Source organism: Micropterus salmoides, unplaced genomic scaffold (genome assembly GCF_014851395.1).
Source record: "Micropterus salmoides isolate LMB-PRFRI ecotype aquatic unplaced genomic scaffold, ASM1485139v1 Ms_hic_scaffold_2, whole genome shotgun sequence".
Lineage (NCBI taxonomy): Eukaryota > Metazoa > Chordata > Actinopteri > Centrarchiformes > Centrarchidae > Micropterus > Micropterus salmoides.
The window spans coordinates 17423172-17711529 of NW_024041150.1; the positions used below are offsets into that span (position 1 = coordinate 17423172).

General features: G+C 41.2%; 5 protein-coding genes, 1 long non-coding RNA gene and 1 pseudogene across 7 annotated transcripts in view; 2 read left to right on the plus strand and 5 right to left on the minus strand.

The window, feature by feature from the left end:
* LOC119912871 overlaps positions 1 to 539 on the minus strand; it is a 1145-nt gene extending 606 nt beyond the window's left edge. Inside the window, exon 1 of the long non-coding RNA XR_005446287.1 lies at positions 1 to 539. This exon is cut by the window's left edge and continues 22 nt beyond it. This is a non-coding gene — a long non-coding RNA (uncharacterized LOC119912871).
* An 11706-nt stretch (positions 540 to 12245) lies between these two features.
* nlgn2a (neuroligin 2a) lies at positions 12246 to 206793 on the plus strand. Of its 2 annotated transcripts, XM_038732099.1 has the most exons (9): positions 12246 to 13476; positions 81245 to 82152; positions 112249 to 112302; positions 137444 to 137593; positions 194562 to 194747; positions 198614 to 198879; positions 200062 to 200215; positions 201124 to 201490; positions 201703 to 206793. In XM_038732099.1, exons 2-9 carry the CDS (start codon positions 81645 to 81647, stop codon positions 202535 to 202537), a joined length of 2520 nt encoding a protein of 839 aa, XP_038588027.1. In that variant the 5' UTR covers positions 12246 to 13476; positions 81245 to 81644; the 3' UTR covers positions 202538 to 206793. The 2 variants fall into 2 exon arrangements, with proteins under 2 accessions (XP_038588027.1, XP_038588029.1); XM_038732101.1 differs by lacking the exon at positions 112249 to 112302.
* A 1966-nt stretch (positions 206794 to 208759) lies between these two features.
* LOC119912873 (interferon-induced very large GTPase 1-like) lies at positions 208760 to 235944 on the minus strand. The gene is given in 7 exon segments (XM_038732102.1): positions 208760 to 211162; positions 211164 to 214003; positions 234456 to 234716; positions 234951 to 235214; positions 235309 to 235390; positions 235533 to 235610; positions 235808 to 235944. Coding segments are annotated over 6 exon segments (5316 nt in total). The 5' UTR covers positions 235575 to 235610; positions 235808 to 235944; the 3' UTR covers positions 208760 to 209335.
* Positions 235945 to 243489: 7545 nt separating this feature from the next.
* LOC119912874 lies at positions 243490 to 244242 on the minus strand (annotated as a pseudogene).
* Positions 244243 to 245064: 822 nt separating this feature from the next.
* Positions 245065 to 248167, minus strand: LOC119911901 (up-regulator of cell proliferation-like). The gene is given in 4 exon segments (XM_038730881.1): positions 245065 to 245330; positions 245332 to 245513; positions 245515 to 247510; positions 247512 to 248167. Coding segments are annotated over 4 exon segments (3084 nt in total). The 3' UTR covers positions 245065 to 245080.
* A 21231-nt stretch (positions 248168 to 269398) lies between these two features.
* On the plus strand, positions 269399 to 278405 carry LOC119912875. The gene is made up of 13 exons (XM_038732103.1): positions 269399 to 269591; positions 270318 to 270350; positions 270485 to 270504; positions 270641 to 270771; positions 270920 to 271052; positions 271419 to 271585; positions 272122 to 272275; positions 272382 to 272468; positions 272691 to 272861; positions 274960 to 275022; positions 275217 to 275276; positions 275651 to 275719; positions 277965 to 278405. Exons 1-13 carry the CDS (start codon positions 269464 to 269466, stop codon positions 278144 to 278146), a joined length of 1398 nt encoding a protein of 465 aa, XP_038588031.1. The 5' UTR covers positions 269399 to 269463; the 3' UTR covers positions 278147 to 278405.
* A 2397-nt stretch (positions 278406 to 280802) lies between these two features.
* LOC119912876 overlaps positions 280803 to 288358 on the minus strand; it is an 8022-nt gene continuing 466 nt past the window's right edge. Inside the window, exons 1-15 of the mRNA XM_038732104.1 lie at positions 287670 to 288358; positions 287399 to 287504; positions 286913 to 287130; positions 286162 to 286293; positions 285422 to 285589; positions 285178 to 285314; positions 284789 to 284900; positions 283231 to 283411; positions 283010 to 283099; positions 282803 to 282880; positions 282545 to 282605; positions 282194 to 282232; positions 281928 to 282115; positions 281622 to 281806; positions 280803 to 281473 (exon numbers count right to left, since the gene is read on the minus strand). The exon at positions 287670 to 288358 is cut by the window's right edge and continues 466 nt beyond it. Coding sequence (XP_038588032.1) covers positions 281087 to 281473; positions 281622 to 281806; positions 281928 to 282115; positions 282194 to 282232; positions 282545 to 282605; positions 282803 to 282880; positions 283010 to 283099; positions 283231 to 283411; positions 284789 to 284900; positions 285178 to 285314; positions 285422 to 285589; positions 286162 to 286293; positions 286913 to 287130; positions 287399 to 287504; positions 287670 to 288095 — 2508 coding nt within the window. The 5' untranslated portion in view covers positions 288096 to 288358 and the 3' untranslated portion in view covers positions 280803 to 281086. The remainder of the gene's footprint in view (positions 281474 to 281621; positions 281807 to 281927; positions 282116 to 282193; positions 282233 to 282544; positions 282606 to 282802; positions 282881 to 283009; positions 283100 to 283230; positions 283412 to 284788; positions 284901 to 285177; positions 285315 to 285421; positions 285590 to 286161; positions 286294 to 286912; positions 287131 to 287398; positions 287505 to 287669) is intronic.

Consider the following 288358-nt stretch of genomic DNA (forward strand, 5'->3'; position numbering starts at 1 on the left):
TCTTCTTCAAAGAAAGAGGAGGGCCTCGTTTCTTGGACTTCCTCAAAAATGTGTGGGTGTCCATGTTTAAGAGAGTTATTTCAAGTTGAAAGTTTTGAATAAACAGGTTTGTTGAACACAGTGAAAAAGTGAACAACTGTGTCTTTTCAGAGGGTTTAGCTAAACTTTTGGGTACCAAATGAGGGAGAATCCACAAACTCACCTCAAATTCATATTGCACGGAATGTAGAACTATGTGACATCAACACCATCATAATGTTGAAGGTTCCGCCACAGAACACAGCAAAGCAAAGCTTGGAACTAATATGCAAATGAGGGAATCAACAACCAAAATTAGTTTAGTGTTAGCTTTCATTATGTACCTTGTATTTTCATCACAAATGCATCTCTCACAGGAATTTAAGAGTCTACATCTTTCATACCTCTAACAGTCAAGTGCCTGCTGATTACAGACAAATTTTATATTACCATTTAGAAATCTTTCCTGGAATATATTTATATTTGCGATTCTGCAGAGAGTTTCTGCAGAGATATTGTTGATAACTGCCAAACAAACATTCCCCTCCCCTCACAGCTCCTAACTTTGGGGCTAACCTCCTTCACTCTTTATTCAACAGTTGGCAGCAACACACGGGAGCTCGTCTTTAGTCCACTGCAGTCAAGCCAGCCTCCACTTGACTTGACTGCAGTTTTAGTCTTTAGAAGCTGCAGTCTTGATTCATCCGGCCTCTGTAACTTCTACTGAATATTTACTGCTGAACAAGCCTTATTTCTCTCTATTCACTGGGACACCCGTGTACGTTACACACATGCTCCGTCTATTCCTCCTCTACCGCACACACACTGACCGCTACGGCAAAGCTAACACAGCTAACCAGCTGGGATCATCACAAACATGACAACAGACAGACCAAATTGTAATATACTGAACCTGTGTTTATGTGGAATAGCAAAGCATCGGTTTTCATTCCTTTCTAATCTCGTAGATTTATCCAGCATTTAAACCCCTCACAGATGTTAACACAGGTCTTCCCCTCGCCTGATCATATAACTTGTCTCACAATTCCTCAGACCTTTCCCTCTGTGGCTGTTTCTCAGTCATCCTCACAGCTAGAGTCCCCTAAGAAGTCCAGCATGTTCGAATGTACCGCTGTTTGTTTACTTTCTCTCTCCGACTGCTTCGAGCGCTCCGAGCAGCTTTGTTTGTGCTGCAGTATCGGAGGCTGCAGTTTCAGGACCGCAATCCTAGGACCGGAACTGCATTTCTAGGACCCTTGTTTACTATGATACTGCCAGCTAGCTAGCTAGCTATGTTACTATTGACAGCCCCCCCGAAGCCAGTTACCCTACCACAACCATCACCGAGTGTGTGTCTAAACTTAAGTTATTTAGTTATTTACTTTAGTAATTTTAGTTTTTTAAGATTTCACTAGAAAAGATGGATATAGAGCCACAGACAGAGGAGGGACGTTGGAATTTATTGGGAGATGGACTAATGCGTTCATCACTTGATGAGATGACAATGACAAAATTGAAGAATAATGCCAGCCTTATCTTTTAATCAAATCACATGTATTTTTCAACAGTTCTGCATTACCGCAATGTAACATGTACAAACTTAATATTAACTGTTTGATTACACAACTCAAGTAATTTTAACACCCTTTGGAAATGATCAGAAACCAATGGCCATAACCTTCGCTTGAAATTCTTTGACATACATTTCAAGTTATAGAGGTGGCAAAACATACTAGTATGGTTGTTCTAGCAGTAAAATTTAGTTAACTTTAGTTTTAGTTTAGTTTAGTTTTAGGTATATGTCTCTCGGTTAGTCCATCACTAGAATGATTTTCACTACATGTGACAATAAAGTATACCTTACCTTACCTTGTGTGTGTGTGTGTGAGAGAGAGAGACACACACACTTGTGCCCTCTCTCTCCTTATGTGTATTTGTGCATCAACATTGAAATATCTATAAATATATATTTAAGAAATCTATTTTATAGCATTATTTGATATTATTCTTAGCAGCAGTAGTATATGTTGTTGCTTTAAAATAACATATATTGTGTTCAATGGAAAATAGTTGATTTTTTTTTACCCAGACATTTAAAATATCACATTTTGGAGCTATAATCGCAATACTGTGATACCGTGATACCATAAAAGGGAAAATAAGTATTGCATGTGAACTATGGGGCTGCCATTGAATCATGTTGATTTTGACTGGTGGCTGAGATTGCCAGTCCTTGATTGTGAACAGATAACATCCTGTTGTTGAATTTTTCCTCTCCCTCGGTCCTTGCCGTATTCTACCCATTGCTCCATCGACCTGGTCTATATTTGTGTAGGAGTCAGAAAGTGAGATACAGAGAGGTGGAGAGGGAGCGGATTTGCTAGTGAGCATCTTAATCAAAGCTGTCACGCACCATGTATACCAGTCACATTGTGGCTTCATTCTAGGGGCTGCTGCGACTCAGGTCATCCATCTCATTCTCTTTAACTTGCTTATTCCTGCTTTCTTCTGGCTGAGATCAGTCTGTTTTCTCACCTCTAATGAGTCCCCTTCTGAATGCTTGTTTTTCTACAACAATGCCTGAATTTCCATGGCATAGCGCTGATGGACATGAAAAGCTGGAAGCTAAATTCAAGGCTGGGAGCAGGGAGGGATGAATGTTTTTGTCTATTAGTACAGCATTATGAGACTTTTAATGTTCCAACAAGACGACAAATGTTGGCTACAAAATGTGATCAGCATCCCTTCCAGCCTGAATTCCATCAGAGGAGATAATTAGCAGAGGAGTGCGGCTTAGCTTTTCTGAGGGTTTTTGGAGACATCTGATGCAAAAGGAAAAGAGCAGGTTATTGGAAGTTAAGCCATGTTGTCCAGTGCCCTGGTAGACAACCAGTGTTAGCGGTGAAAAATGTAGATGGCAGTATCTGGGCTTTTACAGGCTACAACGAAGGTTTCTGTTTTTTTCAGAAAGAAAAGAGAGCAAAGAAGAAAGAAGAGAAGAAATCATTTGCAGTAGCTTCACAGCAGGTTTTTGTTATAATTCCGGGTTCATTATGAGCTTGTAGAGAAGCTGGACATGAGAAGGAGAAACTTGAACCAAAGAGGAGATGTGTTTTATTTGTACTTTCTCATCGAAAAGTGTTGGGGAAACATTGTCACAGTGGAATGTCTTCATTCATCTATGAATCAGCTCCATAGGCTCTTGTCAAGCAGCGTAATGGAGGCTAAAATAATATTATGGAGGCTTTCTTTTTTACATTTCCAGTATGGTCCCATCATGTGCAAGAACCATCCACCGAAACCAACGCTCTGCTATACCTCCATTCATCCACGGTGGTTGATTTTAATAGTTGTATGCACCATGTTTTACTCTGGAGGAATGCTTTTTATTTTTTTCTTAATTTTCATTTTCTAAACACTCACCTTAAAATGAGTGCACCCACAGTCTGCCTTAACTATAGTTAATCTGTATGCAGCTTTCACAGTAAGGCGGGTTTTTTTTACTGCTGTTATCTATAATTGCAGAAAAGACATAATTACCTTTTGTCAAGTTTGGCTCAGACGACAGACAAATACACTTGCACTTATTTTTGAGGACACAAGGGTGGGAGTTTTGCAAATATTTTATTAAAACAGAAAATGTGTTATTCTAGGTTACTACAAATACCTGGGGACAAAGGTACTGACAATTGTGACATACTGTGGAAGTATGTTGCTACAGTATTATGGGGTCATTTGTACATTTTGTCAATCTTTTTAACTTTATTTTGTAGAGTTTGCTTACAGCACATGTAAAAGCTTTTTGCCATTGAACCACTATTACTTGGTGCGCTTAATAAAGACAGCAACCTATTTAAATTTGCCCACTTAAATTACACAGTCTCCTTTCCCCTTGTAAACTGATTTAAAGGGTCAGTTCAGCCACATTACACTACATTATGTGCTTCGAGTGGTATCAAAAAGATAGCTTTGGTTGAATTTCCTCAGGTTTTGAGATATCTCTCTCTGAGAATTATGCCTCCACCCCAGTACTCCAGCACTCCAAGTCACCGTGCTCCCACAAACATTAAGCTGAAAACATGACTCTGACATATTCATATTATCACATATAATAAAGTTATTATTATAAACACATTAGCAAACAGATGCCTAGTTGTACAACCAGCAGACACAGAGAGACATTATCATTCATCTGGTATTGTGTTTCTGGCCTCCTATGAGAATATAAGTCCAGAATATAGTCCTTTTAGCTCTGGTTTGAAGAAATATGTGACACAGATGTTCACCAGCTGGACAGTAACTTTGTCTATCTGCTGTTTGGTGCAGTGCAGTTAGTGTACATGTGTTTATCAGAGTTTTTTCACTGAAAACCAGCTGCCTACTGCTAGAAATATGTTTTATTTACTTCTTTTGGGGGGAAAACAAAGAACATGAGAGCTGTTAGATGAACAAACACAAGTTGCAGGCCTTAAAACAAAAACAGTTAACTGAAAGAGGCTAAGGACTGCTGAGTTGGGTGATCATTTTCTGTAGATTTGTTGCAACAAAACAAAATCTTTTACATAGTCATTTGATCCATTAATGAAATAAAACAATTTTATGTAGCTTTAATCTTTTCATTTTACATCTTTTTCACTTTGGTCAATCATGCCCCCCCCCCCCGGAATAACCTTTTTAATGAACTAGCTACTGCTCCATCCCTCTATGTCCATTGCAAATCCACAAAGTAATCTGTCAGCCATTATGCTCTGCTGTGCAAATTGTATGTAGTATTATCTTCAGTACTATCTATTTGTTTAATTCTTATCCTGATCCTCCTCTCTGCTGCTGCAAGAAGCCCAGTTTCCCCATGGGGACCATTAAGGTTTCATCTAATCACCTAATCTAATAATGCTGAAAAGTTCAAGTGTTCTACAAATTGCAAGCAAACTATTGCTTTAAGCTGAACGTCATCCATCCGGAACAATGATGTTGCTCGTGATAGAGTCGTCGAGATGTCTGTCATTTGGATACTCTTCCCAGAGGAGCCACTTTCTGCTTTCATTATGTTGATTTAGCCCTGCTCCTTATGCCGTCTCTCCATTTCCGAATGCTTTGCTCACAAGGCAGCAAGCTGCATCGAAAACAAAAGAAATATGAGCAGTGGATGAATTAAATATATCGAAAACAATTACAGTCAGCAAAATGTCAGGCCAGGATAAGCCTGCCAAATAACCTGCAAAACAATGTCTTGTTCTGCTTATTATTCATAATGAAGTGTGTATGTGGACACAGAAACATACAAGTAGGCGGGATAAATTAACCCACACACGCTAGTGTTTGTACTGGTGCTGTGTGTTAGACACTGATAAAACATATGGATGTTTCCGGTTTACTCTGGTTTTATTTTAATAGTTTTGGTTATCCTTTCTTTCCGCAGTGTTGGGCAAGTTACTTGTAAACAATTACTCTGAATTACTCACCTATTATTAAATATTTACATTCCTTTACTCATCATTAATAACAAAAGTACTTACATCACTTGTTAAATTACTTTTAATACTCAAGCCAGCTTCATCGAATGAGCCTCAACATCCACACATTACATACACTGCATTTAACACGTGTATAAAATGAGACATTGTGGTTTAACTGACTAACTAGGCAGCCTACAGTTTGGAGGAATTAACTCACCAACAACAAATAGCTTAGCTTCTGTGACAGCACTCAAAACACAAAACATCCACCAATGTGTCCCTGAGCAAGACACTCAACCCCTAGTTTCTCCAGAGGTGTGCGGCCTCTGACATGTATAGCAACTGTAAGTCACTTTGGATAAAAGCTAAATGTAATGTACTCACATTTCTCCTTTTTAAGTAGAGGCTAACCACTCCTAGCTCCAGCCATAACAACAAGCTAACATGTTCCAAATGAGTGTGTCTGCTGGAAAAAGTAATTCCAACGCTGTCTCTTGGTCAGCCGGTCCTCACAAGAAAAACAGCCATATAGGTTGATTATGCAGCAACTTATTACATCTCATATTTGTGTTTATTGTTAGGTCACGACCTCTAGCAGCCGCATGACAATAGCAAAGGAAGAAATCAGGTGAGGACATATAGGTAGGTAGGTAGATACATTAATGTGACACAATATAACAGGTTATAGAGTGAAATTGAGTTTTGTAACTCCCTTCTGCTACATAGCAGACAATACAAATTAATAAAGAAACAATTATAAAAATGGTAAACAGAAATCATCACTGGAGCAGTGCTGAGGATGAATGAGAGTTTAAGAGTCTTATAGCTTGGGGGGGAAAAGCTGCTCTGCAGTCTGGTGGTGCGGCAGCTGAAATTTCTATATCTCTTCCCAGAAGGGAGCAGGGTGAACAGGCTGTGGCTGGATGGGTACTGTCCTTTAGTATCCTTTGAGCTCTGCGTAGGCACCTCACCTCAAAGATATCACATATAAAGAGCGACAAAGTCCCTGTTAGGAGGTGGTTGGGTTGGATGGATGAAGAGTTTGAGCCCCATGAGAAAGAAAGTCAAAGTTGACTTATTTAAAGTTTTAAGTTAAATAACTCTAAGTCTTGTGTTCCAACTGTCATATATTTTGTTTTGGGAGAACTGACAATCAACCTATTTTGTTGTTTAGGTATGAGGACGTGTGTCTATTGGCTATGTGCTAAGATCTGGGAAACTGGTGGCATTGCTAAAAAGAAGAAAACACGAGTAGACCAACATGATTATAAAATCAGTTTTAAACAATCTTCCAGTTTAGCCAAACTTAAATGGAAGAAAGGTCAAATGTAAAATTATTACACAAACTGTCACATGTAAATATCCATCACAGTTTCATCCTGGTTCAAATTTGATCTATTGTATTTACTGTAGTTTTCCTTGTACACAGTTTTCCTGTGGAAAGAGCAGTTTCTACAACCATCAAACATCAAATAAAGTGTTTTTGATAATAAAACTGTTTGTTCATTACTTGTCTGAATTTGCCATCGTCCATCAACCCTAAAAGAAACACATTTCCTCTTTATGTGAGTTTACTATCTCCTTACCAATACATGATTACTGAGCTCCTCTCTCAGCAGGGTCCCACACATACACACTCACACTGTGTCACACCGCACAGACACAGGCACAAGTACAGACACGGCATATGAAGCTACTAATGTTAATAATGACTACATGCGCTTATGTGATCACAAGGCCGTAAACCTAGAGTTTCTGGGGCAGAGGAAGTAATAAAAAAATGCAAAGTCACACAGGTCTCATCCTCTCTTTCTTTATACCTCACTGTGGCAGCCGGCATCAATGGGACATTTGGCGCTGCAATTAGCACCGGCCTATTCGTGGATGTGGAGACTTCCACCAGTGCTCAGATGGGTACAATTAAAAAGCAGATGCCACTCTAGCTAATGGGGTGTGTATGTGTATGTGTGTGTGGACGGGGGCTGCTTGGTAATATAGACAGGAAAACAGGAGGTGGCATACGATGGGAACCAATGCAAGTGGAGCTACGTTAGCACTAATCTAGTAGGCTCCCTGCTGCTACAGATCAGATAAGAAGGATGCTATCCCCGACCCCAAGGGGCTGGAGGCTTGCTGAGGAGCGGAGATATATACAAAAACAGGGAGGGAGGAAGGTGGAAGAGGGGATGGAAACTGGGAGTCCACAAGGAGAGATTTGCTGAAAGATGAGCTGGAGGTGGATGAGGTAGAGGGTGAGCATGGTGTACAGTTGAAGTATTGGTTTCACAATTTGAAAAAGCATCTTTTTTATTAACCACTTTAACTTTCACAGCTTTAATTTCTTAAATCTTAATTGATTGTTTAGTCACTTGTGAGCTGTGTAATAAGCTGACAAAACAGCACTGACATATAGTTGACATGTCAAATGTGTTGGACAAACACGTACCTTTTGCACCTGTCCACCTAATGAATGTATGTCAAATATTAATGTTCCTTTTAGCTCTGTTTTGGTCGCCATTGACCGTCTCTTTTGCACCAGCTAGCTGCTAACTGTCTGCTCTTTGCTGCTGGGCAGGTAGCATACAGTCGGTCGGAGCTTTTTGGCTGACAGTGACAACACTGGCCTGTTGCTGTAAATGACTTTAATTCGAGTGATGAAAGTGAACCAAAACAGTAAAGGTGTGGGTCGCAAAATAAAAACAATGGGCTAAAATAGCTAACATATTCTGTAGAGCTAAGGGGACTGCAGATTTATGTGCAAATCCATCACTACAACAGAACATGTTAGTCATTTGACCTGTTTTTAGTATGAAAATATGGATGAGTGTGGCTTCAGAGTGGATACATGTGAAAATGGAAGAAAACAGCTTTTTGAATGTCTGCCCGTCAGCAATGTTAAGACCTACTTTCTGTGACATCTAACTTTCTGTTTTGATGCTTATTGCCCAGGAAATAATGCTAGCCTTGGTTAACAAGTAGCATTAAAATACCTTTATCTTCAGAAACAGTGTTGGACAGACAAGGAAAAAGCTTTAGCCTGCTGATAATAAGGGCCGGATTTACAAACATCCCGAATAAAGAGCACTAAATTGTGTGTGCATTCTAAAACATTGCACTTGCAATTTTATTACCTGTTAAGGGTTATAAACTAAGAATTATTGCGTAGATGACAACAGGTGCAAACACAGTGGCGGTGGCAGTATTTAAATGAGGGTTTTGCGTGTTTTAATGGTTTCCGACATGGAAAGTTGGGAGGGAAAGCAGCCAATGCGTAAAAACCTTGGTTTGTCTCATTCAGTGCGACCTGAGTATGTGGAAATCGTATGTACCTGCCCATCCTGCCTAAGATAGCGCTAAGTACTTGGGACAGCACACCTTGGGAAACCCCCAGCAGAAACAGATACAGAATGCTGGAATGACCCTGAAGCAGATCGTGCCAGCAGATCGTGCTTCATCCAGTCCTTCATCCAACAATCACCAACCGTCCTCAGCATGTTTCCTTTCAAACGTATTAAATACATGCTATAAAAGAAATTGCTTTTAGGCTTGTTAGATCACATTGCGTGGAGTAAATAAATGTATTTGCATGTTACCCCCCCATTACTTTGCACAATAAAATTGAAATGCCCCAAATTGCATATTCATTAAGGCAAAAGTAGTAAATGAACAACAGGTGCTATCTTGTACTTTTGAAAGACGTCATTCTGCGTGCACACTGTTATTACATTTGGACACGTTTTTACTCACACAAACCTTTAGTAAATCTGGCCCCAAGGGGGTTATGCCATTGTCTAGAGGGTAGTATTCTATCGTTCAGTTATTTGCTATTAAAACAAAAGATATCATTCTGAATGCTCCCCACATATTTTGCGTAATGTTCCCTTTCTGACGCCTATGTTTGCTGCTAAATGCCATTAGCATTCCATTGAACTACACAATGGTTATGCTATCATTCTGTCTCATGCCTGACTCATACAACACATTCTCTGTAACTGGTTTACCCCACAAAATAAACAATGTTGCAATAAATAACATTGTGCTCAAACATTGATCCAACCTTACAGCGATAAGTGAGCATGTGAGAAACTTATGCCAGGAGGTAAAGAGCGGGAATGGAGGTGGGAGTAAGCTTGGAAGAGCACCAGTTACCGCCCCGGAGGGCGGATGCCTCGTGGTGGGCAGGAAGGTAGAAAGAGAGATGAGAGAAAGAGAAGGGAGAATAAATGTGAAGCTACAAGGAAGTCAAGAAAGATTACCAGTGATGAAGTAAAGAAGGGTAAATCAGTTTAAGGACTTCAGACAGGGCGTCATGTGTAAGAGGTTTAAAGGTGTGAGGGTGTGAACATAGAGGACAAGACAAGGGCACAGAGGGGAGCAGGATAAGGGTGAGATTTTGAGCTTCCAGTGTCATACTGCATGAGTGTGAAGCGGTTAAACGATAATAACTGCAGCAGGAGCAAGAGGAGAATCAGCACATTTCATTTAAAGTGTATAAGTGCCATGCAGTTCCTCTACCTCTCCTGGCAGTCTAGCATCCAACTGTGCTAAAACCCAGTCTCTTTCCCCCAAAAGACCTTTGTGAATTAAAAGCTGGCATCGGCTAGCTGGCTAGTTGTTTTTCAGCAATTTGGATTGACATCTTGGCCGTCCTTTTCTCCCTCTGAGGAGTAATAGTCTGTAATTATGCATATAATGTGTACATGTGCACAGGTGAGTGTGCACTATACTGCCTTCCTTGGAATTAGCCGTAAACAAACAAATAATTGTTTCTCTTTGATATTCTGTTTCAATTGCCGTGACAGTGCGGGCTCTCACAGTCTCCAAACACAGAAAGAATTTGTGGGCACGCTCAATAGGTCAGGTTGCAGCAAAAGTAAATTAGGCGAGGAGAGAAAATGGGCTTTCTGCATACTCAGGGTGCCTTAGACAGAAAGGTTAATGGCTTTATGAGATTGCAATGACATGTTATTGCAAACACCTCTGAGCAAACAAATTATTCGATTGTAATATTGCAGGCTGGAGGAGTTGTTGCAGCCTGTTATTAATGGAATTTTAAATCCACAGGCATGTGTACATGTGTGATATGCGTATGCATTATGTAATTCTTAACACGAATCTTCCCCTGTGGGTGTTGTGCTACAACTGTTAAATTTTCAGAGCTGTTCTCCTTTGAAAGTTGAGGCATAGAAAAAGAGAGCCCGAGGTCTGTCTGTAGGGGCCTATGACCCCGGAGGCCACATCATTGGGCCTTTTGGCTGGTTGCTTATGCGTAGAATTGCGCCACTCAAGCACAACCCACTATAATGGTGTTCTGGAGGCATAAAAACATTCATGAACATTGCAGAGGAATTCTCCATAGACCAGCAGCTCCCCCTGGGGCTCCACAGTTGCAAACTGACCTCTAACAACATATATCACAACTGTGTGTAGGAATGGATAGTGTGTGTTCTTCTGTGTTAAGGTAGAGCAAAAGGGAGGTCATGAGACATGTGTTTGCAACTGCAGATCAGTGTAGTCCAACAGTAGTCCATCAGTGACAAACCACAAGAAGTTAAAACAGAGGTGAGTGTGTGTGTGTGTGTGTGTGTGTGTGTGTGTGTATCATGGTGTGTGGCCTCAGCTGTCAGGTCTCCCTGGTGGGTCATTACCTCTGATGCTTGGCTAGGGTCTATCAAGTGTTAGACATCAACATCACCCCTGTACACGAAGACACACAAACACGCGCATGCACGCACACGCGCACACACACACACACACACACACACACACAGGCCCTCTACCTCCTCACCTTGGCCTGATGGGATATCACTGGGGGAATGTACATCCAACACCAAAGACAATTTGTCTTGATAGCCAAGATCGTAGCACCATGGCAATGTCTCTCTTCCTCTCTCCCTGCCTCATCTGTGTCCCTCAGGTAGCTGGATGTGTCCAAAGGTGAAAAGCACGACTGGCTGACATGATGTTTTGGCTGATTTATGACAGGATGGCTTCCCACATGAATGTGGAAGCAGCCTGTTTCCCTGCCTGTGGTTTATACGAGGAAGTGAGATAGTAGCACGAAAACAAGAGAAAAGTTTCATTTTCATTTCATTTTTATCCTATGAGCTGGGAATTCCTGGCAGGCGCCAGCCTGCCAACTGTGGATACATGGCTCTGCAGTGGGAGAGCGACTGAGGCAGATGTTTGGCTGTGTTATGACCCTGGTAATAAGACAGACATGTGGCTGTCCTGCATCCAGAGGAGCAGGTGCTGCCACCACACAGCCATTACCATCTGCACTGATGAGATCAGGGACTCAGCCATGCTGGATGTTAGATGGTTATTATCCCTTAAAGTAAAACATCGAATTAATAAATGTGCAAGCTGGTGAAGTCAGCAACCAACCCCCCACAAATATCAGTATCACATTCCTAAAGGGACTTGTAGTGATGGTTAGTGTGTGCGTATCCTAATCTTACTGTATGTTATATAATTTTTATCTTCTGTGGTATCAGTGTAAAATTCACTTAATACCCTATTTGGCACAGAAAGTACTGCTATGATGTTTATCCCTCAATGATTAACATGGTTAGCCTGCCATTAACCATTCAGAATTACATGTTCTCTGTGGTGAAAGGGTAAACTTTATATGATGAATGAAGAGATGGAGGGGAAAAACTGAGTTGAGGATCATAGAGGGATGCTTAAAGTGGTTGGGTGAATAGTGAAGGGATAGTGGAAAAGGAAAGATGCAGGGTGGGGGTGGGGGTTGAGGTGAAAAAAAAGGGCTAGTATCCCTTTAACGTCCTCTGACGTCATGCTGATGCAGATCTGCCCCGCTGGATGCGAGCGGAGGAGAGGAGGAGAGGGATGCCGAAAAAATGAAACTCCTCAGCACAAATTTTTCACATCCCTCTGCAGGAGTAGATGGACACCAACCTTAGGACGCCCTCTGTACAGTGGAGCGGTTTAACAGCCTCTGTTTCCACGACTGAGTGAACGTGAGCATGCTGTCCTCGCGACAGAAACTGAGGTAAACGCGACACATTTTTTTAGCAGAAAAAGCGACCATATTGAGGTCAGAGGAAAGCGTTGCCAAGACGACCAGCTTGCTAGGGAGGACACTGCAGCGCGCGCGTCACACGCCGGGAGCGAGCGTGCGTGCTTGCGAGGGTGCGCACGTGCGCGCGTACGCCACAGCTAGCCGAGGCGGTCACGGCGTCCACACAGCGGCAACGGCGGCAGCATCTTCTCACAAGACGAGCACCAGACGACCGCGCAGTCCACGTCCTCCCGTTACCTTTTTAGACGAGCTAAAAGCGAGCCGACGCTTGCACCGGGACTCGAGTCGGTGCTCGGCGGTGTCGGAGTGCTCCTCGAGGGGATTTATTGAGGATTTATCGACAAGGTCCCAGAAAAAAAACGCTCAAAAACTGAGTTGCTGCGACCACTGGGCAACACAGGTGACACTTCCCCGGCTGTCAAAACCACCGAAAGCCCGCCGACACGTCCGGGGAATTTTGGAGTTATTTTGTCGTATTAAGAAGGCCTCGATAAAAAAACGTACATTGTTGATTCGTGAGGCAAACTGGACTGTCAGCCGAGAAATTAATAAATATATTGCCGCGCTGGAGGAGAAGGAGAGCGTGCCGAGCCCGCCTGCCCGGATGGGGAATCATACAAGGCTATCTTGCTGTAGGTGGTGTGTAATGCAGTAGAGCGGTTGTATTTTTGGTATTCAGCCTCCACTGTCGTTGTCTCCAGTCATGAAGTCCCACCTGTCGGCCCGGTTAGGTTGAACGAGTTAGTGCTGTGGTGGGGCATTTTTGAAGGTTTTTTTGTATTGGTATATTTGTTAAATTTATTTTTAACAAGCACTTTTTTGTCTGCTTGACACTTACCACTGCTGGAGGAAGGTTAGCGAAGAGGACAAGGAGGAGAAAGAAGAAATCTCAGGAAAAAAAAATACATCACTGGGAATCTGGCCCCCCACCAGCACCCTTGGATCACAGATTAACAGGTAGGATGAGGTTTACATGGAGATGAGTCTTAACCGGAGAAATCTGAGAAACACACTAAAATCTGTCGTTTCAATTGATCATTTCCCCCAATTTGCATTCAATTTGCATTCTTAATGTGTGTGTGTGTGTGTTTTCTTTTTTTGGGGGGAGGGGGGGGTTGACACCTAAATTAAAAAATGCTATTAAGAAAGGAAGATCAGAATCAGAAAACTGGGGCTAAAATGAGGGACCTTTCTTTGCAAATGAGTTTTTAAAGCCTTTATGACATGTCATTAAAAAGATATTTTTGGAATATGAATAAATATACATGTTGTATGTATGGATCAATTGCCCACTGATCAAAGGCATTTGGAGTTGTCCAAAACATGTCTGGAATGAATGACAGGTTGTTGAGCAGTTTTGTGGCCAATCTGTTAAATTTTGCAGCATGTTTTTGTATGTCACATGTCACATGTATGTGATGTGCTGTGTGGCGATGTCAGACCTGTTGTGACTGAGTCGAGCTTCGTGCAGAGGTGCTGCTCCTTCACAACAGAGAAGATGTATCCTCTGGACCATTAATGAGGACTCAGACTCAGAGATCCTCTGGTGGAACGAGAGAGAAACAGAGGCTGCTATTCAGTCCGGCTGAGATCATTTCACTGTCCTGGTAACATGCAGAATTTGGAGCTTATTAATCAAAGTGCTTCGCTGAGGTTGCATCAATGCTGGATCAGTCATTGTGCATATGGCGATCATTGTGCATTTCTTTAATTGGGTATTGTCTGGAATAAGAGGGGAATTAATAGGAGTGGAATGGGCATTTTGCAGATGACTGAAATGATGCACACACAAAGGCCCCCATTCAACAGTTAAATCATCCTTCAACTGAATATGAGCATATTTACATGGGGTCTTTATACTCAAAGGACCCAGGAAACGCCAGGACCATGAGAACATATTACCCTAAATGCTCTCCTCCACATGCACACACACACACACACACACACACACACACACACACACACACACATACACACACAAGTAGATGCACACACACAGCACGAAGAATGGGGTGCATTTATATGCTGTGGCTGATGTTGTGGGGTATTCGGATCGGCAGGGCCTGCTAGATGATAGAATTCAGCAGGGACAAGTAGACCTCTGTTCTTATCTGCAGCGACAAGAAGGGGTAGGCAGCTCTGCTCGGCTCAGCTCGGCTTCTTTCCCTGGTTTAGGCAGCTAGCCTGACCATATAGCAGATAGGGACATCTCTGCGGGGAGAAAGCGTTTTAATGGAGGTATGGGGAGGGGAACTAAATGTGCGACTGTCCTTGTGCTAAATAGATGTTGTCACAGAGGAATAGTTATTTATCTCGATGGCGGCTGGCTGGGAACTTTGAAGACCTGTGGAGATGTTTAAGAGGGATAAAGATGGCACGCTAATGCAGTGTGTAGAATGATTGCAGGCGTTGGAGTGTGTGGAGAGAGAAATATGTACACACAGAATGGGAGAAAAGAATCGAATAGAGGGGGAGACGTCGTAGAGCATTTCTGCAGCAGTGCAAGATAGACTTGTCAGGGAGGCCTTCACAGACTTTATGTGTGTGAGAATCATGTATGTATTTTTTGTATCTCTGTATATGTCCCAACCAAATGCATGCAAGACCCTGTCAACACACTGCACAGCGCCACCCATTCCCTGGCAAGGTGTGGCAAAGCTGGAGGCAGATGGGGCCGAAGCGATCAAAGCGCATTCTCGGGTAGATTGATGGCTCCTCCTGTGTGTTGCTAAGCAGTCAGATACAGGCCAGTGTTGTGACAGGGTGGGATGAAATAGCCATCACAATCCCACTGTCACAGTCCTCAGAATCCCTACCTGTGCGTCTACTGCTGCTAATATTATCCCTCGCTATTTATTTTTACTGGAGATAAATCAGTGACAGTAGACGAGTCATTGCGATGTTTTCTCACTGTGGAGATGACAGCAGTTGCTGCTAATATTAGGTGAGAGATGTCATCTGTGCAACAAATCGTCAGCATTATGGCAGCTGACATGTTGACTGGAGATCTGGAGACCCGACTGATGAATGCTGGTGAAATTGAATGTTTGTTTAGCAAAGTCGAAAATGAATTAGTAAAGCCAAAGCTGGCTGAACACGCAAGTCCTCAGGGAGGCGCTGTTGTTAACGTCTCCCTTCTGTTGTGGGAAGCTGAGGAAGGCAAACAACGTGAGTGTGAAGGTGGAGAAATGTATTTGTATTTGCTGGCATCGTTTTATTTCCCCAACAGCGAGAATTTCTCTTCTCCTTTTCAGCCAACTCGAAGGTCCCAAACTGTGCAGTTAGTGGTTGTTGTAATAGACAGGATATTAAATAATTGTGGGAACCTGTTTGCACCTTTGAAGAATCTGTCTACAAAAGGTAACTGAAAGCAATGTGTTTTACAGACACATACTTAATGAACACCTTATTTATGGAGGTAACACAGAAATCTGTCTTCTTGGGTCTACTCGGGCTACGAGTGGATGTTCAATATTTCGGCAGATTCTATAAAAACACACAAACCTTGTTTTTTTTCTGCTTTTCTAGTAGAAAATACAGCCGATTAAATGCAATAGCCCTACAATGTATGCTCTTTTTATACAGGAAGGCTTGGTAATTGACAACAAGCTGTGCACAATAGGAATATGAGTCTCCCTCTTCCCTGAGCACTTGTCTGCCCATATAATGACCCAGTCTTTTACATGTGTTCCTTGTCATGTACTACTCTTCACCCATTACATGAATTCATCTTTTGAACTGCTTCCCTCCTCTGTGAAGGACAGTAGGCTTTTGAAATACCATATATGCTCTGCATGACTTTTTTTATCGCCTTCATTCCTGCATTCATTTGTTTCTCTTCTCCATCCACATGTGGCCGACTCATTTATTTGATTCCAAGGGAGCCCGTCTTGTTGGGTTTTTTTTGTGAAGAGTGTGTGTCGTTGCTATGGCAGCATCTTTTTGGAAGGGGAAGAGCCCCGCAGAGGCTTTAAACCTGAAGCTTTTTGTTTCATTTTCCCTGGGTTTTGCGTGTGTGCTCCAGCACGTGCCCGTGTATATAAAGGGTGCAGGACTGATCAAAAAACCACTGATATCACCATATCGACTGCTGCAATGTCCAAATTGCTGGAGGCTGCATTTTTTTCTTTATGATAAAGCCCAGTAAACAGTGTTCTATGGTGCTGTGCAGAATCCCGACATGAAATCGTTACGACCAAACACTTGATTACATTCAAAATGAGCTAGCCTAAGCATTAGCATGTCTTCCTTGCGCCAGTATTTTGCAGCTGGGGGAAAAAAAGCATAGTGCATAAGTTGACTGTCTGTTTTTTTGTAATATGATGCATGTGATGTGTGTGGTGGTGAATGCTATTGTTCTCTGGCAATTTTCTATTTATAGTTATTGGAAGAATAAAGGTAATAGATTATATTATGTTTTTGAGGATAGTTCTCTGAGACAAGTACCTCCAACTTTCCACCTCAGCCTGTCAGTGTGTCCGTTTTGTTGTGATTCTCTTAGAGTGCTGGTCTCCCACAGTCCCTCCACAGTGGCCCATCTCTTTCCTTTGCCTGAGCCTGTTGAATAAGATCTTTGCTCTCTGGGGTGCAAGATGGAGAAGAGGGGTTAGAGCCATTACTTGCCATTCTTCCTCTCTCTCTTAGCCTCAGTCTTCCTCTATTTTCTGCAGCCTATTGCTGTATTTTCTACTATTTTATTTGTCTTATTGTTTCTGTCTCCCATGTCTTTCCCCCACACACCCACTCCAAACATTTCTTCCTCGGTCTCCTTTGTCTGTATTCAAACGCCCATATTGTCAACCTGAGATGAGCAGCACTGTAGTGTCCCCAGTGGGCTCATTAAGGTTAAATCAAGGTCAAACCCTCTCTGCCACATTTCGATGGAACAAAACCCGATGTTCGCTTCCCGAGTCTCCATCCAGCAGCAGCAGCAGCAGCAACCTTCACATGGGCTCCCCTCCCATCTCCTGCTAGAACTAGACTGACCACCGGCCAGGATCAATGAACATTTACTCCTCTTTTCTTCAAAGAGATAAAATCCAAAGGCCGTCACAGAGACAGCAAGAAACCACACAGAACACCCATCGGCCAGCTCCGTACTGGTAGCTGCCCTCTCATGTTTGACAGTGCAGGACGTTGGATCCAGCTCCACATTCCCTCTGACAGTTGAAAACCTGAACAGATTAAAACCACTGTTGAGTGATTTTTCAACACATAATTCCATTCCTAATAGAGGTGCAAGGCTACAATGGGATTTCATGCTTCTGTGTTGCAGAGTCAGGCCCTGAATAGAAAGCACGATACAGATTTGATCGAATCAACAGCACCGGAGTCAGCAACAGCCGAGATTAAATACATCCTGCTTTCTGGCCAATCAGATTGACTGACAGTTGGAATACTTGCTGCTGTGAGCAGTGCAGCTCATCCCTCTGGCAAACTGAGTGACTTCCCTGTATTTCTCTGGTGCATCCATGGGAATTCTACCTGCGTGCATCAGTGTTGTCCTTAATAACCCTCTGCAATCCTTTTCATAGTCCAGGGATTTTATACACAAATCTCACAGCAACATAACTTTGGAGATTACTGTGTTTATGAAAAATACTGTTTTCTGTCTGTTTACTGTCTTTCACACACACAGCACTGTAGTGCATATTTGTCTCACAAGCACACACAGCTTATTGCTATCGATGGGGACGTGGATAAATTGAGTGAGTTATGGTATTGACAGCATCTCAAGGTCAGGAGTAGCCACATCCTCACGAGGACTCCACAGTAAACCCTCAGCATCGCAAACAAGCTCCGGGTCAATGGGTCCTGGAGACAGGCAGGTAGGGAGGCCGCTATTTCTGCCACTTTACCCCAGACACATACAGAGCGAGGAGGAGAGAATGTGCTCTGAAAGTCAAGTGACCGCGGATGTCACATGAAATGGAAAAGAGCGGAGGTAGCAAGCTGAAGAGCAAACAGGAGGGTGATTCAGAAAAGCAAGCAGTGAACGAGCACACTGTACAACCGGGAGAGAGAAATGGAGAGGAATGCCACAACATTACACCACCATCTCTATTTTGCACTCCTAACATCTGCTATATGCTACCTCTTCCCTGTTGTTGCACACACATTAGTATGGGCTGACACTCCACCACACATATTAGTATGAGCTGTCAGCCGAAGCCCTAACAACTAGCTAGAGAAAGACCAGTTGAATGGTAATGCTGGCAAAGGAAGCAGCAGCAGCAGTGGCTGTGTTGGCCAACGTGCTTTAGTGTTATCACTGTGGCTGCACTGTATAATTATGAGGGTTGTTATAAAACACACATATTTCCCTCTTCTGCTGGCACACACACAGTCCAACAAAATGAGCCTCCGTGGCAGCAAAGCCAGTGGCTGTCCCGTAGTACAAGCTAGGGTATTATCCATTTGATGTCCATCTGTTGACATAAGTGACGGTGGGTCATGGTAGCTGAGGCATGGCCAGAGAGGCTGGCTAATGGAAACACTTGAGGATGCAGAGATACCAGTCACTCCTGTCGATCTCCCAGGGGTTTCTGCTGCTGTTAAGAGTGCTGCCTGGAGGAGCTCTGAATGAGCGGTTTTCAGCGACATAGTCACTACTTCCTTACTGCCAAGACATTTATTGTTCAGCAGTGGACGTCACCTCTTCAACCTTACTTTGAAGAATTGTGCCTCAACCCCTCCACGTCTAAACAAATGGAGCGTTTCAAGTACTTCCATGTGCCGTCTAGCTCCAGATGAAGCATTGTTAGTCTGCTGGGCTCTAGCTGTTGCGATGGTGTACGCTAATGAAAAGAATAAGCCTGTTCTTACATAGTAAATTAGGATGTCTCCTCCTTGACAAGCCCGTGCTAGATTCTGGCTGAATTTGTGTGTATGTGCTGGTTGGAAAACGAAAGCAGAGGCGCGACAGTGATGAATGAGCACCAGAATGGCAGCGTTACACTTTCGCGCTCGATAATTCCAAGCAGGCAATGATCGTCGCCGTTATTGTCACAATCAGCAAAGAAAACACTAACCCTCAGGATGAACGGGGACACACGTGTGCACATGAAAACACATACACAACAATGAAAGGTTCTGTCTTTGTTGCACACATTAAAGAGCAAAGACTGCAAAACCTTTGGCATGCCTTTCTCCTTTGATTTGTTTTAACCAAAGGCGCTTCCTTTTGTTTTCTCTTAATATTTAAGGATGCGGCAAGTGGATCCTCCATCCTTCATCGAAAACAATGCATGTTGGTTGAATCATTCATCTATAGCTCACACTGTCTCTCAAGGCTGAAGAAATTCCTTTGTTGACAAATGGTTGAAGGAAAGAAGGGCTAAATTCCAATCTGTGTGCATCACTACCGGGCCAAACACCCTGCACGAGCAGATTTTTGTGGACTGTACTTGCACAGATAGCAGCTCATAACACCAGGAACATAAATGTCAGTGTTCTGACTCGTACCCAACTTTATTGAGTGCATTTATCTGCCACCCTCGGGCTACAGTATCTTGGAGAAAATTACTCATCTTCCCCCGTGCAGTGCCCTTCATACGTCCCCTCTAAATGTCTGGAATCCACCAAAGGTGTAAGAAAGAGGGGGAAATGTGTAAAGGACAAGGAAATATAATAAGTACGGGAAATGTAGATTATAAAGGTAAACAAGACAGAAATGTATAGATGGCATGTAAAGAGGGGAACAGCTCACCATTAGATAGAAGAAAGATAGCGTCTTGTCACCTTAATTAGCCAGGGTAAATGAGTGAAACCTTGCTCACATGCTAACGCTAACAGCTAACGAGAACGAGAGGTGAGATTGCTATGCTGGGATCTATGTATTGCTTTTAGATGGCGGAATGTGTGGGGGTTGGGGGTGTTTCTGCAAAGACAAAGACCTGGGAGGAACGCAGCCAGAGTTCCCCTGGTGCCTACATGAAACGATTTGGGTTTAAACTCCAGGGACTTGGAAATAAGGAGAGGAATGGGAGAAGGGAGCTGTGATTTAGAAGGCTGCAAGTCAGCAGGATTTCCTGGCCCTGTTTTTTCTCTCTCTCTCTCTCTCTTTCTCTCTCGCTCTCCTTTTGTGGGGAATAAACACATCTCACTGGACGAGCTCTATCCCTCTCGCAGGAGAACGTGTTTCACATTCTGGAAGACAGTACAGCTGCAAGGGAGTGTGTTGTGTAAGTACAGTTGATTTGTATGTGTGTGCGTGGCATGTGGATTCCTCCCTTTGAGATTTTGTTGACAAGTAAATATCTGAATTGATTTTCCAAAGGTCTCTGTATGGCTGACCCATGGATTGCGTTCTTGACATCTTATTTTGCAAGACTTTGACAAATCTGAAAAGGTAGAGTCGTATCGATTCAAGTCGGTGAGCCGATATTTCATAATCCTCACCAACATAAAGAAATTCCTATCAGGGAATTATTGGATGCTCCCAATCAATTTAGTTAAACACACAAGGGAATTTGACTTCCACAGTCGGCTCCACATCCTCCAAATCTTCAGTTGTAAAAATCTGTCTACATTTCCTCTTGTCACTCTCCTAACCTCTACCCATTTGCCCTTCCATCCCTCCCCCTTTCTTCTTTACCACTGGCTACTCAGGCCACCCCCTGCCCTCTCCGTTTTCTCCTCTCTCCACTTAATTAACCCATTGATCAGGATGCTCATAAATTAGTCTCCTGCAGAGACCCTCATAGAGCACCCTTCCTGTCTCTCACACCCCTCACCCAGAGCTCTTCTTTCATTGTTACAATCAATGTCCCTGGGCCGTCCTAAACCCCACTTGTGTCATCATCTGAAGCCAAATGCATTTTTCAAAAATTGTACTTGATTCAGCTGCACATACATTTACAACGATGTAGCGAAAGCTGGGGAGCGTGGAAAGAGGAATTAAGGCAAGTGGGGAGCAGGGAGTTGGGCGGAGGTCAATGCTGCTCTGGTACAATCCCTCAATTCATTAGGCTCACATAGCTCAACCTTTTCATGGCACCTCCCTTGTGTCTATAAATGTTTTCCCCTTCCTTCCGTCTCTCTCTCTCTTGCGCTCTGTTCGACTTGTTCTCCAGAGCAGGGTACCGGATGCCTGCTCAGAAATTTGACCAATTAGGGGGATTTTAGATGTCATTATGGAGGAAGGCCCCTCTTACACCACCTCCTTAACATCCTCTTGCCTATTTCTTTAATTTCTGTCCTGCTTCTTTACTCTCCTTCCTGTTTGCATTGCTTGTACCCCCTTAACAAGTTCTTTACAACAACCACTTTCTCTTTTCCATTTAGTCCAGTCATTCCTTTTATTATCACCTTACCTTCCTTCCATGTTTTCCCCGAATCTCCTGACTGTCATCCTTTCGGCAGCCCTTTCTGCACTTAAATCCTCTTCACCTTTGCCCTCTTTTATGTCTGTAATGTTTTATCCGTGCCTTGCCAGCACCCTTTCCCCCCCTGTCTACTTTTCAGCCTTATCTAACAGAGTGTTCAGGGGTGCAGAATGGACCTGAACCAGGTATATATGTTATCTATGGTCCGGTTCAGGGTTGGGCGATGGTTTTATTTAAAGGCTTGGCTCACTGGTACAGGATTCATTCATATCGCGAGCTAGTCTCCAGCTAGGGCTACCCAGGGACAGGAATTTTAACTGAGCCAGAAGCCATGCGGAAGACATGTAAATGTAGAATGCTTTGGCAAACTGCAGGGGGAATGCATACAGATGCGCACATGAGGTAGCACCAGGGTGGCACAGAGGAAATACACTTACCCACCACCATAGGCACTGGGTTTGCTCCTCAGCTGTGGTGCTTCCAGCTACCCTGGGTGCTTCCTTAACACTTTTGTCAGGTACAGATTCGGAGGGAATGCCGTTATGGATCATATCTTTGTTGCACTATAGTAGCAGCTCCACAAGTGCCTGTGTGGAGTGGCACGGGACCTTATATTCTCAACCTTCGGGCACATTACGGCTGTTTTGTTGAAGCTCTTCATTTGCATTTTCCGTGTGGAAAACAACCTGGTCCCTTCCTAGGCCAACAGAGGGCATAAGAAATGACAAGGCCAGCTGTGCGTTGGCCATTATAGATGTGTACAGAGGGATGGAAAAAAAGAAGCTCTCACATAGCTATATTTTTTTTGTGGCTTCGCTCTTACTACACGACAGTTTTGCTGTGTTTGATATTCCTTGTAACCTTGGCCAAAGGTATCTTTGTTCATTCTGAAAGGATAACTGTTTCAATAGTTGTAAAAACGTACAGGAGCTAGCGCCATCCCTTGGCCTTCTGCCAAATACATATATATAATAAAAAGCAAATACAGTGAAGATTCAAAGGCACAGAATGCCTGCAGGGCAAAGAACTGAGCATGCCCAGGGGTGTGGTGAATGGATTCCTTTCTGCTCATGTGGTGACCTACTGTTGCTAAGGCTTGAGGGAAAATATCCTGAAGAAGAATGTTATTTCCAAGTGTGACTTGAGAGATTCAACGCTTGGGGTCTGCCATGGGGTTATCTGTGTATCTGTCTTTCTATATAGCCATCTTTTTTTGTGTGTAATGGGTACTTTTTTGTTGTAGAGGCAGGAGCAAAATGTGTGTGTGCATGTGATTTTTGAGCATATTATGAGAATGGAGCACAGCAGTGGCTTTTATCACCTACTGTTAAAATCAGGGGGAGTTTGAGAGCCTGAAGTTCTGTGGAGATGACTTGTCCTCTTTGTTGTCTGACCACAATGTGTTGTACACTGCAGGACTGCTGACTCCTGTATGCCTACGCAGCTTTTGTGACTTTACCTATCACACACACACACACACAAACACACACACACACAAGCACGCAGGGACACGCACATGCAGGTTTACTATCCTCGGGCATATTTCACTATAGCTGTCACTGCAGTGTAAGAGTAAATATGTTTTAGGGAATAATCTGATCTGCCAAGTGCCCTCTCTAGCTCACGAGTCTTTTCTGTACAACAGTTATAATGCTATTACATTTACTCTTGTTACAGACAGACTTCAAGGTCAGTCACGTCAGACAGGGATTTAGAGTCAGAGCTGAGCAGAGAACAAGTTAAATGTTGTGGTTTTACGCATTACAGTAAAATGCTTCACAAGAGTTCTAGAAGTCAAGGTTAGTGATAACACTTTCACACGGGGCTGGGAGGTGGTGCAGTATTAAACAGACACACCTGAACTTTATTCCTGGAGTGACAAAGTCTACAGAGATTTGCATACCTGTCAGCCCTTCAGTCAGCATGTTTATATGCATTATGTTAGTCGGTATGAAAAATCTTATTTACAGTTATTACGTATTGGGACATTGTAAATAAGCTTCATCCTATTTACATCCAGCATTTTCATCACCTGTGTAATCTCCAAACAGTATTCAACATATTTACCAATGCATAACTCTGTAGACTTACGGATTCTAGGGCTTTAATGCGTACTCCTCCCAAACCATTTACTACACAACCTTTATATGAAGCAAAAAAAATAAAAAATTTATTTAGAGATGCACTGATCGATTAGCCGATTGTTTGTAGCTCAATTGGCATGATTGCCACTGGTGCATTTGGATTTTAAGTACAACAAAGCTCTGTCTGGTAGCCCTACCTGGATTACTTTTTTTAAAAGATGTGTTTGAGTGAAAGAGAAGGTCCTGTAACTTGGTGCAGTTTTAAAGAAAAGGTAAAATGTAATTAATAGTCAGTGTTTTATTATGCACATAAAGTTGAATAGCCAAAGCTTATGCAGGTGCATATGGGAATCCTAATAAAGAAAGAAAGACATTTCCATTAAACAAAAGTTACAAAAATGTTGATGTATGCTGTCAATTATAGTTCTTATAAAGAAAGAAAATTGGAATTGGCCAAAATTAAAATGGCAGGTCAGACCTGTAAAAAAAATTGGAAATCAGAATCAGAAAATTGCAATCAGTGCATCTCTAGTTTAACACAGTTTAATTACAGTGTATGTCTTTGCTTGTCCAAATAGTAGTACTAGTGTGAGATCCAGCCAGAAAGCACAGCAGGGTGTTGTCTTTTAGTTGAACACTTCTGGTCCGCCCGTAAATGAGGAGGAGAATTAAGATGCTCCCTTACCCAAGAAGTAATGGATCAGATAGGAAGCATGTTGAATAGGGATGTTAACTTAATGACGAACTACTCTTGAACATTTTGATTGATGAGAATATATTAAATGACAAGGCATTAAGTTGGAACAACATTGTTTATGCATCACTTGAAAACGTAAAACAAAAATGATGGAAAGATACAGTTTCTGTGAAGAAAACATACTGAACAGTGACCTGAAAAACCCCGTTCATATTGAACACTGCTCATATTGAACACTGCTAGAAGATGTATATAAAGAGCTTAGCTCAAATAAGACCTTGTTTCAGACTTCATTGTACTTCACATTTCTTTAAAAACCTTTTCCACCTACTGTACCTTAATCCCCACCATTATTCTCAACCTGTAAGCAGTAAAGTGGTGGTAAATTATCACTTGCAGTCAGTCATCATCATAAAGCTGAAAGTACCCGGCATCAGACCAGGGTGAAGAGCTTTTGTCATTGCAGCATCATATCTCTGTAGTTCCCTTTCCCCCAAACACATTTGAGAAACAAAGTCTTTGAAACAACATAGTTACAGTAGCATTTGATACTTATTTTACCATTGTTCATTTAGTTGTATTTATGTGTGAATTGTATTTATATTCATTGGCTTTGAAGGTTCTGAGTCAAATTCACGGCATTTCAGCCAAAACGGTAGTTCTAGGGTATAGGCGGATTTAGCCTCCACTGCCTCCTTGCTTCCAGGGACACACTAAATCGGAACCAACACCCAGTCTATCATGTTATCTCCAACTGATGCATGATGGGCACAGACCCTGGCACAAAACAGGAATCATCATTCACTTGGCCGTCTGTGTCTGTGATGGAATGGCTGCCGTGGTGCAGGATTGTTGTCGGCTCTTTGCATCCCATTATGGATGACAAGAAAAGCACCATCCACATATAAACAGGCTCTCTGCAGTGAGAAATATGTGAAAGCATCTTGAAGAGATAAAGGCAAAAGAGAAATAAATAAAAGGACTCATAGATTTGTAATTTGAATGGGTAGGGTTTGCATTTGTGTACATGCATGTTTGTGTACACTCTGTAACTCCCGTTATACGCACATACCAAGCAAATAGTCCATGGCTTAGAATTACAATTGCACACTGCTGCATGCAGAATAACATTGTTTTGAATGTTATACCTCAGATTTGTGAAGTGATCCACTGTTTGGCATCAAGTGTTTGACCATAAAGAAATCGTTTAAACCCACAAATAACCATGTGGTTTCTTCAGCTTTCACTCAGGGGCAAATATCAGCCTTTAAACTTGAAAGAAATAATGATTTGACGTTTATGGTGATTATTATCAATATCAAATTTGTTATTGTGATAACATTTTTAGCCATATTTCCCAGCCCTACTTTCTTTAAATATTACATAATCAAATTATCATACACACACAAGCGTGTACATACACACGTGCATACCACACAGATATCACATACATGATCTCTTCTCAGTGGCTTATAAGTTATAGAGAAGTGCTACACGCATTTATTGCTTTGTGGAATAAATGTCACATCTGTGGCTGGCTTGCTGATCTCTTGCATGAGGCACACTGACAAGTTCACAGGCTTTCCGCCTGGGTACCTTTGCCGTCAAGGAGAATATTAGTTTTCTTCTGAAAGGTCGCCCTAAGTACCCTGTTCTATCAAAACACATAAATCAGGGCTTCTACCTATGTGAGGTGAAGTGTGATAATACAGCTCCATATGTTACTTTAACTCTCTATCTTATGGTCTCTCCCTCTATGCAGTATATTTATGTAACACAGATAAGTATACTTATAAATCCCATCAATAATCAGAATAATCCACACAGATTAAAATGATTCTGGAAACATCCGCTAATGAAAAACGGTAACCTGTTCTGCTGAAATGGTAATGTGTGACTGTCCTCACTGCTTTCCTCGGGAGCAAAGGTAGAAGTAGCATAACATTATTATAGCACCTGAAAACTTCAGCTGCGGTTAGCTTCCCATCATCTACTGCCAGTAAAAGCTGGCTTCTTTTATCCTTGATCTTTCCCTTACCTTAAACAAGACTCGTTGTTGCCTAAACTTAACCAAACCTTAACCATATCAGTTGATAGGTCAAGACATGGTTTGGGCCAGTTAGTATATTTCTTTTTAGTATATTACTTATTACTGGATGATAAAAGTAATTTTTTACGTTACTCGTTATGTTACAATATTACTTTCACTTCCACCCCCACTGGCAGTTTCAGCAGATGCAGACGAAAATGTTCTTTGCATCTTAGAAAGAACATCTTTCCCCCCCTCGTTCTCTCCATTCTTCCTTTAGTTTTTTGGCTAGATTTTTAGCTAACAGCTGACTTCAACAACATATGTTCCGGTGCCGCTGACCTGCCGCGCAGTCGCGCATTGACGTCAAGGATGGTGCGTTCTAGTAATGCAGTAACGCAGCGTTACTTGGATTAGTAACTGTAATAATATTACTATTTTGGAAATACCGTTACACTACCAGTTACTGGGAAAAGTAATATTATTACAGTAACCCAACGCAGTGCCCACTGGTCAAGACATGCAGCAACATCAAAAACTTGGCGTTACCAAGAACTGTTTCGTGACAACTCAAATATCTTGATGGCAGAAAGGCTCACAACACTGTACGCAGTACTGACTCACGCTGACATTCAAAAATACACGCACACACAGGCTCAGGCTCTCCCCTAACTTCCCATTTCTCCTCCTCTTCCTCCATGCTAGCTGCTCGTTTCTGTGTGGTCTCCGCTTGCAGTTACGTAAGGCCAAAAAAGCAGGTGTTGCTGAGAGATTGTGTTTTTCAAGCTATTTCTGGGCACAGGTGGACACGGACAGTCAAAGCAACACATCAACGCTCCCCAGACAATCCTGCCATTCGGGAGCCCAGACGTTCCAGCTCTGGCAGGAATCGACCTGTGTGTGTGTGTGTGTGTGTGAACTAGCATATATAGTTGCATTAGTGTTCCTTGCACTAAGCACTGACATTGCACAAAAAAAACGAAAGTGCAAGGCAAAATACTATAGCTGTATCTACACAATATCACAAATACATTTATCTTGCACTTAAAGACTGTTGTGACACTAGTTTAATACCCTCAGGCTGGATATGTACCTTTTGCAGTATATACATTTTGCTCCATCCTGCCACACGACATGTATGCGTCTGAACTGCTGTGCAGGGAAGATAAACATCCTATAGACTACATGTTTATCTGCAGGTAAATGCTGCACAGGAACATTCTCTCTGATAGCAACACTCTGCCGATAAGAAACAAAATGGGATCTGGAGCCTTGACTATGAGACATCCGGTCAGTATAGGCGTATATGTGTGTCGTTCTGGTGCGTGAATGATTTGTGATGTGGAGATTAGAGCCCTATTTCAATGGTAGCGTTGGCTTTTAGAGAGTGACGTGTAGCCTGACTGATGCTGCAGCTCTGATGTAAAGGATTATCCCATTACTGAGACCTGGGCATTAGCGCTCAGTCATTCACCTCAGGGAATGACAGACGGACACGTGAGATACGCAGGGGAGGGGGGAGGATGGGTGCCTGAGTGAGGAAGAAATGGAGGAGAAAAGTGAAAGTGATGGAAAGGGGAATGAGAGGGAGATAGGAGGGTGGGGGAATAGAAGAAAGGGTTGAAAGAGCAGGGATGAGTGAGAGGCTGTGCTTTGCTGCATGGATAGGAGTAGAATCGGGCAAGAAGCAGCAGCAGCAAGAGAAACCAAGACATTACAAGGGAGTGCGGTGGGGGGAGGCTGGAACACTAGATAAAAGCTGATGATGAAGATTTGATAGTGTGGCTGTGAAAGAGATAGAGAGTGCATTAGGGAACAAAACCATGAATGATGCATCAAAGAAAGGACTGTTTGAGTTATTGGAGCTGGGGCTGGGAGTGGGGTGGAGGGGGTCGCTTGAAAAGAGAATTTTTATAAAAAGGGAAAATAAAGGCGATTGGCAACAAAAGAGAAACGGAGGATTACTGTGTATGGCAGTAAGACGAAGAAAAGACGGAATGGAGGGGGAAATATGTGAGATTAGAGGCACCACAGAGGAGTTACTCCCGGTCCAGTGTGACAGGGAGAGAAAAAAGGGGAATAAGGGAGCGATGAATGAAGCTGATGTGTATATGAGCCGAGCTGGAGGGGGAATGCAAGAAAGTAGAGAATCTGGCTACAGAGAGAGAGAGAGAGGGAGGTCACTGATGATTACAGAGGACAGGTCATTATTCGTTCAACCTCTTTTCCCTGTGGATTGATCCAGTGATCTGGCTCGGAAACACACACAGGGGCAATGTATGTTGAACCTGCATTGATTTGATTGGGGTCCTGTCTGATCCTGCGTTGGCTTGTTGTTCTTACACACAGCACCGGGGTTTACAGCCTGACTCCAGCATTGCCCTTGAGTGTGTCCATATTGCAGACATGACCTCCTATCAGCCATACTGAAACTATAAATTTAGGGCCCTTATTTTGTAAAACTGTCAAATAGAAGACCTTAGCCAACGGTCAAACAAACAAACGATTACTGATATGTTTTATAGGGGTCACTTTCAGCATGGCCTGGTCGCTCCTATGAAACCCCTTGTTAACTATCTCCAGAAGCTGTTTTTCATTGAAACGTGGCATAAAACCGTTGTTACGGATGTTTAAATATAGTCAGGGACATAGGACAGGTAGCAGTCAATGGTTATGTGCTGTTATTACCATAATAATCACTCAGAACAACCATTAAGAATTAGGGCTGCAACTTACAATTATTTTCATTGCCGATGAACCCATTTCCTCTAGTTGTCAGGTCCATAAAACTGTGAAACATGTCGATCAGTGTTTCCCAAAGCCCAAGGTGATGCTTGTTTTGTCCACAACCCAAATATATTACGTTTACTGTGATAGAGGAGTAAAGAAAAATTTGACTTTTCTTTCCTAAAAAATTACTCAAACCGTTTAGTCGATTATTCAAATAGTTGGCAATCAGTTCATCAGTTCATTGTTGCATCCCATCATTTCAACTTGCCGATATCATGGCTATCTTTAGGATTTAAAGAAAAATCTGTTCTCTCTCACTTGCAATATTGTTTTTATAAAGATACTTTGTTGCCTGGACCCTTTGTGAGAACATCTCAATCTGTGGTAGCATATGACAAGGAGTAAGATAGGATGTGTTGGTACAAGCTGTTTGGCAAATGGCTTTAAAGGTTAGAAATGCACACTGAAGCTAAGTTTGTTGTTCAGACTTGGATTTGAGTGGGTTGTGCCTCTGTCAGATATAGCCAGCAGGTAAACTGCACAGCTTGCTATTGCTTTTTAGCAACACAAACTGGGAGGGATGAAACAACATCTATTTCTCTGGTGATATCTTTAGAAATGAAAGTAGTAGAAGCTGGCACCAAAACATGAGTGAGCTGAACATTCAGAGAGCACAGAGACAATTCAAGTCAAATACTTAATGGCAGCGACTGATACATTAATTTAATAAAGAGGCAATAAACATGAAAGAAGCTGTGATTAAATATATATGCAGTGAAATAGATTGTATCATTATACTCAGTGTGACTTTGATCATTGTGCTTTCTCTTAAATTTTTAGAGATTACATAAAAGCACTTTCTAAACATGTTATTTTGCAGCACTTTGGGCTTTAGATCTAGATTTTGCTTTATGGGTTTGGCTCAGATTTAAATTGTTAAATGTTACTGGTAATTATTCCCAAAAAGTACTGTGAATGAATTCATAGTGTAAATCCTGTGCCTTTTTCTGAAACATCTTAGTCAAGAATTATGAATGTGAGCAATGTAAAAGCCAGTGTATCTTTACTCTGAACTCTGATGTCATTATAATATACAACATTATGCTTCTCCAGACTATTTATAGAAAATAGAGGATTAACTTTGTGGAACTTTTTCCCCCTCATAGGTTGTAATAGATCTGGTCTTATTGGAGCAGTAGACTTGTGAAACATAACACCTAATTTCTGCTGACCAGGCAAGGGTGACGGCGTTTCAACACTGGAGAATTTGAAAAGATTTGAAAATTGGGGGGCAGAGCTTCTGAGGGAGCACTAAATGGAGGGTGTGTATATATTTGGCAGTTGAGTTCCAATATCAACAATCCTGCAAAATCACTTACTCTCCTTTAATTGCAGAAAAACCACACAATAACATTGTCATATGTCAATCTGCACAGCGCATTACCATTGTACTCTTGGTTTTTCATGTAATAACCGTACACTACACTGTGCCAGCAGACGTTGTATACTGTCAGGTCAAAGGGTCAAAGAGAACAGATGTCGGCCTAGTGATAATACTGCACGTTGAACCCTATAAGAGCAGTATCAGCTTTAACATGAAAACACTCGTCATCTTTTAGTCTGCCAAGGAGGATGCTGTTATGTGCCTCCTATTCGCCACTGCTGATTTTCTGGAAAAATGACAGAGCTTAATTTGTCTCTAAATTATCTCCCCCAGTCTGAACACGTCAGCCAGTTGAGAGTTTTTTACCCACAGAGGCAGCGAGAGGGAAAGGGCCAGGCTGGTCGATAGGGAGCTGGTGATGCCATCGGCCAATGGGGTTCATGCAATTAGAGTCATTGCTCGTGCCAATCAGTGCATCAATTAGGCCATCTAAGGGACCACATAGTGGGCCGTCTTTAGGGGGCTGCTGGGTACAAAACAAACAGATTGTGCCAGGGTGAGATTGACTGCAAAGTGATAAAAGGGAAGATGTTAAAGAGAGGTGTGTGATGGAGCGATGAACACAAAAGCGCTATGAAATATCGGGATGCACACGGCCATTTCAACACCCGATACTCAGCTAGGTGCTGTCTAATTTTGTAACTGGAGTTATATTTTGTCAGTTCGACAAGGGCTTTTGGATGACAGTGTTGTGAAACAGCAGGTTGTACATACTGTGGTTTTTGAACATCAAATCTGTAAGCACAGTGTAGCTGTTATTTGAGCAGTCTGATGCTGCTTAGCATCACAGCTTGATTGCCATGCACTGTAATCTGGGAAATTAGACACTGCAGTATGGTCCTGTAAATTAGGGAGGGCATAAGCAAACTTGGTGTGAATTTCTCTCATTCCTCACCTTAAAAATAGCTATAACTGGCTGATGAATTGGCACACACAAAAATTAAATACGTTCATCATGCTCCATCTCATCAGATGGGCCTGCTTCTTCACTACACTTTTATTATCACTGATATTAATTGTCCTGTTTCTTTACGAGTTGCAAGGCTCTTTGTGGCTCTGCTCTATTAAAGTAATTGGCCAGTGTGCTTTTTTCAAAGTGATTTTTGGATGAGCCCACTGCAGAGGGTCATCGTCACTGCGGCGCCTGGGAGACCAAATGCTGGTCGCTCCCACAATAACCTCACAATCGATCACAGAGCTTGGCGACAGAGAGAACCGTGTAGGAGGCAGAAACACACAAAAATTTTAACCGAGGACACAAGACAGCAAAGCGCACACTATGCCTTCGTGGCTTAGTCTTGGCAGTATCCATGCGCATGGGTATGTTTGACTTTGAAAAAAGCTCGCGTCTGATTAAAAATGGGCTGCATAAAACAGATGTCTCCAAACTGTGGTGTGGTGACTGAAGTGCTCTCATGGTGGCCCAAATGGAACTAGTCATGCCAGTCTTCATTAACTGAAGCAGAGCTCTGTGGCGCTCAGCTCTGGCAACAGACACACAGGGAGGTGCTGGGACGCCCCCGAAGGGTGCGTGACACAGGACACACATTTCCAAGCACATCTACTAAACATACACAGTTTTTACAAATCCTAATGTGGATGGTGGAAGGGATGCAAGCGTAGATATATTTATAACATGAATATACCTGTAAAAAAGTTAAATATACCTGCACAAAGACCAGCGCAAATACTGCACCTCCCAAAATACACACAGACACACACTCTTACCTCTTAGCTTGCTCTCCACACCAAACCTGTCAGCCCACAAGTAGTTGAGAAAAGAGTTAGAGAGGCCTGGAGTCAAGATGGTTGATTAGGAAGTAGCAGGCGTTTACCTCCTTGTGTAAAGATGATAATGACAACTCTAGCAGTCCCTCGGCCACAGCGGACCTTGTTGAGGACCTGTGAAGAGGATCTGTGAAGAGGATCTGGAGTGGCCGGTGGGCAGAGGTTCGGCTCTTCAGGTTGAAGGGCGCTCAGCGATACCAGTGGTGAATTTATTGTTAAAAAGCTCTGGGAGGTCCAGGGTCGTCCTGGGAATATTGAATATGGAGAGGGAGTGGATTCTGATGACAATCTGATAAGGACAGTAAAATACTAGTAGGTGTTCTACTACGCACTGTATTTGTTACTGAAAGCTTCTACACAACCGTACCAAGTAACTTAATCCAAACCAAGTCAAGTGCAGTCAAACTAACGAAAATTTGCAGATTATTTAGTCTTATATTGGTATCTTTGAGCAGGTGTGTCATGTCGATTAAACAAAAATGCTGGTTTAAGAGTGGTTATATCTATAAGTTGACTAAGAAGAAACCGTATAGCAGTGACAATCAGGCAGTGAGACATCCAGACTTACATTTTTCTGTCGCCATTTTGCTTATTTGCACCTACAAAACTCTGATCGGCCTGGTGGTTAAATAAAATAAAGTACACTATATATAATATTTATATATTGTTTTCAGAATTTAATTCCGGCCGAGAAGCGGATCTATAATTGTGTTAAGATACAGCCAAATCTCAGACTCTTGTATCGGTATTCTGATTGGCATCTATTATTGATCTTCTGTCATTTTGTCAAACATGGACTTCAATTAGCCACTTTCCTTCAAAAATACATACTGTGCTGTTAATCCTTGTGTAAGAATAGCTGCCACTTTTTTCAAAGGATAGATACCTCAGTACAGAATGCCACACCGCTCCTTCATGCCTCTCCTCTCTTGTGGCAGGCAGCATTTTCCTCCCACTCTCTTAGATTGCCAGCACTCTTTCTCCCCCATGGCTCCCATTTCTCCTGACTCTGCATCTCCCGGCCAGATATTACCAATAGTCTGTGTGTCAGAGCACAGTGTGGCAGCGAGATAAGCAGATATTAGCCGGCCTTGCCATCAGCAGAACGGTTCCGGGGGGTGGGGGGTTGGGGGGGGGGGGGGTTGCGAGGCTTGGCTGGGCATCAGTAGGCATTGAAGGGCAGACGCTGGGAAGGACAGCTGAGACCTGCTTCTGCCAACAAAGGTTCGGGAGGAAATTGATTACATGTCATTGTGGGGCTACAGTAATCTGATTTCAGAAAACCAATATCTGTAATCACACATGTGCAAAAGTAATCAGACTAGAAAGAAGAATATTAGCTTAAAACAAGTAGAGGATTTGTGATTGTCGTTGGACTTGTACGCTTCAGATATAATTGATTTCCACTTATAATTGAGTTGGTGCCAACATCTGTCATAAGTGAGTCAAGACATGGTTGTTAAGTTTAATGGTTTGTTAGATAATTCTTTTTTTGTGGTGTACATGCAAGGAACAGATGTTTGAGTTTTTAGGTTAGTAAAATTTAAAGTCTGACCGAGGCTGGATTTTTTAGGCGGACACCACTATTAAAAATATCTGCTACAACATTTTTTGCCAATATACTTTTTATAACAACAGATAACATAAACATTTTTGATCACTTTATGAAGTTGATATGGTTGACGTGTAAGTAAACAAGCTCTTCCGAAATAACATTGTCATTCATTTGGAGTTGTGTTTATGGCCACCTGACGAATGCAAGTCCAATATTCACTCTCTTTGATCTCCACCAACTGTTGAGGGGAATATCTGGCTGTTTAGTTGCTAAATGCTCCGTGCTATGCTACATTCACCAGCTAGCCACTAACTTTGTCTGCCGTTGTGCTGGGCAGGTGGTGGAGGATGGGTTTTTCAGGTCTTTTTCACCAACAACAGCCTGCCTGCTGTGTCGGGAAACAAGGTTAATAAGAGTGTTGAGAATGAACAGTAAAGTTGCTGGCAGTAAAAATTAGCTGAAAGATGCTAACACACTGAAGAGCTGAGAGGAACTGCAGAGTTAGGTGATATTTATTTGTGGGTTTGTCACTATGAATGAGCACTGTCACAATATACATTCCATTGTTATTATAAAAATATTGATTATTGCAGAATTGTGTACAAGATATACACCGAGGGGAACATTTCAAAGCTTGGCTCTCTGGCCAAACTGCTTCTAAACTACTGCAAACAACTCTTTTTGTACTGCTATTTCTACATTATATAGTTTGCAGATACCATTAAATCTGTATGGTTTTGTTATTCATTATATATTTTATATTATCATTCTGATGCATCAGCCCCGCTTTTATCTGGAATGCTTGTTTATTTATGTGCATGGAATATTGATGGATAGGGTGTTTTATACTGAGATTTGCAGACCCTTACCAACTGTTTATTCAAATTAGAAGTTAATCAGAATAAAAACTACTTGCCAGAGTACGATATGCATGTAAACACGCTCATTACTCTTCCTAAAGTCAGCACTGGTGGATGAAATAGACTCAGAGCTGTGGTCAGCTGGCAGGGAGCCACTCTGAGTGGCACCGTGTTGCTCTGCAGTTCCTTCCCCACTCTTCCCCTCCATCTCTGCCTGTCCTCAGTCACCTCTCTTTCTCACCCACTTCTCCCCCCCCCCCTCTGTGTTTTGCGAGTGGTATGTTGGAACCAAATATTCTCAAATGCAGAGGGCTGATTATTGACTCATCAGCAGTGTTGGGGTAGTTTGTGGATTACACATTAGTTACTTTTTTTAAAAGTAATTCCTTACTTTACTAGATTACTCACTGCTGAAATTAACTAGTTACACTACTAGTTCCATTACCTTTGGATTACTGCGCAACATCACCTGTGATGCACAATAACAATGTAAAGTTACACCTCATATATGCCCAGATCAACACAAATCCTTATTATAATGAGGACATACACAGGGTTGCTCTTTTATTCTCTTTAATACTACAAAGATGACAACAAAGTTGTGAACATCCGGCCAACATTTGTCAAGAGAAGAACAAGGCTAAAATACAGTACAATAATGCTTAGAACTTTAGTTGGACATATCATTGGAAACATTCATTTTTTAAATAATGAATTTCATTACAATAAAACATAACTTAAAATAGGTTGTCCTTCCAACCATTTAACCAAATATTAATTTGTTGAAAATAATATCAATTTAAAAAATAAGACATTGGCCCTCATCAAAATATCAGATGATGCTGAGATGTCAAAGGTAAAACAATGAGAGGGAAGAATTTTCAAGTTGTGTGGTGCTGTGGAGACCCCCCAACTGCAGTAGTGCATGGATCATGCGTAATATTCATCCAGCCAAAGGGAACGATTACAAACCGCTCATAGCGTGTTGGTTGTACTAGCGGCACAGCCCGTACCGGAGAGGGAGTGGGGCGATGGAGCGTACAGGGCCATACAGGGACCGCTGCGGACGGTCGGTGATCGTTCCCTCTGGCTGGATGAAGTCCATTCCATGATGATAGAGAAATATAGAGATTAATGTCAATAAAGCAAGCTGTCAATATTTTAGAAACCCCCCAAAATATCACAAATCATGCTTTTAGGGGAGCTCTTATTAAGGGGAGCTAAGCTAAGTTACTAGTTGTGTTATTAGTAACTGTAATGTGATTACTGAAGTTATCAACAGTAATCTGATTACAGTAATGTGTTACTTTGTAAAGCGCTCCCCCCAACACTGCTCGTCAGCACACACACACATAAATGCAGACCATAAAGTTAAATTGACAGATTGACTCCCAGATATGCACACATCAAATATGAACGCATACGTGCACAGTGAGGTACAAACAGAAATACACAGTTATAACAGATACACACACCATTGTGACACAAGTAGAGAAAGCTGCACAAAGACCCCTGTCTCACACACACGCACGCACGCACGCACGCACGCACACACACACGCACGCACACACACGTTTAATTTAAATCACCACTGCACCCGCGTACGTCCCAACACTCCACTTTTAATAGACCTCTGCCTCTTTATGGCTTTCTGCCTCCTAAACCCATCAATCCTCTCCTCTCTGTCTCTCTCTCTCTCTCTCTCTCTCTCTCTCTGTCATATCTGATTGGAGCTGTGACGCAGGCGCCCTCTCTCATCCAGCCTCTGTCTTAGCCCGCTTTATCTCGCATTCTGACCGGCCGCAATCATTTTGGCTTTTTTGTTTCACTCCCAGTTCAGTGCTTCCCCCCTTGTTCTTTGTGGTGTCTTTCCCCTCTCCCCACCACTTGGTATCCACCAGCACTCCCTCTGTTTTCCCTTTTTTTTTTACTCTACTGCTAAGAAGGCTAGAGCCAATGCAGCAGTGCATGTGGAGAGGGATTAGATAAAAAGAGAGAGAAGGGGAGAGAGATGAGTGGAAAGTGAGTCAGAGAAAGAGACCAAGGACAGCAAACAGAAGGAGACGGATCGACTCAGAGGCTGTAAATGAGTGTTGGGGAGGCAAGGATGGATTGATTGAACAAGGACAGATGCTGCACGACTCATGGACCAATAAAGATGTTGACTTGTATCAGAATCAGGTTTATTGCCAAGTAGGTTTTTACAAACACAAAATTTGCCATGGTATTTTGGTGCACAACAGTAAGAGATAAAAATAATAAAAATCTAAAGTAAAAAAGTACTGCAAAAGTCAATAAAAATATGAACAAAATAATATAAAAAATAACCAAAGGAATACTATAAAGAATATGTACAGAAATGCTAATCATCAAAACAGATGTGGAGACTTAATTTAACGTGGGGAGAATAAGAGTCTATGTCAGCTGGGGTCCTAGGCCTTGTTGATGAGGCCAACTGCATTCTGGAAGAAACTGTTCTTTTGATATGAGGTTTTAGTCATGATGGACTGCAGACTTCTCCCGGAGGGAAGTGTCTCAAGACGTTTGTGTCCAGTGGGGGCACAGTCTTCCCTGCTCGCTTAAAGGTCCTGGAAGCGTACAGGTCGTGGAGGGATGGAAGATTACAGCCACCTTCTCAGCGGAGCGAATGATTCACTGCAGTCAGCCCTTGTCCTTGGCATTTGCAGCAGCGCACTGGATTGAGGATGGAGTAGGATGATGATGGAGGAGGTGAGGTGGAGAACTTACTAGGAAGGTCCAGGAAGCAGAAGGACTCCACAGTGTTGGCAAGTTACACACCTATAACTCACCCTGGTGCCTGATGTTATAGCAGTCCTTCCACAAGCTGAAGTATGGCGTCCCAGCCTCTGTGTTCTCATCCAGACTGTTTGTAACAGTCACATATACTCACAACAGGTTTACAGAGCTTTAATTTTTGCCTGGATATGGGGTCAGGTGGACCATAACATGGTCAGAGTGACCCACTGCAGAGCGGGGTACGGCATAATAGGCGTTGTTGATTGAAGTGTTACAATGATCCAAAATATTCTCATCTCTGGAGGGGCATTTATTAAACGTTCTGTATTAGGGGATTTCATGGCTGAGATTACATTTGTTACCGTCACTAAAGAGAATAACTAAGGGGTCTGGATTTCTGGTTGGCAAACATGCACTGTGCATTCAGCACGTTGGTCTGCGGTGGAATGTAAAAACCACTGGTGGAAGAAGTAAAAGTACAGATACCACATGAAAAATGTTACTCAAGTAAAAGTAAAAGTCATCAAGTATAAACCTACTAAACCTAGTATAAGTAAAAAAGTACTACACATCAAAATCTATTGATTTTACAAAAAGCAATCTTCCTTTTTAAATTCACTCAAGACAGGTTTGAATACAGCATTATAAGTTACAGTGAATCACAATAAGGAAAACTGAGTCGCAAGAGGATCATGTTAAGATGAGACAAGGAGGCGGAAACCAAAAATAAGTGAAACACTTCTCAATTCACAATCTCACCAAAAATCCACACTTTAACTTCAGCACCTCTCATAAAGTGCAGCTCACAGTCCCAAACAGAGCAAACTTGGCTTCAGTTTTCAGATGTTTATATTGAAAAACTCCAGTTACCAACTACGTGACCAGTCACACCTGACACCACAATGCTCTCACAACAATCCTCCCTCTGTACGAAGCCTGAGCTGGTTTGAACAGACCTCTGCGCACTAACACAGCCCTCATGAAGTCTGATAAGACTGGGGGACAATCTGCTGGGTTATTTGGTGGAGCAGGCAACGTCAGCTTAACGGAGTAAAGTGATATTGCAGCAAAGTTACTAAAACAACACTACATCAGCGCTGGAGTAACACCTTCACAACATAAAACCTCCAAAGTGTGGCAGCATTTCACTCTTCACTCAGCAAAACAGGTTGTTGCTGAACTGAAACACTGGAGCATCTGAAGAAGAGGCACGTAATGTTGTTAATCTGTGGATGATGAAGACTCGTCTCGGTAAGCTAGCCCATTAGCCCAGAGTTGTATCTAAAGTAAGACTAAACTGTCTCGTTTTAAAGGGATGTATGAGGAGTGCCCTCACATCCTGTCTGGACTGGTCCCACAGATGTTTCTCACTCGAATGCGAGTTTAATTTCTTGCACTAGCTTATGAACGCATTTCCATGCGCAACCCAGTCATCTTTCTGAGCTGCAGTTAAACACTGTGGCCCATCTACGTTTATCAAATCTAATAAATTGTTCACTCAACATTAATCAGTCATAGTCTGGCATGCAACCAAGACACAGACCAATAGCTGCGCTGCTCAGCTGGTTAGCAGGACAGACAGACAGCGAGACTCACTGCAGCTTCACATTAGGCTACGTGTGATCTAGAGAGGAGAGAACACAAGTTTACCTGACTGCTGTTCCCGCAGTTCACTGTCATTGAGTTTTTCTCTTCTCGTACCTCAAAGGATAGTCCCTCTTCACCCTCTCATCAAAGTTGTAAACACTCGCTTTCACCTTTGACAGGAAAGTGAGGCGGAGCCATCCAGCTCTGACTGTCACTGCGTGTGCCGCTGTCGCATCAGCTGGCTGAAGTTGATTCGCGCAGAGTCGGCTTTACCAGTCAATGCTGCTCCACTCAGGTGCGCTGCATATGCTACTAATACCAATGGAACGAGGTCTCGTGCAGAATGTAACGGAATAAAAAAGTCGATATTTGGCTTTGTAATGTAGCAAAGTCAAAGTAAAAAGCTGCAACAACTAAAAATATTCAAGTAAAGTACAGATGCCGAAAAAAACTACTTTAGTACAGTTATGAAGTATTTGTACTTCGTTACTTTCCATCACTGGTAAACACCTATCAGAATGAAGGACGAGGGAGTAGAAAGGTTCCAGATCAGGAAGACAGTGATGTAGAATCACATCGTTACACCACCCCACTGTTGATAGATAGAGAGATAGATAGATACCTTCACCTTTTGTGTCGCAGTCCACTCTGAAAAGTTTGAAGCCTGCAAGCTGCAGTACAGAGTCCAGTATCTATCCACATGGCCACCTTTTTGTGAATTTCATCCAGTTTGTTGCACAGTTTTCACACGTTGGAGTGAAACAATACCTGTAACGGTGTGCAAAGTCTGTGCTAGCAGAAATGCACTTCTCTGGTGAAAGAACTAGAGTCACAGTCACAGTTGCATTGCACAATAATCTGTCACTTAATGATATAAATTACACATTAAGTAAATAATGTTATGTGATTGTTGACCTGTTTAAAAAGGGATTCTTCATTAAGGGGCCGTAATGAAGTTTGACAGTTCTCAGGTACAGAGGAGTGCAGTTTCTCACCCCATTGGACAGAGCCGAAATTAGCTGTGAGCAAATAAACAGGGTAAATGAGAGGGAAATGGATGATGTGGTGGTGCTACAGAGAGACAGTATTGGCTGGCTCAGGTGTCGCGGGTGGCAGGGGTCCCGGGTTAGGAAGCAGCAGGGCTTGACCAATACATCTGCACACCTGCACCCTGCCTCCACCACCTCGCTCCTCTGAACAACTCCCAAAGCAGTAATCACACTCCCTCACACAGCTCCTCGATAACAATTACACTCTCCATCAGCCCTCTCTCTCCTTGTTTTGTCTTCTATAAAATCAGCAACTTGTAAACCCTCACCTCCTCCATTTCTTCTTCTGTCTATCTCTCTCAGCCACACAGTCGTCCCCCTCCCCCACACATATAGCCCATTACCTCCACAAAGAGATGCAACAAATGGAGAAACCATTATTTATTTTCATAGTTTCCATTTTCCAAGTTAGCAAATAAATAATGCTTTTAATATATGAATATTGAACTTGAACTAATCCACCACCCCCACCAGTGAAGTCATACACTCTTGTCCTGAATAGGGCTGAGTGAAGTTTAATATGTTTGATGATTAAATCATTAATCAACAATGTGAGACAGTTTTGATGTATGAGGCATGGTTGAATATGAGAGGACCATTTTTTTCTTTCTTTTCCTACTAAATTAATCATGACTACTGTCCTGCTCTGACCCCAGTACAAGCCCACTGTCACTGAACACTATCCTGTTTATAGCATACTTTATTGAGCTGGAAAAGAAAATGGGTCTCACAGGGTTCCTGTTGGACTGCACAACTGTTACAAAGTGTCAGGGACTTGCGTACCAGACAGCTTTGGGAGTAGACAGTATCACAAGTTTTCCATGTTTCAGATCAGTCCATTTAGAAGCATTACCTGTTGTGTTCAGACTTCCCCAGATCCTTTCCATAAAAAACTCAACAACGTTTGGATGGATTGCCATGAAATTACACAAACATTCACGCTTCCCAAAAGATGAACCGTATTGACTTCGGTAATCCTTTGACTTTTCCTGTACGGCAACCATAAGATGGACATTTTAGTTATTAAGTGAAATGTCTCAACAGCTGTTGGTTAGATTGCCATGGCATTTGGTAGAGACATTCATGTTCCCCACAACTTCCATCTAGCGCCATCATCAGGTAAATTTTTTTTTAATGTTAAACTAGCTGATGAACATGATACCTCTTGCTAAACATCGCAATTTAACATTGTCATTTTGAACATCTGAGCATGCTAGTAGGGTTGGGTATCGAGAACCGGTTCCAAGTTGGAATCTGTACCAAATTTCCAAGAACCGAGAATTCGTTAAGACACGTGCATTTCGATTTTAGTCACGCTTCCGATTGAACTGCAGTGAGCATTTTACAGACCGAAAAACTTGCTCTTATCTGGCAGGACCTGCAGCTCTTCTGTTTGCATTCCTGGACCATGGCTCCAAAGGTTGGCTTAGCTTCACTATAAAACGACACAGCAAAATGCAACACCTCCAGTAAGGATATTTTGTGCAAGGGAGGAAGCAACTCCAATATGACGAAACATTTCCTTCAACACGGCGTGAATCCGAAAGAATGCGCAGTGTTCAGTGTGTTGCGGTCTTCCAGTTACAATGACGCCCCAGATAAAGCTAACGCTAACAGCAGCAACATCTCTCGCTCAGGTACAAAATCGATAACATTTAAATGTTACCCAATACTTCATGCTGGCAGTAGTATTAGAGTAAAAACTCTCTATGCCTCAGTACAGCCTCACAGAGCCACTCTTAGTCTTCTTTGACTAACACTTAAATATAATGCAGCATGTATTGAATATTGCCATGCTCAAAGACATTTTGATGTTCTGTTGGTGGACACTACACCATTTTAGGAAATTAACTTATGAACCCAGCCTACAGCCTCCATTAGACCAAGAGCGGCTGTGAATACGTGGCTTTGGCAGGTTGGTGTAGAGGGAATACAATTTCAAGTACTGTATTACAAAACCTGTCCATCAAGCTAAATCACTCCATCTCTCTCTCTGAGAGGCTCTGACACACACATGCACACACAAGCACACACAGACACAAACACATGGGGGTGAACTGCAAGGCCTCAGTAATACCTGTGTGCACAGGGGTGTTTCATCAGTGATAGGAGCCCTTCTTGGAATAATAAAGGGATGGACAGAGGTGAAGAGGAGAGGAAGAGGAGGGCAGGAGAGGAGGAGGGGACTATATAAACTAAAAATAGCACCGAATCGCCAGCCTTTCTCAAAACAGGCTTTTGCAAAGTCACATTTGCCCCAAGCAAAAGATTTGAAGTCTCCTGGAATAATAGATTCACCATGCGCTGTTTTCTTTCTCAACATGGCTTTCTCCCTATCTACAAAGAGCTGCAGTAAAGGAGGAAAGAATTATTTGGTCCATTTAGACAAAAACATTTCTCCTCTAAGTTTAATTGAAACTCCAAGATCTGAGAATACTTTCTGTCATATTGGCAGCATGATTTTGACAGTAATTATGCTCTGTGAGCATTTCACAAAGATTTTGTAGTACTGTATCTGTTTCCCACTTAATGTCATCCAAAAACCTTCAGCTACACAACAACAGACTCTCTTTAGGTGACTGTTTCCCTGCTTGTTACATTTCCAAATTTGATTAAAACAGACTTGCACAGTGACGCTGAAGCTAGCTAGGAAGGGTTATTTCAAAGTTTTTTACACACACCGAACGTTACTTTGCTTAACGATAAACTGTATTATACAATGACATCTATCGATAGATCTTTCGATCTATCTATATCAGTGTTGATATTTAAATAGATAGGACAATCTTAGAAAAATAACACTCATTCTTGTATTTACCCCTGTAGGGAAATTGTCTCGCTGCCCCACTCTGTCCACAGTGAGGATGGAGGTCAGACTTAAGCTGCAGAAAAAGCAACCTGGAGCTAGTAGGGATACAGTGTATTGCTCAAGGACAATCCGCTATGCTTGCTGATATGGGTCTTGAAAGGTTAAGGAACATCCTGCTGGCTAAATAATTGATAACAGAAATTTTAAATGAGGATTTGAAAGCAGGGGAGGTTATCTAAGTCCCTAGCACTTGCATCCGTACTGTGTGGATCTTCTGTATGTTACCATCACTGAAAATACCTGGTGAAGTTTGCCACAGAAAGCAATTTCATGCTAACATGCTAAACTAAGATGGTGACAAAGGTATTACACCCGCTAAACATCAGCATGTTAGCATGCTGACTTTAGAATATAGCTTTAAGCATCACATAACTGCTCGAGAGTCGCAGACATTTTACTAACTGTTAAAGTATATTAGAGTCAATGTTGCTACTAGGGATGAAACAATTACCGATTTAACGGTAAACCATGGTAAAATTCCCGACGGTTATTACTACTGTACACATTTTAAATACCATGATAACCGGGTACGGTTAACCGCGCTGTTATAATCTCATGGCAAACACTGTCCAGCATCTCCCAGAAGCAGGCGCGCATGTTCAGAATGCAACGTGGGTTTGTTTGGGTCGATGGCAACACGATTTTTCAGTCACTCTGAAGTCCGGTCATATTTTAGTTTTTATTAGAGCGTCGAGGGAAACTCGATTGAAGAAAATAACCTTATAGTGAACACAGGGTGAGTTAATTTGTAGGTTTGGTTTGTCTCTCTGACTTGCTAAGAGCATGTAAACTGAAGCTCTCAGTGTTGCTGCTCTTGTTAAAACGCTACATGTTGTTCTGCTGCGTCGTGTGTCGGCTGAGTCTATTCGTCCACTGCACAACCAGCATCATCTAGAAACGCTACAGACTCCTCTGTATTTATGTCAGTTTTTGGGCTCATTGCAGTTACTGTCTCTGTCTTCTAAAGACTAATTTGTTTTCATGTAATTGTCCACCTATACCTATATAATATAAAATATAAAGTCTTGATAATGCACACTGATGATTTTCATGTTTACAAAAGGTATTTGCTGTTATTTTATTTTTTATGCAAACAAGATGGCAAATATATTTGTAGTTTTCAATATAAAACTTGTTGAAATGGTTTCAGTGTGTGTATCAGTACATTTTAATCTTTTTCGACACATTTTTACAATACCGTGATAATACTGATAACCGTGATAATTTTGGTCATAATCGTGATATGACATTTTCATACCGTTTCATCCCTGGTTGCTACCATAACAATACAATATAAATGCAATTCCAAAGATATACTTATAATGTTGACAAGCAAAGACACAAGTGAGAAGTAAGGATCTATCAATCCATTCAGGAGCTGGATATGCATATGGATGGATGAGCATTTTTAATGCGGAGCCACATAGTACCTATAACTCTTGTCCCTGTTGGGTGAGCATGTGTCGCCTGGCAAAATAATCTGATTGGGCATTCTGTCAGGAAGCGGGGGAAACCTTTTGGGACCACAGAGGAACAGCCATGCCACGATTCTGTCTAGATAGACGCTCTGACCTGGGCCATAGGTCACTACTGCTGATGCAGTACCATACAGATGAAACCGTGCTGGCAGATTTGGGCTAGTGTGCAGCCTGGACACACACAGACAAGGTGGTTTAAAAGATGCTTGAGGTTATTGTATTAATTATAATAAACCCTTGCTGTAACCTTAATTTAACCCTAATTAAGAAACATTTAAACTATTTATTACTCAAGTCAAATTGGGGTCACAAAGTCTAAAATGAAGCACAAAGTTTCTCACTATGACAGAAACGCCTAAAAACATACACACACACACACATACCCCTGTATACAAACATTGGCATAATTACCTGCTTAACTCATGCCCAATAAACAAACACACACTGTTTCTGTCCCTTGACTCCAATCCCCCTCAATCCCCAATGCAGCCAGCGAGTCCGTGCTTGGGTAACAAAAGCAAAATCAAAGTGTTGTGTGAAATATGGCTGGGATTCATTATTAGGTGAAGGCTTTGTTTTCCCTGGCACGAAGGCAGACTGGGGGATTTAAGCCTCCCTATTGAAAAGCATAAAGATTAGCAAGGAGGGAAGCAGCCGCCACTGCTGCACGCTGCTTTTCAAGTTTGTATCATGGTCGACTCTGAGCCGGCCATGTATGGAGAGGAATGGATAAACATTTGATAGTGTTCTCCATGGTTCCTGGTGAGTGGAGAAACAGTGAGAAGGAAAAACAAAACACGGTTAAGTACAGAGCAGTGTTCGACTGCTGTGTGTGCTAAATCTTTCAACCATTTTTTGGACTGAAGATAGTCAAGAAAAATCGATCCAAGGCGAATTACAATAAAGAAAATTTTTCGGAACAACGCTGCCATTCTGTTTAATTTGCTGTCATGTCTGTTGCTTTTAATTCAGACAAATATAAAGGGAAAAATAATAGACTCCCCCATTATTGTCATTCTCCTCCAAGTTCACTGCACATGATTGGTCAGCTGGAGATGAAAGGGAATTACTCGTGCATGCTAATGTGAATGAAAAAGGGTTTTTAAGACATCGGCCTCTCTATTTTTACACACTATAGCTCTGCGTATATGGGGGAGAGCAAAAAGGAACTCCTAGCTCAAGGGCATACAACTAGAGACATGTTGAACACGCACTTAGACATGCTAGGTGCTAGCATGCTAGCACGTGTGCATGAACACACATATACACACATGCACTCAGGATGGCTTTTGTGGGGGCAAGGCTGTGCTGTCATCTTTTATTCAGGGCACCGCTATACGTATGTCTATTTTCAACTCGGCATCACTCTGTTTAGATGAGCTGCTCTCTACCAACGGGATTTATGAGAATGGGATAATTTCAGGAAAATGTTCTCCTTCACTGCCCCTTTCACTCTCGTAAACACACACACACACACACACACACACACACACACACACTTACTGTACACACGTACACACATTCTGTGTAAATTACACATCATTGCAGCTGCTCTGCATATTCATTGAGGTGCTTTATGCCAAAGCTGTGGCAGCATTTCACATCTAACAGCAGGGTGACACATTTATTTAAATACTGCTCTTCCATAGTGCACTACACTCTGCTTTCTGCCCAATCAGTTTACTATATATAGACATGCAATGAGCATTTAATGTCATTTGGGAGGCACTCTTAAAGGTAAAGAGAAGTGAGTGCAAAGGGAGATTGGAGCAGGTTTCCTGCCAGAACGAGAGACCACAAGGTCACAAGTGGCAGCTACCAAGGGGAGCCGAGATGGAGGGATGAGGAAGGAGGAACGGGGAAGTGGGAGGGAAATAGAGGTGAGGAGGTTTTGGGGAAGAAGCCACAGCTCCTGTGGTGGCCTCAATGACTCAGCCGTGGAAGCCTGAATAATTAGAGCCATGCTCTGGGTCCCTGCCATCATTAGATTGGTGCACATATTAAATATTCAATGAGACATTTTGGGCAGACGTGTATGGGAACAGGCGAAAGGGCAACGTTGCTGGAGTACGTGCAATGTGCCGACAAAGATATATGAACATGTGCATGTCTGTGCACGCCTGTCTGCTGAGTTGCGTGTGTGTTTACATGCACATCTATTCAAGGCTGGCACGTGAGTGGCTTCTGCTTACATAGGTAGATACTGGGGTGAGGCTACTGTGGCTAGTTTGACCCTGGTAGTCAAGGACATCAGTACACTTAACAGAGATTGTGAAGTCTGTGTAATCTAATGACAGTTGCCACCAAAACTTTTAATTGCATATTTGTTTGGACAACATATACAAATGAACGATGACTTACAGAACTGTTGAATTAGACCTGAACAAAAACATGCAGTATAGCAAGGAAATTGGCATTGTGAGGATCTCACTTGCTTTAAGTGAAAAAACACAACTAATCAATTGCCTCCTGGCAGCACAAGCTACAGGCCTTCTGAAAACTGTTCAAATCACACAGCACATTTGTTGAGGTGTAAGAAAAGCAAGAAAAAGTCAACATCATTATGCATCATGTGTTTGGTTGTTATCGTGTGAGAAGGACTTGTTTAACAATGTTTGGTGCTTATCAAGGGCACTGTGTGTAGGTGTATCTGCGTGGGGCCATTATTTGTATTAGCGTTGGTTCTTTCGGTTTACTCTGTTAAAAAAGAACAGAACAAACACACACCTACACTCACACAGATGCAGGTACAGAGAGGGCAGATGGGCTTACTCAGGCACCTGCCCAGTTGCCCTGTTTATAAGAAACTGCCTATTAGTTTACATAACCAACAATATGACTGTTTTTCTAGGTCATGTCATGTTTTCTCACAGACAGACCTGTCAGTACAGCCAGACCAGATGCTGAATGGACTCAGATCACTGGTAGAGCGGAGCCACTTCAGAACCATAGCCGCAATAAATGTGCAGATCCCTGACAGGACTGCTGGTGTGAGGTTTTCTCTTGGCCGCTCTCCCCCCCCCCCCCTTATTATTTAATGCCTGGTGCACATCGTAACTGATTTTAAAAATGTGGGATACTCCAGACACAACAACAGAAGTAACCAGATATGAATCATAAGAATAGACGCACCAGATGATTCAGTCAAGATGCAGGACCACACACTTGGCGTTTATTCTAAATGATTACAGTGCTGGTTTCAGGGATCAAGACTTCAGACTAGGGATGGGGATCTAAAAGGGCCGAGTCCAAAACTTATCAACACCCGAAAATCAATAAGGTCCGAGCTTATCAATACTGCTATCGAGACGAGCGGGTCCTATAATGTACCGTTATGTCTTGAGCTTCAAATATGATTTAATTTGAAACACAATGGATAAGAAAACTTATGTGTCCAATGGGTACTGTTTATCATCAGGCTGCGCTCTGTCGGCTCCTACACACACACACACACACACAAAGCGCCCAGCCGAACGACAGGCTGCACCATTGCGGTGGAGACGGTGAAGTTAAGTTCGCTGCAAATAAAACTACTCGAGTTGCAGACAGCTAAGCTCGTTACTGTAAGTACGTGCAATAAAATCTTCCCAAGTAAAAAGACAATTCAATATCAATACACCTGTCTACAAGGTAAATCATCTTTGTCCTCAGTTTGTATGCGATTTACAAGCACAGCTAACGTTAGCTTGGCAGCAAGCTACATGTTAAAAACAAGCTAAATAGAAAGCTTTCTGTCTGGAGTAAAGTCTTCAAATTTGGCACACCGTCACTAAATGATAGTAAAGTATCGATAGTAGTATTGATAAAGAGTCGGATCGACAAGCAGTCTCAATAAGGGTATCAATATCAATAAAAATTAACGATCCCCATCCCTACTTCAGACAAACAATCATGGAAACATGTCGTCGTCAGCTGGTTACACTTGTGTGTGCTATGTTCTGCTCAGAAAAACAAAAAGAGAGAGAGAGAAAAAAAGAGAATAAAACTATTGATGATCTCGTGGCTGAGAAGAGCGAACCAGCATGTTTCTACATTTTTAGCGCGATCAAGAACACGTACGCGTTGGTGACGCTTCCTGGTCCACTTGCTCTCATTGTCATTATGATATAGCTGTTTACAGTTTAGAATGTTACTAACGGTCATTTGTCTGGCAATTTCAACTGACACGCTTTATCTTCCATTCTTTGACAGAGCTGTACTGTTTCTAAGACTAACCTACTATATATTTATCACTTTGCACTTAAAAAGTCTCTTATGTGTAAAACGAGAGCTGCAGAGTGGAATATTTGGTGCATGAGTTATTTGTTTGCCATAAACTTGGTAATTGCTGATTTCACTTGTCATTTCATCTTATGTGTGTGTTGGTTTGCACTCATTGTAAAAATGAATGTTCTATTAAGATTAAATATTTAAATCATCCTAAATTATTTATGCATTTCCTCTTCTAGTTTTTTTAAACAATGTTATTTTTTAAAGATATTAGTGGGAGGATTTTGCAGTTGTATTCACTAAGTCAAGGGTACGGTCCAGAGAAAATAGGTATAATGTTGGTGATGGTTTTGCTTTTTAAAAAAAGTGAAGCTTCAGCGCTCTTCACCACCTCTATAATTTGCGTACAGTTCATAACCTTCCATTTTGAGGTTGAATAATGTAATTGTTTTCAATTTAGAAAATTAAAATCTTTTTGGGGGCAGATTTTTACCTCAAAGAACCTGCCCATCTGGTAGTTGGTGCACATTTGTAAAGGTTAGATCCTCCCTTTTCCTTTTTTTAAATGGAATTTAGTGACATTTTGTTTGTGTATCCATCTTTTTTTAAGACCTGATTGTGAATGCCAGCAGTGAAACGAGAGTATCTCCCATACAGTGGCCTCAGACATGTAGGTGTGTGTAGAATAAGCATACTAATAAAGGGGAGAACACGATCCACAGTATTTCCTCCATCAATCCTCTTTGGAACAACACGTCTGCTGCTTGTGGCTGATGTATTGTCACTGTACATTGTGCGGCAGAGCTCCATTTGTCTCCATCATCACATTCCTCTGTTATCATTCCAGCTCAGTTACTTTTGGGAATGTTACCAAGCATAACAAATGAATAAAAGACGGCATATTCATTACACAAATAAAAATGTGAGACGTACGCATGCCAAAAGCCTCTTTTTACAAATGGCCCTTTGGCTGTGTTTAAAGAGACCAATGGTGCAGTTAGCTGAGGAATAATCACAAGCATCAATACTGGTATAAAGACTAACAGCCAATGGACATCAACAAACAAATGTAGCAGTGCACTAATTGGGCAGCTATACTATTGAAAACTGTTTACTACTCAAGAGTGAAATACTTAAGTCTAAATGTAAAGCTAAAGGAACACAACATAAAATGCGCTCTGTGCCAAACTGCATTCAAATGATCTAATAACACTGCTGTAGCCCACCTGCACAACGTTACGCACTCTGAGTTCCAGTCTCCACTGTCTCCTCCTCCCCAGTCAATAGTCCCAAACCCGATTGATGGCTGTTTATTGCATGCTTCTTTATGGCCCAAGGCGTGAGTGAGTGAGTTTGCCGCTCCACAGGGAGAGAGAAAACAGTACAAGATTACACGCCAGTGTTCCACTCCTGGGCCAGACTCTGTCGCAGCTCACCTCAATCTAATAAACACATGTCTTTATTGATCTAGTCCGCGCTGTGCCATGTTTTTTTCATTTGCACTTCACTCTTCTCCCACTGTCTATATGCGCAGTGTTCCCTTGGTACCCTATTTGATCTAAATGCTATGAAAAGAACATGGAGGTAAAAAACACTCAAAACATGGCGTGTTTTGTCATTTGATGTGTGTGTATGTGTGATACGAATGTTCAGGAACACGGTTAAATATCTGTGTGTGCATGTGTATTTGTGTGTGGACGCATCATCATGATCAGAGCCAATCATACATGGCACGGCTCAAGTGGGCTGGAGGCTTGGGTTTGGTAATTGCTACGGGCTGCAGCCTTTTTCCGTCATACTCAAATTGTTTTAATGGACTTGATGTTGAGTCTAATCAAAATGTATGAATTTATGTTTTTCATGTTTCAACTAAAAAAGCCTCAGAGAACTGAGCAGCAGTATTATGCTTTATCTGCGGCCGTTTGTGTAGCTGCTAGTTTAATAATGACAGGCGGAGGGAGAGCAGGAGCAGCAATTTTGAGCAACATTATTTTGTGTTATTTATGATTTAAATAATTTACCTGTGTCTATTTGATTTATAATTCCTACAGTAGAGTGTAATACACAGAGATATTCACTTGAGGTGTGTTGTTAAAATAGCCCATAAAGCTTAATTCCGGGGATAACATGCATTTTGCTTTGTTTATCCTTTAATGGATAATTGATCATTAATGTGACACTGACTAAAGGCTTGAGACTATTCATCAAGATGGTTGCAATGGTTACAACAACACTACAAACTCCACGTTTTGTCTCCTTAGGGGGAGAAATGGGTTTGAGCAGTGTGTGTGTTCTCAGACACACTGACCAGGTGCTGTTGAAGCGATTGCGATCAGTGTTTGGGCTCCATGCGTGTGTGCTGAACCGCAACGACAGGGAAATAGAAGAGGAAGAAAGGGACGGAGAGGGGGAAATAGGGAAAGGTGGAGGTGCATGTCATGGGGGTTGACAGAGGAGTAGAGAGTGATGAAAGCGGTCACCGAGAGATTTAAGGCTACAACTCACGACAAGGTGCAAAGAGGGTAGTAGGACGCTAAGCACCGAGGAGTTAGAGGGGATGAGACACTGAGAGGAGACACAGAGAGGAGATATAGTAACATCTGAAAAACATATAGCTCCAGTCTTTCATTTCTCCTTTTTTGTTCTTTCCTGATTTGCAGTATATGCAGTACACATTACGCACAGACACAGAAAAACACATACTTCACATGGCGGGCTGAATAAAATTATGTGATACCATTTTAATAGAAACCCAAAATTCATACAGAAATCACAATTAAGATAAGGGTACACTTGCACAAACTCACACGCGCACTTGCATTTACCCAACCATATCTCTTCCACATGACTACACACACTTTTAACAATCCACCCACTTCACAGTTCCCTTCTTGTTTGCCCTCGTCCAATTTAACAGTTTCCTTCTCTCTCTCTCTCTATCTGTGTGTGTGCCGAGTCAGCAGGCCCTGTCATCCAGTCAGACAGCGTGGGGGTGGGGTTGTCGGATGGCAGGATCTGGCTCCACGACACTGACCAAAGTTACACACGTACTTCACGCACCTCCTCTCACATCTCGCCTCGACACGTCATGAAACACACATGTGCTCCAGCTCCACACGGGTTATCTCAGACAACAGACACGTTGTTTACAGTAAATACAATTCTTCCTTTGGATCCTATATGACCCAGAGGTGACATTTACACCAATTAGCCTCCCTATCAGGTTGATTTAGATCAGCACTAAGTGGTTAGAGATAAGAGGCATGGTGCTGTCGCAGAAGCCTGTCTCCTGCAGATGAGCCATATTCTCCTGAGCCGTGACCGCAGCAGTCATCTTAAACAGCCCCGTCACTGCAGCCATTACACACCTCGTTGGATTAAAAGTAAGCGGGGAATCATGTGGCGGCCAATGGTGTGATAAAGGATGGGGGGAAAGGATGTGCGTGAGCGTGTGTGTACGTCACCCCATGCCTGTGAATTTTTTACGGATGTTAATCCACGTACTGTGTGTTGGCTCACTAAGAACATGAAATGAAAGTCACTGAATCCTGAAATGATTTTCAAAGTGTTTTTCTTCAAAAGAAATAAAAACAATCAGTGAATTGGGCTGGATAAACATCGATTTTTTTCTGCTGCCAATCAGAATACAAACAATAAATTATCTCTTGTTGCTAGTGGATCACTCAAATATATGAGAGGTGGTCAAAAGTCTTTAAATGAATACAAAGGAGATGAAATGAACAACAACAACTGGCATTTAAGGACAAAATAATGGACACAATGAATGTTGCAATAACTCTAATAATGTAAAAATTATTTGCTTACGTATAATTGCTGTCTAGGGAAAACCATGTATCTCCCAATTTGGACAGAGAATCTTGCTTCTTAAGGAAAACAAACAATGTAAAAACAATTTTGATTATCAGAAAAATGTATTGTGACAAAGCTAAACACGGCAGTTTATCCTGGCTTCTGAAAAGGTTACGTTAGGGAGAGACATTTTACAGGAAAGAATCCAAGATGGTATTCAAACAATCACATGGACAAAAATTAAAGACGTGCTCATCCCTATACCACAATCTAACAAATAAAAAAGTATCTTTTAAAGTATTTTAGATCTCATACTGTGCCATATTTTGGTAAACGCTAACTAAATGTATATCTTCATCCAGAGTTACCGCACTAAACCGTTGCTGTTTCACACTTCATATCTCTTTCCTGCCTCTTTTCCTGTATACTTTCTAGTAAAGGCAGAAATGCCACATGAATAGTGAAGAAGAGCAGATAATCTGTGTGTTGGTGCATGACAGAGAGAGAGAGAGAGAGAGAGAGAGAGAGAGGCTTGCAGCGTTAGAACAGGTAACAGCCTAGTTGTTGATGCTGATGTGGTCTCAGTATGCATTTCGACGAGGTTATATAACCCATCATGCTGCGTAGCTGCGTGGCGGTGTTGCTGCTATTTATAGAAACGCTTTGATGGAAAAAAAAAACTGTGACACACAGACACAAAAACATCAACCTGGGCGTGTATGTGCAAACTCATTTGAAAGCTGCACAAGCAACTTAAAGTACCTTTTTATTAATATTTAATATAATATATCTCTGTATCTCATACACGCTCATCCACACAAACATATCCAATACGCTACAATTGCGAACCATGGATGAAGAGGCTATATTATATTATCAGGCTGCAGCAAGTAAACCGATAATTATTGATGTGTCCTGATCAGTCACCCTGTCCATGCTGTCCCCTCTCCTGTCTGTGTTTGCCCGCCTCTCTTCATCTGGATGAGTGAATCTTTCAGTTTGGCTGTAGCCTTCCCCATCTCTCTTTAGCACACGTATACCTGAATGTGGGTGCACGCTCCTACACACACACACACACACACACACACACACACACACACACGTAGACAGAATACACACAGCCACTCTCTGTTTCTTTTGTTCATTTAAATACCAAGGAGTCCAGACAAAAAACCATTACAGGGCGCAATGTGGCGTGACGGCTTTTTGATCAGCTGGAGAGAGAAATAAGGGGAGAAATGTTCGGGGCATTACCGCTCATTTTCTCTAGGTGCTCTGATAACATTTAACCAGCTGATTGCTTTGTTTAGAGTCCCACCTGCCACTGCAGCCCGGAAATGTAAAGCAGAGCAAAGGCTCTGCCTGCAGTTTGAATACTTATAGCTGAATTTAAATTTTTCTTAGGCATACGTCGGTTGCAAACATTGACAAATATGGACGCAGCTGTGTTCTGTGTGACTATAATGATATGGATTAATGGGCAACTAGTAGCTGCAATATTTTCTGATTTTACAATTCATAACATTTTTGCACTGCTAGCAGCCTTTCTGCGAGACAGAAAGTGAGGTGATTTATAGACATGGAAGCAGCTTGGCTGGAGGGATGACAATGTTGGTTGGTTGGTCCGCCACTGGTCCAGGCTGAAATATCTCAACATCGATTGGATAGATTGCCGTTCAGTTTTGGACAGGGAGTCCCCAGAGGATGAATCCTGCTGACTTTGATAATCCCCTGACATTTCCTTTTGCGCCTTTGGTTGACATTTGTGGTTTTAAGTGAAATGCCTCAACAACCATTGGATGGTTTGCCATGTAATTAGGTACAGGTATTCTTGCGCCCCTAAGGATGAATTGTAATCACATTGGTGATCCCTTAACTTTTCATATAGCTCCATCATCAGGTAATCTTTTTTAATTCCTGCCCTGCTTTGGTTTATGACCAAATACCTGCTAAACTAATGGTATTCCCACTAACCTCAGCTGTACTTTGTTTTCAGTGCTAATTAACAAATGTTAACTAACACTCTAAACTAAGATGGTGAACATGGCAACCATTGTGTTGCAAAGTGGGAGGAGTTATTCCAAGCACCCCTGATTCCATAAGTAAAAAAGTCCCATTCATTTCTCCCATAGACAGTTTGTTAGTTGATTCACTCAGAGCACTTCTACAGCTTGGCTTGAAACTATCTCTGGTTGACAAGAACTTGATATTCTGTCACGTGTGCAGCTAACTGGCGGTGGGAGCTAAAGGTTATGCTATTGAGAAAACTGAAAATTTGTATTTATAATCTGCAGCTTAAATCAGTTCACTTTAATGTTTGGGTCAGCTTTGATTGAGTTCAGCAACTATGGTGGTGCACTGAGTTAACAACAAAGAAGCATTTTGAATTTGCTACCGCTTTGATTTGCGCCTCCATGGCAACAGTGGCTGTGGCTCATGGGTGTTGGACCATTTAGGATTGTCTGTCATGCCAAAATAACAAATAAAACACGATATCCTAGAAACAAAGCTGAAAAGTTCGGTCCGAATGCAAACCTATATGATGATGTGTTTCTGTGTTAAGCAACACTGAGGATACCGGTGTATAAATCGACTCTTGGTCTTGTTTGCTTACCATCTAAAATATGTCTGTAGCAAAAAAATTACCAGAACCTTTTTGATTCAAATCACCTGCATTCAGGTGCCTCAGTGGCTTTCCTGTAGAAACAGCACCCACAGTACACCAAAAGACTGCAGCAGAGAGCCACTAACCCAGAGCCCGCTGCTGTGTTAGTCTTTCATGGTCATGTGAGCCACATGCTGTGTTATTTTCCCTTCATATCCACCATATGCTGCATTAGCTCCCTGCTGTTTAAGATCTGTGTGTTAGCGTCAGCATGCTACGAACTTAACGGTGCTCCCTAAAGGTAGGCTACAGTGACGCCACAACTGCAGCATCCACCCTCCGTACGCCACAAAATCCCATACATACATCCCTTACCCATATAGGAAACAATCAAAAGCTCAATATAGAAATGGCCTTTTATGAGAGCCTATAAAAGTTCAGTCTCCGTGCTTGCAAGTAGCTGTCAGAAACTCCTGATACCGCACAAACAAAAACCACAAATAGATAAATCTTGATAAGGTTGTCTCTTTAACAGCCGGTCATGTTATGGAGGACTAGATAACGTGGTGAGCAGGCACCTTTGGGAAAATGTAAACGCTTTTTTGATTAAATGCTCAGCATTTTGGTGTCAAACACTCATTTTATAGAAAGGGAAGCTAATTACCAAATGCATCTACAGTTTTAGATGTTCTTGTGTTTGCCAATATGAGCGCGGCACATTAAACTGAATAGTAAAAGCTGTAAATTTACAATTATTTTACTATCAGATTCCTGCCACCCTCGTTTTGATCTGAATGATTAAAAAGGGTGAGAGACATCGAGCGCGAGAGATAGACAGTGATACAAAGAGAGAGAGAGAGAGAGAGAGAGAGAGAGAGTAAGGAGCAGGCATTGACAGCTGCCCAAACCGAGCTGCCTCTCAAGATATCAGAGCAACTGCAGCACCTCGGCAACCGAACAGATAAGACTCCATCCAAGATATCAAACAGCATCAGCAATAAGCAACAGCCACAAACAAACTGGCTTTTTCAGCCAGCCACGGGCTCCTTACCAACCACTGCCAAACAGTCCTGGGCCACCTCAGGAGGTGAGGAGGGGGGAGGTGCCCAGGTTGCCCCTGCTCCACTCCGTCATCAAAAATGGATTAAAGATATTGCAGTGTCTTAGAGCTCAGTTTGCTTTAATATGTTTGATGTGTTTTTGAGTAGTTAATGGTACAACATACTGGTGTGATGGGGGCACAGGGAGGGGAGAAATTCAATTCAATGTGTTACTGTTCATTGCATCATTATTTTACTTCCTTTTAAAAAATACAATAGTAGAGGGCAGTTAGTGGGGGTTTCTAAAAGGCAGTTTATACCATGCCATAAGCTTGAGCTCAAAACGATCATAGAAAAATTATATATTTGAAAATATTTATGACTGTCTGATATCAATCTAGTACATTGATTTAAGGAAACTGTAGAACATTCTAAACTTAAACCCATTGTTCAGCCAGGTTGCACTGGACATTTCGTTCTGAATGTTATAAAGGCCCCATTCTGTGGTGCCATCATTATATCCAGAGCATCTACACGGACAATGATAAAGACACTAAGTTTGTAGATTTTCATGTAAATAAATCTTTGTTTTACATGGCCTCTTCAAACTGTGATATTCCTGCCTTTATATGTGCTATTAAATTTGCCATGCTTTTATTAAGACACTCAAATAGAGGTTTGAAGTACCTCTACAAGGAAAGATACCAAAGCCCTTTGCTTTGTGCAGTAATTGCATAATTTCCAAGATATTAGCAAGTTTTTTCTGGTATTTATTTGCAGTCTCTTCAATGGCAGGCCATGCTTTGGTAATTATTCATATCCTCCTTGATGGTTGTAACTTTACTCCACATCTTCACATCACATTTGTGAGTGTGTTTTCTTTTATGTAAAATTTATTAAAATGCAAATTCCTGAAGCAAGGCTCTGTTCCTTTTGCTAAAAAGCATCCACAGTGGCCACAAGTGACAAATATGGAATAATGCTAAATGCTAACATATTGTAACAGGTGGAGAAGAGTGACCGAGTCAGTGAACTGACTTAGCAATGTCAGTTACCCAGCAGCATCTATCAAAAATTAACTTAACATTAGCCAACATTAGTCCCCTATTTTGATTTATTTAGCATTTCCACATAAGGAAGAGATGTTAACACATGTTGAATGATATTGAGATGTAGCCTATTGTAATTCCTGTAGCATGTATTTACATGTTTATTTGTACATTTATATGTGAGTAGTTAGAAATTACAGAAGATTAATTTAATTCTCATTACTCAAAATTAAATAAATCCTATTTTGAGGAAATTATTTTACAAATATCAACCAGCTAATAAATAATTACATAATAAGGACTAGAAATAATAGTAGTGGCTTTAGTAGTTGTGGTAATTAAAGCAAATTCCTGCTTCTTTCTTAGTAGCAGCTGGTTATATCACCCTCTTCCCCCCCGGAATATTAATCCAGCTAAATGGGTTGTAATCCGGTGAATTTTTTTACTCATTTCACTTTAACTCCTCTGTAAAGCCTACATTTTGAATTTGGCCCCTCTATATATGAATATATTCAGCAGTGTGTTATCATTTGTGTGATACACCTTACAGCTTGTTTTGGATGTTGGGAATACTCTTAGTCGTTTATGGCGAGCTGAGGACAACGCACAGCTGAAGGCAGTAGATTCATCATTCTCCTCATAATGCCGGATATGAATCATGCTCTCTGTGTTGTCCCCGGCTGAAGGAATTAGTTAAGAGTGTTGAGGCTGTCCCATTCCTCATCCATTTCCTCTGTCTCATTTATCTCCGTCTTCCTCAGGTTGTTTTTTTTTTTAACGCTCAAACGTATTGTCATCAGCACAGAGGTGCAAAGCGTACCTTACGTTATAAAGACTAAGACACACAAAGAGAAGCAGCAGACAGCTGAGCCCATTAGCAGAGTAAAATTAGATAATCAGCGAAACGACAGACACGCCACTTTCATTCCAAAATGAGACGTCTGCGAGCTACAACGGCTCATACTCCAAGCTAAGCACACCTCACCTTAAATTATGCTGCATGCCACATCAGTGTGACAGAGAAATTTTGCTGCTCCTGGAGGGGTGGATTTATTTTCCTGGACTTTTTACTTCAGTGGAGATTACTGTTGCATGGCAACCAAAAACACATAGTACCTAGTGTGTAACACATGTTCTTTACACCTGATGAACTCTCCTGATGAAAATCTCTGTTACCAGCACCAAACCTACACCCTTCGTTTGAGGTCCCACCATGTGGGGTGACAGTCTTTGGGAATCTGATTCTGTACTGATTCTTGGTGTAATGTTTCGATTCAAATGGATCCTCGATTCTCAGCTGGTTACCAACACAACTGGATAAATTTCTTTAGAAGAAACAGAAGTTGTTGTGTGTGTTCTCTGGGGGGTGCACTGCTGCTGATATTAGCATTACATCCCCATGTGATGAGAGACCTCTCTGCTGCAACGCTAGCACCGGAGAAACTCACTCTTGTCCACAACACTGTTCGAGTGCAGGTCAGGACTGAGTTGTTTGCCTTTCCCTAATCAAAGTTGGCTGGACGTTTTGTGACGTGTTCCAGTGTGTGTTGGTCGGCCGGCTAATTTGCTATTGATTAAGATCGGTGCTCCGCTTCGCTACTTTTGCCTCAGGGTGATGGCGTAGGACAGAAAATGCCCCTTTATCATGCAAAGCTAATTATTAAGTTGTCAAATCAAAAAAAATGTCCCCAAACACTTGCATACATTCAAGATTAGGTCTAGATGACTCTAATATTTCATCTGGTGTGAATGTCCAATAGACCTTCTTGGATACTGTTAGCTGCTTTAAACAATGCATGGGATTTTATAACCTCATGTTGGGGAGTATAATAGCCAAAGAAATTACACTAACATTGGATGATTCTGCATCTAACGATTAACGTCGATTGCCAGGGTTTGGTGTATGTAAAAACAGATTCACATTCCTAACCTTAACAATACCTTATCCATAGTTAATTTGCTATTACCACTACCTTTTTCTAAGCTAAACCATCAAAAGAAGTGTACTTTTTCTCCAGCACTTTCACAATTCACTCTCTCACATCCTTTCATCCTCAAAACTCTATCTGTCTCTTTGACATCTTTCCTCCTCCTCCTCCTCCTCCTCCTCATCTTCTCCTCCTGTCCTTCATATGCCCCTGCTCTCCATCCTTCTCTCCCTCCATCAGCCCTCCCCTCTCCCACCTCCTGTCCTCCCCTTCCTCCTCTCTGCTCATTCCTCGCCTCCTTCCCTCTCTACACCTCCTCCATCTTAGCTTGTCATTGCGGAAGCAGGTTTTTTGCATGCTGGCGATGTCACAGGTGGAGTTTGTGTGTGTGTGTGTGTGTGTGTGTGTCTCAGAATGATATCACTCTCTTTCGGACCGTGTGAATGAGATGATCCACCTTCTCCCCCCCTACCACCCCCCCACACACACTCTCGCACACTTCCACTCGCATAAAGGAGTCAATTTGTCAGAGATGTCAGGGGTGCTAACGAACAGCCAGCTTCTTGCCATATGCCTGTGTGTGTGTGTGTGTGAGTTTGTCCATTCTGTTGCTGCAGCATGGTGTGAATGAGTGTGTGCCAAGTGTACTAAGCAGACAAGTACACGTGTATATATAGCTGCTGTGTGGAGGCTTAAGGAGACAATTTTACAGGTGTGACATGGTGTGTGTGTTTATTCAGCCTATATGTGAAGTGTGTTAATTAATACATGGCAGCTCTGTGTACTGTATGTGTGCCTGTGTGTGTGTGTGTGTATTTTCTGTGTGAGCGCGTGTGAAGGCTCCTCCTCATCCGGTGCCGCCTGAGGAGTGTGATGACCGGTCTATTTGACAGGCGTTCCAGTCACAGCGGTTGCCCCGCCACTGCAGTGACTGGGTCATCAGAGTTAATTATTCTCAGCGCTGGTCCATCATGCCCCATGCCGGGGACACACACATACGCACACACGCAAACTCTTCTACACACCCATATGTTGTCAAAGTTAGACTTGTGAAATAGAGAGGCGCGTTCCCCCAGCTTTGACCCGGTTAAGCACGATGCCTTTTAGCTAAGGACTCCAAAAGCACACACACAGGAGTGTTCTGGTGACCGAGCGGTCTAAGGTGCACACTGTGTGTCAGCTGAGTATGAATGACAGTGACTAATGTTAGACGGTCTTCTTGCTAATTAAAGCCTAGTCATACATTAATTACCATGAGCTGCAGTGTTTAAGGTCTTAATTGAGTGCTGGATGATTTTCCTTTAACCTTTGTTAAACCGGGATTGGAACCTTTGTCTTCAGGCAAAAGTTGACACCAAAGAATTGTCTGTTTTTGATACCCCACTCTAGTTCTACATTTCTCATGGATGATGTCATTAAAAGACAGCTTAATTTAATTTCTTTGGCGCATTTGACATGCAACATCTTAATTTTAATGGAATCGCTTTCTATACTGCATTTTTCATTTGTATCCAGCTGCACTCCAAAGCTCAGCTTCTTTAATCATTTCTCTGACTATCATGTTCCCTCTTAATCCCTCTTATCTTTCTTAATATTATACTAACTAGCTCAATCACTTGTGTCAAAGATGTATTGTTTCCCAGGAGAATGGGAAAGAATGTGTTGACCTAGAAGGTCTGTGAGTGAGAGATTTTCCTCGTCTGTTTTTGTGCAGAAACACTTTTTTCCCCCAATCATATTTTCATTTAGAGGTACAATGTGTAACACGCTGATGATATGGCCAGAATTTTTTGTTTAAGGCATTCAAAAAATAAACTTACATTGCCAACAGAATGTCAAAGATGTATTGTGTTGCAGAGATATCCACTGAAGTTAGCATGCTAACCAGCCAGCCCCATCCCGTCCTGTGTTATAATGTAATACCGCTTTTACCTTTGAGAGGTGATAGTCTGAAAGTATAGTTGAGCTAGATAGTTTCAGCTGGGAGATGTGTGCGAGTTCGCTACATTACACAACTTTTTTAATCTAATAAATAAACCAAATAAACAATAAACTCAAAAAATGTTGTCCAGTTAGCTACTCGGCTAACTGAGCTAACTAGTTAACAGCAGTTAGCAGCAGTTATGACCTGAAATGTTAGATGCCGCCCCCTACTTTATGAGTATGAATTCAACAGGTGGAGAGTAGTTTTGCCTCATTAAAATACAGCACCTACAAATTACATGTAGTATTTTATCTGTGAGGGAACTGGAGCAACGACTAACACATCTCAAGAAAAAAAGGATTATTGACCAAGTAATGCCATCAGATTTTTGAAACTTTCAAATATAGATATTTTCATTGCCCTCAAAAGCTAGCATCCAGTATCAGTTGGATTTTTTTATATAAATATACAATGAAGTAGTGATAATTTTTGTGGATATAAAATTCAAAATCTAGATCTAAAGGTTACCCTTGTAGCAGTTAACACAGTAATACAACAAAACCTCTTTATGTTAATGGATATATACATTTCATGTTCTTGTTTGTAGTGTCCTATATATGGCCTAGTCACCATACAGTATGTGAGTGTAATTGCAATAGCTACTGTATCTCCCAAGGCCATATACAAAAGACTGTTATGTAATACATGTGTTAATTGAAATCATGTTTTCCTTACCCAGAAATCTCTCAGTCCGCTATTTATTTTTAGTGGAGCTTTACTTGTCCACCTGTTTTTGCCCTCTGGCTTTGTTTTTGTATATTAATTAAAGTTGTCTTTGACTAAAGGAACTCCATAGAGGAGCATTTTAAAGGGCTCTATACTCATTAAAATGTATGTTGAATGCAACTACATTGTTTACAAAACAGGATGTATTGATGGCTTAATGTTAACACTGAGGCTGAATTATTTGGAGCAGAAGTTAGCCATGTGTGAGTGGGCGGGGTGATGGCAAAATGCTATCACAGATATACATACACACACACACACACACACACACACACACACACACACACACACACACACTGTTAGGATGGCCATGCTGTTCAGGCACTATCTGAATTACAGTATGGCACAATAATGTTCACAGAGCGAACAAAATGTTCCAAATGTCTCCTGGTCTGCCTCTTTCTCTCACTCTCTCTCTGTCTCTCTCTCTCTCCCACAGCAGGCTCACAGCTAAAAGGGGGAGAAAATCCCACAGCTAAAAACAGAATCCAAACAACAAAAAAGCGCTCCTAATTTGGCAAAACAAATGAGCACCCTCGCGACTGCGAACACATCAGGCGAGTGATATGCTAATGAGTGCTCCATGTGCCTTCGAGCAAGCTTGCCAGATGCTGGTGAGTCCAGCCCGACGGGGGGGTCGTGAGGTAGATATCGCAGAGAGAGGCAGGAAAAAGAGTGGCGGGTGGGAGTGTTTAAATGCGGTGTGATTAGCGCTGAATATTTTGGCAATTCCCTGGATTTGGCATGAGGTGTGAAAGGTACATTTATAAGAGAGCGCGAAGCCAGCCAGTCATTCCTAATGTAGCGCAAGTGATGCTAAAATCTTTTTTTGGACCATGTGGATGTGAGCACCTACAAATCACACGTGGGATTTCCCAGTGAGGGAACCGGTCCAGCAGCTAACACATCTCAGTTACGTGGATTCCAGGAAACATAACCTAAACAACTTTCTTAGATGCAAAGTAGAGGACACTAATGCAGAGCAAATATGTTTTAAAGAAGAAGGAGAGGAAGAAGAACTACTTTATTAATCCCACTGGGGATATTCTAGTTAATAAAGGTTCCAATATTTTCAAGTCTATCTTAATACAGCACTCACGTGCCATATGTGCGTTCAAAGAGTTTTTGATTGCTAGTCACTGATTATGCTGTGTGATTATGAATGGTGACAGTTACATACTATAGTTGGATAAAACTATCCAAACACAGATAAACTCATTCCATCTTTTGCTGAAATATTATATTTACCCTTACGGTATACTTTTCCATGCGGTATTATTAATAGAATATCTGTCGCAATCCCATTATTTTAATCAGTATTCTGATTGATGATTGCCAGGCTAAAGAGTTTAAAAAAAATACCAATTATAATCAGCCTCCGACGAAAGCAATTGGCAGAGCACTAACACAACACAAAGGCTTTCTGAAATGAATGCCGCAAATAAAAGAATGCATGCAAAATACAGCCTGGATGTGACGGGTTTACAGGTTACAGCCAAATGTGCCGGTGCATTACTAGCTCTTCACATAATTAGCTGTACAGATGGAATGCTAAGAATAAACCAAAGTGGGTGCAGATGTGCAAACTGCATAGCAAGCAAGTATTTAATCAGATATTTAGATGGAGGTAATAAATTCTGAATTAAATACATCCCAATGTCTAAGCCAGTCTATGCAGATATCCTGCATATATTGGCTCATAAAACAATAAAATATGTACAGTAGAGCCCACGTGCGTAAAAATATTCTTAAGCTAAAATAAATGTTTATATTAATATTAATGTGGACATCAAACTGTTGTTCATATCTGTGATTACTGACTGTGTGCACAAAGAAGAGAATTTAAGTTATTTCAGCAAACTGTGCCCATATAGTACACACACATCTCCCACTATGCCTGCACGAGCAGCTTCAGTGCTCATATTTAATGCATTGTGTGTGCTCATTGTGTATGCGTTTGTCTGTGTGTGTGTGTGTTTGTGTGTTTAGTGAAGCACTCACACATTCACAGGTCTACAACTGTGTAAGTAAATTAAGATCACATTGTATCAGACTGCAAGTGAACAATAAACTGTTGCTATCTGAACGTGCTATTGTGCACTTGTTTGCTGTGTTGCGGCCCTGGTGTATGCACTGTTTGTTCACACACCTGTTCACTCTACACGTGTGTGTGTGAGGGAGTGCCTGTTTTCTAGTCACCGAGCTATCCAGCTCCAGTGAATTAAAGCAGATGAATCACAGCGCCACAATTCAGTAAGCCCAAGAGGTTAGTGGCTGACGCTAGCGTATTGTTGTGAATCAGCCACCCTGTCAGAGCACACTGTGCCCCTCTTCCCTCCTTTTCCTAACAGCCCATGTCACCCAGCTCCCTTGCCAACACGAACGCGCACACACACACACACACACACACTCTGAAAGCTGTTAGCTGCCGCAGTTTGAGAGCAGGTGCTAGCATGGCATGGCAGCGCCCACAGGGCTCTGAGGCCACAGACAGACACCAGATCAACCGCCAGTTTTCTACATTCTGCTCAGTGACCGCTCGCTGGAGCCCAGCCCTAATTATTATTGGCCACTGTAATTAATTACAAGGCCTCAGAGAAGCCGGCAGACAAAATCCAGGATCACTACCTGACTTCAGTGGTGTCATTTGGTGTTTTGGACTGTGCCGGTGTGGCTGCAGTTCCTGGCACTGGGTGATCCTGCTCTGAGCGGCTTCTCCTCAAAGGACACAGTGTTTGCACTTGCTCAATTTTGGTGCACAAATCTGCAGACTAGCATATGGTCCAAGGTTAGAATGACTAATTTAGCTTTGATTTTACATCAAATAATTTAGCTTTTGAATTAAGCTGTCTATGCAATCAAATATGGGAGTCACACTTTACAGTTGGTTGTGGCGCCTACTGTTGGCCTGAAAGGGCAATTATTCTTGTCTGGAGCTATAAAGATTATGGGTTTATGAGCAGGGGATTTGTCCTCTCCTTGTGGTCAGAGGGCTCTCTGCCCACACACTAAAAGGGACTCACAATACACACACAGGCGCCAAGATTTAGGAGAAAAGTAGATGAGTATTGAGCGTCGAATATATCTCTGTGAAAATTGCACCTGGGAGAGAAAGAAAATAGGGAGTGAGGGCTAAAGAGAACACAAAAGAAAGGGAGCCAGCCAAAATGAAAAAGGAGGGAAAGTGGGACTGTTATAGGAAGAAAGTGGAGGGAGACAGAGCTGGGGCTTGATGGCTGCTGTTCCTGTGTAGAGATTTGCATCATCTTTTAAAAGTGGGTTTATGGTCGTACTCGTCTTACCCCCCTGATCCACCCATTTCAAAGTACGGCACGGGCTGTGAGAGAGGATCAAACAAGCTGTACTGTCTTATTCATTTTTCATGCTGCTGTACTAAGCGGCGAGGAACGAACGAAAGAGTGAGAGGCAACCAAACTGAGAGGCACGGGGAATGAGAGAAAATAAAACAGAGTAACCTACTTTTTTTTTTTTGCTTTGCTTCTCTGGGTGCATATGTAGAAGCTTAACGAGTGGCAAACACACACATACACACACACGAAAACACTTTTCTTGTAATTGCTCCAGTTGGTGCTCATGGATCCCAGAGGTGGGAGCAACACGAAAGATACAAAGAAAACGAAGTGGGGACATGTGTCAATACGCTAACATGCACACACACCTTTACCTTAGCCCTGGCATCCTGCGGCAACATGCTACCTATGACTGAGCATAACCTCTGCCCCCCCAACATCGTGGCGAAAAGTGGAGCAAGTCTCTCAGGCCTCCTCCTCCTCCTCCTCCTCCTCCTTCTCCTCTTCCTCGTGCCTCACTCTTCAGTCGGTCTTTAGTGGGTCTTCAGTGGTGGAGCTGCCACTCTCCGCTGGCACCTCATTATTTCCTCGGGAGCCGAGGGGCAAAGACTCCAGATTCCTTAGATGCTGAGATAGAGAGAGAGAGAAAAGAGCTACGAATAGAGAAACAGAGGCAGCGACATTCGATATCCCGCTGTGCTGCACCGCACTGCTATGACACCTCAAACATGCCTCACACACACACACACACACACATTGAAGTACAGTAGCAGCAGAGGAGGGATGAAGAAAGGAGGAAGGGAGGAAAACGAGGGAACAGATTATAGGAGCCATACCGCGGCAGAAAGGCAGAGGCGGCCTGGGAGGGAAAAGACAAACTGGTTGAGATGGAACCGGAGAGGGAGAAAGCATCGGTTGAAAAAAAGAGCAAGAGCAGAGGAAACTGTGGAAGAAAGACAGAGAAGCAGGAAGAAACAGGGTGAAACTTCGTGCAGGCGCACATTTCAGCAGCGAACCCTGCGGTAGCTGAAGAGATGGAGGTGCTATATTTAATTCTTTATATTAATTATATATTTAATTCTTTATATATTATTTCCATCACACAAGTCCAGAAATACAGTAACCAGCGGACACAGGCATGTCAAGCTTTAGATTTCTCTGCATGTCCTAGCGTTGTGCACGGGGCTGTAGTAAGAAGCATACTCTGCATCTACAGAGTATGGACGCGGGAGTCTTTTTTCTAACATAAAACACAAGAGTGAAAGTGTAAGGAATAGATTAAACAGTTTATTTATTTGTTCTAACTTAAGCTGTAAATGTTAACATGTCTGGCTGACTGGCTTACTGCTGCTCAGCTTTACTTCCAAGGTTAAGAGTTAGCATATCGGGCGCTGGAGCCTACAGGGCGAGAGAGAGGAGGTCGGTGATCCTTCTGGCTGGATGAAGCCCACTACTGATTTACGCAAGATCCATGATTATAGGCTACAGAAAAATAGAAATGAATGGCAATATTAGAATATTGTCGATTAGAGCTCCCAGAATATTACAAATCATGTTTTCAGGGGAGCTCATGTCCTATAGTGCTCACTGCTACAATCATATTCAGTATGAGATACAACTTGAAAAGAAATAGCCTTAGACTATAGGCTATAAAAAAACCCCTTAAATATGTAATATTGACTTTTTGTTTCACAATGTACACGAACACCGTTCTCCTGGTTCTGGCTCTCCATTCACCCCAACCACATTGTCGGTCTTTTCTGTTAAATATCATATAGCCTACCTGCCTTTACTGTCACAAACAGTGACAACAGTGACTGGAACAGGGAACGGGTTGGAGGGATACAAAACCGGTCAAAGATAGAACAAAATGCAGCTCCTTTGTTTTCAGTTATGGGTTTAAAACAGAAAAACAAAACAGATGTCTGTTTTTTTGTTTTCCGTTTTGGTTTTAAAACAGATTTGGTCCAATTTGGTTTTGAAACCAAATAATGAAAGGATTATAAAAAGGACGAGGCCTACAAACATTCTTTTCGTTATACAACATTGTGTTGGATAATGAGAAATAAACTACCTTGATTGAACATCATGCACATCAGACCCTGTGTAGGAAAAAACACCCATTACACTCTATATATTATCGTGCTGATCATGTGCAGTATATTTATGAGCACATCTTCCTCCTCCACTTCTCCCCAGTTATAAAACAAACACTTCTCTTCTAGATGAGCCCAGCTATAGATTAAAGCGCTGCATGAATATTCATCTCTCATTTTAATAGCCAACAGGAGGGGAGGAGGGAGAGAGAAATAAAGAGAGAGATAAAGAGGGGGGAAGATCTGGGGAGAGAGAGAGGAAGAGTGTTTAGCTGCTGCAACTTGTTATTAATAATGTTGATTATCATTTGAGGATTATTCTCACCGTGCCCTTTCTTTTGATAATTATACTGCATCCCCTCCTTGGCTGTAGGAGGATGCGAACCTCTGCTCTGCGTTGAATTCAAGTAATTGGAGACCAAAATAGATAGAGGAGCACGGCGACGGGTAGAGAGGGAAGCAGCGACTGTTGACATGGCCTCTTGTTTGGGAAGCAGACAATCATACACATCAGCTGCTCATGTCTCACTGGCCATCTGTCAGGGACAACTAGATCAGGAAGGCAGCTCTCCAGGCCCTCCCTCATCTTCTCTCTATCACTGTCTGTGGCATTCATCTTTATGTATATCACTCTCACTCAAGGTCCATAGCTGGTCATTACCAGTCAAATGACACTGACTTCATTTCTCAGTGTCACGTCCTCAGTTGGCCCCGCCATCCTTCACTGTTTTAAGTCAAGCTGAGTTTTTAATAGTCCCCCTTACAATGTGGCTGTAACTGTACCAGCCACTATATAACTACCAGTGTTAAAAAGGATACTACACTGTTATTACTATAACTATGATTACTTTTAATTCTTTTAATTCCTTATTAACTTATTGTAACCTTTATTGTAAATAGTGGTGTAAGTATAAGTAGTTCTATATCTGTACCCATAAATAAACACCTACTTACCTTGGGCCTCTACAGCAATACTACTAATATAAAGTTTACTAATAATTAGATTTACAGTTCAAATCATCATATTCTACGCTGTCTGACAATATCAACCATTTATGACTGCACGGATTAAGAAATCTTCCTTTAATGGCTGACATTGACACAAATATCACTTGCTAAATATTTGAAAGACATTCATTTTATCATAACAGCACACCATTTCATGACCAGTGAGTAAACATGGCCTCTAATAAACCAGCAGCAGCTCCCCCCACTCTTACTAATTTCTTTCTAAACGAACATTTCTTGAATCTCCCATCGACTGATAAAGAAACCACAAATACGTTGTGGTAGAGAACTAGCAGTAGGATCAAGTGCGAATACAATGACGTTCTCCATATTTGTTGGATTGTACTCTGCAAATACAGATTAAACTTTCAATTAATCTGCCAATGTCTTAATATGCCTGTTCTCTGGGGCCTTGATGGCATCTCAGTTGGAAAATTGCAGATTTCTGTCACTTTACACAACCCCTCCTGCCTTCCTAATCCTCTAAGTCAATATTTTAATGGAAAGCTTTTATCTGTCCCAGGTCGCGAGTGCCTGTCTGATAGTAAACATAGTCCAAGTGCCTTTCTGTTTGTCAAGTGACCAGCTGCGAGTTACAACTGATGTTCATCAGCTTTACTCTTAGCCTGGCTTGGGGAACAAAACCCCCCCAAGATGTGTCCTTTGTGCCCTCTATCCTGCCACTGTGGCTCTCTGTGCCACAGTTTGCCTTCAGCAGCATTCATTTGGTCAATTAGACCCCATTTACCCCCGTTTCACAAACAGTGTAGCCCTTTTCTGAAGCTGTGCCCCATGTTGCCTTTGGCTAAATCCTCTCCATTGGTGCATTTGCCCCATTCACCCAGTTTAAATAGTGACCCTCCATTGACTCCCACTTAAGGTCGTGGTCTACATTTACATCACATACATTAGTGACAGTTAGCACCCTTTCACCCTTAAAGCCCGGTCAAACCAGAAAATGGTACAGAGAAATTCATCTGCAAATCTTTACAAAATTTTTGTTTCTTGAAGCTTGTGATGCAGGGATTACTAGTTGGTGAACTACTGTTGTTGGCAACGACCTAGTCAGTAACAATAGGTCTCCTAGGCTTTAATGATTTTTTCTCTGTGCTTGGTCGTTTACTCCCCGCGGCAGTTTGTTCTCGGGATTGTACATAATTTAATTCAATGAAGGTAACTCAAAGGGGAAAAAGCTCTCTGAGCTACCAAGCTTGCTAAGTCAGCAGGATAGTTTGATCACTAATGGGGCAATAACTGCACGCAGTTTATTCAAAAGATGCATTTGTACCATTGACTCCTGTCTGCAAACCATCCCACTTTTATGGAGCAGTTTTTAACTCAGAGGGGGTGAAATAAAAGTGGATGGTGCAACAAAGCTAATAAGCTGCAGTAGCTTTCTTATTCTGGACTCTTTGGCTCTCTGTTCGGCCAAAGATCAGTACAGTGTAGAATTTCACTAAATTTCAACCAAAGCAAAAGATTCGCAGAGATTTGCTTACTTACTTTCTTCTGCAGAGAAGTCAAACTCAGTGGATTCTCTTGCATGGATCAAGTAAAAACGATGCTTTTTAAAATGCTAACATGACTAGGCCTTTACAGGCCATACCACGATGCGTGACCATGAGGTTAGAGAAGAGGGCTTGTAAGCTTTTAAATCCATAACACAGCAGTCATTGTAAACAAATCACTTTAAAGGTCATGTGGGTTAAATGCTGTTTTCTTTACAAAACAACCTTAACATGGTTGTATTTATTACATTTATGGTGTTTGACTATAAAATAAGTGTAGCCCCTTCCTGTAAAAAACCTACCTAGACATGAACTTTAAAAGACAACCCACTTTAATTACCACTGCTTACAAACTCTGGTTGTGTAACTCCTATCTTGTGGTGTGACCTACAGTGCTCTGATCCAAGGTCAAAACCACTTAGAAGACGGTAAAATATTTATGATATATGGAACGTGTTTAATGGCCGCTCTCTCAGCTAACTACTATATCTCCCTCTCCTTCCCCCACTGAGCTGAGGCAGCTTCCTCCAGCCTACAGAAGGGCTCTTCTCCCTGGGGCAGGACCATGCTGTCCTCTGCCTCCCCTGGACGCTCGCACTGGTGGATCTGCGGGGTGAGCGGCTCAGGAGCTGTCCTTAAGTGAGGGGGGGTTTGTTCAGAGCTAGTGATTTATAGAGGAGAGAGAAGCAGGTAATCAGAGCATGACGGCAGGGCAGCGAGTCTGTTCGACTGTGTGTGTTTAAAGAAATGACAGATGAAAAATAAGAGAGAATAGGGTCTGCTCGTTAAAGCTGGATACACTCATCCTCTTTGGGTGAGAGGGGGGGGAACGTCCAGAGTGTTTTGCCGGACTAGCCAGACTAAGTGATGGGGCTGCGTATAGCTTGTGAATATGTTTATGTATGGCTTCGCGGCTGTGCTGTCAGCCTGTGATTAATCTTCCACTGTCTCTCTAATTACCACCCATGCCCCTCCGTGTTCCACAGCTCCCCACATAGACGCATTGACCCACGCCGGAAACGCAGCGCTCCCAATGCACATTAAAGCCCTGTAAATATTTGCTTTTAACTCTTGCCGACACATTGTTTCCAATTTTGCGCTCCGGTGGTCCGCAACCCCAACACCCCTCCTCCAGACACACGCTTGCACACTTCACGCTCACGCCGCCACTGATGCATTTATTTGTATATCTCTGTGTGTTGTCGACAAGTTTACTGACAGCCCCTGGTCTCTCCTCCTCCTCTGTCTAGCCCTTCCTATGTCTGTGCATCCTCCCATTGTGTCTGTATTGTAGCTGGCAGTCCATCAGCCCACTCGCTTCCTCTGTCAGCACAGTCTATGTGTCTATAATGAGTGAATGGATTCTGGGGTGGGAGGGAAGACAATGAACCATGTTTAAAGATAGAAAGGCTGAATAGAAGCAGTATGTTTAGATATGATTTCTTCAAAATGTTTACAGACATGCTTTTAATAGCCTTTGGTGATTCTATTGTGTTTATATTGGGTGTTGTCAAGATGCCATTACTGGAGTGGCATCTCACTTGAAACTTAAATATATATTTATATTTACTCATTTAGATGTCTCTCACACCCAAGGCACGGGTCTTATCCACTGCGTCATAGCTACCCCGCAATAACACACTATTAACAATACATGTAACGAATTTAACTTGCTACAAGTTGAAATATAGTCAATGCAAAATATAGTCAAACAGTTATATGTAATCTCCATGTCCTTAAAGCAAACTATAGCCCAGTTGTAAAGGGGAACTCCACCAATTGCGCATATCAAAGTTTACAAGTCTTGTGTACGATGTCACTTGTGTCAGTGCTGGTTGAGGATGAAGACTATGAAATCTGGGGTTGTGGAGCAGAAGTGAGTTTATTAGACCTCTATAGCCCGCACCTCATCTCTGCTTGAGGCTAGCTGCTCAAGGCTACATCGGCATAACCCACCAGAATCTCAGGTGTTGGCGGCCAAGTTGCATTATAGGTAATGCAGGTGCCATGTTTTGACAAGGAAGAAGATTGCATGGAATAAAAACAACTGCTGGTTCTGCTTTTTGGGCTAAGTCACCCAAAACTGAAACTTGACTTTGGATAAATCTTTTTCATTTCAGGTTATCTCCATTAAATCCGTATGCTTCATCTAAAACCTCTGCGTAGTGACATTTCCTGGCTCCAAAGTCGGGAATTCCACTTTACCAGTTTAATATGTTTAAGGTTTTTGTTGGAATTATGTATTTTGATTGGTTTGATTGATTACAATTAAAATCATGCATATTTGTTCATCCGTAAGCTAGAAGGGTGAATGCACAGGTGAGTCTATTTGAAGCCTTTTGTTTATCACGCAGCATTATACAGTATACTGTAAATTTATTTAATTAGTCCTAAAAATAATGCATAAAATAGTAAAATTAACAGATGATAAAGTATCATGAAATGACAACTGTTTATTTTATTGCCTGAAAACATGGGCAACAAATTCCACCCCCTCTGTCTTAGAGACTTAAACCATAGCAGCCTTTGCCTGGTTACAGCGAACATGTTATAGCTTAACAAATATAGCTTTCCGGTGGAATAAACTACAAAAACAGAACAAACTTCAACTATAAAAACTGCAACAAAAAGGCTGCAGCCAAAATATTTAGGAGATTAAGGAGCTCAGGCATCCTGAGTCGATGATAACTCTGAGGTAGCCGCTTTTTGTTCTGGAAAGCTCAGGCAGGTTCTGTGGGCTTCAGGGGGGAGAGAGAGGAGCAGAGAGAGGGAGAAGGGCTACAGAGAGGAGTCAAAACTGTCATCAATAAGATTTGAAAATAAGGGAAATTTAAACAAATAAAAGTACAATGTTAATTCCATATTATACTGTTAGTATATTGTTAATATTACTTATAGTTATATATTCATTATAATTTCATATAGTTTACCACTAGTATAGGCCTAATTATTTCAGTGGGTTGTTTTCATCTATTAAATCCTTGTGCAAGGAGCACAGTCTTCTTGTTTTACCGGAGAGAGTAGCAAACACTTTAAATATGGCCAGCAGGTTTTTATTTGATTTTATAAAGGTTACAGATACGTGAGATTTATGGGAAACATTTAAACAGGACGATACCGGGTGAGAACAGAAAAATACGTGAGAATCTCGGGGAAAACGGGAGGGTTGACATGAGAGGAGCAGAGAGAGGAGTGGGGTAATGTGCTACATCGACACTACTACAGTTTTTTAAACAGTTTTATAACAAATATGATCTCTGTCCACAGCAGCGTTTTAGCTGCGTATCAGAGTTGATCTCCGTCCATATTAAAACGACTGAAAACACACATCCGGTGGCCGTTCACGTACACTGGGCATGCGTGTGCCGGGTAAACATGAAGCAGATGGTCTACTCTGCAGAAGATTTGGTGAAAGAAGAAAGTAATACAGATGAATAACCATACCAAGTTTTTTTTTGCATTGACCGACAACGAAGTGGAAATGTAACTGAAAGCAACAGGGGAGTACAAAGACGGTGACGCAGAAAACAGACTGGGAGTCGTTGCAAAGTAAATACAGCGACAAGTGTTATTTACACAGAATAAAATATTTTAATAAAAATACCGAAACTAAAACCTCTCTGTTTTAATCTGGACGGGAGGCGGAAACATAGCAAAAGGTCTCCCTTTTAAAACGAAGATGGAGAGAGAGAGAGAGAGCGGCAGTCAGCTGATTGATCCATGACTGTATCTAAAAACAGATCACCCCCATGACATAACAGGGTTTTGTGAAGACCAAAATTTGAGTGGATTGGTCTTCTTTTTACGTTTCTCCATTGTCTTAACACACCTCCCACCTTCTATATCTGTTGAACTCTGGCCCCACTGTGATTCTTTCTTCCCCACATACAGAGAGAGAGAGAGAGAGAGATGGAGGGATGAAACATAATAAAAATAAGGGATTGACAAGAGCCTGAGTGAGCACTGACCTGCCTGCTGGCTATTTTCTATTTGGAGCCCACACAGAGGCTGTCAGCAGGACGGCAATCATACAAACACACACACAAATACACACACACTCACGTCCACCCCATCTACAGGCGTTAATGTGGCATCTGTAGAGATGAAACAGCCATTTTCTGTTCAACCACTCAGCATCCACTCTACCATGCCCTCAAAATTACTTAGCGATCAACACGTCAAACTGCTGTCACACAGATAAAAACACACACACACTCTGACATAGCAGACATCCAAACAAAATGTATGTACCCGGATGAATATGTATACATGGACACAAATAAACACACACACTTTGAAAGCCTTGAGATGATAATGAGTGTAATTTTTATGTGTGTTTGTGCTCACTGTCATGGCAAATGTACTGTATGTTTTTGCATCTGTGTTTTTCGCAGGCACTTTATGCGACTTCTTTGATTTGTCTTCATCTGTCCGTCCCTCTGTCTTTCTTCCTCTTGACGTCAAGACACACTGAATTCCACCTGTTGGCCTGCACCACCAGCCCGGCAAAGTCAGGTTATTATCTATCATTAAGTTGAACCCAGTGTACTGCCAGGCTGACCGGCAACACAACGCGGAGGGAGAGGCGGCAAGCAATTACAGGGGAGGTCGTAGTGGAATTGGTTTTAGTGGGATTTAGATTGTGCTTGGTAAGCTATGTGGCAGAATGGTGATGGATTCGATTTGGAGACTCTGATCTCCAGGCTGCTTTGTCCGCTGGAGGAAAACTGTGGAAACTTTTTAGCAAAAGAGCCACGTTGAACTTATGAAACCAAATGAACAGCCGATAACATACAAATAAATTGTGAACACCTTTTATATTTAGATATATTTGCACACCCCTTATTAATGAATGAGATCCTGATTTAAACTAAAATTTTGATAATTTTAGATTATTTTAGTTTACACAACAGTCAACAGTTGAAAACTTTGGCATCTTTTGCTAAGTTAAAAACAGGTTTGAGTTAAAAAACAAGGTGTCGGAAGTTATTATTTTGGTATCAGATCATGATGCCGGAATCATAAAGGCACTTGGCTTTTTCTCATTTTGATCTTGGCTGTTCGATACTTGGTGGCATATTATGCTGTCACCAGTGCAATAAATAACTGATGTAGTCGACAAAAATTGAAGATCAATTAGTTCATGACGTCATCGGACTGTAGCGACATCGTCCGCTTACTGGACTTTGCGATGGCAACATAACACCTTAAAGTCTCCAGAGTGTGGGAGTGTTTTACTCTTCACTTTGCAAAAAAGGTTGTGAACTGCAACATTTGCAATGCTGACATTTCCTGGTGTGGGAGCACACCAGTTATTCTGGAACATGTGAGGCTCTTTGGCTCTCAGGATGAGGAAGACCAGTCTCGGTAAGGTAGTCAGCTAGCTAGGTAGTTTAATGTTAAAAAGCCATGTTACTTCATATTATGAGCCCACTTCACCTTTGTTAATTAGGCTACTTGAGTAATGCAGTATGATAATCAAATGTATTTCTGCATCACTGTGGGGCAAAGAAAACAACTGAAACGATTCACAGACTGCAGACAGTCACAGATTGTCTGTAATGTTAGTTTCAGTTATTTTCTCGCTCATACGTGCCCGTTAAATAAACAGAAAATGTAAAATAGCCGAATGTTGGATGACACACGGTGTAACTGACGTTACCATCACAGCAGCGGGGCAGAAATTACTTTCAACATGAAGGCGATGAAGAAATAAAGAAATAAGATACATTTGAACGGACTCCGTGTCTTCGTGCTGATAATGTGCAGTGCTTGTGTGGAGACAGAAAGTAAACAGGATTTGTGGGGCTGCCGTTGTCGTCTAGACAAAGTGCACCGGGATGCTTTCACTTCACGTGTTCATGCTGCTTCACGTATTCGCGGTTACGCTGCAGTGAAGCTCACAGAGCGAGCAGCACGTTGTTGAGTGTCTGTCTAACATACTCCCAAACTTTAGACGGTCGAAGGCGCGGTCTTGTAGCTGGAGCTTGAATCCCTGCTAACACCGCATGCAACGACGCTACGACGCACATAATGCTGGTCGACGTATTTACGTAATCAATTACGTCGATTAATCGCCCCAGCCCTAACACCTGGTGTTTTTAATGCGTTCTTATAGATCGCATCTTTGTCCTCCCTAACTGTGCGGGAGTATTTTGAGCTGGAAGCTAATTTGCTTCAGACCATCTTAAAAAAAGTCATATAACTCTAACTCAACAAACTCGACAAATTCATTATTATTTGTCACCTCTTGTAAATTTGGCAAATGTAGTACATTAAGTTATTCCTTTCTTTGTATAAAAATATTGTGTCAGTTTGTGTATTGCAGTACTGGCGTGTAAGCTACTCTGTTGCTATATAAATTATATGTCTTGCTAAGAGCAGATCAGCTCTACAGTTATTTCGTACTTTTGCCAGTGCCACTATTATAGTACTACTATTTAGGCATTCTTTCATGTATTTCTACTATGTTTAGGCAACATTTCTTCTACTTCTTTTGTTAAATGACAAAGAAGGCTGCGGCCGGTTTAATATTGGTACTGGAACTCATGAATCATGTCCTTGTGAAGTCAAGCAAAAGAGCTGAATATAAAACATAGATGAGTATAGTAGAATATTAAAGGCTCAAGCATCAAACTATGTTCCGCAAATCACCATTTCCTTTTTGATGCATACGAGTCAATTACACAACCTCATCTAATCCAAATCTGCACTCAGCCTTTAGAAACATAAAGGAATAATGCATATTTCCTTCCAAATGAGGTGCAGTTCACACTTAAATCACCATGAGGAGAGACGTGACCTTCATATGGAAGATTAATGGCAGGTTAATTGGAGGAAGCGTCTGTCACTGCACATTAAAGTGGTATCGAACACTCCGCACAGCAATTAAAGATAACAAAGTAGGCTTGCTGTTGAAAACATGAAATCATAAGCACTTTATGTAATTCTCGCCTTAATGTGAGCAGTGAAGCAGCTCTCCCCCTCATGGCAACAACATCAAAGTCTGGCATCAGTTTTGAAGTAGTGATCCGCAGCATAAAGGACAAGTAAGAACTTGTGGAATATGATCTCTGGTGAGACTTAATGAGGGAGGAAATTGTTCGCGCATATACACAAGGAATAAGACATAATAATAACAACACCTGCTAAGTGTAATGTAATGCAAGTATCCGAGCAGTAAATTCTACAGCTTATACCAGTTCATTTTTGCTGGGACTGTTGACTAGATGTTTTTAAGTCATAGCTTGTGCTCTTGTATTGGATTTTATCACTGCAAAGTGGATTGTTATTGAATTCATATGTGCGTGTCACAAACACCTTCACAACATGGCGAAACTTCAACACACCTCCTCGCAGCTCTTGGTGATCAATGCCACTGTAAAGAGAAATCACTTTGGCCGTCTTTTCCTCTGTGTTTTCATCAAGAGGTGATATCCCTCTAATAGGTTTGGTGACCCAATTGTTGTGAGATTACCCACAGAGAATTCACTTTTTCCAAACTGTGTCAAATAAATCTAGCCCTGCACAATTACCTCAGACGAGATGAGTTCCTCCGGTATAACAAAAGCCGCAGTTAATTGAGTAGTGGGCTCCAGAACTATTTCTCCTCCACCCTCCATCATTTTGAAGTGTCCCTCTAATGGACCTTTTTTCATTTTAATGAACGCTTTCTGTGAGTTGGCATCGCGTGAGTGAAAATATCAGACTTGAGTTGTTTATCTGCTCCTGAAATCTTATAGTGCTTTGTAAGCATGCATTGTTTTGCTTAGCTTGCAAAGTCTTTAGACATTAAGCCGCCGTATTTTCCTTTTACTTTTAAGACAGTCCTGTTAGCGTAGGTGCTGAGAAAATGGTGTTTGATGTTGTACTCTTCAACTGACGCCTGACGGATCAGTCGTTCTGTTTTCCTCTCCACCGTAGTGAGGAGTATTTAGCTGTCCGTTCTGTCTTTTATGCTGAGCATTCACTGTCGACTTTCTCTTTTCCACAGCAATCGTTTTCTTTTTGCAGCAGCATGGATATTGAGCAATGGTGACATTGGCATAGCTTAGCTGTGGACCTAATAATAATAACATTACTGGCCATCCATTGGAATTAGTTAACAGGCAGGAGACATTTCAGATCAACAAATTAAGCAACACAGTTATATCATCATTACACATTTGTGGGTCAGATTGAAATGTCTGACAGGCTGGTTTTGGCCCACAGCCTGTGGTCTCCGTTTAGCCATGCAGTTTGAGTCCTGTGACCATAAACAGTGTCAGAGTCCTGGAGCACTTTTATCCACACCTCTTTGCTGTGGATAAAAGTGTGTAAATGCTAAAGGCCTGGTTTGTACCCAATTTAAATAATGTTTAGTCATGGAAAACATTGTTTTGCATCTTTTTCCGCTCATCCTCAATGATCCAGGCCCTGTAACAATGCAGCCTTTTTATATTGCATCGTCCTCCCTATATATTTTGCCAGTGCACATTCAGGTGAGCAAAAAAATTTAAAATGTGAGGGAGGGTGGGAGATGAAGGACGGTGCAGAGATGAGATGAGGTTTGTACTGATGGTCTGCCACAGAAGGACCTGTGTGGACCCCGTCCTTCTCTGAATCATGAATCATGAATGAGTGTGTGTATGATGGATACAATATTTTGGGAAAACCTATACCTGGAAATCTGTGTTGGTAAGTGTGATTGTGTGTGTGACCTGCACTACAAATACCACACACTCTCCCACACATATCTCCTATATGGCTCTGTTGCCATGCTCAGCTCTCCTCCCACCAGTCCCCACCCCTCCTTCGTCTCTCCCTCTCCGCTTCATCAATCACCTAAGCTCTCCCACTGCTCACAGCAAAGCTGGACCTATTAGGCCCTCTAATTGAGCCAATTAGCAATTAAACACTCAGATGCACCCCGAAATTCTGGAGGTCCCTCCAGGCACACTTACGCCTGCCAGGGCCTTGGATTATTACCAGGGATTCTGGCATGTGTGGGACTGGGCTGGCCTCTCTGCCTGCCCGGACTTGAGGTGCAAGTTTAGGTTAAGAGGAGTCCAGTTGGCACCTTCCCTGGGCTTTTGAATGTGGGTCTATTAGATGTCCACTTCTCTCACAGACTCCGGGGTCAGTGAAGCAGCGCCTCATGGCGCTTTTACTCAAGGGTCTCTGCTGTCCAGAGAGAAGCTTTTTATTAACACCAGGACCTGTTTCCTCTCCATCTGCATTCTCACCTCCCATCTCTCATTTGTCTCTTACTCTCCCCTGCTCCTGTTTTCACATTCTCACTTCATCTTTGCCTCTCTATCTCCCAGTCTCTTTTATGTGTTTTGGAGGATGAAAGTTTAATGGTGTGATGTGTGTGTGTGTGTGTGTGTGTGTGTGTGTGTGGGTGGAGGGCTCGTCCCTGCGTGCACCGCAAAGCAGGCCGGCCTCCAGACTCTCCACGGTTCAATTAGAGCACACATCGTGCTGCCTGCCTCTCTGTGAGGGGATACACTCCCAGATGCACACACATGGGCGCGTGGGCAGAACAACAAAGTCCACACTGAGAGGAACAAAGGCAGGCGCCAATACATTTAGGCTGAACGCACTGTACCAAAAGAAGCCTGAGCGATTACAGATGCCGCGGACTCGCTCGCAATTAGCGCTCTCTGAAAGAACACAAATGTGTTTTCACCACAGCTCTTCCCTACAAGCTGGAGTATATCCTCTCCTCAAAGAGCTTGTTGTAGATAAGAAACTTTATCATTACATGAGTGAGCCTCCTTATTTGTATGTCTTACATCAGTGTGAGTGAGACCGCTCGCCTGCTCATCAGCCTATATCGTCTAATTATCTGCCGTCTTGCCTCGGGACACTTTAACTCCCATACTTTCTAATGTACATGGCTTTATTGGCAGTGGGAGAGGGTGTGGAAAAAGGACAACAAAAACACAAGAGGCGCTTCAGTGGGTGCAGGCGATGCAATAATACGGTTAATGATGACTTTAATTGGGATAATTATGGCATGGTGATAAAGCAAGAGAGTGAGATAGAGAAAGAGGCGAATTTTAGAAATCAGATAAGACTGAAATAGAGTGTGTGCGTGTGTATACATGAAATAAATTTCTCTGTTTTGCCTGTACAGTCTTCATTACTCCTAAGGTTAGTGTCCCCTACCATTTCATAACACCACCCAACAATGTTACGGCTGTATAATCTCCTCCATGCCTGATGCATTTCTGACTGGGTCTGTTACATGAGGATTTGCACATTTGCGCAGTAGATTACATGAATGACAGTACAGTGCGGGGGTACTCATTCATGTGTTGGGTCATTTAAGGCTTACTGTGTGCATCATGTGTGTCTTTGTGCTCTGTATGTAGCCCCAAAGTGTCCCAGGCTGTTATAAGCTGCTTACAGGCACACATTACTGACCTGTGACCTGACTGGGCGGGGAAAGGCTTGCCCTAATCTCTAGCCTCTACTCTTCGCCTATGCTGTCTACTGTACTTTTGAGCTCCAGATCCAGCAGTGAAGCCTTTAAGATATTAATAACCATAAATATTGAGGCATCAATAGCAGTGTTGTTAGAGGAAGACTTGATGTAGCAGTGACAATACATCAGCTGCGCTGCATTAGCAGAGATGTGAGCATGTTAGGGGTAAGCTGGCAGGTTAAACACAGTTCGCAAGGAAGGATTTGGTGCACGTTCCCGTACAGGTCAGACCAGGACAGGGTGAACAAGTCCAATTTAGGGTTTTCATTCATAACAGATAGGGAGAGGCATGTAGCAATGTGCCCTCAACATGGAGTGTACATGGGATTTCTGCAGGTCAGATTATGTTGTAAAAGCCAGAGTAAGTAAAATGTGATCACAAGGATTGCATTTTTTTGCAGTACCTCTACATGCTGGGGAACTGCGTTGTTCATCCTGTAATCAAGTGATCACCACGTGAAATATTCCCCAAAATAACACCTATTGATGTGATCTCAACAATACTGTCTGTTGAGGGTCGTTTTATTTCCACTGCTTTCATTTCAGGGGATATTTTTTCTTGGCAACAGTTGAAGGGAAAATGTTGCACTGACAATATTTAATGGAATATATTTCTGTTTCAGATAATCTCTCTCCCCCCACCTCCTTGTATCTCTTTATGTTTTTCTCTCTTTGTATCACTGTCCTTTAAATCTCCTCCCTCCTCTTCCTTTGTCTCATTCTGCAGAATTCAAGAGGCTTTTCGAATCAAATGATCTGGATAGTAGAAGACCAATCGGGATGGAACGCAACAGAACCATGGCTGGGGAAACTTTTCGGATTGCCAATGCTCTGAATCAACACTGACCTGGCACCCACACCGAGGTCCGACCTCCTTACCATCCAGCACCTCAAGGACCCTTTTTTCCCCCAACAGCTGCTTTGCCCGACATCCCACCTTCACTCAGCGCTCCTGGTCTTGATCACACCTCCAAGAAAGCTCTTTTTAGTCTTTCAGGGTCTGCCTGTTTTTTTTGTTTTAATCCTCCTTTTACACTTTACCTTCCAAACAGTTGGTTATTATCCACATCCTCTCATAAAAAGACAGAAGTATTCCAAGACAGAGTGCTGGCAGGTGGCTGAACAGTATGAATCCAGTCATGTACCCCCTTCCACCTGCTCTTAGTAAACAAAATCGGCTGGGTTTGTTGCCCAGGCCACGCCCCCTTAGTCTCATGACAGACTGCTGCCTAATGGGGGTCCTAGGCCTCATCCTGCTCTTCAGCCTGGCCTCGAGCCAGAAGATAGACCCTTCCAAACACCCCATTGTTACTACCAACTACGGCAAGCTCAGAGGCATCAAGAAGGACTTAAACAATGAGATCCTGGGGCCTGTAGAGCAGTACCTAGGCGTACCATATGCCACAGCACCCATCGGTGACCGGCGATTTCAGCCGCCCGAAGCCCCGGGATCCTGGCAAGAGATCCGCAACGCCACCCAGTTTGCCCCTGTGTGCCCTCAGAACGTCCATGGCGTGCTCCCGGAGATTATGCTGCCCGTGTGGTTCACAGACAACCTAGACGTGGCGGCGGGTTATATCCAGAACCAGAGTGAGGACTGCCTCTACCTCAATATCTACGTGCCCACGGAAGATGGTGAGTGGACAGTATTAAATGAAGGGTCGGTGGAGGCTGGGGCATGAGGGATGTAGTGGGCAACAGTGAAAACAGCGAATAGATAATTGACTGTTCACTAAGTCCTGCCCCCTTAGTTAGTGTTGCTATGCCTGTCAAGCTACATACCTAAGGCACAAACTCAGCATCTTCACCAGCTGATGATCCATGTAGAAGACATAGAAAAAAAGTAACAACCCTAGAAGCCAGTCCTAGAGATTTAAGTGTGGAGTAAAATGTAAGGTCAGACTTATCTCATTCTCACTAAACCTTGCTTAGCTGCTTAGATTACATACCTGGACAAGCAAACAAGGCAGAAGTTATATTTAGCATAGTAGTCTTTATTTTTCATATTTTCAAAATTTCAAATATGTTTGACTTTTAATAAACAAAAAAAGAGAAATGGCAGTAATAATGAGGACTAAGTTTGGCGAACAAACTCTCTGGTAGAGGCTCGGTTTGGCTGGGGTGTAATCTTTAAATTCAAGAGCAGGACGGAGAGGCTAATGTTAGCCTACACAGGTATAGTAGCATCCATGTATGTCTGACTGACTCACACACAGTGGAGAAATACTACACATCAGAAGTGCTATATTTGTGAAAGAGTCTTTTTCAATGTGGCCTTTAACCCCACAAAATAATGTAGTATAAAATTAGTACTGGCCTTGCAAGTAACACTTGCTGCCGCTTCAACTACTACAGTTACGCTAATGTGCTAGTTAGCCAGACCTGCTAACAACTGCAGCTCATGTTGGAGCAGACAAAGACTCAGTTTAATCCACTCCCCTACACCTTTGCCCTTGTACTCTCAGTTTTGTAAGGGGTAAAAAATAAAGAAAGAAACCACCATCCACGCTCTTTATATGGAGTATCGCCATTACTACAGCCCCAGTGTACAGTGCTTCAGAATGCGGAGAAATCACAAGCTTGACAGGCCTGCCGTGCCTAGTTACGGTGGCAAAGCAATGAATCACTGTTCAGGAAGGGGGGTTTAGTGAACGGTCAATAAGGAGCCAAAAAAGGGAGAGGAGCCTAAAAATGTCTGGAAAACTCTTGCGAATAGTCATTCTTTTCTAGGTTCATGCACGACTAAATAAATATTGCATATGCTTCTTATAGATAATAGATTGTGAAATTAGTTAATATAAATATATGGATATACACACACACACAAAATATTCCATTGAGGGCCAAAGAATTTTTCAATTACCCTTCCCTGGTTTTACTTTATGTCCCATTAAAGGTGTTATAAAGCAAGAGAACAAAGGCCAGGACTGAAGCAGTTTCCAGGTGCTTTATGAGAAAAGGATTAGGTGACATTTGACTTTTCTTACTTTTTTTTACCGTCAAGAACCCTCTTCTCTCAACTCAGATCTTTCTGCAGACGTTTTTGTCTGTCCAGGCACTATTTGGAGTGTGAGAAATAAAAGAGATATATTTCCATTTTGTCGGCAGGTGTGATATGAAGAGTAGAGACTTCCATCAGCCCTCTCTCTCTCTCTCTCTCTCTCTCTTTCTCTCTCTCACTCTCCTTGCCTAGGGTATTGTAAGACATGTTTCACATTTGTCTTTTCATGTCTACATCTCTAATATAAGCTGCACAAAGCCAACACCTTTCACAGAGGAAAGGCTGGAAGAATCATGCTTGGCGAGTCTCGCCGAAAATGTTTTTTAACATGCTCTGGGTTTGACCTCAAACAACTGGAGGTCTTCAGAAAGCAAGTTTAAACATAAATATTTAACAAGGAAAGAATCCTCCATCATGTGCTTGGAAAATTTTCATTTGTGCGTGCTTTACTGTTTGGATGTATGTCTCTCTTACTGTCTATTTGTACACGTTAGTGTGTATGTCAGTGTAGCGATGACGCACCAATTTCCATTCTGAACATTTTCTTCACTCTAACACATTTCGGTCTTCCTTTCAGCACTTCCATCACTTGACTGGATTTTTTTTTTCTTTTAGCCCTTCACAGCTCAACACCCTTCCTTCCGCCTCTCCACTCCAACACTGCCGCCTCAGCCCTTGACAGGCCGTCATTGCCACTTATAGGTCTTCGGGCACATATAGAACACTATACATCAGGTCTAGAGTCATTTCACAGTGTCACGCGGCATGTTTTTTCCCCCCTGTTTTCTGAGATGTACGATTTGGTGGAAATGCAAGTGCCATATAATGGGGAGACATACACACACGCTCCCACTCGCTTACAAGTTGGCCCATTGATGTGCAGTGCACTGCAGTGAAGTACCTTCTAATAGTGTCCTTAATTCATCAACATAAAACAGCATTACACCCAAAATTGTCTGCATAATACTTCACTTTATCCATTAGGGTGTGGGCAGATGTTTCATGAATTAAATAAATTGCAAATATGTATAATTTGGATAAAAATATACTCTTACTATAACTTTTTTTTATCTCTCATCATCATTGCTGGTATATTTATGGTGGTCAAGTGAGGCGTGACATTGCTTGCCTCAGCACTCCTCCAACAGCCCTGGGGTTGTCTTTCTCTTTGCTCCCCTTTTCCTCTGCTTCTCCTCCTACATTGATTTTCAGTCCTCTTTTTTCTTTTTTTACATGCGCTGCTGGTGAGGGGAGGGAGGGGGAGGGGAGGCAAAGAGAAGAGAGGAAACAAGAAAAGCAGACAGGAGATGATACGAAATGAGGGGAGGAGGGAAAGCAGGAGATGGATGGAGAGAGAAGAGGAGAGTGGAGGAAGAAAAGTAAGAGGAGGAGAAAGCTTTTGGGCAGTAGATCAGAAATCAGCTACAGCTCGCTGTCCATGGGGACTGTCAGCTCAAGTCATTGTCACACAACTAAACACAAAGTTGAATAAGCTCACAGAGTGACACACACTCAGTATACACACCCATCCCTCTCTTGCCGTGCCGTTTATTACACTTCTATTCTTCTTACTTTTAAAACATGAATGTTGCATCTCTCAGAGTCTCCTCAGGCCTTTTACTTGTATCCTTTTTTTAGGACACCCTTAAGACAGAATCCTTAAAAACCTCCTCTAATTTTAAGTGGATTAAGCCGTCAGAATTACTTCTTAATGCTGCCATCATTGCAAATGAGGGAAAGTGGGACACTCTGACATGACCATGTGTGTTTGTTCATAGATAAACAAATAACATTTGGTGGTTACTCATGGCTTCTTAATTAATACTTAAGTACTTAGTAAGTTGCTAAGCTAGCCACGTGTTGTCATTTTTTTCACTGGTTCCATGGCACTCATGAATAAATATGTTTCGGAATTTATAATACTTTGGGAGCAAAGAAAGAAGAAAGGAAACACAACTCATCTTACAGTAATAATACAAATTTACACTTGTTACCATCTGATTAACAGAAGCTTAACCTAATAGGATTTTAGTGCTTTTAGATTTTATTAATTCCAATATTTGAATATTGTAGAGCCGGGAATGATATTTCTTGGTTCTTTCTTCATCAATTTTAGGTTTTTACATTGTTTAACACACATTATTTATAAATTGTTACAAAGGACAGATTTTGGTGCCTTATATGTTTAAATACATAATTTACTGCAAACATGTGGCCACCTAAATTCAAAGAAGGATGGTCCTGGCTTTCCTTACTCTATTAGAATAGATTGATGGTCACTGGAATACCACTATAATGTAAAATGTCTACTATAAACCCAGCTTGTTTCCATGTCCCTGTGTTGGTATAGGATATCAGACCTTAGGACCCAGGGGAACTGGTTTTGGCCTCTGGCAGGTTTGCTCCCACACCAAATGCAGGGAGAGAGGCACCACCCGTTTCCCTGGTGGTGACATCCCATAAATCATAGCGAGAGGTTTTCATCTGGCTCCTGCAGAGTCACAATGGATCGATGGATGAGGGGAAGGGAGGGAAGGACCGGCCGCCGCCGCCGCTGCTGCCTCAGGCCCACAGACAAAGTTCCTGCTTCTCTCAGCAGTCAGCAGGCATAACATAGAGCAAGACTACATGGTAAATAAGTCAGAGTAGCTGTTTGTGACGTAGACTTTTTCATCAGTAGACTCACAACACCTGTTGAGCCATCTACACCGGCCGTGCAGCTTCTTCACAGGGTGTGTAGCTTCTTGAGTTTCAACTCTTTACATTCACTATGGCATTATACCCCTTCGACCCCTTTCTGTAATAACAAATCCTCCATTTATTCTCGAAATCTTTATGTTTTCCATATTTTGCCAACACAGGGAAGCAAACTTCAGATGCACCATTTCCTAAAGTGAAAATTGTAACTTTTGTATTGGGTTGTAAAAAATGTTTTTCTTTAAAGAACTTCCCTACTCAATTTTCAGATCGGCTTAGGGCTGTTGCCCTTCAGTTAACCTTTAAAGGTATAATTTGTAACCTTTCTGCATTAAAATGTATTTACATTATCACAAATGTCTTCAGCAATTTTCAAATCCAGAGAAGGTAACGTGTGTTTCATTTGGTCTTTATCCAGTGTCTAGCCACATTTCTACGACGATGAAAGATTATAGTCATCCGATATCTGTATCTTAAGCTAAGTATCTTAAGAAACAAGCTCAGAAAATGTTAGTGGCAGCTATGGCTTGCAGCGTCCAGTGTCCACCAAACAGCATCGCCTAAATGCTAATTTTTAGCATGAAACTGCTTTATTCAGTGTTCGGTTTGATTTAGAGAGAGACCTCCCAGTAAAAACCTCCTGAACGTCTGCTACTTCATGACATCATCAAACTACATCTTTTGTAATTGTTTTGATGTGAGAGACCCCTAGCGGGAGAAATGTACATACTGTGCCTTTAAACAACCAATATTCATTATCAAAATTCATGCCCCGCAGCCCAAGTTCAACTTCACAAGAAACAGCAATCACATTTTAATTAAGCTTCTCAGAGGCATCTGAATGTGGCACTAAAATGCAGCTGGTGACAGGAGACTCATGAGTTGCTCATGAAATGCTGACATCCTGCTTGTGACTGGTGTAGACAACATTTTAACATTAATAATTTCAAAAGACATGCATGGATCTTGAACAAACTGAGACAGACTCCACCACACTTAGAAGAACTTTATTGGTGGTAGGCTGGGGTTTAACCCTGCTAAGTTGTTACAAAGTGCCTTTTAAGCTGCTCTGTTCAATTAGTCCTGTTCGGGGAGGGTATACATCAGTTTTGCCAGATAATCCTTTGGGATTTGAACCGCTAACCTCAGCGTTGTCAGCACCATGCTTCTTTGGCTGAGCTGCTGGGTGCAAGCAGGGGGCCTTATAAATTATTCCATCCGATACTTCATCTATCTCCATGCATCAAGCTCAAACTCCCACATCTCCCCATTCCGCAATATTTCAATTTCTTCTGAAGAGATTCATCAAGAGGGGTTCAATACTAACACAATGATGCACGCGGCGGCCAGGGGCGACGCTGCAACACTGGCATCACCGAAGGGCTAGAGATGAATAAATAAATAAAAGAGATAAAAACAAACAGACAAATAATGGAAAGAGAGAGAGGTGCCAGCATTCAGTCAGCGGTGGAAATATGATATATATTGCTTCTGATACCAGAAAAAAACTTGATTATCTCTTTCTTTATATCGCCTTTTTCTCCTGCCAACCCAGTTGATACCCTCTAAAGAACTGAAATGGGGAAAAATAGATCACCATCTTTCTGCAGGCAGAGTACACTTCCTTTAGAATGAAAAATAGCTGGCTCCCTCACACACACACACACACACACACACACACCCTATATCACATACCCAAAAGTTTCCTTTAATGCGTGCTCGCCTGAACTGAAAGAGACAAAACAGAGCCCTTCATAAAAAGACAAGGACAGAGTGGGAAGCAGAGTCCGATTTGAAGTCAGGCATCTCGAGGTAGGTGTCATTTTATAGAAGATGGAGGTCAGAACAGAGGGCCACATCCAGCCTTGGGTGCAACCCTTACAAACCAAACCTGACAGAGTCCATCTTTGCTTTTACGCCTCCTCTCATGTTTCACCTTCACCCTCTGCCCCTCCTCTCTTCAGTCTGCTTCCCTCTGCTCTCTGCTCTGTCCTGGAGCGTTGTGGAGTAGACAGCGACTGGCCCCGCTTGGCTTTTCTCTTCCTCTGGGAGGCGGTGAGGGTGAAGAGAGAATGACATAATCCAGGGTTAGTCACTCGCTTAGAACCTTTCCATTCATTTAGTTTAGTCCTATACATACCTAGAAAAGGCCACTGACGGCCACAGTACACAGGGTGTCAGTTAGTTGTTGAAAACTCTGAAAAGGACTAAAATTAAGAAATATTTTGAGCCTTCGAAGATTACTGTGTCCTTTTAGGCATGGAACTGCATTCTCAATCAAAGTACAAATTAGTCCACTTGAATTACACGGTTTAATCAAACAAACATGTGAATGGAACTAGATATAGTGTCGTTTTTTAACACTTCTGCTTAGGTCTCCTTGCCTCTGAATTGCCCATGTCTCAGATTTGTTCAGTGATTGAAGTAGGTTTGGAGTTGTGCCCTGAGAATGAACAAACACAGTGAAACAAATTCAGTCTGATTACAGGGCTACTATATGCCAAACGATTGTATTTTTTACATGTGCTTTAATAAACCTGGTTGGCCTTTTCTTTTTCTTTTCAGGGTGTTTGGGGGGAGCAACGGGTTATATTTCTGTTTCTTGTAGGTTAGTTGCTATTTCACCCTTTCAATTCTACTACATTCTTGTGTTCCCTCACTACTTGAATCTGCTCACCTTGCTTTTCCCTTCAATTCTCTTTTTCCCCACACTCACACACCTCTGTTTTTTTACTGCAAACACACCGGCTTGCTTCGCCTCTTTCTGTTTCTCTCTTCCTGTATGCATCTGCTCTGCTGACTTTCTCCACCAGCAGTATATTTCTATAAAGTAGCCGAAAAGACACGTCTTTTTGATTTTTCCACCTGCAATTTCATTTTCGATGTAACCTATTGAAACGATTGAAGCCAACGCGGCACTGAATGACATCTGCACTTCACTGTTTCTGTAGCTGGTCCATGCTTGTAAATTATCCACAGTGTCAGTATCCACGTCTTGTAATGTAATGCCAGATAACATCTCTCTCTGTGTTTCTTTGCAAAACGCTGAAATGGGACGCCAAATACACCTGGGCAGCCCACCCAAGTAAAGTCTATAGAAACACTGATATACCTCAAGAGCTTATAACTCATAACCGTTTTCAATTGCTTTTTATAGTCTGTAATTGTTTTTAATAGTCCTTAAACCCAGTTCCAGGTAGCATTAAAAGATCTTAAAAGCTTTACGTTTAGCTCACAGTAACCTGTAGATACATAGTCCTTTGTGAAGTCACTCTGTGTGGAGCTTTCATGTAAGTTGACAGACATGTTGTGTATATGAGTGTGAGGTGCTAATGCTGTTGACAGTATATTTATAGCATTAAGTCCTGTTTGCCAGCAGCTAACAAAGATGTCAAATACAACTAGTGAGTTACAGTAGATTAGATAATGGGAGTTTTGAGGGGTGATCAGCAGCCAGGATAATCAGATTACATACACCCCTGGGAACTGACGAAGCATCTTGGACGAGTGGCACAAACAACTTCAACACTAAATCCATTTGCCTTTGTCATAATATCTCTAGATTTACTCTAAGGTATGAATTTTCCATGTAATTCAGAAAAACAAGAGGCATTAGACATGTCAGTAAAGATGCCAAGACAGTTCCCCAGGGATGACAAAACTCTATCTCTGTGTTAGTACATGCAAAAAATCTGGACAGTAAAGTCACTCTTTTCCGCACAGACCTACAATATCCAAGATGAGCCATGAGGAGGAGAGGAGTGGATTTTTAAATTGCTGACTGCTAAGCCGGTGTAGCCTGTGTGTTTGATGGACTGTGGAAATGGAGGAAAGGTTATTAGAAATGTGTCCAGAACTACTGAGGATGACGTGTCTTACAAGACAAATCATAACTGCAGACAAAGAGAAGAGCGTCTGTGGGTGTGAAAGAACTCTGTCAAGAATAGCCCATCTTAATATTGCGTAGGGGGTGATAGACCTATTTTCAAATGTTTCAGAGTGTGTTTGGATTTGAGAGCAGATAACCTATGAAATTTCTCCATATGGGAGCATCGCTTTGTATAGCCTGACCGATAAATGCTGATATCATCGGCCGATATGAGCTAATTGCAGATAAATCGATATTGGTGTTTATAACAGCCGATAAATGACATTTAAAAACTAAACGGGTGGATCCTTCAATCATGTTACAAGTGTTGTTGTTGCATAGTTTGTCCACCAGAGGGCAACTCCCCTCTTGGCCCTAGAAAACACAGCCATCAGCTGACATAATCAGCCATGTTATCTTAATGAGTTCTAACTACACATAAAAAACATTAAGGATAATATTTCTATATGTTATGTGTTTCTAAAAAGATGAAAGAATATCGGCCGATATATCGGTATATCTAGTTTTAAAATCAAAATCAAAAAATAACAAAATCGGTAACGGCCTAAAATATCCGGGCTCTAATCACTTGTAACCCCACAAGCTAATGTAGTTAGAGGGTTCAGAGGTAACGCTCTATTTCTTCTGTAGATATTATTAGATATGTACTGTTTAATCCATTCCTTTCACTCTTTGGAGCTTACAGCAGCCACATGCACACCGCCTCAGCTTATGGAGGAATCCAAAACTCGACAGGCCTGCCGTGTCCAGTTATGGTTGCTAAATATGATCAGACGATGCCAAAGTATCTCAATGCATTTACATTATGCCTGGCATGTTTTTATTTTATCCTAAACACTTAAATCTCGAGAGCTGACCTGAGTAACTCTGACTGAAAAACACTGATACGCCAGTGGTTGAATCTTTGTTCAAGCTTGGTATTGAGAGCTAATTTGTTTTTAGGCAGATTCTTAGTTTAGATGCACACTTGGATTTGGACACATTTCAGCGTGAACATGCTTTTGCCAGAGTCCCTTAAATGTAGGGAGCATCTGAAGAGTTACTGTGTTCAAATAATCGCTGTAGATATTGATAATGACTGTAATTGGAGCAATGATTTGCATATTTCACTCAGTCTTAAGTTATTGTGGATGCAAGCGAATACAGCGGGTCCATAATGCAAATATATGACTGAGACGGAGTACACTGCCAGATTATGATATTGATCACATTTTGAAGCCTTCAGTTAGCCTCTGAAGGGGGCTGGGAGGCAAAAGTACAGTTAGTGAGAGACACTGAAATGAAGAGAGGATGAGAACCAGGGAGGGAGGGAGGTTCAAGAAGACACGGAAGACAAGGAAGTGGGGTGGAGGGGTTGTCTTGGCAACCATCCACCACTTCCTGTATCTTCCTGTAAGGGCACGCATCAAAGGCCGCATGAATTTTGCCTTTCCACTAGACTCTGAATGAAGGAATTAGCAAGGGCTCAGTTCCAGCTATTTATAGCCTGTAAGCCAGAGAGATGGAGAGAAAGAGAGGGAATGTGAGGGAGTGTCTGTGTGTGTGGGTGGATGCATCCGTGGGTTGGTTTTAGTGTTCAGTGGGTGTGTGTTGCTATGTGTATGCACGTGATCACAATAATCCCTGCTCTGTTTTTACCCGTTTTGTCGCATTCATTGGACTCTCCTGTCTCTCCTGTCCCTTTCTCTCTGTTCCTCTCATTCAGCTCATGTTATGTCTCGTCTTCATGCGTTGCCACCCTTTTCATCCAACCTCTCTTGCCTTTACGTTCCCACCATTTTGCCTCTCTGCCCTTCTCCCTCGCCCGTTCCTTTTCTCTTATGCGTATCCCCCGCCCGCCAGCCTGAAATTCTCACCGCTTCCCAGTCATCACCATATGCTTTGGATGAGCAATGAAGGCAGAAATAGGATTTAGCTGTAGACGGTCCATTTAAATGATCGTTTTAGCCTCAGGAGAGCGAATTGACTTTACAACAGTACTTAAATAATAAGCTCTGAGGCTTTGACTATCCATGTTCTTTTGGCTCTGCTTCTGTTGCAGCGATCCAGCACAATCTGGGATACCATCTGATTTAACTCAGGGGATGGATGAAGTACATCTAATGGGATTTGATGAAGTCTGATGTATCCTGTCCCATCAATAAACATTCTATCAAATATAGGCTCCCACCCACAGGTGGTTTAGGGTCATGCTGAGGAACATGGGTGCCTTCTGGCTGAGGTTTCTCACACAAAATACTGACCTCTGTCTTCCACCTGTTAAAAATACTCAACTTTTGAACCTGTAATTTGCTGTATTTTATTTTAAAGCTGCTATTATCAACATTTTTATATTCGTAAATATGAGGAAAAACTACGTGCAGGTGGAGGAGGACACCCACTTTTTTGCTTTGTAGCATCTTGTAGCTCATTGTTTTGGTTTTCTGGCCCGCAACATTACTGTTTTCATTTTTCATTTTATAACTAGACTCAGAGGACAGCTGTTGCAAGCAAAAAAAAACTGACAAAAAAACTCTACCCACTGTACGGCATCTTCCCACCACAAAACAGCAAACAGACAAAGTTAGCTGCTAGCTGGTGAACACTGTGGAGTATATATCAGCTAAAGAGACAGATATTTCCTTCTAAACTAAACCAGAGCTAAAAGGAGAGTGACTGTTAGACTTTCGTTCACCAGGATTCCAGAAACACACAAAAAATTGAATGCTAATGTTCCTCCGAATCATGTGAATATGTAAATAAGCAACTATTTGCTAACAAGGTGATAATACTATATTGATACCTTTATTCTCCTGTTTGATTGCTGGTTATTTACTTGTATGTTAAAGGGCAGTGTGGTTGTTCATGTAAAAAAACAAACAACCATGCAGTTGCTTTTAGATCTATTTCTTCTGGTGTATTGGATTTGTTGGTATATTTGCAGTGCTGTGATGGTGGTTTTTTTACACTTTACTTTAGCAATCAGGATAAACAAGATTCAGATTTGTCGCATACTGTATAGCAGGAATGGACGGTCATAAATTGCCCTCATTTCTCAGTGTATTTGCCTTTTATAATTAATCCTCCAGTTTATTGATACAGTTCACATTCTGAACTGCTGAGTCGGCCACTTTGGGCCAGCCTGGTCAGCTATCCTGCTACCATGTTGTTGTGCTGTGAAAAGGAGATAAGCCTGAATGAATGAGAATGTATTGAATTGTAGTATTGAACTGAGTGAAATTGATACTAGACATTCTTATTTTATTTTTTAAATATGAATCATTTCTCTCCTTCCTACTGAATAAACCCATTCACTTAAATTCCATTTTAATAGAAGAATTTCACTTACAGGAAGAAGGAAATCATGTAATACTTCTAGTTTATAAGGAATTAAATCACAGACTAGACCTTTAACTGAATCCTATCTACCTCTTTTCCCTCTGCCCATGGAAATTGGAAACAGATCGGGTTCTCAGACTGAAAGTGTACTTGTTATTAAAGTAACCTTGAGAAAAGAAGATATAGGAAGATCAAAGAGCCCAGCAACCTGTGAGGCGCTCAGAAAAAAAGCAAAATTCAGCTGTCTGGGGATTAATAATGGTTGGCCCCAAGGCTACTGAGGATGCACATGTATGCAGACACACACAGGCAAACACTTGTTGGTACATATACACTTCGTCACACACAAAACAGACACAAATACACACTTGTTGGCACAGGGACACATGCACAGCTCATTCTGCATTATGAGGTATGTTGCCTTTTTTTTATCTTTACCTCCCATCCGCCTCTCTCTCTCTCTCTTTTTTTTGTTCACACACACATACACACCCATCTCTTTCAATACAGCTCAAAGGGCCATCTCTTCAGGGCTTCTGAAGCTGAGGTGGCCGGTGGCTGTGAATGCAAATTACCCCCTCCTGCACACACACACACACACACACACACGCAGGCACAGCTCCCTCTGCCAGGTCCTGCTGCTCACAGTGCCTCCCCCAGCACTGAATGGTCAGGGTAGAGAGAGTGAAAGAGCAAAAAAAGGAGAGATTAAAAGAAAGGAGGGATGAAGGAATAGACAGGAGGAGGTTATCCAGAGGTAAGGCCTCCTCCTCTGGTGGAACAGCTCTGCCGATATGTTCATGTAGTAGAAAAGTCAATGCGTCGTTGGTATGCAATTCATCACTAGTTAAGAGTGGCTGCTGGGTTCAAGCTGACGTCTGGTATTAATAACTGCAAGTTTAATCCATGGAGTTGTGATTTCATCATCTGTGCAGCACACACGTGTGCACACACTTGATTTAGCACACAGATGCATATACATTATACATGCTGATGTAAACAGATGCACACACGTGTGGAGTGACATATGCAGGCTGCAACGAAAGCATGCCTCAGTGTTATGGTAAAACAATAAACAATTGTGTCTTGCAACATAAACAGTGCTGTCATACAGAGGCATAAACAAAGGCAGATATAGGTTCACAGTTTGTCTTCTGTCTAAGCATCGTTTAAGACCAAATTCATAGCAAAGGCTATGCAAACAGTGTGCTGTGTATAAATTGTCCTGGAAATGTCATCTGTTTTTTTTTATTATTGTTTATTTGATTGGTCTTCCTGCGATGGACTGGCGACCTGTCCAGGGTGTACCCCGCCTTTCGCCCAATGTAAGCTGGGATTGGCTCCAGCCCCCCGCGTACCCCCTGTACGCAGGAAAAGCAGTTGATGATGGATGGATGGATGGATTGATTGGTCTTTATTTTTCTATCTTGTTATTTACCCACTGCTTGATCATTTTATCAATAATATATCAACCGAATAACAAACTAATCTAATTTTTCAGGTACACGAAGCACAAATCATTATTTTGTATTTGGCTATTATTATTTTCTGAGTTGTAGCACACAGTTTTAGATCATCCTCAAGACTGTGGCAAAGATTTACTGCTTTTAACTGTTTTTATTTATTTTTTCTAATTTGTCTTCAAATTATTCTGCAAGTGCAAGGTAAAAAACTGTGTACCATCAATGGTCGCAAACCACAAACATACTACCTTCATGCATTGTGCAGTGAGTCTGGCAGTCTAGGGTTCATTTGCACGTCGGTTCACATTTCAGTACCACGGACAGCGTCAGGGAAGCCAGTCCTGTGTCAGTCCTGACACATGCACACACAACCCAATGAAATTTGAAGTATTCTCATGTTGCTCCCATTCATTGGGTGTATCTGAAATTGTTCACTTGTTAGTTACTCATTTTATGGGGAAATCAATGAATGAGAATAATCCAGGCTATTCCTTTCATCTGGCAGTGGCTTACCTGAACTTTGCAGGAGGCTCACTCGTTAGCCCTTATTTGGTCACCATCAATTGTACATTGCGAGACACTGTGGAATATTTTGAGCCCACTCTACAAGGAGGACAAAACTCCTTGGAAGTGTGCCAAGACAATTTGAAATATTGGCCAAACCATGGAATCACAACTTCCGGGTCCATCATGTGATGCTAGATCTTTAACTGTAATTGAAAGCAGAAAAAACAGATTTCTGCGACACAAAATTATGCAGATTTTCATTCATTAACAGTGTATGTACTGAACTATACAGTGAAAGGTTTTGGACTTTCTGCCCTATTTCTCAGTCACCCCCCACCCTGTTCTGTAACTGATAAAACTTGATCAGTTATTTAAACCTCAGCAATGTAACAGGCGGTTCAGTTTACTTTGTCAAGCTTAAAGAAGTGTCAGTATTTTGAGGGCACAAAAAGTGATTCTACAAGGATATGAGCACTCTTCATAAGGTACTAGATCTATTAAACATTTTATTATCTTATCAAAAGTCCAGAGAGCCGGTCCCCACTTGATTGTACCGTAAATGCAGCAGCTCCAGGTTTAGTCTCTAAGTGACAAAACAGATTACACTGTTGGCGTTTTGGTATGATGTAGCTTGGGGGAGATAAGGTGGCTTCAGAGAGAGATGGCAATTGAACTGTCCAAAAGCATTAAAATAACATGTATTCTGTTATATCACTGTTGTCAGCTCTGCCTTATTTCCCAGGAGTCTCCTTTACTTTTGCATTCAAGTTTAACAGGATTTCGATCTCATTTTAGAGACCTTAGTGGGACAAATTAGTATAAATGGAAAATCTCTCTTGATAATATCTCTCAATGTTAGCAGGCATGTTTAACAGCAGACTTCTCCTTTAATAGAATATGCACAGCTGGCACATATAAGCACACGGACAGATAAAGAGCCAAACTAAGACACAAAAACCGTAAATGGAAAAAATGGACATGTGTCTGCATCTTGGTGTCCCTCCTGGCCCTTTGACCTAAATTACTCCCGTCCTCCATCTTGGCACTCCCTCAGTGTTCCACTCTGTCAGCATTAGGAGCTCTGCTTCATTCGCTCACTGGTTAGTTATGTCCCAGTGCTGCAGCCTGCAGTGGAATAAGCTCTTACAAGGCTGGCCTGAGAGAAGGAGATGGATTTAGATGGGGGCAGGGAAGAAGTATGATGGGTTAGCCCCAAACAAGCACCACTGCTTTGTGTCCATACTCCCAGTCCAGTCCTCAAAACACATTCAGCTCTTGCTGTTTCTACTGACCATGTCCATTTTGAGCGTTGAACAATTTCTAGAGGAGTTTATCGAATAGTAGTAGTAATAGTTGAGACAACATTGTTTGAAATTGGTCCAGTGTTGTGCGAGTGCGCTGCAGTCGACAGGCTGCAATGTCCACTGAAGTGCTTGTTTTTGCGACTGTCAGGCCCAGATGTGTCTGACAACATTGTGGAAAGGAACCATACAGAGACGGAGAATTAGCTCTTTTTTATTTAACCAGAAAGAGTTGCTATAGCTCTCTTGTCAAAGCCACCAGACTCCATTGATAAAAACAGCGATTTTACCTCGCAGAACGTGGGAGCTGCTGGTTTACCGCTGCCTCTGTCTTTTAGTGTGTTTGTGTTATTGGGTGACTTTGTTGTTTTTGTGTGTTTGTGTTTTAAAGGGTTAAAAACTCCAAAGTCATACAGTAACACAAATTAACTGATCGAGGTAGCTGTGGACCAGAGAGGTAAAATTACTATTTTTGTCAAGGGAGTTTGGTGGCTTTGACGAGAGCGATATAGCGAGTATTTCTGTTTAAACAAAAAGGATATTACTCTTTTTAAAAAAAATGTCTGTCTCTGTAGGGATACTTTTCATAATGTTGTCAGACACTTGTAATAACAATAATCTGAACTGTCAGTGGCAAAAGCAATCACTTTGGTGGGTGCAGTTGCCCGCAAGGATTATGTTGCAGCCCTGTCTCACTGCTGCAGACAGCAGCACGCTCGCTCAATACTGGACCAGCTTCAAAAAATGTCCCAGTTAGTAGACACAAAAACATGGGAAAATAGGGTCCAGGGTGAAAAATACCAAAGTTACCCTTTAATAAATGGTTCCTGCTTTTCATATTGAGACATATTCAAACAAAGTCACTGTTATTAGCTTTGTAGTTGATACGATTAGCTTGATTGTGTATTTCAATATCTAACTGAAAGAAAAGAAGGGCAGGAGAAGATTGGAAGGCCGAATACATGCGATGGAAACTGCTTTGGTGTTAAGGCAGCAGGAAGAGTTCAAAGCCTACATGGACAGATAAACAGCGACAGTGAAGTTGGATCATACTGGAAGGTTACTGCACAGATCACCAACCTGCCTTTGTTTAGGGCAGAAATAGCCCAGGGGTTGAATGACTGTTCAAACACACAAACACAGATTGGTTCCTTTGTGTTTTTCATGGACAAAGGCAAGGAAAGGAAATATACCGCAGAGATTACCTCAGAGGTGAAATACTACATGAAATGGCAACGGAGCAGCTGAGCCTGTCTGCATTTTGATAGCTCAACACAAAACAACCTCCCACCGTATTTTTCTTGTTTCCCTTTACCTTCTCCACCTTCCCATATGTCAGACAACATAAAGAGTCTTAGTTCTTCAAAGGTTAGCCCAATAAAGAGAACACACAGCTCTGCTGACAAAACTGCATATGTCAAAGTGGTTAAAAAGCAGCTTTTCTGAACTTACACCTTATCTTTTACATGGAGAGACAAACAGCGGATGCTGTTCTGACAGACTCGGGGTATCATGGGAGATGGAAAGAGAGTCTCCAGTAATCTGTCACCTCTGGAGCAAAAGGAATCACTCTATTGAGACTGGGAATTGAGTGGCTCATCACACACAGGCACACACACAAATACATAAACACACCTCCTGACACTAGGGCAGGAAGGAAGTAGCTCAAAGCTATTGCATTTTAAATTGTGATTATGTTCTTTGAATTAAACAGGCATCTATTTGTGGTCTACACAGTATTAAACAGGATACAACGTACAAAGTGATTGTTTCTACTTGAATAGAATCAGATAAAATGACGTAGTTGTTTGTAGGGCTGGGTGTGATTCATCGACGTAGTTGACGTCATCGATTACGAAAATACGTCGATTCGCAAAACTTGTGTCTTTGTAATGCCTTCTGGTGTCTGTCTCTGCAGGTGATAAAGTCTCGCTTGTCTATTTCCTAAGTGGCGGTTTGATATTCACCACTATCCTGAATTTTTTACTGGCTTTTTTACTGTACAGTAAGAGAAAAAGCTGCCAATGTGGAGGTAAATGCTACTGTTTGTATCCACTGTGCATATTAACTGAAAATATATGTCATAATAAAGTCACAGCTTTAAAAATCTTTTTCAGAATCTCATGCAAGATTTTCAGCTTCCTCCACAACAAATGCAGAGGTATCATCTGTCTAGATTGACAGTTATATTACAATTTTAATATATATTTTCTATCATAACAATTTCTGTTGGATTTGTTTTTATTTATCTTATGTGATTTATTGTTTATATTTAATTGTCATATTAATTGAGTAATAAAAACGTTATCTTTAGATTGATCGTAAAAAAAATTAGCGTTAGATTAATCAATATGAAAAATAATTGTTAGGTGCAGTCCTAGGTGCCTGTTATTGTGGTCTAACGGTACAAACCAGTCAGTAAGAAAAAGCCTGCCTAGGTTTCTTTTGAAAATGTGACCAGTTTACCTCATATTTATTAGTATATTATATTAGTTTTATACATGACATCAGTTCATTTTCAGTTATACCCGTGACATTCAAATGTGCGGTTACATTACAGTTGAATTACTGTTCACTGTGGTTTTATGATGTTGGGATTAATGTATCTGTCTGACAACACGTGATGATAGTGTTGACAGCAGTGTTGGGCCAACACTAGTAACACGTTACTGTAATAATGTTACTTTTCCCAGTAACTAAGTAGTGTAACTTTTCTAAAACAGTAATATAATTACTAGTTACTAAGGCAAGTAACGCTGAGTTACTCGTTACTGAACGCACTATCCTTGACGGAAATCCACGACACCAGACTTTCATGATAACCAAAACTAAAGGAGGAATGTAGAACAAGGGAGAGGGGCGTTCTTTCCACAGCTTAAAGTAGCTGCTGCCATTATTGTGTCACAGTCTAAGATGCAAAGAACGCTGTCGTCTAGTGTAAACTCTGTGCAACCAACAAAAAGCTTTCAGCCGCAAACATTTCTACATCTGTTTTATTGAAGCATCTGCTGAAGCAGCACAGCGACGTGAAAGAAACTCCAGCAGCAGCTGCCACTGATGCTTGGACTCGTCGGGGAGAGAGTGGCGTTAACATAACGTTTTGTAACTACTGAATACTGCTCTTATAAACAGGCTGCACGTGCAGAAAAAACGGTGTTTAAGTCAGGATTTACTTGCTTCATTTTTTTTATTTCAGCTGTATTGAGGAGTATATACTCATGCAGCACCTCATCGCTTTATAGTGATACGCATAGAAATGATGATATTATGTACTAAAGGGTTAAACTTCATACAGCTCTTTATACACCATTTGTCTGCTACTTACACTTGACAACTAGCATACCAAGCTAGCTGCAGTCTCGAACTGACATGAAGCGATCACCTTTTTTTTGACTAGCAAAAGGACACAACCAGTACCTTATTTTTTTCACTCATGTTTATGAAAGTCTTAATTTAAATAGTATTTTTTTATTTTTGATATAAAATTTGATATAAAAACAGTTCATTCGTTCAACCGTACCTCTTACATAGGACGCTCGAAAACGTCTCATAGCACTTGTTAGCTAGCACCATGTTCTGTGGCAGATGCAACAGACCTGATCCTGTCAAGGGTCATCGCCCTTGGAGACCTGAGACACACATTACCACTAAACCAATTCCAGACTATATATAAATCAATATGTTGAACATGTGGTGTTTTTCATTCATCAAAAGTTGTTTGCACTGTTTACACTGGGGATTCAGTGTGACATATAATGGAGTGTAACCATTGGATTATTTCTTTATTTGGTCCTTAGCTCACAATCTCCAATTATGTTCAGTATTGTTCGTGGAGGGGAGAAAAATATATAGTTAACAGTGCCAGAGGTTGCTGGCAATTTTACGATAATTTAATAAGGTAAAAGTCCTGTAATAAAATCTGGGAATAATTCTAAATAATAGTGAGTGTATAGCAATTTCAGATTCAGACTGGAATTTAAACTCTAAAGCACACATTTGTTGACATAGTGTATGCATGAGTGCACGAGCAGATAAGCTTACAAGTGTGTGTTTGTGTGTGTGTGTTTCTGGCTACATGGGGAGAAAATGGCTTTAACCTTCATGCCTACTCGATCATCACTACTCAGTAAATGTCACTACATCTGCCTCCTTGCCACTGTCTACATCTCTGCTTACCTCTTTGTCTTTCTCTCTGCCTTCTCGTCACTTTATCTTTAGGGTTTTTCCTCCATACATCTCTTAATTTCCCTCTCCTCCAAAATCCTCCTCCACTGTAACGCCATTACTCTCTTAATTCATATCTCCACTGCCCCACTTTCCTCCCCATCCTTCTTTCTCATTTCCTTTTCTTTCTGTCCACTTAATTCTCCTTCTTCGGCCACGTTGGACTGATATCTCTCAGTCTGAGGCCTGAGAATGAAGCAGCATGGGAATGAAACAGGACAGAGAGTTGAGAGAGAGAAAGAGAAAAAAACGGCATACTTAAAAGGAAGTGGGCAAAGGGAAAAGAAATAAAAGGGAACAAAATCACACCTACTGTATATTAGCATTTCTTTGCCTTATGCACCTGTGACCTAGCAACAGTGACCACATATGTGGTAGGCTGGACATTGTCGGGGAGTTTCTGTGGGCAAGAAAGTAAGATTTAGTCAGGCCCTACAGGCTGTGAAGATCTGAATGTGTCTCAGCTTTAGACGGTGATTTAATGAAAGACGGTTATTTATATTCGATATGAGGCAGTGCCAGTCAGCGTCGGCCTGATGTCAAATACTATGGGCCCTATCTTACACCCAGCCATTGCTAGATTTTGGCTGACGCAGTTTTCACGATCATGGGAGTGTTGGTCTTAAAATGAGGTGTGGTCATTGGGGTGTGGATATTATTGGCACATTGCCATATTGAGGCAGCATAAAACGATCGCCTCATTGACCAACAAAAACCTGGTCTAAAGTTAATGGTGCTATATTTCCCTGCTATATAAAGGGCACATTAATCGCCCAGCTAGGTGCGCCTGCAAAGGCGGGTTCTAATGATGTACGGATCGCTATGTCCGCAGATAGGGTGGGCTGGGTCGGGTCAGAGCTGTCTAAAAATACATTTCAGAAGCTAAAAGATGAATTCTGTTTCCTCTGTCCTGTCAAGTTTCAAGTTTTAACTACAGATTTAGTTTTGCTGCTTAAACAATATTTGTTGTGACATTACTGCGCACAGTGTAGTTCATACACTTCACTGATAAACCACAGAACACAGAATAAACTTTGGCTTTATCATCAAAGAAAGTTTTTATATATATATCCACAAGAGCTTCTCTTTCTCTCTTTCTCTGCTGCATCACACTTTTTTTTTATTGATTGATGGTTACATGCTATAGATGGTTTAAATAGGGCCCTATGTGTTATAAGCATCTAGATAAGTCAGCACATTACAATTACAGCTCACAGTCATGTGTTGTTGTGAGTACACACATCTGCTCATACAGATGCACAAGGGTACTTGTGTGTGCGTCTGTATGAGACATATCAGGCTTTCAACTGAACCCATCCGCGTCAGGTGATAGTCTGAAGTGTGAGAAAGTCTGCGTATGATGGTGATAGGGGCGGATGGATAGGTCAACCACAAGACTTGCACCAGGAGACAGTGTGTCATGTACCACGTGAGACCAAATCGTATTTAAATTTTAAGTTGCATTAATTAACTTCACTTACATCACATGATTTATGTAATGTAACTTATTTTAACCCAAAGATTGATCTTTTACCAAACTTAACCAAGAAATGTTGGTTTCCTAAACCTAATCAAACTGCGACCGTTAACCACATGTTAAAAAGGCAGAAGTGTCTCATACAAACACTAAACGGTACCTTGTGCATCTGAATGAGACACAGAGGGGACGGACAAAATAGCATATTGGTATATATCAAAGCATATTAACAGCACAAAGGTGTTGCATTTGCCAAGTGCAGACACAGAGAAAACAAGGTATTTGGAACCAAATCCAAGACACAGGCAGAGCAGGTTCTGTTAAAATCTTTATTAAAGAACAAAAAGAAGAACAAGCTTATTGGGGTGTAGAGGCAAGCAAATGTCCAGAACAGATGAATATGCCAACATAAGGCAAACAAATCCAAATAGTGAGCAGGCAAGAATGAAAATCCAAAGTCCAAACAACCAAGGCAGATATTTAGAAGGACATTAACACTGTGCTCTCCTTAGCAGTCCCTTGGACAAGGCTACATTGCGTTCCTATTGCCCCATTGCTCCATAACACCACTTCCGTCACTGTCACAGTCCACTTAGAGTTGGATTTATAACCCCCCAGATTTTCTTGGTTTTACATGCGTAATGAGCCAAGACTTCACTCTCACATCCGGTGGACTGGTGGAAGATCCTCTCCAGCCACTGTTATGGAGCTGGAATGCAATGTGACTGCGCTCTGTGGACTTTGGGCGTCATTACTCATTTTAACTACTGCAGGACCAAAACATGACATGTTAAAAAAAACTGCTGTTTATGTGCAAACTCTCTATAATTATATGACTCCTATGAATCTCAACATCTTTGTCTAGCTACAGAAATGTTGATGTTCCCTTTTTGTTTTTTATTTGTTTCTCAAAACCAACTTCGAAATTAAAGTTAGTTCAGCTGGCAACAGTAACAAGCATTATCCATTATTTATTCCAGCAGTCAATGCCTTAAAAAGAAATCTTGTGGTATACAGATATAAATACATCTAATACATTTGCAGAACCTTCCGCACATATTGAATTTACCCTTTTTTATATGCAGACACTCCCCAGAGAAGAATGTAGAATGAGACTACAGCACAACAAAGTCAGCTCAACAAGATCTACTTCTTATTGCCCAAAACAAGGATGGAAATGAGGCAGAACTGAGTTTGCGCTTTTGCAATCAGGAGATGGGCAATGTGATCCCAAACTTATCAAGAACCTTTTGTAAATGTAAACAACGTTTTTTAATTTATGCAGATTGACCTCTGTTTCAGCTCTGTTCTATATTTTTCAGTTTTAAACCCCCACATGTGCAGAAAAGTTGTGCCAAACTGTTTGACAGATTAGAGCCAAAGTCTTAAGTTTTCATGAAGGCTATTTAAGACATGAGCCCACAGAAAGTGATAATACCTACACCTTCAAACAACCATTGTGCACTTGTTTCCCTCTGGAAGACATGCTAGGCTGCTAAACTTGCAGTTGTTGTAATTTTCCAGCAGCTGCTCAGACAATCAGTGGCAGCATCATGACAGTCTGTCAGTCAGTCTTTGACCTATAACTTTGAATTCCCCAAAAAGCCCATTATTCACCTAATTCTGCTACAGGCAAGGTCTCTTCTAGCCTGTGAGACAGACAGGCTAGAAGGAGAGAGCCCCTGTAGTCCTCATACAAAGCCATACACAGTAAGCCAGAACACTGTATCATTTCATTTAAAATAAACAGAAATATTCAGTTGCACTACATGGACAAGGGCACATGAGGTGTTTTCTAACTTTAAATTGATTCATTTTGCAGTGTCCAACATTAAAGATAAATGTACTCGTGCCTCCTGTTTGCTAGGTTTAGTCCTTCACATTTTGTATTCCGCCTTGGCAATATTGTCTGATAAACAGTCATGCAAATCACGTCATTTAATTGGGAGAGCTGAATTGAGACTTAATGATACAAGAGCAGCAGAAAACTAATTGTGACAGGGTGACTAATGACGACTATATAAATCCATTTAGAATATTTCTGAAGGGTGAATGTTGAACATCACCCGAAAGGACAGGAGCTCCGCTGGCTCACACGGGATCCTATTTTAACTGCCATTCATCTGAAAATGAACTTCACAGTTGTTTGTAGTGTAGTCAAAGCTTACTCATCTGTGACCTGCCCACACACAGCTCACACACATGCGGAGTTTACCGAGCAGTGGTGTATGTGTGTGTGGGGGGGTGCAAATCAATATTCATGCACACCAGCACCAGAACGGCCGTTCACTCTGTTTACATATTCCACAGTAAAAACATTTTCTTGCATTAATGACACACAGGCTGCAGAATGAACTGTATATCTTTCTCTCTCTCTGGGTAAATACTGCCATCCTAGAAGACTGCGTTAAGGATTTAGTGTTAGGTAGTGTTGTAGTACTCGAGGCCGGTCTTAAGACCGTTTTTTGATGTTCTTGGTCTCGTCTTGGACTCGACCGCATTTGTACTCGGTCTTGTCTTGGCCTCAGACATTGAGTACTCGAGATTTTATTTGGGAATATTTATAAATTGCTTTTGTATCATCTGATTTATTTGTTAACATCCTAACTTTGACTGGATATAAAACGTATTGCTTCAGATGCAACCAATAACCCTAATTAAAAATATGTTGTTCCCGTTAATGACTGTCTCCCCTACCCGTGATGGTAAGCATGGAAAAGGAGTGTTGAATTAAGATGGTTAAGTTGATTTCTTACTGTTTGTATGTGGGTGTTTTAATGGGAATGTGGATCTTTCAATTTGAGAAGTACCTAGGATCTCGTTCCATATTTTATTGTGTTGTGTAATGTGGGGAACTGGTCTTGGTCTTGACTCGGTCTTGCCCTCCCTCTGTCTTGGTCTCGACTTGGTCTCAGGCCCTAAAAGTCTTGGTCTTGTCTCGCTCTTGATAAACTCTGTTCTTGGTCTTGACTTGGTCTCGGTTTGGGCGGTCTTGACTACAACACTAGTGTTAGGTTTGCATCAGGTGTGGTGACAACCCTGCGCTGATACGTCACACCAGACTACACAGCGCCACACGTGCCTCTATATGTAACTACAAACAAGTGGTAGGTGTAGTGTCAGACGATGCTCATTCCACCATTGTGGCTTCACTCAACACCACACCTGCTTCTACACCTAACTGGGTTAGGTGAAGTGCAAGTTAGACGGACAGGTCCGTGTTTGAGGTCCTGGTGGGCATGTATATTGATACGTTCCACCTCCTGTAGTGGTGTGCGATAATGCAGACTGGGAGTATAGTATGTCTTCTTGCCTGCCTGATTGTCTGTACATCTAACTAACTACTGTATATCACACACACACACACACACACACACACACACACACACACACACACCAGAGCGTCTACTTAACAATGTGTGAAATAGAGAATGCGTGTGTGGGTGAATGACTCTCAGAGGGACAGTCACATCTCACTCATCCCACTTACTCATCTACAACCTGCTCTCACACGCACACACACACACTCGTGCACACATATTACCGAGTTATTCCCTGCATTTTACTGCAATCATTTAGCTCTAGGACAATGGCAATGTCGCCATCTCTTTTCTCTCCCATACGCACACACGCAGTCCTTTGCACAGCGTCCATCATTCATGGTCGACGCTCACTCACAAGCTGTCAGACACAGTTCCATTTCCTCGTAGATCATGCTGGACTGGCACACATTGCCTAAATGAGCTACTCAACACCTACTTACTCTTGTGCCTGCACAAACATTTGTAACGCACAAACACACACCCGCTCATATCCATAAACACAGAGAAATAAGCCTATTTTTGTGTTAGTGTCTACTTCATATCACATAATGGTACCAAAGGATATGTATAAGAACTGATATAAATGTAAAAAGGATAGATACACACATATATATATATATAAATCAGATCTGATTCTTTTATTATTAATTTCTTTATACTTCTATATATTCTGTCAATTTCATATTTTTAGAAATCTTTATATTCATGTCTAGGTTTATGTTCATTGTTGTTGCGCGCCTAGTCACCAACAAAGAAATTCCTTGTATTTGTAAGAACAACTTCGCAAAAAAAACGATTCTGATATCTGAGCCTAGGATATATACCGAGTAGAGCCAAAATCCTTATATAGGCAAGTCCCGCCACTCTGCAGCCATCTTGGTAACGCCTATGGGCAGTTATTTCGGACTAACAAGATCAGGCCCCTATCTGAATGAATAGTGAGAGAGTCATAACTGCACTTTCACTGGTCACCGGGATGTGAAACTGCATGTATAGAATATATTAAATCTGATAAATACAGCTGGAAAAGTTTGATGACTTTGACCCAAAATAATGTTTAAAAAGTGTACATATTGGAAGTACTGCATATCAAATCTGGTGCCTTTTCACGCAGTATTTTGGCAGACATGTTGTACATCTGATCTGGTCAAACACCTGCTCTTCGCTGCCACCACAACATTTGAAACAGTCGCAAACCTCAACTGTGCATGTCCTTCAGTGGAACCACACTGGACTTAATATGTTTCCTGGCTCAGCTGTTAAAAAGCAGACGAATGGTACAAAATGAGGGAATATGTTTTGGAAAAATAACATTTCATCCCTCCAGTGAAATTCTACAAACTTGGAGAATCATTGGCAAAGCCCAACACCACATTAGGACGCGTCATGACGGTTTTTATTTCATTTTGTCATTCATAAAAGACATACGCAGTGAATAATAAACACTTCACTTCTCCACCCTTTAGATGAACTGGAGAGCTCTCTTTTCTGAACATAGACAGTATGTGGGAGTACACAGCACGGTAAAGAAAACAGTATCATGCTCAGTCTGTTTTTCTCTTGATATCAGACAGAACTGCGCAAATACAGTTCAATACGTGCATTAACACAAAATACACCAACTATTGATTCTCTTTTTTGTGTCTTCATTTGACTTTTTTTGTAAAAACCTGCATATCAATCTGTGTTGTATACCTGTTTTGCATATATGTGCTGAATGAGGGTATGTGAGTGTGATGTCGGTGCCTGTGCATGTGTGTGTGGAGCCGAAGCGAGGCCTTACATAACCTGCTTCAAAGTGAGCTGCAGTCGGCCAGCAATACAGACACGGCAATACGCACAGAGAGAAAGAAGAAAACCGTTTCACAGAGAGGAGGAAAAAAGATAGAGACTGCATAGAGGAGAGAGGGAGTAAACAACTTTAGGTCTAAAATATTCTGTAGCAGCTACTTTGTGCATGGCAAATGTAGCACGGGTGATTGGCTACAACACCATATAAAGCACGTACATCATACAACTGCTAAAGGTTTTTTTTTCTGCAAAATATGTTTTGTTGGATTTCTTTCTTTTTTTTTTTTTCTGTCGTCAGGCAAATGTCCTTCTACTGTCTATTCTGGGTGTATTATAATTGCATTTGCTGCCAACAGATCAACAGATAGACGTGTATGTGTGTGTAGGGTCAGGAGGGGGTTGATGGGAGTTGGGGTTTGGTTCTCCCTCAAATTGCACATGCTCCTGTCGCCTCAGCTCCTTTGATTGGGAAAAGAGTCTTAAAATGTCAAGAAAACCAGCTATTTTCTTTGTCTCGGCTTGATTCACTCACTGCTAGTTTCCTCGCCTGCTCATTTCCAAAAAAGATGTCAATCAAGCTCAGATTTTACACTTTTTCGCAGCATGTTGCTGGGCCAGTAATGGTTGCTTGATTTTTGCTCCCTAAAAAAAAAAAAAAAGTCTTGTCACGGGCAAGTTGCTTCAAACTTTTTATCCCTCCTAAATCATTTGACATGCATCAGTTGTTTTTTTGTGTGTGTCGCTAATATCTAGAATAAGTATCCAGCACCAGAACGGCCAATAACTAGAAATCAGTCGTGTTGCATTGTTTTCATGAAGAAGAGACAGTAGATATATATTTCAAACTTCCATTTACGTGTTTGAGAAAAAAAAATCTCATCTCAACATCCACTTACTAGCTTCTTCTTGGCTTTCAACTCACATCTCACAGTCTCCCTCAGCGAGTTTGCTCAGGGAAAATACTGTTTCCAAGGTCAAGAATGAAATGACGTTTTCAGGTGGTAAATGCTGCTGAAAACTGCCGTACACCTCAGGCCATAGCTACAAATCTCTGCCTTCAGGTTGTAAGTATCACAGAAAATATTAGAAATTTCATCTTTCCTTTTAGGTAATTAATATTGTCACAGCAAAAGTTTGCATTCCATTAGCCATCGTAAGTCATTACATTGAGCCAGCAGTCAAGTCATTCCAGTAATTTTTCCAAATGCAGCATTTATTTCCAGATGTAAAGGCACAAACATCCAACGTTAAAAAAAGAACTCGACAACACTACAAACTTACGTCAAGGTGTTTGACTTTTTAATATTCAGATACAGAAGGTCTTCAGGGGGCTCTACGGATAGCAATGTACCCACAAATACATGGTACCCACAGGATAAAGCCTAATGATGTAAATGATCCCCTGACGTTTTACCCAGTGCCACCAGTAGATCAAATTGCAGTATATCCACATGTGCTCAATGTATCGTCTAAATCTGGAACGTTCATGGTTCCAAGACACTGACAACTCATGACACAGCAGGTTGACAAAACTATGTCCCTGGCTGTAGACTGACTTCTGTGCTTTATATGCGAGCCAACCGCACGGATGTCTTACAACATAACACATCATGGACTGGAAAACATTGTCAGTGTATATTACTACTTAGTAATCAAGTTTATGTGTCTAATTTTAAGGGGACAAGGTGGCACCGGTTGACTAGGTGCTCAAGGAACAAAGGATAAAATAGAGAAAAATAAAACAAAAGCACTACCAGACTTACTGTAGGAGTCTGCTCTTCATGATTCCCACTTGATAACACCAAGTCTGAAGTGAAGGTCCACTTTTCTGCAGACCTTTAAACCTGGGTTGTGTTGTTCACATAGGTCTTATTGTGTATTGTGTATTCTGTGGGTTGATGTAAGATTTTGTTCTGTACTTTTAATTGGAAAGAAGCTGGCCCTCCACATGTGTAGTTCTCACTGGATAATTGACAAACATTCAGCTACAGTATTGTGAAAAAGTTTCTGGCAAGTTTGGAAAGAAATGCTGTAATGTAAGAGTGCTTTCAAATATAGACATGTTAATAGATTATATTTATGAGTTAACAGAATGCAAAGTGAGTGAGCAAAAGAAAATCTAATAATTTTTTTGTGTGACCAGCCTTCAAACCAAGCATCAATTCTTCTAGGCACACTTGCACATAGTTTTTGAAGGAAGTCGGCAGAAGGCTGTAGGTTGACCTCCCCACAGTTCTTCTGTGGATTAGGCCGCCTCAGCTGCTTCTCTCTCTCCCAGACAGACTGGATGATGTTGAGATCAGCGCTTTGTGGGGGCCATACGATCACTTCTTCTAGTTCTTAATGACTTTGGTAATGAGTTTGGGGTCGTTGTCATGCTGCAGAGTAAATTTGGGGCCAATCAGATGCCTACCTGGTGGAATTGCATGATGAATAAGTATCTGCCTGCACTTCTCAGTATTGAGGAGACCATTAATTCTGACCAAATCCCCGACTCCGTTTGCAGAAATGCAGCCCCACACTTGCAAGGAACCTCCACCACGCTTCACCGTTTCCTGCAGACACTCATTCTTGTACCGCTCACCAGCCCTTTGGCGAACAAACTGCCTCGTGCTACAGCCAGATGTTTAACATTATGACTCATCAGTCCAGAGCACCTGCTGCCATTTTTCTGCACCCCAGTTCCTGTGTTTTCGTGCATAGTTGAGTCGCTTGGCCTTGTTTCCGTGTCGGAGGTATGGCTTTTTGGCCACAAGTCTTCCATGATGACTACTTATGTCCAGCTGAGTTTGGCTGTTCCTCACCCAGTTTCATTCCCCCTACACAGCTGTTTCTTCTTCAGTTATGATTGTGTTTCAACCTACATATTAAATTGGTGATCATTAGCACCTGTTTGGTTTAACTGTTTAATCATACACTTGATGTTATGCCTACAAAAACCCTGACTTTATACAAGTGGACCAAGAAGAACTGATGCTGTTTTAAAGGCAAAGGATGGTCACGCCCATGACTGATTTAGTTTTTCTTGTGTTCACTCACTTTGTATTTTTTTAATTGATAAATGTCATATACTAACATGTCCAGGTTTTTTTTTTTTTAAAGCATTCTTACCTGACAGCATTTTTCCACACATGCCTGAAACTTTTGTGCACCCATTCACCCAACACTCTCAAATAGCAGACTCTTCCACTAAGTCAGTTAGTGCTGTGTTATATAAGTTATTTTTTTCACAGATTCAACTGAATAAAATCCAGTTCCTTTGCCAAAGCTCAAGTTCCCAAAGTGGATTTATCAGATGAAAGCAAAAGCGATGAAAGGTGAAGAGTATTTTTGTACTTACTTTCTGAATGCTGAGGTGAAGAGTATTTTCTACTAACATTCACCTTCTGACAGACGGGGTGAACGGTATACATATATGGTATGGTTGATATCTGCACATGAATGAAGCATAAAAATTAAAGTTGATAAAACAAGACCAAGCTGACTTTGTATTATTTTTCTTAAACTTCCTCATCATGACTCCAAGAGAAGAAGCCTTGAGTGTTGATGGCACAGAAACCACTTGGTCACCGTCAAAAAAATGACACGAGCAGTGAGTCAACGAATTAAAAGAATAATTCTTCAGAGATGATGATGGAGGGGTGAAAATTGGTTCTTTTTTTTTGTTTCTACCTCTCTGTGCATCTCTCTCTCTCTCTCTTTCTCTCTCTGCCACCTTCTCTTTTAATTTACCAAAAACAGCCAGTGGGCAGATGGGGATCAAATTACGTTCACCTTTTACCTGCACTCCTCTGCGCAATTAGCGTCACGCTTACTTGTCATTTCAAATTGACACACTGCTGTTGTGCTATGTAATTATTTTCCCGCCTGGGGAATATCTGTCTCTGGTTTAAACACTAAATAATGACAAAACACACATGCACACACACATACACAAAACACTAAAGCACCTGTGCCCTATTTTATCTGAAACATGTTTAACATGCCTTTTACCATTACAGGATCATTGTGCATTTGATTACCAGTCACTGTCTGATTAAAGGTGTCTTTGTGTTCTGTGTTTCTATCTAAAAAGGTCTAACTGACTGATGGTGTGCAACAGCCCTTTAAAATGTTCTCTGTGTCGCATTAAAATTTTGGGGTTTGAGCATCAGGACCCAAACCTGCCATTCTTCCTGTAGGTGTCCTCTCTTCTTTGCCTGTTCTTTTTTAAAATCAGTCTTTTTGCTGGTAACATGGTGGGAGGAAAGGGCTGGGTCCTGTTCTTCAAACCACAGAGGCCTTATTAATCCACGTTCCCTTTTTCCCCCCCATTCACCAAACCCACCGACAACCCACCAAGCTCCCCAAAACAAGTTAGGCTCAGGGAAGAGACAGGGTTTAATGGAGAGAGAGAGAGAGGAAGAAATAGGGACCATGAACAATGGCAGCCGTTTTCTTCTGCAGGGGGAGAGAAGGAAATCACATCCAGAAACAGTTTTCTTTGATCTTGTGTCTTTTCTTGTGATAAATCTATGTCTGTGATGCCTTTTGTTTTTGCTTTTGTACTCTTTTTAAAGGAAAAAAAACGAGAAAAAAAAAACCAAACAAAACAATAAGCAACCATGAACTCTTGCTGATTTGTCCTTTTTGCTCTTTCTTCTTTTCTTTTTTTGATATTCTTTTTTTTTCCGTTTTTGCCAGTAATCTTTTTTGAATTTTCTCTTTTCTCTTTTTCCCCCCTTTTTTTCTTAACCCTAGGTCCGCTCACAAAAAAACATGATGAATCTTCAATGAACAAGCCTCGAGACGAAGGTATTTTTGTTGCATGTTTTTCCTTTTTTCTTGTTTTGAAGTCTTTTTGGGGGATGTGTACACATACAGTAGAGTGGAAAACACACACACACGTCACACACACACACACACACACACACACACACACACACGTCACACACACACACACACACACACACACACACACACACACACGAGTCACACATCTGTTAGGTGGGACTTTGGATATGAGATGCATACCAATATGTTGGTGTAAGTGTATGTGCTGACCCTTGCAATTAAAAAGCTGTCTTTCCAAAGCAAATCATTAGCCTTATGTAACCTTGGATGATCATAATGCCTGGCTAATGGAACCCAGATACCCTTCATTATAAAGTCATCTACAAGCAGTTGTGTGTGTTTTCCAGAGGTTCCTTATCTGGCTCTCAAACAAGAGAGAGAGCCCCGGACATCATCATCACCACTGTGCCCTTGAAAATACATTGGCCGGCTAACAGCATTGTCACTGAACAACAAAGCACCTATTGAGACCAGCTTACAGAATGAGGTGCATTATTATTGCGCCTCGATCCCCAGCTCAAGGATGAAATTGCTATTGAGTAAGGACCTACACAAATATTAAGCCAGCCTTATTCCAAGTCAATGATGATAACATCAAATCAAGAAAGAACAAAAAAATGGGGACATCCAAGGACACTTATGCCCCGCTTTGGAAGATTTGGGTTTAGCCGGCTGCTACAAGAAGGACACAGAACTCACAGCCTGCTGTTAATTTATCTCCTACCTGCAGCACATACACTGTGGAGGTGATTTTATCTGCACTGTCACCCCCCACCTCCCCCCCCGCTTGTTCTTTTGGACGTGTTTCTTGGAGAAAAAAAATGACTGATGATATTTTGATACATATTTCTCTTTATGCTATTTTGGAGGGTTGTGCGGATGAGTCTTTTTCTTGCTCCGTGATGCTCTTTGATTTGGGGTATTTTTTGAAGTTGGGAGTCGGAGGAAGTTTGACACAAGAGGATTTTCTTGGTGATCAAACGTGCTGGCACAGACACAACTTTATGAGCTGCCACAGTCAGCAAGCAGTCGAAGCAGTCAAGCCCAGTTAAGACACTCCCCCAACCCCACCCGATCCCCTAAATATGTCTTTAATCCCATATCACAATGTACAATTAACCTCATTTGATTAAGAACTGCTAATCCCCTTACACTAACTCAGCAACATAGTCCAAAACTGGAATTGATCACAGGTACAGGGGAAAACTGGAGTCAGTCTCTGAACAGTGACCAAAAGTATACAGATACTAAACAAATATATGTCCCTGTCCCTGCATAGGAAAACAGATACACAATAGATAAAGACAAGCACTGTAAAAAGGGCAGATAATCTCTGTTGTATAAGACATATTTTGGAAGAATACAAGTAACCTGTTCCCACACGACAGGTAGTGGAAATAACTTTCTATACAGAGCCATTAGATGCACTGGCATAGCCAGAATTTTACAAATACAAAAAAACCCAGCAGTCTGTAAAATGTTCTGAATATACATTTCCCCTAATGTTCTTCATTAATTCCAGAAAGGCTGAATCAATATATTATGTATACTCTATTATATTTGAGTATATTTTGCCTGTAAAGAGTCCAATTTACATTCCCCCTCCACTCACAAACATGTTTTGCTTGTTGCTCCTTCAAATTAATGTGTGAGCTTTACTGTGCAGAGTTTGACACCAGAAGACTGTTTTCACATTAATCTGCTGAAAGGGGAACATTTCTCTAAACCTCAATTTAAGACAAATACCTACAAGCACGAGATTGCTGTGACATGACAACCAGTCTGGAAGCCCAGGCCAGTATGTAATTTACACAAACTCAGTGTGAACAGGTGAGGCCAGCGCACAAACACTGATAACAGATTTTTCAGTGGAGTAGAAGACATCTTGACAAACAACATTATCATTTGCATAGATTCTGGGTTTTTCAATGAGGAGGAATAAGTAGATGAAATTTTATTCAATGAGACAATTGAACTTTTGGTGAAAATCCATATCAGACAGAAATTATTATCTTATTAAATGTCTGGATGCAGCCTGTACCCACCAGAAACACTCCTACGGAAACCAAGGTTGGAGTCCTGTGTGAAAGAAAGTCAAAGTTGGTTACTTGCGTGACTTACGTTACTTACTTTATTTACATTATATATGTCACTTATGTCACATGACTTACATAATGTACTTATTTTAACCCAAACCACAGTCTTTTTCTAAACCTATCCAGGTGGTTTTGTTGCCTTAACCTAGCCAAAGTACAACGTTTTTTTTACAAAGATTACCACGCTTAAAATGTCATGTGACTTAGGTCACGTGACTTACATAACGTACTGCCAGCACTTGTACATGTTGTTTTGGGGAATGGTCTTAAATGTTGTTATAGAACACTTGAAAATCTACCTAATGAGTGTCCTCATTGGTGGCTTCTGCCCTGCCAATGATGATTGTGAAAGTCTATGGTCAATGCATGGGTGGTTCAATCCCCCACTGTGACACATCCACCAAGGTGTCCCTGAGCAAGACACTTAACAACCCCTTGTTGCTCCAGAGGCTTGTGACCTCTGACATATATATATTTTTTGGATAAAAGCTTCAGCTAAATGAGTAAATGTAAATGTAATAGATATGTAGGCTATATTGAAACACAACACCAGTGTATTTCAACTAAGCAGTCAACAAAACATTACTGTATTTGTAACTAAAAATGCTTTACTTGTTAAGAAACAATCGAAAGAGAAAGTGAGACTGTTGCTACACAATGGTTGCATTGTATGAAAATAAAGTAATATAGCACAATGGGCAGTTGTTTGCAGTATGACCTTATGCTTACATCTTGCCTGGTGAAAATGATTCATACACATATTAAAGTCTATGGTACATGCACTCTGATTCCAAGCTGCTCCAGATTCAGAGTGCAGACACTGTTAATGATCTTACATTAAACTGTCAAAAACTCTGCCAAATTTAACTCAAACTATTTTCAATGAAAGAACCTAGAAAATACATGGTCGGTGATTATCTGATAACAGCGGTGGCCGCACAATCCGTTCGTCCATGTTGTCCTCATTCTTTCAGCAGAGTATCAACAGAATTTAAATATGGCATGCTTTGAAGCTGCATATTCTAGGCCATGCAGAAACCTATTCAGACGCTATTCTATTCAAGTAAAAAGCATGTAGTGTACACTCAATAAGAGCAAGGAATAATTTAGGCAGCATCCTCCACCCAGCTAGATGACTTCATTCAGCAGCAGCAGCTCACTCTTTGCTCTGCATCAGGTGTTAGAGAGCGACGGCCACAGTGCTGCTCAGTGTTGATGTTCAAAAAGATGGATAGAGCTTACAGCACAGCTCTGTGCATAGGTGTGTGTGTGTGTGTGTGTGTGTGCATGTGTGGAGAGGAGGGGATTACAAACCAGAGCGAGATTGAGCTAAATCAAGAAAGAGGCAGGGAGAGTGTGTTTCTCTGCCATCCTGTGTGTCAGCTCTGATCAGGGACAAACCAGAGCCACCTGAGCCCCAAACCTGGAACATATTTCTGCCAAGAACAATGTCACCTCTCTCTGACACGCTCACACACACACACACACACACGCACATGATATGAACAGGGCCACACAATACAAACGTGGACATTCCCATAAAAGGAAATGTCCCATCAGAGTTAAATGACAGAAACAGATGAAGTGCGATTGACACCATTACAGCTGACAACACATTGCATTAAGCAAGAGTAATGCCTTACATTACTCGTTACTTTACTGTCATTACTCAACCCAGCTCTGCATAACCAACTCCAAATCCTCCTCACCCACACATTGCATCTTTTGTATTTAACCATACATAGAAAATAACACATTGGGGTTTACAAGCAGGCGGCCTGCAATTTGTGGGGATTTTTCCGACCATCCACAAACTAGCTTACCCCCAGCTGCTTGGTTCACACACCCTCTACCTCCAGCCCGTCCTCACCAGAAAAAACGGCCATATAGGTTGATTATGCAGCAGCTTATTATGACCCATATTTATGTTTTTTATTAGGCTGTGTTAACAGCACAGTGTTGAAAGAAATCTAGTGACGTAGTATTAGGAGCGACAAAGTCCACGTAAATAGCTGGTGGGGTAGATGGATGTGAAAATAAATAACAAATAAAGTAAGGACTTTAACTCAGGAGGCTGAGGTTTGAGTCAAAGATGACTTACGACAGGTGACTTATGTAATATTCTTATTTTAACCCACACTCCAATTTTTCTAAACCTAACCAAGTTGTTTTGTTGCCTAAACACAACCAAACTACCACCGTTTACCACGTGTTTTAACATCATGTGACTTGCATAATGTTCTAGACTGGTATTTAGGTAAATACGTCGTTGTACTTTGCAGTGGTCACATATGTTGTTTTGGGACAATCAACCTATTTTATCGTTTAGGTATGAGGATATATTGCCTAACTCAGAACAAAACTAGTGAAAGTGGGCATACTTTCTACAACAGGTAGAGGCTAACTGCCGATCCCCCCACCTCCCAAACTAATATTAACGCTCCATCTAACTCCCGGTAAAGACGGTCAACAAGCCGATCCCAAGTAACTGCGTGTAAGTGGGATTAGTCATTGTAATGTAATTACTGAATTTCAATTTGTGATCCCTTACACTACACGTTACAGAAAAAAAGTAGTCACATTGCTGTTATTATATAAAAAAGTGTCTTCATAAGAATTATACATTAGTTATTATTTGTACTTCTAATTCTGAAAAAGTTCTGGAAATCAATCAAATAATATAAAACTACATAGAACATGTTCACAAAGCACGGTGTGAATCAGTCAGCTGCCGTCTCTTTAACTCTCCACTGCTTCATTATATTTATTCTAAAAAGGAGTACTAAGGGGAGATTGAAGAGAGCTACAGGTGGTTAGTATTTGAAAGGGAAGCACTATGCTGTACTTAATTAGATCCTGGTGATCTGCAATCTGAAGCCAGTCATTCCCGAAAATGTAGAACTCTGATTTTTTGCCACTGAGATCAGCTGGCAACAAATTATAGTAGAGGATGTACGCTGATGAAATCTTTGCCCTGGCCCCAAAATATTTTTTTTATAATAAATAAATAAGGAAACAAAGACAGACAGAAAACTGTACTGTTATAGTAACATCTATTTTTAATATTGTAAAGTAGATTTCTTTTATCACCCAGTCCATGTTTTTCGTACTTTCAAGGCAAAATGGTGCTCATTTTTCAAACATGTAAACATGTAAATTATGTGATGGACTGAAGGTGGCTTCGGCTTTATCCAATAATGCAGTAAATTTTTTCTTTCATGACTAGTGATGATAAGAATATGAACTGGGTATTTAATTACAGACTAATATTGGGTATCATTAATCAAACCACGCAGTGAAAGCTTTGATTTACCTTCACTGAGGTAAATCGCTGTCAGCCAGTACTTCATTTCTGATAATAAGGTGATGCTGTTAAATGCCCAGACTGCACGGGTTATAGAATCAGAATTTACTGTGCTTAAAGCTTTGTAGGGTATAATGTTGTGAGTGAAGCCTCTTTTTGTTTCTAGATGTGTTATACAAATAAAGGAGAATAGGCTGCCATGGCTACAGAATACTGACACCAATTATGTGGTCCAGCTGTATCATTGCATGCAGGTTTGGACATAAATGTAATTATCAGAAATGAATTTCAATTACTTGTAATTCCCTATGCACAAGGAAATTAAATGTTTTGCAATAATAATAATAATAATGATGAGAATAATAATAATAACTTGTGGGATAAATTGTAGCTCATTTTAAGTTTGTTAAAGGGACAGTGCTTAATCCAAATATCAACAGGTTCACCCACCAGTACAAAACTTTCCTCTCATATCTTACAGTGTTTGATTTGAAAGATAATATATTCTAATTATAATTTTAACCATTCTAATTATCCATAAACTCCCCCTGTTCTTTCATTTGTTTCTTTTCTGGGGGGTGTCTCTCATTTCTTTATGACTCTGACTCTGTATTGAGTATATTGTCATTGTTATTTGGGATGCTTTAAATGTGCGTTCTCCCTCATGCGTGCAGGACTGTTACAGATGCTAAACCGTCGTCTCCGGCTTCTCACAGTAGTAGGTTTTATGTTGTTTAACAGTTTAATTTGCTCATGGTGAATATCAGGTATTGTACTACCTGTGCCGTGCGCACATATAATGAACTGTGATCGTTTCATCTGGCCACAATCACTGCTGCCATGATCACTGGAAAGTCTGTATGTGACACCACTTACAAAGTCACTTCAGTTCCCATTAACTCTCTAAAGATGCTAATAATTTCACTCAAACTTCATGTGGCTATTTTTTTTGCAGTGCGACTCATTTGCATAGAATGGGCCAGTTTTGTTCCAAATGTATGCATATTACCTCATTTAAATACATTCAGATAGCATCACAGCACTGAGATGCTATTTGCTTTGCAGCGCTGTTGGGGTTGCATTTCACACTTTGTTGGTGCTTTGAGAATTACACAGTTTCCTAAACATTAATTTGGAGTCAAATCCGAGTTCAGTATTATTATATTGAATTATTATATTGTTTTTGTCTTTGTTTTGCCCCACACTCTCTTTAGCTGCTAAATGCTCCACTAACGATCACTAGCTAGTCGCTAACTTTACCTGCTATTTAGTGCTGGGAAGTTAATGTAAGCTGGGTTTATCAGAACCTTTTTGAAAGGAGCCACCTGCGTACGCTGGAAAAGTAATACCTAAAAGATGATAAAACCGCTCTGTAGATTTTAGGAAATGCAAAGTCTGGTTTATTACAATGAATGGCGCCTTTTACATTACACGTGATCATTTGATCCACTGTTTACATAAAATATATTGATTGGTGCAGCTTTAAAGGTTTGTTTGTTCACAGCCTGATAGTTATCATCAAAATAAAAAGTATTTTTCAGTTATGAGTAAGGATGTAATAAGTCAAATATATGTTGTCCAAAAAAGGCAGCTTTATTGCAGCCGTACTTATTTCATTATTGTGTTTTAATCATTAGTGCTACAGATAATTGTAACAATAAAAAGAACATTGTTTATTGACCTCAATTTAGGTCGTTATCTAAGAGCTAAAATACTTCTTATTTCATTTTGTCAGTGTTTTTAATTGTGTATTTTTCTGTTTATGGTGAAGTTTTCCAGTTTAGAAATGAAATACCAGCTCTTAGTTGCACATTATATATATATATATATATATATATATATATATATATATATATAGTATATAACAAGAAATGTTTCTAAATGCTGTATGCTTGTGTCTCTAAATATCATTCTATAGACAAACATAAAATGAATGAAATCAGTATTGATAGATTAAACAACAATGACCAGGATTCACTCTCAGCGTTGTGTTTCTCATAATTAGAAAATTATCATCATCTCATCCAGGATATTGTAAACTCCATATACCTCTACTGCTTAACTATACAGCATGCAGAGTCTGAAATGAATACAGACGAAACATCAAATGCTTGTTAAACTTCATCTATGAACGTTACTGTCCCTGCTGACCACTGTATTCACAAAGCAAAACAATGATTCTGTATCAGACTTTTGATTAAGTGCCTGTAAGACTGGCTCCACAAAAAAAGTGGTTCTCCACTGGCTCAGTGAATAGCAGTTTACTGAATGAGCTTTTAATTAATGTCTTTTAATTGAATGTGTCGCTTAAGAGCTGAAAATGACTTGGATGTCAAACAGTATTCCCAAGACAAATGTATATTCTCGGCTGCCAGAGATTATTTCTAGTGTCTGAAGAGTGAAGGACAAGAAAAATGGACAAGAAGACATAAAGGGGCATTAGTTAGAGTGATGCCAGCAGCGGAGGAAGTTGTATCTCGATGCTTTGCGCTTGTTGATGGCGAACTAGATGAAATACATCAGAGCGTCGGAGTGGCTTTATCACAGAGACACTTCAGCAAGAAACAATATAAGATATTCACGATGCTCTCCACTGGATTCAAGATGGTAGATGGTGTGGAGGAATAATAAGAGTTTGCCGTTGTCTATGTGAGACAGACACAAGCTTTTGTCTTTTGTCTGTTTTTGTCTGCATCAACGGATTTTTCTCAATTTCCTCCTCTTTTTGCCAGTTACTCTCTCCCCTCCTTCTCCTCCTCCTCTCTCTGTCGCTCTGTATTATGTGGTGTTTCCACCATGGTTATAACTCTGCTAACAGATGCTGGCCTGTGGGCAATGCAGCATCTCACAGTGTCGGCGTCTCTCTTCGTTCTCTCAGACGTACACATTCGCTCCCCCTATTACAGCACTCGCTCTCAATCCCTCATTTTGGAAAATAGTACCATGCAAGGATGGAGACTTGGCACGTTTCATCTTTTTCTTGTAATTAGGAGCATCCAGGGAGATGCTCTCCTGCTAAATCTCTCCATTTCCTGTAGGCTTTTCATCATGGACACATTGTAATATTCAATGTACTGTACAATATGCATTCGTACACAACAGCCATTGTGAGGACGAGGAGGCCACGCGCAATCAGCACTGAGTAACGTGGAGGCTGGCATCCCTTCTGTTATTTATTTGACCATTTTTACATTCTTACATGTTGAGCTCAAATTATTTTTTAAGAGGATTTTTAATGGATTGAGGCAGGGACAATATTGAGTACAATATCCACAAAGGATGAAGAGAGAATGGAAAGAAAAAACAGTAAGGAGCAAAAGAAGACGGACAAAGCAGAATTGAACAGCTCACTATATGAAAATGAAAAATGAAATAACAAAACAGGGCCGCCTGTTGCAGAAAAAAGGATATAACGCAGTATGTCTCAGCACAGAACAAAAGAGCCCAGCACCAAACAGAATCCAGTGTTCTGCAGGAAAAGAGCAAAGGTATTGTCAAACCAACTTTATTTTAACATTACTACAGAGACTCAATCTCTTGTCTCTTTCTATCACTGCGTCTCTCGGTGGGCCTGTCGGTTATTTGCTGCTGAAGCTCCCTGCCTCCCCATTACCTCAACGCTCGGCCCACGCCATGTCAAGGTTGTGTCAATATCGTGTCGGATACACCTACTCCATCGCACGCTGACAGATAGTATTTTATTGAGCTTGAAACCCTTTGACAGGACAAAGAAAATGAAGAGGAGTGGAAGGAGGGAGGCTGAGGGAAAGATGGAAAGATGAAAAGGATCGGAAGGTACTGGGAGCGGGCGAGAAAGTAAGAGACGGGGAAAAAGAGAGAGCTATTTGGCGCTGTGTCGACCGTCAGCTAGCTTAGCGCTTGGGAAAAAGCTCAACACAGTTTTTTGTTTTGCGCTTGGCTGGGTTTATTGCCATGTGTAATGGCTATAAGGGAATGGAGGAAGCAAAAGTGAAGGCTGGCTCAGCTCCTCTTCCACTCCTGGAACACAGTGAATAGCTCAGTTCTCGCTTTGAGCTAGCCAAGAGCTATTATGGGTCTATTTAATCCAAATCAATAAACTTTAAAGTGCTCACTGAAACAAATGAAGTTTGGAATTGTCAAATTATATTGCAGAGAAGACCTCCCAGCAGACAATAGTGACATCAGTAATACTAGTGAAGTATTGCAGAGTCATACTCTAGATTTGATGATGCATGGTTTTGTAAGCGACACTCAAGCATACTGCATAAAAGCAAATGAGCATTTAAATATGTAACTCACTGAAGTGTGCACAATTATACAGTACTGTGTAATCCTACCTACTTAAGTACTTTAGCAAGAACATTATCATACCATATGTCTAGATTTCCCCTTTCCCTTTAAGTGGTCATATTATGCTTATTTTCAGTTTTCGGTTTAGCTGAATATCCCCTTACCAGCTTAGCAACATGGACTGCAGCAAGAGTTTCAGAGTGGCGAGTTATTAATCTGTAACAAATGTGTCTTTCATCCATAAAGTTTTAACTGAGCTCTGTCTCTACATCACAGTAACAACTTTATGTCCATTGACTGCCTGGAGGGTAGTTAGTGTTTGGAAGGGAGAGGAGAGATGTGTGCTGCAGCTCAGTGTTTATCCACCGGTGTTTTTGAGGGTAGTGTCGGAGTAGCCGCTAGGCGAGCATTATGACGCGCATTTTGATGTGACGTCACAGGGATCAAAGGGAGTTCAGGCAGTTCAGAGCAGAGTTTTCTGTGGGAGATGGAAACTCCCTTTGGGGTGGACTTTGGGCTTTTTCACTTTGCAAACCCATTACATGCGCAAAAAAGGTATATAACTCAATAACGGAGAGGGGAAAAGCCAAAAAGCATGATATGACCTCTTTAATGCTGCATCGCTAATGTGGATACAACGATTGCGGAGAGAATATTTGCCTCTTGAGGTTGATGGATGAAGACGTGGTGGTACGGTGTTGGAGGAGGCTTTAGAGCGGGATGCAGCTATGGCCGCATGGCCAGCTTTTTTACTCACTTCTTAATAATCACCTTCTTTCACCCTATGTTGCCATCTCAGAACTTCAGGTGATGAAAAGTTGTTTCACATGTTACCCACTGCAGTGGAGGGCTGGAAATCTGGAATGTGACTAAAGAAATTGGTGACATTCATTTGTTTGTATTCTAAAAGAAAGTATGACTATAAATCTTTCTTTTTATCCCAGAAGAACAAATTAAAGTGCAAATTAAAAACATTTTGATGTATCTATTCAATTTGTACACATTGTTTAGGTTTGTTTCGGGTCTGCACAAGGCCTGATTTGTGTTTTGTGGTTTTATAAAAAAAAAGTGAAACACTGCAACAACTGCTTTTTAAACAGATATTTGCATCTCTAAAAATTTTTGTGTACTACTAATTTGCAACAGCAAATATGTTTAGAGAACCATAATGCCACCTTGAATATGTTTTTTAACAACCTATCAAAAGAAGCATTTTTAATGGAAGTATCTGAAGTTTCATACGGAGCATTTGTTATCCAGCTCATCTGCTCATAGCAACTAAAGCAGTGTTTATGGTCATGTGCAGGCATCTGCCGCAATTAAAATAAGGTTAGGGTAAGATTGTTATGGAGATATTTGTCTCAATATTGTTTGTTTATTGACAATCTGTGTGTAAACGTGCAATCTGTAATGTGTTTCACAAATACAGAAAATGATTAGTAAATTTATAGTTGTTTGTTATGACCTGGCTCAAAAGGCCAGAACAAAAGGGAGAAACCCCATGGTAGACCTTTAACAAAATATGTTTTTTTAAACCAAAATTAACCAAATTAAGAAGTATTTCAAACTCACATATTTAAGTATGAGGTATGTAGTTTGTGGTTTCAGTAGTGTCTGTGCAGGATGATGGTTGCATGAATGTATATGTGTGAAGGTGTTGTAGTATGCAAAAACAAGATAAATACCACAAAGCAACAGTCCAAAACCAAAGAAAACCAAACTAAAGGGGCAACCGGGGGGGCGGCCCGCAGGGAGGTCTGACCTGGCAATTAGCCCTGTAGCCCAGAGTTACTGCTATCAGTTTGCTCTTCACCTGCAAGGGATAGAGATTGGCCTCACCCACACATGACCCCACAGGGCGTCAAAAAATATTTTGCCAATATGAAACAGATCCACAAGCAAATTCTACAAATAAAAACATATCTGTGACTACATATATTACAAATAAGAGAACAGCATTTGTGAATGTCTTGTTGACCTTTACAACTTTTGAACAGACATTTGTGAATCCAGTTTTTATTTGTGGATCTCAATTCTACACTTGTGTGTTTTGTAGCCCAAACTATCTGTACACGTTCAACATAATGCAAGCAGCAATTAAATTACCTTTAAAATGTATTTGGCAAATATAATTAGTCGTATTTAAACATAACTTCAGTTACAGAGACAGTGTAGATAGTTGATACCTATGATTAAACATGCCCAGTTTCTAGTGGCTGACGTGATCAGGGTAAACAATGTAAAATAATTTTCTCTGCTATCATCGGAGTAAAGCAATGTTAACTAAACCTACATTAATTGGTGACAGCCCACTTTCAAACATGATATGATGCCTTTTTCAAATACAATGAAAACAGTTACTGATGTAGTTTGATGTAGTGGTGGGATTTTGTGATGTATACAAATGGTATACAAATAGTTTAGCCATCAGAAGTATTCTTAGCAGGTACATTTATTTACTAGTTTGTGGATGGGCAGCCAAAAAGTCATTTTTGTTATGATCGTGTTTGGGTGGAAAACTTCCATCAGTCACATTCCAAGACGATTTTAAACATCAACATGTTGATGTTTGCCAACAGTAATTTTTAGTTTAGTTGCATGAATGCAGGGGAAATATGGGCGCGGTGAATCTAAAGTTGCAAAAACCAGTCGGAGCTGAAGGTCTGACAGCTCGGTAACGGAGGTAGAATTTGCTACTCCGCCATCAGATTAACCTGTCAGGACAGACAAGGCGAGATAAATGGCTGCTGATAACAGCACAAACAGGAAGATCTCCATGCATGTAAAAAATGTTTGATTACAGATCAATGACTGCACACGAACTTCCAAACACACACAAACACACACACACACACACAGATCCCAGAGATAACTGCACTCTCACACACACTACACTGACATACACAGCAGGAAGATAAATCTTTCCTGTGACACATGTTGAGAAAAGTTGTTTTGTTAAGTTACAAAAGTTCCACTCACTTTGACCAGCCACTGCTTTTTTTTTTTCAGGGTGTGTTGTTCTCACTTTGTACTTGCTGTGTTTGTGTGTTTTCACCGGGATTGTATTGCAACTGTCGAAGTAGCATTCCAATTAAGGTGGTATTGTTATGTATGAGATGGAGAGCGGTGGGTAGTGACAGACCTGCCAGCATTACTTAATGGGAACGCTGGTGTCTGAAAGGAGGCGACAACAGAGATTCCCTACACTCAAGTTATTGTTTCTCTGCGCCTCCATCTGGAACTCATAAACTCACAAATAGGAAAATATTACATTACGTCCACAAGGTAATATACTCCACAGTTCTGTAAATACCAATACACATGAAAAGTGTTTGTGTGTGTCTCACTTGTCTCTCTTATGTAAAAATAAAAACAAGCTGTTTCTTAAACCTTTAAGCAATACATAAATATGAACAATCTATCTAAATAAATTAAGGTACAACCATACAGATGTGCAGAACACCAAATATAGTTTGTATTTGTATTATCTGTTTATCAGAGGTAGTATACTTTTTTTGTTACATTTTGAGCATTTATGTGCCAGAAATAGCCGAGACTGACCTATTTTCATCTGCAGTCCCCCAATACCAGAATGCTAAATTGGGGCAACCTCTAGAGTATTACATATTAACTGAAGTTAGACACATTATTTTATATTACACATAACAAAGGAGACACATACCAAAACAGATATAAAAGCTATAAACGCTGCAATAAAACTACCCAGACCAAAGGTCCCAGAATAATATTAGAAAAATAGAGCTGAATTTGAAAACCACTACCAGATTTTCTAGTAGTGTAGTTTCTATTATTGCTCCAAGTGCAATCCAACTCATTCATTAGAAATATGTGATATTGACAAAGACTTGCCACACAATTTAAAAGCTGAAAGCATGCACTCCTCCGATATGCTCCCAACTCTGATACGCTGATATTTTTGCTCATCAAATGAAAGTGAGGTATTCAGTTCTCTAATATTTACTGGCATCAAATCCCACTCTTATGTGGTTGGAGTAGAAAGGGCAGAATTACTGAGAGAGTGGGTTTTTTTCACATTGTAATGATACAGTCTTTTATTGTGAGTCGGTGTGTCTTAAAGGTCCTTGCCATTTGGTGACCAAGCATTTCCAAATTTGCAAAACCAAAATTTTGATTACATTATAAAATTCACTTTCCGTATAGAAAAAAACATTTGTGGCAGTACTGTATGTATGTCAAAATGTGCTCAAGTGTGGGTGTAATATGCTTGATTATGTGTTTTTGTATGTAAAAACTCATGCTAGAGTACGTCTCTATTGGTGTCCCTGGATCCCAGCCTGTGTCAATGAGGCCTCACAGCAACACACACGCACACACTCATTCAGATCCCAGACACCCCGTGAAACCAGGGCTGGAACGGCAGCAACTGTAATGGTCAGATCGTTACAGGAGCGGGGGAAGCGGCGAGGGCAGAGAGGCCGGGAGAGAGGGAAGGAGGGAGGTGGGCTGGGGATAATGAGAGGTTGCACGAGGACAGATGAGGAGGTAGATGAGGAGGAGCGCTGGAGCGAGGTTAATTTAATTTATTTCATGGACATACACGAATGTGCAAATACAAAGGAAAGAAATGCATGGGCATCTATATCTGATGATAATATACGATTGCCTGAGAGCCTTCTATTGGCATTGAGTCCTTACATGCGTTCCTTAAAGTAATAACATGCAGCATATGCTGTATAAAAATCCATATTGCTACTTTCTATTGGTCTAACCTAAATTCTAACCCTAACCCTTACCATAGTAGAAAATATATAAGCCCTCCCCACCACACTTCTTACTCAAACTAGATGCTAATGCTCATTGAACGCTCATTAAATGTAACCCTAACCTTCTTGTGGATGAAAGAACAATTAAAATTTCCTGAATTCAAAGTGTTTCTCCTTCATATTTGTGCTTGGAAAAAAGGAAAAATGGTCGAGGGAAATAGTTTACACACGCAGGGCTAGATATACAAGGACCCAAAGGTGTAAGAATAGTCTAGCTAATAGCATAAGTATCTACAAGTGAGGATGATTTTTATGCATCAAGGAGCTTGGTGCTATGTGGAGTTAAGATAGTTTCAAGCAATAAGCAGTTGGGATAGCTTTAGGGAAGGGGCTAAGATGGATTTTAAAACAAAAGCTGTGTCACAGAACAGGCAACAATTGCACCGATTGAAATGCTAATTTGAAAAATCTGGTGTTAAATGGACTGAAATGGACCATGGTGTCACTATGAGTAGTGATTTTCTTATGAGCAATTGTGAGGTTTAAGTGTGTGTTTGTGTTTACATGGTACTTCAAACGAGACCAGACGCAAACAAACGAGAAGTAATTATTACCTTAAAAGCGCACATAAACCCACAGTCGGATGAACACAGGCACCAATAAAAAAATTAGCGTATTTTGTTACAGTCAAGCATAAAGGATTTGAAGATAAAGAAATAGAAAGGAAGCGGAGAGGGGTCAACTGAAGTGCAAAAGGCTTAAGGCTTAAAGAAAGGGATGTTGAAAATGGATGAGAGGAAGACTGTTCTGGGGGGGGCAGCAGTGGAAAAACAAGGACAATGCCTGTGTTTGTGTCGTCTTTGTCACTGTGGCATTTTGGAGGACAGAAGGGCTGTGTGCCTGGATTCGTGTGTGTGTGTGTGTGTGTGTGTGAGTGTGTATTCGCTTCCCCATCCACTCAATTTGTGGAATTGATCCGCTCCCTAATAGTGAGCAAAACAAAAAGTCAGCCTAATCCAACCATTATTTATAACACAGATGGGAGAGAGGAGAGGGAGAGAGATATAATTTAACAGAAGAAGTGCTACTATATCCTGTGACAGAGAAATGACAGAAAGACAGAGGAAGGCAAATAGAGAGAGAGAGAGAGAGAGAGTGAAACACAGAAAGAGAAACGCAGGACTACTCAGTGCAATTGGTATAAAACATGCTGGGCTTGGAGCCGAGGTATAAAAGAGGTTACTAATAAACTCTCACAGCAAGAGGCTAGCCAGTGGTAGATTAAGACAGAGGGGGAAAGAGCGAGAGATGAAAAGAAAGGGGGTATCACAGAGCAAATGGAAATCAGAAAACAAACGATCGGGGGAGATGAGAGAGGTCTGGGTGGCAGCTGGACGAGGACGAGTGAGAGGAGAGAAAGATAAACAATGTGAGCTACGTTGAGAGCAACGGGAAGCGAGATAGGACGAGGAGCGAGCCACTCCCCGGTGGCAAGTGTGAGAGGCAAAGTGGAGCGAGGGGAGAGACGAAGAAGAAAGAGGGATAGATGGCGAGAGAATTAGATGGGAGTAGTTGTGTTTTTGGAGATGTTATTGAGTCTAATAAGAGCATGTTATTGTAAGACAGGCCGGGGCGGCTATTCTTATTCCCGGTGGTCCTACTCGTCTTTTTTTCTCTGCCTCGCTCTGTTCCTTTTTACCTCGCCCACACTTAATCTGCTGAGGGAAAGAAGAAGCATCGCCGTCTGATTTGGACGAGGGAAAGTAGGCGCAGGAGGTGTTGAGCTCAAAATACAAAGGAGCAAAGGGTGCAGATGCTCGGCACGCTTCAACAACCACGATAATAACTAGCTCGCTGCATCTAATTGCTTGACAAAGAGCATTTTTGTCTCTTTTTTGAATGCGTTGACTGCCCTTCTGGGTTTGGAAATGTGTTTTCTTGACCCAGTCCAATTCCAAAATCATTTTGAGCAATATGTATGCGCATAAGAGCTGTGATCACTGTTGCACAGTACTAGGTAGACACTGTAGACATGTCTGATAACAGGAGCTGTTTGCTTATTTTTCGATCTAAAGGAGTTGCTGGTGTGATCTTTGGAAGCATATTGAGCTGTGAGGTCGGGTGTTTGCTCGCAGTCGCGGGCTGTGAAGTTGGTGTAGACAGAGTACAAACAGTAGAGCAGCTAGGATCATCCAAACTCCATGCTGGTCCACACAGCCCCAGTGTTATAAGCTCTGGCAGACTGCAAGAACAGAGGCAACAGGAGCAGCGCTTGATGTGTGCTGAGTGTGTGTGTGTGTGTGTGTGTGTGTGTGTGTGTGTGTGTGTGTGTGTGTATTCCTCAGTATGTGCACTGACCAGTGGGGGAGTAGCAGAGCTATAGCTTCTCTTTGATTTTTATTTATTTATTATAATTGATAAACATCATGAAATTAGACTCGGAATCGCTTCTTTTTTGTGACTTTTGCAGAGGAAGAAGTATTATTTTGTGACTCATGTGGTTCAGGAGGTAGAGCAGGTGGCCTATTAATCGGAAGAGCAGTGGTTCGATCCCTGGTTCCTCCAGTCTGCATTTTGAAATATCTTTGGGGAAGATGCTGACACCCAACATACTTCTGATGGCTGTGTGTGTGTGAATGGCTACTTTCTATTTCTGACGAGCAGTTGGCGCTTAAGCCTCTGTCATCAGTATGTGAATGTGACATGTACACACACAGAGCCCATATGTTTGGTTTGCATTAGCAGCTTGGTCACACATATGTAACAACTCATTTAAGTCAATGTAAAACTTTAAAACTGAAGGTAAAATCTATCACATACACTATTCAGTTGGCTGCACTGTACAGGTGCTCTATATACACTTTATGTCCCATGGACATCTACAAGCAAACACACTGGGCAAAGCTTTTCAACATAAGGTTGTATAACGAAAAGAAAGTGTGTAGCCCGTTCATGCTACACACACTTAACAGATAATTCAATGTGAATTAAAATATTGTCACATTTAAAATCAATAAAATAAAATAAAACAATAAGCTATATACAGTTATTATATACAAAGGCTGTATACAGAGATGTATACACCAAGAACATTTTTGCGGTGCATTTTTTGAATCTGTGTCTGGGGAGAATGTAAACAGCAGCAACAAGATGATAAAATGGAGTCCATCTTGACTGCGTTTGAGCACCAAGCATTATCGATGTAAAGCACAGATCCTGCCTCCTGTCATCTTGCAGGAGTCTTGCGCTGACAGCTCGGACACAGACCACCTGCCGACTGCTTGATCCTGGGTGTTGATTTGGCAGGTCTCTTTAAAGATGTAGGCACAACAACCTCTTATTTCCTTTGATGGCCAACATGAGTCCCATTTCGTCAAGACCGACCTTTAGCAGGAGTCTTAAGTCAAAGCTGGGCCAACACGGCTCCCATCCCAGCTCTCTTTCTTCTCCCCTAAGTGATCTCCACACCCACCGCGGTACCTGGTCCAGTAAATCAGGCTGCTCTTTAATAAAAAAAATAAATTCAAAAACCCTGTCTTTCCAATGACTGTATTTCTGTCATAGGTAATTGATGTTTCAGCAATAAAGCCGGACAAACAGATGAAAAACAAATTGTAATGATCATTTATGAGGCAGTATAATTGTTTATCATCTTGATGTAGTTATGCACGCTTTGCTCAGGGTGTTAAGAGGCTCACAGTACACCGGGGCCGACACTTGAGAGTCTACTGCCAAGCAGCTACCTTTTGAATGCAAGAAAATTCATAATATTCTACAGCAGGGGTTTTCAAAGTCTGAGAGTGTGGGCGCTCCCTCACCCCCATAGTTTACTTGCTTAGTTTCCCTATAGACTGTATAAACAAAGTGGACGTCATTGATTTGTTTGAAGCCTTGAGTTTTGCATTTGCCAGAGACTGAGTTGGGATACGTGGTAGCGAATAAGAAGTAGGGTCATTTTTGTCATAGACTTCAGTGCAATCAGACTTCTTTTTGCAACCTGTGGAGTCGCCCCTGCTGGCCATTAGAAAGAATTGCAGGTTAATAGCTCTTCTGCATTTGCTTCACTTTTCAGACACTGAGGTTCCCACTGGTTTCTTGGATCCCCATGACACCCAACGGTTTAGCCAAGATGGCTAATATTGCAGTTTGACATAACTTCAGACTTCACCAAATACATAAAAAAAGGCCGGTCCTAAGGCATTTATTAGTTTCTGGCTCTGGGAAAGACAGTAAACTTCCCCAAAACTATGCATTTGACCAAATCACACACATTTTGGCTATTCTGTGAGACCTCCTTTTGATAACTAATGTAATATTTTTCACTTCCATTCACTGAGCCTCACCTGAAACAGTTTAACAGGATAAATGAAGAGAAGTGACAGGATTTCTAAAGGTTCAGGTTTTACATCTTTGCTAGTCGATTTTCATGCTATACTGATGGTAGATGGAACTTGGCTGCAGGGAAGCTACAACAAGAAAGACACATTCATCAATCTGTGTGTTAAAGAGGGTTGTTAATGAGTAAAAACACAATGAGTGTGATTCCACTCTTGCCACAAATGTAATATGAGTAAAGTTATCTCTGCCTTTCCATGAAAAAGCCCATTCCTTGTATCCAGAAGCTCGACTGGTTCTCACAAGGGCTATAATACCAGTGCATGTACACACACACACACACACACATGTCCCAGATGCAATCAGTATGGCCTTTGCCTTGATCTATTGTGCTCTAACGATTAAGCCTTAGCCCTGCTTGGTGGCCTATAGGCCAGCTCTGCTGCTGTGCATCTCATCACATCCCATTCATCACCCTGTGTCTGTCTCCACCTCCAGCCCTCTATCACATCAGCCTGCCACTGACCTCCTACTGATCCACATACACACACATAGATACACACATTTGACACACAGATAGATGACAGTGCAATCATATTCACCCTGTTTGCAAAATGTGATTCTTGGTGACTACGGGCTTTATTTATATTTTAGGGTTGTATCTTGGTTTTGGTCTCAAGCATCAGTTGTTCAATAAATGTTTTCTTAATGAGGAGGATGTGTTGCATATTTAGTTTAAAGCCTCATTCCAAGATATATTTAGCCATATTATTTAGGGATGTGCATCCAAGTGTTGCTTAAACAGTTTGACATGCGCATAGAAGGTAAACTGTTATAATCCCAATCCATCATCACTAAAATTACAGGTCTCAGATGTTCAAAAATATGCACAAATGTATTCCGTGCATTACACTGTAACAATATTTTCACCACTCTGTAACCTTTCTGTTAATTGGACCACTAGTACAAAGTGCCTCTGTGTATTTGCACACAGATGACAGTTCATCATTTGCTGGGAGCAATTTCCCTATTATTACAGCTTGGAACCTCAGCGTAAAAGGTCAATATTTATCTCTACCTCACACCCACACGTGCTTGTGCACACACACACTCGTTGGCCTATCAATACGAATGAAAATGAAAATAGAGATAGTGGGTAAATATGCTAAATCAAGCCTATATGGGAGAAATGAAAATGCTTATTTGGAGAAGGTATAGAGTGCCATATGGTGAGTTATTCCCTTTTTAGTTGTCGTTTCACCGCTACGTGATTCAGTATCTTTTTAATTATGGCCCTACGCTTCCATCTCTCCATGCTCAGTTTAACATATGGGAAGATGATATCTCAGCAGGCTGCTGCGCTTTCTGTTCTGTTAAGAAGTAATATATGCTTTTTAAACCCTGCGTCCTCCACAGCCTTGACGCATCTCCCTGCTGTTGTAGCTCCCAGGAAAGCCAAGTTAGGCAGGGTGTAGTTGAGGTTAATCCTCGGTGTAGCCTCAGCTGTTACTAAAAAATGAACAAGAAAAATATTAATGTAGACTTTTCATCTGTTATGGCCTTCAGTTACACCCTGAAGTTCAGCTGGACCACTTAAGCACATATCAATCTTTCCTTCTGCCTCTCTGCGGGATCTGTCAGTTTACTGACAGCAAACATCAATTCTCATAAAATCAACACCCGACAGTGACCTACACAACGCAGCAGACGACGCTCCATCACCATGACTAATAAGTCCGTTGATAATACAGTGGGGACGAAGGCCCGCGACCAGAGGGTGGCATCTCTGAGGGCAACAGTGGGCGGTGTGCTAAACTGGAACACTCAACACAAGTTTAGGGCTAATCGTCTCATTGTCTCCGTTCTGCTTGAAAGGATCAGCAGCCATGCTAAGCTCCTCAGGGTACCAACCCTCAGCTGCTCTCTGCCATCTTGCTTTGTCTTTGTTGCTGTTTGTGTTTGCTGAGCAGAGCCAATGTTTTCAGTGGCATTGTTCGGTTATTTGATTTTGTTCACCTTTTCCAATTTAGTTTTTAGTTAATCAGTGTTTCTTCTTTGTCTGAAGCATTTTGTGTTGTTGTTGAGTTGCTGTTATTATTATTAAGAGAAAGGGACAGAGAATTTCTTGTCTCATATTTGTACAGTTCACTGGCAGCAGTGGTGGGAGTATCTACTTAAGTAGAACATTGTAATGCCAATGTAAAAATACTCTGTCACACATAAAATGCTTTTAATGGGAAGCAGCAGTAGTGGAGGCCAGTGGCACTAACTTACCACTGTAACAATGGAAATAAAACTCTGATAGGACTGTGGGAGAGTTATCAGTGAGGCTGATATCAGTTAGACACAATTACAGTAACAGTAAGTAATTTTCCATCTACCTGTTTTGTGCGCACTTTCAATTTCTGCATAAAAACCTCTGAGTGGAAAATAAAAATAAAATAATAATTTAAAAGATGGTACCCTTGGCTGAGTGGCAAAGTGTGATGGAAGCAGATGGAGCAAGTTAATGATGACGTCTATGAAGCATGTAAATTAAAACGTCCACTGAAGCTTCCACTCCATTGGAGACATAAAAAATAGCGGCGGACAAATACCTCGAATCTGTGTGGAGCGATGAAGAGGCTGTAACCTTCCTCAAATGAATACATGAAACAAACATAAATGCCAGATTTCCATCATGGTAAATGGTCTGTAGTTGTCTATAACGTCTTTCTAGTCTTCCAACCACTCAAAGCGCTTTTAGCCTTTTCAGTCAGTGAGGATCTGTCAGCTCAGTTTCGTTAGTTTCAAGTCGCTCAAGTGCACTGTTTTTCACCATGAATCATGGGAGAGATATTCATCTCTCTTTTAACCTTTGTTAGATCCTTTGTCTACAAAATCATCATAACCTCTTTATGGTGATTGGTTTTGGAATACATGGAAAAGGCTTGTATGCTGTGGGAGGGAGAGATGTACTCTCACTGTGATCACATGTTTATCCTCTCTGTTCAAATTGCAATTGAGACAGACTAGCCTTGTGTGTGGCCATTGTGGGCTTTAGCAAACAATGGTCATCTCAGCATGCTTCTTGTGAACGAAACCGACCCGCCGTGTGGTTAATGTAAAATTTTAAACCAGGCCTTTGCCGTATCAAGTGCTATCAAAACAATTTTAATCCAGGAAAGTTACAGAATAGGTTTAGATGTTCAGTATAATCTTCATGAGTAAACCTCTCAGCGATGCCTTTTGGTTATGTTGACTTGTTGCTATTCTGCTGTTTGACATGTAAACAGCGCCTGCTTTGCCATGTCACTGTGATTAAGCCTCTCCACGTACCTCATCAGATCATCTCTGTGTGGAAGTGTTGGCCATCTGCCGATAATCTGGCATAGGATGTCCAGGATTTGTAGAAGTCTTGTACATACATATTCTGGACACTGTCCCATTTCCATGGGACAGCCATGGTACAGTACACGCTATACAGGACATTTTCTTGTCCTGTAGCGCTTGTTCTGTTTCTGTAGACGTGTAGTAAACATGAAAAGCAAATGACGCAGATTCTCCCAGTAGAGCTGATGAGTAGATTCGTTTTATGAAGCACATTGCTTCATAACATTTGCATGTGTTCGAGAGATAAATGATGGTGTTCTTTCTCTTTGGGGTTTTTGTAAGCTTTAAAAGGGGTTCATCCCACATGGGGATCACATGTGAATCCTGAGGCTGGGAACCTAACTACCTGCCCACAGATGGGCACTGAATGCTAAACTTTTGTTGTGGTAGAAACACAACAAAGCCAGAGGCAGAGAGAGAGAGAGAGAGAGAGAGAGAGAGAGAGAGAGAGAGAGCGTGTAGCCTCTAGGGCCTCAGTCCTGTCTGTCACTGTGCCAGAACGATTCGCCCTGTAACTGATCCATGGACACAAAGTGTGCAGGTCATCTGCGACAGCCTGCTTGGTGTGTGTGCGCTTGTGTCTTATGTGGGTGTGGGCGTGTACATCAGCGCATCTGCATTCTGTCTCCCAAGATGCCAGTGGCTGTCAGTCTTCATCTCCTGACGCAGAACACAGAGATGTGTGTAGAGGAAGTGTGTATGCGGTCATTTGCCACTAATGAAATGAGATTCAGGTAGAGACGTGGTGAAGGGCATCATGGGGGTTAGGGACCCACAGGAGCAATATGTTGCCACGGAAACAGTCAATGAGACTTTGTCCACGTGAGAGTGGCTCATGTTGGGCGAGTGAGCGACTCAGAGAGAGAGAGAGAGAGAAAGGAGGGAGAGATACAAGTCGAAGTGAAGCAGTTGCCATAGCGACTGTCCATTGCAGCTGCCTGTAAATTTCTCTCTCCCCAGTGTGAGTGTGTCTGCCTGTCTGATGCACCGCTTTTAACGTCACGGCTCTGTATTAAGTATACAGTGTATGTGTGTGTGATACCCTCGTGGATCACTGGTTCACTGGTTTAAGGTGTGTGCATTTGATTCATATATACATATACAAGGCATCTAACAGATGCTGTAGTGCTTATTTCTTCTTGTTCTTTACCACTGCTCTCTCATATCCCCAGGCCTACACACACACACACACACACAGAAGCCAACAGGGGCTGTCACTGTGCCACAGTTCTTGTGTGCCATATGCTACCGTAGGCTCCTGGCAGGCAGGAGTATCATAGCTCTCAGTCAGCTGGGAGACTGGTTCAAAGGCCAACGAGAGCCCATCAAAGAACCACCCTGCGTGTACCCAGTGCTGTAGTGGTAGACGTAGACGTAAATCTCATGGCCGACATTGACTGGATGCATTCTGAAAAGTTGTGCTTGCATTTTTCCAAAGAAAATGATCATGGTGTCTTCATAGTTTCAATGAATGACAATTCAGATTAACTAAACACTGTACAACTATACAATACAATATCCATATTTTCAGGGTATTTGAAAGGATGTTGAGTTCCCCTTTAAGTAAGTAAACAGTTGTTAAAGTGGAAACATGATTCCAAAGTGATAAAGAGACTCTTTTCTTTCATGTTCAAGAAAAAAATAAAAAAGTAAAATGTCAAACACTGTTAAAAAAGCAGAATAACTCTAAAATATCAAGTATCAAAATACAACTAATAACAAAGGTTTCTCAAGTAAAATCATTTTTACTTATTTTAAGAAAAATAAGATTTACTCTTTAAGGTTAAAGTTCTCGGTAGAGGGATTAAAATAACCTAAACTTTGTGTCATGTTTTCCAATGATAGAAATTACATTTTCACTTATCTTTCCTTTTTTTTTTTACCTCAAGGCAGGATCCACTAACAATTTGTGCCAGTGCAAAATGATAGTAATCCAAAAAAACTGTGTTTTCTAGAGATTCCCCCACAGGGGAATTGACCTAGAAATAGGTTGATATAGCTGTTTCTGCAGCTCAGGGCAGTTGCAATTTGCATTCATGGGAGTTCCAAGCTCCAACGTGCAAACTAAAATGAGGAAATTATGGAAATTCATGAGAGACATGATATATTGAGAGCCAGTGGCCTTTTATTATGTGTTCTTCAACGTTCTTCATACATCGGCTTTATTCCTCGCAGGCTTGGCTTTAATATGGATCCTCATGTCGCCCTGGTGCTTTTTTACCTGCAAATTGTGCTTGTGGTGCCCCGTCACTGTCAGTGTGTTTGCTGTGTCGTCCCAGAGTGCCTCTTTACAAAGTGTTAAAACATCTCTTCTTTTGCAGCAGAGAGCTCTTTGGGGTGAGCTTTGACACCAACACTCACAGCAAAAGAGTTGCTGTGCACATTGTTTTGTCCTCACATTTGTACACTCTGAATTTGAACTAATTACCTGCGCCTGGCCTCGTTTTCATGCTTCAGTTCAGTAAACAACCTTGCACAGGTTGGAACGATTGCACACGGAGTTTCTTGTGCGCTGCGCTTGAGATTGCATCTGTGTTGGTCAGTCTGGGCTCGGTGTGCAATAAAGATTGTTAGACGCAGTGATATACAGGTTAACTCTAATATGCTACACTACCCAGCGGTTTTGTTCTTGCATTACTGCTTTTAATCAGCAGGAAACATTTGATTAGATGCTTGTAGTGGTGTCTGTTGTTATTGCCTGTTGCCGGAATCATTGCCTGAAATCTAAATTACCTCAAGCTCATTTTTAAGAGCTGACATCCAGCTGCAGGGAATAGTGTAGTTCTTAGGCGCTGATACAGAACTGTGTTTTCATCAAGCTGAGCAATTTGCTGTTTGCTCAGTATATTATGGTCTAACACAATGTGTGATCAAAGAGAATATGAGAGACATAAATACAGTTATTGACTTTTTTCTTTTTTTTTGCTCTCTATTCCCTGCTTCCTCATCCGTGTGTGTGTGTGTGTGCGCGTGCATAGATATCCGTGACCGCAGGAAGAAGCCGGTGATGCTGTTTATTCACGGAGGCTCCTACATGGAAGGCACCGGAAACATGTTTGATGCCAGCGTCCTGGCCGCCTACGGCAACGTGATTGTGGTGACCATGAACTACCGGCTCGGTGTGCTCGGTAAGTGACCTGGATGCCTGCTTTATGTCAACAAAATCGCTCAGACACACACTTGGTTTGTACATGCTCCCATAGCTAGAAGACATTTATGCTCCTGAAGTGATCAGGCGTCACAATAATATATTTAATCAAATTTTTTTCGTCCCTCTCCATCACACCAAACACAAAAGCGTCATTTGTGCACACATGCAAGTCAATTTCACTCAGCAGACTTTTCTTCTATTTTCTGAATTGATTAAGTCGGTGATGGATGCACCATCAATCTAATGACAAACAGTGCAGGCGTTGATCACGAGAGCTCCCTTTCTTATGGAATTCATTTGTTGATTATTCCAGTCTAAACACTCTTGATTGTGTTTAGACTGGTGTGTTTTGCTTCCTTTGGAACCCAAGGGTTCAGAAAAGGAACAGAAACCGTGACACGTCAGCCCTCCTCCACCAAAGAAGCACCGTATTCGTCACCAATATTTACACAAACAGTACAAAGAGTAAATCTTGAATTTAGTTTAAAAGGAGCATTTCATGATATCCCATGTATTTTTGTGTCTGTAACTGCATTGTTGTCACTGTGTCTTTAGAAGATCTGATCAGATTTTTCTTGGTGGTTATACACCTTTCCTAATTTTTTCCTGATTACAATTGAAAACTATGTTTTTGTCTGAAATGTTCAGAGATAAGAAGATAAAGTTACTGTAGACCAAAAAGTTACATTACAACATTTGTGTGAGCAAAAACAAAAACTTTTTATTGTTCTAATAATACGTTTTACAAGTTTGTTGTGTGAAAATTTACCCATAGTCCTTATCATCTTTAAAATTAATTTAGATGAAGGTCACAAAATTATATTAGCATAGGCCTATATGTAACACAAGCAGCGAGAGTTCTGCATTTCTTTCTGTTTTAGCCTATCAGGTTAACAGGCAAATCGTCGCAACCTTATCCTTTAAATAGATATATGGTCTTGCACCACCTTCTCACCATGTGACCACCAGGAACAAGGATGCAAATCAGATACAGATCTGGCATTTTTACTGACAGAAATGCACCTCCCTATTCTTCATTTTAACTGCATGCCCTCGCCCGGTGCCTCCAACCTCTGCCTGTCCATTTCGCACTTGTATAATTCATTCCACAAAGAGCAAGGAGTGTAAAAAAGGAAAATGCCTTTACAGAGTGTTTTGGTAGGAGAAGGTATGGTTATAATGCACTTTTGAGTTATTACCACCAGTGAAAGTGAGGCATTTGGAAAGCAGTTAAGGTGGCTTTACAGGCAGAGCGCATTATGTGTGTTGTAACATGTCTGCTCAGGTCGCTGTGAGATCATGCCATAGCCAGGAGTATCATCTGTCACCTTAGCTCTCCAGCACAGGCTCTTCATCCTTTTCCTGAAAATACACTCGACATCTCCTCTTTGTTACTCACTGCGCTCTGTCTCGCTCCATTGAGACCAAGTAATTTAGCTTAGAGAGGAGGAACATGCCTCTAAGGAGGCAGGTGCTAACTAAAGGAAAGTAAGTGCATTAGATATTTCATTAGCTCAAGAGAGAGTGGGAAGCCGTCTCAAAAACGGCTGCTTCACTTTGATTTGTTTTGTTTCAGTTTTAAAGTACGTTACTGTGTTGTTTTTCGGAGCACTTACACAGCCTTTACAATGATGACAGCTTTTCATTTGCATGTAATTACCTAAAGTGTTTGCATTTCAATGCATCTTTATTGAGTTCATCAGCATTTTTGCTGCAAGTGGATAACGAAATTCAATCTAAAATGTGACTATTACCAGAGATCCTATGTGTGACAGGAGCATGCTTCTTTGCTTTTATATTCCAGTGCCCTTACTGAGCAGTGGTAAGGAGTTAAAAGGTCACTTTGTTGTTTTTTTTCCCCAAACTTTTCCAGACAGGTTTATTATTCCTGTCTGTAAAAATAGAATTGTTCTCACCAAGTTCATTACTAAGATCTAGGAACACAACTACACTTTTAAAATTAATTCTATTTTCCAAGGCCCAAGTTAGCCATACTTATTTGGAAAAGAAAATTATTTTATTATAATTTCCTGTCTTGAGTTTGACCTATTGGACTTACCATAGTTGGTCACGCACACAGTTTTTCTTTGCAATGAGGTAATTATTATCAACCTCAGAGGGTATTTCCATATCCTTATGAAGTGGTTTTGAAATTCTGGCTGAACTGTTGCCTTGTTTACAACCTGTCAGAAAACAAGTGTTTCCGACTTCATTGTAGCAAAAGTGCTCTGTTCCCATGTTTTAGGAATTACTTTGGTGAAAATTTGCCAAAGATAAGATCCAAGTTGAAATAATCTGGAAGTTTCCTTTGATACAGTCAAATCAGCTGCATCATATTTGTGAATTGTTTTGGTTTATTATCAGATCTATTGATAATCTAGTTGCTAATTGCCACAAAATGGGCTTCATAATAAGACAAAGTCTTTTGGCGCAACTCAGTCCAACTGTAGACTGTTTGTCTGTGTAGTGAAGTCTTTTTATCCCATCTTGAGCCTAATATGGAGAGTTTTAGATAGACAAAAATAATCCTGTTCAGAAGGAATACAAATAAGTGGATTACTAACAGAAGTTTAGTGTTCAAAGATGATAAAATGAGCCAAAAGTATCAGCAGCAACTCCAAGTTCTTTTTTCTGAATTTGATTAAACTAAGAAAAGAGATAAAGTATTAAATTCTCCCAGATTATTATTATGTCACTGTCTGTCGCTTGATGTGTATTAGACAGGAATGGATCCTATTTATCTTCTCTTGTGAAGAACGTGTACATTTCTTCCCAGTATCTTTATATGTCTCTATCTATTGCATTTTCTTCTTTCACCGCCCCATCTGTGACACTCTCATCACATTCTATGAGTCAAGGAGAAAGAAAATTGAGAGACTTTGTCATTTGTATGCAACGAGAACGCCGTAGCTATCTCCCAAATATGAGAGCCATCCAGTGCAATTTGGCCATTATTGGGAGAAATGTGAGTAATCTTTCACCCCATGCATCCTATATGATGGATGACATTTGCCTTTGACAGTGAGACACGCACAAAGAAGCCACTATGAGGGTTAGAAATGCGCATTTGTCTGTTTAGAGGTGGTGTGCATCAAACACGTGTAGCTGCACGCATTCATGCATATTAATGTCTGCTCTGTGGAAACACTGCAAAGGTTCCTACTGTGTTTGTGTTCTTGCTTCAGCAATCTGACATGCTGATTTGGATGGGCAAAGCAGGAATTATTGATACAGGAGCTCATGTATCAGTGTGAAATACAAACTCAAAACTGTGTGCATGTCTGACAGAAATGGTTATCTTTGCATTAGATTATCTTAAACAAACTTAATGCTGGTCTTTTAAAGCATGTCTTTCCCAAACTGTATCTGGGAAGACATTTATATTTATTAATTTTAGCTGACGCGGTCAAAGCTTCGCAGTGAAACAAGGATCACGCCATTTTGGCGACATGGGGGTGCTCAACGTCTAATTTTACATAGAACTACCAGTTTTCTCCCAATAAGTTAATATACAGCCTATTACTATATACATTTCACGTTTAATGCTGTAAATAAACATGAAAAAAGAATAAAACTTTCAATAAATGTTTTTAAAGTGCGTGAATAAATCCAAAATTGTAACCCTAACCCTGGGTCGTCAGTGCGCATTTGTAGGTGTAGCGTGTATGTGGTGATAGAAGAGGACCACTTGCTGAAGAGACGGAGCCCCAGCTTCACTGGTGTTGTGCCGAGCTGTCTGCACCTCGCAGGACTTTTGGATAATTTATCACCGTTGATGAACCACAGAGAAAAGAAAAGAATATTTTATTGTTTTTAAATAGGGGACTACTTGAAATAGACCAGAGAGGAACCGCGACGTGCATGCAGTTGTCGGCAGCACGGAATGCACGCAAAACTCTGCACAAGACCGGTGAATGGCGGGCGAGAGAAGAGAGAGAGAGAGAAAACAGGGTCTTCAAAAAACCTCAATTTAGCTGGAAAATTACCGTGTAAGTTGAATGAAGATAGACTGCAGCTCTGCAGCTTCTCAAGATTAAAGCGGAGCTACCGTGTGGAAGGCCCGCTAGGGGGGCATTGCAGTTGTCGAGGCGAGAGATAACCATGGCCTGTACCAGAAGCTGGGTGGCATACTGAGTCTGGTAGGGTCTGCTTTTTCTTATGTTGTATAGAGCAAAGCCGCAACATGGTCTGAGAAGGTCATCATTCATGACACCCAAGTTTCTAATCAGCCTGGTCAGAGTGATAGTTGAGGAGCCAATTTGTAGTTTGATATCTTGATGGATAGATTGCTTGTTGTAACTTTCCACCTCATATCCCTGTTGTTCGCACACACAGGACACCTAAGTTAGCTGCTTCATCATCCCAGACTCCAGCTCTAAACCCCCCTTTTCCACTCAGTGCTTTGCTACTTCTGCTGCCTATTTAGATTTCCTTTTGCCTGTGGCAACTTGGCCATCAGTCCGTCCATTCACAGCATCTCATTTGGTGAGTTCCAACTCCAGCCAAGACAGCAGAGTTACTTTGTGTCCTGTGGTACAAATAGCTCCAAGAATCATGGTCTTGAGAGAAGGAATTTGTCTTTACTTATTTTTGTAATGATGAATAATTTCTCTACTTGGCTAGTGCCTTTTTATTGTGAAACATTCAAATTTAGGACTCAAAACTTTTGGGGTTAAATTTAGTCACTGAAAATACAATCTATTTCATATGTAGACTGCATGCATGCATTGTCAGAGCATTTAAGAAAATCAACAAGAAATCAAGCACAGAAAGATATGAATGACAGTGTTGGAGGTCAGGAAAGAGAGATCCATGGTCTGTGTGTGTGTGTGTGTGTGTCTGACTGATTGAGAGATGTGATCTTTTCTCTCTCCATCTCCACTGACACCCTTACTTAACACCCGCCTCTCTAGCCCTGCCAGCGCTACGCAAATGCTAACCACCATGGAAGCATTCACACAGCAGAACATACCTGACTCTATCCGTATGCTAATATGGAAATTTACCTGTCTACACCCAGACAGGCCATTTTCTGCAGAAACAGGCATGGCTGAAGAGGCAGTGGAGGGAAGGGAGAAGCAGCAGGCAGTCTCCTGCGAAGTCTCTGCAGGGAATTCTGCTGAGTTCAATATGTAATTAAAAGCTTTGCAGGGCCACTGAGAACTTGACCTTGCCTTGGCTGCCTTGGCGACAGACATGCTTACAGTACATACGCCACCACCTCTACCCCACTGAGCTTTTTATATTCCTCCGCCACCAACGCGAGAGTCAGGGATTGAGAACAAGAGCAGGAGAGAGTGGAGTGAAACTATGCATCCATTCAGACATTAACAATGATGATGCGAGCAAAGAGGTACATGCCTTAGAGCCTTTTTCTTTCTTTTTTTTGATGCTGCAACACTTATGTCGACATACTGTACGCAGCATGAGCTGTGTGTGTGTGTGTGTGTGTGTGTGTGCACGCTGTGGCCAAGAAACACACAGAGAACAGGGTGAGAGAGATTTTGAAAGAAGAGAGAAGTGACAGTGGAAGAGGGATGGCAGAGAGTGTGTATGTGTGTGTGGGGGGGGGGGGGGGGGGGGCTGCATTCGCCTGTGATGCTAAAAATAAAACCTGCAGAGCCTTTTGAGTGTGCACTAGAGCAGACATTCATCTAGACAATTGTCTGTGCACATGCATGCAGCAGATATGACGTCTCCTGCATTATGGTGAGCCATCTCTTCACTGCTTAGACTGAATACACAGAGAGAGAGAGAGAGAGAGAGAGAGAGAGAGAGAGAGAGAGGCTTGGATGTTTTGTGCTCAGGACGAATCGTCCTTAAAATGGTTCTGCCTCGTGCACACACGGTTACTTTTTAAAACTTGTGATTTGGTATTCAGGGAGTGTGTAGTGAAGAAATGGCTGCTCAACGCTTTGGCAGGGGGTCCTGTGTGTGTGTGTGTGTGTGAATTTTATACGCATGTATATTTGTGTGTGCTGTCCCATGACCAGACAGTGCTGTGAAAAGCGACCTGTCAGGACCAGAGAAGATATTAAGACACACACAGGCTGAACACCTCACTCACACACAGACACATACACACACTATTCTTAGTCTCCATAGCAACCTCCGGCATTTGATGAGCAAAGTCCTCTTGACTTTATGTGAGGGGAGAGAAAGGGGGACTGTGGTGTCTTAAGTGTGTGTGTGTGTGTGTGTGTGTGTGTGTGGTATAAAGTGTGACTTTGAGAAACAGGACAGGCTGGTCCACTATTTTCAGAGAGAGGATTAGCACCTCAGCTGGCTTGCATCACACACACACACACACACTCACAGACTGGCACACATTCCCATGGGCAGGTGAGACGCGCACATATGTCCTCCTGCACTGGCACACACATTAACACAGTCACAGACATGTATTCAGACAGCTCTCACAGCTCCTCTTTCATTGCTCCCCAGACATTGTTTCTCCTCTGTTTGTCCGTGGCCTTGATACTCTCACCTGACATGCATCCTGCTTTCTTGCCTTCCTCTTCCGCCGCAGCTCCTCTTCTATTTTACCACCATCTCCTTTCGTCTCTCCTCCAGTAGATTCACACCTTCAGGAACTTGTGGAATACAGTTTATATATATACACACACACACACACACACACACACACACACACACACACCTCAGCACTGCCATGTGTCTCTATCAGTATTAGTGACAACTGCAAAGTTACCATTGCCCCATCAGAATGGCTCCAATTATAGTTTTATATAAGATCCAGGTTAAAAAATACCAAAATTTTACTTTTAGAAAGTAGGAAAAATACGATTTTTAGGTCAGGAGTATGAAACCATTTAAGTATTATACAAGCGTATAGTGCAGAAAGCAGTAAATCAGTATGCTAGATTTTACCTTCTTGTTTTCCTATCTTTACTTCAGTGCTCATGATAGTTTTTGGAACATTGTAAACTGTTTCACGTCCATTTGAGACAGTGAAATGCATCTTTCTGTGATATTAGAAATAGGCCACTAACTGCGTGACAAAATTAATTACTAGTTTTGTGTTCCAGTTGTGTTTACCAAAGATTTACCTACTGTCTATTTGTTTCTCCTACAACTTGCACCTCCTCTCCTTTTGTTCCTTTATCTGTTCTCCCCTTTCTCCCGTGTTTGTCCCCTGCTCATCGTCTCTTTCATTTAATCCTCACATTTAATCCCCCCCTCCATCTATTTGCTGTGGGCACTCTTTAGAAACTGAGTTATGGGGCAGATTATGCTGATGTATGTTTCACATGTCAAACAATCATCTTTGTAAGTGAGGAACCATGGGCTGGTAATAGCCGGGGATGGATCATCATTACAGAGGGATGACAGCCGTTTGAATCATCGCGCCGCGCTGCGGGGCTAACTGGGAGACATAGTTCTCTCTTGGGAGTTGTTTGGGTAGCCAAAATAGCATTCCGTGCATTCAGATTGACACTCATAAAGACAGGCAGTGAGTGTAAGCACAAGTGCTGCAAAGAACAGCAGTCAGCAGTGACGCAATGTGATATTGGACTAAAACTAACACAGCCTTTGAGCTCTCTTTGCGTGCAGCCAACACATATACATAGTAAACAGCATATGGCATCAGGATGCCACAGTGCTGTGTGTTTAGTCTTCCACTGCACTGTAGGCGCCCTGTGTGTGTTTGTTTCTCATGATGTTTAGCCAGGCAGAAGTGCGTGCGTTGTTTGCTGTGTGTTACTAATGCGAACACATACACGTGTTCAGGTGTAAAAGAAAAGACACATCCACCTCTAAACACGGTTACACTATTAAGTGACATCAATTAACTGCAATTAACCTTCCTGGTTTTTCTTTATCTTTTCTTGAGCCGTTTCCTGCATTTACCCAAACGATTCTTAATAATCCTAAGAGAAAGGATGTGAAGTTGATGCTGTGACCTGCTAGTTACGTGTTAGGGAGAGAGGTGAGTGAATTGAGAGGTTTTCCGTGCCTCTCCCTCAAAAATTACGTTGTTGTTCAGACCGTTCTCGTTACAAAGCTATTTGACGCTGCCGGATGCGTCTGTATAAGACCCTCTGGGCTGTCTCATACAGACCAAAAGTGCTAGCAAGCTACGTTTGTGTTAAAGGTTTTGACAGCCCCCGAAGCCCCCTACCCTTACCATAACCATCAGAAATGTTAGTGCCTAAACGTAAGTCACTGACTTTATGCATGCCGACCGGTTAACCCTACCTGCTAGCACATCGGCCGCACAGCTGTAGGGTTAGCCTCCTTTGTGTTGCTTTGACGTAGCAAACGGTGGCGTTTCATACGGATGCTGAAGGGTACCTTTAGCGTCAAATAATTACACTTTGTCACACTATCTGAAAGCGTCGTTAATGACGCACTGAGATGAGAATGTGTTGTTGTTGTTGTTGTTGCGTAGCGTACTAACGGTGCTGGCAGTGTCTCTGCCTCTGCTGCAGTGATATTGAATATCACTAATGCCTAACTGTGGGAGGCACAATCCTGGGGCCAAATTCACTAAGCCGTCCAGAGCTGGTCTGAGTCGTAAAACAATAAAAAAAAAATAAGCCAGACAGTGATGACATTTTCTTAAAATGTTCTCGTTAAGATTAATATTAAATTCTAGTAAAGGTAAAAGCCGCCAACAAATTATCTTAGCCCTAAAAGACAGCTCCTACGGTGAAGAACTGTTAAGAAGGGTGTTAAGAATAAATAGAATAGTTTGCTCTTTGCCAATAGGTTGACAGCCATGCACACTTAACGAACCGCTTGCTATTCCTTCTCTTTCAATTTGTCTGAGTTATTACAGTGTCCAGTGTGAACTCAGACATTAAGATTATGACAAGTGAGTTCTGTTTTATTCTTGTGTATACAGTATGACACTTGTGATTTTTTCATTTTCATGGATGCCTAATATGTCAGGTATTTGGAAAAGATTTAAACGGCTGTTGTGAACACCAACTGCTCTACTAAGGCTGTGTGAAACTTCTCTGCAAAGTATCTATTGTGAATGCAGCTACTTGCTTACTTTATTGCTTACACATACAAAGCGATGCCATTTTCTAACATGTAGTTGATCAAATGCGGCAGAATATGTTTCACTGCAGCTTTAAAAAACAGTAGTTTGTTGTTTAGGGTGTATTTGTAGCGTTGCTTACACTTTATAGTCTACTGCTGGAGTGGGCAGGTACCAACTGAAATGGCCACAGAATAAAACTCTCAAGTAAACAAATAACTAGAACAAACTGGAGTAGATGGAGCTTGGCATCTCCAAGATTCAGCAACCAGGCAATATTTGTCATTTAATGGCTGGAGGTTTCATGCATGAGCATTTCGTACTTGTGGGCTTCCACCACGATGCACAAACTATCCTTGCTTATATCCACATCATTTCCTCGTTGTTTCCCTCACCGCTTGCTGCTTCCCCGGCCCATTACTCCAGCCTGTGCCTCTGCGTGCCATGTTGCTCTGTTGCCGCATCTCTTTGGATCCACATACGCCGGATACTCCTGGGGCACAGCTGGGAACCATAGGCTATCTACCCTCTTCTCCCCTGGATCTACACTAACACTCACTCTTCCACATCTCCACCCTGCCATCACAACTGCATTAACACATCAAGCCTGGCTTACACAGCACCTGGGGTCAGGAGAGTGTGTGTGTGTGTGTGTGTGTGTGTGTGTGTGTGTGTCTGTGCATGCGCTTCATTACTCATATGAGACCTCTTTGCATACCTTAAACACACACACAGGCAAAATGAATGGTACTAAAAGTAATTTGCATTATAGCGAGGGTGAGGTCAAGGACGGGGCTGCCTGGTGTCGACCACATGGTTGGCCAGGGCATCTGTGATTGACAGGAGGAAACACATGATAATGTCAGAGGCAATAGGACGCCTGACATGAGCGCGTGCGCACACACACACACACACACACAGCTGCATGTACACACACATAATAAAATCAGACAGCAGAGGGAGAGGGAGTTGGACAAAGGAAAAGCGAGGAGAGTAGTGAGAGAAATAGAGTTCACCCATCCATGCAGTTCACTCTTCTCCACACACAGACATGTACACACACACACGCACGCGGCAAACACAGGCTGGCCGTAGTAACTCACTGGCCCAGGAACAGATGCTGTGAGCAGTGTGAGTGCCGGGCTACACCTGCTCTCCACTGCTGCTCCACCTCCTCTCAGGTCCGCACCCCCCACATCCAGACCCAGAGAGCCACAGTTCCTGCCTCTCTCCCTCCCCAGCCAGGCCACCTCTCGGCCTGGCCACTTTCCGAGCCATGGCCTCCCTCTTCTCCTCCACCTGGTTTCCTCCACACAGAGGCCAAGCGTTAGAGTCATTAGCCCCAAGCACACACACATACACACACACACACACACACACACACACACGAACAGCGAGAGACATTGCAGTTGGTAGGTAAACACTTTTTTATTTTATTTCTCTCTTCTCACTATGTATGTATGTATGCAAATAACGTCCTGCTCATTTACTTTAAGCCAGGCTGTGAATTTGAAAGCTTAAAATCCCATGTTGACTTTCCTGAATTACTCTCTTGAACACCTACACTTTCAACCTGTTACAACACCTGGCCTATAAATTGAAAACCTTGCATGGTTTTCTGAAGCACTGAATGTGTGTGTAAAAGTGCATTTGCACTTTCCCCCAGCTCAACACACTGAAGGAATTATGTGTACAAGTTAGTCTATGTGGTGGGGTGGAATGGGATATGGATATGGTGGGTATAGGTGTGAGTAGTGTGTATGTGTGTGTGTTATCCACCTGTGCTACTCCAGCTCTCTTCCTCTGATCAAGGATGAAGCAGTGTTGGCATCTCATTAGGAAGCTTCTGGAGCTAATTAACTAATTTAGCAGTCTATCCCTGGGAACCGAGCCTTTGCCAATCAGCGGGCCCAAACGAGCCGCGTTCACTAAGGTAAAGGGAAGGCTGTGCCCGGCTGTGTATCCTTCTTCCACTAGCTAACACATGCCTGTTGACACTCGGCTGGGATGGACAAAGACGGGCCGATGTAGATGAAGGGTTTTTTGTACCTCAGACAGTGCTGTCTCGTGCACGGATGCACGTTGGTGCCCACGCAGACATGCAGAAAGCGGTTGATGTTTTCATATGAAAAGCCCTGTAATCTGTTGAGCTTTGAATGAGGCAGATGGTACCTCGAAAGTGTTGCTGCAACAAGCTTGAGCTCCTGTGTGTTCTGTGTGAGGCTAATTCCTGAACATTTCTGCAACGTAACATTTCAAAGTGCACCGATTGAACGGCTGCTTGAAATTGTTGCACAGAAGCCTTGCGGCCACGTAATTACCATGATCTGTGGAACATGAATGAAATACAAAAGTCATTACAAGCTTTCATTTTAATTAAGTAGATGTCATTTGTTTGGATATAACCCTGAATGTGCTCACTCTCGTAGCACTCAGTCTCTGAGAAAAAGCAAGGAATGAGGGAGTAGGGGTGTTTGAGATTCGTATGCATGCATTTGCACATGTTTGCATGCATATCCCTCTACAGCATCTTATGGCCTCTCTTGTGCCCTCTGCTAGCCTTTTGTCAATGTTTGTACTGTCCGCCCATAACAGTTGACTGTTGAATTAGTGATGAACACAGTTATGAAGCCACTTTGTCCTTGGTGTGTTTTTTTTCTTCTTCGGATTGTGTTAGTGTTAGTGTTTATGCACAAAGCTTGACTTGGAGTATATGAAACCCTGCAACAACAACTGACTGTTTGTTCCGGAGCCCCTCCACCAAACAGCTTTTGTGTAATCACATCTTAGAAACCTTGACTGGGCACAGCAGGTCTGTTAAGCTTTGGATTTTTTTTCACATGCCGAAACTGTGTGCATGTGGCTCCAATAACATGGATACTCTGAATCTCAAGAGTTTGGAAGATGGTGTTTTTTTAAGGCTGTGTTAAGGATGCGTGAAATGTGCATGAGTGAATTAAACAGTGTCTTTATCTGCTTTAATGTAAGCTACAAACATTAGCATCCTAACTAGCTGAAAACCTGCAGAAGTAGCGTTACTTCCAAAGGCAAGGGGCATGTCATTTTTGTCAAGCTTACTACATTATTTTGTGTGGTTACAGGTAAAGATAGAAAAATACTTGTTCAGGACCACATATACACCGTATAGGTGCTATATGCTACTACATAAAAAGTTGGAGTAATGATTGCAGCTCTGTCCAGCTCTTTATTGGTTTAGGGAAGTTTGGACTCCAGCAACTCAAGCCAAACTCAGTCAAATCAGTTATTCCTCAAACTTGGATCAAACTACATTTGACCATCAGCTAGTGAGGATGATCAAAAACACCCTGTATGCTTAGACCCCCCCCCCCTCCCCCAAAAACCCCCAACAAAAATCCTCTTAACACCAGTAATCCCTCTCCCATGACAGACAGACATGCAGTAGATCTCATGTGCACAGAATAGATTCACCACAGGAAATCATAGTGTGATGAATGTAATTGTAAAACATGATGAGTGAAGAGGATGGATCCAGGAGGACACCAGATCTGGAAAGAGGACAGGCCACACCATTCACAAAGAGAAAGGGAGAGAGAGAGAGAGAGAGAGAGAGAGAGAGAGAGAGAGATGATAACATGCAAACTAGTACACAGCTAGGCAGCTTGTAGGGCATAGAAACAAACTTTTTTTTTTTAAATTTATTTTACATTTATTTTACCAGGAGGTCTCATTGAGATAAAAAAATCTCTTACAAGAGAGACCTGGCCAAGGTAGCAGCCGTACATAAACACAACATATTAAAATGTTACATACAAGGTAGCAGCTATACATAAACACAACATATTGAAATGCTTCGTACAATCATGACAAAATTCACAAAAACAAACAACCAAAAAACAACAACACAAAAAACACATCGATTCAAACACAATGGCCTCTCAAGAAAAACAATCACATGTCTCCTTCACCCCATTCTTTATGATGCTCTTAAATTTATCAGTTGATATACACGTTTCTAGTTTAAGATCTTTTTGCAAATTATTCCATGCCAAGGGTGCATAGTCTGAAAATGCAGTTTTCCCCAGATCTGTCAAAACCCTGGGTACATTAAAAAGCAACCACTTGGAGGAGTGTAGCTGGTAACTAGCAGAATTGAGACAGAGAAGGGTACAGAGGTAAGCTGGAAGTTTACCTAGCATAGTTTTATATATAAAAATATACCAGTGCTGTTTTCTGCGGGTGGTCGGCGATGTCCAACCTACCAGATCATAAAGAATGCAATGGTGAGTGAGGGACTTTGCTTTTGTAATAAAGCGTAGAAATGCATGATACACTGAATCAAGACACAGTAAGATGGAATAGTATGCGTGCATATACAGTGGGTACGGAAAGTATTCAGACCCCTTTAAATTTTTCACTCTTTGTTTCATTGCAGCCATTTTCCAAAAATCCAAAAAGTTCATTTTATTTCTCAGTAATGTACACTCAGCACCCCATCTTGACAGAAAAAAACAGAAATGTAGAAATTTTTGCAAATTTATTAAAAAAGAAAAACTGAAATATCACATGGTCATAAGTATTCAGACCCTTTGCTCAGTATTTAGTAGAAGCACCCTTTTGATCCAATACAGCCATGAGTCGTTTTGGGAAAGATGCAACAAGTTTTTCACATCTGGATTTGGGTATCCTCTGCCATTCCTCCTTGCAGATCCTCTCCAGTTCTGTCAGGTTGGATGGTAAACGTTGGTGGACAGCCATTTTCTCTCCAGAGATGCTCAATTGGGTTTAAGTCAGGGCTCTGGCTGGGCCATTCAAGAACAGCCATGGAGTTGTTGTGAAGCCACTCCTTCGTTATTTTAGCGGTGTGCTTAGGGTCATTGTCTTGTTGGAAGGTAAACCTTCGGCCCAGTCTGAGGTCCAGAGCACTCTGGAAAAGGTTTTCGTCCAGGATATCCCTGTACTCGGCCGCATTCATCTTTCCCTCGATTGCAACCAGTCGTCCTGTCCCTGCAGCTGAAAAACACCCCCACAGCATGATGCTGCCACCACCATGCTTCACTGTTGAGACTGTATTGGACAGGTGATGAGCAGTGCCTGGTGTTCTCCACACATAACGCTTAGAATTAAGGCCAAAAAGTTCTATCTTGGTCTCATCAGACCAGAGGATCTTATTTATCACCATCTTGGAGTCCTTCAGGTGTTTTTTAGCAAACTCCATGCGGGCTTTCATGTGTCTTGCACTGAGGAGAGGCTTCCGTCGGGCCACTCTGCCATAAAGCCCCGACTGGTGGATTGCTGCAGTGATGGTTGACTTACTACAACTTTCTCCCATCTCCCGACTGCATCTCTGGAGCTCAGCCACAGTGACCTTTGGGTTCTTCTTTACCTCTCTCACCAAGGCTCTTCTCCCCCGATAGCTCAGTTTGGCCTGACGGCCAGCTCTAGGAAGGGTTCTGGTTGTCCCAAACGTCTTCCATTTGAGGATTATGGAGGCCACTGTGCTCTTAGGAACCTTAAGTGCAGCAGAAATTTTTTTGTAACCTTGGCCAGATCTGTGCCTTGCCACGATTCTGTCTCTGAGCTCTTCAGGCAGTTCCTTTGACCTCATGATTCTCATTTGCTCTGACATGCACTGTGAGCTGTAAGGTCTTATATAGACAGGTGTGTGGCTTTCCTAATCAAGTCCAATCAGTATAATCAAACACAGCTGGACTCAAATGAAGGTGTAGAACCATCTCAAGGATGATCAGAAGAAATAGACAGCACCTGAGTTAAATATGAGTGTCACGGCAAAGGGTCTGAATACTTATGAACATGTGATATTTCAGTTTTTCTTTTTTAATAAATTTGCAAAAATTTCTACATTTCTGTTTTTTTCTGTCAAGATGGGGTGCTGAGTGTACATTACTGAGAAATAAAATGAACTTTTTTGATTTTTGGAAAATGGCTGCAATGAAAAAAAGAGTGAAAAATTTAAAGGGGTCTGAATACTTTCCGTACCCACTGTATAATATGTCACCATAATTAATCACAGACAGAAAAGTAGTTTCCACAAGTTTTTTTTTGGCATTGACAATAAAGCTAGATTTATTTCTAAAATAAAAGCCAATCTTCACTTTGAACTTCCTAACTAGATTAGCAATATGTACATTAAATAAAAGTTTGTCATCTATCCATATACCCAAGTACTTGTACATGGGTACCCTTTCAATGGATTTACCATCAGACGTAAAAATGCAAAGATGATCAAGCAACTGTAGGCGACCTTTTGAGAAGACCATGAACTTTGATTTCTGAGGATTTAAAACCAATTTTAAATTGAGCAGAGCAGTTTGTAATGACTGAAATGCAGTCTGTGCTATGGAAGGAGCATGAGTATAAACGACAGTGTCATCAGCATAGAAGTGTATTTTTGCTTGGATGTCCCTACCTAAATCATTTATAAAAATAGAGAACAGAATAGGTCCCAAAACAGACCCCTGGGGACCCCTTTAGATATCTCAAGAAACTCAGATTTGTGGCCTTTTGTATAGACACACTGAGTATGATCTACAAAATAGTTTCCAAACCATTTAACAGCATTAGGACAGAAAACAGCATCCCCAAGTTTATTCAGCAACAATTCATGATCCACAGAATCAAATGCCTTGGATAGATCTACAAATAAGGCAGCGCAATGCTGTTTTCTGTCTAAGGCAAAAGATAATTTACTACCACCATTGGCCAGTTCTAAAACCAAATTGAAAACTGTTTAAAATGTTATTATCAAGTAAGAACTATTTTAACTGTAAATTTACCTGGGATTCAAGGATCTTAGCCAGGATCGAGAGTTTGGAGATCGGGGGTAGTTGTTTAGCTCTGAGGGGTCCCCACCTTTAAATAAGGGGAAAACATAAGCAGCTTTCCAGATTTGGGGTATTGAATTGGACATAAGACTCAAATTAAAAATGTGAGTAATAGACTAAGTAATAACATCTGCCGCCACCTTTAGGAGATAAGGATCCAGATTGTTGGGACCTGCAGATTTTCTGTGGTCAATGCCTTTCAGAGCTTTACAAACTTGAGCAACTGAAATAGTTTTAAGATCAAACAAATCCAGATTTCTATCAGTTGCAGTGGTGACAGAACATGGGACAGGTGCATTTACATTTGAGCTGTCAAATGAAGACCCAGCGAAGATAAAGTGTTTATCTGACTGACCATAGCAGCTTTATCCTTTATTTCATCTGAGACAACCAGAATGTGTTCAGGGAGGCTTGAAGCAACATGTGTACCTGACATAGATTTAATTACTTTCCAGAATTTTGAGGGGTTATTTAGATTCTCTGGAACTGTTTTCAGATAAAACTCTGATTTGGAATTTCTTATCATCAAGGTGCACTTGTTCCTTAGGGTTCTAAACATAGTCCAATCAGCAGAGGAGATTGAAAATCTATCTTGGGCCCACGATTTATTTCTTAAATTAATTAGCTTTGAAAGACTGTCTGAGAACCAGGGATTTTCCCTACCACTGATCCTAAACTTTTTAATCAGAACATGTTTATTAGAGATAGACAGAAAAATTTAGTGAAAATATTCCCATGCCAATTCAACATCTGGAATCAGAGTTACTCTGTTAAGATCACTATGATAAATCATGCAGGAAAGCCTGCTCTTGAAAACCTTTCAAATATCTTTTAAAAAATGAACCAGGGCTTTACCTTGGGGATTTTTGTATTCCTGACAAAAGCAATTGTACAATGATCGCTGACATCATTGCAAAATATGCCAGTTGAGGTGTATTTGTGAGATGTATTTGTTATAATTTACAGTGATGTAAGAATCCTTTGATACGGCTACTTTGATGGCCAAGACCTCAAACTGTTTAGGTTTAGTAATTGACAGAGTTACAGAGCTAATGAGCTTGGATTTGACATACATGGCAACCCCACCTCCTTTACCCAACTGATCAGTTCTATAGACTTTGTAACCATCAACAAAAATGAAGTCATCAGTTACAGATTTCTTAAGCCAAGTTTCATTACATCAGCATTTGTCGTATTTGCCCAGATCTTGATCATATCCATTTTAGGGACCAGACTTCTAACATTTAAATGTATGAAACCAAGGCCTGATCTACTTTTGAAATCTGAGGGAGTGAGTAGATATTGCACAGCGGTAGTAGGCCCAGGATTTGGCTGAACATTTCCAGATAACAACAATAAAAGCATCACTATACATCGCAGTTTTAGTTTAACAGGAGATGAATTATCAGAACCACTGTTACCTGCAAACTGTGAAAAAGAGTCCTCTTTGACAATAAAATAGTCAGATAACAGCATTAGATTCTGAAGAGGACTTCTTTGACTTGCCCTTCAGAGTAGTAAATCTTGAGTTAATGAAGTGGACTGATTGTCTGATGATGTAACTGTAGAATTCATGTCTGAGAAATTGAGAGTTGCCTGGAGTGTAACAAGTACAACAAGGATTCACTCTCCACGTTGTGCCCAGTTGGTACATTTAGACCTGGGTTGCAATGAATAAGCATCAAAATTATAAAGAAATAAATGATGCCAACTTATCTGCTGTTTTATTGTGGACAGACGAAGTAGCAGTGTGGAATCTCAGATTGAAACACTGGCTGTGGGCAAATCTGCAGACCAGGAGAAGCGCAGTTGCTCCACCTCACCCAGGGTCCACAGTTATGACAGTCAGTGTGCTACTAGGCCTTAAAATCCAAAATCCAGCAGCAGGAGCAAGTCCTTAATTTTGGTTTAAATGAAGCATGTAATCCACAGTGAGTGTTGATCTGCACTGAAATAGCAGAATAATACAAATCTGGCAACCACTGACCCACTTAGAAGATCCGCAAAGTGTTATGTCCTTCTTAGGAGCTGTACAGCAGCAGGTGGATTCCAGGTAGGTCTAGGCCTCAAACAGTCCAGACTTCCAGAGTTCTGTGGCAATCCAAAGGCATCAAATAAAAAATGGACCATCCAGAGATCCAAGCTGAAGGAGAGATGTTTTTCTTGGAAAGTTCCACTCATTCAGGCCCAAATGACATAAAATATCTTGTATAAAACATAAAAACTCAGATCTCACATACTAACACAAAAACAATGGACTGCCTTGGTTGCCATCTTGGATTGAACTCTCTGAGATGATGGTATCAGAGGGCTAGAGAAATGCAGCGAACATAAGAAAACATTTGCAGTCTGTTAGTTGAATTCCCGTCGGCAGGATACATGGACTGTAAGTACTAATGATAGATTCATTGAGACTGAGACCGACCTGCCAGAATTAAAGTGGTCCTGTAACAGGTACAGGGCCTGAAGTATGGAAGAACTATTACTAATTGAAAGTCAAAGCAAAAAGATGAGTTATCAGCTTAGATTTCAGGGCCTTAACCGAGTCAGACTGTCTGATGTCAGCAGGAAGATTATTCCAGAGAAAAGGCCCTGCTGACTTCTTTTTAACTCTGGGGACACATCGGAGTCCAGTGTTCTGAGAGCGGAGAGCACGGGATGGGACATAAGGCTTAATGAGATCAGAGAGATAAGAAGGAGCGAGCCCATTTACAAGTCATCAGAAGCACCTTTAAGTCCGATCTGACATGTAGAGTGAGCCAATGAAGTGAAGCCAAAATGTAGCGGAGGCTTCAGCACAAAATCATGTATGCAGCCGTCAAGTGCGTATTACGACCCTTTTACAGAATCGTTTTATAACAGGCCAGCTGAAATCTTTGATGACAGAGAGCGGGGTGGGTTCTAACTGTTCAGTCCAACTCAGCTTAAATTTGCAGGTGTGTTAAGAGCCCGCTCAGATCCCCTGGATCGGGTTTTGGGTTGATAGATTGGCTTGAAATTGTATGTTGTGTCTAGACTGTGTGTGTAGATTGTGTTTCAAAGTCAATCTGGCAAATATCCAACATTTAGATCCTTGTATGGTGATTAATCATAATAGAGTTTGAGAGCCTTGCAAATTGTGAGTTTCCCAGGAGAAACAACAAAATGGAAGGGATTGCCGGGAGATGGCTTAAAAAACGGGAGTGTTGGCAGGTATTGCCGGCAAATACAATGCTCGTTGGTCAGAATTGAATCTTCCATAACTACTGCGACGTTGAATTGTAAATCAGCCAATGACAAAGCGTAGCAACAGTAAATAGAGGCGAACAATATACCAACTTGAAGCGTGACAGACACAGCTGAAGACATGTCTGTAACTTAAACCGGTCTAATACTTAGCTGTGAAAGTTGAATATGCTGATTAAAAAATTCATTCCATGGTTGAGTGAATTTCTAGATGTTTTGTGATTCACAATTCTCCATTGAGGCACAGTGGAAAGTTTCTGTAAAGTATTCTAGCCTGCGGCTATGTGACCATCCATATACATCTCTGTCTGAAGCATTAGTGCTACGGGACCCTGGAGTCTAACCCACAAGAAGACAGTGTGATGTATGATCCAGTGACTCCCACGCCATCCAGCAAGCAAACGGCACCAGCTTTCCTCTCTGTGGGAATTTTACTGATTAAAGGACCGTTTTTTTTTTTTTATATTTTGTCTCATAGCAGCACCCGAAAATGGGAAGATATTAATTTGCTCTGTGGCGTTTTATAATGTCAAGAGTGTTTTGAAGAACATCAATAAAGCATGATATTGGAACTGAATGACGAACATGAGGGTTTTGATACATGCTCTTAATCATATCCAGCCTCTTAACTTTGCCTACAAACAGTTGGTTGGCTCTCTTGTGCCCCTTTTCAGAAGCCTCTTCTCACCTATTAGAATGCAGGAGAATAAATTGGTATCATTTGTGGTTTGGGGTGAGAGTATAATTATGTTTGCAGAATACATATTGGCCCCCAAAATCTCTTAATTGTTGTTCTTGCTCACAAAGCGTGTCTTCTTATCCCTCTTCACATCGTCTCAAAGCTTTTACCTATTTCACTCCATCTGACCTCCCTCGCCACCTCACACGTTTCCCCACTTGTTTTTGCTGCGTTTTAATTAGAAAGAAACAAATGTGCTCATTAATTGGCTGACTATAAAGTAAAAAAGTACAGGATGGGTAAAAAAAACCCCATTCAGTTCTACTGATGAGGGAATTTGGATGAACAAAGGATTTTGTCTTCTGCACATGCTCAGAGATTCTTGTATATGAACAAAGTGTTGAGACTATTTGTTGTATTTTTTCGAAAATAGAATAGGATCAAACGGCGGGTGTTGCCTTACACATGTAAACATGAGCTGTCGGAGTGACTTTGCGGGAATGAGCCTGCTACAAGTGGGCTTTGAGCAGATGTGCGTGGTGGAAAAAGCAAATTGGAATTGGCACCTGATCTGACAAGTTGGAAGTGTTCTTACCTCCCGTCCTCAATATGAGTGCGGTAAACTGAGTGCAGCCCTATATGGGAATAAGATGAGGGGGTTGGTTTATTTATCCCCCCCACCCCCCCGCTTTTTGGCTCGCTTGCAGATTTGGAGAAGTCAGCAGATCATCAAAACACTGCTACCTTTGGAGTTGAAGAAATGCATTTTTGACAGCTAATTGGAGACAAGACATTTTACTGTCTGCCTTCGTTTCAAAAAAGTCCATTTAAGGCTGCACCAGTAAACACACACACACACACACACACACACGACACATTCAAAACTAACATGACATAAACCATTTACTGTAAGTGTCATATGCAGTAACTTGTAGCATGCTACTCACTGTTCGAATTATTCATTAGATATATCATGGATAATTCATTACATAAATATAGATGGTGTGAAATACTCTAAGGAGGCCCTACACCTCTAACATTATTCATATACTGTGTGTGTGTGTGTGTGTGTGTGTGTGCATTCACATTCATGCTATAAGAACATCTTGACTCTCAAAGTGATTTCCTCGCAGGGGTTCTTGATCATCCCAGGGAAGGGAGCCGTGGGGGGTGTTAACTAAGACTATGATTATGTACTGCTCTCTATTCGCACACTGCTTCTTCTTCTTCTGTCCCTTATATACTCTTTTTATCTCTGTAGTATCCTAAGCCGGCGTGTCAGAGTCAAAGTGGAGCTTCCACCTTTCTCTCGCAGTATTGCCTTATGGCAGAATTGATGTTCTTGTGTGTGTGCGAGGAAGGATAGAGAGGGAATGGGTCTATCCTCCTCTTCTGAGAAAGTGCAGGACTGCAGAGAGCTCCCCCAGGAATTTCTTCAATTCCAAGCTTCAGTCAGCCCCACCCGACCTTTTCATCTTACAGCCAGCCTCCTGCTCTCTGTCCTTTGGTTTCTTTATTCCTCAGTGTGACTTCACACCTTTCTATCTTTCACCAACTCTTCCTCTATCTGCTTCCATCCGTGCTATCTTCCTCCTCATCGTTAAATAAATAAAATCAGTTCTAATAAGCCCTAATAATAATAATAATAATAATAATAATAATAATAATAGTAATAATAATAATAGGGCTCAAATAACCCAATTTCACGATTATTTTCCTAAAATTAGTATATTGGAGTATAGACTTAACATGTTGCAACACCTTTGTGCAAAATCATTTGATTATAAAGCCTACATGTTAACACTCATTTTAAAGCTAGAACGCAGTTTTGAGCTTTTTGTCCATTGACAATGAAATCATTTTGCATTTTGTGAAACAAAATAATCTAAGCTATCTAATAATCTAATGTTTTTGTAGCTTTCAACGGAAACTCACATAAAGGGTTGGTCAATTTGCCCAAAGAGTTAAATATCACACTCAAATTAGCACTTTATGCTTACATATAAATGACATGTTTCAGAATGCTTCATTCTTTATTAGAGCCAGTAGTGTTTGAATTTATTATTAAAGGATAGCCTCTTGAGATGCATCATCTCATTTTCAAGAGGGTGTGCTACTGATAATGCCATTGTGGAAATTGACCTCATTGTTTGAGGAGCCACTGAAAGCCAAAACTACTGTCTGCACCTTTGTTCATCTTTGACCATGGAATGGTTCACCCACTGTTTCCCTGCAGATTAATTATTTGTTATTTATTCACAATTAAATTTACATTAAAACTTGAAATTCAATCAAAGTTGTCAGGTCAGAGTAAAACCGTAAGCAAAGCTTGATTTTAACTTTCACTTTTTTGATTTCCTCGATGCAAACAATACTGAGAAAGTTTATTTTCCTAACCCTCTTTGGACAACGTATCCTCTGGGTTCCAGACATTTTAATTCAAATGGCCAGAACTATGTAAATGTAGTTCAGATTTTTTTAACATCAGAACAAACTATTATATATTTTTATATAATAAAATTTCTCCTTAACATTTTGAACACTTCAAGAACGGAGATGTAAAATCATAAAACTATATGTATAATCCCAGAGTGTGTCACCTAGTCACTGCAGTGCTTGAGCCAACCCCCAAATTAATGTTTCACACCACACCTGAGACACCTCAATTTAGGGCCTCACCTTAAACCTTTAAAATGTCTGTATCTTACAAGATACAAAACCCATTAATGTACTGTATCCTCCGTTGCATCGTTCCATCGCCCCACTGCCACAAAGTAAGTAGATCAGCTCAGACAAGCCCACTCTACTTCTTCATCCATCCACTCCTCCATATACGTCTCTCAATCTCTGTAGAAGCCGGGCAGGTCAGAGTATTTCAAACTGAAGCCTCCTCCTTTCACTCACAGTTTGCCTTCGCTCTTCCATCCCCTCCTTTCCTTCTTCTCCATCTTCATCTCCCCTTCCCTCCTGCCATGCCCTCCTTTCATTATACCGCCCCCTGCGTCCTCAGCAATGTGGGTCAGGCCAGTTCAGTGCGTCAGGGTGAGCCGTCAGCTCCCATTATGACAGCCTGTCCAAGTGAATACACCTTCCTCTCCTTTCCTGCTCTTCCTCCTCCGACCCTTCTTCCTCTCTGGCAGCTCCTCTCAGCTCTCAGTTCTTTCTGATCCACCTTTACTCCCTCACACTCCTGCCCTCTTCGCCATCCTCTTCCTCTTCTATCTCGTGCTCCCGTCCAGCCGTTGTCATCTTCTCTTCCTCCCCTGTAACCCCGCGTTGGCCCTCCCATCCATCACCGGCTCTTCCTGTCCTCTCTCGTTGCCATGCATATGTCTCAAACCCTAATAGCTGTCCTTCTGTCTCCCTGTCTTTCAGTTCATCTGTCTCCTCCTCTCTCCTCTTGCGCCACACTACACACACACCACCGTCGCCCTTCCTCTGTCCCTCATCCGTCACTTGCGTCATCTTTTCACTTCTCTCCTGTTTTTGTACTTTTCCTAATGGAAAGATTCGTTCATTCTGAACCTGGGAATCGTTCGTCTTCATTTTTTTTGCGTTACAGGCAGTCCGTCTGTTCATTAATCTTTAGCAGTCCCCGTGTATTTCTCCCTCTTATCTATCATCTATCTGTCTCTATGTCTAGCTCCTCTCTTTCTCAGATTAAACTCATTCCCATCGTAAATACATATATTCCCAATCGATGTACTTGTACATGTTTATTTGCAGGTACTGAGCACTAATGCTTTCTACAAGGGCTTAGCATTTAGCAATCAGTGAAAGGAAAGGATAAAACCTTGTAAAAAAGAATCAAAAATAAACAGCCCACATATAATTACATCCAATAAAGAGAATGCCTTTACATGGAAAGGAACCACCATTGTGCTTAATTCAACACACTCTGCAATACAGCCTTACAACATATTCCCCAAGGAGATGTTTAGTCTTTCTCACTGGGCTGTTAATGTAACCAACAGTACATAATACTGTAATAACTATAAGCTTCTTATCATCATTAACTTTAACAGTTACAGTGAGTAATTTACATTGTTTCTGAGAAATCATGTTTTTTTCTGCCAAATTGGTTCAGTGGATCTCTCTATAAACTACAGTACCCATGAGTCTTGGATTTTAAGAGACTCAAAGACACAAATCAGAGATGTAGAAAAATCTAAATGCTTCATCTTTGCAAATGAGAACATCGTGCGACAGTTGCCAATTTTTAAGAACTGACCCAAAATCTGAAAGTAAACTCTTTTCAGTTTTTTTTATTAAAATATACTGCTTGTAAGCAACATTTGAGTGTGATTGGAAGTTTATTCTTTCTTTTTTATCTACATAATGATTTTTGTCTTTTTCAAAGACCCAGATATACCATGTTGAGAATTTTTTTCCCTAAACCCTGGATGCCCAGAATAACTTCCTCGCTCTGCATGACATCGTGTCTTTTCCTTGCCATAAACATCTCCCTCGACAAAGTAATAAAAAATAAAGAGGCTGCACTGTTTTTTACCTGACCCTGAACTCTGACGTCTTGTTGGAGAGGGCAAGACTAAAGAGATTTTCCTGAGAGGAATCAATAACACATCACATTATGATTGTTATCATGCTAATTGGTGTCATCAGCAGCCATTACTTTTCAGTCTCCTTAGTTTGCACACCAGTGTCCCTGGTTTAAATGGTTAATGTAAGCTTTGACACTGTTAATTTTTCTATCTTTACTGGCTTGTGTTAGCGTTAGCACAGCTTTCCCTCTTCATTACTTTGAATTAACAGTTAGCATCAGTCGGGTTATCCCCTCTTCATTGGCTTGCTTGCATTAGTGGTTAGCGAGGACAGTGCTAAGGTTTCCCTGGTCATCTCCCATTAGCAGCTGTTTAGCCCTGGCTTTCCCTTCCCATTACTGTGACTGACAGTGCAGGCGGGTGGAGGAGAGCCAGGCAACAGACACATTTGTACACATTTCACTTTGCTTATGCATCCAGCAGACACACAAACACACACACACACACACCAAGCAGAATGGCCACACATGCAGGTGACACAAACAAGCCATTACACACGTGCATGTACATTATATTTAAATGATATTGTAACACTTGCATCACTCCACAACAAGCAATAATAGATACCTTATCTTATCATGCACTGACTTTATTACCATTGTAGAGAGTTAACATGACACATTAGCCCCCAGAACCTCTAAATCACCACCCACATCTCTTTGTGAGCAATTCAAAGGTGTGGCTTTGCTGTACTGGTGACAAAATGACCATTCAGTTAATCAATTGCCCAGAAAGTCTCATGGTATCCCTGACAGCTACCACAAGCAGGCAGACATGTACGTGCGCACACACACGCACACACACACACACACACACACACACACGCACGCAGGATCAATAGCAACCAATGGAGCTTGGGTGTGCGCCCACAGGAGGCAGAGCGTGTCTTTTATCAAGTGTGTCTGGGTCATGCCTCTGGTCTCCATGTCCTGATGCGTTGGCTACCGGACTAAGTACCCTTGGGTGCACTTTGTTGCCATCATGATCAAAGGATTGTGATTGGTATTTTTGTGTCATGCTCGTTTTTGAGCTTCTGTTTGGCTGCGGGTAAAACAAAAGCCACACCTGACCAATGCTCAGTGCCATAATACGTCTTTACTGTTACCCTTGAAAGCTTTAATTATATTCACTCATGATAAATGTGTTTAAAATGGTATGAGAGAAAACCAATGCTGTATTGATTCTTCCTTCCCACAATGTATTGGGATTGTAATATACTAATACTAATATCGATCCGTTAGACACTGAATAAAGGTCGATGTGAAATCTGTCTTAGTATTCCAGATCGGTCTATTAGACAAACTTTACATTCTCTGTAGATAAGAAAAAGGACTGTGAGATTGTACCTATGACTCTGAACTCCTTTGAAGCACTTCAAAAATTGTGTTTTATATGCTTCTGAGAACCCACCGCAAGGCAGAACCTTCTTAACTTTACACATTACCCACTGTTTAGCTGTTGGAACCTACTTATATAGACTAATTTTAATTTCAGTTTTAGTTGTGCTTTAGATTCACTTATTTTAGGCACAAGGAGGCACAAGAGTATTACTTCCATCATGCGACTCACAGGTCTGAAGCCTTTTTCTTGCATGTGTTTACTTGAAAAAAACTCACCAGAAACCCAGATAAGGGTACACCTCGCCAAAACGTCCCGTTTCTCCTGGAGAAATCTAGCTCTGCTAAGCAGGTTTCTTGTAATCCCTGGATTTTCCTATACTATAAATACATTGACCGAGGATTTGGAGGAACAGCACCTCTAAGATCTCTGCTTTGTGGCAGGAGTCAGTGTAGCTCAATGGTCCTTGAGCGTTGCAAAACAGCAAGATGTGAGACCACACAGTTAAGGGATAAAGAAATAGAGGGTGGAGAGAAAGATACAGGGAAGAGAACACTGGATTGAGTTATCAGTGAGAGAGACTGCAAAGGGAAAGAGGGAAGTGGATTGATGAGGGATGGCAATGAGACTATGAGAGTTGGAAAGCAGTGTATGCGAAGTATCATAGTTGATAGAATCATAGAATGGAAAGGACAGATCAGGCAAGCGAAAGGGACACCAATCAACACCTCCTGATTGCCTCAGGTGTCCCAGGAGGAGAGATCGATCTGTGAGGAAGGGGGGTGGGGGCGGTGGGGTAGGAGGACGGAAAGATAACCGCTCCAGACACTTGTCAATGAATACAAAGGAGTGTCATATCTTCCGCCAGCTCTCTGTCTTTCTGCAGGCCACTCAGGGGGATGAGCTAATATGGCGCAGGGGTTTCATGTTTGGTTTGGTTCAGTTGTTGTTGACAGTAAATTAATGCTCAGACACTCCTTTCCCAAATGCATGTACTAGCCAATCTGTCCACCCATCAATCACTCAACCTTTGTGTATGTAACTCATTACTTAAACCAAATACAATTCAAGTGGAAGGATGGGAGAATGATCACATATTCCCAGCCCGACAAGGACTTGAGAACTCTGAGGTTCCCAGTCTGTATTTGTCAAGTTTCCCATGTGAATAGTACATTAATATTATCAGGTGTAAGTCTTGTACATAGATGTCTCTCAAAGCCAGAAGCAATCATATTTACATTCTTTCATTCACTCTGTGGTCCATCACTGTGAGCAGATACTTTGCAGCTTCTGAAAAGGAAAACATTAATGAGCCTTTCCTCAACATGCTTGATGTGGCTGACAAAACAATTTCACCACTTAACAGTATCGTAGTCTTTCGATCATATCACACAGCCTTCTTCAGATGTACATGTAGCAGATGTAGTTGGCCAGTTGTCATTTAATTGTACGTGTTCAGCTTACCATTTTACTCACCCCTTTAAAGATGCCTGTATTGGCCTAAAAGTTTAGATTGTGCGAGATAGTCGAAAGCTCCATAAAAGCTGCTTCATGGACCTTACAACTGCAGCTTCCAAGCTTCAAGAATATACTTTTAAACCAACTTACATTGCTCAGAAAAATGCCAAATTGAACATCTAGAATCCCTCGACAACTGGGGGACTGCATCTACTGAGGAAGATCATGTGATACGTTCAAAAGCTCAGGAAACATGCACATTGTTTTGTCAAGAATGAACTTTTGATCTCAACTTGCTTGATAATATCTTAAAAATATCCACCAGCCCAAGATGACCAATATCCATCTCAGTACTGACCTGTAGTGCACCCTACACCGTAACAAGTAGAAATACTGCTCAATACTGCAGTGGAATCCAGAAGGATCTAACAGTTCATAGTTTGACTATTTTGCCTATTTTATTCAAAGACCACAGACATGTCCTGTGCTTCTTAATCAAAGTTCAGTCATCCATACTAAGAGTGCGTGCAATAAAGAGGAAAGATTGACCCAATTACGTGTACCTGCTGATTGCCTTGTCTTGGAATCACTGAGAGGCACTTAATCCACGTCGCCGCACAGAGCACTCAAACTGTATCTCCCACGCGCATCCTGTCTACATCCCCACCAGAGGCTCCTTGTTCCGCTGTGACTTCTAATAACAAAGACAAGGCTGTGATGTGAACTAAACCAGCCATGGCTGAGTCACGTACGTGTTCAGCTGACCCTAACATGATGGAAATCAATGTTCTCTAGCCCCTCTTCACTCCTCCAACTTCACTCTCTCTCTCTTTCTTCCTTTCTCTCAGCCCCCATTACCTAAATCTCCCCTTCTCAAGGTTGCTATAATGAATTATGAATCCTTCTAATTCATATCCTCTGCAAAGTCCTACATTTCTACAGCTTCAAGAGCTCACAGTGGCTTCCCCCCCACCCCCACCCCCACCCAAAGGGAAGGCGGCGAAGTCAAGGAAAAAGAAGGTTACTTTATTGTTTTTTTTTTCTCCCTGCTGCCATCTAGTAAATACAGATACAGATAATAGCATGAGTCACACAGAAATTTGAATGGAGTGTGTCGGCCTCAAAAAGGAGACTGACTAAGGGCTGAGTTTGTTGACTTTCATGGTTCCTGTATGCATTATCTAAAGGCAAATTTTGGTATTTTTCAACCTTTTTGAGGAGGTTTTTTGAAATTGTACCAGCATTGAATGAGCGGCAGAACCCCGTCAAAGTATGTCCTCAAAAGTGCTTGTTATTGCCACCGACAGGCTCAGATTGTTATTGTAAGTGGCTGACAACATTATGGAAAGGGATTTTTTTAAGTTCCATGTTGTTTAACCAGAAACAGTCCCTATATCGCTCTTGTCAAAGCCACCAGACTCCCTTGACAAAAAACCTAATTTTACTTTGCAGAACACAGAGTTGGTCTACCGCTGTACCGATCAGTTAGTTTGTTTGTGTAATGTTGTCCTTATGTTTTAGTCACATAGACACAAAAACACAGTAAAATAGGGGCCAGGTTGAAAAATACCAAATTACCCTTGAATAAGAGAGATGTCGTGCAATTGGGAACCTCCTGTTTAATCTCAACAACTTCTCTAACCCCTAAAATCCACTGACTCCGTCTAAGATGCTGTTGCTAGAGCTAATCGCAGCCATTATAGTCAATGCTCGTAGGTCCACCAGACACGGCCGCAGCGCATCCCAGAAGCGTCCCAGGAGCGGCTCTCCACTCCAAAGAGAATAGGTAGCAGGTCTATTTTTTTAACTGTGTCAAGCAGCACAGAGCCGATCGAACCAGGCAGGTAGTCAGGCACAGAACAGCATAGAGAATCCGGTAATTTTTCAAAATAAAACACCTTGTGCAGACTCCCGATCGTAAAACAAAATCTAAACATCTCAGCAAAATCAGGCAGGCAAAATGCTCTGATTCTGAAATGCTCCTTGTGGGAAATGCAGCCTGAAGTTGACGCAACGAAACAAGGTCACATAGAGCCGTGAAGAAGGTAGTAAAAGTACAAAAATAACAAGTCAATAACGTGGAGGCTAAAACGCTGCTGAAACGCTTCTGACACTCTTCCAGTGGACATTGATGCCGGGCTATGGATGCATCCAAACCACGGAGCAGCCGTAACGTGCCTTAGCCGGAGTCAATGGATTTCTGGCGTAATGGTGATTATTAACCAGTCCACAGTATTAATTAAGAGCCGAGTAGTCACCAAAGGCCTTGAATAACATTTATCATTCCATTTTTTAACTTTAAAAATAAAGAAGTAAGGGATTCAGTATGCTCCAAACAAAGTTTTTCTCAGGTGGTTAATGGCTGGATTTCTGCTTTAAGGGGTTACACTGTACCTAAGGCAGCTATGTGCTTAGGCTCCGTAGCGAAGCCATTGCTGATATGCGCCATTAGCTGTTAGACGTTAGCCATTAGCCATTAGGGAGGTTATGTGCTGTTTTCTCCTACAAGTTTTTGATGATGATTACAGAAGTTGAACAAAGACTCATCTACTTGTTTTCAGCAACAGCCAAATAATATTTTCCCCACTGACCTCTCGGTATGAATGAATGAACGTAAACACAGCAACTCCAACTGTTCTCACTCATTCTCAATACGGCTACTTGTGTAATTTTTCATGTGTATTTTTAGCATAACTAGAAAAAAAAATTATAAGATTTTGATTTTTTTCCAAATCATTTCATTTTGTGGAGATTAAACAACCCACTGTGTTCACATGACAACATGAATTTGAATTTAGGTCCAGTGTCCGTTGTGATCTCGGTTTAGGTCTCAGCATGCAGCATGGGATCCTTACACAGCATGTCTTTAAAGGAACGGGGTCACACCAGTGAAGACATATTAAGAAAATGTGTTTTATGGCTTTTACCTTGGTAACAACTGTTGGATCTTAATAAACTCAATGAACCATTTCAGTCTTGGATTAGATTTCCACTTATGGCTGTAAAAGGACAGCTGTTGCCATATGTTGGTTCATGCTGTTGAGTCAGGATTATATCACATCCTGTAGATTCACATTCAACGGCAGACACTTTCTATAAATGTGCTTCTAAATTTTCATATCCCTCTCACAAATGGTTATTTGTGGAAGAGAAAAATCCTCAATGAGTTGCGGATTTAGTGTTTAACTTCGGTTTGAGAACAAAGTTTAGACTTTGCACTCGGCGGCTGACCTCTTCACCCGTTGCTTGAAAGACCTTCAAACAGAGGAGCAGAGGACAGTGATTTCATTAGCCATTCGGTGAACGCCGTGTGTGTGTATGTTGATGTGCGTGTGTGTGTAAATGTTAATGATATAAGAAATGGAAGGATGGATAAATGAAAGCCGTGTAAAATGTCAACTGCGCACATGTATGTGTGTGCCTGCGTGTGTGTGTGTGTGTGTGGGTGTTTTTTTAATTTTCATTATTGCTCCCATCCCTTTCTCCCTCTCTCTCTCACCCGCTGTCTGTCTCTCATGCTCTCGCTTTGCAATTATAACCTCCATTAATTATGAATCATGGCCCGGATGAACAGGGCGAAGCCGCTGCCACTGTCGATCCAGCCAGGCGGCAGAGAGACCTGGCAAACTCCTGAACTGTTGACGTCGCCTACGGAAGCACCGCATTTTAATTTTCTATTTATTAATTCAGGCCGCTACTGGTATGAGCAGGGAGTGGAGGGAAAGAGGGAGGTGCTGGAGGGACGGAGAAGGGGTAGAGCGCGGTATATGGCTATAATTATCCCACATTATTAGTAATGATAATAATATTGCTGAGAGAGTGGAATTAGTTTGCCCCTCAGCCTTTCCCACTGCTTCATTTCGAACGTGGAGTGATGAATTAATAAAAAACTTTCCATTGACTGGCTGGTTGAGTGGCATGTGAGTGGCATGTGACACTCTCTCTCCTGTCTCCCTCCTACTGTCTTTCTCTCCGTCTTTCTCCGGGTGACTAGCTCGTTCACCAGCAAAATAGCATCGCAGAGACCCACTTTCAGGGGAGTGAATATAGGAAAGGGGTGTAATCAACAAAATTGAGGCAAAGTGCTGTACTCTGTCCACTTCAATTCACCAATGACGAGCAGTGTGCATTCTGACATTTTTCCTGTGTGTGTGTGTGTGTGTGTGTGTGTGCGTGCGTGTGCTTGTGTTTGTGTTTGTGTGTGTTCTTCGACAAGGTGACTGCCTCATAATCAGGGCAGAGAGTGCAGACAGGTCGGGCTGGGAAACGCCCCGCACTATCTGTCAAAACTTCATCACTGTACGCTGCCACCAGACACTAGATCACCTCAAGTAACCCTAAGCAGTGCTGCGTGACTTGAGAAATAGAGAGAGTCTTTTAGAGATGTTTATTACAGAGGCATTGGTGTCCATCATGAAAATACCACTTAGAGACAAGTCTCTAAAAGTCCCTCTCGGGTCGGAGATGATGGTTGTATTTGAAAACTGAAAAGAGAAAATGTTCTAGAACAACTTAGGCATTAATGTTCCCATTGGTTTGATGACAGAAAGAACCTTTTCAGGTCATAATGTTTTTCTAATTACCTCCCAATCCAGTAACACCCTGTTAGATTCAGAAAGGTCGATTTGAAAAACGAGCTGCGTTTTTTTTTCCTCCGCTGAACAGCGTCTAAAACACTTTGTTTAGCCGACCAAACTCTCCGATCCCAAGTGAGTGTGGAGTTGACAGTGTTCAGCGCGAGCCCGCCTTGTTCTGTTCTTTGTGAACTTGATGAAGAGTCTCTTAATGAGACACCGCTGTTTCTTCTTCTAAACTCTTTCAACTCCGGAGGCTTTTTTCTCCTGTCATGGCATGTTCTCCTTATTTCACTTTGCTTGTTGTGTCATATCCGGATTGCCTCTCTCCCCCTCCTGAGGCCAACCACGTTGTTACAGCTTGTTGTCGTTTATTAAAGGACACCTAAGAACCCTCGTACTCCCCATTGGTCTCCGCTGACAGATTGGATGCTAGGAATGAGTAGACAAGTCGAGTCAACAGAAGCAATTAGCACATTGAGGGGCTCTGTGTTGTTGCGTGTCACTTTGGTTATCTATCTTGCCAGGACCAAGGAGATATTCGTCGTTCAGAGGTATAAACGTCTGTGCATGTGGATGTGTGAGTTTCTGTGTCTGCTCCAAGAAGAAGTTTTTCTTATTTGTCTGTCTAATTTTCTCCATAGCCATGATCCTTGTCAAGAACTATTGACTTATGGAGTTTACAGCCGTATGCAGACCCTTTACAACAATAAAAATAAACAATAAAATAAAAATACACCAGTAAAGTAAAGTAAGTAGGTCCTGCATTCAAAATCAAACTAGGTAAAAGTACAGCACAGTACAAGTATTAGCAAAATATACTTAAAATATCAGAACAAAAGTACTCAGTATTCTGCTGAAGATTGGCTCCCGTGATTGATTTTATTATTATTATATTAAAGTCTAGGGTCAAAAGCTGAAAAGGCTGGAAACCACTGGTTTAATTTTGTTAAACTATTTTATAAGATCATCATACGTTTTTTATGTAAAAGCCATATTAGATAAATGTAGTAGTAGAAGTATAAAGTAGAATAAAATGGAAAAACTTAAAAAACTCAAAGATGGTACTTAAGAACAGGGCTTAAATAAAACGAGTGCCCGTAAAAAGTATTAACCTGTTTTTCGGACATTTTCAGGTTTACAACACTGAATCAAGGGTGATTGAACAGAAAACTACTCTTTCATGTTAAAGTGAAAACAGATCTCTAAAAAGCGATCTACATACCTAAATCATCACTGGTGCAGCAGATTGGTTTGATAACGTAATCAGCTAAATGGAGACCACCCCATGTGTAGTCAAGGGGTTTCAATTAATTGCAGTATAATTACACCTGTACCTGGAAGGGTTAGGGTGCATATACTAAATACTGACGTGGAGCAAATTAATACTTAATGCAAAGAATATCTAGTATTTTATATTTGTAATTCTTTTATTTACTTTAATTCACTTAGATCTATTTTTACAAGGACATTCAAGTTTTTTTTCTGTTGATCAGTATAAAAACAGCCACTTTAAATCTTCTTTGATTCAGTAACACTATAAAATATAAAACTTCCAATGGTTGGGAATATGTTTTTATAAAGGCTTTCCACCTCCACAGATTCTTTTTCATCCTCTTAACTTAAGACACAACAAGCACACACAAACACACAATGAGACATTCGCATTGTTTAAAGTGTGATCTTCTATGCTCTTCTGCTGTGGTATAACTCAGGCCGGGATACAATAATAATTAGCAAGTCTAATGGCACATCGACTTCCTTTGCCTCCTTTCGTTGGCTCAGCACCCTCTCCCTCCTTTTAGCATGCTCTGATCAACATCACAAGACACCCCAGTGAAGCAATCCATACAGTGAGGTCATCATTCTTTGCTTCAGAGTCAGGCCACAACACAGGAAGTGTTTCATCCTAACCTGTTGCGGATTAAGGACGCTCGTCTGGCAGTGTACAAGATTAACGGGTGTTGTCACAGGCCATCGCCGACAGACGGCTAGGCTATCATTAGCATCTTAATCATGGTGGGTATCTCCTTCTGATAGCCATCGCGGTGTGGGGGCTGGGGGGGGGGGCAATTTCAGCAATTTCAACACCCGATTGCTAAATAGCCGTCTGATCTTTTTACCAACACGGTCGCGCTTTTTGTAGTCAGGAAATAAAAAACGTATGTCATCTATCACGCCATGACATCATTTTGGCCTGTTGTTTGTAATTGGAGCCCTTTCTGCGTGTATTTAGGAGAAACTGCATACAGACAGCAGTGGCTATCCAAACAAGGTAGGGGCTGGCACACAGTGTAATCCTATGAAACATGCCAGTCAAGTCATCTTATCAGCGCTGACATACCATCCACACAACACCTAATCCTGCTTACGTGCTAATGGAAATTTGGATGTACATTGTATCGGCGCAAACTCCCCAAAGAAAACAACAGTATTAAGATGGCTTAATGCTCTCTCTCTCTCGCACATACAACATACATAATAGACACACTTGCACCACCTCCTGTTCCGGTCGGAGAGGGATATTATTTAATGGAATCATGCTTTTTTTTGCTGTTATCGGCCTTTCCACAGACACCCTGTTTGCCCTGCCAGGAAAACAATGAGAGCACAAAGCCTTTTGTTAGGACGAGTACCCAGCATCTCCACCTCCGCCTCCCACCCTTCCCCAAAAAAACAACCCACACTGCCTTCATACCTCACCAACGTTATCTCGGTGTTGTCTCACTTCCATCCGGCACCATCCCCACACACACCCCCACCCGCCCGGCAGCCTGCCCACTCGGCTTTTGGCAGCATGTCCACGGCGTCAGGTTTTTTCTTGTTTTTTTCAATGCGGTCAAGATGTGCTCAAGATTCGCTTATCATAAGATGGGGCAGCGGGGGGAGGCTCGGGGAGGTATGGAGCGGGAGACTGAAAATAGGGAAGCGCTGTGCAATCTGCCTGTCATTATCAGCCGCTGTTAACATGGTGACTTCAGCAGGATGGCGAGGGGGAGATTGATGCGCAGATTGTGTGTATTGTCTCCAGCGTGTCAGCTGACGTGCACACAGCTTAAAAAGGGAACAGCTCATAATGTCCTCGCTCTTGTTTTGCATGATTCAGGACTGGAAACATACATAAATACAATTTCTGATGCTTCTGTCTATCTCTCTCTCTCTCGCTCGCACACACACACACACACACCTCCTAAGCCTCCTTTTCTATTACCACTGCCATCACCACTATCACCACCTTCGCCAATTTCCAGCATCCAACTGCGCCTTCCCTAACATGGACACTGTCATAAAACATGGTTAATTTCCTCCAAGCGGCTATTAGAAACCTTAATCTTCCTGGACCCATTGTAGAAACACAAAATGATTCCAGCCTCACATGCTGTATACGCACACATATTTACACCATGAGTTATAGAATTTAGAGATAGCAAACTCTCGTTACTATATGGGAAACTTCAGGGAGGAAGGTGTGTGTGTGTGTGTGTGTGTGTGTGGTTACGGATGTTATTCAGCTACTGAAACATTAGCCTGAGACCATCAGATAAAGACAGGTTGTCTGTATTTCTGTGTCTCTTTTGTGTGTGTGTGTGTGTGTGTGTGTGTGTGTGTGTGTGTGTGTGTGTGTGTGTACATGCCTGCCCCCCTTCCTCATGAATATGGTAAATGTGTAAACCCTGCCAATGGCCAGGATAAAGGGCCGCGCGTGAATAAACTTTCTCTAATTACAAGCTGCGATTAAATCATCACAACCAATCTGCTGCCATTCAGTCCCAAGGCTTGAACACACATACACCCATTTACAGTATGTACTCTGCTTTGTCTCTTGGTTAAACATGTCTTCCATGAGCACATTATTAGGAGGATATTATGACTGGTGAGTGTTTTTGACGGATCGTGCTTGATTATTTCTGTTTCTTCTGTTGTATTCTTTCGCAAAATACTCTGGTGAGAGATCTGAGATGCAACTACATGTTATTTGTTTTCTCAAAGTTTTTCTCCTCTGGCTAATCTACATTATATCTTACATTACTTATGTTACTGAGCTTCCCCATCTCTGCCTCCCGTCTCTCGTTCCCCCTCAAATGTTCTGTCCCTGCCTCTGTTTCCATCCCCTCCACTTCTCCTGCTCTTCTCTCGCCTCCGGTCTCGTTGCGGACCAATCAATCCCATATTCTATCTTTAATGCGGTCTATCATAATTTTCTCATTATAATCAGAGAGTGATTGGATTCTGGGCATAAATGAGGGATTCTGAGAGGTAATTAGCAGACTAATAACTCCAAGTTCTGACATGCTGAAATAAGAGACGGATGGATGGGACTCTGGATCTCTCATCTGCGCGAATGAGAGGAAGAGGGAGCAGGAGGAGCAGGAGGAGGGAAATCAGCCTCTTCTGAAAGCTCTCTGCACAGATACATCAGTAGCAAGCTCAATATTATTCTGTGGCAGTGGGAGGAAGGGACGAGAGTGTGAGCGCGAGTGGATATATTTGTAGAACAGCAGGCACGTTTTGTCTGAGTGTTTGCATTAATTCTTCTTATGCTGGAGTTTCTCTTGCAAAGAAAGCTGGGAACAGACGTTAGTATTACTGAAACTTACAAAGGCTTGACATCCCACACATAATTACTATTTCTGTTGAGACCAAGCCCTAGAAATTAGGCTGACATACTGCTAATTTGTTTTGACAGATATGCTTCCCAGAAATGTATGGATTCTTTTAAGGCTTCCCAAAACAGACAATGCAACAAGCACACCTTTTTAACACAGCGACTGGTCAGTAGCATAGAGGTAAGATAGTTCAGCTGCTATTTACATCACTTTTCATCTGTACAACCACATGCAACACCATTAACCCCTTAATGCCTGAATTTTTTTACGATCAAAAAATAAAAAAATTTTTTTGTGTTTTCATTTGCTTTCAAGCTGATGTTAAATTAAGTGAAGATTGTTAATTTGTCTGTAGAACATAGAAAATATATAAATTCAGGTATGTGTAGGTATGATGCAAATTAGCGACAACAGGCATAAATGAGAAACCAGGGCTTGCAAAAGGTTGCTGGGTTTGTATCAAATATGCACCAACAGGCATTGGGGGAATCCATGTGCTATCTTGGCTTACAGTCTGAAAGGACAATAGTCGTCAAGGGGTTAATGGTTTGAGAAGAGCCTGACCAAAAGTGTACATCATTATCCACATTTGTTTGATTAATCACATCAAGACTCCCAAGACATGCAAAAGAATTCTTGAAGACAGATCGGGAAAGCATGTCAACACTTTTGCCTTCATGTTAAACTAAAGCTTCAAATAATGAGGTAAACATATTTAAAAGAAATCCCTGTGAGCCAAAACCTTAGATTTCTCCCTGTTCTGAACGCTCCGGTTTCAACAGTTTTTTATACTTTTGGCTCCATATGGTGTCATACGGTTTTCTATATATGGTAATTTGCGCGCAGCCCCATCCTCCTGGCAACCGCAAAGCTACCATAGAAGTGTCACAGAACTACAATACAGGGCTGGAAATGCAGTATAATAGGTCCCTTTAACTGTCAACACCAACTTGCACAGCCTGGAACAGACTTGGCTCAACTCACACTGGAAGCGTTTCAGAAGCGTTTCAGCAGCGGAGTGTTTAGCCTGGCCTGTTTTTTATTTGTCATTTTGTGTTCTTGTACAACTGATCACAGCGCTCTGTGAACCGTTTTTCCCCAGTTCCCTGCAGGGCTGAATTTCCCACATGGAGCGTTTGAGAATAAGAGCGTTTTGCCTGCCTGATTTAGCTGAATTGTTTAAATGTAGTTGATTTGGTAAGTTCTCCTTGATTTTTGTGCTTCTACCGTGGTTGAGAAGGCTACTTAGTTAAACTGTTTCTTTTTTGGTCTGTTTTAACTGTGTTTATTGTTGATATACAATCGGGACAAGGTATTTTGAAAATCGACCGGATTATCTTTGCTGTTTCTGTGTCTGACTTCCTGACTTCCTCATCTGCTCGGTGCTGCTTGACGCGTCTTCCGTCAAAAATAGACCGGCTACCTATTCTTCGCGCAGTGGAGCGGAGAGCCACTTCTGGGACGCTTCTGGGACGCGCTGCGGTGCATTGATTACAATGGCAGCAATTTGCTCCGGCAGCCGTGGCGTAGTCGTAACGCGGCGCACACGCCGCCTGTGTGAGTCCGGGGTAACTTGGCCCAATCAGATGTGACGCCCAAATAATGGCTATGATCCACTGAACCTTTGTAATGTGTCTCCACATTAAGTGACAGCACAACTGTAAATCTTTTTTATTCTGCATAACTGCATGCACAGTGTTGCCAGTTTCACATACTGTAGTTCATGGCACTGCAAAAATTAGCATGCCTACCTGCACGGCCCGCATACATGAATGCATTATTGTCTCAACACATTAGCGCCTACAGCACCAAACGAGCACTATAGGTTTGGTTTATAATCGTTCAGAATGGTGCACACCTGTCCTCTGGGTTGTATATTACCTATTACAGTTGCATGTATCCACTGGCCTCAGGTGCTTTTGTCCCGGCCAGCGGAGCGCGTGATTAGCCAGCACTGCCGGCCATCCATCTTGGTTGGTGGAGATGATGTGAGTGGTTAGGTTGACAACAGACCTAGCTGGCCTGGCCCCGGGATACAACTATGTCTCCATCCACCTACCGACCAACCACACACACACACACACACACACCGACAGCAGCAGCACCAAGCCTGCAGGTTAATGGCTTTGACTCCTGTCCACTCCATCTCTCTCTCCGTCTCCTGCTCTCTCTCTCTCTCTCCCTGTCATTTCTTTGTCCTAGTCAAATGTTTGCGCTCTTCGTCTTAATCTCTCTCAGTCTTCTTCACCTCCCTATATCCTCCTGTCGCCTTCTTCTTCTGCACCTCTCCTTTCCATTTCTCCATTTGTTTCCTCCATTACCTTTCCATCTCCTCATTACCTCACTTCAGTTTTCTTTCTCCTCCCATCCTGCCTCTCCCTCTCTCTCTCTCTCTCTCTCTCTGTCTTACCTGGCGTGTGTGTTGCATATGTATGAGGGACGTGACAAAGTGCTGCCCTCAGCGCAAACACAGCCAGGCATCCAGAGAGTCAAGTCTGTACTATGTGCAGAGAAAGAAGAGGAGAGAAGAGAAGGGTGGGGGAGAAAATGAAGGGGAGATGGAGCAAGGAGAGAGTAAGGATGGAAAGGAAGCAAGGGATTTAGTGAGGACAGTTGAAATTGAGTAATTGAGTTTTGAGATAAACCAAGGTAAGATATGAATGTGCTGTGCTTGGAAATTCCAAATTTCCAGGGGACTGTGAGACAAAAACCTTGTGTGTTTTTAGATCTTTCTGTCTTTCACTGTCGATCAGTACAGCTGTCACACAAAATTTAGCCCTTTAAAATGTAACACAAATGTTTTAAGTTAAAGTTTGTTTATTTTATTTAACTTTATTTTACCTGGAAATACCTTGCGATACATTATCTTGTTTCCAAGAGAGAAAAATAAATTAATAATTTACAACATTGACATAGCATATACATAGCAGAGCATAAAAATGATAGAGCTTTATCATCAGCTTCATCAGAGGTCATTAACAGTTACATTCTTCAGGAAACATGTTTTGAATGTTCCAAGCCCTGGGCGTGTAGTATGACAGTGAATTACTCAGTCATTACATATTTTAGAGCACCTGACCAACATTGTCTTTTAATAACAGGCTCTACAGCACTCCAACTTCATATTTTGATAACTCATATTGAAAGTCTTTACACATTGGAATGAAAATGGGCAAGATGTCTCTGGTAGAGTAGCTCTAAATGTGTAATTTTCATTCATCATGTCTAAGTTCTGCAAACCCAGCTTCAGTCAGCTGTTTCCTACATTCAGTTGGAGACCTGTATCAGGGTTTTGGAAGGAGAGAGGACAGGAAGTAGGGCGTGAAACAGGTTGTAGAGGGTTGTGTTTGTGTCTGAAAGATGAAATAAAAAAATATCAATAACAGAAGGAGGGAGTGAGGAGCGATAATAAGAGAGCCGTAAACAAATAAAAGAGAAAACAGAAGCAAAGTTTTGCTACCTCCTCTGGCTCAGGATAAATTTTTTGGTTCAAGTCTGTTATTTATAAAGTTAAACTGCATTTGCTGTTTTCAAGGATTTGCAAGTTGTGTTAATTATATGAAATGCTTATTCACAGTTCAGTTTTAAAAGTCTAAAACGTAGGTTTCTTTGGTTTTCTCTGACAGGAACTTTTGAAAAGTTGAACTCGTTCTGCATGAATGGTTATAAAAGTTACCTCATAGCATTAACAAATTAGAGACTAACCACCATGCAGACCATTTTTCTTGGATTTAAAGAACAACAAAATGCTGTAACTGGAATTAATAAGACTTAACCCAAATGACGGAAGTCAGTAATGCTATTTAACTTAAATTTTAAATAACTCAACATTTACTTGGTTTCACATGGGACTTCTCCTGTGTGAAAGTCCAGGGTTTGACCCATCCATCTTTCCACCCCATCCACTTCCCTACGTGGACTTTCTCACTATCACCTGACTTCCTCATTTGCTACCTTCGGATTGCCACTAGAGGTCGCAGCCACAATAAACGTAAATATGGATCATAAAAATGTGCTTCAACAAATGATCTATGTGGTCTTTTTTCTGATTAGGACAGACTGATTGTGATGTACTTTGGTAAAAGTTGAAGGCACACTGTACTGACACTTTCTGAATAATTCTGAAAACTTTTTTTTAAACAAAGTAAGAAAAACAGAGGGAGGAAAAGATGGGTACAAAGATCATTGGACCACACTTAATCTAACAGGAAGTGGTTGAAAACAGCAGGTTGAAGAGGAAAGTCTGATAGTATAACAGAGAGAATTAAAGGACGGGAACGACTGAGAGGAGAAGACAAATAGTGAGAAGCCAGACAGATAGACAGACAGGTCTTTGTCCCTCTCGCCACCTCCGGTCATAATGCTACCTCTGACCAGTTGCCAGGCAACAGTGTGCTTGACAACAGCCAAGGATGAGCTGATGCGACTCTCCTGTCGCAGCGAAGAATCGTGCGTAGCCAGTGTCAAACACACAGACAAGGTCAATAAGAGGGCACTCATCTTTTTCAGAGACAACAGCATGTCAGAGCCGCGCGCGTGTGTGTGTATGTGTGTGTGTGTGTGTGTCAAGAATTACAGTTGTCTCACAGGCGCCACCTGAATGGTACACACTATGTGGCCCACTTGAATACTGCAACACACACACAGCGAAGAAAAAAAATGCAAGCACACTCCATGTAGTCAAGTCAAGAATGTGTATGTTGCAGTTATGTGTGTGTTTGTGGGTAAATAAGTGTGTTTGTACTCTGCCCCACTGTCTCATGCTGTGTACATGAATAAGTGGGTGTCTGTGCATCCCGCTGAGTGTGAGCCCACCCGCCCGTGTTGTCCTCCTTCTTAGTGCCCAAGCAAATACCTTGATGGAGACCCACCACTGTTTACACCTGTAGATTATGGTAATACCACCACTGATACGTATGTGATCACACACACACACACACATACACACACACACACACACACACACACACACACACACACACACACACACTGAACGCCCACAGTGGAAGTAGAAAAAAAATACTTCTATTTGCTGCATCAGCAGCTGCAGATGAGGGCTACAGGGAAACATTAGAAGGCATCTGGCAGTCCTTAAAATGTCTTTTGTTGTGTCAACAAAAGACAGTAACAGTTTCAGTGCAAAGCAGCTTTTAATTCAGTTTAATTTAATAGCAATAATTAGTTAAATCCCATAAAGGAAATTAATTTCCCACTGAAAATGTCTGTATACAGACTAATTTGGTGTTTTTTGGGCCATTCTCACCCGTGCACCAAATGTGTATTATTCCTAAACTGAAAATAGTTTTTTAAGGTTTACATCCTTGCAAACAAATGGATGTAACAGACAGGGTAGATATTCACATAGAACTGAGATACAGACTTTCACATTATTAATTTTGATCTTTTCAGAGGATTTGTGAACATGTAGATGTCTAAAAATATATAGATACATAATTTAAAAAAGATATATCTAAACATTTGTAATCTGCGGTTTACAGATGTTCTAACATATAAGAAAATGTCCAAAATAGAGTATCCTTTAAAGGTCTCCCGCAGACCTATTTTGAGATACAGAAAATGCTCAAAAATGTTGCAATTGCTTCTACTCCTTCTCCGTCTTCAGAAAATTCAAAATCTATGACTATGCAAATATTTCTAAAATTTAACTGCTCTTCTACTTTACTGAAAGGTCCATTCTCGGCGTTTGATGCTTCAAGTTTCAATCAGTCCATATTTTGCCACAATGGTCTTTCAAACTAGTTGGTGTCACAAAATAATGCTACAATATGTGTTAATGTCAGATTCAAGGCGAGCACAGAAAACGCCTCCCTCTCTCTTCAGCAGGTGAATGTGAAAACAGTCTTTGTATCACACTCTATATACATCATTCTGCATTGTGAAGCTCAAACATCCAGATGAAGTAACAATATGCACATTTTTGAGTAGAGGGGGACTTTGAATTATATGTTGAGAATTCAAAATATATTTGCCATCTGCTTCTTACCCAATCACTGCACGTTTCCTGTCCACCCTTAGCTACCTACACTTTCGTACTCAAACTATGAAACATTACATCATTTGTATTTAGATATAACTGTGATCACAGCATGAATGAACACCAAAATGAAAATGAACAAGGGATGTCATCCTGAAAATGAACGCTCCGCAGTCACCATTAATTTACCAATATGGCAGATTTCTCTGACCAGCAATTTTTTTAAATGCCGGAACCCAGTGCTGAAATGCAATGTGATTTTCCCCCTATGTTTCATTCATTCAGTGCCGTCTGAGCTATCGCAAGTGACAGATGAATGGATAAACCCACAGACAAATGAACAGGCAAACCAGTGTCATTAAAGGGGACAAAAACAAGAGGGAACAAAACAAAACCCTTATGTTTTCAACAGCTTCATTTCACTTATATGCTTCGTGTCTGCTGTTATATGTTGCACTCCACATGTGCTTGCTCGGCTCCTCCGCTGTCACGTTGGCGGTAACTAATAGCAACAGAAGGAGGAAATACTCTGTTATGCCTGGCTGTCTGCTCTGCTTAAGAGAAATGGTGCGTTCACAATAATGCGATAATACTGCTCTGATGAGCTATCAATCAAAAACCTTGCTGCTGAAAGAGATGACAAGGAAGAGGCAGTTTCACAGTGTGTGTTTGTGTGTGTGAATATTTGGGTGGGTAAGAGGGTGGGGTGGGAGGGTGGAACAGGTGTGTGTGTGTGTGTGTGTGTGTGTGTGTGTTCCCTCTCTAATTTACAACTCAGTATGTCTGTTCTTTGTTATCAGCAAACCTGTATTGTGCTGCATTATTGCTTGCAGTTTTAAGGGTGTGTGCGCGTGTGTGTTTGTGTGCATTTGTGTGAGAACACATGTGCGGAGGAGAGAGAGAACAAGTGACAGAGAGAGACAGAGTACCGGTGTGTGTAGTTGTGTGGGTAAACACATCTCGTTTGTGTGTGTATGTGCGCACGCCATTAATTTAGCAGAGCTCTGGAAGCGCCCAGGCAGGCCAGTCAGTTAGCGTAGCCGCTCAGCCACTACTTATTAATCAACCTGGCAGACAGACAGTAGTGGCACTGCCCTTCTGCCTGCCAAATAGGGAGCTGGCCTCACTCTGATAACTTTCAACACACTACACCCACTGCTCTGAGACTGCCAAATTAGGAGCAACTCTGGCTAAGATAAGTCTAATAGTCCCATGCTGTGGGAGGGTGATAGACTGCAGCTCGCCTAAAACACTGATGGTTTTGGTTGGAGCTGGGAGGTGGGAGTTAAGAAGATGAAAGCAAAGGTTCTGAGGAAGGGAGTAGAAGAAAACCGAAGAATTGCGAGCTTCTTCTTCTAGTTTAAATTGCCTGTACTTATATAGTGCCTTTATTTAGCAAGCTTTACAATACACCCATTCGCACACACTCACACATTCAAAGTGGAGCAGTTTTTTCTGCCAGTATAAAAGAGGATTCTTATTTACAGTATTCCTTCATGTGCTCGTCCTGCAGAGACTTTTTTTTTTTGGCAAAACTTCCACTAGGTGCAAAAAAGCTAATTGATCGGCCAAACTGTGACTTTCATCGGGTCAGAAGATTTAATCCCTCTGCTCTGTGCTGAAGTGTAAATAATTGTCAGAACCTCGAGTGCAGCAGAGTGGAATCTGTAAGTGCATTTCTGTTAATTTGGTTCTTCTATGGTCTGCTAAACTTAAAGACTTCATAGCTTGGTTTTTGATGAATATTTTGTGGTGATTTAAAATTATTTGAATAATGGGCATTTCTGGTGTACAGAACCATAAAATGTGGTGTAAAGAAAACATCACACGCAGTGATCGTACAAAGTCTTGAAAGTTTGGAAAATGCTACATTTTAACCCGTTACGTCTTCAAGGTTAGGAGTATGCTTGAATTTAAACTTGGAAAATGTCTGATTTTCAACATAATGTGGTTTTTCATCGACACAATCAAAGGGATGAGATTTTTTTCCGGAGTAACCCTGAAAATGTGACCCACGTGAATCATGCAGATCCATTAAAGAATATATTTTATGGTTGTGTTAGCTTCTCTGTCCTCTCCTCTGCGTGTTTGACCAAGGGCCGGGCTCAGCTCCAATACACACACAGAGCGGACGGCAGAGCAGAGAGGCCACGGTGGAGACAGTGAACCGGGTGAAGGTAACGTTTTACTCGAGTAAAAGAAGAAAAGTTAGAGAGCCGATGTTTCCACCTGCCTTGTCAGTTGTTGTTGTTACAACCAAAGTGCACTTGTTTAGTTAGTATTGAATTGTTACGAACCAGCTAAACAAAAGCTGTCTGTATGTGGTCTAACCGTTTATCTTAGTTTGCAGCCAATTTGAAAAATGTGGTAAATTCTTGGAAAGTCAGCTGCTGGCTGAGACAAACCTGCCGCTCTTTCCTCTACCAGCTGTACCTGGAGGCAGCAGAGGGAGGAGGAGCGGGACCGGAGGAAGGACTGATACTGGCATATTTATGTGTTCTTCATTCGTTTTAAACTTATAATAATAAAACAGTGTTTTGATGTCAGAAATAAGATTTTTTGTTTCTGCAAAGATATTATTGACTGAATATAGTGACTGTGTTGTATAATTTACTGTTCTCTGTACTCTACAAAAAACATTTATTTATATTTAAAATAAAAATCAATAGTAATCCTGTTTTGAATGTATTCTTTAAAAAAATGGGCTACCCACCCACTGTTGGTTAGTGGCTTCTGAGCAGGATGAGCAAATTGCAGTTCAAATCCCTTAAGTATAAGCCTGTTTAAGCAATGTTATTTTGTATAGGATGGCTTCGGGACTTGGTGCCTACTTCATTCGTGATCATATTTCAAATGTCTGAGAGTAATGTGAAAATTATCTTATAAATATAAGATAATTGTGTAAAATTATGTGAAAATGCATCATTTTTAGTGAAATAACATAACATGTTCTTGGGGTGGACCCCGCAACCACACTGCAGCTAACAGTGGAGGTCCAAAATACTTTTTTGGCATAGCAACTTGAACAGAATGTGTGCGGTGCCATCTTGGAACACGCTATACAGCAATAGCAAAGCTACCTACTTCTAACAATCAATTGATCTAATTGTTGACAGCGTTACTAGCGCTGCTCTTTGGCTGCAATCTGAAGGCTCTCCCCATTTAAAACAGTAAATTTGACATGTTTACAAAGGCATCTTCATTTTTAGTGAAAGTGTGTATCATTCTTTCTGTTTCATGAATTGACCAATAAAAAGCAGCACATCATTTATAGGGTGACATACTTGTTTTGCAGCTCAGACCCTTATCATGTATTGGCAGCCTTACAGTTCAGGGTCAGCAATCAGAGAGGGGAACGATGGACAGTGAGGAGAAGAAAGAGGAGAGGAGATGAAGTCTACTATAATGTGTTGTCAAAAGAGTTGTGGTGCCAGCTACTCAGGGACAGTCTCTGAAATACCACCATGACAAACACAGTACTGGGACACACACTAAATTCCATTAATGCATCGGCTTGTCCAGGCACAGCTGGCTAAATTGGAGAGAAGAAAGACAGCAAGGAACAGATACCCTAGATAACAGAGGGAGAGTGGTATGAACGTACACTGCATACTGCTACCTGACAGGTGCTTTCTCTTTTTGCTGTTCACCCTGCAGATTGTTTACCTCTGTCCACTGTTGTCTGCCGACAGTGAGGACATGAAGACATGTAGTTAGTTCGTTTATCCTTGAATTTTCTGCTGATGAGTTTAGTTTCTGTCTGTCCCTGGCCATTGTGCCCCCGGTCTCTGCCTGGCACTGGCGATGACTGGGTTGTTATCATATCAAATGAATGTGGATTTATCACGGTGCACTTATACCTGATGTTGTATGTAAATGTATGCAAAGCCCCCATGAACTTACAAACCACAGCTAATGGTCAAAAGGGAGAAGTGTAATGAAATAATAATGAAATAGCATTCAGGAATTATTTACAGTAATCGACCAAATAAGCAATAAATTGTGAAGATATAAGGATAACTGACTGATATCATCTATTTATAATATACTACTGTCTACTCATGTGTATTTATTACTTACTTTTATTATATTATCTTTGGCTAGTAATTGTTTTTACTTGGTGTTATCAAAAGTATGACTGAACAAATGACATTTATCTCAGTTAGAGTTAAAATCAAGGTTGCAGGTCAGCAATTAAATCATGTAAATGGTAACACCTCGACACTAATAATTATTTATAAAAAATGTTGTCTGAGGGCTTGGCAGTTGTTGCATTTTACAGGAAGCGCATTTTTTAAAGTGGCACAGACACCAAATGATAATATTGCTTGTTCAGACGGATACCCCTCAGTTTGTTCTCTCTGTAAATCCTGAATTGTCTTGTTATGAGTGGCTTTGATTCTTCCTATACAGACTGCTGATAAATGCGGGCCCCGCTGTTTGAAGCAGGAAATGTTACAGATTTTATAGACCAGGTTTACCTTACGAGACGGTCGAGGCTTGTGAGTTGATCATGTTGGAAAGCGAGTGTGGCCTTCCTCTCCCTTAGAGCGATTTCATTCAGTGCATTACCTCCATGCATTCAAAACAATGAGTGATATGACAGAGGCCCGGGCACAAATCATAAGGTTGACAAACAGTGTAATCTGGCTTCGCAAATAGGAGCAGTGTTTTTCCATTTGGATGCGATGGTGTGAAGAGAGAAAACACCACCTATGACAAAAGCCTTCAGCACGGTTATTTGTTTGTCTTTTATTGCATTCTGAAATGGTAGATGATAGCCGAGTAGCCTTTGGCTGGGTCATAGCCAACACTCTCTGTCACCAACCATGTGTCATCCTGTCAGTGTGATAGAGCCTTTCAAATCCCAAGTATGCTTTTAGTTTTTAGTGATGGAATATAACTCTGGACATTTACTCAACTTAAGTACAGGTTTGGGGAATTTGTGCATTACTTAAATATTGCCATTTGGTGTTTCTTTGTACTTCTACTCCACAACATTTATTTTATAGATAATAGTGATAGATTTATTTTGCAAATTATTTATATTGTTTAAACAAAACATATAATATGTGTATTTTATATCAAACATTGATGTAGATTAGACCCCATATATATTTACAAAGTAGTTAAATTATTTGCTCCACCTCAACCAGACAACATTAAAATGCTCCTTAATGCATCAGTCATAATTATTAAATAGAACACTTGAAGTACATTTTGCTGATTATACTTCTACAATTTCATATTTTTACTCCTTCTAAAATAATCTGAATGCTACTTCCACCACTGATATTATTTATACCTATTTATATTTATAACGCTGCGTCTTGAAAATATCGACTTTTAATGAGCTCTTGGTTTTCCATCCAATGCATGGGAGAAGAGGGAGAATTTCCACCCATAAAGGAAGACTTAAATCTGTAAAATTGTAGGTGCATGGTTTTCATTGACACATGACAGTACAGGAGTGTACTCTGCTGTGTTTCCCCTCCAGCCACAGTTTGAACCTGTCACCAACTAGTTTACATGGAAATCCTGACTTGCACAGCTTGAGAAACACACACACACACACACAAACACATACACTCACCAAATGTGTAGGAGGCAGCGCACCCAGAACATTGTTTATCTAAATTGTTTACCAAAAATACATGCAGGTGAAAGGACAAAATAATCGAAAGCTCTGCTGAGTGTGTGTGTGTGTGTGTGTGTGTGTGTGGAGGTGTTTGTGTGAAAGATGAGCAATCGAGACGGAGAAGTTGAGCTCCACACACTTGTGAGTGAGTCAGATTTTTTTCCCATGTCATCCTGACTTTTGATGTGAAGCGGCCTTATCTGACAATAACCTTCCAATAGTGAAGGGGTTTAGCATAACTGGCATTGTCACCTTCAGAGCGAACTGCATTTTATCATATAATTTGCATATTTTAATTACACTGCTATGGAAGGGGAAAACATCAGACATCTCTATGAACGTCTGTTGTGTTGTTTATACTTTTTGATGGACAGGATTATCGTGTAAATATGCGTGTAAAGCTCTGTGTGTGTGTGTGTGTGTGTGTGAGAATGATACCTATGCTGAGTTGGTGAGTTAACAGTGTTGAGGTTTGGTGTGAATCATGCAGCAGTGAGAGGAGCGTCTCGGCGCAGACACTCCCCCAGCTTGAGGCTGACCCTGTGAGTTGAGGAGGAGGTTGGCAGTTGAATAATGAATCCAGACACTTCTCAGATGGAGCCGATATGGAGCAGCCACTTTCATTGAACATGTTTTCCTGTGAATCTTGTAAGGCTGAGGTTTTCTGTTCACGTAAAGCCCAGTTTAGCCAGGGCTGTCACTGCAGGACATAGAAAAACATTTCCCACAGTAATGGATACAATTGATTTATATAGAAGCCATGATATAGGATCATTAACAAAAACAGAGCCACAAAACATTTGTTTTTAAAGTTGCAAACTGACAATTGTTAGGAGAATTCTGTAATGAACTACGACAAATGGTCATGTAAAACGTTTCCAAGAAAGCATGAACATTGCCAGCTGAACAAAACCCATGCTCAGCTAAACTGCACCGTGCTGGCTATATTCAGCATTCAGCTATATACCAAACTGAGTGCTGAAGGAGGAGTTACAGTATCTAGGCCAACCCAGCATGAGCTCTGTTTGAAGTATTGCAGCATTTTGCCAGCACATAGTGGAATAGCAAACGTCTACTTTTAGCTCCAGAGATGCACAAACACACACCAGCCATTCATTCCAGTAGCAGCCGTGGAAGGCGGAAACATGAAGAGAGGACGGTGGTGAACACATACATTCACAGACAGACCCACACACTGACATAAACATACAAATAAAAAGACCCGTATGCAGACAAGCACACTCATATGCTCCAAGACACACATACAGCCACGTTCCCACTCCCCTGCAGACGCACAATGAATGTTTATCCATTTATTTTTGCTGTTTGTTTGTTTTGCTCGGTAAATCCTAACCACCGCACAGCTGCTGCTGCTGCTGTATTGGAGCAGGCACGGACGGCAGTTTGGGGATTCATTAGCTCTTGTATTCCCTCCTCTGTTGCCCCCCTCCTCCATCTCTTCCTTTTTCCCTCCATCCGTGCTCAGGAACATTGTATAAATGGTTTATTATAGCTGGTTTTGGCACCTTTAGGATTTGTCTTTTTTTTTTTTTTTTTTTTTGACTTTTAAAAGTTTTGGAGACCTCCCCAACTACATGTCACAGTCAATTTACTCATCATGATGAATACTAGTCTGTGAAGGCAGGTGTATACAGTCTACTGTGGCTCAGGGCTGTCTCAGCTTGGACTTGGATGGTAAACATTTTTAACAGAAGGCCGGCGTTGCCAACTGGGGCCATGGAGTTTGAAAGCTGTGGGTGTTTACTAGGCAAGGAGGGTTTAACAAAAAAATGCTATTGGGTTAAATTATTGAAAATGTTGAATCCAGTGTTTTTGGAGCTGGAGACCCATTTTATAGCCTAAAAGGATCACTCAGGATATCTCGGCTTCTGTTGCTTCTTCTGACCATCCTTATTCAATCTGCCTCACATAATTTTAGGGGAGTGCAGTACTAAATAAGTGAAGTGCCCCCTAAAAGCCTCTGAAAACTTGGTTTCAAATTCTCTATAATATTTGATAGTACTGACAGCAACAATCAAAGTTCAGAAAGAAAGCATCCATAGGTATTATTTATTCAAAGTTTAAACTCAAAACTGTGTGTGCTGTAGTTATGGGTTTTGGGTTGCAATATTTTTGTGTGTTTCTCTCCTTGCCTCTGTTTCTCTCATCCTTTGTCCTTGGTTATTTATGTTTGGTCTGTAATATGTTCGTTTGGTATTTTCTGTTTCACTTTGATAAATCTGTCCTTGTTTGTTTCCGTGTGCTTTACTTCCTGTTTTATTTTGGCATTTTCAGTGTCTGGTTTGTGTCTAGTTCCTGTTCTCTCCCTCCCTGCTCGTTTGCCCTGGTATTTAAGTCTTCAGTTCTGTGTTCTTCTTTGTTGTGTCCTCGTCGCATGTGAGTGTTCTGCCCGTGCTGTGTCTCCTTAGCTTTTTGGATTGTTTCCTTGGTTTTAGGATTACCAGGGCCCTTTTTTGGATTTACCGTTGTTTAGAACTTAACCCATGTAAGCCTGTTTAGTTTATTTAATAAATCTCTTGTACTGCGTCCTCCTCACCTGTGTCTCCATTTGTGTCCACATCTCCCCCAACTGCCATCAGATTCTGATTAAATTTTTGATTTGCTGACGGAAGTTAGTAATCTTTTAACCAACTGATCCCCAACCTCTCAAAACCAGAGAAACAGCTCAGACAAAACAGCACTAACAAATTGTGTCAGTTGAAATGACCAAAACTGTCCTAACTTTGGCAGAAAACTTCATGATAATGTAAGACGACATCACTCATAAAGTGTTTGAGAAAATAGGTTTTCATGGTATTTAAAAATCAGACATTGAGCAGTCAGTGGCAACCAAATGGGGACTCTTTAGCTACTGAACGTTTGTATTCACGTACTTATTTATACTTAGTTCAGAACCTTTTCAACCAAACAACCACTTTTTAGAAAAATAAGGGATCCATCTTTAGGCGTGAAAAGGTTCAAATCAAAATACAGAAACTAAATATCAGATACTAGCAGCTTGTGGCAGTGTGCTGATGGAGTGTAATGTACTGTTTTGAGAAATAAACAAATGATAGTGAATAGTGCAGATTGCGGATGTAAAATCGCCACCCACATTGACAATCAATTATGTTCTCTTCTCTCCACATTTTTTCACTTGCACTGACATTTAACCATGCTGTGTCACGCTACCTGGGTAACAACCTGTAGCTTGTGCACTAAAATTATTGTATTATATGGGTCAACACCTCGCGCTTATGACACCGTCAGTCTCATGGGGAGGATACAACACACACATTCAGCAATAATGACCCTCTCAACTTGTAAAAGCATCACAGGAGGGGTTCGAGTCTTTTCAGTTGGTGTCAAACACAACACTATGACTAAAAACAATTACTGTAGCTCCGTACAAAATGCTATCCACACACCCACACACAGTATGCCATACATCGTGTCCGATCTGGCCCATGGCACCCCTATTTCACCCGCCATTACCCTCTGACTGGATAGAAGCCCCCAGGGACAGCAACACCCCTGGGAGCCAAATGATGGATAAACAGGAGTAGAGCGAAGGAAGGGGGCTGAGGAAGAGATACTAAAAAAGGAGACAGGGGAGGTGAAGGCTTTGCAATTCTGAGCACACACACACACACACAAGAAAAGTCTCATGATGCGGGTGTGTGATCAGGCCGGTGAGCTATTGTTCCTTGGGGCTGTAAAAGTGTTCAAAGGGCAACAAAACCTGATCGATAGACACACACCGGCACTCTATAAAGACTCTAGTTTAAAAAGGAGAGTGAAATAGATACTGGTCCTTCTTCTTGTCCCCGTGGACACACACACACACACACACACACACACACCTGACAATGTATCATCTTGTTTCCTCTCACTGTGTTTGTCCCTTTGTGACTCATACTGTCTCTTTCAGCCGCTCTCATCCTTCTTCCTTTCTGTCATCCTCCATATGTTTATGAGTGTGTGTGTGTTCATCCCTTTGACACACTTGGACTGCCCTGTGACAAAAAAAAAAATACACGGGCAATCACACTTGCTAAACACTCGCACAAACCTGCATGTGCATATTGAGGCTCTTAGAAACACTTGTGTTCACGCGATCATTCTCTGCTGAGAGCTGGCCTGGTTTCTCGTTCACCAGCATGCACATACAAACACACACACACACACACACACACACATGCACACAAACATCCTTGTGTTGCTATCTTAATGGGGACAAGTCATTGACATAATGCATTCCCAAACCCCTTAACCTTAACCCAATCCTAAACCTACCCCTAACCCTAAAACCAAGTCTTAACCCTTAACCACCAAACAGCCCTTTATACTTGTGGGGACTGAAATGTTGGACCCCACAAGTATAGTAAAACAAGCCCACATTTTCTCTCATGCCGCTGCGGTATCTCTGTGTTGTTGTGCCACACAAACACTGAGCATACAGTATGACAACACACAGCTTGATACAACATCAAAACACACTGATGCAAGCACACACACACACACACACACACACACACACACACACACACACACACACACACACACACAATTGGCCCTACAATTTCATTAAAGGGGGAGTGAGAGAGAGAGAGAGAGAGAGAGACAAGGCTTGAAAGAGCTAACCTCCAAACACACATGCGCAGGGCAGGACTAAACCCTGAAAGATGGAAAGAGGGAAAGATGGAACCACAGGGGACGAGGAGGGAAGATGAGGGAATAGCGAATGAGCAGCCTTGAAAAGGAAAACCAGTGAAAGGGAAAAAGAGAGAAAGAGGAACTAGTGTAAAAAGTTGAAAAAGGCAAGAGAGAAAGAGATTAGGGAAAGATGCTGACTGCTACTGACACCAAGCAGGTTTCCCCTTCATTCAGCTGATTGTTGACATCTCAAAATACCATTATTTTTCTGCTCAGGAGACTGTTTACATTAGACGTTTCCACTCACACACACACACACACACACACACACACACACACACTGAGAGGGGTCCTGCTCAGTGTGAGCGCATAAAATCAGAATAATTTCACAGATAATTTAGTTGTCACAGCCAGGCAATAGTAATAACAACTTTAGAGACAGAACGAGCACAATAAGAAAGAGGGAGAGGAGCAGAGCGAATCTCCCAAGGCCAATCACTGTGTCTAAGCTAGAGTGGTGTTTGTGGAAAAAAGTCTCTTTTTAAGCTCCCTGAAAAAAAGGAGGGGGGAGGCTGTCTCATTTCCCTTTTCCTCCCAGTTCAAAATCCTTCTTCCATATCCATTGCGTCACTCAGCGTGACCCTCTGGAAATGGCATTTGTGTGTTTAGCTTGGCGCCAGGATGATAGTGCGGTCTGTCTTCGGTGGCGGTGGCGCACGCAGTGAGGTACGCTTTGGTAATTGTAATAATACACTTAGACACTGTTCGGGAACGTGCAGCCTTTCTGCCAGGCTTTCATCACCTTTCGAAATAACCGGGGACAATCTGAGGTGCGTGCGTGTCGTGTTGAAAAGGTGTGCGTCCCATGCATTATTCAGATGCTTTGAGCCGCCCACATCTGTTCGCTTCACTGTACAACACACACACTCCTCTGATAGGTAATGCTTATTATGCTGCCAAAAACACACACACACTCACACACAGAGAGCTCTGGCACCCATGTCAAGCTCCAACAATGAATTCACCTGGGATATAGTCTGTTAGAAGCGCCGTTTGTCATCCGGCAGCCACACTGTTCACACACAAATCATAATCACATGTATGGCTGCACTCAAAGTCACAGATGCATGCACATCTGCACACACACACACACACACACACACAAGCCATTATGACACATACACACAACAGAACCTATAGCATAATCTCATTGCTCTCTGATGGCACATAAAAGGGTCATTGCTGCCTCCGTTGCGACTGCGTAATAAAAGCACAAAAATGTGTGCCCTGTTGACATGTGCACAGAGAGACGTAGGGATGAGGAAAGATGAGAGTAAGCGTCCTCTGTCTTTGTATGCTCACATGTATACGTGTTGTGTGCGTCTGTTTCTGTGTGTGTAGAAGAGAGAGCGCGATGGAGTGAAAAGGAGGCAGTCTTCTCTGTAGTGTCAGCCTTTGATCAGTGTCCCTGTGTGTGTATGTGTGTGTGTGTGTGTGTGTGTGTCTTTGTGAGCCAACCCCTGGTGTCTTAGAGGCAGGATGAAACACTGCGCCTCTATCCGGGACTCACAGAACACCCACTATCCTTCTCTCCGTCTCCTTTACGCTCTCTCTCTCTTACTCCCTCCAGACACCATTCCTTACTACAGCCATTTTAAAGGCTATTCATGCAGGGCCGTGCTTTCATCTTGCATTGCAGCGTTTTAACCAGCTACTCTGTTTTTTCAGGCCTTTTATCAGATTATAGAGGAAGGGGAGGACGGGTGAAGTGGCCCGCTGTTGTACACTGACTCACAGTCAGATGGACGCAGCGTGAGGGCGCAGGGAAGACAACGGCATTGGCTTTAACAAGATAACGTGAGGATCTTGGGTGTCTGCTGGCTGTGTGTGGCCCACTTCAGTCGCTTGTGTATTTTGATGTCCCACCAGCACAGCACATATTTTTGTAAGAATGGCAAATAAAGAGCAAAACAGCAATAGATGATCTATCTTTATAAAACAGATAATCCACATTTTAATGCCTGGACTTTGAATGAACACTGCTCCTGCATTTTGTGCAAGAGAGATTAGATTCATTAATGACCTTATAAGCATAATTGGTCATGTTTAATATATAATGGTGATTACAGTAGGGCATTAGGCAGCTTATTTGCCTCTTGTTTGTACTTGGCTTAATTAATGCACCCAAGCATGCTGCTTATTTGTGTGTGTTCTTAGTGTTAAAGGAGCAGCACAAAAGCCAGTAAATGCATGACATGCTTAGTGATTTGTGTTTCGATCCTTTTGTTTTTCTAGATCATTTGAAATGATAAACACTTATTGATTTCGGTTGTACTTGTAGAATGAAGAGAGAAATGACTGGGTACTTCACTAGATACATGCCTTTGCTATAAGTGCAGCATATTATGGGCATCTTTGATCAAATGCAATTGGAAATTCAGTATAAATTGTTATGTGCAGCATTCATGTATTACATTGTTCTGCATTACAGTTTCGAAGTAACTGTGCTCTAGAATATTTTCATAGAGCGTGGAGGTTGTCTGCCATGTTGCCGCCACAAGGTGGCAACTTATCCCTGTCCACAGGAGCAGTCTGACTTTTGCTTGAAGTGTTATTTCTTTAAACTGAGGTCTAGACAGACTAATGCCTGTCCCTGCAGTTTATTTCCTCATTTATATATTATAAGATTAATGTTCATTGTATTATGCTTTGTGAAATTCCTGCTAGGCTATTGTTCTATATTTACATTCTAACTTACACATTTCAATTTCTGTATCCATTCTAGACCATGCTCACATGTAGGCAGGTAGAATTGGAGGTAGGCCAGTAAATAATTTAAGTGGGACGGAATGAAATGATTGGCTGAAATCCCACAGACGCCAGTCACACCTTCCTAAACCAGCTACCTACTTATTTACAGTGTAACTAGCACTGAACAAAGAAATAGATGTATAGTGAATTGAGAAATGGTTGTGGCTTTATTTTGGGTCTAATTGGAAATCTTAATTTGGAGCCCATAGTAGACGACATACTGTAAGTTTGAGCTACAATGGATTCTAGCATCTAGCTGCATACAAGTGTTTAACCTCTACTGTATAGGCTTAATGGATGACCTTTCCAGTACACCTGCCTTTAATAAAGCTCTAATTAGGAGTCCCATTAGGATCTGAGAGGCTGCCAGTTAATGGGTACTTAAATAGAAAAGATTTAGGTCTTTGGTGGAACAATCAAAGCTACTCAGCTGTAATTATGAGAGGCAAATGTCAGCTAACAACTAAAAGGGTGAGATATTATTACAATGCTCTGATGTATGAAAAGTTGTCTTTCAAAATAACTTTGAAGCATCAGAAATCTGATTTGCGAACAGCATTTCGTGTTGTAAACACACAACAACAATCATTACAACGAAGAAATTGCTAAAATATTAAATTAAATAAGATCAGACAAAGTATTGAACAAATAATAAATGTACTAACAGTGGTGCGTGTACAGATGTTCCGAGTAGGTGTAATGTAGTCCACGTTACATATGCAAATAATCATCTGCATTAAACAGCTCCTGATAATCCCAGTCTTCAATTTTTTTCACCGATCATCCAAGGATTCTACATTGCTGATGTCCAAATGCCAATATGATCTGATATCCGGCTCCTCAAAATGTCTACTGTGCAAAAGCCTAGGTCAAAGTTTCTACTGTAAAAGTGAAGGTTTCTGTTTTGTGATAAAGGACGTGATTATTCAAAAAAAGAAAATCAAAAAGAAAAAACATTGTACAATCTTGAATTCCAAGCACAATGTGTCATCACTTGTAATCCAGTTACGGGTGTGATTCAGATTAGGGTCACCTATATTTCTCAGAGAGCAGGGTGCTGTACTGTAAGTGGCTTTGTGTAAAAGTCCCTGCTCCATGCCATTAGACAGACTAAACGTCATTAAGAGAGGAGCTGAAAAAGCAATTTCATCTCTCACTCCCTTGTACCTTTTTATTTCTCCATGTACCGTCTGTCTCTCATTGTTGATGAATGATAGTGTTGCACACACACACACACACACACACACACACACACACACACACACACACACACACACACACTCAAATACATACAATTTACTGTATCTGCAGTGATGCAGTTCCTCTCAGGCAGAAGCTGGTTTACAGGAACATTTGCCAGACAAGTTGTAAATACTAAAGTTAGCGATACTAACGTCATCTTATCTCTCTCTCTTCTCTCTTTATTTTCCTCCCATCTCTGAATACCTTCTTCCTCTATATCCTTTTTTCCTTTGTTCTTTTCCCACCTGTCCTTTTCTCTCCCCTGTCCTCTCTTAAATACCCTCCCTCGCCTTCTTCCTACATCCGTCTTTGTTTCTTCAAATACCCAGGCTTCCTCAGTACCGGGGATCAGTCCGCTAAGGGGAACTACGGCCTGCTGGACCAGATTCAGGCCCTGCGTTGGCTCAACGAGAACATCGGCCACTTTGGCGGAGACCCAGAGAGGATCACCATCTTCGGCTCGGGAGCTGGGGCGTCCTGCGTCAACCTCCTCATCCTCTCGCACCACTCAGAGGGTAATTAAACCCTCTGTTACGTTATGTTGTTTGCTTGTTTGCTTGATAACAGCATCCATTTCTCTTTTCCATTCCGAAGCACAAGGTTCCCACTGGTCATGGGATTCCCGGGGATATCGTGATTTTTTTGCAATTGCTAAAAGCCTGCTCATCATTCCTCGCTAATCCCTGAATAACCACAATGCATATTTACACACCATCTCTGTGTATTTGTTCTATGTAAACAGACCTGCATGTCCGATTCAACCTTTGAAACTCGACAAAAAATACATATTGCTGTTCTTGTCAATCAACTTACTTGTGTTATGGTCTGTATAGTGTATAGTATATGTAATGACTCATTTTTATCAAGTGTGTAATGCAATCACAGCACTAAGTTCCTGCTATACACACGTAGTCAGGCTGCATCCAGCCCAGAAGTCGTTAAGGCCTGTGATGTTCACTTGACACCTCTATCCTCAAAGGAAAACACTGCTTGCCCTGTGAACTGAAGAATTTAAGCAGTCATGTGGCTAATGAGCGAGTCCACGTTTGATCCATGTTATGTCGTTCACGTCTGTAGAGGATAAATGACGCTGGAGCTCCAACATTACCCCACATTACCTGACTTGGCCAGCGCTCCTGGCTCTGTTAACGGTCCACTGCTTTGCAGAAAGGCTGCAGCTCCGTCTAAAACCTACATCCACCTGACCTCATGCTCCCCATTACCGACAACACACCCCGAGGGCTAAGTGTTAACATTGCAGCTCCAAAAGCGAGAGGCCTACAGACCAATCGACTTTGATCTGAATTGAGATCAGTGTGGCCGACGACCCGCAGCCAAATGGTCACGCACTCGCTGCCTTTGATCATGGTGTTCTTGAAGCTGTCCTCCTCCAATCGTAACTTCTCTGTTCTCTACGCTGCTTGAGGACTCTCCCTCAATATCTCTCTCGTCTATTCATTTTCCGTCTCACACACACAAATGGCAAAGGACAGAAACAGGGAAGAAATGGTGGGAGATTAGAGAGAGCGTGTTCACACAACCACACATCTGTTTTAGTCTCTGCTGTGTGTGTGTGTGTGTGTGTGTGTCTGAAGCACAAAACAGATGTCTGGCACATCTCTCACTTTGACTCATTCTGTCTGCGTAGGTGTGTCTTTGAGAACAAATGTGTGTCGTCAAAGCTTGAGTGAGCATATGTGCACTGCTGCACTGTGTCCATTTAACACAACCTGTATAATTACCACTTATGTCTGCTAACCCTTCATATTAATCCAAGCACACCTAACTTTTTTTTTTCCACTTATTGGCAGGTGATCCACCTAGCAGTTAGAAACCTCCCAAGACAGACTGTGGTCACACAGTGCTGAGGGCTTGTATAAAGTGCAAATAGAAAGCATTTTGACTGTTTGAAATGTTTTTCTTAAGTATGTTTACTGTACATAGGAATTAAAAACAGGGGAAAACAGCTAAAAAGAGTAAAATCTGGTATTGCAACCCATTAAGCATCTCTGGGATGAATAATACAAAGTTGAAACCACCTGTTGTTCTACACAAAATCTCATATGGAGGAAAATCGAAATCCCAATCTCTTGTCTGAGCATTACATTTATTCATTTAGCTGACGCTTTTATCCAAAGCGACTTACAATTGCTATTTATGTCAGAGGTCGCACACCTCTGGAGCAACTAGGGGTTAAGGGTCTTGCGCAGGGACACATTGGTGGATGGCTTACAGTGGGAATTGAACCCTGGTCTGCCACATCATAGACAAGCATCTTATCTACGCGCCATCACCACCCCACCATTAACTATAGAACCAGAGTCAGGATGGTTAGCCCAGCTTAACATAAAGACAGGAAGCGGATATACACAGCCAGCCTGGCGTTCTCCAAAGTACATCTCTAAAGCAGACTAATTAACACTTGGTTTCAGAGGGAATTACGTACTGTAACTATTTCTTGACTAAACAACAGATTATCCATCCACTGCGTCTCCGCTCTGGGAAGCCACTGCGCCACGCTGTTGTTCGCCAAGAAATACATATAGGACATCAACCAAATTAATTTAAACTACAAACAATCATATACATTCCTCTTTGTGTATGGATTAAACAAACAAGACATGTGCTAATTAGTGAGCTTTATAGTTAGTGGTTAGCCTGGCTAGCTGTTTTCCATTGCTTCTAGTCTTTATGCCAAGCTAAGCTAATTACCTCCCAGGTCTGTAACATACAGACATGACTGTGGTGTAAATCTTCTCAACTAACTCTTAAAAAGCAATCTAAAATGTTATTAAAAGTTATTCTACTTCTCAGATGGCTAGACTTTTTGTACACTGGCCTTTTCCACTGTCTGTCCTAGAGCCAACCATGCTTGATTGTTTATTATTTTGATGGCAACCAGAACTATTGACAGTCAATGTAGTTTAATCATTAATTTTTCAGGAGAGCCCCACTTTAGCAGCAGAGGGACCCTAATGTTTGGGAAAGCCTGTATTAACCCCATGTCTCCTGTTGCTGACAGCCAACCCCCTCCCACTGCCACCTGTCCATTCTCATGCCTCCGCTTTGTCGTCACCCCATCGTCATCATCGTCCACGTCATCAACATCAGCATCTAACGGTGTAACATCAGCCCTCTAGACACTGCCTGTCTGTCATGCCCCACACCCCCCACCCCTTCCCTCTTTCCCGCCAGGGATGCCAGGTAAGGAGTCTGTCATCCCCACCCTTAAGGGACACCAATCATGTCAACAACACAGCATCCACAAATCAAGCCCGACAGCAGAGACGTACAGGATGGAAGTGGCAGACAGGATGGAGGGAGGGGTTGTAAGTGATACTGATATGATGATGGGTGGGGGATGTGCTGTAGTGGGGAAGGCAGGATCCATGGTATCATTTTAACAATGTTTGAGGGAAAAGGAGGTGAGGTAATAAAATTGTTAAGGGAGGAGAAAGAGGACAGAAAATGCTCTAACATGCCATATCACAAAGCAGAAGGAGCCAGAAAAAGAGGAAGGCACTGAGCACAGAAGGCAAGAGGCACTTAGGGAGTGACAAAGAAACTGATTTTGAAGCCGAATGAAATAATACCTACCTCCTACCTCTGTGTGTCTGCCTCTCCCACTGCCTCTCTCATTGCGTACATGTAGGTATAGCTGTTTCCAAGCTACTTCTTGCTATAATTGATTTCCCAGGGAAAGAGGGCTCTGCAGCTCTGCTTAATAATTAACTGACCAATCTGTAGCCCAGGAGAGGGAAGAGAGAAAAAAAAGGAGCACGAGAGGAAACGAGTGAGGCAGGCGGCCCCTTAACGAGCCACTTGAGTGGTTCAAACAGCACAGGACAGGCAGAACTAAGGAGACAGAGAGACAGAGAGACAAAGAGGAAGAGAGGGAGGGAGAAACACAGCTAGAGAGAGTCTGAGAGAAGAAACTGCCAGCACAAGAAAGAGGAAAATGGCTCTTTTGACGTCTCAGATGAGCTTATTCCTAGTCTTGCTTCTTATTTTTTGAGCTACAGAACCATAGCATGCTCTATATCTGAGATGCTTTGGGTCTGTGGTCCTATCCTGTGTGAGAATGATAAGAAGAAAGAAGCTAAAATTGGTAGTTTTTTTTTAATAAATGGAAATTTTAAAGTGGAAAAAGAGAAATGATATGTGATTTACACATCAAGTAGTCTGCGTCCCTTTCTATCCCAGAACTGAACTTCAGACAGACAGCTTCACAGAGCTCCTACAAGTATGCAACAACATTGGGGGGATTGCACATGACATTTAGTGAGCTCACCAACATTTTAGCATGTTCTTAGGATGTTAAAAGGAATGTATCCCCTCTTACAGTAATATAAATACCTGTCTTTTCCATCTGTCCTTTCAGGTCTGTTCCACAGGGCCATAGCCCAGAGTGGAACGGCCATCTCCAGCTGGTCTGTCAACTACCAGCCCCTTAAGTACACCAAGATCCTGGCCCGGAAGGTGGGCTGCACCTACACAGAGACGGCCGATCTGGTTGACTGCCTGAGGCGCAAGAACTTCAGGGAGCTGGTGGACCAGGACATCCAGCCGGCTCGCTATCACATCGCCTTTGGCCCCGTGGTGGACGGAGACGTGGTGCCTGACGATCCTGAGATCCTCATGCAGCAGGTGAGGGTCTCTACAGGATTTTTATTGTGCAAGTAGAGTGACTTGAGCTGTGATGGCACACCGGGCAGAGGAAAGCATGAAGAAGCTGTGGATGTGACCTTTCCACAGATTTAGGTAGTGGTGAAGTTCACTAAAGCTAAAAGACAGTGAAAAACAACTGTGGTGTGGGTGATGCACATTGCCATGGTGGTATATTTTTGGCTTGTGATCCCATACATACAAATAGTGTACAGGGTGCAAGTCTGGGTTGTAAGCAGTTCAATCAAAGACTGATTTTCTCTTCTACACTTAAATGGTACAACTTTAAGAGGTGTGAAGGTGTAAAACTACATAGTATTTCACAACAACAAAGACAGGAAATAGAGAACAAATAAACATAATTGTATAGCATATATATATTTTTCCTTATTTCACACTTTATTCCATGTTTTTCTGAATGGAAAAAACAGAACGTATTAGCGTTAACGTCTGTTAACCTGCTCTTATGACTGAAGTCAGTATGCTTTATTTGAAAGTCATTTTGTTAAATAATAGAAATCTCTCACATAAGGGGAAAAAAAAAAACCAAACAATAGAGGTCATCACAAAATGACAAGTGCAATTTATCCAATGACTCTCTCTGTTATTAGGCAGATATCAGATTATATTATATCATATCAGATTCCTATTAGACCCCCAAAATAATTCATTATCCATAAGAAATAATTAGAGGTGAGCATCAAAAGGTTTCTGGCTTATTTAAAGGAAATCATCAAATCCCAAAGCCTTTAATTGAGCTCTTGTTGTGCATGAATTGACACTGTAGATTTTAAGAACTCTGCACTTACAGGTTGCGCAGCACTGTTTTCATAGAACTTATCTTTGAGATATTTATTATCTTATCATGGAGCAAATCTAATGTATTAGATGATAACATATGGCAGTATTAAAACCGAAAACTAGATTAATTGTCCGCAAGCTGTGCATTAATAAAAAAAAAAAAACCCTGCAGATTTACATTTCTTGGCATATGAATAAAAGAGATTTGACTTTACAGATAAATACACAAAACGAAATTGTCGTCAGCAGCCTTTCTTGGTTGTAGTGGTTTTAGATTTGTGACATACAGAGTACAGAGACTGAAAACCCTGCCCTTTAAATAGTTTCAGCACTCAACATGTTATTACTCTGTTGCACCACCAGGGGGAGTTCCTCAACTATGACATCCTAATAGGAGTGAACCAAGGAGAGGGGCTGAAGTTTGTGGATGACAGCGAGGACAACGACGGCATCTCGGCCGCAGCGTTCGACTACACCATCTCTAACTTTGTGGACAACCTCTATGGCTACCCTGAGGGTGAGGCCAGGCCAACATTACACTCCTTTCAGGCTTTAGTCTTTTATCATATGTCCTCGACCACCTCTCAGGTGACAGAACTCTGCTTACTAGAAGCACAATTAGATCTTTCTGGGGTACACACATGCACGCCTAAATTAAAGGATGATTTGATAAATATAAAGAACACATACGTTATTACCACAATACTATAAATACCTATACATATGACATCATGCGACAAATATTCCCTGGTACCTGAGCTAGAAAAAGGTGCTTAATTTCTGTGGTATTCGACATTATCATATGATTTCTACAAAAAATACATCAACAACAACTTGTCCAAAACATCATGTGGGCAAAGAATGAGAGAAGAGACAAATTGTGAGCCAAGCAACGTGCATCAACCACAAGAGGCATACTAAAGAGAGTGCCTATCATCGAGATTATCTTTCACCATGGTTGGTCTGTGCTTTGGCCTTTGAGGCTCTGTGGGCACTAATGCTGTCTCTCATCATCCCCCAGGCAGCCATCCCCCAATCACAGTGCTGTTGTTCCTAACAGATCAGCCTGCAAACCCCTCACAGTGGGCCACACTCAAAATACAGACACATTTGGATAATGCAGTCACGCTTCCTCTCAAGTGCTTGTCACTCACTCTGCTAAACATATTCTCTCTTTTGCCCTTTGTGTCGCTCAGTCTGTCCTTTCAGTTTCTCTCTCAGCCACCGGATGTCTCTCACACATACATACAAACACAGACGAAGACGTTTTATTCCTGTCGATCCAGTTCATCTTAGGAATGTGTGCTTCCTTCCGACAACCTCTGTTTCACATCTCTTGACCACTCGCATCTCAATATATTCTATCCCTGTCATTACTTTCCTCTTAACTTATCACAATTTTCTCCTTTTTCCTTTCCCATCCAGGCAAAGACATCCTGAGGGAGACCATTAAATTCATGTACACAGACTGGGCGGACAGGGACAATGGCGACATGCGAAGGAAGACCCTCTTAGCTCTGTTTACAGACCACCAGTGGGTGGCGCCCGCAGTGGCCACCGCCAAACTCCACGCCGAGTTTCAGTCCCCAGTTTACTTCTACACGTTCTACCACCACTGCCAGACCGAGACACGACCCGAGTGGGCCGACGCCGCCCATGGAGATGAGATACCGTACGTGTTTGGCGTGCCCATGATTGGTGCCACAGACCTGTTCCCGTGCAATTTCTCCAAGAATGATGTGATGTTGAGCGCTGTGGTCATGACTTACTGGACCAACTTCGCCAAGACTGGGTAGGCCTTGCTGATGATTTTATTCTCTGTGGTGTGACTGAAGGATTAACCAACTAGTGTAATGCCTCTTCAGTAGTCAGAGTTGTGTCTTTCTGAAGGTTTTGCTTCCCTTTTAATAACAGTGATGTATCTATGGTTAGTGCCCTGTCTCCAGAATGATTAAAACCTTGACTTGAAACCTATAACTGAGATGCACCTCTGTCCTCCACCAGGGACCCCAATCTGCCAGTTCCTCAGGACACCAAGTTCATTCACACAAAGCCCAACCGCTTTGAAGAGGTCATTTGGACCAAGTTCAACTCAAAGGATAAACAGTACCTCCATATTGGCTTAAAACCTCGTGTTAGAGACAACTACAGGGCCAACAAGGTGGCCTTTTGGCTGGAATTAGTGCCCCACCTCCATAGTCTACATGAGGAGCTCTTCCCCACCACTACCCGCTCGCCGCCAGGCCCTGGCCCTGGAACCCACAGACCCTGGCCCAGAACCCCAGGCCCTCGCACCACTCGTCACCCCTACCCTACCTTCCCCTCTGATCCGGAGCCTGAGGGTTCGGAGCGTCCACACCAGGACCTCTTCCCCGGAGACACCCGGGACTACTCCACTGAGCTGAGTGTGACAGTCGCCGTGGGGGCGTCGCTTCTCTTCCTCAACATCCTGGCCTTTGCCGCCCTTTACTACAAGCGTGACAAGCGGCACGAGATGCGACGCCACCGGCTGTCTCCTCAACGTGGCGGCCCCGCCAACGACCTGGCTCACAGCCAGGAGGAGGAGATCATGTCCCTGCAGATGAAGCACTCGGAGCACGATGCTCACCACGACATGGAGCCACTGCGGCCACACGACATCCTACGGCCCGCCTGCCCACCTGACTACACACTGGCGCTGCGCCGCGCCCCGGACGACGTGCCGCTGATGACACCTAACACCATCACCATGATCCCCAGTACCATCACCAGCATGCAGCCCCTTCATGCCTTCAACACCTTCCCCTCCACTGGCCACAACAACACCCTGCCCCATCCCCACTCCACCACCAGGGTATAGTAGGGACTGGCCTGACACAGCGCCACCTAAGGACCAGGAAGACTGGCTATGCTAATGATCTAGAACTGAAGCCCCTGGAAGTGGGCCTTTGTTCTGTTCTCTTATTCTCTTGTTTCTCCAAAAACAACTCCACCTCCTCCATCATGTGCAGCATGCTCCACTGGTGGCGTGTGGAGAAGCAACTGAACTGCACGGCAGCAGATGATCAGTTTGGGGCTGATGTAGATCTTTCAATGATACTGTTTTCACACAAGGTCTGCTGTTCCAGACTAAAGACCCCTGACATTTGTCGTAGGGATGAATGCTTTCCGCCCCTTGCTGTTTTCCCCTTTTTACTTTGGCGTCTTCTCTTTTTTCTCTCCCTAGTGTGCTATGTGCATATATCGTTCTCTTTTCTACATCTGTGTCTTACCCCTGCTTTGTTCCTCTCATTCGACGTGTGATTCTCTCCCTCTCCCCAGTGCTCCTTTGCTCGAAGGATTCATAAACTGCTGAGCTGTAGGAGGGGGCATAGAGTACATACAGTAATCATATAGCTATGAAAACATTGATATCTGATACTTTCATTCTACCAGCATTCTTGGTGCCAAGTATGTACTACAGTGTTTGCTTTCTCATCAAGGGAGAAAAAAACGAAAGAAAATTCTAGAGTATTCCTATTTACTGTCAATTAACAGATGCTGTGTGTTCTCATGACAAAGTGCCAAACTGGCCCTCGATTGTGTTTTTTTCTTTCTTTCATCTTCTTTTTTTTAAGCATTTGTTTAATTGTTGTTTTTTGTGGAAAGATTTTTTTTTTGCTGAAAATATAGATATAGAGAAATGATATTATATATAGTTATATATAAATGTGTACAAAGGAGAAAGTATATAAATGGGTTTTCTCAGTGGGGATCTATGCATGAATTATTTTTAAAGATGATGACGGGGGAAAGAACACTGTATCTGTCAATGCACGTTTCCCAAATCTAATCAAATCATATTGGTCTACTCTGAATATTTTGGTTTTTGTTTTACCTCACAGAACAAGAACACCACAGAGAATCCTTTAGTAACCCCCCCCCCAAAAAAAATACTCACCCTCACCTCCCAACACCTATTTACTAAAGAGTCATTGCCATAAATCTCAGAAGACAATAGGGTCAAAGCAACAACTGTGAACATACTCTTCCCTCCATTCTCTCTTCATGATGTTATGATGTTATTTAGAAGTATTTCCAGGTGATGCAGCACGCCAACAGCAAGCCCATCATCCTACAGTAGCTACTTTTTCTTTCCTGTATCTGTATGGAGATGATCATTTTTTAGGGTACTTGAGGTGCCACATCTGTTGTTGTAGCTTGCCTGTACAGAATTATTTTTGTATTTCAGTGAAGGTGAGAAACAAAGCAGAGACAGGCAGCCTTTGCTCTTTTAAGTACACCTTCCTTCTCCTGTCTGCACCCCTATTTCCAGCACATGCATATTCTGTTTGATATATGCCTAGAAGAGAGCGTGTGTGTGTGTGTGTGTGTGTGTGTGTGTGTGTGTGTGTGTGTGTGTGTGTGAGAGAGAGAGATATCAGAACTGCTTCACATGGGCATAGGTGGGCCCTAATTAGACAGCAAAGAGATAGAGAGGCAGACAGACAGGATCACCCCCATGGAAAAAGCATAGACTCCAAAAAGACTTATTTTCTGCTGTGTACCCAAACACCCCCCTCTGTATCAGCATCCCTTGCTCCTCCCCTCTCCTCTCTCCGTCAGCACACTAGTTTTGCATTCAAAACTGATACCCATGTTGCGGTGATCACCCATAACCACAAAACTCTAAAACACCTGACTTCACTGTGTCAGTGCTGTTCTACACAATTTCTGACCTCAGTTCAGCTCTGCTATTATCCTCACACTGAAGGGTTAGTTCACTAAGCTAGTGACCTTTTGTGAGCAGCTCTAAATTAAACTCTAAGCACACTGAGGGTAATCGTTGGGGCTTCACGGCCTGTGTTACACAGAGCTGCAAGATGAAAAGGGAGCTCGGATCTCCTAAACAGGGTAAAGCAACACAGTTTACTACTGCTGTTTCTGATTGGGCTCTTTTCTTTCAGGTGAGAAAGTGAAGGCCTACAGCTCAGCGATGCCCCCCTCCAAGTCTCTAAAGATCTCAAACATGGATCATGGGTAATACTCTGCTTAATACAGTATGTTAACTGAACTGATGTGCTGGTGTTTGAGCCCATGGGAACACACTACATCCAGTGTGGGAGAAGTTAATCACTGGTGTTGTCTTTGCTTGTGCTCTAGCTTTAGCCTGTTTGTTTGTTTTCTATTTTATTACTGCCTAACGGGGCGGTGGGGGAGAGATATACCTGGCTGCTCCTGTCAGAGATTTTGTAAGCCCACTGAAAGGGAAATGTGCACAATGTAAAACACAAAACAACTGACTTGGGAGTGCTGCAGGTGGATAAATGCTGTGGATCAGATGACGGACAGCAGCACAAAGAAAGGTGCACGCTGTGGAAAACAGACTTTGGGAGGAGATTGGAAAAAGACTCTCAGCCTTAAATGTAGAAATCAGAATCAGATTAATCAAAAGAGAGGACGAACTGATCACTAGCAACTAACGACATTCAAAGGCATGGCCATCTTTCTACCCACAGCCAGGAGGATACCTTACTAATCTGTCCTACGGAGGATCTGATCTGACTGCCCAGATCCATTAGAACCTCTGTACTCAATCCTGTGGATAAGGAGACAGGGAGGAGCTGTGAAGTGAACCTCACCACAGCTACAATGACACCACTGGAGGTTAAAAATAGAAACAAGGTATTTAGTTTGGTCTGCTCTTTTCCCTTGTCTATTTTATAAGCTAACACTGGAGGGCGCCATCGTGACAGGGAACTGGATGTGTGAAGAAAAATACCAAACTGGGAGGCAGGACAGAGACAGACACACAACGTCTGGAAGAGGACAAAACTGTACATTTTTATGTGTAAGAAACAAACAGACAAAATATTTGTAAATATTAAGTTTCTTGTTTGTTTTTCTTTTTTTGAGTGAATGAATGCTTATTTTGTGACAACATAAGACAACAGGTGCAGTTTGCCAAAAAAAGGCCACTAACTGGTTTCAAATTTGTTGGTGAGTATAAAATCCTTGCCACTGGTCACTTTTCATACCATCAGAAAAATACTTATTCACCTGTTGCCCTTTATCATGTGGGCATCCTGTAGCATCATGGTTTCTAACCAGTAAAGTCACTGTAGCAGAAATTCATCTCCACTGCAGCCACAACACGACAGAAGGCCTAAGATGCTGCAGTTGGCATTTGCTAGTTTCGTTGTTCTTTGTTCTGGGGTTAAACTAGAAGAATCAACTACCATGAGTTTTTTCGAGTCGAGATTTAGCAAACTTTTATTTTAATAAATGTCTCCTGATGAATCTGTATTTATGGAAACATCCCAGAGGGTACGAGTGCTGATAAAAGCCAGCTGTTGCCAGCTAACTAATGTAATGGTGGTCTAGGAAAGTGTTTCATGGTCAGGACTTCTAAACTGAGACACTAAATGAAGTGCAGTAAGTTAAAAGTTAGTTCACCTCACATGTAGCAGTGTTTACATGTAGCCACTTAATCACATGTGTGACAGACATGAGGGCTTTGATACCATAAGATGCCTCATATCCTCCTAGATAAATGAGATCACACATGTGGTCTGACTTTTTTCTTCCTCACACTGTGTTGCATTGTGGGTATGGACGCTGTGTTGACTTAACAGTGATGTGTTGTAGCAGTGAAGAGATTCAACAGTTGAGAGATGGATGAAAGTATGTTTGCAGCCCCTCAGTTCTCACAGTTTATTCTTATTTCAACATGCCTGAAAACTCAGCCAAGCAAAACAAGCTGACTTCATATCACTGAGGTCAGACCCTGTGTCAGGTCAGTGGTGCATGGAAGCACATGATTAACACCAACAATGGCAAACATATACAGAGACAGAGACACTTACACACTGACTCACATAAACCTTCAGCTTGGTCTCCATTGAGAAGTTGCACCTGTTGTCTTATTTTTACATTCTTTGTTGAATTCAGAAACCCAAGACTTGAGATGAAGAAAAATGTTAAATAATGGAATTTAAAAAAAGATTATTATTAAAAAAAGGTATAGTAAAACTATATAAATAAATGAGGTGATGATATTTCTGTTTACTTTAGAAGTTATTATACACTGTATGCTGTGATTCTGATCTGGGAAACATTAAAGACATTCATAGCCAGTCTGCTGATTTTGTCTCTTTATTGAATCAGTTAACACAAGGAAGTAATGTGTACATGTTGACAACACCACATATTTAATGAATGATCCTTTATAAACGGTAAATATTTGGCATCAGATACTAAATAAACAGACATTGTAAATTCTGAATTAAAAAAATTACATTTTATACTCAATTAGATAAGAATAAAAATGTGTCGGTCATGTGTAGCCTACATGTTGACATTCAGACTGAATGATCTTATAATACATTTGTAGTGAACAACGGTGTGGATTTGTGCATTTTACATTGAACAAATTTGGAGCTACCCTAAATTCCTTTCTCCTCCCCAGAGAAGATGGGGAGGGGTCAAAGTTGCTTTCTCTAAGTGCTAGCCCGACCATAAAACTGGCACCCTTTTGATTCCGAAGCTGATAACGCGGGGCCTGACTGTTAAACTGACAAAGGGACACGAACCAGCCATTGGCATCTCCCTGAACAGCCTATCAAAACTGCCCCCCCCCCCCCACGTTTCTGTGGCAACTGACCTTATTCTTTGTTTATTACCACATCAAAAAGGAAAACCCCTGTCTCACCCAAGTGTGACATGTTCCAGACACTGAACTTTCAATGTAAAAAGACTGCAGTCTCCAAAGACTCAAAGCATTTAATTAAGTTTAATTAAATCTTTAGTTGCCTGAATACGTTTGCCTCTATTTGAGTAGTTATGTTAACTGTTGTTGCTATCTGTTGTTGATATTAGTGCTGAAAAGAAGTTACTTGTGCAGTGTTTTTATTTTCAGCAAGACACTCCTTCATCTAATGTAATCAATGCTTGTTCATAATACTTTCCTACAAAATTCCTTTAGAAATGATGACAAAGAAATGTTTTACTATACTCTTAATCGCCAGCTTGAATTTAAGGATGAATCAACAATATTCCCAGTTCCTAAGGAGAGACGATCTTTGATGTAATCCAAGCTTTCCTCATGTAATCTGAGCTCCCCCAAGTGGACGAAATAAGTATTACATGCCCTCATCGGAAATGCCGTTAAATGTATAAATATCCTGACCAATAATGTGACAATTGTTTCCTGTTACCAAATGCTTAGAACAGTACAACCGTTCAACCATTGAGGTTTGATTGTGGAAAAGCCCTCAGAGTCGGCCAGCGAAACAAACAGGCCTTTGGTTTCGCTTGAAGCTACACACGTGAAGTGCCACGACATCAATCTGCCTTCAGTTTCTTTTATTTTCTTTATTTCTTTGTTTTGTTAAAGTTATCAGTCCGTTAAGTTACACTGGACTAATTCAGGAACGATCAAGTTCCATTTTAAGCCTTTTTCGTCAAGCCAACTTCACCAAGCCACGTGGTCTCGCCAGCTACAAGAAGGAAACCTGAAAACAGCCGAATTGCCAGACGGAGGAGGCGTTTTCAATCAGACACGGAGAACCTCGGAGAATCCCTAACAAAAAGCCAGGATCGGGCAGCTAGCGTGGGACCCGTGCAACAGGCCAAAAGCAGGCTGTCGACAAGCAGTAAGACTCAACACATGTTCTGTGATCAGATGTCCATTTCAAGTCCTAAACTATAGCATTAGTTTACTTTCAGTAGCTCTTCTATGCCGTATGAGTCAAATGCTTCCCACAATCGAACCTCCAGGCTCATTGTTCAGCAAATGTTTATGTTCCCTGTATCCAACCATCTTTTTATCACCTTAGTTAGAGAATAAATTCACTGTAATATAATCAAGAGCTGTGTGTGTTGCCTATTTATAGTTCCTGCCAAGAGAATTGACCCTTTAGATATGAGACTGACTGACTGATTTAAGATAATTGAGCGATTATTAACTAACTGATCACTAGTAATAATTGTATAATTATTCAAAACTACCTAGAGGTCCGGAGACTCTAGGATTATAACAACTCCGGTGGTGCCCTTAACGAGGAAATTATGATTTTATGAATCTTCAATTATGAATTCATAATTGGGTATCAATTCTCATAAATTTATTAAAATGCATAATTAAAAATTTTTAGGTCTGCTACACATTTCATACAATATTTTGCATCAGGTACTTCACAGAAACAAAAACAGATTGTGAATTCCAAGCAAACAATCGCCTATCCTATTAAAATAAAATGTAAATACGTGACATCAGATACTTCACAAAAACCATCAATAAAAGATTTCATATCAGATCATATATGATAAAAGAAAAAATCGCTTTACTACTACTACTTTGATTAACTGTACATTTTCGAAGTGGCAATATGATGACTTCATCTGTCACACAAAATTGATGAATTCAAAGTCAGATTTAATCAAATTGGAAACATTTGGTATGTTTCTAACGTGCTCCTAACATGTACAATAAAGAAAGTATTTTAAAATGTAGTAAACACTTACAGGTAAAGCAGATTATTTTTAATAAACATGAAACACATAAACACATAAAACATGTGTCTACTGATACTATCTTTAACCATGTTACAACTTGTGATTTTCTTCTGAATGTATGGAGGAACATGTGCACCTCTGTAACCACAAAGCATGTGTTCTCTCACTTCATGTTAAACGACTCTTTGAGGCTCGCTTCTGCTTGCTTATGTGTGATTGTTTTCCAAGTTTCAGGAATATCAGCAGGCTCTGCATTATATGCTTCAGCAAACTCCTTGTTGAACTTTGCCAGTACATATTTCCAGTAGTCTGACGCCTCTAAACTTACATCTGACTGGATTATCCAGTCTGGGAAAATTTCTCTGTAGTTCCTGTAAGGGTGCCATTCACCTTTTGTAGCATCACAGCAAAAACGCATATCACTGTTCACCAAGGACGAGCATATGTCAATGACAAGTTTTTCTGTCCCATCCCACCTGAATCTACCCAGACCCTCTGGCCGATGTAGTTTAGCAAAGTGCGCTCCATGTTTACTTGCTCCTGCGTCACAAGGAGCTTTGCAGAATGGACACTGTTTCCCACATCCAATCACCTGGGTGAAAAGCTCGTTCTGGGGCTTCACATGAAGATTTTTCAGTTTCATTTGGATGGTTTCTGTTTTAAACTTCTCTGTAAGAGCCTGTGCCATGTCCTTCACACACTCAGTGAGCCAGTGAGCAAACTGTTCCTGGTCGGCATTGTTCAGGATCATGAAAGCACCAAGAGCATCCTGGGAAATGACCAGTTTATCACCAAGTTCTTGACAGACATCTTCAACAAATGTCTTCATGTTACCACTCTTTTCTGTTTTAGCTTTGTTGATAGCATCATTTATGCTGCTGATACTTGACAGAACATGCCGATCCTCAAACTCAAAAACTTTATCACCCTTTGAAAAGTGTTCTTTTATTTGTTTGTGTGTCCATTTCTTTACATGATCCTCATATGAGCAAATGTAGCTCTTATAGTTTTCAAAGTCATCCTTTGAGAGCAAATCCAGTAAAACTGAATACTGGAAGAACATTCGTGTGCTGAATGGAAACTGTGTCAGCATTTCACCAATAATATCAGGACCCAATGAACGGTTGACAAAGTCTTCGACTGCAGGCCTCAAGCAGCGGCTTGTGAATTCTTCTGCCTTCTTCTGGCACTGGTCTCGTTCATGGAACACGTCTTTGAAATCAACACAAAACTTTTCTTTGTTTCGATTCAGACATCTGTAAGGATCATTAGCACGTATGAAATCTTCATGCATTTTCTGAAACTGTCTGGCTGCAACTCCACAGATGTGCTGTTTTAGAGAAACTTCAAACTCAGTGGTCTTAACACTCTGACTGTTCTGCAGCCGCTCATCAATCATGTGTAGGATCTCCTGGATGTAAGTGTCATGGTAATTGTTTTTCCTTTCCATTTTTTCAGTCACAAACTGTGTGCAAGCATCTATGATGCTGTCAGCCATGTTCTGTGAAGCCATCACATGATCTTTAATGTTGAACAACTGGCAGGCTTTGTGTTTTAACTGGTTCCAATTTCCTTCCACTGTATATTTGAAAGGAATCAGTCCACAATCTTTCAGCCTTTTTTGACTTAATAATTCACATGCATGACTCCCCTTACATGATAGATTTTCTCTGAGGTACAAGGAGACATTTGTGAAGACATTTTTGGCCTTTTGTTTAGAAAAAGATAGTTCCTCTACTATTTTATCCCACATCTTATCAAATTCTTGGTCTAGCTCTTTGTCTGTCATCTGGACTTTTCTTCCCCGACATTCCTCAATCAGCTGACGCACTCTCCCCTCTAATTCTTTTGTGTGGTTCTCCTTGATTCTGTCAAGTTCTGTCATTCCCTGTCTGATGTCAGCTGCTGCTGTGAGTTGATTATATACAGAGCTCTCCATTTCTCGACGAAGGCTCTTTGCACTGCTTGCAAATTCCTCTTTGTATCCTTCAAACTAGATACACATGACCCTCTGTTTGCTCAAAGTACTGTTTTAAATTTCCAAGAATTTTTGACTCCCATTTAGTCAGCTCTGTGCAAGCTTCACTTTTCAAAAGAGTGAGAAGTTCTTTCATGTCAGATAACTCAGATTTCACAGCAACTGTGCCGAAATTTGAAATTCTTGTTTCAGCATTTGTAACCCATGAATACATTTCTTTTTTGAATTCCCATTCCCATTTGTTGAACTCTGTGCACAGCCTCATGTATGCATCAGCCACTAGGCTGTTTCTGAAGCTGAAGATGAAGTTTTCATGCTTTACTGCATTCCACAGGCTTTTCATCCACTCGGTAAACTCCATGATATTATTAGCAGATGACTCACACCTTCCCAAAATTTGGATGATGTTCTTCTTGAGCTCATAAACGGCCTCACTGTACCCTGCATTGACTGGTGCCATTGGTGGGTTTCCATTCCAGAGTCCAGGAATGTACCAGTTCCCAGTGTCGGGACTGTACTCCATCACATCAGTGAAGCTCTTGTTCTCCTCTTTCTTTTCCATCTTGGCTGCTGCCTGGGTCATCTCGTTTAGCTGCTGCAAGAGCAGTTTCCTGTCTCGTAAGTTCTTGTCATGGGCTGAAACATCTGACACATTCTGGTGAACAAACATACATTTGGGCTTTTTGCCCACCTCTTTCATCCTGAGAAAAGCATGCACAACTATTTGTAGGATGTCCTTCATTTCTGTTGAATTCTCCATTGCAATATTGATGATGGTGATATCACTCAGCCCCACAACAAGTGTTGCAAGCTCGTTGTCGTGCTCATGGCTATTGTCCAGTTGAGCAAGCTCTGGTGACTTTAAGCCCTCAGTGTCAATGATCACCATGAAGTCACAGTTGAGTTCTTTTTTGACATCTTCATTGATTCTGATCAGCAACATAAACGCACCTCGAGTGCATCGACCACTGCTGACTGCAAACTGCACTCCAAACATGGTGTTGAGGAGAGTGGACTTTCCTGTGCTCTGAACTCCAAGAACTGTGACTACCAGTATCTTGCTCTTAGGAGACACCAAGTCATTGAGCTGAGAGAGAACGTCACTCACCCATCTGAGAGGTATGTTGGATGCATCTCCATCTACAAGCTCAAGGGGAAATCCATCAAGCAACAATTCTGCGCATAGTCTGGGCAGATGCTGTAATTGTTGACGTGATGGGTCTGTTTCTGGAAGGGAAACTGAAGCTTCATAGATCTGACCCATTTCACGGAAGAAGTGTTCAGTCCCCAGTGAGCTGTTGGAAAGTTGTCTGTCAATTTCTTTGATCTCCTCTTTGTTTTCAGAATTTTCACATTTCTTTTTGTACTGCTCCCTGAGGCCAGACAGTTTTTCTCGAGACAGGTTATCGAGGTTCATTCGCATCCATTTCAGGAAATAGCTCCTCTCTATCCCTGGGCTTGATATTGCGTTGATGAAACATGTCATAGCGTTTGACATGTCATAAGAGTTCTGTTTTTCCCGAAGTTTTATTTTCTGTATCTGAAGATCACTTTTGTACTTTTCTATGTTTTCAGACCCAACTTTTCGAAGGCGAAATTCTTCCTTCTCTACGAGAGTCAGTTCCTTCCATATTTGGCCCTGCAAGGGAAGCTGAGCTTCTTTGTATTTAAGGGTGTCTTGAATTTCTGCAGTGATGGCATCTGCATTTTTCTTGGCAGTCTGGCACTCTGCACAGTCCTCATCCACCAAGATACCTAATTCATGGGCAATGTCAGCCATCTGCTCAATCCCCATCTTCATCTTTGTGTTCTCAACTACATTGCTGACTGTTTTCCGCAGATGTTTGATGAAGTCTGCATTATTCATGTGCTTAGCCTTCAAAAGGATGTTGCTGTTAGTCAAACCCAACTTTCTCGCTAACCTAGTAAGAGCATCTAAACTGAAGCTCTGGCTTTGATGGTTGCCCACTAAGAAGATCTGTGCCTTGTGGTGTTGGTTGATAAGCAGCTCGCACTCAGAGTCCAAATTGTCAAAGAACACAAACACTGCTGCAGATGTCTGACACAAAAAAGAAAATTGTGTTTCAAAGGAAGCAATGTCCCCACGAAGGTTAGCTACAGCTACAGGCTCACTGAAAATATCCAAGTTTTTGTTCCCACAAGGAAGGTACCAAGTAACTTCAGCCAATCCATTGGATATTCTCCTTGAACTGTCACCACACTCCATGTTACGGTGAATAAATGTGTCATGGTACTGCTGAGAATTGCTGAGAAGCTTATTGAGGGTCTCAGACTTGGACAATGAGCACTCCCCCAGTCTCACAAATGATATCATTGGAAGTTCAGAGACAACAATCCTGTCTTCAATAAAACCCTTGGATTCTAACAGTTTCTGAGGTCTGTACTTTTTCACAATGTCTCTCATGGCCCAAAGCATGAGTGTGCACTGCTTTGTGTCACAATTAGGAAGCAGCAGAGGCACAGAAAACTGACACATAGACATTTTGAGTGCCATTTCCTGTTGTACAAAACCATCAGAACACAGAAAGAGAGCAGTGATTATGTCAAGGGGGTTTAGCATGTCACCTGAATCTGTACTGTTCACCAGATTATGAAGATTTAACTCCGTATTTCCTGACAGATCTTCACAGTTTGATTCACATTCTGATGTACATTTCACATTTCTAGCAGTCGCATTTACCATCATCAATTTCTTTAGAAAATACCATTGAAGATCTGAATTACACTTGGCAGGTTCATCAGAAATGGTCTTCTGGTCAATCTGAAGAATTGTGCACAGGGTGTAGTGGTGCTCCAACCCCAGATCCTCCATTAAGCTCTCTAGGTCTGTCTCTGCAAACATGAAAACAGTGATTATTAACCCATAACTGGTTATTTAAATTTTCTAAAGCATGGATCAAAATTACTTACATTCAAGATACTGGATTCTGTTTATTAGGGCACACCTGGAGATAAGTAATGCAGTCTAATATAACAGCCCTAAACACAGAGATATTATCATGTTTTTTAAATAGTGTTGTTGATTCAACTTTATGGTTCTTGGATGCTGCTATGCTGGACGAATTGTCCACAGTTGTCCTCAATTGTCCTCATTTATATAAATCAGGGTGGATTAGGGGGTGGTGCATAGATAAGATGCTTGATGTGGGAGACCAGAGTTTGATTCCCACTGTGAGACATCCACCATTGTGTCCCTGAGCACACTTAACCCATAGTTGCTCCATAGATGTGTGACCTCTGACATGTACAGCAATTGTAAGTCGTTCTGGATAAAAGCGTCAGGTAAATGGATTAAATATTAGAAAAACCCTCTCAGTATAAGTTAAACAGCACCCTAAACACAAGCCTCCAAAATGTTGATCAAGCCATAAACATTTTCAACAAATACTAAATCTTCATTAAGAATTACTTGTGGATTTTTTGTATTATTAGACTGCATTTGCTTTAGCTAGTTAGACCTACTAAACTGGTAACTAAGTCTAGAATTCATGCATTTGTAATGAAGACAAAATGCCTAAAAAAAGCACTACTATAATGGACCAGGCCTTCTGAAAACAGCAGACAGATAAATCTGTGGTCATCTCTCAAATTTTGTTGGCCCTCTAGTGGCCAATGCCCATGTTGATGTGGGTTAGACAGTCAGTAATCTGTCTGTCCAAGGTACAGATCAAGATACTTCAACAAAACCACAGAATCAGACCTTATATTTTGACAACACCAAAAGTATTCTCTAGTGTTGCAAAATTAAAATTTGTGCACAATAAATATCAGAATCTAATGGACAGACTGGAATTGGTAGTAAAACGACTGGAAAGAGGTGAGAAAATTACTTAATAATAACATCACTGAGGATTAAAGGAGTAAAGCCAGGAACCCTTTTGAAACAGAATGTCCTGTTCACACGTACACGGGTATTTTTGTAAACATAGGTTTATTTTATTATTTAGATGATACTAACTCGATTAAATTTGTCTAGGAGTTTGACGACTAAAGATAATGGATTAACAACTATTAGACATCACTGATCACAGAATGCCTTGTTTTGCCTTACGGTGGGTCAGCTGTCTGCCTTGGCCTGTTGCCGGTCCCGGTTGCTAGCTGCCCCTTTCCCGGCTTTTTGCTAGGGAATTCTCCGGGGTTCTCCGTGTCTGGAATGAAGAAAAACCCTCAAGGGTTGGCCGTCCTCGGTCTGGCAATTAGGCTGTCCTTTCAGGTGTCCTTTGTTACTGCTGGTTTGCCACGTGGCAGCGTCCGACCTCTGTGGGCTTAGCTCAACGCATAAAGCTTAAAAAGAACTTGGTCGTTCTTGAATTAACAAGTGTAACTTAACGGACTGATAACTTTTAACAAAACAAAAGAAAGAAAATAAAAACAAGTAAGTTGCTTGAAAACGAGGGAAAAATCAATGTCGCTGCGCTTAGCATGTGTGGCTGGGAAACGAACAAAGGCCTTAGCTGAGCCTGGAGATGCGGCGTGCTGGGCACGTGCCGACGCGCAGTTTGAAGAGGCCAGGAGCCAGCAGAGGACAAGAGAGAAGGCTCAAGAGCGTGAACGACAGCGTGTGTTGCGCTTTTGTTGGTTGGGGCATGGTTCCCAGAGGGTAGCCTTTTGTTTCCCTGAGGGCTTGTTTCCGGCGGAGAAGACTGTCTTCTTAAGTTTTAATATGTCTATAAAAAAAAGAAAATCTATTTGCACGTATTGTAATCAAATATCTTCCCACAATCAAACCTTAATTGTCACACGGCTGTACTGTTCTTAGTTTTAACCACTTGGTAAAAAGGAACACAATGTTAGTTAAACTATGAGGAAGCATTTCGGAATGAATCACAGAGGAGAAGAATTTAACTAGCTTTCTGGATATACTGGCGGTTACACGTTCTTAGAGAATATAGGCAAGCTACACGAATCGCATCAGATTATGGACAAGTAAATACAGCGTGACATTTGTACATTAATGGCATTTCAGATGATGGCATGTAATACTTATTTTGTCCACTTGGGGGAAGCTCGGGTTACATGAGGATAGCTCTGATCAATCCTAACACAATCTTCTCAGGAGCTGGGGAATTTAGTCATTTTTAACCTTAAATTTGAGCTAGAAATTAATCGAGTATAGGATGACATTTCTTTATCAACATTTCTAAAGGAGTTGTCAGAAAGTGTTGGTTATACATAAAATGAAGGAATGTCATTAACCTTGCTGAAAATTAAAACACTACAAAATTAACTCATTTAGATTCTTTAAACAAACAACAAGGTAACGTAACTACTCAAATGGAGGCAAACGCCGCTACTAACTTAGCAAGGATTATTGGTTAAACAGAACAACAGTTTAAAACTTGCATTAATTCATTTTGTTGACTATTTGACACTTTTGTCGTGTAGATTAAACTTACGTATGTAAGTTATCAGTTGAAAAAAAAGGCGACAGTATGAGGATTGCCTAGATGCTGCGTCTTTTGAGTTTGAGAAAAACATATACATAATCAACTAATTATTAGGGTTAAGCAAGTACTCGGTTAAAACGAGTATCCGGTACAGATACTTTCTATGAGTATCATCAGAGTAAAATGTGTCAATATCTGTTTTGTTATAAACTATAAATGTCGCGGTGGCAGCCCGGCTGTCGGTGAGTGTCCTGTTTCTCCTTTCCCTCACATTCTGGTTTCTCCTGTGCCTCCTCTCTCTCTGTGTGTGTGCTCTCTCCCTCCCTGCTCCGGAGCCCGGCTGGCTACCCACACCTGCACCTCGTTTACCTCCATCCCCGGCCGCCGCACCTGCCAGCCATCAGCCTCATCACTGCCAGTATATCTACCCCGGCTTTCCACTCCACCCTCGCTCGATCGTCGCAGCTCTTGACCTGGTGTCGCCGCTTCGTTCTGGCTTTATTTCTTATACTCCTTTTGCCTCTTGTCCTCTTGCCTACTAACCCTGTCTCTCTGTTTTTCCCCGCCAGGTTCACTCACCTCTGCCTCCCAGCTCGGCCAGCCGGGCTCGCTCGCCTGCCTCCTCCTCTCGCCGCCTCCACGACACCCCCCCGGCTTCTCCACTCGCACCCCGCCTGGACCCCCGTCTCCGTGTCCTCACCTACCCGTCTGCCAGCCTCCCCCCTAGCCTCCAGCCTTGTGCCCTCCGTTCCTCCAGCTTCTCGGTTCCCCGAGTCCTCGTCTGCCTCTCCCCCTCCTTCCACCTGCCCTCGCCTCGAGCCTGTTTTTTCCTCAATAAACCTCTTTTTCACCCTCAGCGTTGCGTTTGGGTCCGTTCTGTCTCCCACCGTTACATATAAATATATGAATATAAAAAAATCAATTACTATTCTCTGAAGCTCAATTCTGAGGCTGTTCTGTAAATGGTTTTCCAATAAATCTATAAAGTTCTAATAGAAATTTCAGGCTTAAATAACTTCCAGTTAATACCGCCCACTTATAGATTAAGCACCGGCCATTCTGAGTACAGATGCAGAAGATTTGGTGTTCTTGCTCACCCCTGCTAATTATACACTGCAGATAAGTCATATATTCATATTCCAACCAAATTATAGACACTTCTGTGGTAAACAAGACTAGTACCACCGGTGGAAAGGGTTCCAGACAACGGCCTTAATGCCCTTTCAGAAAGGAGGTGACATCTGCTGCTATTTTGAACTTTGACTGCGGCGTGCACAGGCGCCCCAGCAAGCTACCCTGCCCCGTCACAAGTCACTGAAGATAATAGCACAGTGGTGCTGTTGTTGTGGTCTGTCTTCAAGGCCCTTTATAGATGTAAATTTAGAATTTAAATCCCTTAACTTGAAATGGAAAGTAGTATTAATTTGGTTAAGTTGCTTAAACCTGAAACTATGAGTCATTTAACTAACATTGGGACAACTAGAACACTGTAGTTATATCCACTTTATGAACTTAAATTTATGAGTTGAAGGGTGTAGAATTGTATGTTTGTTAGAAAAGTGAACGCAAGTTTCCTTGAATGGACAATGTAATATAGATAGTTGTTTAAACTCACAGTATTAAGTTCAAACAACAAATTATCATTAATTAAACAAATTGTATAACGTAGCATCATGAGTTGAAACAAAGCTTTTCTTAAAGTTGAGTTTACTCACATTTTTAGGCAGCAATTGAACTTAAGTTTTTAAGTTGAACCACCTAGATAATTTTTACAGTGTGGTGTTCTTTCCAAATTTATATCGGGCTGTGAAAAGGGGTATCTCCTTTGAGGTGAGATAATTAAACAAAGAGCAAGGTATGTTGCCATGGTTACATGTGTGTGGGGGGGCAGTTTGGGGTTTCCTGCCCTCTCTTAAGAAGAGTTCCGATAGGCTGTTTGTAATCTCTGCTTAGTTTCTTTGTCATTTTAACAGTTCAGGCACCGAGAGGCTTATCTCAGCTGTTGCCAAAGTTGGCCAGTTTTACGATCAACTTTCCCCGAATAGCACTTATGGCAAGCAACCTTTCAACTCTTCCTTGGAGTCGCTTTGGCTCTCTGTAGAGGGTTGATAATAAAAACCCCTCCTCCTTCTCTCTGGGAGAGAAAAGGAATTTAGAGTAGTCCAAATTTATTTGATATAAAATGCACAAATCCACACTGTTGGTACACAACACTACCACACCACTAAAGTCTGGGAATATTAAATATCTGGGTGTCAATATTTCCTCCAGGCTGTCAGAACTGACATGGCTAAGCTACACGCCTTTACCTAAATCAATAGAGGATGACCTTGTACAATGGACATCATTGCCCATATCACTCATGGGAAGATGATCCTACCCAAAATCAATTACCTGTTTTCAGTGTTACCCACCCAACCCTCTGCTGTCTGGTTTAAATCACTGGACTCAAACATCTCTAAATTTTTGTGGAAAAATAAACCCCCATGAATCAGTTTTAAAAAAAAGATTGTGGTGGTTTAGAACTGCCAAATTGTTCTCATTACTTCCTGTCCAATAGACTACAATATATCTCAAAATGGATCAATCAAAGCCCCCTGGGCCACTCATGGATGGACATAGAACAAACATTCTGTAAGGCAATTAAAATTTCCGATATATCATTCATCAGTTGAAAATATTCAACAACAAAATTCCTTCATGTTGCCTGACAGGAAATTGCGGCTCTATGCGTCTTTGCATTGACTTTGTATGCAAACTCACCATCCTGAATGCTTGCTTCGCTTACTAACGCTTACTTTAAACGCGTATTTTAGTCTTTAGTCTTGCTTTTATCATTGTATTTGTTTTTATCTGTTTTATTATCTTTACACTTGTTAAAGCACTTTGTAACTTGTTTTTGAAAAGTGCTCTGCAAATAAAGATTATTAAAGATTATTTGGTTTGCTTCATTGGCCTCAGATCTGTGTTCCCTCATTTCTCGGTCAGCCAGTATAAAGTTAGTTGTCGGGATGTGCAGTGTGTATGGGCATAACACTGGTTTGTTCTGGGCTTGTTCCTGGTGTTCTCGGCCGTTGACAGGAGGGTGGGTTGTTGGTGACATGTAGCTAAGCTAGTTGATTTTGCTTCGTTGCTTGTTTGGCTGGTTTTGCATGGCAGCAGGATACGCAGAGGGCTGCCGGGCACTGGGTCTCGCGGTGCTCATGCAGTGTGGGGGTTGAGGATGTCACTTGCGCATTTATGTTGATGATTGCGTGGTGTTTTGGCGGTTTGGTTGTTTGTTCCCCAGTTAGTATTGTGAGTTAAAAAGCATCTCCTCTAGCTCTGAGTCTTTGAGATCTTTTTACTGCCTTTGATTTTATTCTGTTTGATGAACCATAAGGGAAAGACAGTGCTCTGCACTGTTCATACTTGTGTAAAGTGAAATAAAAATTTAATTCTCGGTTTTTCTACCTGGGACTCATCTCACCTCCCAGAATTTCCGCAAGACCCATCTGAGCCTGTGCAGATTTTGAGGACTGACGAGAAGTAGCAAGGCTGGTCCCAGTCACCTACCATCACTCTCTCTTCAAATAAAGACAGGACTGCCAGGACAAAGCAGCACACCAATCCTTCCTCCAGCACCAGAAACATTAACTTGATATCTTTTAATATGTATTTATACATATATTAGCCTATCATAGGCTACATGTTTCTTTATTTTAGGACAAGTCGTTATTACAGCCTTGCTCATACTTCCGTGTGAATTGGATGTATTACTATTATGTATTGGATGTATTGTATTATACTATATAAACAACACACACATCTCTGTTACCCAACACATGATGTTTGTTTGTAGGACTACTGTTTTTACTATTGCGTTGACAGTCGTGGGAGTGAAATGTTACGATTTACCCCATAAGCGGGGTTAACTGTAACAGATAGTCACACATCTATCTAACCTTTATCCAATGATCCAACATGGACCGATACAAGCCTAGACATAGTGGGACATTATCTCTTTCCAATTTCCATCAATGATAGATATGTCTTTCCATCCAAATCATGGAAGGATGGATACCTGTGGATTGATAGTCAATGATGGACCAATGGATAAAGTGATTATATCCACAAAATAGGCTACATATAAATATTGATAAGAGACTTTGTGTCAAACACTGATGATCCATATGGGCTAAAACAATCAAACATATTGCTCTGCTACATATAAACAGATTTGTTCATTAAATAATATGTATTAAAAACATATTCAACAGTGTTGATGAATAATTTCACTCACTCATTCATTCAGCCATTCACTCATTTGACGGCCCCTGTGTGATCCAGTGAGGCCACCCTGTGGGAGTGACGCCTCACCACTGTTAACCATCTTTGTTTTGTTGAGGTGATTGCTGATCGGGTGCACCTTGGAGACCTGTGAGCCAGGGGAGGGAGGGAGATAAAGCTCCACTTGGGTAAACTACTGGGTCTTCTGCCTTCTCTGCAACCCAGATGTCCACCATGGCCTGACCACCCCGACTGCCACATTTTGCTATGAGTTTTTTATGTTACAGCGACAGCACATTTAAATAGTTAGGTTTAGTTCACTCTTCACCTGAGGTAGGTGTATTGGTATACAGTAAATTCAATATGACATAGTATGAACAGCACTGAAATAGAGAATGGTGAATAAATAATAAGTGGTAACCAGTAAACAGATGGCTGATTAGAGACAGAGTTACTGGGTTATTGCACAGGAATTGTTCCTGACACCGTGAGTCAGAAATCAGCTGTTCATCAGATTGATGGCTTGTGGGATGAAACTGCTTCTGTCTGTTGGTTTTGGCGTACAGTGCTCTGTAGCGCCTACCAGAGGGGAGGAGCTGGAACAGGTTGTGTCCGGGGTGAGATGGATCTGCAGTGATGTTTCCTGCCCGTTTCCTGACTCTGGAAATGTATAAGTCCTGAATGAAGGGCAGGCTGGCACCGATGATTTTTTCTGTGGTCCTGACTGTCCGTTGTAGTCTGCTCCTGTCCTTTATGGTGGCGGATTCAAACCAGACAGTGATGGAGGTGCAGAGAACAGACTGGATGATGGCTGTGTAGAACAGGATCAGCAGCTCCTTAGGCAGGTTGAGCTTCCTGAGCTGACGCAGGAAGTACATCCTCTGCTGGGCCTTCTTGATGATGGTGTCAGTATTGGGCTCCCACTTCAGATCCTGGGATATAGTGGAACCCAGAAACCTGAAGGATTCCACAGCAGACACAGGACTGTTGAGTATGGTGATGGGGGGCAGAGTGGGGGGGCTCCTCCTGAAGTCCACGGTCATCTCCACAGTTTTGAGCGTGTTAAGTTCCAGGTTATTCTGACCTCATCACCGTCCCGGACTCGTCACCATCCGGATAAGGCCGATGACCGTTGTGTCGTCGGGAGTTTGACAAATGGGTCTCCTGAGGTGCGTTTGTTGGTGTAGAGGGAGAGGAGCAGTGGGGAGACCACACACCCCTGGGGGGCGCCAGTGCTGCTAGTCTGGGTGCTGAATGTGATGTTTCCCAGCCTCACCTGCTGACTCCTGTCAGTCAGGAAGTCTGTGATCCACTGACAGTTGGAGGCTGGCACAGTGAGCTGGGCGAGTTTGATGCTGAGGATGTCCGGGATGATTGTGTGGAACGCGTGAAGATCTGAGTGAAGATGGTCCAGCTGGTCAGATTTTCAGGCAGGATGGTGAGACACCGTCAGGTCCAGGAGCCTTCCTGATCTTCTGCCTTTGGAAGAGGTGGCTCACATCCTCTTCAAAGATCTTGAGTGCAGGTCAGAGGGGGAAGGTGACTGTTTGAAGATGGTGAGGTGTGACTGGGCTTTTCAAACCTACAGTAGAAACCATTCAGCTCGTCTGCCAGTTGTTGAGTGCCAGCAGTGTTGGGGGATGGTCTCTTGTAGTTTGTGATTGTCCGTAGGCCTCTTCACACTGACGCAGGGACGTTGGCTGCAAAGATGTTATTTAGCTTTTCAGCGTCGCACCTCTTTGCAGCTTTGACCTCTTTAGTCAGCGTGTTCCTGGCCTGGTTGTACAAGACTCTGTCCCCACTTCTGAAGGTCTCCTCCTTGGTCTGACGAAACTGCCTGAGTTTCTCTGTGAACCAGGGTTTTTGGTTGTTGTGTGTGCAGAAGGTTTTAGAAGGCACACAAAAACTGATGTAAGATGTCACTGATGTAAGATACAGCCTCAAAAACACTCCAGTCAGTGCAGTCAAAGCAGGCCTGTAACTCCAGCTTTGACTCGTTGGTCCATCTTTTCACAGTCTTTACAACAGGTTTAGCAGATTTCAGTTTTTGCCTGTGTGTCGGGATAAGATGAACCAGACAGTGATCAGAGAGTCCCAAGGCTGCACGGGGAACGGAGTTATAGGCGTCCTTTAACGTTGTGTAGCAGTGGTCCAGTGTTTTAGTGTCTGTACTTTGGAAGTTCATGACTGAGGTTTGTTTGTCCCCAAGAACAATGAGCAGGGAGTCTGGGTGTTTTTTCTCCACATTAGTTATCTGGTCGGCCAGGTGTAGTAACACCTCACTAACACAGGTGCCTGAGGTTGAATGTAAACAGCGACCAGAACATACGAGGAAATCTCCCGCGGTGAATAAAACGGTTTACAGTTTATAAATAATGTGTCTAGGTGAGGGCTGCAAGATTTCTTCAACACTGTGACATCTGTGCACCAACCTTCCTTTATGTAGAAACAGATTCCGCCTCCCCGTGTTTTTCCCGTGAGCTCCCTTTCGCGATCAACACGGATGAGATTAAATCCTGGTAGATGAAGTGCACTGTCCGGGATATGCGGGGAAACAGAGGGCAGCAGATCTGCAGAAGTCCGAGTTAGTTCTGATGAGGAGCAGCAGTTTGTCCATTTTGTTGGCCAGAGAGCGGACATTCACCAGGTGGATTGAACGAGCGCAGTGCGAAATCCCCGCTGTCTCAGTTAAACCAGCGCGCCTGCACGTTTTCCCCTGCGACGATCCCAAACAGAGCTCCTGCTCCTCCAATTTATAATTCCAGGGTCAACAATGAGCGGTGCAATAGTCTGAGCAGTTGAAAGTCCAATGTTTAAGAGCTCTTCTCTAGTAAAAGTTAACAGAGAGGGACGGCAGAAAATAGCGTTAATTAACAAAAACACAAAAAGCACTATGGAGCGTAATCCTGAGGCGGCCGTCTGCGGCGCCATCTTGGCACTTAATCCTAATCCTAGCTATGTAACAGTTTTAGTTACGATTGACAAAATATTAGTAAATTTTGAAATAAATATAAATAATAAATAAATAATATCAGTAATTTTGAATGTAAAAATATTTCATGGTTCCAGCTCAACAAATGTGAACACTTGCTGCGTTTCCTTTAACTTATTTTAATAATATTAATGTATTTTCAATAATGTTGAGGTTTAATTGGACTGCTGGTTGGACAACAAGCATTGTGAAGGTGTCACAAACCAAACAATCAGTCGATTAGTGGAGAAAATAATTAGCAGATTTTTAGCTTTTAGCCTACAATGCATCGGTCACAATAATCCAAAGCAACAATAGCTATTGCCTGTAATCGCTGAACAGTAAAGGGACATTTTTCTGATTTAAGTTTTTTTTTAACTTTTAATAACCTACTTTAATAATTTTAATATTAATATTTTAAAGCAGTTCTTTTACTTGTGACAGAGTTTTATTACAGTGTGTTAGCCGATAACTGTCAGTTGTGTTATGTCAGCTAGATGGGGTTTAGGGCTGTTTTTGTAATAATTTATCATAATCATTAAACACAATGAAAACATGAATTATCAATGACAAATGTGACAGAATTACAATTGTTGGGTTATCATAATCCAGAAGACTATAAGTTATATCAACACAAAACAGACAGAGCCTTGTCTATGAAAACATGTGGAGGGATGACAGCAGCTACAAAGACTGTATCTTCAATCAAGGTCGTCACCTTAATGGAGCTGTAAGCTTTGTAAGCTCCCCAGATGGAGCCAATAAAACAGTTTTTCATGTCAGCATTAGTTGCAGGGATTCGGGGGCTGCTGTCGGAGGTGCTGATAACGAAAGAACTGAAGGACCAAGATTTGTTTAGTTTTCCTGTTACAAAACAATTTCTGAGGTATAACTCATCTGCAGCCAGAAACTCACTGATTATGTCAACCTTAGTGGGAAGAGCCAAAGCACTGCAGTTGTTACTGCTGCCACCGGCACCCGTCTGTACCTGTGTTTGTGAGTATCTATTATTCTGAGCAGGCTGTGCCAACCCACGCTGAGGATTGGCTGTGCGACGCAGGGAGGCCCCACCTACTTCCTGCCCAGAGTGCGCAGAGGTCTGTTCAAACCAGCACGGGATTTTTCTATAAGAGGTTTCCATTCAGGCTTCTTACAGAGGGAGGATTGCAGTGAGAGCACTGTGGTGTCAGGTGTGAGTGTTTTTGCCCTGCCCAGCTCTGTTTTTGCCCTGCGAGTCGCAGCCAGTTTGTGACCGACTGGTCACGTAGTTGGTAGCTGGAGTTTTGCAATATAAACATCTGAAAACTGAAGCTCTCTGTTTGAGAGGTGCTGAAGTTAACGTGTGGATTTTGGGTGAGATTTCTGCCTGATCACAAGTGTTTCAGTTAGTTTTGGTTTCTGCTTCCTGGTCTCGTCTTAACATACCCAAATTCCCAAATGGGGTTCTGTGTCTGTCACACAGTCTGAAGGGGATACTACCACACCAGCAGAGCAACAATGCAGACTTATCCACCCATTTTCCAACATTTTTCATGTGGTATCTGTACTTTTACTTAAGTGTGGAAATTGGAGTACTTCTAACAATACCTGATTTTATTAGGCTCTGATTGGCCAATGTGGCTTTACATTTAGGGTAATATGTCCGTCTGTTGGTTTAGCGTGCTCTTGACAGTGCTTGATAGCATGTTTTTGCATTTTCATGTAGACAGAGATTTTTTTTAAATGACGGAGGAAAAACTCTGTTGATTAAAAAATACCCATGTACGTGTGGACTACTAGGCCTTACTGTCCTGGGCCAAAGATGAATTTTATGATTAAGGAGTCATCTGAAAGCTACTATTCGCCTTAAGACATTTGGGGGGACCAGGATAGAGCTGCAGCCAGATCAGCAACAATGCTGAAATTTCATTGTCCATAATAATAAGGTAAGGAAGAACCGGGACATCTCATTAACTGTGTTGTGTTCTTGGGCAAGCAGGTCACAATGGAGGAGCAGGTTCAGCAAACAAGAGGAATTATCTGGAGTTGTTGGATTTAGTATATATGAGAGCAACCTGCGCACTTACCTCGCCACATCAATGGTGTTCAGTGGCATATCAATTCAATTCAATCTAGCTTTATTGGCATGAATGTAAAACAACAATATTGCCAAAGCTACAAATAAATTACAAAAGAAAAATTCATATTATACAGTTCATCAGTCACTATAAAAATATCTAATATATATTAAAAATAAAGTAAATAAATCTGTAAAAGTGTGTGACTCTTCTCTGGTTTCAGCTTCTGGCATGTTAGGGTTTTATGATGGTCTGTCTGGGGGTTTACTGATTTTAAGTGTAAAATTTAATTGATCTTTTATGTATTATATAGAAAAGCTGACGTATTGACGTACTGCTGACGTATTGCGGTAAGCGTGTCGACTCATTTCCGTTTCCGGTGCTTGTGTGTTGGTACCGTGTTGTGCTGCTCTCGCTAAATAACAGTTACATTTATTTGATTACAGCAGCCAACTGTCCGCTAAACACTTATTCTTTACAGTAATTTTGCCTAAGCACTCACAGTTCTTTCCATCTTTTAGTGACTGCTGTTCAATCTCATAGTTGTTCTAAAGTTTTGGTAACTGACGCTACAGTAATTTAGCTTAGCCGTTAGCGACTTTAGCTTAGCAGCTAGCGATGGCTTCTCCTTCTCCCTCTCTCTCTCCTACTTTCTCCTGCTCGGTGTGTCAGATGTTTAGTTACTCCTCTGCCTCCTTTAGCGGTAATGGTACATGTAATAAGTGTAGTTTATTTATAGACATGGAGGCGAGGCTCAGTGATTTAGAAGTCCGGCTCCGCACCTTGGTAGATCAGTCTTTAGCTACTGTAGCAAGCCAGTCCCCGGTAGTCGGTGCGGAACAGCCTGAGTTAGCCTCTGGTAGCCGTCCTCCGGCATCCCCTGTGCAGCCAGGAAAGGTGGGCTGGGTGACTGTCCGAAGGAGGAATAGTCGTAAGCATTCAAAGTCCACGGGGCATCATCAACCTGTTCACGTTTCTAACAGATTTTCCCCACTCAGCGACACACCCGCTGAGAAACCAACTCTGATCATTGGCAGCTCCATTTTGAGAAACGTGAAGTTAGCGAAGCCAGCGGCCATAGTTAAGTGCATCCCTGGGGCCAGAGCGGGCGACATTGAGTCTTATTTGAAACTGCTGGCTAAGGATAAACGTACATACAGTAAGATTGTTATTCACGTCGGCGGTAATGACTCCCGGTTACGCCAATCGGAGGTCACTAAGATTAATGTTGAGTCGGTGTGTACATATGCAAAAACAATGTCGGACACCGTAGTTTTCTCTGGACCCCTGCCAAATCTGACCAGTGATGACATGTATAGCCGCATGTCGTCATTCCGCCGCTGGTTGTCGAGGTGGTGTCCAGCAAACGATATGGGCTTTGTAGATCATTGGCAGACTTTCTGGGGAAGACCTGGTCTGATCCGGAGAGACGGCATCCATCCCACTTGGGAAGGAGCAGCTCTCATTTCTAGAAATCTGGCCAAGTTTATTAGTGGACCAAATCCATGACAACCCAGAGTTGAGACCAGGAGGCAGAGTCGCAGTTTAACACACTTCTCTGCCCTTCTTTTTCAGCAGTTACCCACCCAAAACCCTACGCAGAGTCGCAGTCTAACACACTTCTCTGCTCCTCCATTTCAGGAGTTACTTAGTGAAAATCCTATAGTGACGGTGTCTGTCCCCCGACCATCGAAATTATTTAAAAAGGTAAACAGAAGAGGAGCTGTGCATAAAAACCTCATAAAAATTAAAACCACAAGAGCAATAGTGCAAACGAATAGGAGAGTTAAATGTGGACTCTTAAACATCAGATCTCTCTCTTCTAAAGGTGTACTAGTAAATGAACTAATATCAGATTATGATATTGATTTATTTGGTCTTACTGAAACCTGGCTGGGTGATGGAGAATATGTTAGCCTAAATGAATCCACCCCTCCCAGTCATATTAATACTCACATTCCTCGAGGCACAGGCCGAGGAGGTGGAGTTGCAGCTATCTTCGACTCTAGCCTACTAATCAGCTCTAAACCTAAACTAAACTATAACTCATTTGAAAGTCTTGTTCTTAGTCTTTCGCACCCAAGTTGGAAATCACTGCAACCAATTCTTTTTGTTATAGTGTACCGAGCACCTGGCCCGTATTCTGAATTCTTATCTGAATTTGCAGAGTTTTTGTCAACTTTAGTCCTTAAAACGGACAAAGTTATTATTGTAGGAGATTTTAATATTCATGTGGATGTTGAGAATGACAGCTTTAGTACTGCGTTTATCTCTCTGTTAGATTCCATTGGCTTCTCTCAGAGTGTTCATGAACCGACTCACTGTTTTAACCACACCCTCGACCTTGTTTTGGTGTATGGTATTGAAATTGAACATTTAGTGGTGTTCCCACAGAATCCCTCTTTATCCGACCACTGTTTGATAACTTTTGAGTTTGTATTGCTGAACTACTCGCCATTGGGCAAAAATTTCTATACAAGATGTCTGTCTGATAGTGCCATAGCTAAATTTAAGGATGCGATTCCATCAGCTCTAAATACATTATCTAGTCACAAAGTAACGGAGGACTCCTATGCTAATTTCAGTCCCTCCCAAATCGATCATCTTGTTGATAGTGCTGCAGGCTCGCTACGAATGACACTCGACTCTGTAGCCCCTCTAAAAAAGAAAATACTAAAACAAAGACGGTTAGCTCCATGGTATAATACTGAAACTCGCAAATTAAAGCAAATATCACGGAAACTTGAGAGATTGGCGTTCTACCAAAGTGGAAAATTCTCGTTTAATTTGGCAAGATAGTCTTAAAACTTATAGGAAGGCCCTCCGTAATGCCAGAGCAGCGTACTACTCGTCATTAATAGAGGAAAATAGGAACAACCCAAAGTTTCTTTTCAGCACTGTAGCCAGGCTGACAGAGAGTCGCAGCTCTATTGAGCCAAGTATTCCCATAGCTCTCAGTAGTTACGATTTCATGAGCTTCTTTAATGATAAAATTCTAGCTATTAGAGACAAAATTCACCAAGACCTGCCCTCAATTGGCACCGACTTATCTCTTAACTCAGGAACCTTAGAAACAGCTGTAGAACCAGATACATGTTTAGACTGTTTTGCTTCCCTCAATCTTTACCAACTAACTTCAATCATTTCTTCATCTAAACCATCAACCTGCCTCTTAGACCCCATCCCGACTAGGCTGCTTAAAGATGTTCTACCCTTAGTCAGCACCTCTATACTAGATATGATCAATCTATCTTTATCAACAGGCTATGTACCACAGTACTTTAAAGTAGCTGTAATTAAACCTCTTCTGAAAAAGCCCAAACTTGATCCGGATGTTTTAGCCAACTATAGACCTATATCTAACCTTCCATTTCTCTCTAAGGTTCTGGAGAAAGCAGTTGCTAAACAGCTGTGTGACTTTCTACAGAGCAATAGTTTATTTGAGGATTTTCAGTCAGGATTTAGAGCTCATCATAGCACAGAGACAGCACTGGTGAAAATTACTAATGACCTCCTTATTGCATCAGACAAAGGACTTGTCTCTGTACTGGTTTTATTAGATCTTAGTGCTGCATTTGATACCATTGAACATCAGATCCTATTGCAGAGACTGGAATATTTCATTGGCATTAAAGGAACCGCTCTAAGCTGGTTTAAGTCCTATTTATCAGATCGATTTCAGTTTGTACATGTTAATGATGAGTCCTCCATGCACGCCAAAGTTACTCATGGAGTTCCTCAAGGATCTGTCCTTGGACCAATCCTCTTCACTTTATATATGCTTCCTTTAGGCAATATTATCAGGAAACATTCCATAAGCTTTCATTGTTATGCAGATGATACTCAGTTATATCTATCGATCAAGCCAGATGAAACTCATCAGTTAGCTAAACTTCAAATGTGCCTTCAGGATGTTAAAACCTGGATGACCTGTAATTTTCTCATGTTAAACTCAGATAAAACTGAAGTTATTGCTCTGGGGCCTAAGCACCTCCGTGACGCATTATCTAAAGATATAGTTTCCCTGGATGGCATCGCCTTGGCCTCCAGCACCACTGTGAGGAATCTTGGAGTTATCTTTGATCAGGACATGTCGTTTAAGTCTCACATTAAGCAAATTTCAAGGACCGCCTTTTTTCACCTACGTAATATTGCGAAAATCAGGAACATCCTGTCTAAAAATGATGCAGAAAAACTAGTCCATGCATTTGTTACTTCTAGGCTGGATTACTGCAATTCCTTATTATCAGGCTGCTCGAAAAAGTCCATTAAGATCTTCAGCTGATCCAGAATGCTGCAGCACGTGTTCTGACAGGAACCAGGAAAAGAGATCACATTTCTCCTGTTTTAGCTTCTTTGCATTGGCTTCCAGTAAAATCCAGAATAGAATTTAAAATCATTCTTCTTACCTACAAAGCTCTTAATGGTCAGGCACCATCTTATCTTAAAGAGCTCATAGTACCTTACTACCCCACCAGAGCACTGCGCTCCCAGAATGCAGGGTTACTTGTGGTTCCTAGAGTCTCCAAAAGTAGACTAGGAGCCAGAGCGTTCAGCTATCAAGCTCCTCTCCTGTGGAACCAGGTTCCAGTTTGGGTTCAGGAGGCAGACACCATCTCCACATTTAAGAGTAGGCTTAAGACTTTCCTCTTTGATAAAGCTTATAGTTAGGGCTGGCTCAGGTAGTCCTGAACCATCCCTTAGTTATGCTGCTATAGGCCTAGACTGCCGGGGGATTTCCCATGATGCACTGAGCTCCTCTCTCCTCTACTTTCTCTCCCTCTGTATGCAATCTTATCCCGTTATTGCATGTTACTAACACAACTTCTCCCCTTTCTGGTAGTCTTGTGCTTTCTCGTCTCTCTCCTCTCTCCTATCACTTCCTGCAGGTTTTCTGGCTCTGGAGCTGTGGAGTCTGGAGCTGTGGCTGCGGGTCACCTGCTGCCCCCGTGTTCCTGCTCGACAACCTCTACTGCAACGACTATTGTTGCTAGTCTTATTGTTATTATTGTTATTATAATCATTAACATTACGATGGTTACCATTAACACTATTACAAATATCTGTACCATTTTTCATTTAGTCTATAGCAACATTACCTTCACTGTCTGTACCTCTGTGTGTATATTGTGTAGGCTGCCTCCCTCCCCTCTCTCTCTCCTTACATTTCTCTCTCCTTACATCTCTCTCTCTCTCTCTCACCCCAACCGGTCGAGGCAGATGGCCGCCCACCCTGAGCCATGGTTCTGCTCGAGGTTTCTGCCTCTTAAAAGGAAGTTTTTCCTTGCCTCTGTCGCCTAGTGCTTGCTCTTGGTGGGAACTGTTGGGCTTCTGTAAATAACATCACAGAGTACGGTCTAGACCTGCTCTTTTATGAAAAGCGCTGTGAGATAACTGTTGTTGTGATTTGGTGCTATATAAATAAAATTGAATTGAATTGAATTGAATTGTATTTTTAGTAAGAGGGGTTTTTAGCCGAGCTCTGCTCTGTTTATTTGGTGTTTTTTTCTGCACCATATCATCAAAGATTCAGAATTCAGAATGATTTGCACCGTTGCTAACGTCATAACATACAGCATGAAGAAGGAGTTGAGAAGCTGCTATGGGGCTCATGGAGATGTTTGCGCACGGCACAGGGAGCTTTATTGCAGTGTAAATGACAGCCTCCTAACTCAGATTGACAACCGATTTAGTGACCACAAAAAGCTGGCGTTCCTGGCCCTTCTAGATCCATAACACTTCAGCCATTACAGTGACTGTTTTCCCAATGCTGCCTTATCAAATTTGATGGATAGCTATGGTGTATATTTCGACCAGACCCGAATTCAACGTCATGTACAGCATGTCTGACTTTGCAGGTAAGAGCCAAGCCAACATTCATCAGTTTTTTATTCCAAAAAGGAATGAAAGAAGTATACACTGTCACATGCCTCATCCTGACAATACCTTCATCCACTGCCTCTGTGGAGAGGTCATTTTATGTGCTGGAGCCCATACATTCCATACCTACTCAAGGAACATGGCTGGGCAGGCTCGACTTTCAGACTTGGCCTTAATTTTCATAGAGAGGGAATTGGCTGTCAGCACAAGAAGTGGACTGAGCGATCCAGTGATCGACCAACCATGCAGTCGAATGAGCAATGCTGCAGGGAACGACTGGAGTAATGACCGAGAGCTGAGTTTGCAGAATTCTACTGGGTTTCCGGTTTTCTGGAAAGTAATCAGTTCATAGTCGTATTCGCAAAATCTGATGGTTATTTAAACTTATTTTAAATAAAAGCATTTCATGTAGGAAATTGGTTTGGCCTCGAATAAATTTTGCTCGGCACAAGCAAGCTGTGTCTCTGACAGAGACAGAGTGTAGTTGTTGTTGACTGTCTTGACAGAGTGATGTTGTTGACTTTGTTCCTTTCATTTGGCCCATTCAGTTTTCCGAAGTAGAAAACTAGACTGCAACATTTACTACATATTTGTCAAGTAATCTTTGGATGAATAAAATGTTGAGTATGTTTGTCAACTAAAACTAGATGAAAAGTTTCATGGTTTTTTTTAAGACATAAAATTCACCTTTTCCTTGGCCAGAGTTTCAGAATTTAGAAAAAGGGGGTGTGCAGCGGCTCCATCCAGGACCTAGTGTAGCAACCTTTCAGTGCACGGTTGAGTATTGTTTGTTGTGTATGCATGTTGAACCCTTTATATTTAGTTTTGTGTGTTTGTGCTAGTATGATATCCCAAGGTATTTGCATTGGCTTTGAGTGGTCCTACCCATGACCTCCCTCCACCCCGCTCCTCACCCCCTTATCCTGGTCAGCAGCTATTAGTGACTGATAGACACACTGCCTCCCTGTTGTTTTACCTATAGACTCTTGTGGAGACTACTGAGGCATAATCTAAACTAAATCCAGCTAAATTCGAAATATTAAACTTAATTTGACTGATTGTCAACTACAAGTATATTAAGGTTTTGTTGTTTACTATAATATTTCAAACACTGATTTACAAAAAAGACTATTGTCTTTAATTTGACATTAGTTATGAGATAGATCGGTCCATCCACTCGTGACCCTACCCACGGTAAGGGTTTACTCATCCTTTATTTTACGGTACCTTTACAGCACTGCTCATGACACTGTTGGTCATTGAGGTATCACCAGAGGCGGACTGGGACAAAAATTCAGCCCTGGCACTGTAGCCACACTAGCCCACATTACCACGCATACCCACTCATGAACACACATTCACTACTTAGGCTACATTTGTGTACAGATAGTGAGATCATATAAGCAGTAGGCCTACCATATGTAACAGATTTGTAACATTTTATGTATGTGACTGGCACACAATGCTTAATAGTTTTTAAAGAGCACAGGTTTATAACAAATTTACACATACAGTTAAAACAATGGCTGTCCATCTGACTATGTTGTAGAGTCTGTGCGCTCTCTGTCTGCTTATCTGCTGTTACTGTCTTTCTCTACTGCAGAGTTAATTACAAACCGAACATTTGTGTGTCTTCCTATGTTGAACTTCCTACCTCTACCACGCTCCTCCCTGTCTCTGCTAGACTTACAGTAGCATCCTACCTCACTGCACCGAAGACCAGGGGTCTGTTGCTGTGCTGATTACAGCAACATGCTAGTTCATGAACACAGTATAGGATGTAAACATTGCAGAAAAATGTTTTCTCACACACTGCTCTCAACATTGGAATACACATGAATAAAAACAAGTAAGTCTGGTAAATGGCAGAAGTGGAAAGGATTATGGTAGAAAGGAACTTTACTGACAATCAGATTATGTTGCGCTCTCTCTGATGATGTTGACTGAATGTGTCAATTTTAGTAACCTAATCGAGTTGGTCAGCCCATTTCAGGACCAGGCCGGTCGATACCAACTGGGCCAAATGCTTTATTATTATTATTATTATTATTATTATTAGGCATATCATTATAACCATAGCAAACTTGTGTAAGTGATGAAACCTCCTCTGCAATGTAGTCCTGTAAAAACTAAGCATTTATAAATATTCAGTGTTTCCCACAGAATGACCATTTTAATTCTACTTTATTTTCCACCTTTATTTTAGTGTTTACTTGCTAGCATACTTGAATCTGCTCTCTTTTCCATTAGTTAATATCCACACACAAGCACACACATTCACCTCTGCTGCAAACAGCATCCTACCTCTTTCTTTTTCTCTCTCCCTGTATTTGTCGGCTTTTACCTGAGCGGCCCCCCAAGTAAAGCCGATGTGTGGGAAATACTGATATTATTATCAATCTCACCGGCCCACCCCAAAACAAATGCTCCAGCTCCTGGGTATCAAAAACTGTTTCTGGCTGACAGGAAAAGTTAAATGGAACATGTATTTGCTAAATTTCCATGATTTTTTTTATAATCATACTGTATCTGGCAGCCATCCATAATTCAATGATTAATTACAAGCCCACATCGACCTGAGAACAGCTACGTGTTGGTGGCTTTTTCAACATCAAAGCTCAAATCTTCTTTTGGAAACCTTTGCTGAGTTGTGGTAAAAGTCTGTGGCTTTATTTGAAAATTCATACATCATTTTTTATTGTGATTTTTATTTTACTCACTTGTGTGGGCAGATGTTACGGCTGGCTTGCTTATTCTTCCACTTCTAAGCTTTGCAGAAACTTGGAGAGAGTAACACGCTCCTGGCTTCAGCTTGCTGAGAGTCAGGTTGTTTATGTCCGTTGTCATCTCTTGCACAATTTCTCCCTCACTGCTACAAGTCACAATGTAACTTCCCACTTCGCCAGGAGGAGTGTCCCATCTCAGAGACAGTGACTCACTGCTGACGTGATCGACTGTTATCTGCACAGGAGGACAGGGCTCTGTGGGAAAAATAGGATTAATTTATAACTGGAAATTCAAGTTCTGTCAATGTTTCTCTGCATTTTATAGCAAACCACAAAAGGTGTGGTAAAAGACAAAGACACATATAACATAAACTTTTTCATATCTCAGTGTAGAAGTACATTTGTATAGGTTATGAGCCCAAAGACAATACACCAACATTTTCCTACATGTGTGTTTTAAGGTTTTGTTGATTTGTTTTTCAGATTTACCTGTGAAGACACAAAGCGAAGTTGCTTTGCTTTGATTTCCATTGTCTGCAATCCTTATGATGCTGAAAGTATACTCAGTCCCAGGATGCAGTCCCTCAACCTTCACAGTGCTGGAGTCCTGTGAGATCAAACTGCCTCTCTGTGTGTCACAGGAGTAATCTATTTGCAGTCTGTACCCAACAGAGTAATTAGTGAGTTGTAAGCCAAGAGAAACAGTCTCCTGGCCAGCATTGAGAACTGTTACTTCTCCTGGTGGAGGAACATCTGCCATGAGAAAAGTGAAGTATTCCTCAATATTTCCACATTAAAGTACGTATCAAGTTATTAAACGACATCCGTCATTGACACTCACACTTACATTCAGACTGTGGCGTTGGTGAAGTGTACTCTCCTCCTTCACAGTAAAGATCAAGGAAGGAATCAGATGCATCGTAGAAATTCTTTAGTACATGAGAAAATATGCAGTTTAAGTGTAAGGAAGTGTAACTCATAATCCCATTCAAACTGATTTGGACACGAGACTATTCAACCTATATCACATTATTTGATTATTTATGTTTAGAGTAAAAAATAGCTTTTTACCTCCTCATCAGAGTCCTCCATTGTGTGTACACTCTCAGCCATCCCACACTTGGTCCAGATTATTGAAATGGCTTCTCACTAAAACAGAAAAGGATCCTGTAACATGTTCTTTCCCAACACACATACTTTAATCATCCCACAACTGGAGCCTTAAAGGACAGATAGTTAGTTAAGTCATGCATCTGTTTTAGGCTGTGGAAAGCCTACATTTGAAGCCTATTTCTGGTCTTCAAAAAAGAAAAATCTAAATAAATGAATAATTAAGTGTTACCTACCATTGTATGAGAGATTCATTTGTAGTAAAACATTGTATCTGTTCTTTTATCCAGGAGTTTTAATATATTATCTAACTGTATTTGTCCTGAGGTTAATGCTCTGCACTTTCCTGGCAATACAACAGCTTACTGCAGGCTTCTCCTTTTATATGGAGAAATGAAACCACTTTCTGTTTTGTTTCCCGGGAATAGATTATCTGGTTTCCATTAAAGCAAAACTTATTTTCCTGGTATCCTCCCTTTGTTGAAGGGAGAGCAGGAGAGAGATTCTTCTCTTTTCCCTGTCACAGGTTTAGTATATATATACAGTAAACTGTGCGTGTGTGTATTTTTATATGTATATATATGTATTGGCTACAGGCCTTTTGTGTTACTGTGCAGATTTCTACAGAAATCTGGGGGCAGATGTTAAAAAGGGCAGCAACACTTGGAACCTTCCACCCTCTATCTTATAGTGGTACTTTACGCTCAGAGATATTCTAGAAATATTAATAAGATTATTAACATAAAATAAAATGTATTAATTGTCAATTGTAAAAAGGATTTGTTCACCTAAAAAATTGTCAATAATCAAATCAAACATTATCATTCAATGATAGGTGAGTTTGAAGAGTGAGTCCGTACACTGGCCGTCACAACCAACTGATGTCACAATATTCAATACAATAACCACAAACAACGACTTCTTAAAAGTATAACAGGATTTATTCACTATAGCAAATAAACACTATCATCTAATCTAAGTCAAACAATCAAACATACGACAATCAACAAATGAAAGGGGAGTGAGTTGAGATGAGTGTGTGTGTGTGTGTGTGTGCCTGTGTGTGGGCGTGTTAGGGAGGTGTGTGTGTGGTGTGTGTGTGTGTGTGTGTGTGTGTGTGTGTGTGTGTGCCTGTGTGTGGGTATGTTAGGGAGGTGTGTGTGTGTCTGTGTGTGGCTGTGTGTGGGTGTGTGTGTGTGTGTGTGTGTGTGTGTGTGCGTGTGTGTGTGTGCGCCTGTGTGTGGGTGTGTTAGGGAGGTGTGTGTGTGTGGGTGTGCCTGGGTGTGTGTGTGGTGTGTGTGTAGTGTGTGTGCCTGTGTGTGGGTGTGTTAGGGAGGTGTGTGTGTGGGTGTGTGTGTGTGTGTGTGCCTGTGTGTGGGTGTGTTAGGGAGGTGTGTGTGTGGGTGTGTGTGTGTGTGTGTGCCTGTGTGTGGGTGTGTTAGGGAGGTGTGTGTGTGTCTGTGTGTGGGTGTGTGTGGGTGTGTGTGTGTGTGTGTGTGTGCGCCTGTGCGTGGGAGATGTCCTCAATGAGCAGATGCAGGGTTTGCCTTGGGCAGAGCCTAGTTATTCTGTACACACTTGAAAATAAAGCACAGCAGTATCACAAGCAGAAATTCAGGCAGTGTAATAGTGTCGTAACTACCGATTATCAACGAGACCCGCTAGTGCACGGAGTGTTCACTGGAGTGTGCTCGCCCCTTAACTCTGATAAAGGAAATTTCACTTTCACAGATTGCTGAAATCTATAAAACCCCCGGCCAATTTCTAACAGCGGACACAGCGGCCCATAAATCCACAATCAACATAAAGCTGAGCACATAACCAATACAATTATGTCTATATTTCTGCCTAGACACTTTAGTTAAGCCTCTTACTCAGGTTGCTCTTGGTAGCGACAATGTTAACGCCAGTTCTCAGTGGGAATGTGTCCGTCGGAGGTATTTCTCGGATCGGATCCTGGCGAGGCCGGGATACCGCTCGGTAGCGAGTTCACGGCGGCTATTCCAGTGGCAGCAGCGGGTGGAAACAGTCCAGTTGACTAAAATTTTGGAAGGTAGGACGCGTGCTTTTCTTCTTCCCTATTAAACACAGAGTATTAGTTATCCGTCTTCTTCTGCAGGTAATGATCCCTCATTAAACAACAAGGAACCTCAGGATCCAAAAAGGTTAATGTGTTTTGCGCAAACAGAAAGAGAACAAAAAAAGAAACGAGACAAGGGTAACAGAGCAGCGCTGGATCAGCGAGTTTGAGTCTGTATTCAGGAACAAAAGAAAAATCAACGTTGAGAAGACTGGTCTGTTTTTGAAAATAACTCCAATTCAGGCTTTTGGAAATTCAACAGGCTGGGAACGGGCCTTTAGGATGGCAGGAGGCCCAGCCTTTGTTCTACTAGACTGTCCTGGTCCTAACATACTACATAATAGAATTCCTGAAAAAAAGTTATGGCTTTTGGTTTAGTGTGCCACCCCAGGTTTTTCAGTGACCCCATCTGGCCACCCCTAGGAAGATTTTCTGGGGCCACCACTGGTGCTAACCTGTTGCTATCTGCAGACTATTAGCTCTCACACACAGTACGATACACAAAACTGTGTAGCAACGTGACAAACTTATTATAAACTAGCCAGGCTACTAACTGTCTCTGTACATTAATTAAATTACACTTTTTTTCTTCTGCAGCTTGTCACTACCTCCACAGAAAACACACACATTCGGCACAACACCAATCTCTGATCTGCTCTCCCTGTTAGTCCCGACCCTTAACCAGTCACAATTTTAGAAACGTGATTGCCATCTACATGGACGAATCGGAGGCCTCTCCTAAAATAAACATCGTAGTCTGTCACACCTCAGGGTCAGAGGTTACCCTCTTAAAGCGACAGAGCCTAATATGAGAACACATGTATGCTGCTATTTATAGCATTTTATGTATATGCTCCTTGCCAGGGTAGGCCACCTCAGCCCTCTTAGGGCTGTCAACTGTTTTTTTTTTGGTGGGATAATTCAGTGTCTTAAAGTGGTTAGCTGGCACTACTGTGGTCTTTTGGTTCCAACTTGTGGCAGTGCCAAGCATAGTGGTGTTTATTTATCGATTTTTCTCATTTAGATCTTTATGATGACTGGTTATGGGTTGTAATATGTTTTCTTACTCTGTATATTATTCCTCATTTCAGAACCACACATCTACCCCTATTTGACAATATAAAAATCTTTACCGGAAATTCTGGACTATTTTGTGACTTACCCGTCACTTCAGTAGTGGGTGGTAATTTCCAGAACGCAAGTATTATGAGAAGCCACAGTCAGCTGACATAAAATAACTTTTTTTGAGTGTAGAGGCGGAAGTCTCGAATCATTGTATGTTGCTGTGCCAGCCTTTGACTTTATTTTCTGATTAAACGACAATGACTTTGGAATTGTGGACATAAGGGCTTGTTAATAGTAGTATTGGGTACTGTAGGGATAATTTTTGACTGACGGCCTTTGGGTCTGGAACAGTATTCTTACACTGGTCCTTGCAAATTCTGACAGGGTGACGGGGGGGAGATGAATGGTGAAACAGCATGGAGTTTAGTGAGGAAGAGGAGAGGAGAGAGAATGAGTGGGAACTGGTAGTGAGAGGGATTACAACCATGAAAATGAATAGTTGTAAGAGAAAAGAAAAAGACACTTCTTGCATAGGTGGATTGGAAAGCAAAACAACAGCAAGATAAGAAGAAAGCATGGAAAGGGAAGAAGTTAGTGGCCTTCGGAATGATAATTGTAACATATGAGATCAAATCTTAAAATGAAAGGATCCAGGTTATGTGTAATTGAATATGATTAGTTTAAAAGAGTCAAGTCAAGAGACAGCACATTTAGGTTGACAATACTAATAATTTTAATTCTTTAGGCCCCATCCAGACTACAGAGTTTTCTTTTTAAGACCTTTTGCTACATTTGCACCTCATGTCCAGAGTAAGACGGCGAAAACGAAGATGTGCATTTTTAGTTGTTTTAATATAGACGGAGATCAACCCTGACACGCAGCTAAAACGTTGGTGTGGACGGAGATTGTATTCATTTTAAAATTTTAAACACAAACGGAGTATTGTGGATGGGGCCTTATTGAAATGCGAGAAGCCTGATTGGGAAAGACAAGATTTCAAGTAATTTAACATTCCTAGGAGAGAAATAAACAGACATTGTGTGTGTCCTGGTAAAAAACACATTTTTATTAACAAGTAAAAGGCACTCCACTTACACAGGATTAGCCAAAGGGTAAAAGGCTGTAGTCCAAAACAAACCAGAAATCCAAACAATGAAAGGTAATTTACCTGGGAGGCAGTGAAAGTCTGAAAACATGAACAGAGCAACAATGATCCAAGGTGCTGACAACAGATAATCCAAACCTGAATACAGGCAGAGAATCAGGCTGGCAGGAGAGCAGGCTTTCACACGCCAGCACACAATATGACATTATACAGTTACAGCTACAGAACCGCAATTACATTTCTCTTGGATTCTTGTCCAGTTTGATGTAAAAAAGTGAACATGTGTTTTAACACAATCTTTCCAAGGTAATATGCAAAAATAGTTTTAATCTCCATTTGCTTAATTTCTTCACGTTCCAGTCCATTCCTCAGTGAAAGTCTTACATTTGAGTATTTGGTGCACACAAATGGAACATGTTCCACTATTTCCAGCTGATTGCAGGCCTCACAAGTTCCAGTGGGATGTCTTCCAATAAGGTACAGAGACGTATTTAAAGAGGTGGTATTATGCTCATTTTCAGGTTAAAAATCTTAATTAGGGGTTGTACCAGAACAGGTTTACATGGTTTAATTTTCAAAAAACACCATATTTTTCTCTTACTGCACATTGCTGCAGCTCCTCTTTTCACCCTGTGTGTTGTACGCTCCGCTATTGAGCTACAGAGTGATGCATCTTACTTGTACAAAATCTTTGTTGGGAGTTGCACATGCGCAGTTCCCAGGTAAGGACTACTAGCCAATCAGAAGCAGAGAAGGACTCGTCGTAAGAAACAAGGTAGTGTGATCCAAATCAAAGCCGCTTCAGACTGCGACCGTAACCCAGCAGATGGTGTAAGTTACTCAAGTCCACAACACATTTTTGCATTTGCATTTTTGTTCCGCCATCACTTCTCATAAAACCTTCAATATTCGAAATGTACACAGCTGATTTCTCACCTCAAAACTTCTCAGAGGTGCATTTAGTGATGAAATTCCATACGAAAACTGTAAAATATCAAACTTTCTGTTGCTGGCCTCTGTCTGGCGCACGCAATGATGATGCTGTGAATAGTGACGATTCTCTCTGACTAATCAGCAGTCTGTCGTGTTTTAACATTACAGTTTAGTATCCCTCAGCTCGCCTGGAACCTCGACGGAGGTGAGGTGATACGAAAATGACAAAGAAAGGAGAGGGAAATAGGTGTGCCAGTAGGCATTTCCTGTGAACTAACTATTAATAATAACAAAAGTTTTCAATATAGGTTTTTTATTTCATAAAAAATTCCACCAAAGGCAGATGGTAATAGGCTGACTTTACCATTAGTTAATGTGTTTGTAGGTAGTTATCAATATGTCAGTTAATGATAATATTTGTTTGTTGTTGCAATAGAAGGTGTTCTGATAAGTGTTATTATATGCTATTTCAATGTATGGAAACAGGTTTTAAGTGCATTATTCAACCTTCATTCAACCTTGTTACTCATTCTAAGTTCAACCTGAAATATAGTCTTTTTCACACATTATTTACTGCTTTAATGCTTACTATAATAACAATGTAATACCTTGATTATTTGGTTAAAATGATATTCGCCAATTGGTAATATTTTCTTTTTTTAAATCAAAAATAACTTGATGAAGTCTTTCACATTCACTTTATATCGATAGATTTAAAAGGGTTACATTCAGTACATAAATATATAGATTATATCTAGAAAACATGAAAATATGTTGCAATGGAATTTTGAAAATAAAATAATCTTAAAAACATAGTTTGTTTTTTAAAGGTTTCAGACCCAATTTTCACTCCATTTGCGAAAAGGCCTATATAACAGGTGCAGTTTGCCAAAAACAATTTCCACTAGCTTGGGGTTTCTGAATTCACTGGGAATAAAATTCTTGCCACTGGTCACTTGTCACACCATCAGAAAAATACTTTGATGCGTTATTTTTCACTTGTTGCCCATTATCATGTGGGCATCCTGTAGCATCATGGTTTCTAACCAGTAAAGTCACTGTAGCAGAAATTCATCTCCACTGCAGCCGCCACATGACCGAAGGCCTAAGATGCTGCAGTTGGCATTTGCTAGTTTCATTGTTCTTTGTTTTGGGGTTAAACTAGAAGAATCAAGTAGTCTGAACTTTTTTGTTTGTTTTTTGTTCAAGAGTTAGCAATTTTGTATTTTAAAATACATCTTGTGATCCAACTATACTCCTGATGAATCTGTATTCATGGAAACATCCCAGAGGGTACGAGTACTGATAAAAGCCAGATGTGGCCAGCTGACTAATGTAATGGTGGTCTATGTGTGTTTCATGGTCAGGACTTCTTAACTGAGACACTAAAGGAAGTGCAGTCAGTTAAAAGTTAGTTCACCTCACTTGTAGCAGTGTTTACATGTAGCCACTTAATCACATGTGCGACAGACATGAAGGGCTTTTTTCCTTCCTCATGCTGTGTTGCATTGTGGGTACATATCACTGAGGTAATAAAAGATTACATATCCTGTGTCAGGTCAGTGGTGCATGGAAGTACATGATCAACACCCCACAATGGCAAAAACAAACAGAGATAGTGATACATTGCAATTAATTGTCCTTTGTACTATATGTAGCTTTGGAAATATTGTTGCTATACATTCATGCCAATAAAGCTAATTTAAATTTTGATTTGACACTTACACACTGACACACATAAACCTTCAGCTTGGTCTCCATTGAGAAGTTGCACCTGTTGTCTTGTTTTTACATTCTTTGTTGAATTCAGAAACCCAAGACTTGAGATGAAGAAAAATATTAAATAATGGAATAAATAAAAAATGAATTAATTATTAATGAATTATTATAACAAAAAGCTATAGTAAAACTATATAAATAAATGAGGTGATGATGTTTCTGTTTACTTTAGAAGTTATTATACACTGTATGCTGTGATTCTGATCTGGGAAACATTAAAGACATTCATAGCCAGTCTGCTGATTTTGTCTCTTTATTGAATCAGTTAACACAAGGAAGTAATGTGTACATGTTGACAACACCACATATAGAATGAATGATCCTTTATAAACGGTAAATATTTGGCACAAGATACTAAATTGTAATATAAACAAAGAAATTGTAAATTATGAGTTAAGAAAACCACATATATACTCAATTAGTATAATAGAACAAATATGTGTCTGCCACGTGTAGCCTACATGGCAAAACCACATAAAAATAGATTTTAAAGAATTAAATGTAAAAATGTCACATCAGATATGTCACAAAAACAATCAATAAAAGATTTCTTATCATTAATTTGATGAAAGAAAAATAAATTATGACTTTGTTTCTTTGATTACCTATGTATGTTAACTGTATATCGTTTTTTGTCACACAAAATTGATAAATTCAAAGTCAGATTTAATCACATTTAGTATGTTTATAACGTGCCCATACATTGACTCAAAGTATGAAAAAGTATTTTAGAATGTCCTCATCAACATGTACACAGAGGTAAAGCAGACTATGTCTATTAAACAAGGTAAATTGGATCTCAGGTTAAGGTGAGGACTAATTGCAGTCATTTTCCATTTTGTAAGCTGCAGTAATAAAATATCTTTGTCTACTGATAATATCTTCAACCATGTTATATACATCATGTTGCTACTTGTGATTTTCTTCTCGTCATAAACAAGTGAGATGTTGTTTCTCACTTGATGTTAAACGACACTTTGAGGCTCCGCTCTGCTTGCTCGTGTGATTTTTTTCAGGAAGTTTCAGGAATATCAGCAGGCTCTGCATTATATGCTTTAGCAAACTCCTTGTTGAACTTTGCCAGTACATATTTCCAGTAGTCTGACGCCTCTAAACTTACATCTGACTGGATTATCCAGTCTGGGAAAATTTCTCTGTAGTTCTTGTAAGGGTGCCATTCACCTTTTGTACCATTACAGCGAAAATGTGCCTCACTGTTCACCAAGGACGAGCATATGTCAATGACAAGTTTTTTTGTCCCATCGCACTTGAATCTACCCAGACCCTCTGGCCGATATAGTTGAGCAAAGTGCTCTCCATGTTTATCTGCTCCTGCGTCACAAGGAGCTTTGCAGAATGGACACTGTTTCCCACATCCAATCACCTGGGTGAAAAGCTCGTTCTGGGGCTTCACATGAAGATTTTTCAGTTTCATTTGGATGTTTTCTGTTTTAAACTTCTCTCTAAGAGCCTGTGCCATGTCCTTCACACACTCAGTGAGCCAGTGAGCAAACTGTTCCTGGTCGGCATTGTTCATGAACATGAAAGCACCAAGAGCATCCTGGGAAATGACCAGTTTATCAACAAGTTCTTGACAGACATCTTCAACAAATGTCTTCACGTTACCACTCTTTTCTGTTTTAGCTTTGTTGATAGCATCATTTATGCTGCTGATACTTGACAGAACATGTCGATCCTCAAACTAAAAAACTCTATCACCCTTTGAAAAGTGTTCTTCTATTTGTTTGTGTGTCCATTTCTTTACATGATCCTCATAGGAGTAAATGTAGCTCTTATAGTTTTCAAAGTCATCCTTTGAGAGCAAATCCAGTAAAACTGAATACTGGAAGAACATTCGTGTGCTGAACTGGAACCTTGTCAGCATTTCACCAGTAATATCAGGACCCAATGAACGGTTGACAAAGTCTTTGACTGCAGGCCTCAAGCAGCGGCTTGTGAATTCTTCTGCCTTCTTCTGGCACTGGTCTCGTTCATGAAACACATCTTTGAAATTAACACGAAACTTTTCTTTGTTTTGATTCAGACATCTGTAAGGATCATTAGCACGTATGAAATCTTCATGCATTTTCTGAAACTGTCTGGCTGCAACTCCACAGATGTGCTGTTTTAGAGAAACTTCAAACTCAGTGGTCTTAACACTCTGACTGTTCTGCAGCCGCTCATCAATCATGTGTAGGATCTCCTGGATGTAAGTGTCATGGTAATTGTTTTTCCTTTCCATTTTTTCTGTCACAAACTGTGTGCAAGCATCTATGATGCTGTCAGCCATGTTCTGTGAAGCCATCACATGATCATTAATGAAGAGCTTGCTGAATTTGTGTTTAAAATGGTTCCAAATTCCTTCCACTGTATATTTGAAAGGCATCAGTCCACAATCTTGCAGCCTTTTTTAACTTAATAACTGACATACATGACTCCCCTTCCATGACAGATTTTCTCTGAGGTAGTGGCCCACATTTGTGAAGACATTTGTGGCCTTCTGTTGAGGAAAAGAGAGTTCATTCACCATACTTTTCCACATCTTATCAAATTCTTGGTCTAGTTCTTTGTCTGTCATCTGGACTTTTTTTCCCCCGACATTCCTCAATCAGCTGACGCACTCTCCCCTCTAATTCTTTTGTGTGGTTTTTCTTGATTCTGTCAAGTTTTGTCATTCCCTGTCTGATGTCAGCTGCTGCTGTGAGCTGATTATATACAGAGCTCTCCATTTCTCGACGAAGGCTCTTTGCACTGATTGAGAATTCCTCTCTGTATCTTTCAACTAGATACACATTGCTCAAAGTACTGTTTTAAATTTCCAAGAATTTTTGACTCCCATTTAGTCAGCTCTGTGCAAGCTTCACTTTTCAAACTAGTGAGAAGTTCTTTCATGTCAAATATCTCAGATTTTCCAGCAACTGTGCCGAAATTAGAAATTCTTGTTTCAGCTTTTGTAACCCAAGTGTACATTTCTTTTTTTTAATTCCCATTCCCATTTGTTGAACTCTGTGCTCAGCCTCATGTATGCATCAGCCACTAGGCTGTTTCTGAAGCGGAAGATGAAGTTTTCGTGCTTTACTGCATTCCACAGGCTTTCCATCCACTCTGTAAACTCCATGATATTATTAGCAGATGACTCACACCTTCCCAAAATTTGGATGATGTTCTTCTTGAGCTCATAAACGGCCTCACTGTACCCTGCATTGACTGGTGCCATTGGTGGGTTTCCATTCCAGAGTCCAGGAATGTACCAGTTCCCAGTGTCGGGACTGTACTCCATCACATCAGTGAAGCTCTTGTTCTCCTCTTTCTTTTCCATCTTGGCTGCTGCCTGGGTCATCTCGTTTAGCTGCTGCAAGAGCAGTTTCCTGTCTCGTAAGTTCTTGTCATGGGCTGAAACATCTGACACATTCTGGTGAACAAACATACATTTGGGCTTTTTGCCCACCTCTTTCATCCTGAGAAAAGCATGCACAACTATTTGTAGGATGTCCTTCATTTCTGTTGAATTCTCCATTGCAATATTGATGATGGTGATATCACTCAGCCCCACAACAAGTGTTGCAAGCTCGTTGTCGTGCTCATGGCTATTGTCCAGTTGAGCAAGCTCTGGTGACTTTAAGCCCTCAGTGTCAATGATCACCATGAAGTCACAGTTGAGTTCTTTTTTGACATCTTCATTGATTCTGATCAGCAACATAAACGCACCTCGAGTGCATCGACCACTGCTGACTGCAAACTGCACTCCAAACATGGTGTTGAGGAGAGTGGACTTTCCTGTGCTCTGAACTCCAAGAACTGTGACTACCAGTATCTTGCTCTTAGGAGACACCAAGTCATTGAGCTGAGAGAGAACGTCACTCACCCATCTGAGAGGTATGTTGGATGCATCTCCATCTACAAGCTCAAGGGGAAATCCATCAAGCAACAACTCTGCGCATAGTCTGGGCAGATTTTGTAATTGTTGACGTGATGGGTCTGTTTCTGGAAGGGAAAGTGAAGCTTCATAGATCTGACCCATTTCACGGAAATGTTCAGTCCCCATTGAGGTGTTGGAAAGTTGCCTGTCAATTTCTTTGATCTCCTCTTTGTTTTCAGAATTTTCACATTTCTTTTTGTACTGCTCCCTGAGGCCAGACAGTTTTTCTTGAGACAGGTTATCGAGGTTCATTCGCATCCATTTCAGGAAATATCTCCTCTCTATCCCTGGACTTGATATTGCTTTGATGAAACATGTCATAGCGTTTGACATGTCATAAGAGTTCTGTTGTACCCAAAGTTTTATTTTCCGTATCTGAAGATCACTTTTGTACTTTTCTATGTTTTCAGACCCAACTTTTCGAAGGCGAAATTCTTCCTTCTCTAAGACAGTCAGTTCCTTCCATATTTGGCCCTGCAAGGGAAGCTGAGCTTCTTTGTATTTAAGGGTGTCTTGAATTTCTGCAGTGATGGCATCTGCATTTTTCTTGGCAGTTTGGCACTCTGCACAGTCCTCATCCACCAAGATACCTAATTCATGGGCAATGTCAGCCATCTGCTCAATCCCCATCTTCATCTTTGTGTTCTCAACTACATTGCTGACTGTTTTCCGCAGATGTTTGATGAAGTCTGCATCATTCATGTGCTTAGCCTTCAAACGGATGTTGCTGTTAGTCAAGCCCAACTTTCTCGCTAACCTAGTAAGAGCATCTTTACTGAAGCTCTGTGTTTGGTGGTTGCCCACTAAGAAGATCTGTGCCTTGTGGTGTTGGTTGGTAAGCAGCTCGCACTCAGAGTCCAAATTGTCAAAGAACACAAACACTGCTGCAGATGTCTGACACAAAAAAGAAAATTGTGTTTCAAATGAAGCAATGTCCCCACGAAGGTTAGCTACAGCTACAGGCTCACTGAAAATATCCATGTTTTTGTTCCCACATGGAAGGTACCAAGTAACTTCAGTCAATCCATTGGATATTCTCCTTGAACTGTCACCACACCATGTTACGGTGAATAAATGTGTCATGGTACTGCTGAGAATTGCTCAGAAGCTTATTGAGGGTCTCAGACTTAGACAATGAGCACTCACCCAGTCTCACAAATGATATCATTGGAAGTTCAGAGACAACAATCCTGTCTTCAGTGAAACCCTTGGACTCTGAAAGTGACTGAGGTCTGTACCTTCTAACAATGTCTCTCATGGCCCAAAGCATGAGTGTGCACTGCTTTGTGTCACAATTAGGAAGCAGCAGAGGCACAGAAAACTGACACAGAGACATTTTGACTGCCATTTCCTGCCGTACAAAACCATCAGAACACAGAAAGAGAGCAGTGATTATGTCAAGGGGGTTTATCACGTCACCTGAATGTAGACTATCAAACAGACCATCAAGATCTAACCCTGTATTTCCTGAAGCATCCTCACAGGTTGATTCACATTCTGATGTACATTTCACATTTCTAGCTGTCACGTTAACCATCATCAGTTTCTTTAGAAAATACCATGGAAGATCTGAATTACACTTGGCAGGTTCATGACTAATGGTCCTCTCTTCAATCTGAAGTACTGTGCCCAGGGATAGCTTCTCTGCGAAGTGGTGCTCCAACCCCAGATCCTTCAGTAAGCTCTCTAGTTGTGTCTCTGTGGATATGAACATGTTTCTTATTTTACACCAATCATGCGTGTTTTAATAAAACATTTATGCAAAGTTAATTGACACATAGAGCAAATCTATGTGTGCTGAAATGTCTGGTAATGCTGCACAATAAACACTTTTTTATCTTGCCTTTGCATTTAAGCTGAAGTTAGCTAAATGCTAACAAACATCCAGAAAATCAGGGTTTTTTGTGTTTGTTTTTCATCTGGTGTTGACAATATAATAATGTGTTCAGAAGATATTAAGTAATATCTTGTGGCTTCTTGTTTCACAGTAACCCACTGCTAAAAAAAGTTGTTTCATATATATTGTATATATGAAGGTAAGGTTTAAGTACAACCAACAAATAATTAAAAAAATGTTATAATTTAATTCAATTAACTGCATAGTTTCTTTTGTTTTACAAATTTTTAAACAAGCTAGTCAGAATATTATGTCTGAAATATAAAGCCCTCCCAACAATTTAAAAGAAAAGTGGTAGAGAAATTCAAGTAGTATATATAAAAGCATTAAATTACACAAATAGACAAATCATTTCTTGTTACAGGTCTGTTGCCTCACAGGAGGGGCCAAAGGATAAAATGTGGGTCAGTATGCTGGGTAATTAATCTGCCCATCCACTCAACACATTGGTCCAGAGCAATTAAGATTATCATAATAAATCTAAACCCCTTAGGACATTAGGAAAACAAAACAAATTTGACAATAATAATGAAAAAAATACATAAAGGTATAGGCTACATACTTCAAATAGCGGTGGCACTACACACCGTCACGCCATACTCAATCCGCCTGACAGTAACAGATCAGCTCTGTCTAGTCTAGTTTCAGTTGGTGGGCTATATTATCATCTTATTTTTACGGGCCTGACTGATAGTGAAAAGCTCATCAAATACTGGAGAAGTGCTTCCACTTGGCAAGTTAGGTTCTTCAGGTTTCCTATACAGATGATTCCCAGTAAATTTGGTTTAATTTAATGATTGTATGACTGCAGCAGAAAAGAATGTATTGATAAGGGTGTAATCTTTGTTCTAGATGTACTTCGACCTACTGATGAAGGTGAATTTCTGTGAATATGAGGATCTTGTCCATAATAAGGGCTTGGATACTTCTCGAAAATAATTTCATAAATGTACATAAAGCACATCTCCAAAAATACTGTTCTTAAAAGTGCATTGTTATATGGTCCTTTAAAAGGAGATATCCCCCAAGATCTCACTTGGGGTGGAAAGATCTTTTTAACAGTATGTGTAATAATCGCCATATCAGAAAAGTACTGATCTCTGGTGATGATGATTTTCCTAAATTGTCTCTCTTATGGAAACTAAATTTCCCCAAACTCTCGGCAGAAAATATCTGGTCAGGATCTCATAAATTTCTTATTCCATATAAAAGTAAAGAAGTTCTTGTGGAAATTTTAGATGGATACTATTCCTTTTTAAAACAAAGTTAAATCAGATATTTTATATTCTTTTATGTTCCCCTTTATGCTGTTTCTGTAAACTTAAAAAAAGTTAAATACATTAGTCACCTTTTCTATAATTGTACTTATTCTCAAGAATTCTGCATAGAACACATACACCCATATTAGAAGACATGGACCCATTAATAATTCTCACAATAATGTGCAACTAAACTAACAGTATTAAAAGTCAAAGGCTGTATCTGAAACCACACTTTATTTACTAGCCTATTCAGTCCTCTACACTCTGCGATTTGATCTAAGTGTCCAAATTGCACATGCGAAATTACCTATATAGTGACTTCAACAATACATACCATGGAATGAATAAAGAAGCGTATGTTGGCAAGTACGCTACTTTGTGCTAAAAATCTGTAAATTAGTAAGGACACAAAATAACGTTGATTCAAAGTGTCTGAAATCTCATTTTACAGCTCTCTATAGTGTAAACTATTTAGTGCCTATTATGTGGGAAAGTTTAACTTTTTGCAGTCTCTACTTCATTTTCATAAGTTTTGTGTGTGTAGCATTAAGGCACTACAAACTTTCATTTTGTTTAGTAACATTGCGTTGTAGTGAACAACGGTGTGGATTTGTGCATTTTACATTGAATAAATTTGGAGCTACCCTAAATTCCTTTCTCCTCCCCAGAGAAGATGGGGAGGGGTCAAAGTTGCTTTCTCTAAGTGCTATCCCGACCATAAAACTGGCACCTTTTTGATTCCGAAGCTGATAACGCGGGGCCTGACTGTTAAAACTGACAAAGAGACACGCACCAGCCATTGGCATCTCCCTGAACAGCCTATCAAAACTGGCGCCCCACACACGTTTCCGTGGCAACTGACCTTATTCTTTGTTTCATTACCACATCAAAAAAGGAAAACCCCTGTCTCACCTAAGTGTGACATGGTCCAGACACTGAACTTTGGATGACAGAGGACTGCAGTCTCCAAAGACTCAAAGCATTTAATGAAGTTAATTAAATCTTTAGTTGCCTGAATACGTTTGCCTCTATTTGAGTAGTTATGTTAACTGTTGTTGCTATCTGTTGTTGATATTAGTGCTGAAAGAAGTTACTTGTGCAATGTTTTGATTTTCAGCAAGACACTCCTTCATCTAATGTAATCAATGCTTGTTCATAATACTTTCTAACAAAATCCCTTTAGAAATGATGACAAAGAAATGTTTTACTATACTCTTAATCGCCAGCTTGAATTTAAGGATGAATCAACAAATTCCCCGGTTCCTAAGGAGAGACGATCTTTGATTTAATCCAAGCTTTCCTCATGTAACCTGAGCTCCCCAAAGTGGACGAAATAAGTATTACATGCCCTCGTCAGAAATGCCGTTAAATGTATAAATATCCTGACCAATAATGTGACAATTGTTTCCTGTTACCAAATGCCTAGAACGGTACAACCGTTCAACCATTGAGGTTCGATTGTGGAAAATATTTGATTATAATACGTGCAAATAGATTTCTTTTCTTTAAACATTAAGTTTAGAAAGGCAGTCCCTTGGGAAACCTGAGACGCCCCCTGGGGAACCACGCCCCAGACAACAAAAGAGCGACACGCGACCTGCTTCGCTCTCTCTTCGCTGTTGGCTCTCTTCCACTCTGTTCTGCTCTCTGGACGCTTCGGCACGCGCCGGCGTGCCGCGCCAGGCAACGCCCTCAGTCGACCAGCGAAACAAACAGGCCTTTGTTCGCTTGAAGCTACACACGTGAAGTGCCGAGACATCGATCTGCCCTTCAGTTTGTTTTATTTTCTTTATTTCTTTTGTTTGTTAAAGTTATGAGTCCGTTAAGTTACACTGGACTAATTCAGGAACGACCAAGTTCCATTTTAAGCCTTTTTCGTCGAGCCAACTTCACCGAGGTCAGACCAAGCCACGTGGTCTCGCCAGCTACAACGAAGGAAACCTGAAAACAGCCGAATTGCCAGACGGAGGAGGCGTTTTCAATCAGACACGGAGAACCCTGGAGAATCCCTAGCAAAAAGCCAGGATCGGCAGCTAGCATGGGACCCAAAACAGGCCAAAAGCAGACTGTCGACAAGCAGTAAGACTTAACACACGTTCTGTGATCAGATGTCCATTTTAACTCCTAAATTATAGCATTAGTTTACTTTCATTAGTTCTTCTATGCCGTATGAGTCAAATGCTTCCCACAATCGAACCTCCAGGCTCATTGTTCAGCAAATGTTTATGTTCCCTGTATCCAACCGCCTTTTTATCACCTTAGTTAGAGAATAAATTCACTGTAATATAATCAAGAGCTGTGTGTTGCCTATTTTCAATTCAATTTTATTTATATAGCGCCAAATCACAACAACAGTTATCTCACAGCGCTTTTCATAAAAGAGCAGGTCTAGACCGTACTCTGTGATGTTATTTACAGAAGCCCAACAGTTCCCACCAAGAGCAAGCACTAGGCGACAGAGGCAAGGAAAAACTTCCTTTTAAGAGGCAGAAACCTCGAGCAGAACCATGGCTCAGGGTGGGCGGCCATCTGCCTCGACCGGTTGGGGTGAGAGAGAGAGAGAGAGAGAGAGAGATGTAAGGAGAGAGAGAGGGGAGGGAGGCAGCCTACACAATATACACACAAAGAGGTACAGACAGTAAAGGTAATGTTGCTATAGACTAAATGAAAAATGGTACAGATATTTATAATAGTGTTAATGGTAACCATCGTAATGTTAATGATTATAATAACAATAATAACAATAAGACTAGCAACAATAGTCGTTGCAGCAGAGGGTGTCGAGCAGGAACACGGGGGCAGCAGGTGACCCGCAGCCACAGCTCCAGACTCCACAGCTCCAGAGCCAGAAAACCTGCAGGAAGTGATAGGAGAGAGGAGAGAGACGAGAAAGCACAAGACTACCAGAAAGGGGAGAAGTTGTGTTAGTAACATGCAATAATGGGATAAGGTTGCATACAGAGGGAGAGAAAGTAGAGGAGAGAGGAGCTCAGTGCTTCATGGGAAATCCCCCGGCAGTCTAGGCCTATAGCAGCATAACTAAGGGATGGTTCAGGACTACCTGAGCCAGCCCTAACTATAAGCTTTATCAAAGAGGAAAGTCTTAAGCCTACTCTTAAATGTGGAGATGGTGTCTGCCTCCTGAACCCAAACTGGAACCTGGTTCCACAGGAGAGGAGCTTGATAGCTGAACGCTCTGGCTCCTAGTCTACTTTTGGAGACTCTAGGAACCACAAGTAACCCTGCATTCTGGGAGCGCAGTGCTCTGGTGGGGTAGTAAGGTACTATGAGCTCTTTAAGATAAGATGGTGCCTGACCATTAAGAGCTTTGTAGGTAAGAAGAATGATTTTAAATTCTATTCTGGATTTTACTGGAAGCCAATGCAAAGAAGCTAAAACAGGAGAAATGTGATCTCTTTTCCTGGTTCCTGTCAGAACACGTGCTGCAGCATTCTGGATCAGCTGAAGAGTCTTAATGGACTTTTTCGAGCAGCCTGATAATAAGGAATTGCAGTAATCCAGCCTAGAAGTAACAAATGCATGGACTAGTTTTTCTGCATCATTTTTAGACAGGATGTTCCTGATTTTCGCAATATTACGTAGGTGAAAAAAGGCGGTCCTTGAAATTTGCTTAATGTGAGACTTAAACGACATGTCCTGATCAAAGATAACTCCAAGATTCCTCACAGTGGTGCTGGAGGCCAAGGCGATGCCATCCAGGGAAACTATATCTTTAGATAATGCGTCACGGAGGTGCTTAGGCCCCAGAGCAATAACTTCAGTTTTATCTGAGTTTAACATGAGAAAATTACAGGTCATCCAGGTTTTAACATCCTGAAGGCACATTTGAAGTTTAGCTAACTGATGAGTTTCATCTGGCTTGATCGATAGATATAACTGAGTATCATCTGCATAACAATGAAAGCTTATGGAATGTTTCCTGATAATATTGCCTAAAGGAAGCATATATAAAGTGAAGAGGATTGGTCCAAGAACAGATCCTTGAGGAACTCCATGAGTAACTTTGGCGTGCATGGAGGACTCATCGTTAACATGTACAAACTGAAATCGATCTGATAAATAGGACTTAAACCAGCTTAGAGCGGTTCCTTTAATGCCAATGAAATATTCCAGTCTCTGCAATAGGATCTGATGGTCAATGGTATCAAATGCAGCACTAAGATCTAATAAAACCAGTACAGAGACATGTCCTTTGTCTGATGCAATAAGGAGGTCATTAGTAATTTTCACCAGTGCTGTCTCTGTGCTATGATGAGCTCTAAATCCTGACTGAAAATCCTCAAATAAACTATTGCTCTGTAGAAAGTCACACAGCTGTTTAGCAACTGCTTTCTCCAGAACCTTAGAGAGAAATGGAAGGTTAGATATAGGTCTATAGTTGGCTAAAACATCCGGATCAAGTTTGGGCTTTTTCAGAAGAGGTTTAATTATAGCTACTTTAAAGTACTGTGGTACATAGCCTGTTGATAAAGATAGATTGATCATATCTAGTATAGAGGTGCTGACTAAGGGTAGAACATCTTTAAGCAGCCTAGTCGGGATGGGGTCTAAGAGGCAGGTTGATGGTTTAGATGAAGAAATGATTGAAGTTAGTTGGTAAAGATTGAGGGAAGCAAAACAGTCTAAACATGTATCTGGTTCTACAGCTGTTTCTAAGGTTCCTGAGTTAAGAGATAAGTCAGTGCCAATTGAGGGCAGGTCTTGGTGAATTTTGTCTCTAATAGCTAGAATTTTATCATTAAAGAAGCTCATGAAATCGTAACTACTGAGAGCTATGGGAATACTTGGCTCAATAGAGCTGCGACTCTCTGTCAGCCTGGCTACAGTGCTGAAAAGAAACTTTGGGTTGTTCCTATTTTCCTCTATTAATGACGAGTAGTACGCTGCTCTGGCATTACGGAGGGCCTTCCTATAAGTTTTAAGACTATCTTGCCAAATTAAACGAGAATTTTCCACTTTGGTAGAACGCCTCTCAAGTTTCCGTGATATTTGCTTTAATTTGCGAGTTTCAGTATTATACCATGGAGCTAACCGTCTTTGTTTTAGTATTTTCTTTTTTAGAGGGGCTACAGAGTCGAGTGTCATTCGTAGCGAGCCTGCAGCACTATCAACAAGATGATCGATTTGGGAGGGACTGAAATTAGCATAGGAGTCCTCCGTTACTTTGTGACTAGATAATGTATTTAGAGCTGATGGAATCGCATCCTTAAATTTAGCTATGGCACTATCAGACAGACATCTTGTATAGAAATTTTTGCCCAATGGCGAGTAGTTCAGCAATACAATCTCAAAAGTTATCAAACAGTGGTCGGATAAAGAGGGATTCTGTGGGAACACCACTAAATGTTCAATTTCAATACCATACACCAAAACAAGGTCGAGGGTGTGGTTAAAACAGTGAGTCGGTTCATGAACACTCTGAGAGAAGCCGATGGAATCTAACAGAGAGATAAACGCAGTACTGAAGCTGTCATTCTCAACATCCACATGAATATTAAAATCTCCTACAATAATAACTTTGTCCGTTTTAAGGACTAAAGTTGACAAAAACTCTGCAAATTCAGATAAGAATTCAGAATACGGGCCAGGTGCTCGGTACACTATAACAAAAAGAATTGGTTGCAGTGATTTCCAACTTGGGTGCGAAAGACTAAGAACAAGACTTTCAAATGAGTTATAGTTTAGTTTAGGTTTAGAGCTGATTAGTAGGCTAGAGTCGAAGATAGCTGCAACTCCACCTCCTCGGCCTGTGCCTCGAGGAATGTGAGTATTAATATGACTGGGAGGGGTGGATTCATTTAGGCTAACATATTCTCCATCACCCAGCCAGGTTTCAGTAAGACCAAATAAATCAATATCATAATCTGATATTAGTTCATTTACTAGTACACCTTTAGAAGAGAGAGATCTGATGTTTAAGAGTCCACATTTAACTCTCCTATTCGTTTGCACTATTGCTCTTGTGGTTTTAATTTTTATGAGGTTTTTATGCACAGCTCCTCTTCTGTTTACCTTTTTAAATAATTTCGATGGTCGGGGGCAGACACCGTCACTATAGGATTTTCACTAAGTAACTCCTGAAATGGAGGAGCAGAGAAGTGTGTTAGACTGCGACTCTGTGTAGGGTTTTGGGTGGGTAACTGCTGAAAAAGAAGGGCAGAGAAGTGTGTTAAACTGCGACTCTGCCTCCTGGTCTCAACTCTGGGTTGTCATGGATTTGGTCCACTAATAAACTTGGCCAGATTTCTAGAAATGAGAGCTGCTCCTTCCCAAGTGGGATGGATGCCGTCTCTCCGGATCAGACCAGGTCTTCCCCAGAAAGTCTGCCAATGATCAACAAAGCCCACATCGTTTGCTGGACACCACCTCGACAACCAGCGGCGGAATGATGACATGCGGCTATACATGTCATCACTGGTCAGATTTGGCAGGGGTCCAGAGAAAACTACGGTGTCCGACATTGTTTTTGCATATGTACACACCGACTCAACATTAATCTTAGTGACCTCCGATTGGCGTAACCGGGAGTCATTACCGCCGACGTGAATAACAATCTTACTGTATTTACGTTTATCCTTAGCCAGCAGTTTCAAATAAGACTCAATGTCGCCCGCTCTGGCCCCAGGGATGCACTTAACTATGGCCGCTGGCTTCGCTGACTTCACGTTTCTCAAAATGGAGCTGCCAATGATCAGAGTTGGTTTCTCAGCGGGTGTGTCGCTGAGTGGGGAAAATCTGTTAGAAACGTGAACAGGTTGATGATGCCCCGTGGACTTTGAATGCTTACGACTATTCCTCCTTCGGACAGTCACCCAGCCCACCTTTCCTGGCTGCACAGGGGATGCCGGAGGACGGCTACCAGAGGCTAACTCAGGCCGTTCCGCACCGACTACCGGGGACTGGCTAGCTACAGTAGCTAAAGACTGATCTACCAAGGTGCGGAGCCGGACTTCTAAATCACTGAGCCTCGCCTCCATGTCTATAAATAAACTACACTTATTACATGTACCATTACCGCTAAAGGAGGCAGAGGAGTAACTAAACATCTGACACACCGAGCAGGAGAAAGTAGGAGAGAGAGAGGGAGAAGGAGAAGCCATCGCTAGCTGCTAAGCTAAAGTCGCTAACGGCTAAGCTAAATTACTGTAGCGTCAGTTACCAAAACTTTAGAACAACTATGAGATTGAACAGCAGTCACTAAAAGATGGAAAGAACTGTGAGTGCTTAGGCAAAATTACTGTAAAGAATAAGTGTTTAGTGAACAGTTGGCCGCTGTAATCAAACAAATGTAACTGTTATTTAGCGAGAGCAACAACACGGTACCAACACACAAGCACCGGAAACGGAAATGAGTCGACACGCTTACCGCAATACGTCAGCAGGAGCCTGTTAACGTAGTGTTGTACAGCTGTTGAACAGAGGCTTAACCTTCGTTCCAACTATAGACTTGACTAAAAACCAAAAGAAACAATTAGAACTGGACATCCAAACCTATCACAGGAAAATAAAATTGGCAACTTATTTCAGACACACAAAAAAAGACACACCACTGCCATTTCGAGTTCTATTTATAGTTCCTGCCAAGAGAATTGACCCTTTAGATATGAGACTGACTGACTGATTTAAGATAATTGAGCGATTATTAACTAACTGATCACTAGTAATAATTGTATAATTATTCAAAACTACCTAGAGGTCCGGAGACTCTAGGATTATAACAACTCCGGTGGTGCCCTTAACGAGGAAATTTTGAATTTATGAATTTTAATTCATAATTGGGTATCAATTCTCATAAATCTATTAAAATACATAAATAATAAATTTAGGTCTACTACAGCGTTGTATACCACCTGCATCCTCGATCCTTGAGTCTTGACCAGCAGGAGTGTCCAAATGCAGAGGAACTGGCTCACTGCTGACATGATAGACTGTTGACTCCAAAGCAGGGCAGGGCACTGTGGAAATAACAATAAAAAAAAAAAATATGCTGATGCTCAAATTTATATGTTCTCTTCAAAGTATAACTTGTATGCTTGTGAATGTCTTACAGCAGGGCCCATGGAAGTCCCACTCTGTGCTCAGGAAAGTTGCACACATACAACGACATAATATTTTACCAACCCGGGTGTCAGAACAGAGTCAATCACCAGTGGGACCAAAAGTTTTTCACATTCACTCTACTTTTCACTAGCATGTGGAGCAAAATGGTCGTTGTGTTGAGTGGACAAAACACAGCAGAGGTCTTGAATACCACAACACTACCAATAGTATTGGGGAAGTTTACTGTCTTGCACACTTTTCCAGAGTCAGAAATGAATACATCTCTTAGACCTTTTTATGTATTTGGTGTAGTCTGAAGCAATATTAGGCTATTTTGGCTCAATAACATAACATAATCATGATCTATGATCTATGATCATTTAATGTCTTTCTGCTGAAAAATAGATTGCATAAAGCTGACCTTTACCACCATCATCACTGACTCGCCCAGTCACTCACGCTGTTAGATTACTATTAGTTAGACGTTAGCCTGCACAATGCAGATAAACCCGTAGTGGTGCCAATTTTCAGGTGCACCAATGCACACCACCCCTGGTGCAAATTTAACTTTCCATGACGCAAATTACTATATAGTGAACTTGTTCCCCCCTCACCCTCTGCCCCTATGGCTAGTTTACATTGACATGACTGTGGGGGCCATTTTAGTAAAGTGAACTCATTGTCATGTTCAACAAACCAATTTGAAATGATTCGAGCTTTGTGACATGGTTATCCTGCTGGAAGTAGCCATCAGAGGATGGGTACATGGTGGCCATAAAGGGATTGACATGGTCAGAAAAAATGCTCAGGTAGGCCGTGGCATTTAAACGATGCCCAATTGGCACTAAGGGGCCTAAAGTGTGCCAAGAAAACATCCCCCACACCATTACACCACCACCACCAGCCTGCACAGTGGTCACACAAGGCATGATGGATCCATGTTCTCACTCTGTTTACGCCAAATTCCGACTCTACCATCTGAATGTCTCAACAGAAATCGAGACTCATCAGACCAGGCAACATTTTTCCAGTCTTCAACTGTCTAATTTTGGTGAGCTCTTGCAAATTGTAGCCTCTTTTTCCTATTTGTAGTGGAGATGAGTGGTACCCGATGGGGTCTTCTGCTGTTGTAGCCCATCCGCCTCAAGGTTGTGCGTGTTGTGGCTTCACAAATGCTTTGCTGCATACCTCGGTTGTAACGAGTGGTTATTTCAGTCAAAGTTGCTCTTCTATCAGCTTGAATCAGTCGGCCCATTCTCCTCTGACCTCTAGCATCAATAAGGCATTTTCGCCCACAGGACTGCCGCATATTGGATGTTTTTCCCTTTTCACACCATTCTTTGTAAACCCTAGAAATGGTTGTGCGTGAAAATCCCAGTAACTGAGCAGATTGTGAAATACTCAGACCGGCCCGTCTGGCACCAACAACCATGCCGCGCTCAAAATTGCTTAAATCACCTTTCTTTCCCATTCTGACATTCAGTTTGGAGTTCAGGAGATTGTCTTGACCAGGTACACACCCCTAAATGCATTGAAGCAACTGCCATGTGATTGGTTGATTAGATAATTTCATTAATGAGAAATTGAACAGGTGTTCCTAATAATCCTTTAGGTGAGTGTAATTGGCTGCAGAGTTTTCCAGCTAAGATGTGAAAGCGTAAGAAGAAGACTTTCAAATGATTTGAAAGATTTTTTAGGTTTAGGATTGATCAACAGGCTTATGTCAAAGATAGCTGCAACTCCGCCACTTCGTCCACTACCTCGAGGAATATCAGTATTTGTGTGACTGGGAGGAGTAGATTCATTAAGGCTAACATATTCATTATGATACAGGCAAATTTCTGTAAGACAAAACATCTATAAAATATTCAGTTCTATTTCATATAAGCTATTGTTCTATTTCACAGCTTAGAGGGCTGCGCCTATACTCATAGAATCTGGAGTTACAATACATAAATTTCATTCTATTTTATATAGGCTTTGTTATCTAAGGCTATTGCTATTGAGTTAAAGGCCTCCTAGACCACATCCCTAAGCTGCTTAAAGAGGTTCTAGCTTCGGTCAGCTTTGCCCTACAAGACATGATACATTTTTCAATCCTGCAGGGTAGGTGTAATAAAACCTCTTCTTAAAAAGCCCACTCTGGACCAAGAGGTTTTAAAGAGATGGTATTATGCTCATTTTCAGGTTCAAAATCTTATTTATGTGTTGTACCAGAACAGGTTTAAATGGTTTAATTTTCAAAAAACACCATATTTTTTGTCATACTGCACATTGCTGCAACTCCTCTTTTCACCCTGTGTTGAATGCTTTGTTTTATCTAAATGATCTTTGTTGGAGTTGGACATGCGCAGTTCCTAGTTAAGGACTACTAGCCAATCAGAAGCAGAGAAGGGCGGGTCAGTGAGAAGCCGGTAAACACGGCTTCGGTTCAGCTGTACATGTTGCCGACCAGCTTAGCAACATGGACTGGAGCAAAAGTTTCAGATTGGTGAGTAAATGGATCTGTAACAAATCTATCTTTCATCCATAAAGTTTTAACTGAGCTCACAGTAACAACTTTATGTCCATTGACTGCCTGGAGGGTAGCTAGTGCTTGGAAGGGAGAGATGTGTGCTGCAGCTCAGTGTTTTTCCAACGGTGTTTGAGTGCATGTCGGACTAGCCGCTTGGTGAGTATTATATGATGCACATTTCCCTTTCATCCCTATGTCTTCATAGGGATGAAAGGGAAACAAATGAGCAGTTTTTCTGTGGGAATCCCTTTGGGATGGACTTTGGGCTTTTTCACTTTGCAAGCCTTTTACATGCACAAAAAAGGTATACAACTCAATAAAAGATAGGGAAAAAGCCTAAAAGCATAATACCACCTCTTTAAATAATTACAGACCACTATCTAATCTTCCTTTTCTATCTAAAGTCCTGGAGAAAGCAGTCGCCAGTAAGCTTTGTGACTATCTTCAAAGCAACAGTTTAATCAAGGCTTTTCAGTCAGGGTTTAGAAAACATCATAGCAGTGAGACAGCACTGGTGAAAGTTACAAATTACATACTGATTACATCAGCCAAAGGACTTATCTCTGTACTCGTCTTGCTAGATCTGAGCACTGCTTTTTGATACCATCGACCCCCATATACTATTACAGAGACTGGAAAATAGTATTGACATTAAAGGATTGGACCTCAGTTGGTTTAAGTCCTATTTATTCGATCGGTCCCAATTTGTATATGTGAATAATGATTCCTCCATGCAAACCAGCATTAATCATGAAGTACCACAAGGCTCGGTGCTTGGACCAATCCTTTTTACCCTATGGTTTCTTTGTAAAGTTATTAGGAACAATGCCATAAACTTTAGTTGCTATGCTGATGATATTCAGCCATATATAGCAATCAGGCTGGATGATTCAAATCAGTTAGCCAAACTTCAAGTGTGCATTCAAGATGTCAAAGCCTGGATGACCTGTAATTGCCTTATGCTGAACTGAAACTGAAGTTATTTTACTTGGGCCCAAACACCTTCGAGATGTATTGTCAAACGACATTGTTATGGATGGCATCGCCCTGGCCCCCAGTAGCACCATGAAGAACCTGGGAGTTATTTTTGATCAGGACATCCTTCAACCTGCATGTTCACAAATTAGTTTTGTGAAGTGCCTCTACTATGGAACCAGGTCCCAATTTGGGTTTGGGAATCGGACAACATCACCACTCCTAAGGCTAGACTTTGAACTTTTCTCTTTGATAAAGGTTTTAGTTAAGGCAGGACTGAGCAATCTTTAAATTATTAAATCGTTTTTTTTCTTTTTCTTTTGCTGATTTTATTCTGATATGTATTTTATTACATGCATTCTGTATTTTATGGTTTATTTTATTTAATTTCAATGTATTGGGACCATGTCTTTTGCTGATTTTGCACTTTAAATGAAACTTGACTTGAACTTGACTTGATTCTCTCGCTAACGTAACAGACAAAGCCAAACCACAAGCTGTCATATGTCTGTATCTCTCCAGACTCAGTCTGGCTTCATTATATGAAGATTCACAGATAATGCTGCTGTAGAAACATGGCAACACAATATGGCGACCTCCGTGGAAGGGAGGATAGTAATGGTTCATTCTAAGGTAATAAAAACATAACAGTTCATCATGTAAGGCCTTTATACACCACAAAACATAGTTATGGATCTTATATAGCATTTCTGTCAATAAATCCTCAGAAATATTACACACTGGACCTTTAAGCAGGATTGGGGAGTAACGGATTACATGTAAAGGCGTTAAATAATCAGGATAGAAAAAAAAGTAACAATACAGAAAAGATAGACTTTATCAGATTACAGGTACATTTTGTAAAATTGGGGATTACTGATAACTTTAAGCAGATAGTTTCCATGAAACAGGAAACGAGGTGGTATTTGCCTCCGTATGTTTTTTTTTATATACAGTCAATGGTATATACATATTTCTGTAAAAACACAAAGCTAGGAGGAGACGTGTCGCAGACATTGGTGTTTATAGTTGCCAGTAGCAACATTTCCATATTTGAAAACATTTAAGCATGGATTTTAATTTCATGGGAATGGAAGATTTTGTTCATGTTTCTCTAAAAATATACTGAGCAGACAACGCATCATTGATATCAGTGGAACCGCGGTATCGACGATCCTAGTCAACGATCCCACGGAGGTTAAATAGCTGAGTTTCCCAGTCAGTCAGAACTGAGGAAGTGTCTTGGATGAGGGGTGAAATGTCTCCTAGCATCTTCAACCAAGTCCAGGTGCCCTTGACCTCAACCTTCATTGGATACTCTCTTGTCTTCATTTTGCTATTTGGAATTGAAGTAATCCAAATGTAACTAAAAGTAATCAGAATACATTAGTTTTATTTTGTGGTACTTACATATTACATTACTGATTATATTTTTTAACATGTAATTTGTAATTGTACCAGATTACATTTTTGAAGTAATCCTCCCAACCCTGCCTTTAAGGTTTAAAATAATTTAAATAGGTGAGTTCAAATTCCCACCCTCGCAGTTGGGAAGTATACCCTATATACAATAAAACCATTTTTTAAACCAGGCTGTAAACATGTTTTATTCTGCTGTAAAGTTGGGCATTTTAACATGGGGGTCAATGGAGATTGACTCATTTCTGCAATCAGCCTCAAGTGACCAATCTATGAATTGTAGTTTTTGTTACTTCTGGGTGGATTCAAAAATGAGAACCGGAGGCGGCTACTCGCCCTTGATGCATAGGGTATTGCGTGATCCTCTTGCAGGAGACACCCCCCAGGCCATCTTTAGATGCATCAGATTGTATGGTTGCCAAGCATGCGCTGTAGTCCTGCTTTGTCAATGGGAGGAGGTATTTCAGCAACAGTCTTTACTTTTGCCTCATCTGGAGAACCCATATAGTTGACATTGCTCACCTTGTACTGTATTTTTCTTTGTTGAATTTCACATTTGCCTCTTTTACCCAGGCCATCACTTTCTGTAGTATTTTGTCATGTTCTTTCTCTGTAGATGCAACAATGATCATGTTGTCAGCTATAATGTGAACTCCATAGAGGTCTCCGAAGGTTGCTGGAAGACTTTGCTTGCAGACTTGAGTTAGAGTTATGTTGTAAATTTTTACAACAACATTTTTATTTTATTTCAGTAATGCATCAATCACAATAGTAATAATTTACACTAGGCTAATAACTAGGCTAAGTTTGAAAACACAGCTTGTGTAACAGGCTGCTCAGCACAGTGTCACAGGCAATACAGAGCAGGCAATACTGTGATTCCAACTTGGTGCAGCTGGAGAAAAGCAACTGCAGCCGCTGGACTCATTTATATACAATTTCTAACCAGCATGGCTCATTTTAAGTCCAGCGTGCATCATGTTAAGTCAGCTGGCATCTGACCTCTAGCATCTTGTTTCTGCAAAGTGTTTATCAACCAAGGACTCAGTGGATCATTACAATAACACCCTCAGCAGCATTCTGGATCTGCACGCCCCAGTCAAAACCAGAACAGTCACTGTCTCCTGCTCAGCCCCCAGTACACCGGTGAGCTACGGAAAACGAAGGCACAGTCACACTTCTACTCAAACGTCATCAGAAACAGTCCCAGAAACTCCAAGAAGCTGTTCTCCAGGGTTGTATGTCGCTACTGAAATTTAGCCCGGGACTTTGAGATGGAGAGGCCTTTTATGCAAGCGCCGTGTGGGGGCGCAGAGAAATATTTTTAGCAGTTATTTTAATACATGTTAGTGTTTTTGTTGTATACAGTCAATCAGATTACGCTGAAGACCTTCAAGATACTTCAGGATGACACCTGCCTCTTCAGTTTGTATAAACAAGGCACCACTGCACTGAACAAGGCCAGGTCAGGCAAGCCTGAGTCAGTCAGAGTGCTAAAATAATTAAATATACTCAAAAACTACAATGCATTCCTATAAAATATAGCAGTGTGTATGTGTGTGCATAAAAATCAAATCCCTCATCTTCAGATCTGAGTAGTTCTCTCCCTGGCTCAGCTTCCCCTCTGCGGCTCCCACTCTGCTTTTACTGATTGTACAGCTACATATGCACGAGAAGAAGATCAGTAATGAATATGACAAACAATAATCTATCTATGAATAATGTGATTGCCTACCGACACTTTTGTTTCTGGTTCCACTGACCTCCTCATCCTCCAAATACATACAAACATACAGTGAAAAAGAAATATGCTTAAGTTGCACTTTTTTTGGGTGCACTTATCATATTTTAATTGTACTATACTAAGTGTATATTAAATGTGTTATTTTGGAACAACTTAAAGTATGTTAAGTGTCATTTTAGAAACACTTTAAGATAATTGCAATATATTTTAATATACTTAGTTGTGTTAAAATGGACCCATTTTAAGTACCTTTACTTTAATTTAAATATACTTTTTAAAATTTAACTACCCTTTTGTGCTATACTTGAAGAACAGTTTAAATATATTTTAAATGTGTTCCCTGAACATTTTTATTAGCATTTCAGGATATTACTAATTTATTACTAGTATACTCCAAGAGACACTATTAATATCTTGGGAAGCTGCTTTATGAAACCATTCAGTGTGAGAATAATTCATTATTAATGCATTAAAAATATCTTGCAAAATGCCTTTTTAGCATAATAATAAAAATCAGTAAAAAAAAGTATTCACACACACACATACAGACAACTAAAAAACTTTAATTTTGTGGACATTACATTACATTACATTAAAAAGTACAGCAGCATGTATCACATCTTGACCAAAATACCTTCAAATACAAATAAAATCAGTAAAATGATGATATATGATCAGTATTACTGAAAAGTACACTATATCAACATCCCATCATTAATGTTACCCATGGGGGTCCCTCATACGGTTCGGACTGTAGGCACGGCTCAGATGACCTCACGGCAAGCCGTCCCACTTCTGACACTATATGCGGCCAAAGGCGAGAGCAGTCACCCTACCCAGATTCAAACACAGGTCAACAGGGTACCAAACATGCTACTTTGACAGCAATGCCAAAGAGCCAGGCTCGTTGGTATAGCAGTCCAAGCACTTACTCAACTGTAGTGAAGGTACTCCGTCACAAGCATACAGTACAAATGGTGGAACCAAACTGAAACTGAAAAATGTCACAATCCTAATCCTTGGAGTTGAGTAGGACTTGTTACACTTTCTGTGACTACAGACACTATGGTGTTTGGAAAGTGCTTTATCACACAGCATCTGTGGAAGGGAAAAGAAAATATTTTGTCTATATCAAAGCAATATTACCTCTAATTAATTAACAACCATTGTCAGATTTTTTATTTAGTTTAAAGTTGCTGAAACAAACAATATGACATCATGTCCAACTGTTCTGATGCTAACTGTTTAGGTTCAGGTGCAGTGTTTCCCACAGAATGATGGCGTAAATGAGGCGGGGGCGGGGGCGACTTTAGCAGGTGATAAGCCAAATTTCGCTTGCCTGCCGAGAATTTCATGCACTTCCAAATACTGCTTTTAAACGCTATAATTTCCCTTTGTGGGGTAAATGATTCAAAATATTTCATGAACGTTTAGAGTAGTTTAGAGTTGTTGATGTTTTATTAGCTACAGTTAGTAGAAGCAGCATTCCTTGAGATTTAGCAATAAATATGTGGTGATAACTGCAGTTGCTCAATGAGCACAGCAAAGTGTCTGAAAAGGTCCTGTACAGGTGGATGCATAATTTGGCAGAACAGATGATGTAGGCTAATTTACCTGCCGATATTTTCGTTCACCTCTTTTCTCAGCATAAAAGGGCGTTACCACGCGCGAGGTGCATCTAATTCTCGGCAGGCAGGCAGAATTCGTCACAACACCTGGCGCTGCAAAACGTCACCGTGATACACCACGGGAGCAATGCAGTGGCAGGCGCAGTTCTGGCGCACACGGTTGTTTTTCTCTGGCTGCACAAAGTTGCAACCACCTTTTGCCTGATTATTGTTCTAAGCCCACAGTAAGCTCACGCAGTCTATTGTGTTTGTGATTGTGTTTGTGATTGTGTGTCTGACAGCGCTGTTTTTATACCCCGCCTCCGCAATCATCTCGAACGCACCTACTGACTACCAGTTATGAATAGCGTGCTATCTTCGACAGCTGTAGGCCCATTCTAAAGATAGCTAAAGATAACATAGCTATCCTTATTGGCTAGGCTCCTTACATGCTCGCTAATAACTTTTTTAAAGTGTGCAGTGGTGTTCATGATACCAACCACTCAATTCACAGACGGGTTGTTTGCATGCAGGAGAGAGAGAGGGAGCGACCGAGTGAGGGGAGCAAATATGCGCTGTGCAGCACTGCAATTAAAATGGGTCGCCAAATTTACTTGGGCGGCTGTTAATCTACCAGGGCGGCCCGCCCAAGTAAAGCCTATGTGTGGGAAACACTGAGGTGAAATGATTTTCCACAAGGGACCTGTCCCAGTAAATGCTCAGTTCTTCCAGTACAACATAATCAAAAACATTACATAAACACTACTGTGTACACATGTGTTTACTGTTTTCAAACAGAAACAAGTATAAGCACATTATGATTTAAAGTATGCATATTTCTATATGTGGCTGTTTGTTAAGTTAACAACATGTGCTGCTTCCTTCTAGGCCCCGTTACCTTTATGAAAGAGGTCTCTGATCTCAAGTAGCTATTAACCTGATTAAACTAAAATAAAAGAAAGAAAAGAAATGAAAAAAAAAATAATATGCTTTTGAAATATATATTTTAATGTATATTATACATATTTTAAAAAATATGTTTTAAAAATCATACTTCTGGAAATCAGAAACTGAAACATGTGGCAGTTACATAAATAATTACAATATTTTGCAGTAGCCTACACAATGAAGCATGTTTGGCATAAACATATTTTTAACCCATTAAAAGTGTAATTGTTTAACAATGTACTTCCACAAAGTACACCTAAATAGTATTTACTAAGAGTTAAATAAGTTTTAGTTTAGTTTATTTGTTTAGCACGTTTGGTACAAGTCCAGAACAATGCAAGGAGGGAACGAAGCCAGACTAGGCTTGTACAGAGTTCCACTCCTTTTCCCATATTAAGTCACGAGATATGCAGACTAAGCATCAAAGTAGAAGAAAAAAGAACAACAACAAAAAACAGAACACACAAGGGAAAAAAAATGAAAATAAAAATAAACAACAAGCGATAGAAAGCAATTCAATACAAACCAACAATACTTAGGAAAAAAACTACATAAAGGCATCAAGCTAGCAGTAGTAAACTCTTCAAATGCTTTTTAAAAGCTGAATAAGAGGACATTGATCGCAACGATGGACTTAAGTCACTCCAGAGCTTAGGACCTCTAAAAGAAATATTAAATTGATGTCTTGTAGTTCGTGTGATTGGTAAGACTAAGTTATTATTACTATGTCTAGTGTGAAATGAATGAACATGTGAGATAGGAATAAACAAATTCTGGAAAGAGTCTGGTAGATCTTGTTTCCTATATATAAACTTATGCATAAGTAAACATATTTGATAAATATTTACCTTATCAATAGGGAGAACTTTAAATTTATTATAAAGAGGGGCCGAAGGAGCGTATCTATTTGAATGTGAAATAAATCTGAGATATTTTTTCTGTATAACTAATAATTTCTTAAGGTGGGTAGGATAAGTAGCTGCCCAAACAATGTTGCAATAATTAATAAATGGAAACAAAAAACTATAATATAAGGTTAAAAATGCTGATGAATGAACCAAAGGACAAACCCTCCTCAATATGCCCAACATTTTAGCTGACCTCTTAGATACAAAATTGATATGGTTAGACCAATTAAGACCACTATCTATAATGACTCCTAAAAATCTGGTATGCTGAACCAATTCGATTTGAGTATTATTTATGAAGATCTTAGATAATTCAATTGGGTAATGTTTGTGAGTATTACAAAAAATCATAAAGTTACATTTTTTTATATTAAGAGTAAGTTTGTTCCATTGAAACCATTCCATAATATATGATAGTTCCTCGTTAACCATTTTTATTAGAATATTGAAGTCATGGTGCGAAGCTACAAGATTTGTATCATCAGCGAATAGAACTGGGAGGAGTTTAGTACAAGTCATAGGCATATCATTAATATAAATTAAAAATAAAAGAGGCCCCAAAATTGATCCTTGAGGGACCCCAATCTTAATTTGTGACTTCATTGATTCATAGCCTTCCAGGTAAACATATTGCTCTCTATTAGCTAAGTAGCTTCTAAACCATCTCAAGGCAACATCCTTCACTCCGTATCTACTAAGTTTAGCAATCAAGATATTGTGACTGACCGTATCAAATGCTTTACTCAAGTCCAGAAAGACTCCAAGAGCATATTTTTTATTGTCAAGAGCTGAAGAAATATAGTTTACGAGTTGAATAAGGGCATGCTCAGTAGAGTGTCGCTTCCGAAAACCATATTGATGTTTGTATAAAATATTATTAGCATCCAGGTGATTAAATAATCTCAAATAGACAAGTCTTTCTAAAATTTTCGATATACACGGGAGAATTGATATTGGCCTGTAATTACTAAAATCCTTGGAGTCACCGGTCTTGAAAATTGGTATAACCCTAGCAATCTTCAATTTTTGAGGGACAATTCCAGTTCTCAGAGACAGTGAGAGAATATGAGTAAGTGGTTTGATAATGTAGTCAATTGTCTCTTTAATAAGAAGACTTTTAATACCGTCATGACCATGGGCTGCATTCTTAAGTGATAAAATAATATTCCGAACCTCTTGAACTGTTGGTGGGTCAAAATTATAAAAAGAAGGATATTGACCTTTAATTAAGGAGCATGGGTGAATTTCCGAATCATTAATGTTAGACGCTAGATCAGAACCAACTGATATAAAGAAATCATTAAAACCATTAGCAATATCAACAGGGTTAGAGAGAACCCCCTTCTCACTGTTCATTACTACAGGGGCAGTAAATGGGGATTTAGAGCGGTTCAATAAATGATTAATGAGGTGCCATGTCGTCTTAATATTTCTAGAAGCTTGAACAAATTGATTTGAATAGTATGCTTTCTTTGCTTTTCTTACTAACGATGAGAATTGGTTTTTACATTTCTTATAAATTTCAACATTAATTAAAGAAGGACTAAATATCCGTTTCGAATGTTATCACTCGATTGAATGGGCGTTATCAGTGGTTATCAGCTCATATATAAGGGCCAGCAGGGGCCTGCTGCGCCTACTGGTAGGCTCAGAAGGCTGTTATCATCCATCCACATGGTTAATCACCGACAAATACAAGAGAAGACTCCAGATCCAATACCAGAGGAATCCAGCTCGCCGGTAATCGGAGGTCTACTGAATGACGCAGCGACGTCGCAATATTTCGCGCTTGATATTTTCAGGTAAGAACATTTAAATGATAAAACCGAGCATTTAAACCGAAATTAATTAGTCAATAAGGGAAAACAATACATAAAATGTGTTTTAATGTTGCGTGACATGAGTGTTGACATGAGATAAGCGTATTGCGATTATTTTGGCTAACGTTATATAGGCTAACGTTAGGCCCTATTACGTTACGTTATTAGCCCAACATTACGTTACTTACTTGCTTTATTTGAGCATTAACGTTGCTAATAAGTATGTTTTTACGTATGAAGCTAATGGGGAAATTTAGTTTCTAGTTAAACGCAAAGTTAGCCTGTAAAAATTACTTTTTCCACACTGTAAGGCTTATTGCATAATATTGTATGCTCGTTAACGCTTCAGTGAAGCCATAGGCCTAACCTTACTTTTATTGACTTATGAGTGAAATATTAAACCCATGACGTATTTTATGGCTGTTTGGGTACCTTGGGATCTTGACTAGAATGTAAAATAAAGTTTTGTGGGTTTGAAAAAAGCTTGGATGGATTTGATCCCACACGAGGTAGCTTACAATGACATTCATGCAAAAGACGAATATTAGGAATCTATTAGAAGTAAATATAGACTGTGGTGTCTGTGTGTGTCACATTTATTGCTGTCCTTGACATTGAACTTGAAAAAAAAGTCTATTTATCTATCTGTCTGCCTGCCTGTGTGTGTAACATTAATATATCTTTACCTAACTTTTTTGTCTCCCACAGCATCAATTTCCAGTGGATTGAAGGACTTCTGTGGTAGGCTAAGTTTGTTTTATTACTTCCATGCTCTATCTCTTTGTTGAACAATCTAAAATTTGGTTTTGGCCTTTTTAGAGAGAAGGGCCCGTTCACAAATCTGTCTTGTGCAAGTTTTTCTGTTTATGTTTTAGGTTGAAGATGGCCCAGAGAGGTAAGCCTTGCAGTTGCTAATCTAGAAGCATTAGGCAAGTGTGTCTGAGAACGATGGTATGATCTGCAACACTGTCTTTTTTTATTACTGATTTATAACTGACTAGATTTTTCTTTCTTTGTTGTTATTCAACAAGAGAGAACTCCCATTAATGGGAATCAAAAGGAAACCCTGAAATCCTTTTTTACGAATGGAATGACACGAGTTGGGTCAAAATTAATTCCAAGTGCTGCATCTGCTACTGGTTTGGACACCAGTGTCATAGAAGTAAGTTTTACTTTAGTGCCACACTAACAAACAACATGTCAAATAAATATATCATTCTGCTGCACTGCTTGTAAAAATGAAGTATTTTGTTAAAATACTGTTTAATTTGTGTAATACTCTATCGTTATTTTTTGTTTTTGTTTTTCAGAACTGGATCGGTAATTACAAAAGATCACAAATTTCAAAACCTTTGTCTGAACCCCGTCAATCAAAGGCAAAAGTTCACGTCAGAGAGCTGTCGCCTTACAATCTTTTTTGTAGGGACATATTCAAAAACAAAGGTGAGAGACAAAATTGAACGGCTTCTTTTAATTGTTATACTAAATGGTTTGTTTTTGTACATAGTGGCCCTGTTGACATCAGGGGTTTACAAAGGTCATGAAACAGATTTTCAAGATAGTATTTGGCAAGTACTTCACTCACGCAAGTTGCATTCATCAACGTAAGACTGCTGTGTGTATTGAAAAGAATCATCAGGTCATCTACTTTACATGTTATCTTGTTTTTACAGAGTTGTTACAGAGAAATGGGTTTCACAACCCAAGTAAACCAGTGTGTTGGACAGATTGTCGTTGTATGAATTTACTTTAAAAAAGAGATGCTGAATCTAAAGTGTTAAGTTTTCTGTGCATCTATTTTTTCCTCAGGCACAATGAATGACATTAAGGGCAGGTGGGCCACATTGGGGGAAGATGAAAAGAATAAATACTTTCAAGAGGCAGCAGCACTGAGGGCACATGGGCAGACACAGGACCTTAGCCCAGAGATGAGGGATGCCCGAATTAAAATGCACCTTAAGAAGCTGAAGTTAGAGGTTTGGAAAATGGCTTCATTTGCTAGGCATTTGTGGTATTATTTTAGTATTAGATGGAAGGATGATCGACAGCAATTGTGATGCGAGCAGAACATTGTGACAGACAACTGGATTGTTGATTTGTAGATTTTTTTCATAATTTCAAATGAATTCATCCCAAATAAATATTCCAGCTGATTGTTGTTTACATGGCTATCAACATCAAATATTCTCACTTTGAAGAACACCTCTCAAACTACATTCCTACTGGTTGGGCTAGTCTATTCACATCAATGTGGTCAATTGAAGCATTAGTAGTCACAAATGGCTATGAGTCAAAATTATTGAATTTGGACTCTATGTAAACAACTAATTTATAGTTAATGTACCCTGGGTGGTCCTTGACCACTTATTTGCCACATGTGACAACACTGTTTTCATATATTTCCAAGCCCTGTTATGAGTTTTTTCTTCAGTGTGTGTTGAATTTTTAAAAGTAGGTTTTGTGTTTAATCAACTATTTACTATTTTTGTGGTTGTCGTCTTCTATTGTAAAGGTGTCCAAGCTTGAGGATTTGGGTGTGGAAACAGCCATTCTATCATTTGACCGCCAAAAGTCCTCATTAGAGGTGTTTGAACTGAGCAGCAAAGGAGCCACTGATTTCCTTGATACAACGGAGACAGTGAACAACTTCGCACTGCATTTCAAAGGTATTGGTTATATAAAAATCCACAGAAATGGACTCAGGCCTGTAATAGTGCAAATATACATAATACAGTTTTATGAAATTATTGTTGTCTGTTGTTACATCTGTAGCCAGCTCCTCACCCGCAACACCCAGTACCAGAGAACATGTCAGTGTTCTGGTAGGAAAAGTGCAAGATCTATTCAACCAAAAATATAGTAAGCATAAGTTCAAATACTTTTAATCCCTTCATGAATCCATGGCATTATTATCAAATGAATAAATTATTTAATGTGCCCATCAACCATTAGGTTGACACCTTACCAAAATGTCTGTTTGCAGCCTGTACACTGGCTATCAACTAGAGGGGAGAGTCACAATTGTCCAACTGTGTAACATTGTGTAACGTGTGCATGCATGTTTGTGCCCGTGTATTTCAGAGGAGGCCGGAGGTACTGGGAGGCTTCCCTACCAGTCCCTGGTAAATCAGGGCATGACCATTAATGTAGCTGGACTGCCCACAAGTCTTACCCTCAGGAAGCCTTCCTTTTATGGAAGGAACCAATTGGTCGAAATTTTGAAAGCTGCAGAGGAGATTTCATTTGAAATAAGTAAGTGACATTACCATTACCAGTGTCTTTCTCCACTTGTGTTTTAGCAGACCATTTGGCTCTATGCAAAGTGGGGAAAATAAGTTAACTAAAGAATAATACTGGCCTACATGTAAGTCTTTGTATAGTTTTGGGGCATTGCATCTCTCTCTGTCCCTTCACCGCAACCGTTCAAGGCAGATGGCCGCCCACCCTGAGCCATGGTTCTGACGTATCTGCCTTTTAAAGGGGTCATTTGATGCGATTTCTTGTTTTTCTTTCTCTTTAGTGTGTTATGTTAGTCTGGGTTTCCCCATACTGCCTTCTGCAGCGCGATTTTATTCGCGCTGAAAGGCAGCATGGATACCATGGTCCAGATATTCGCCTCATTTAGGGAACCAATCACAGAACGGGGAGGGAGCAGCAAGACGATGACGACATCTATGCAACACACACAAGCAGTTTGTTTATATTCGGCAATAGTTTATATTTTGTTTTTATTCGGCAATAGTCGCTGAACGTTATTGTTTACACAAAAATATCTTACCCATCGTCTTCTTCCTTGTCTAATTTCTGTCGCTCTACATACGTCATCTGGTATAATTGAAATGATTGGCTATGAGCTACGTACAGGCGCATTTGATAGACATTCTTAGCACCCAATAAACGGCGCCGGGCATTCGTAAACCACGCCTCAAATACGAGAAAATGTGCATATGGTTCCCAGACCCAAGTCTCAACGAGAATTGGGTCTGGCGTTAGCCAGGCTAGTGTTATGTAGCTGTTTGTGCATGTATAAGATCTGCAGGGTTACAAAGATCAAAGTCTCAAACCCTAAAGAGATATTCTTTATAAAAGTGAAGGCTCAGCCACACCTTCCTAAAACACTTCGTTTCATTCACACCCCCTCATCTCTACGTCAGTGTGTGGGGGCAGAGTTCCATAACACCGCCCAAATGTATACGCAAAGAAGGCATAACTTTTATCCGCGCCGGCATGTCGTAAAGACGCTGTGTTTTTCGTTGCGAAAGCCCAACTACTTTGTTTGGCTTTCCAAAAGAGGACACAGTTAGAAAACAGTGGCTAAGCTTTATTTACAACACTGTTCCAGAACAGTACAACCCAAATATTCGACTGTGTGCTGCGCATTTTTCAGATGACTGTTTCTAGCACCTGGGAGAGCTCAGACTATGTCTTTGTCGTTTCAACTATAACAAATGCAATACTGATGCTTACCAATCTGATACATTCTGGTCCAGTCGCGCTGGCAACGTTGATCGATTAGCTTAGTCATCTGCATCATCCGGATCATATTCCGGCTCTAATTGATAAGGTAGGACTGACATTATAATCTCTCAATATTGCTTTGCTTTGGGAGCTGATGTTCCAGATATGGTAAGAAGTGTGATATTTCCATCAGGTGCTTAAGGTATTTGGGCCAATCACAATGCACTGGATTTCTGGCTAATCAGAGCACACAGCGCTTTTCTGAATGATGAGCTTTATTTAACCTAAAACCGCATAAATGCCTTGCATTAAACCAAATACACAAAATAATGTTATTTTTAGAACCATCATATGACCCCTTTATAAAGAAGTTTTTCCTTGCCTCCGTCACATACAGTAGTGCTTGTTCATGGTGGGAATTGGATTGGGTATTTGTTAACAATATTATAAAGAGTATGGTCTAGACCTACCGTACTCTGTTTGTAAAGTGCTGTGAGAGAACTTTTGTTATGAATTGGCGCTATATAAATAAAATTGAATTGAAACAGATTCAGGTTATAGATTCTGTATGTGTCTTTGACAGTTTATAAGGGATGTGACACTATTTCTCAGCTTTATCATTATCCTGAATATCCTATAGATGTTTAGTTAAATATGACTAGTGACTGTGGCCCTTGGCAATGGTTTTCATCTTTTTCATGCTCATCAAACTATTCACTAATTAAATTATATGTATATAATTCCTCCGAATTACATTCCTTCAGTGATATATTCACTGCTGTGTGATTCATTATTTTCCTCCAGGACTATTGCAGGAAGGCCAATTATTTGTTAAGCTCATGCTACATAAGGTTTTTTCTGTCTTTCTTTTTTCTCTAAAAATATCAATCAGATGCAGAACAATCCAACCCCACTGACTTGGGAGAGGGGATGTCAGAGCACATGGATGCAGAAGGTATGCTGAGTTGTTTTTATTTTATCTTTAAATAAATATATTACATTAAACTTAAGAAGCATAGTTAACTAGATATGTAACTGTGGTGATTACACAGCACATTTGACTACTGTATACATTATTGAAATAATACAATTAATCAAAAGATGAAATTTTCACCTTTGTGTAATGGTTTAATCTTTTCAAATCAACAGACACATCTGGCATGCAGATGAAGTCGGTGGAGGAAATTTTAGAGGCCATGTGTGAAAATGGTATTTCTTGTAATCATAATACATTTTACCAAATGTTACATAATACATTTACAATGTTACTGTTCTGAGAAGTCATCCATTGACATTTGACACAAAGAGAAAAGCTTACTTGTTTGAAAATTACAATTTATGGATACAATATTTATCCAGGTGACATTAAAAAGCATATATAAGATTGGTATTCTGATAATTTTACATTTTGATTTGGCTGTTGAGATTCAGATGCAAATAATGGTCTTTTTTTTTTTCAATCAATGATTTACTAGTTAACTATTGACAGTATAAATGCTGACAAATTGAATTATGAATTTGTAATTAAGATTAAAAATTTGTATTTAGAAAGTTATTATTTTGTTTTGTTTTATGTACTTTAGGTGCACAGCAGATGGAAGAGTCCTCAGAAACAGCCACTACTGTAGCCATCGTGATGACTGCAGATAAAGGTATCTTTCCACATTGTGGTTATTTTTATATAACAGGAAATGACTGTTATACCATATATATTGCCTTAAAGGATAATTCCGGTATTTAACACCTTGGGCCCTATTTTAACGATCTAAAACGCAAGTGTCAAAGCGCAAAGCGCAAGTAACTTTGTGGGCGGATCCAGGCGCTATTGCTATTTTCCCGGCGGGATAAATGCCATTTGCGCCTGGCGCAAATCTAAAAGGGGTTGGTCTGAAGTAGCTTCATTATTCATAGGTGTGGTTTGGGCGTAAAGTCAATAAACCAATCAGAGCGTCATCTCACATTCCCTTTAAGAGCAGGCGCACTTGTTCTAAAGCGGATTCCTATTATAACGGTGGATTTGCCTGGCGCGCGCCAGGAGCGGTTCACAGCTGAGGAGACTGACGTTCTCGTCAGGGCCGTAAAACACAGAGAAGTGACATTGGGGATGGAGAAACCCACCCAAATTAACTTCGGTTAAACAGGCGTATGATTATTTGGGTAAATGTGTAAGCTAGATGTATGCTTTTATAATAAATTATCTATCTATCTATCGTAATAATGTTTGATTTGCAAAAATGAAAACTGCTGCTTAGATGAGAGAAAGTGTATGCGCGTTGTGCACACGCTACATTGATTATGGCCAAGCATGCGCCCTTAAAATAGCATAATGAACAACGCGCAACGCGCCATTGACTTTAGACTAGGTTTTTTCTGGTCAGTGGCGCAATTGTTTTATAGAACAGCAAAATAGCATGAGGGAAAGTTTGCGCCGGAACACGCCTCCTCTTTGCGCTGAACCGCCCCGGGGAGCGCAAGTGTATTTCTTAGTTAACCGACGTGTGTCTGTGGAGGGAAAAGTCCGCTTTGCGCGGCTGCAAAATAGGAATGATACATGCGTCGGTGTACAAAGTCAATTGCGCTGGGTGCAAGATAGGGCCCCTTGAGTTTATTTTGTCGTTTGTTTTGGATGATCTAGAGTGGTGGACTTAGAAATGTTGACGATGGGTCCTGTCTCGACTTTTTGACCATTTTAGAATAATCTAATGCTCTGACAGCATTAGACTGGCTTTCTATGGGCATGCACAAACATGTGCTTAAAACAACCCTTAACGTTCATTTTCAAAACTGTGCAACTCACCGAGTGGTTAGTGTTGTTCATTGATTATTGAAAACAAATATATCGGCGCAATGTATGCTTTCAATCCGTGTTATTTGCTATAGTGGAACTATTTTTTCAGATACCTCACAACCGCGTATAAACTTCTGCTCGATATTTGATATATTAGCGCAGTAATATCAACGAGCACTGAGTCCTTCAACAGAAATCATGCGATTTTACAAATTGGCAAATAAAACACGACAGAAACTGTATTTCGCTACGCTACTTGTTTTGGAACATCAACGAACACCACTAACCACTCGGTGAGTTGCACAGTTTTGAAAACGAACGTTAAGGGTTGTTTTAAGGACATGTTTGTGCATGCCCATAGACAGCCACTCTAAAGCGGTCAGAGGAGATTCTAAAATAGTCAAAAAGTCGAGACAGGACCCATCGTCAACATTTCTAAGTCCACCACTCTAGTTCATCTAAAACAAACGACAAAATAGACTCAAGGTGTTAAATACTGGAATTATCCTTTAAGTTACAAAATAACAAAATATAACAAATGAGCTCTTCCTCATAATAGACCTGGACAAGACTAGCAGCAGCCTGGATAAAAACAGGCAGTTTCAACAGATTACAATACTAAAATAAGAACAGATATGGAAACAGAAGCATAGACAAAAAAATTTAAAAGGGGTATAAAAACATTAGACTAACAAACTGTGACAAATTAGCCTCCAATCCTTTCATTTAGGATATAACAGCATTTAACTAGATTCACTTTTAAGTCCTACAAGGGGTAGATTCCAGGCAGAACGTGCAGAATACATACAGCGTTTTTGTATAAAAACATCTTGAGAGTGCAAAGGATGTTGTCCAGTACATTTCTTTAAAATACAAACACAGAGAAAGGAGGTAAGAACACCAGCAATTGCTCTTCTTTCTTGACCTGCTTTTATCTAATGATTGAGCATCAGCAATATCTGAGATGAATTGATGTGCAATACAAACATTTGCATTTGGCAACAGTTACAAATGAATAAGCTGCCTTTTATATGTTGCTTTGAATATGGTGATGAGTATTTCAACTAACTGGCTTGACTTCCAAAATATTTGTGTTTTTCCTTTGGTAGATGGAGACAATGTGTGCCGTGTCTGCCGTGTCCATTTTGATGACAAAAATAAGAATGCAAGAAAGAAGTGGCGTTCATGGTCACAGTGCACAGTGTGCCAATCATGGTCACACACTGCATGTGGTTTTAAAAAGAACATGTGCCTTCACTGCCAGTGTCAAAACACCATGCAAACACCCTGAACCTATGCTATTTACTGCATTCCAAAATGTATCCTGTTACTTTGAGTTGTTTTTACTGTGTTGACGGCCCCCAACCCATCCCTACAAATACACACACACTCATAATAAATACATACATACATGCACGTTTTAAAATGTATTAAGTCCCTTTCTCCTTTTTCATTAAAATATACTTGATGAACCTTGCTCCAAATTTATTGTAATGGTTACACCTCACTTGTAAGAAGAAAACTGATCTTTTTGTTTTCATTCACCCCCATTTTTATATTGTTGTCGTTTGTTGGCACCATCAATGTGGTCCCTTTTAAACTGGGCCATGTGGGGATCAATAAAGTTCTATTGTACTGAATTGAGTCTACGTGTTTGTTTGTTTATATATGAATCTGTTTCGTCATTGGTTCAGTAGGGCCGGGTTTAAGCAAGTTAAATATAATGGTTGCTATGGATGCTGTTATCACTGAAGCCACTTAGTTCGCATGACGTAGTTCCCTCAGAAGTATTTTCACACTCACTGTGTTATGCTTTTCTTTTAATGATTAACATTTAAGATAAAATGTGAAGTGTATAATTTTATCTGTGTTAAGGATATTAATTGTTTCTCCTTGGATTCTGAGAAATAAAGTTTATTGTCAGTTTATGCAAGGGAGTTCCACTTCTGTTTAGAGTTGTCTGCCATGGATAGACTACATTTCAATTCAAAGCACTGCCGGTCACTATGATATTATATTTTAGTCACAAATATCAATTATTTGAACACATAACCAAACATTTCTTTAAAAAAAAACAAACACTTTCTTTAGGTGAATACAAAAAAATAAATTGACATGCTTTAAAAAATGCTTTTTAAATGGCACATGAGTTTTGCTAACATGGACTGGGAAAACATTCATCCATCTTCTACTTGGAAACTTGGTTATAAACTTAAGTTGCCTGAGCAATGAATACACATTTTGAATAGTTAAATATGTGTAGTATTAGATTCTGTGTTTAAAAATGATAAGAGATACAGCAAGCAAATGTCACCTATTGGGTGGAAGGACCTATGTATAATGTAGACTACTCTTGTATTTGACAACCAATAGGCCTAATAATAGTCTACAAGTAGCCTAAGAGGAGATGACTACCCATCATGTAGACGATGGTCTTAGTCATTAATGGTATTTAACCATCATAACAGCATTAACATAAATAGATAGCCTATGTATTTAAGCCATGTGTGTCCCAAACATAAATGCAGTGTGTGTGTATACCAGATATTCCTCATGTTGTAGGGTTGTAAATCTGTTTACAGAGTCACAAACAAACAAACAAACAAACAAACAAACAAACAAAAAGCTTCATATAGGCTACTCCTATTGAGCCTTCAAAGTGCTCTCTAAAACTACACCAGGGATGGCTTGTGTACGTGAAATGAGAAAATTAAAACTTTGTTGTAGAGCTAAACCAATACATCGTTAGAAAGGTCTTGACCTAGAGAGTAATATTATGTATGTATTAAGATTCTACATGGCCCCTGTTTTGAAATACTGACCTTTGAAACGTCACCTTGGTGCATGTTTGAAGGCTTATAATTAAGCAATAAAAGGGGCTATCGACATGGGACCAACTGTTATAGAGAGACCTTGTCCTTAGTTATCATGTGAATATAGTCAACAATTTGGAACAATGTCAAGTATGGTTAAAAATAATTTTAACCTATTTAAAAATATAAAAATTAATTTAATTTAAAATCGGATTACGTAGATGTGTTTACAATCCCCCTAGACTCCTCATTGTACTCTCAACTAACTATTTACAACCTCCAATTCTAAGAAAAACACTAATATTTTAAAAACTACAATTCCCTATAGATACACAATGCAGCTTGATACGAATAAGCACTGCAGTTGTAGTTTTTCTGGTTTGCAAATTAGGGTTGTAAAAAGATATATCTACTGAATAAATCAAACATTTAGTACAGCCAAACTATTGATTACACTGTATCTAGATGATCTACGCTAAGAAAATGTAAATATGTTGATTTATTTAAGCTATTTTAGCCGAAACAGGATAACCCTTAATCCCGCCCACAACACAATGCACTTCCGTGTTTCTCATAATCGAAGGAGTATTGTTAAAAGTGTTAACCTTAAAATTAACATATCGTAATGTTGAGTTATCAAGTTGTGGTTTTTCTGTGGACAAATGTTGAATTAATTATTTTAAAAAGTGTCTGTGAATAAAATAATTTCGGGCGGAAGTACGTCATGCAAGCTGCGTGGTTTCAGTTATAGCGTCAATAGCAACCACCATAGCAACTAAATGCAAGAAAAACTAAATGTAATGTACATTAACTGAACTAAGAATGTGAAAATAAAATTTAAGCAGTCAATTGGAGGAAGAAGAGAAGAACCTACTGTACTGTTATGTAAGAAGAACCTACTGTATTGGAGGTGGCACACTGTCTGGTGGATTATGACTGTAAAACTATTCTGTCATTTATTAAGTAAATTACGGCTACTTTTCTTTTTATTTAATTTATGTGTGCTGTGAATAGGTGCTATGACAATGGTTGAAAACATGGCTATAACTCATTATGAGAAAGGTGTATTGTAGAGTCAATACACATGTATGTTCCCTTTTAGTTTTACAAACTTATAGTTGATTCAGAGGATTCAAGATTCCATACTTTATTGTCATTTCAACTCAGTTGAAGGGGATTTGGTTTGGTGAGCTCACTAAAAAGAAAACAAAGCTCTCACACATAACCACATTTGTACATTACAATAAATAAGTAATATCACAATATGGTAAACACACAATTTTGTACTCATATACTAGTGGCAATATGTGCTTAAATATAGTACCTAAGCTTTAAAATAGATCAGACCTATTAAAACAACACGTCTTTGTGAACTTTGTAAATACAGGCCCTGTCCTGTCATACCAGTGATTACATTCCTAGTTATCATGGTCATCCTCAGTGTCATCCTCATTATCACCATCATCATTGTATACTAGTGTCTGTATGCTTGACATGGGGAGGGCCTGACACAAGTAGGAGTTGTCTACAGGAACAATGTCTGGTACATGTGGGTGAAACATCACAGTGGCTTGATATCGTTTTCTTTCCAGCTGATGGAGACGTTGGGTGAGCGCAGCTTTTGCACCAGGCTGATCTGTGTCTTTGATGGCAGAGCACAGAAAGGCATGCTGCTGATGGAGGTGTTCAATTACAGTTCTCATTTCCTGATAAAGCATGCGCTTTTCCTCAGCTGCCCGAGTCTTCATATGTAAGGCATCAATCCCTCGCCTTTTTAGAGTCCTCGAAACATTATCTTCTTCAATCTGAAAGATAAGATAAATAAAAAACGCTATACCATGTTACCAGGTGGTTTCAAAAATGATGGGCAGGTAGTTGTGGTTGGTGAGCGGTTGTCAGATTGTTTCTTGAGTGACTGCTGTGTGGTTACTAGGGTTAGGTAATTATACTTACAGTGTCATCAAAGCAGAAGTAGACTTGCCAAGAGGGATCACATGCTTCCTGAAAATCAATTATTGTAGGGAAGATGCTCATCTGTGGTGGCCACTGAATGCAGTTGTATTCTTTTATTGCCTGTCTCAGTCTCTTGTTGGAGCTGGCAATCTGCTTGGAAAGTCTAATGGCAATGCCCTGCCCATCTGTAGCAAAGATAGGAAACACGCATGCAGATAAATTCATTTATTAGTGTGTGTTATGGTCCTTTTCAAAGTTGAACTTAATATCTTAATGTAGCCCATCTACGTATCCACAGCACTTTACCTGGATATTTTCTTTTCAGATGGAGGAGGACTGTTCTCTCCCTTGATTCGGTTCTAGCTTTGAAGATTAGTTGTCCTCTGAGCTCACAGTCAACATCTTTAAGGGTAGATTGGAAGTCTGAGTCAGATTCTTGCCATCTTCTCCCAATCCGGTGTTTTTTCTCTATGTTCAGCAGAGAGTCCTCAATTCTACAATGGTCAGAAAAGAAATATTATTAATAGTTATTTACACACTTGCTCAGAGAACAGTGACAGATTACTGCTTACTCTGTTTCACACTCCATGTACGACTCACGAGTCCCAGATCTATACATAAAAATAAAAAACACAGCACAAAAATTCATTAGGTACCAAGCAGAAAGCATTTCTGTGGTTCACCCCAGACCAAAGAGTGCATACGTTATTAGGGAGGCCTTGGTGATAATTGATTACTAATCACAACATATTCAATTACTGCAGTATTATAGCAACTCTTAATTTATAACCATTGTAACGGTTTCCTTCAAAGCTATGCTGTTACTGTAATCACACCTACTTCCATGCTGAAGCACATCAGCAGGGCACTGAAAGACAGCTGTAATTACCATATAGTTTTACATAAACACATTAAACTCTTACTTGAACTTGTAGAACTGAATCAGCTGGATGATGTAGTCCCTTTTCCATTTACAGACAGTGTCTGGAGAACAGATAAAGACATTACTACTGCTCTAATACATTGTTTCATTTCATGTAACTTCACATAGCTTGCAGGATTGTATTTCATTACTGTACACGGAAAGGTAAGTATAACATATTTGCAATACTCTTTGCTAATAATTTGCATGACCTTCATACAGTGTTCAAGACATTCACCCATTCACTTCAGTTGCTTACTTATTGGTCTCTGTTTCTGATGGGCTAGCTCCATCTCTCTTTTCTTCCATTTCTCCATGTCTCCCTCAGAAACCAACACTAGACAACAAAAATAACAGAAAACAAGACATCAATACTACATACTCCATGCAAAATGCGCTTGTAAACAGAATCTAAAATTCTCCGGTTTACAACTATTGTTTCCTGCTTCTTATGTGCATTGTTTACCTGGTGCGTCTCTGATGACAGATGAGATGTCTTCTTGAGCGAGAATTGATATTTTCTCTGCTCTGTCTAGTCTTTGCAGGAGCTGCATCTCTGCAAACACAGTTTAATTTACTTATGCTGACCAATTTGTGAGTGATCAGCTTCACTCCAGAAAATATAAAATGTATAAACAGTGAACCACCAGCACAGAATTTTGACAGGTTATGCTGCTGTGGACAAACCTAGGTCAGTTGATTTCCTCCGTCCATAATGCAAAAGGGCATCAGTCAACAGATCGAGGCGGTGAGATGGAGTCATCTCCTTTGTGACTCTGGCAAATCTTCGGAGAAAAGACCACAGCCTTTCCATTCCTTCCCCGTCTGTGAGTCCAAACCCATCGAGCCGCCTAGTGCTGTACTTGATCTGTGATTAAAGCAAAGTGGTAGAATAGATGCTGACACTGAGCATGATCGTACTTCAGTGTAAACTGCTTATAGTGATCACGGTTACAGTGATCAACCACTTATATGGATTCAAAAGCTTGGGACAGAATCATTGCTGTAGAAATGCTGTGTAAATAATTTGTTTATAGTAATCAAGTAGTCCGCTTAGTGTGTTTCATATTGTGTGTTGCTGTGCAAATGTGATGTTTTCCTCTACTCACACTGCTGTGGTCTATGGAGTTATTTTGCCCTCCTGTTCCTGCTCTGCTGTTTTTTTGGGACTTTTATGGTACATAATGATTGTCCTGGCTCTCTCACAGCAGCAGCTAGGCCTACTGCATGTTACTTGAGTGGAGTGTAATGCTTTCACCTTGACCATTCAGACAGGGCTTGGATCAGGAGAGGGCCTAGGTGTAGCTTATTTTATTTTATCTTTAAAGGAACCCTCCACCGTTTTTTCATATTAAACAATGTAATTTCCTTAACTAAGACGAGTTGATACATACCTCTCTCGTCTCAGTGCGTACGCTCAATCGCGCGGCGATACTTTGAGTCCAGTTCATTCATTAGGATCCAAACAGAGATGAAGTTAGAAACGACCAAACACCTCCACGTTTTCCCTATTTAAATATAGTTACACGAGTAGTTACACGACCAAGTATGGTGAGACAAAATAAAACGTGGCGTGGTGTTTTTTGTCGCTTTTAACTTCATCTCTGTTTGGATCCTAATGAATGAACTGGACACTCAAAGTATCGCCGCGCACCAGAGCAATTGAGCGCACGCACTGAGATGAGAGAGGTATGTATGTATCCACTTTTCCTTTAAGTCAGAAAAAATAGTGAAGCTGTTCATGTTATTACTTTATATGCATGTAATAATTATACAAATTAGATAGTAATCTGCATAAAACATAAAAACAAATTTGGTTATAACAATCATCCGCTTATAGTGATTTGGCCCAGACAGATGTGAGATAAGCGGTTTCCACTGTATTGTCCAACAGTGCATCTCTGAAACAAGTTTAGACAAACACCAGTTGGGAAAAATGCCAGATTAAAGATTACTTTTAGGCACATCTACTTAATTTCAGCTGTGCAGTTTATAGACAGGAAAATTGAGGGCAAACAGGGAGTGAATGATGTGTGACACAGGTCCTGATGTCTCTATAAAGCCAATAATTACCTGGCAGGGCAGTTTGTGTCCATAAACATGAAATGCTGGTATGGCCAAGGAGATGTTGTGTGGTATGCCCTCTCCTGATTTCTGATTGAACACAGTATAGCATAATTTTAAGTAAATGTGTCAAGGTCTTTTCTCAAAACAACAATTCAGTTTTACACAAAAAAGTACTTACATGCAAATGTGAGGCAACAACACAGGCAATGTCATAGACTACTCGCAGGTGTATGTTCTTGTCCTCACATCTTCGAAGTAGCTCATCGATGACATACAGGGGATAGGCTAATCTATTTCAACACAAATTTGAATAAGGACACTTTATACTGAGGAAAAGTAAAAATGAATTATACATTCTCCAGCATAGTGAAGATTATAGAATGGTGGTAAAGTTCAAATTTTGTAATGTTTTGGAATATACATTCCATAAGGTTCATATTTGGTGACTGGAAAAATTTGCATTAAAATATGGCTTATTATATGAATAGGTAGAATCAAACAGGGGAATTATCATTCTGGAACACAGGGTCAATAGTCAGAGATGTCATTACTGTGGCATTTACTTACCGTTCTCCTTGGCTCATGTTGACAAACATTAGGGGCATTTCATGACGACAAGAGGCTCCAAACACTCCTGTAACATCAAGTTTATTTGCTTGTTTTTGTGACCTCAGCACGTTGCCAGCCTTGAAGTTACTGCAGTCCTAAAGATTTAAGGAAAACATAGATTTATGGGAGGAATAATGATTAATTAAATATTTCATTAATATTTCATGGACTCAGTCCATGAAATTCTACAACTAAGACTAACCTCGTGAGGCTTTGAGCTGTCAAGATGTGATAGCAGGTATTCCTCTACATCCTTTTCATTAACAAACATGCGGGTTCCGTGTAATGGCTCAACCGCACTTGTACCTGAGCTGTGCTTCCTCACAAGGCCAAAGTTGGCATCCAATGTAACAATCATATCCCCATCCGCCTGGAAAACAAACACTTACAGTAATCCTGTATCTGCATCAGGTTTATACATTTATACGAATACAATTTTATTATATTTTTATACTTACAAAAATTGGTACTTTCCTGTTATCCGGACCCCACGATGGCCTACCCCTAACCCCGCCCCTAAACCTACCCGTCACTGGGGTTAAGACCAATCAGGGACGATGGCCTACCCCTAACCCCGCCCCTAAACCTACCCGTCACTAGGGTTAAGACCAATCAGGGATGACTATACGGACTATACGGGACTAATGCTGCATTCCAGGCAACCTGTAACCCGTGTTTTTCCAACCTTATACCCGTGAAAGTGTACTGGAACGGCAGTCAAACCCGTGAACTCGTACTAGATCGATGTACTACCAGTTACGAGTTGGAAAAATACGGGTTACAGGTTGCCTGGAACGCGGCATTAAAGAAACACGTGGGGTCCGGATAACAGGAAAGTACCCAAAAATTAACTAAGTTTTCAGATATCAATTCAATGCCATTAGGTCATCGAAAATGCAATCAGGTTAATCGAACAAGAACCACGCTGGAGCTAGAACCAACCTTTGGGCATGCTGGGCATATGGTCCCATCATCTAATTGTGGGCAAATATCTACCAAACTTCTTTGTCGGAAGTGGTGATGCCTAAAATGGGATATGGATTCTCCCACCAGGGCTCTGTAGAGTGTGTTAACCTAGGGTATAAGCAGCAGTCAGTGAAAACATTACTGTTTCCTATACTTACATCTGGTGATGGTGGTTCACTCAGAAGTTGTTATTTTGATAGAAAACTTTTAAGAATACTTTTGCATGCAAATGTACAATACTATATGGTTACATACTTTAAGTTGTGATAATTAATAATGCAGTACAATCAAGGAAGAATGTGTAATTTTCACAACCATATGGAATCGGTCTTCCATGAAAGTACAGTAATGGCGCTTTTCCACTACACACAGGACAATGGAGGAAAATCGAGTGTGTGCTGTTTTTGGATGTTTTTATTTTTGCTGTTTTTTATTCAGGAAACTCCCGTCTGGCACGTGCAATAATGACGCAGTGAATGGTGACGATTCTCTCTGACCAATCAGCAGTCTGCCACGTCACATTTTAGTATCACCTCAGCTCGCTTAGAACCTCGCCGGAGGTGGTACGAAAAAAAGTACCCGAAAGCAGGTACAGGTACAACTTTGACACAGTGGAAAACCAAACAAAGCCGAGCCGAGTCGAGTCGAGCCGAGGCGAGCTGGTACTGTGTAGTGGAAAAGCGCCATAACTGAAATTTTCACTTCACAGGCAAGATTTTAAACTGACCTCTGCAAGTGTGAGGTTGTTTTTCCAGCGCAGGGTGTTGCAAAAACCCTCAACAGAAACCTGACACTCCAGTGACAGACAAACAAAAAGCTCTAGCAGAGGTATGGAGAAGGCTGTGTGGGGCTTGTCGGCTGTTGCCGGCCAGAGACCATACCTGAGCAAAGTACAGGTTTCTGGTTCACATGCACACATATTGACTGTGACGGTGCAGAGCCGTCCTGCCAAATAAAAAGAGGGAAATATATATTAGAAAAAACATAAACAAGTACTACTATAGAGACTACCATATCAGCATAGACTAAATCACTTGAGTGTGTCACCTATAACACCATAAATCAGCAAACAACTTTTTTTTAAACAAAATTGTATCAGAAATTTGATTAATTCCTTATAGGAAATCATTACTACACATGTATAGGACCGAATTCCTTAACCTGTCAAGAAAATTAAATACATTAAGATTCTGTATCATGTAAAATGACAAACCTGTGCTGACAATGACCTTCATGTCCTTTGTGTACACAGCATGGGTGCTATGGCCTTCAGGTAAATATAGGAATAACCCCAGGGAGGATGGCTCATAGTAGACATTCTGTAAGAAAGATTGATAGCTCTAACAATCTTTTTAAAACTACAAACTTGTGACACTAACAGTTGATAATACATAATGCTAGAACAATTTGAAGTATCTAATAAATCTGTTGAAATTACTGTGAGTTTGTTGCCTGTGTGTATGACTGCATGGTATTGTTCTTACATTCCACTTATCAGAAAGATGCAGTGAATTTCTGTGAGTCCTCTTCAGACAACCCTCACAAAACACTGCAGTGCTGCTGCACTCAATGCACCTGTAATCAGCATGTTCTAGACAGACAACACACTGGGTAGCGATTGGTGCTGAACATTCAAATGACACCTTAAGCATGTCATCCTTGACTGCATCCCAGGCATGTAGCTCTCTCTTCTTTGCCTTACTGTATGCACTCTCAGAACAAGAACTACAGCTCGGTGCCACATCATCGGGTTCAGCCTGTTGAGATGTAATAGTCGGGTCGGTCTGTTTGGAGTTGGGCTGGGGAAGACCTTGACTAAGGTAAGAAACCTTTGCAGGGCCAACGATACACCTCCTCACCACCTTAATCTTCACGCTCCTGGAACGTGTGGTCTTAACTGTTTTTCCCATATCTGAAATCAAAATATTTGGCAATTATTACATAAAGCAAAGTGCAACCTGTACTTCTTATCACAGCCTAAAAGACAGAAACACATCAGTGAACATGGGATGCAGACAAGGGATATGTATTTGGTGCCATAGATATGTCAATAAAAGTAAGGTTAGGCCTATGGCTTCACTGAAGCGTTAACGAGCATACAATATTATGCAATAAGCCTTACAGTGTGGAAAAAGTAATTTTTACAGGCTAACTTTGCGTTTAACTAGAAACT

Coding starts and splice junctions, on each gene's coding strand:
- nlgn2a (XM_038732099.1), top strand. CDS start 81,645: ATGAATCCAGTCATGTACCCCCTTCCACCTGCTCTTAGTAAACAAAAT. Junction 82,153..112,248: donor CTACGTGCCCACGGAAGATG/GTGAGTGGACAG, acceptor TCTTAACCCTAG/GTCCGCTCACAAAAAAACAT. Junction 201,491..201,702: donor ACCAACTTCGCCAAGACTGG/GTAGGCCTTGCT, acceptor GTCCTCCACCAG/GGACCCCAATCTGCCAGTTC.
- LOC119912875 (XM_038732103.1), top strand. CDS start 269,464: ATGGTTAATCACCGACAAATACAAGAGAAGACTCCAGATCCAATACCA. Junction 272,276..272,381: donor CTTCGCACTGCATTTCAAAG/GTATTGGTTATA, acceptor TTACATCTGTAG/CCAGCTCCTCACCCGCAACA. Junction 272,862..274,959: donor GGAGATTTCATTTGAAATAA/GTAAGTGACATT, acceptor AATATCAATCAG/ATGCAGAACAATCCAACCCC.